Raw genomic sequence first — 278,086 nt, forward strand, 5'->3', positions numbered from 1 at the left:
TGAAAAATCTTGTTCCTTTGGTGATATTATTTGTGTTCACAGTGTGCAAGAAGTCTGGGTGAAGTTTGAGAAGTGTCACAAGCACGTCCAGGCCTCCAAACGGAGGCCCAATCACTAGGAACGAGGGGAGCCTGTTGCAAGACTTGTCCTTTGGCCAGATTTGAAGATGGCGGCTGTCGTCACATGGGCTCTGCAGTAACAGATACGTACCAAGTTAATAAAAACTTGTCAACTTTGACTTAAGACTCCTCAACAAAAAGTTGTAGAAGTTGGGTACATTAGCCGTTTAATTCCCAGTGGTCATTGGGTACGCTTTTGTTTACGGTTATCAGGTTGACCGAGAGGTCCTGGTTCGAGACAGCGCCGAATCATTGAGGTGTGTTCTTGGGCAGGATTCTTACCCCGCAGTGGTTCTCTCCGCTCAATAGTGTCAATGGATACCTAAATATTCAAGGAAATTTGACGAATTACTATGGGTGACCTACCTTATTGCAGCTATTCCCTCCCATCAAAAAAGGATTAAAAAAAAAAGAATTGGGAAAGAAAGCTCAACCCCGTTGACAGGAATGTCAGGGGGTGTGAGGATCCCAACCACAGGGATAAGCAAAACTGCCACGTCTCTCCCCTCCCCCCCCCAACCCCCCCGACATTGCAGTGGTTGATCCATCCATCGAACTCCTAAGAAGAATCATCGTCCACCTGCAACTTACCAACCATACTGGACTTTTGTCCTGAGGAAACAACTTGAAATAGATATCGGCGAGTTCAAGCGGCGAAGCGTATTTCAACTCCAAGTTAGTCCAGCGGTAAACAAAGTCCACGAGGCGGCTAATTGTGTACAGAGCTAACTGATCATTACCGTAGTTTGTCATGTGAGTCATCACAATCATAACCTGTTGAGGGAAAACATTCAATTTAGCTAAGAAGATTAAAAATCATTTATACCGAATCGAAAAAAAAAAGCTCTGGTCACAAAAGACCTCTTTACATTAGATTTTTGGGGCATAGAACCTGGTCCATTTAATCAAGTTTTTATTCTAAAATCATGCACAACCAAGGATTTATTCCTCCTTTCAAGTGTCATTGTGCAATTTTTTTTGGCACATCCTTGGTGTATGTAACTTTTGCTCAATAGTCCATTTTACAGTTGTGTGCTTGGTTACCAAGCCTTTGAACAGGAATGAGGCTAAGGGTGACCTTGTTATGATACAAACCTTGCTTCTTTTCAAATGCAACTTACTTCGTTATCATGCTAACTAGATACTGGTCTCTATCACGGCAAGGTCACCTTCAGCCTCACTCCAAATCAAAGGCTTGGCAACTAAGTACACAACTGTAAAATGGCCTGTTGGGCGAAGTACAACAGAATATACACAAATCTAAAAACTTACCGGATTTCTCAGGAGAGTTTCGAACAATTCTCCACCTTCGATACTTCTATCCAATGCTGTCTTTCCTCCTTTGATCTCGTAGAAGAAGTTAGTTGTGGTAAACAGACCACAAGTTTGTCGAGGTAGAACCTTAAAAGCAGGTTAAAAATTGTAAAACCTACAGTTGGAGGCTCGAACTTTTAAATTCAGAGGATAACACCCCTGCGTATTCATAAGAAAGCCACTGAGCTGTACTTTCCTATGATACAGTTTATTACGCTGCACGAGGTGGTTCGAGCCGAATGTTAAGTCAGTGAACAACAGCCTTGTAAGTGACCAATCAGATGAAAGCTATTAAGTATCACCGTACTAGTTCTCAGCTAGTATGTGCACTATGATTGGTCTATTTAGCGGGCCATGCTAAATTATAAGTTTATTCGAATTGAAACCATCCCCTCTAATTGAACCCAGAGATATAATAGATATCTTACAAATCTCGTTTTCTCGGTCCGTAATTTAAGTCACGTAACCATGTTTATCGGTTTTGCGCTTCGGCCACAAACCCGTGCGAAAAAGCTAGCTCCGTAACGAACCTCGACCTCGGTCAGTAAGAAGTATGTACTGACATGTGGTATTGTTAATCGCGTCATGAAAGGTGATTTGAACTGTTAAGTTGGTTGATAAGACCCTTGCGTTTGACAATCCAAATGAAGGCTATTGAGCAGTATTTTACGGAATTTTGTCTTTCTTTATATAACGTATTTTAAAATCCTCTATTACCTTAACGCCTTTGTAAATAAATCCTCTTCTAAACCACGCAGGCTTCAAGTGAGGATATTCTTCAGTTGAGGTGACACGGACGTTTCGAACAGCTGACCAGGCATCATAAAGAGGGTCGTGCACTGGATACACACCGGAGTGGTGTGGGGCAACCATGTACGACAGTTTCATAGGAATACCGAACGACTGCGGAAACAGAACGAATCAATGTAAAAAAATGGCTTATAAAAGGCTTTTCTCCGTCACCGCATCTCAAATGGAAATAAGCCTAGAATTTCAAGTCTACCATTAAACACTTGTGAACGATTGTTAAAAAAATAGAATGAAGCACGAGCCTGTCTTGGCGTTCAGTTTTGAACGACAGCTAGATCATTCCTATCTAATGAGATTGTTTGCGATCTCTATGCGCGATAGTTGAAATAATACTTCGGTCTGTGGACAGATTTACTTCGTTTTAAAGGACTATTGTAACTCTATCATGAATCAAAGTACTGTACCTTGGCAAACTGTTCATTCGCGGTAAGTGACCTGACTATTTCTTTGTAGGTGTGTTTATGGGGCTGCTCATGATCGTACAAATGCCCAAACCAAGTGAACTTATGCGCATGCTCTATCAGAGCTTGGTCCCCCGCATCTTCTTCGTCGTCACCCTGTCTAAAGCCACGCCCAGAGAAACCAAGATTGAATTTGAATCCAGGAATCTTTTGCGCGAGCCTCTCTTGTACTGATATCAATTCCTAGAGAAATAAAACATGCTAGATCATCGTTTCACCCCCTTAGAGTGACTAGCGTCCAACGTCTCCTTACAGTATCAATGGCAAATCGCACAGTTAAGTCATGAGAATAGGGGAACCGATGAATGACCTGATAAGCTTGACCCTACAACCATTTAGAGTGATAAACATCTAATTTCTTCTTACAATGTCACCCCAGAATGAAGGTAACGAGACTAAAGGAAACGATAGCAAACTGAAGAAACCCTTGATTGTTAGACTAATTCTCCATATAAATAACACAGGAAATGTATAGAGAACAGTATGGAGAGTATTAATACTGTTGTTCAGGCGTAGAGCGTTATGATTGTAAGACAAATTCTCCTTTTCAGCACCATGGGAAATGTATATAGAACACTATGGAGAATAATCATACTGATGTTAATTTGTTAAGGAATTGACATTTGGTGAAGTCTGACGAGACTAGCGATTAGGGGGCGTAGTAACATCTCATCTTATTTTCCAATCTTTGTCCACAACCAATCGAAATAATTTATTTATCTATTCACGAGTAACAATCTATTAAACGATGACTAGATCCAGTTGTCAGATAATAAACTAATTTTGGTCGTTTGACCTCCCTAGATGTTGTATCAACCCTTAAACCCCTAAGAGTGACTAGCATCTAATTTTTCTTTAAAATATCACCACTGAATCACACATTAATGTCATGAGAATAAAGGAATTGATCACCAACTAAAGAAACTCTTCATTTAAGACAAATTCTCCTTGTCAACACCTTAGTAATTGTACGAATAACAGTAAGGAGAAGATGAATATTGATGTTAGGGTGTAAAGGGTTAAGGAAACAGCGACTGAGAGAGAGCTGGGCACGACTAATGAAGCCTTACTAAACAAAATGTATAACCGCGGTTTAAAGAGAGGTTACCATACAGATGGCGTTAAACAGCTTTTACAACTAATCCCATTATCTGAAGATTAGAACCTTTTTAGCGACTGTACACATGACATGCACGCAATAATTTGCGCACGTATTTTCTTAGATAATATTAGCCTAAAATGTCTTTCAAGAAAGTATCTATGAGACTTTTCAAAGTAATTCTTATTTTTAGACACAAGGAAAATTTCTAGCAACTGCCTTATCGTGAGTAAAACAAATTTGCCAGCAGAAAAATTCCAGATGCGAGCGGAGGATCAAATGTTCCACACTTTAACGGCACTTCACGCATCACGTGCGCCAAGAGTTTAGTCGGAAAAAGTTTAAATGTCTTCAAAGGTAAATACATCTCAGCTAACATAAAGGTAGAGATTAAGAAATCCCACGGAGAACTTTATCCTTTGAGGTCATAAGAGGATCTTACCTCTCTCTAATGGAATATATTCCCAGAAGAGCTTTTGAACTAAGCTTGGTTTCGTCGAGATCTTACGGGCTCAGAACGTAGCGATGACATGATAGGAAGCGTGGAACTTATTATTAAATGGGAGTTGTGAGAGAAAATGCAACCTGATTTTAATGCAAAAGCTAGAATATGGGTTATAAAGTTTTCGACAACAAGCTCGACCTGGTCCACTCGGCCCCAGATCTCACTTAGGCGCTTTTTCCTCAGGAAAACTTGAATGCGTTTACGTTAGAGGCCACCAAGAGACTAGCATGGCCTAGGGGCCACAGAACATTTTTAAGAGCCCAATTTGAGCTCACTAACTGGGACGAATTCTGTTCAAACAGTATTAAAACCAATGAATTTTTTAAGTGTCGAGGAGAGATCACGGAAAGCGAGAGAATTGAAGCAAGAGTGAGTTTTTTTTAATCTTGGGCGTGGAAAGGTTACTTTCAAAGCAAGACACCGTAACATTACAATTAAGCAGGATTAAAAATAGACACAGCCTCAAGAGAACACCAAACGAAACTAGCGTATTTACAGGTTTAACAATTAAAAGACAATTTCCGAGTTCTTCACTACACCCTCAATTTCAAAGTGAAGCTATGAGCAAAATCTTTTTTTCCGAAATATGTCAAAAATGCATGAAAATGAAGACTTCGTTATCATAATAAGAATTTCGCACCTCATCTCGTGCTTATCGAAACTGGACTTTAAAGCTTGTTAAAAGACACTCCTCTCCGCGAGTTACGTCCGAGGATAATAACAACAAAGTCTAATTTTAGACATGGTGCATATTCTCTGCTCAAACAGTAGTATATAGCCGATATAAAACTGACTTAGTGACGAGAGTAGACAACAATGACTAGACTAGGAAAAGCTTTGTGATATGGGATATGGCCATATTATAAAAGAGTGAAAAAGAAAAAAAGGAAAACATGTAGCAAACAACTTTAATCCAACAAATTGTCACGAAATTTGTGACAGTGAAGGATTCACAACTTTAACATAAAAACATGGACGGGATAAAGATGTAGAAACATGTACTTTATTGGTGTTATAAAATGAATCGAAAGCGTTGCTAGAACTTTTATATTCGCTTTATATGCTTGGACAAAATGTTTGCTCTCGTGCGGACAAAAACCTGCATTGCAATGCGATTTATTCACTAATTATATTACCTAACCGCAACGTCTGAAAACAACAAAATCATAATACGGTAGTTCTTAAAGGTAATACAACTTTACGAAATCTCATTATGATAAAATATGACAGACAAGTAAGCTGTGAAGAAACTTCTAGATTTTCAGACGCATTTGTTTTGCAATTAAAAGTTCCTGTTAAAAAAAGACATTTTCCGCGTTTCTTTTCTCAATCATATTGCTCTTTCGTAACAGTAGAATATAAGAGAGCTTCGAATAAGCATGAGCCATTAGGCTCGGGGGATTGGGTAACCACCCCCTATGTTGCCGACGTAAAATAAATTGTATTGTAAACAATTTGAGTCAGATATAAAATCAGGATGGAAAGCAGACGAAGTAAGTATGAAGGCATGCAAGATTATACGTTCTTTCAGTCAAGAAATTTATGCGAAATTTCAAGCAAACTTTGTGGTTTTAGGAGACACAAAAATTATTGTTGCTTTTAATAACTAAAGATCTAGCATGGTGAATGTACGCGCTAAAGGTGTTGTTAAAAGGAAAATTCCCCAATTATAAAAGTAAAGTTTTACCAAATGAACAAAGATTGTGCAAAAGACAGCACAGAATTAATTCCTACAGAAAAACTTTGATAAAAAAAAATTCTCTGTGAAAATTGAGCATTACCCAACCCTTCCCTAAAACTTTACCACGGCTCCATAGGGTTATCTGTGATGACTTTAATATTACATGAGGCACGCAATGTTCGTACCAAAGTCACGACAGATAGCCGCATGTCACGAAAAGAGACCGCGATGTACATGAATGGATGATTCCAAAAGTAAAAGGGACACACACTTACCAGGACGTCTTCTTTCTTCATTCTTATCCCAGTTTTGGCGATGAAAATATCATCTATGTCAATTTGAAGATATCTTTCTGCTGAAAACACTGTCGGTCTAACGGGAGATAAGTATTCTAAACTGTCCATATATAACAAAGTGTGAAGGAAAAACGGAAACCCTCCACCGAAGAATACCTTTTTCACACCGTCCTTTTGACCATCGTCCAACAGTACTGTTGCTTGTTCAATTTCAGCAACTTCTAGGTCTCGCTTCCGCCGATTTTTACGATTAACAACATACTCCACTGTTTCATAGGGAAATTTTTCTGGGTTATAACGAATTAAACACCATCTTGTGCCTTGTCCCTTCTGAACATACGGCATAGTAACCGAGCCGCCTCTACGTGTCGTTCTTAAAAGTTTCGAGTTTCCATTAAGTTCAACGTCGATCTTTTGTCGTTCTTTTTGAGGTTTGATAATTTCAATGCCAAATTCTTGTATAGATCCTACGTGATTCGAGATAAAAAATAAAATTCCCGTCGCAAACTTCTTGCAGTATAATTTCACAACTTGTTGAACGTTGGGTTTGAGTTGTAAATATGCCTTGATGTCAACAAAAATAACCAACGAATATCGCCCGATTGTTGTACCCATTTTAAGATCTTCTTTTAAATTTAAAAATGGTCTGTCGTCTACTTCGCTGACGACGTAAGGGGCCCGAAGACCGTCTAAAAATCTTGTGACAAAGTGAGAGAGTTTCGATCGTTCCTTAGTCAAAGATTTATGAACTACTAATATTTTCCTCTGTACTTGGAAAGTCTTGTTACCAAACTGTGTCGACGGAAGCATAACATCTTCCAAAAGTATTTCCTTGTTTCCATAAGGAGACGTCGATTTCCGGCCAACTTCGGTTAACTCTGTCGCAATGACGTCGTCTGTGGACAAAAAAAGCTAACCTTTCAGCTTCGAGGAATGACTGACATAAAATTTCTCCTTAAAGTATCACTGCTAAATCGAACATTAAAGTGATGAGAATTTAAAAAATGATCTTGAACTAAAGAACCTCTTGATCGACAAACAAATTCTCCTTGTCAGTACCACAGGAAATGTATGAAAAACAGAATGGAGAATACTTATACAGATGCTGGTGTGTACAGGGAAGAGAAATAAATCAAATGTTTGTAAGGACCTCAGAATTAGAAAAAAATTAGAATAAAACCTCAGTTAGTTCTAAATTTACGGGTAAATCCCTCATCTACTGAGTTTCAAAAAATTTGTTTGCGAGTAGGGCTGTGTACCTACTAACGTCACAAAGTAAAAAGTGCAGCATATGTTTAGCTTCGAAACTCGAGAAAACCCGCTGTTTTTGATGCTCAGAAAAAAAATCTACCAAACTCCAGGACATAATTTTGATTGCTGAGCAAATATTGCCAACATCGATCCAGTTATCTAATAAATCTAACGGGGAATTTGATTTATCTATCTGAAATACCACCTACGACGAAGCTTTTGAACTATCGAGCTTATCTGTTCACAGAGCGGAAAAGTCAAACAAAAACAACAACCTTCGTGTTTTTTTCACTATATTCGGAACATTCCTGATTGTAGTCGGGTGTGCATTTCTTTCCGATTAAATTAGCTGACAAATTCACCTTTCTGTAGGAAAAAAAAAACGTCAAGCTATGTTTTCAGCTCACTATGTGCGTATTCAACGTTTCTGCGTATGGAGAGGGGGTTCGCTTGCTGTATTTTTCCTTTTTTTTAAAGACCGAGAAATACAAGTCGTACAACATCTTGCCACTGTCATTGTATTTTCACTTTCACGATGAAATGCTAATTGGTTTTCTCGACTACACCCAAGTTTAATCAGTAGAAGAGTTTTGCTTTGCAAAAATATCTCATCGTTGATATATCGAGAATTTTTAATACTCGATTGTATTTTGAAAAGCGCAAGGCATAGCCGCTTCATCACATCCGGAACACAATTTCCCTGAATAAAAAAGTAGGAATTGACAACACTGCTACATTTGAAAGCACTTTACAGTAACTATTTTCGAGAATGGAGAAGATGAAAATGCCTGTAATTCAACTAGATTGCAATCAAAAAAAAAGGAACAAAACATCTGACAAGCACAAAAATCGATCTATTAATGAGTTCCTGTGGTTATCAAGTTTGACAAATTGATCGCAGAGAGGTTTGTCAGATATATCGCTCGTTTACAATAGGGTATTGAAATTGAAAATTACTCTGTCGCTTAAAACAATCTCCACAAAAACGCGATCTCTGTGTCGAGCAATTATTGTCTTAAAGCAAATCAGAATTGCGAAAGTCGCGCTGCCTCGTGGAACATTTTCAAGAAGAGGTTTTAAAATTGCGAGACGGTGCGGCAACGTGACGCGACTTATGTAAACAACACCTTGTGAGTTTAGATAAGAAAACAATTCCAGAAACTTAAGGAGTTTTAGCTTAATTGAATGGCCTTCTACTTTACAACTTACGGTACACAGTTTACTTTTCGCTAAGAAAACGTTAAAATCGCGATATGTGACAAAGTTTTCCCGGTTTCATCCGATTGTGAAACCCAAGCGCAAAATGTTTTGAATCTTTCGCTCTACAAAATGACAGATGTTTTTCTTTTGAAAACCAAAACATCTCTAATATATGCAGTATGTTGGAGGGCTCAAAGGTGGTTTCCTTTCCTTCCCGATATCGTTTTTCATTTACAGATCCATTTGCCACAATTCGCTTCTTCTGTGACTTTTTTCTCTTTTCAAAAAAAAAAAACGGACAAACATCTACCGAAAACAAAGAAAGGAATTCAAAATCGCTAGCGATAAAATATTTTATTTTTTCCGATTTAGAAGTGGCACAGTTCGCGATCATTGCTCAAAACATACCTGAAAACAGAGCCAGTCTCAACTAAAACTCACATCTTTTCAGAAGAAAAAAAGAGTCAACTCTTGAATAAACAAAACCCTCAAAAAGCAAAATAAATGTAATTTACATTCGTGCTCTAACATTTCAGAAGTGCCGACAATATCTCTACCGTGCGTAATTTAGAAAACATCTGAGTGGATCGCAAATTGATTAAAAATACTTTAAAATTACTAGCCCACATTTATAAACTTATTGACCCCCAAGAAGGACCGTATCTTTGCCTTAAGAAAACAAATCTTACAGCTTAATAAATCTTTTTAACTTTGATGCATTAAGGCAAATGGTTCAGTCTTTTAAGTTAGTTTAAAAAGCCGAGTTAAGATTTTGTGCAAATAATATTATGACTGCAATTCCACAAAACTGAAATCCTATTGTCAACATATGGGTTAAAAACAGAATGGCACCGACAAACCGCGACCATTTCTGTTCCGTTTAAGCATAACCGGTAGCACAGACTAGCAGGAAAGGAAGAATTCGGAAGTATCTTTTCGATAAATCCCCTCTGCGGAACTCGTTTTAAATCTTGAACAATGTCTACCGATGCAAACTAAAGAGGAACTGAATAAACCAAAGATTGTAAATCTCATCTTATTAGCCCAGTGTCATGAAATTAAGCCACTAAATAGCAAGTCTTTTAACCTTACAATCGTTCACAAAGGCCAAACAGGCACGTGCAAACAATTGTGCGACGAAGTTCTACGTGCCAAACTGAACATCTCTCTCTCATTAATCTTATGTGAGTAATACTTTATTGAACATGGCGTAGACTTCGGTCTATACTGCAAGAATAGCAAAATATACCTTAACACGACCACAAAAATGCCTGATTAGACCAACAGCAGTTTTCTTCTTGAAAATATGCCTTATTTTACGAACGGAATACAGCTCAAAATACACCATTTCACAAAGGATTCGAACATGTTTTTCAAAGTAGATTTCCTAGTCCTCAGCTCAGTAGTTCTTATACAAACTACTTCTTTCGCAAGGAGATGAATAAACAACAATATTTCAAGAGTTCATTGTTTGTATAAAAGCTCTTCTTCTACGCTTAGGCGAACATTCACTCGCTGCATGCCTGCAGAGTCCCTAACGCGACCACTACGGCGACTCCGCAAACAGCTTTTACGCTGAAGTTATCACACACGACAACTCCTTCAACATACCTGCAACCTCGTGGTCATTGTACAATAGGAGAGCGATGAAAAACACCAACCAAGCGGCGGGAATTACAGCCAAACACACTTTCTGAGAGATGCGCAATCTCTTTGCTCGTATAATACATCGCATCGCTGATCGCTCATCGGACAGCAACAAACACCGTGCAGCCTTCAAAATCCTCGCGGAGATTTCCAACAGCGTAGATTCAAATCTTTCATTGATACATTCACGAGTAAGGAGCACAAAATATCCTTACAATAGCATCGTGATCATCTCGAAAGCAATGGAAAATCCAACAGAGTTATTCCTGCGATCTTTCAATAAACATATGTTTTAACTGTGACCGACAATCTGCAACGAATGCTCCGTAGCTTAGAGTTTCACATATCAGTGCAATCGAACTCGCGTAATGCTGAATGAATGCGTTATGTCAAAACAACGCTATTGTACTCAACCGCCGTACCAGTGGCTCGCTTCAACAGAAGGGAAAAGTTAATGGCTAAGCGATATTAATCTGGTAATTTAATTACGTGACAGCTTTGTGGCAAGTGGTGTTAATTATGTAAAATGAACACCCAGTTTGATTTTGACATTTTAACCACGAGCGAACAAATAAGTCACAAAACAATATGCGCCTTTATAGCCGAAGGAAATTCGCGCTCTCTCGACGCAAGCTCGTGACAAAATGTAATAGGTAAAAAGATAAAATTCCACTGCATTACTACAACAATCAAACTGTACAGTCATACTATATACGACAATAATAGTAATCCAAAAAATGTAAACCTTCGCTTCTAGTTTCTTCCAGTTTCTTCCAGTTTTCAAGAGAAGTATCTTTTGTAGCCTGGTGAACTTAAATCTTAGCCTAAAAATAAATTACCAAGGCCCATCGCCTGTTATTTTTCTTTGGGATTTTTCTTTCTAATAGCCATTAATCCATTCATGGTTTACCTTTTATTATGTTTTCAATTAGGAATTCGAACGAAAACAATATTGGTATTTATTCGATGCTTTCTATTACTTAGTATTATGCCTTTTCCATAATTAACCAGCCTTGTGTTTCGGTATTTTTTAGATGTAAGCACGAATGTGGCCGATAAACATCAAATCCCTCGAGGCTTTTAGAAATCTATCCTTACGTTCCTGTTGAAATATGGCGCAGTGTTTGTGCAACACGATTCTTTCATTTGTTTTGGTTTGACGAAAATAAAGTGATACCTGAAGCACTGACCGTGTCATCTTATTACGTTTATGTCTTAAGTGTCTGGAATGGCTTGCATCGTTTAAATCCTACTTCTAGTTGGCTTGAAAAATTCGTTTCCCGAAAAAGAGCCAACAGTGTACTCGCTAATTGACTACTTAACCAATTAATCTTTCTCAAGACAATATTCTTTCCGAATCCAATTAGAATTATCTGCCTCTTCCGCTCTATCTACGAAGGGCTTACAAAAGGGTAGTAGTTTTTTTCTTTCTCGAGGGTAAGTTCTTTGAATTTGCAGACGGGATCAAACAGAGTATCGCGTCCAGTAAATCCGTTGATTGATTAAAAAGACGAGGATCCCTACGAACTTTTGACGCCACAATAACCTCTGTTTCCCTAGTACGGCTCCAATGTGTCTAACCGCAAACAATTACAAGAAATTTGATTAAGTAAAACAAAACAGTCTTATCTCGCGTTCAATGACAAAAACTTACTTGTTCTTAGAAACTTTAGAGTGCAGCGAACCACGCTGCATAGAGAATAGAACAACAAAGCGAGGCGAAAAGTAGGAGAGCGAAAAAAAACTCTTTCCCCCAAAACATTACCTCTCTTTGTGTCTTATTCAACACTTTTATGGTGTAAATTTCAGCCGTAGTCAACGCCTTTTGTTTGATCTTGTCACGCAACGTCATGCAACGAGCGCAATATAGAATATAATCTATATTTCTGTAATGTAGATTGGGAAACCAACCTTTTTGTTTCTCACGATATACAAAAGCTGCTTTGCTGTGTTCTTATGCAGCGGAGCAGAAACGGGGAAGGGAGGTGAATGAAGGCCTTGCGCCAGTTCCCTTCCCACCCCTTTTAAACGAAAGTTTCTGAAAGCCCAGTACTCGCTCAAAAGTTTAACTACAAATGATCGCAATCGTAGCAAAAAATTAGGCTTGTCGAATTTATTGTTGTACATTATCTTTTTATATCGAGGGTTGAAAAGGGGGTCCTGTCCCTATTTCAGGCACCTGCATGCACGAATTAAATTATGCAGATAGCTGGAAGTTGAAAGAACGTTTCCTTCTGTAATGAATTTAAAAAATGATAAAAAAAAATTATGAATAATAAAAAGGAAGTCGTGTAAGAAAAGAGAACACGCGGAAGAAAAAAAAGAACACGTGGAAGAATGAAGAAAACACGCAGTAGAATAAAGAAAACGCGGAAGAGGAGAAGAAGCCGCAGAAGGAAATGAAGATCAAGAAAAAAACTTCGATATCCCATGCAGGTCACCGCACTCGTGAATATACTCTACCACCCCTGTAATCATATTGAAAAGAAAAGTCATTAAAAGATATCCTTATCAAAGATTAACTTTGAAGGCAGAGGATTCAACATCTCTTGCGAATGGCAAGGAGTCGCGCCCGCGCAGGCCCGTCAAAAGTTTTTTTAACAGAAAACAGGACTCACGGATGTTAAAAGAAGTCGCGGATGGAAAGAAAAATTTGCGGAAGTAAAAGTTGTAGAAGAAAATAAAAGGCGCGGAAGTCAATGCCCCTTTAGGCCACCTATAACAAGAGAGTGAAACTATGACCTAAATTATCAGAGAAGACTACGCCATCTCTGTCATTTCTGTCACGTGCCTCTATCCACGCTAAGTAGCCTCGCGGCCCTCGCCTTCATCGGCAAAGATCGATTTTGCACAGCGAATGGGTCTTATTGGAAACAGGTCACATGCTCTCCTTCGCGGTCGTTTGTTGGGATATTACACAAGGGACCCGTCATTAATTATCTTTCGCCGGAGGGTCTACGGAGGGGGAAAGGAGGGGAGGTCGGATGATTTGATTGTGTCAAGATAAAACCTATTGATACCCTCATAAGGTTCTTTAATATTCCAATGATCCCTCCAGGAGCCCATTACCCGGAGCCTCCATACCAATTGTACCCTTGAGTCAACCCTGTCCCGTATCTTTTTGTTTTTAGAACTGTAATACGTAAGGGGGGTTCTTAAATTTCCCGCGAAAACACGCTGACGTTCGCATAACACCCTAAAAAAAATGGTAAATTTTCCGCGCTTTTCGCCATTATTGAAATACGTCACCTTTATGTGACGTAAACAACAGAGGCTTGAGCTCTCTTGTGATTGCCTATTATGTAAAGACCCGCGAAAAACCCCGTGGGAGGTGCTCAGGGACAGGGTTGACTCAGAGGGTAAATATGGAAGATGGAAGTTCCGGATAATGGGCTCCTGTCCCCCTCACTAGCAATTTATTTTTAGTCAATCTTCTATTGTCTCTTTAGATTTCGTCAAAATATAAAGATACAATTCTGATTCAAAATATAAATATTCAATCGCTCTGATGAAGGGCTAACGCTCGAAACGTCAGCTTTTTTACACTTTACGGTGACCAATTTACGTTTTCAACTCAGTTGTTAACACTAAATTACCAGTTGTATATAGTGTTATTAATTCTTAAATGGTTTGTGTAGATACATTTTAATTCTTATTGGTTAGTATGAAAAGTAATAATTTTTATTTAAATTGTTATAAGCACTGTATTTCTTTTGTTTGAATTATTTGCTTTGGGACGCCCACTCGATTAGTTCCTAGAGCTATTTGGGTGTCACAAACTCCACACAGTTAACATAGTATTTAAATATTCTTTTCTTCCTGTTCATCTTCATTTCTTAGATATCCTTGATAATAATGAATTGTAAATTATTTTGGTTTCTTTTTCCGTTTTCTTATTGTACTTTATTCTTTATATTGATGTTTAAATAAAATTGAATTGAATTGAGTCTCTCTATTCTCTGTTGGCGACAACTGTTCCCCACTCCATCCCCGCTGAAAACCATGTGATCCACCAAAATACTCCAAAAACTCCCTCCCCCTGCCCACAAAAACAGGCAAAAAAAAAAGGAAAGGATTGGTGCCGATGGCATGCGGCGCCTGGATTGTCACGCAACCAAAACCTGTTAGTCGCCGCGAAAGGGGAGAAAATGTACTAAAAATTTGAAACATCCATTCAAATAACTGCGAATTGTGCCCCTAAAAAACTTTTTCATATGACATGTGCAGAACTCAAGCCCGTTGCTTGGGCTCTGACACCCGTCAATTGGTGACTGAGGCTCAAAGAATTCTTTGTTCGCCACGCACTTGTCATAAAACCGTCGATGTTAATCTATGTTTTAATTTTTTATGTCCATCTTAAGGGTCATGTTTCCTTATCGTTAGAAATAGCCCGGGGTCGTTTTGAGGGAAAAACAACATAAGCTCCTTTCAAAACAAAGCGTTTCTTTCAGCAAAATATTTTGCTTTCCTCAGCAATTGTATTTTTTATCTATGATCTCTTTAAGATAGGTAAGTTAACCCTTTCAGGCCCAAGATCTCATTAGTTATTCTCTGATTTAAATTCGAAGAATTCGGTATTGGATCAACTAATAATCCCCTACTTGATGTTTTTCTTTTTTTCTCATCACTTGTCTGCTCGATATTGTAAATATTGTGTTGATATTATGAGGAAAAAATCTGTCTTAGTCAGTTACGGAAGTAAAAGGATCAAGAAAGTGTGTCAAAATTTAAGTTTAAATTTTTTCTTGGTTAGTCATTTTCAATCCGTGTCGATCCTCTCCATTCTCAATTCTTCTTGTTTATTTTTTCATACATTTTTTTCCATTCAGTGGAGTTATTTCTTCATACAAAGCTTCTATTTCGTGGATTCGCTCATACTGACGCGAAATCTACTCATCGTCGAAAAGTACTTAACGTAGTTTGACCCAGCTCTTCTAATATTACCAGACTATCGCAAATCTGATCCGTTCACAAAGCAAACCGGCACAAAGGTTACCCCTCCCCGCCCGGCCCGGCTCTAACTTCTCTTCCTTCCTTCGAACATGGCCGGCTTGGATGTTGATTCGGTTTTGAGACGCATCGGCCAATTCGGTCCTTATCAGATTCGCATCTTAGCTCTGTTCACGTTCATCTTCTTCCCCATCACATATCAAACGCTGATCATGGTGTTTGTGGCGTACGAGCCTCCTTGGATGTGTGCTAAGCACAGCGTGGCATGTTTGGAATCAAATAACTCATCGCCTAACAGCTCTTCAGTAGAGAGTGCTGTTTACAGCACATCTACCAAACCCAAACAGCTTTATGAAAGAAGATGTTCTTTGAAGAGAAGCGACTGGAAGTTTGCTGAGTACGATCTCTATGAAGGACCACATGAGACTATTGTAAACGAGGTAAAAACAAGGTTTGTTGTTACAATGAAATTGATGCTGTAAGCAGAATTCGGGAGGGAAAGTAAGAAGACTTGTAATCGTATGTCACCGCGGCCTTACGCCCAGTTTCAGACAAAGTCTTTTCATTTCACTACCCCGCTGGAGACAAAAATCCGTTCTGGATTGCACCTTATCAGCCTCTTAGCCACCTCTAAAATATCCGGGAGGAATATCTAGAATTAACTGAAATATTTAGCAGTACTTCGCAACGCCACCAACATTCACACCTCGTTCAAGGCTTCTGATCTGAAAAGGCACCCTACTCCTGACGATAAATTGTAAACTTGCTTCAAAGCCATATCTTAGATCCAAGATCCATAAATCCCATCGCACCTCTGGGGCCCTGACGGAGATATGTTACGTTATAGATAACAGATGATTTCGTAAGGAAATATGTCACGACACTTTTTTTATTTCGGGGTCGTTGAAAATTGTCTTATATATATTGTATATATTAAGCAGCAATTATTTAGTGAAACCTTACACAAGCACACAGCTACTGGACCTTTGCCTGCTGGAAGCGTGTTCTTCTAATATACGCTCTAAGGGATTACGGTCCGAGACGGCGTCATGTAGTGCATATATATATATACAGTATTCTCAACTTGGTGCAAATCATTCTCGGATACTTCTCCGTGGACATTTTTGGTTCCAAGAATCGACTGTCGTTGTTTGGATCCCACGATCTAAACTTTAATCTAAGCGACGCGGTGATTCTCTGATGTTCCCCACCCGCCTACGATATACGAAGACTTGGACTCTGCGAGGAACAAAATGCTTAGTACTTGTTGCCAAACTGAACTAATTTCCCTCAAACACGCTTTTTCTTTACACACACTAGAGATAGTTGTGGGAGAAGACTAGATGCACATGTCTGCCGACCGACCCCTAAACGGCCTGCATTGTACGAGCGTGCACCCGTAATGGCATGTTAAACATGCAATTAGTTTCGTACCTAGACCTTTCACGGCCAATCAGCTGTAAGTAACGCCACACGATAGGATCTGCATACGACTGATTAACATACAATAACGTGAACCGTATATGGTAAATTTTCCTAAAATCCAACAACGTTCATCAAACCGCCGTTTTTTTTTGTTTTTTTGTTTGTTTGTTTGTTTTTTTTAGTTTGACTTGGTGTGTAGCCGTGGGATGCTGGGGTGGCTCGCAAATTCCATGCTGTTCATTGGCTGGGCAGTCGGTGCCATCGTGTTGGGTTTCATCGCCGACCGATATGGCCGAAAAAGTGTTCTGTTCCCTTCCGTGTTAATAGTGCTGCTGGTGACGTTTGCTATGGCGTTTGCTAAGGCGTTCTGGATCATTGCTGTTTGCCGAGTAATTATCGGGTTTTTCGAGGCTGGTTGTTTTCTGTCAATGTTCGTATTGGCCACCGAACTGGTTGGGCCTGAGAGGAGAGCACTAGCTGGGACCCTTGTTTGGTTCTACTTCACCGCAGCCCTAATGATTTTGGGACTGAAGGCCTTTTTTATTCGTAAACGGAGAACACTACTCATTGTATCATCAGCACCGTGGATTTTCATCCTCGTATTCTGGAGGTAAGTTAAAAATATTTGTCGCTTAAAATTTAGAAGTGATCAATATATAACATCTCTTCACAGTATCAATTCAATATCCAGAGAGTGGGTAATGAGAATAAACAGACCCATCAGGTCTAAGGTGTTTTCTTGATAGAATATCAACCTCTTTCCTTTGTGATTAAAAAAATTGTTATAATTAAATTTTTACGACTAACGGTTAGAAATTTTCAATTTCTACGCCTAACAGCTAATTTTTTAGCCGTTTTATGGCTGACGGTTAACCTCATTAAGACCCTTTGAGAAACCCGCGGGTGGGTTTGGTGTGGCGTCTGACTGGTTTAAGAAGCAAAGCTTGTAATCTGATGGTCCCTGCTTTAAATCCTCCCTCTTGCACTTATTGCATCTGTAAAAAGTTCAACTCTTTAAATGGCCAAATGGTCTGCCGACTTTCAATTAGGATTTTCACACTTACGTGTAATTTTACATTCGATACTCGATATAAACCCTCACTAGGTGTTTTAATCACCAAAAGTACTTCTCTTACCTCAAAGGTTCATTCCCGAATCAGTGAGGTGGCTTCTTGTTAAGGGAAAAAAAGAGGAAGCTCGAGAAATTTTGTCTAATGTCGCCAAAGTGAACAAGAAGGAGATGCCAAGCGAAGAACTACGTGTCCCAGTAACCACCGCGAGCAAGGGGATCTTTGAACTGTTTAAGACATGGAATATGGCAAAGTTATCTTTGATCCAGTGTTATGCTTGGTTAGTTATGAACAAAGCCTCTTCCCTAAACGTCTCCTCTTCCCACCACCTCCTTCCCCCTTCAACCCCAAGGTGTGGAGAAGAGTGCTCAGAGTTGGAATTCCCACTCCTCCCCCCTACCCACTTCAACCCTAGGGTGAAGAATAGAGTGCTAGAAGTTGAAATGCCCACTCCTTTCCCCCCTCCCCCCAGGGTGAGAAATAGAGTACTCTGAGACGGAATTCCCACTCCTCTCCCCCCTCCCCCCAGGGTGAGGAATAGAGTGCTCGGAGACGGAATTCCCACTCCTCTCACCCTACCCCTTTAAACCCCAGGGAGAGGAATAGAGTGCTCGGAATTGGAATTTCCACACTCCTCCCCCCTACCCCCTTCAACCCCAGGGTGAGGAATAAGAATGCTTGGGGTCGGAATTCCCACTCCTCCCCCTTCCCCCTTCAACCCCAGGGTGAGGAATAGAGTGTTCGGAGCTGGAATTCCCCACTCTCCCCCCCACTCCCCTTCCCCGTACGCCCTTCACCCCGAGGTGAGGAATGAGGAATAGAGTGCTCGGAGTTAGAATTCCCCGCTTTAACCCCAGGGTATGTGGCAGACGGCTCAGAGGCGGAAAAAAACTTAGGAACGTGGTTGGTTGTACATATCAAGACTAACTTTTTTAAGTTCTTCATTTGGAATCTGAGATGATCTTTTCTATCCTAGATATGCTCGTTGCTTCTTGGCGTATAATAACCATTTTATGTTTTTCCATCTCACAGAACCAATATTTGATGGTTTTGTTTAAGCTTGGGAAAGTAACACTATTGGGAAAGATCTACTCAAAGTTCGTTTTCAACCTCCATATTATTCTTCAAATTTGGAAGAATCAGCATTTTTTGAAGAACTGTCACAGTCTTATCGACTCATCTTCTTTTCCGTTGAAAGTTTTTTTTCTCCCCTAAATGTTTTGTTCAGGTTCGCGAACGGCATGGTGTATTACGGGCTGTCACTGAGTTCGGGAGAATTTGGAGGAAGTATCTATTTGAATTTCGTTCTGACGAGTTTGGTAGAAATCCCTGGAAATATACTGGTTATCCACAACTGTAACAGGTACTAGGACGGTTTAGTGATAATGAACAGAATTTTAGACGACAAATAGGTCAAATTTCTGCGCATGATCGAACTTTGAGGCACCCTTTCATCGTGTTCCTGTCAGCTGGTAGATCAACAAAATGCCTATGATAAAAGCTTTTTGTTAGCATAGTCTTGAATTTTTTTTTCTGCCTTTGTTCATCAGTCCTCTCTCAGATTTCTTTAAATGTTGATCGACAGCCAATGCCTCTTTTGTTTTTGTTTAGTATTTTGTGCTAAATCTTGTTCTGAAGCCGCCCAAAATTGACCCTCTTGTAATTGATTATCTTATGCATGACCGACGTTTGACCGCTCAGTCACTTTAAAAAGATTGATTTGATAACCAGCCGCTACTCGGCAATTGAGCCCACGCTCGTTCCCCGAAGACTCTTTACTCAAGGAGGAAGAGATTCCGGAATGGGCTGGGGAGAGCCAAATCGAGTCTATTGACAAGAATTCTTCCAACTTTTTTTCTCACTAGATAGGAAAGATCTTTTAAAACTAATTTGTTCTTTTTCCAGGTTTGGTCGTCGAAAAACGTTGGTAGCTTACATGGTTCTAGCAGGAGTCACTGTGGTAGCTGTTTCCTTGATCCCAAATGGCACTAACAACACAGGTATTTGAGAACTGAGGATATATTTTATACTGATATCAGTTCAAATTTCTCGTGAATTTTCACCAACCATTTAGTGTGTTTCTTTCCAGGTTACATCGCTGGTCGAGTGACGCTTGGCACTCTGGGTAAACTCTGTATTACTACATCTTTCAACGCTATTTACGTTTTCTCGGCTGAACTTTTCCCAACGATTGTCAGGTGAGATTTACAATAAAATTGGATAAAGGTTAAGCGATCTAGCCCCTACATGTGATTGACTTATAACCTCTTCGAACAAAATTCATACATTATCCACTGAACTTGTTAAGAGAGCAGAAAAACTTATCAGCTGTATGTGAGGCAGTTGGAAGAGTTTCTTTGTTCCAGGCTCTCAGTCAACGGAAACGAGCTAAATGTGGGCACACGAAAAATGGACCTCGCGAAATTAGCAGGATCCCAAAGAAAAATGTTTCCTTGACAACCACTTCAGCTGCATCCGCTTCCTCGTCATTTTTCGCGCGTCCCTGTTCTAGGCTATGAACCCTGCAATGGGGAAGGATGAATGGGAAAAGCCAGGTTAAATAGTGAAAGACGAAAGTGAATTGGTAAACGGGGAGTGGGTATGAAAAATGACAACAAATAATGAGAAAGGCGAGCGGAAAGGGAAAAATAGGAACGCGGGAGGGGAACGGGGCATGGGGCGAAACTACCTCTAAAGAAAGAATAGGGAAAAGAGAATCAAGAATAGCGGAGGAGGGAAAGAAAGAACGGACTGAAGTGTGTGTAACAGGCTCCACGAACGAGGAGCAAGGAATTTTTAAGTCAATTGTTCATTATTTCATCTCAGAAACAGCGGGATGGGTATGGTATCCGTGGCAAGTCGTATTGAGGCTTTGAACCTGATAAACGGGCTTATATAGAGTGAATTTTTTAGTTTGTTTGTTACTGATGTAAGCTGGCCGTAGAGAAGTAATTCCCACCTCGTCGAATTTTTAACTATCTTCGGTTCCGAATTTACGAGCACCGTCTGGAGGTCTAAAAAAAAACTGGAGGAAAATACGTCCTCTGTTCTTATTTTTTAATTTGGTGTCATTAACAATCACACTTTGATGAAGGTAATTGTATTTCACCGCCAAAGTGAGACACGAGCGTTGGTCTTGCGTCTCTTTCATTGGGAAAATACTTCAGTACAAATACTAATTTCAGGCAAAAGTACGGACGAAAAGCTGAGCAACACGAACGTCACAATGAAATAATAGAAAATGGAGTAATAGTGCAATTATAATCTTTTCATTCGATGGTTTCACAAATAATACGAACTGACATTTTGTCCATTGCTCATATATTTTCCCTCGCCCTTACTGGGCTCAGAAAAATACTGCGCTACTTGCAAATATCATCGTACAAGAAATATTTAATTGAAATTAAGCTATGCTTTTCGTGCAATTCACTGTACCTCTAATAACAAGGTACACAGAAACCTGGCCCTATCATAGTAGATATGAGAATCTCAGAAGACTCGATATGCAAATTTCGTGGCGTTAGAACGGCCAAGGGAGTCTGGGGAGAGCGTACATCCTTTTTTCGTACCCTCAACTACGACTAAAAATCATGGATAATATCCGTATACATAATTGAACAGTTTAGTGCTATTACCTAACCTGATCTGTTCAAGCTTTATCTTTGTGGCCATAACCCACAGGCAACCCAGTCTCCATTGTCAGGAAATAGGAATTCGTTTGCTTCAAGTAGTTTCATAAAACACTTCAACTTCATTAGGTCGAAATAGGTTGCATACATCTTATTAAAGATGGCGGATCAGTTGTTAGATAAAGCGGATCAATTTGGAGACAGTGGCTTGATTCTGCATCTTAGAATCATAGAATAACTGACAGCTTCGTACAGTCACTGCATATTCTTGTAATATTCTGCACAGTTTATCTACGAGTTTACCATAGCGTCACTTTCATTAATTTGCACGCTCACTCAAACGACTTAAATGATGATAACTGTATACATAATTGGACAGGTTTAGTGTTACTACCTAAACTGATCTGTTCAAGCTTTATCTCAGTTTGTGGCCTTAACCCACAGGCAACCCAGACAGAAACGTCTGTCTGCGTTGTTAGTAAATAGGTCTAAATAGGAGTTTTGAATATCATCGTTACTTCAGTTCGTTTGTTTCAAGTAGTTTCATAAAACACTTCAACTTCATCGAGTTGAAACTTGTCACTTCCTGCTAAGAATGATTTGGCGAAGGAGCTGCCATAACTGTGGCCAGATGGCGGACTGTAGGTGTGTCCAAGGTTTGAGGTAGATCTGATTGTGCGGGATGAGGCGTAACTGGCGATGAAAAGATCATGTCCTCCACCAAATACGGGTCCATATTTTGAACAACCGTATATGGAATTGCGACCAGAACTATATTGTCCTGTTTCAGACAGTTTCATTGGTGCCCAGCCTGGCTTGTTAACCAATGAGAACAAAAAGGCGCTCAAAGAGGACTGGTATTCACAATTGGAAACTAATAAACAAAATGGTAAAAAAGAGTCACAAACTATTTCAGTAAACTGAGATGAATGTGAATATTTGTAGCACTTGGCCAGAGGAACATCTAAAACAGTCGAGAAATTGCGTTTACGAGCGTCTTTAAGTTAACAACAACAATAAAACGAAGAGTTATTGAATGAATTTTCCACCGCTCGTTTGACTTCAACCTTTCTCAAGTGTAGAAGAAATTATTGCGTAAATACAGAGAACAGCTTTTCCTAATCGAGCATGATCTTGTGTCAAAATTTAATTACAATCAGATAATCAGACAACAGAAACTTTATGTCAGAGTTTCTTTTCCGGTTTAAGTTATGTTAGAGGAGAGACTTTAATTCGCTTACATATAGGTAACCGCGTGTAGTTTCAGATGTAAAAAAAGTGGAGGCATGTTTCACTTAAGAGAACAAATGAAGCGAAAGCATTCAATGATTCACTTACCCCATGATGTGCTGGTGTATCCACCAAAGATGTATTTTGCCACACGGATTATAGTCACTGTGGGCCCTTTGTTGTCACACTTTGAGTGGAAGGTAGTGCTGGCCCAACCATCCACTGATGCTCGCCAGCAGCGCTTCCAGTAAGAGGACTGGCTCTGCACAACAGGTCCTAACCAAAAACTCAAAGTGCGCAGGTAATGATCACTGTTTGCCAGTATTTCTGATTGCTCCAAACCTGAATTCAGAAAAGAAAGATATTACAGCCTGTTTTAATCGCTCAATTTTAAACAGTTCAATTTCGGTTTGGTCTCGGAACACAAATTAATCCCAAATAAGAGTGAATTAGCACAAATAGCAGCACATTTTACTTATTTATTTATTTGCCGATAGTTAGACTTGCTTGCCCAGTTCAGCTTTAAAGCTTGTTAAATGGGGCCTGTACAAATAATAATAAGGCCAGAACACAACACCCGTAGATATGTTCGCTACTCTTTGCGAGAAGTGTGAGGGTTCTTTAACGTCCCCTGCCAACCAGTACAGAGAGACGTAGGAGTTTCTCGTCTTTATCTGAGAGGGCTAAAAAGTTTAACTACTTGAAGATGTCACGGTAGCGGCAGCACGTTCTCCTCAGTTATTTTGAGACCCTGAGTGTGGAACCTTCGACTTACTGCACGGCAGTCCGGCGCTCCACACCATAAACTAACCATGGGCGGATTTAGGATATTTTTTAAATGCTGGATCCATTAAACAAACATGTCGTGTTATTAAGACAAGTGATACTTCCTTCCAATTACACATTTTTAGAGCTCTGCAGCAAAGGTAACTATAATAAATGATACCTCTCAATATTGCTGCAGTCACCGTAGTTGTTGTCTCTGCCAATCCGAAGCTGTTTCTAGCCCGGCAGATGAAATCTACTTTTATGTTTTCTTTAACCATTTTAAATAGAAGACATCCATCTTCTCGAAAAACAGGAAATGAGAAAGAAGACTTTTGGGCCTGGAACCATTCAACCTTTGGACGAGGAGAGCCTGAGGCCTCACAGCAGAGGGTTACATTGGTTCCTTGAAATGCACCAACCACTGAAGGGGGCCTGTTGGTAAATCTAGGCAGTTCTAAAGAAAGAAAAAAATCAATTCAGTTAACAGACACGAAACAAACTTGGTGAAAATCTTAAAAGTCTGAGAAAAAGATGGCGTGACAAAGCTTATCATAATAATTTCTCTCCTTGACAAGCAGCTTTACCAAAAACAAGGCACACCAGAATCATTCAGGTTATATTTTCTTGGTTGTAGAAAAGTCTTGACCCAGATTGGGGGGCATTACCTATTCTGAAAACATACGACACTGATGTCCTAACATTTCGGACAACTGAAAGCAAAGCTGAAAATCGCTCAAAAGTAAAAGACCCTACCTTTCACATGCAATCTGCTTATTGTTCGGAAGATTCCCAAACCAGTATGAGCTGTACACATATACAACCCAGCATGTGACCTTTCTACGCTGCCTATACGAATCGCATCATCTTCCACAATAGCATCAGATAGAGTACCTCCAAGTTTACGCCACGTTATCTTTGACGAGAGATGGCCTTGAACCCAACAGTAAAATATTACAGGCTTGTGCACAAAGACTTCCTGAGATACTGGATATACACTGATCTTCAGTGGAACAACACATTCTCCCTTTGGTCCCTGAATACCAACCAATCCTCTGCTGCCTTCGCTTCCTTTTAAGCCAATAGATCCCTTTTCTCCTTGACGACCCTTCGTTCCAGTCTCTCCTCTAATCCCGGGCGCTCCAACAGACCCTTTGTCGCCCTTGTCGCCTTTTACTCCCTGAGGTCCCACAGGTCCTCTTTTACCACTGGCGCCTGGAGCTCCGATTGGACCCGGAGGACCTCGTGAGCCGGTTTTGCCTGTGGCTCCTTTTTCTCCTTTGTACCCTGGATACCCGTGGGCACCTGGAGGACCTGGAGGTCCTGTCTGACAAATTTTGTTGTTGACACTGCAGGACTGATTGAACTTATTGTTAATTTCCTAGCGGACTTGCTGCAGAGTTATTGTTCCTGCAGCAACACTTCTTCTCTCTCTTTTATGATCACGGGTAACTGATGACACACTTCCTACTTTGCTTTCAAAACCTGTAGAAGTTACGATAACAAATATTTCTTATGGGATCAATGAAATAATGCATTTTAAAATTTGAAGGAATAAGCTGAATTGATGTCGTCGTTTATCAATTGATGTTTACGGTGAAGAGAAAGAAAATAGAAAATTGAGACAAAAGAAAAATACGCAAGTATTTAAACTTTCATATGCTCATAAAATCGGTGCAAAAATGACAAACTCAACATTGACTCGAGTCAGCGTCAGAGTTAAAGAACAGAAGAGAAATTCATAAAAGGAACTTTTTACTTCTAAAAATTTTGCTGAAAAATAGCCCGAGGGCTGTCTGAAGCTGCCTTTAGTCCTGAGACTTTTCAGCTGCATGAGAGATTTTAAGCAAGCTCATTGAGCATCGCGCTCAAAGTCTTGTTCGCAAAATATAGATAACAATTATACTTTCGTCAAAATTTCGGTGCCAAAAAATGATGGTAATCAAACACGTTAGTCTAAGAGAATGAGAATGTATACTGCTGGTTTTCAGGAAGTTAAAACAGTAGGAGTTATAACTTTGATTTAGTTCAACAAAATGTTACCTGATCCAATCTGTATTCTTCGGTGGCCTGACGCAGGAATGCATGTAACCCTACATTAGCGTAATGTGAAAGCAGATGTTTTCGATAACCATACAGTTTCTTGAGTGATGCGAAACAATAACAAAAACGTTCACTTGTTGATTACCTTAGGCGTGTTCTTTCGCTTAACGCTTGTGAAAAAAGAAAAATAAATGAGATTTTAGGCGCCGGTCAGTTGAGTTTGACCTTTTACAAAAATATCTTTGGCAGTAGGATAACATACAAATAAAATACAACTTAAGATAGATTTTCGCTGTCTTATTTCACAATCAACGGCAATAGAATTATAGCGAGTGTTCTGTTTATAGAATTGAGTGACGAACTAACGATGGATCCGTTTGTGCTGTGATGCAGTATAGTGTTGGTTATTAAAAGCTAACAGAACTGATGTACGTGTAACCAATGACTCACCAAACATAACATCAGGCTTTTCCTTTCTCCTTGCTGTGGATGCAGTTTCATAAATTTGTAACCTCTTCTTCACTATTCTCTCTATGTTTGTTTTCAGGTCATCGTCAATCCGCTGAATTCGGTTTTCAAGCCTTGTTTCCAGCGCTTTCGAATTGTTGTACACAAACTCGATCCTCATAAACAACAATGTCACAAGAGTCAAAGAAGTCACTGAAATAGCCACGGAAATTCTGCTCATATTTTCGGTAGATTTCGTGCGGACGTTCCTCTTTGCATCCATTTCTGTATCGGCGATCTTTAAAACAGGAGGAATACAGTTCGTTGGCGGGGACTGATGTAGCTCAGAAACGTTAGTTAAGTTGAAACTACCCTCTCAGCGCTGAGCTGTTTACGCGTACTCACTATAGCTTAAAATATCACTTACACATTTGTAAGACAATACAGATTAAATTTCTTAAGAGGAGGTCTTTGACCGAATATTTTTTAAGAGCAGGGTGAGTCTGAAATAGAAGTGAAAAGAAAGTGAATAATTAGATGGAGGAAGAAAAACGTCTGCATACTCATTGACAATACTCCCATCGTAGACGTCAGCTTTTCAGATTTCTCTGAGACAGGTTACCCCTTGAGGCTACGATGATTTATCATTAAGGATGCGAATAAGACTTAAATGAGGTTGAAAGCTCAACACTTGTTTTGGGGATGACCTTAAGCTTGAAGCTTCGCCCTAAAGTTATCCCCACGTTGGCTTTGTTCCGGGGAAAAACGATGCACGAAATTCAAAACGGGAGTCGCAAATTAAGGCTAAGTTGAAAACATTAACTAAGCCATCAAATTTGACTGAAGGTTTCAGAAATAACTTTACAGACTACTCTACACGAAGCGCTACAGCAAATGTTCTTTGAATGTTTTTCAAATGTATTTTGATACTTCTGGCTAGGTAGAAAAACAAATACAGTGTTACCTTATACAACTAAACGGATATTTCCATGGAGGAATAAAACTATGATGATGGAAAACCTATATTTTCCGATGGAATCTTTTCGTGTGTATTAGTCACACACGTTGCACAAGTCATAATGTTTCGCCCGTGACAGGTGCAGTATTTTTAAGAGAAGTAAATATTCCAGCACTGAAAAAAGTCGGCGTTAATCCAGCTGAATTCGTTGAGGTATTGAAACGTTTTATAGCTATCCGTGTTGCTCAGTAGTAAAACAAACACTTTCTTCTGTTGCAGATACAAGAAATCATGAAATCGGTTACCTTATTTTGTATCTGGTTGGTTAAATTAAAAAAAAAAGTATTCTGGATCACTTACAGCTCACATATGAAATTCGTTTAAGATCACCAGCAATTCTAGGCCGGCGATATTCAAAAAAGTTAACTGTAACTTTAACTGGACTAGACGTGAACTCTTTATGCAGATACTACCTTTGAGCTGCAATTCATCTGTTTAAGCGGAGAAGTCCAGTCACTGATGTTTGTAGAGGAACAAGATGTATCAAGCTTTTGTTAAAAGGAATAGATAGATTTTACTTTCGTATGCAATTTACCTCAATAAGAGATTTATTGGCAAATAAATGTCAAAATGAATCCAACGAGCGCTTTCTGTTGTAAAAATGGTAGACACAGTCTCCCTCTCATATCTACGATATGCCTAATTTCACCAGTATTAAATTGTAGCATTTCCTTTTTCCTTCGGATCGGATCCACGCATGCCCACCTGAAACTACTCTCTTACATTTTTTTCGAATTCAAGTTGCCCCACATGAGAGCTATAGATTCGTGTTAATAATCACGGCCTGCTCGCAACCGTAGAAAAGATGCACACCTAATAAACGCGCGTATAAATTGAATTTTTTAGGTTTTAAGTTTTCTGCCTCGTCGATTCTGAAACCAAAGGACCGTCTGGAGGCTTAGAAGAAAATCGGCGAAAAATACGTCCTCTGTTCTTATGTAAATTTGTGTGATTATCAACTAAACGTTGAGGAAGGTAAGTGTTGGTCTTGCGTCTCTTTCATTGGGCAAATAGTTGACTCTTGTCAGGTTTTCAAACTTTCATACGGCATCTCATTCACTATGACGTCATTTATCATCTAAGGGTAACGGAACGTGCACAATATGTCACGACATTTCATTCTGGAACAAGACAAAAGCACAAGCGGAAAGCTGAGCAACACAAAGGTCACACTGAAATAATAGAAATGGAATAATAGTGCAATTATAAATTTCTCCATCGATGGTTTGGCAAATAATACGAACTGACATTTTGCTCATCGCTCTTATTTTCCCTCGCCCTTATTGGGCTCAGAAAAATACTGCGCAACACGCAAATATCACCGCGCAAGAAATATTCAATTGGAATTAATCTATCCCTCTCGTGCGATTTTATTATACCTCTGATAACAAAGTACACACAAACCTGGTCCCTTTTTACTTGTGGATATGAGAATTCGATGAGCAAATTTTTTAGCGTTAGCACGGCCAAAGGAGACTGGGGAGAGCATACATCTTATTTTGGCACACTCTCCTACGACTATAAAATGATAGTATCCGTATGCATAATTGTTCAGTTTTGCGTTTATCACGGCCTGATCTGTTCAAGCTTAGTCTTTGTGGCCATAAGCCACAGGCAACCCTGTCTCCATTGTCTTTAAAAAGGAATTTGTTTCCTTCAAGTAGTTTCATAAAACACTTCAACTTCATCAGGTCGAAATAGGTTGCGTAAATCTTATTAAAGATGACGGACCGATGTTAAATAAAGTAGATCAATTCGGAGATAATGGCTTGATTCTGTATCTTAGAATCACAGAATAACTGACAGCTTACTACAATCACTGCATATTTTTATAACATTCTGCACAATTAATACCCGAGTTCACTATAGCGTCACTTTGATCAATTTACGCTCTCTCTCTCCAACGACTAAAAATGATGATACCTGCATACAAGATTGGACAGTTTAGTGCTACCACCTAAACTGATCTGTTCAAGCTTTATCTCAGCTTGTGGCCATAACCAACAGGCAACCCAGAAAGAAACGTCTCTCTGGATTGTTAGTAAATAGGTCTAAATAGGAGTTTTAAATATCATCGTTACTTCAGTTCTTTTACTTCAAGTAGTTTCATAAAACACTTCAACTTCGTCAGGTTGAAAGTTGTAACTTCCAGCTAAGAATGATTTGGTGAAGGATTGTAAATAACTGTGGCCAGATGGTGGACTGTAGGTGTATCCAAGGTTTGAGTAAGAATTTGTGTTGGAAGAGGCGTGGTTCTTAACGCTGACATCGTGTCCTCCACCAAATGTGGGTCCATAGCTTGAACAACCGTTTATGGAATGGCCACCATGACGATGCTTTCCTGTTTGAGACAGTTTCTTTGGTGCCCAGCCAGGCTTGTTAACCAATGAGAACAAAAAGGCCTTTGAACTGTACTGGTATTCACAGTTGGAAACTAATAAACAAAATGGAAAAAAAGAGTCACAAACTATTTCAGTAAACTGAGATGAAGGTGAATATTTGTAACACTTGGCCAGAGGGACTTTTATAACGATAGAGGAATGGTGTTTACGAGCGTATTTTAGTTAACAACCACAATAAAACGAAAAGCTATTGAATACATTTTCTACCTCCTTTTGAGTTCAACCCTTCTCTATGGTAGAAGAAATTATTACGTAAATACAGGGAACAGCTTTTCCTAATCGAACACGATCTTGTGTCAAAATTTAATTCCAATCAGATAATCGGACAAAAGAAACTTTATGCCAGAGTTTCTTTTCAGGTTCAAGTTTTTTTAGAGGACAGACTTTAAGTCGCTTACCGTGAGTTCTTGAAAAGAATTAATCGCGTGTGGTTTCAAATGTTAAAATGTGGACGCATGTTTCACTGAGTTAAAAAAAAACCCGAAAGCATTTGATGATTTACTTACGCCATGATGTGCTGGTGTATCCACCAAAGATGTATTTCCCAACACGAATAATGGTCACTGTCGGCCCTTTGTTGTCACATTTTGAATGGAAGGTAGTGCTGGCCCAACCATGCACTGATGCTCGCCAGCAGCGCTTCCAGTAAGAGGACTGGCTTTGCAGAACAGGTCCTAACCAAACTCTCAAAGTGCGCAGGTGATGATTATTGCTTGCCAGTATTACTGATTGCTCCAAACCTGAAAAAGAAAGGTATTACAGCCTGTTTTAATCGCTCAATTTGGAAGGGAGTGAATCAGCACAAATAGCAACAAATTTTATCTATTTATTTATTATATTAATTTATTTATTTGCGATACTTAGACTTGTTGGCCCAGTTCAGCCTTAAAGCTTGTTAAATAGGGCCTGTATAAATAATAACAAGGCCAGAGCATAATACCGGGAGATATGTTCGCTACTCTTTGCGAGAAGTGCGTGGTTCTTTAACGTACCCTGCTAACTAGTACAGAGAGACGTAGGATTTTATAGTCTTTATCCGAGAAGACAACGATGTTTAACTACTTGCAGATGTCAAGGTAGTAGCAGCATATTCGCCTCAGTTATTTTAAGATCCCGAGTGTGGAACCCTCGACCTTTCGCATGGCAGTCCGGCGCTCTACACCATAAACTAACCAAGTGCGGTTTTGGGATATTTTTTTAAATGTTGGACCCATTTAACAAACATATTGCGCTATTGAGACAATTGACACTACCTTCCAACCACATATTTTCAAAGCCTTGCAGCAAAAGTAATAAATAATACCTCCTAATACTTCTGCAATCACTGTTGTTGTTGTCTCTGCCAATCCGAAGCTGTTTTTAGCCCGGCAGATGAAATCTACGTCTTCTTTAACCATCTTAATGTGAAGACATCCATTTTCCTGAAAAACAGGAAATGAGACAGAAGACTTTTGGGCCTGGAACCATTCTACGTTTGGACGAGGAGAACCTGAGGCCTCGCAGCAGAGGGTCACATTAGTTCCTGGAATTGCACCAACCACTGTAGGAGGCCTGTTGGTAAATTTAGGTGGCTCTGAAGAAAGAAAAAAAACCAATTTAACAGGCACAAAACAAGCTTGGTGAAGATCTTAAAATGTTATATTCAGTTTATATTTTCTTGGTTGTAGAAAAGTCTTGATTCATAGACCTGAATAACCATGATGATTATGTTGGGGGCATTACCTATTACCCATTACCTGTAACTGAATGCAAAAGCTGAAAATCGCTCAAAAGTGAAAGACCCTACCTTTTACATGCAATCTGCTTAATATTTGGAACATTCCCAAACCAGTGTGAGCTGTACATGTGTACAACCCAGCATGTGACCTTTGTACGCTGCTTATTCGAAGCGCACCATCTTCCGCAGTAGCATTAGATAGAGTACCTCCAAGTTTACGCCACGTTATTTTGGACGACAGATGGCCTTGAACCCAACAGTAAAATATTACAGGCTCGTCCGCAAAGACTTCCTGAGATACTGGATACACACTGATCTTCAGTGGAACAACACATTCTCCCTTTGATCCCTGAATACCAACCAATCCTCTGCTGCCTTCGCTTCCTTTTAAGCCAATAGATCCTTGTTGTCCTTGACGACCCTTCGTTCCAGTCTCTCCTCTAATCCCGCGCGCTCCAACGGACCCTTTGTCGCCCTTGTCGCCTTTTACTCCCTGAGGTCCCACAGGTCCTCTTTTGCCACTCGCGCCTGGAGCCCCGATAGCACCCGAAGGGCCTCGTGAGCCGGTTTTCCCTGTGGCTCCTTTTTCTCCCTTGTACCCTGGATAACCGAGGGCACCTGGAGGACCTGGAGGTCCTGTCTGACAAATCTTGTTGTTAACACTGCAGGATTGATTGAGTTTGTTGTTAATTTCCCGGCGGACTTGCTGCAGAGTTATTGTTCCTGCAGCAACATTTCTTCTCTCTCTTTGATAATCACGGATAACTGATGACACATTTCTTACTTTGCTTTCAAAACCTGCAGAAGTTACGATAACAAATATTTATTATGGGATCAATGAAATGCATCTTCAAGTGCGAAAGAATAAGAAGAATTGATGTAGTCGTTTATCAATCCATGTTTGCGGTGATGAGAAAAAATGAGAAAATGGAGACAAAAGAGAAATACGCAAATGTTAAAACCTTCATATGCTCCTAAAACTGGCGCAAAAATAAATAACAAAAAAAAAAAGAAGGAACCTTTTACTTCTATAAATTTTGTTCAAAAATAGCCCGAGGGCTGTCTGAAGCTGCCTTTAGTCACGAGACTTTTTAGCTGAGAGTTTCAGGTAAGTTCATTGACCATCGGAGTATTCGCCAAAAAGTCCTGTTCGCCAAATATAGTCAACAGCACTACTGTTGTCAAAATTTCGGTGCCATAAAATGGTGGTGATCAAATACGTTAGTCCAAGAGAATGAGAATGTATACTGTTGTGTTTCAGGAAGTTAAAACAATAGGAGTTATAACTTCGGTTTGGTTCAACAAAATGTTACGTGATCCAATCTGCATTCTTCAGTGGTCTGATACACGAATGTATGTCACGCTACACTACCGTAATGTGAAAGCAGATGTTTTCGATAACCATACAGTTTCTTGAGTGAAGCAAAACAATAAAATGTTCACTTGCTGATTACCTTCCGCGTGTTCTTTCGCATAAAGCTTGTGAAAAGAGAATAATAATTCAGATTTTAAGCGTCAGTTGAGTTTGACCTTTTCCAAAAATACCCTTGGCAGAAGGATAACAAATAAAATACAACTTAAGACAGATTTTCGTTCTGTATACTCGTATAGCGAGTATTCTATTTATAAAATTGAGAGGCAAACTAACGATAAAATCATTTTGTGCTGTGATGCTGTATATTATAGTGTTGATTATTAAAAGCTAACAGAACTGATGTACGTGTAGCCCAATAACTCACCAAATATAACATCAGGCCTTTCCTTTCTCCTTGTTGTGGATGCAGTTTCATAAATTTGTAACCTCTTCTTCACTGTCCTCTCTATGTTTGTTTTCAGGTCATCGTCAATCCGCTGAATTCGGTTTTCAAGCCTTGCTTCCACCGCTTTCGAATTGTTGTACACAAACTCGATCCTCATAAACAACAATGTCACAAGAGTCAAAGAAGTCACTGAAATAGCCACGGAAATTCTGCTGATCTTTTCACTAGATTTCGAGCAGACGTTCCTCTTTGCATCCATTTCTGTATTGGCGATCTTTAAAACAGGAGGAATATAGTTCGTCAGCTGGGACTGATGTAGCTCCAAAACGCAAGTTAAGATGAAACTACCCTTTCAGCGGTAAGCTGTTTCAGTGTACCCCGTGACATCTTAAAATATCACTTATACAGTTGTCAGACAAATTAGATTAAATTTCTCAAGAGGAGGTCTTTGACCGAATTTTTTCAGGTGCAGGGAAGAGTCTGAAATAGAAATGAAAGGAAAATGAATAATCAGATGGAGGAAGAAAAACGTCTGCATACTTATTGACAATACTCCCATCGCAGATGTCAGTTTTTCAAATTTCTCTGAGACAGATGACCCCTTGAGGCGACGATGATTTATCATTAACCCTTTAACTCCCAACATCTCGTTAGTAATTCTCCCCACTGTCTGCCATAAAATACTTATGATTTCAATTTGGAGAATTTGGTATTGGGGTTCAACTTGTAGTCCCCTAACTGAGTTTTTCTTTTTTCTCCTCACTTGTCTGCTTGATTCTGTGTTGATACTGTAAGGAGAAATTATGTCTTGGTCACTCTTTGGAGTTAAAAGGTAAAGGGTGCGTAATAAGACTTAAATGATGTTAAAAGCTCAGTACTTGTCTTGGAATGAATATAGTTTCTTTAACAAAATGTTTTGGGGATGACCTTAAGCTAGAAGTTTCGCTCTGAAGTTTTTTTTCACGTTTGCTTTGTTCCGGAGAAAAAATGATGCACGAAATTCAAAAAAGGAATCGCAAATGAAGGCTTAGTTGAAAACATTGACTAAGCTATCAAATTTGACTGAAGGTTTTAGAAATCACCTTTCAAACTACTCTACACGAAGAGCTACAGCAAATGTTCTTTGAATGTTTTTCAAATGTATTTTAATATTCTTGGGTAGGCAGCAAAGCAAATATAGTATTACCTTACACAGCAAAACAGATATGTCCATGGAAGAACAAGACTATGATGAAGGCAGGTAAATGAATCATTCTTCCAGTCTGTTTCACGGAATGGCTTTGGCCAGTAAGATCATGCAGGTGTTTTTTATCAGTATAGCTTTGCCCCAGCTTGCGCAGAAGTATCAGGTTTACCAAAGGAATACAGGAAGAAGGGTAGAATAGGAAAAAAAAAGATGTATTTCACCGAAAAGAGCTTTTCAATGGATATACTTAGCAACATGATATTTTGGAGGGGTACAGGTGCAAACCTATCTCTGGCGAAAAATGAAGCAGGCACGTTCACTTGCTCGGGTAAAATGCTGTTACTGGATTTAAAGAACCCAAAAGCTCCACTCTTTTCCTTTTAAATGTTTATTACAAAATTTTAATGTCAGAGATGGACATTTTCCTATGGAAGTTGCTACGAAAGTGTTGTACCTTGTTCAAATTTCTCACTTTTTCTGGAATTCACCTTTAGCCGCTTACAGCAAGGCGTGCTAAACTTTAAAGACTCTTGTAATAAATCCTACAGATATTTGATTTAAAGAGAAAATAAAGTAAGTTTTGATCTCTGAGAGAAGTGTTCAGACTGCAGCAAGGGTTTAATCTTCAAAGATTGTTAAATTGTACCACAATTTTTTGTTGTTACGTGTGTAATGTAGTTTTTCACAAAGTTTTTGTATGTGTTGGCCATACTCTTCCTCCACTATAAATATGCAATTTACCTTAATCCAGTTCCTTCTCATATTTAGCTGCGTAGTTATTCCAGGTGCTGGTACCCTCTAATTATTATAATACTGATCAGCAGAAAAATGGCTCCTGTAATTAGTCATTTTCTATGCAATACATTGCTAATACTTGATAAAGAGTACAATAAAAATGGTTTTGTTGTTGTTGTCGTTGTTGTCAACTTTTATATTGGCTGGTGATATTTCAGCACTATTGGGTTGCAGCAGTTTATAATGTCATGGTTGTAGCACTTGCACTCAGGACTTTGATCAAGGAACTAATCGATGCGTAAAGCCTATCAACCAGCATCGACTTGATGCACTCGACTTAGTTTCCTGACTCAAGTCCGTAACATTCCGTAACCGGGTTTCTCTTCGTAGTTTTCTGTTTCTTCAGCTTTCTGTTATAACATTCTGTACGTGTGCACGCCGTAAACGGTATATACAATGCGGCCCAAACAGTTATTCCGACCTCTTGACAGTATTTTCACAATTAGCCAAATCTCTTTGTCAACTACTGAGTCAAACAACTTACTGTGCAACCCCCGGAGAAAAAGAAATAAAGGGATGTTTAATAATCAATAAAAAATTATCACTATTTCAAACAAAACTTTTCATTCAATGAGTCCGTTAGAACTTGCTCGACGAAATTATCTATACCCAATTTTTGTTGTTGTTGGTTTTTTTTTATTGTTAAAGAAGTCTGTTGATGTGGTTGAGTGTTTCAGTTATTTGATTTAAATATCCAGGTCTTTTTTTAATGACTGATATGTGATAGTACCGAGTGTGTATCTCTGACAGAGGAAACCTTTGAACAATATGTATTAAGGCCCGAAATCTAAGCCGCGTCGGGAAATCTTTAGATTTGGTAGCTTCGTGTATGAATCTTCAAAATACAAATTGAAGCAAATCAAATGATTGTCAAATTTTCCTTTATTCCTCCCTCCATGCATTTCCAATACACACCAATGGATTCCGATGGAAAACGTGGTTATCCGATGGAATAGGCAAAATTCTATTGGTGACACCTTCCTACGGAAGTAAGATAACCGGAAGTCACGACGGGAAAGAGTACCGGAAGTCAGATAAATATTGGGGAGGGCAGAAATGTTGTCCGATGGACTCCATCGATATCCATTCGTCGGATGGAATCCAATGGAGTCCATCCATGTCCATCGGAATAACTAGAAGTGTAGTGGTAAACCTAAACTCAGACAACGAACTGACATTTCGCCCATTGCTCATATTTTCCCTCTCGCCTACGGAGCTCGGAAAAATACTACTCAACTGGCAAATATTATCGTGCAAGAAAATTTCAATTGGCTACTCGAGCGATTTTATAGTACCCCTAATAACAAAGTTCACACAAACCTGGCCCTTTTTTAATTGTGGATATGAGAATCTCAGGAGATTCGATATGCAAATTTCGCGGCGTTGGCACGGTCAAAGGAGTCTGGGGAGAGCATACATCTTATTTTTGTACCCTTACCTAAAAATGCTAATATCCGTATACATAATTGAACGATTTAGTGCTGTTACCTAACCTAATCTGTTCAAGCTCTATCTTTGTGGCCATAATCTACAGGCAACCCTGTGTCCATTGTCAGTAAATAGGAATTCAATTGCCTCAAATAGTGTAATAAAACACTTTAATTTCATCAGGTCGAAATACGTTGCATATATCTTCTTACAGATGGCGGACCGATTGTTATATAAAGCAGATCAATTTGGAGATGATGGCTTGATTCTGTGTCTTAGAATCACGGAATAATTGACAGTTTGGAACAATCAATGCATATTCTTATAATATTCTGCACAGTTTATCCACGAGTTCACCATAGCGTTACTTTAATCAATTTGCGTACTCTCTCCAACGACTAGATATGATGATACATGTTAACATAATAGGACAGTTCAGCGCTACTACCTCAACTGGTCTGTTCAAACTTTATCTTAGTTTGTGGCCTTAACCCAGAGACAACCCAGACAGAAACATCTGTCTCGATTGTTAGTAAATAGGCCTAAATAGTAGTTTTGAATATCATCGTTACTTCAGTTCGTTTATTTCAAGTACTTTCATAAAACACTTCAACTTCATCGGGTTTAAAATTTCGACTTCCTGCTAGGAATGATTGGGTAAAGGAGCTGCCATAACTGTGGCCAGATGGTGGCCTGTAGGTGTATCCAAGGTTTGAGTAAGAATTTGAGTTGAATGAGGCGTAACTGGCAATGGAAATATCGTTTCCTCCACCAAATGTGGGTCCATTCTTTGAACAACTGTATATGGAATGGCGACCTGAACTATGCTGCCCTGTTTTAAAAAGTTTCAATGGTGCCCAGCCTGGCTGGTTAACCAATGAGAACAAAAAGGCCTTTGAGCTGTGCTGGTATCCACAATTGAAAACTGATAAACAAAATGGTAAAAAAGTGTCACAAACTATTTCAGTAAACTGAGATGAAGGTGAATATTTGTAACACTTGACCACAGCAAAATTTAAAACGGTCGCGAAATTGCGTTCACCAGTTAATAACAACAATGATAGGAAAAGTTACTGAATGAATTATCCACCACTCGTTTGACTTCAACCTTTTTCTATGGTAAAAGAAATTATTGCGTAAATACAAGGAACAGCGTTTCCTAATCGAGCACGATCTTGTGTCAAAATTTAATTCCAATCAGATAATCAGACAACAGAAACTTTATGCTAGAATTTCTTTTCAGGTTCAAGTTATTTTAGAGGAGAGATTTTATGTCGCTTACATGGGTTCTGGAAAACAAGTTACTGCGTGTAGTTTCAAATGTAGAAGGTGGATGTATGTTTCAATGAAGTGAAAAAATATAGCGAAAGCATTCAATGATTCATTTACCCCATGATGTGCTGGTGTATCCACCAAAGATGTATTTTCCCACACGGATAATGGTCACTGTGGGCCCTTTGTGGTCACACTTTGAGTGGAAGGTAGTGCTGGCCCAACCATCCATGGATGCTCGCCAGCAGCGCGTCCAGTGTGAAGACTGGCTCTGCACAACAGGGTTTAACCAAATTTTCAAATTGTGTAGGTAATAAACATTATGTTTCAGTATTACTGATTGCTCCAAACCTGAAAAAGAAAGATATCTCAGCCTGTTTTAACTGCTCAATTTCAAAGGGATCAATTTTGGTTTTGGTCCCGGAATACAATTTAATCCCAAATTAGAATGAACTAGTACAAACAGCAAAAAATGTTTTTTCATCTTTTTACTGTAAAATTTAATTCATTTATTAGCAATAGTTAGACTTGTTGGCCCATTTTAGTTTCAGGCTTGTTAAATAGGGCTGGTATAAATAATAACCAGGCCAGAGCACAACACTGGGAGACATGTTCGCTACTCTGCGAGAAGTGCGTGCGTTCATTAACGTCCCCTGCCAACCAGTACAGAGAGACGTCGGAGTTTATCGTCTTTATCCGAGAAGACTAAAATATTTAACTACTTGCAGATGTCATGATAGCGGCTGCACATTCTCCTCAGTTATTTTAAGACCCTGAGTGTGAAACCCTCGACCTTTCGCACGGCAGTCCGGCGCTCTACACCATGAGCCGGCCAAGTGCGGTTTTGGGATATTTTTCAAATGCTGGATTTAGTAAGTAAGTAAGTAAGTTTATTAAATCTCCACCCAGTGGCTCTTCCGATTTAATTTACAATAATTGGAAATAGAATAAAACTACCTATAAAAGTTACAATAATATCATGATAAAGAAACAAATACAAATAAATAACTAACATATTCTTAAAATTCTATACCTAAAAAAGATTCCTATGGACTGTCATATATTTCGCGCTTTACTGCACGCTTGAAAACTGAGAGTGTTGCGCTATTTTTCGTTTCTTCACTTATAAGAGAATTCCAAGCAGTAATTGCTCTATAACTAAAAGACCTCTGTGCTGTGGCTGTCCTACAAAACGGTACAACTAAGTTGTCTCTAGATCTAGTATTGTAGCTGTGGATAGCTGATCTTTTGTTGACGTAACACTCTAAATATGGTGGTGCAAGGCCATTGACTATTTTGTATAGCATCGTAACATCACGCACTTATAACTGGTTCTTAATAGAAGGCCAACACAGTGCCCGCAGCACTGGTGAGATGTGATCAAACTTCTTACTGTTTGTCAACACACGGGCAGCAAAGTTTTGTACAAATTGCAATTTGTTTATGTTATGCGCAAACGTTCCAGACCAAACTGTCGAGCAATAAAAGAGTTTACAAAAAACTAGACAATTCAGAATGGTGGTAAGTACTGATTTGGAAAACAAGTGCCTAGCTCTGCTTATCTGGCATAGGGTAGAAATAAGAGACGAGGTCAGGGTGTTAACGTGTTCATTAAAAGTCAGGTTCAAGTCCAATATTATACCCAGGTCTTTGACTGAGGACACAGGAATTAAGTGTTGCCCAAGAAAGGGGACTCTGATATCAGGAACCCTACTTAAAAGCTGTTTCGTTCCAAAAAGAATAAGTTTAGTTTTGTCTGGATTAATAAGCAACTTATTCGTACAGATTTGATGATTGTAGTGTTCTCATCAAATCTGTGAAAATAAGAACAACAGTGGGGCAATGTGGAAAACTATTCGCAGTGCCCTCCCAAATAAATCAGGCCGCCCAAGCTTTACCTAGGACACAGACGCACTCGCTAATGAATTCAATCGCTTCTTTATATCTATGGGACAGAAGGCCGCCGATGACTCTGCGGAGCTCGCTCGCTTTCACGGCCTACCAACTACTCCTGTTTATCTCGGTTCAACTCATTGTGATGAACTGTTTGACTTCAAAGCAATAACCAGTGAAGATGTGCGAAAAGTGATTATGGCTATGCCTTCTAATAAAGCTCCAGGCTATGACAGAATTCCAGTGTTTGTGATCAAGGCCTATTTACCGTATATATTACCAACTCTAACTGCATTGATAAACTTGATAAACTCTTCTCCATACAACAAACATATCGTGCTATTAAGACAAGTAATACCGCGTTCCACTTACATATTGTTAAAGCTCTGCAGCAAAAGTAACTAATAAATAATACCTCCCAATACTTCTGCAATCACCAAGGTTGTTGTCTCTACCAATCCGAAGCTGTTTTTAGCCCGGCAAATGAAATATACGTTTTCTTCACCCATTTTAATTAGAAGACATCCATCTTTCTGAAAAAGAGGAAGTGAGACAGAAGACTTTTGGCCCTGGTACCACTCAACGTTTGGACGAGGAGAGCCTGAGGCTTCGCAGCACAGGGTTACATTTGTCCCTGGAAATCCATCGACAATTGTAGGGGGCCTTTTGGTAAATTTAGGTGGTTCTGAGGAAAGAAAAGAATCAATTTAACAGTCACAAAAAAAAAAAACGTGGTGAAGATCTTAAAAGTCTGAGCTATAGATGGCGTGGCAAAGCTTATCATAATCATTTCTCTCTTTGACAAGCAGCTTTAACGTAATCAAGTTAGGGTGCGCCAGAATCATTTAGGCTATGTTTTCTTGGTTTTAGAAAAGTCTCGATCAATAGACCTGAATAACCATGATGATTCGAGAAAGGGCATTATCTGATTCTGAAAACAAATGGCACTGACCTCCTAATATTTCGAACAACTGAAAGCAAGGCTGAAAATGGCTCAAACGTAAAAGACCCTACCTTTTATGCGCAATCTGCTTATTATTCGGAACATACCCAAACCAGTGTGAGCTGTACACATATACGACCCAGCATGTGACCTTTGTACGCTGCTTATTCGAAGCGCACCATCCTCAACAGTAGCATTAGATAGAGTACCTCCAAGTTTACGCCACGTTATCCTGGACGAAAGATGGCCTTGAACCCAACAGTAAAATATTACAGGCTCGTCCGCAAAGACTTCCTGAGATACTGGATACACCCTGATCTTCAGTGGAACAACACATTCTCCCTTTGATCCCTGAATACCAACCAATCCTCTGCTGCCTTTGCTTCCTTTTAAGCCAATAGATCCTTGTTGTCCTTGACGACCCTTGGTTCCAGTCTCTCCTCTAATCCCGGGCGCTCCAACGGACCCTTTGTCGCCCTTGTCGCCTTTTACTCCCTGAGGTCCCACAGGTCCTCTTTTACCACTGGCACCTAGAGCCCCGATTGGACCTGGAGGGCCTCGTGAGCCGGTTTTCCCTGTGGCTCCTTTTTCTCCTTTGTACCCTGGATACCCGTGGGCACCTGGAGGACCTGGAGGTCCTGTCTGACAAATCTTGTTGTTGACACTGCAGGATTTATTGAACTTGTTGTTAATTTCCTGGCGGACTTGCTGCAGAGTTATTGTTCCTGCAGCAACATTTCTTCTCTCTCTTTTATGATCACGGATAACTGATACCACACTTCCAACTTTGTTTTCAAAACCTGTGGAGGTTACGATAACAAATATTTCTTATGGGATCAATGAAATAATGCATTTTAAAGTGCGAAAGAATAAGCAGACTTGATGAAGTCGTTTATCAATCGATGTTTTCGGTGAAGAGAAAGAAAATGGAAAGTAGAAACAAAAGAGGAATATGCAAATGTTAAAACATTAATATTCTCACAAAATCGGTGCAAAAATGAATATATGAACATGAAATGGAGTCAGAGTTAAAGAACAAAAAAATTTATAAAAGGAACCTTGGACGTCTATACATTTTTTTTGAAAATAGCCTGAGGACTGTCTGAAGCTGCCTCTAGTCTTAAGACTTTTCAGGTGCGAGATTTCAAGTAAGCTCATTGAGCATCGTGTTCAAAGTTCTGTTCGTAAGATATAATTAACAATTCTGCTGTCATGAAAATTTCGGTGCTAAAAATTAGCGGTGATCAAACACATTAGTGTAAGATAATTAGAATGTATGCTGCTGTGTTTCAGGAAGTCAAAACAGTGGGAGTCATAACTTCGATTTGATTCAACATGTTACCTGATCCAATTTGCATTCTTCGGTGGCCTGACGCACGAATGCATGTCACCCTTCATTACAGTAATATGTTAAAGCATATGTTCTCGATAACCATACAGTTTCTTGAGTAAAGAGAAACAATAGCAAAAACTTGTTGATTACCTTAAGCGTGTTCTTTCGCACAAAGCTTGTGAAAAAAGAAAATAGTTCAGGGTTTAAGCGTCAGCTGAGTTTGACCTTTTCCAAAAGTAGCCTTGGCAAAAGGATAACATACAAATAAAATACAACTTTTAAAAGATATATTTTCGTTCAGACTTATTTCACAATCAACGGCAGTAGAATTATAGCGAGTATAATGTTTATAGAATTGAGAGGTAAACGAACGATAAATCATTTTGTGCTGTGATGCAGTTTAATGTTGGTTATTAAAAGCTAACAGATCTGAGGTACGTGTAACCAATTACTCACCAAACATAACATCCGGCTTTTCCTTTCTCCTTGTTGTGGATGCAGTTTCATAAATTTGTAACCTCTTCTTCACTATTCTTTCTATGTTTGTTTTCAGGTCATCGTCAATCCGCTGAATTCGGTTTTCAAGCCTTGTTTCCATCGCTTTCGAATTGTTGTACACAAATTCGATCCTCATGAACAAAAATGTTACAAGAGTCAAAGAAGTTACTGAAAAAGCCACAGAAATTCTGCTGATCTCTTCACTAGATTTCGTGCGGACGTTCCTCTTTGCATCCATTTCTGCATTAGCGATCTTTAAAACAGCCGAGGAAGAATATATGTTCTTTGGCGGGGACTGATGTAGCTCAAAAACGCAAGTGAAGATGAAACTACCCTCTCAGCGCTGAGCTGTTTCAGTGAATTTCCAATAGCTTAAAATATCACTTACACAGTTGTCAGACAATACAGATTAAATTTCTTAAGAGGAGGTCTTTAACCGAATGTTTTTTTTAGTGCAGGGGTGAGTACGAAATAGAAGTGAAAGGAAAATGAATAAGCAGTTGGAGGAAGAAAAACGTCTGGATACTCGTTGACAATACTCCCATCGTAGATGTCAGCTTATTAAATATCGCTGAGACAGATTACCTCTTGAAGCTGGGCTAATTTATTATTAAGGCTGCGTTATAAGAGTTAAATGAGGCTGAAAGCTCAACACTTGTCTTGGAATGAATATAATATCTTCGACAAAATGTTTGGGGATGACCTAAAGCTTGAAGCTTCGCTCTGAAGTTTTTCGCACGTTGGCTTTGTTTCGGAGAAAAACGATGCAAGAAATTCAAAAAAGGAATCGCAAATGAAGGCTAAGTTGAAAATATTAGCTAAACCATCAAATTTGAGTCAAGTTTTTAGAAATCACCTGACAGACTACTCTACACGTTCTTTGAATGTTTTTGAAACATATTTTGATATTACTGGGTAGGCAGCAAAGCGAATACAGTGTCACCTTATACCTCAAAACAGATATTTCCATGAAGAACTAAAACTGTCATGAAGGCTGGTAAGCGAGTCATTCTACCAGTCTATGTCTCACAGAATGGCTTTGGTCAGTAAGATCAGGTCCTCATATTAGAAATTACAACAGTGTTTGGATTGGTTCAAATTCGATATCCAGCTCAAGCAAAGAATTTCACAAATTAAAACCTTAACGTGAACGTAGTTCGCAATGTGATATGTTGAGGTAGTACTTGCCCAGACGTGTTGTTGACAAAAACTCAAATTGACGCCTTTGCCATTTACCTGGCGTACGTTTTTCATCTGTTTGTGTTTGATTTTGGTCTGAAGGGAAATGAACATCACGTAACTGCATGACGCACTTTAATGCAAGATTCGTAGAATCGAATAATGTGGAGTACTCAGGTAATTTCTTGTATTGAGATGGGTATTAAATATTAGTTTGTATAATGAATCTCAGCATCTTAGTCACTATGACGTCATTTACCATATAAGGGCAACGGAACATACAAAATATGCCCCGACATTACATTGTAGAACAAGGCAAAAGCACGGACTGAAAGCTGAGAAACACAAAGGTCACACCGAAATAATAGAAAATGGAATAATCGTGCAATAGTAAATATCTCCATCGATGATTTGACAAATAATACGAACTGAAATTTTGCCAAATCTCGCCCTTTTTACTTGTGGATATGAGAATTCGATGAGCAAATTTCATAGCGTTAGCTCGGCCAAATGAGAGTAGGGAGAGCTTACATATTATTTTCGTACTCCCCCCTACGAGTAAAAATGATGGTATCCGTATACGTAATTGATGTTTTGTGCTATTACCTAGCCTGATCTGCTCAAGTTTGATCTTTGTGGCCACAAGCCACTGGAAACGCTGTCTCCATCGTCAGTAAACAGGAATTTGTTTGCTTCAAGTAGCTTCATAAAACACGTCAACTTCATCAGGTCGAAATAAATGTTAAATAAAGCGGATCAATTTGGAGATAATGGCTTGATTCTGTATCTTGGAATCACAGAATAATTGACAGCTTAGTACAATCACTGCCTATTCTTATAATATTCTTCACAGTTTATCCACGAGTTCACTTTGATCACGAGTTTACTTTGATCAATTTGCGAACTCTCTCCAAAGACTAAAAATGATGATACCTGTATATATAATAGCACAGTTTGGTGCTACTACCTAAACTGATCTGTCCAAGCTTTATCTCAGTTTGTGGCCTTAGCCCACAGGCAACCCAGACAGAAAAGTCTGCTTCGATTGTTGGTAAATAGGTGTAAAGAGGAGTTTTGAATGTCATCGCTACTTCACTTCGTACTTTCATAAAACACTTCACCTTAGCCCACAGGCAACCCAGACAGAAAAGTCTGCTTCGATTGTTGGTAAATAGGTGTAAAGAGGAGTTTTGAATGTCATCGCTACTTCACTTCGTACTTTCATAAAACACTTCACCTTAGCCCACAGGCAACCCAGACAGAAAAGTCTGCTTCGATTGTTGGTAAATAGGTGTAAAGAGGAGTTTTGAATGTCATCGCTACTTCACTTCGTACTTTCATAAAACACTTCACCTTAGCCCACAGGCAACCCAGACAGAAAAGTCTGCTTCGATTGTTGGTAAATAGGTGTAAAGAGGAGTTTTGAATGTCATCGCTACTTCACTTCGTACTTTCATAAAACACTTCACCTTAGCCCACAGGCAACCCAGACAGAAAAGTCTGCTTCGATTGTTGGTAAATAGGTGTAAAGAGGAGTTTTGAATGTCATCGCTACTTCACTTCGTACTTTCATAAAACACTTCACCTTAGCCCACAGGCAACCCAGACAGAAAAGTCTGCTTCGATTGTTGGTAAATAGGTGTAAAGAGGAGTTTTGAATGTCATCGCTACTTCACTTCGTACTTTCATAAAACACTTCACCTTAGCCCACAGGCAACCCAGACAGAAAAGTCTGCTTCGATTGTTGGTAAATAGGTGTAAGGAGGAGTTTTGAATGTCATCGCTACTTCACTTCGTACTTTCATAAAACACTTCAACTTAGCCCACAGGCAACCCAGACAGAAAAGTCTGCTTCGATTGTTGGTAAGTAGGTGTAAAGAGGAGTTTTGAATGTCATCGCTACTTCACTTCGTACTTTCATAAAACACTTCAACTTAGTCCACAGGCAACCCAGACAGAAAAGTCTGCTTCGATTGTTGGTAAATAGGTGTAAAGAGGAGTTTTGAATGTCATCGCTACTTCACTTCGTACTTTCATAAAACACTTCAACTTCATCGGGTTTAAATTTGTAACTTCCTGCCAGGAATGATTTGGTGAAGGAGCTGAGATAACTGTGGCCAGATGGTGGACTGTAGGTGTATCCAAGGTTTGTGTAGGACTTTGTGTTGGATGAGGCGTAGTTGGTAATCCGAATATCGTCTCCTCCACCAAAGATGGGTCCATACCTTGAACAACTATATTGGCTCCTTCTATTACTATACTTTCCTGTTTGAGACAGTTTCACCGGTACCCAGCCTGGCTTGTTAACCAATGAAAACAAAAAGGCCTTTGAGCTGTACAGATACCCACAATTGGAATCTAATAAGCAAAATGGTAAAAAAGAGTCACAAACTATTTCAGTAAACTGAGATGAAGGTGAATATTTGTAACACTTGGCCAGAAGAACATTTAAAACGATAGAGAAATGGCGTTTACGAGCGTATTTTAGTTAACAACAATAAAACGAAAAGCTATTGAATAAACTTTCCACTCCCTTTTGATTTCAACCCTTCTGTATGGTAGAAGAAGTTATTGCGTAAATACAGAGAACAGCTTTTCCTAATCGAGCATGATCTTGTGTCAAAATTTAATTCCAATCAGATAATCAGACAACAGAAACTTTATGTCAGAGTTTCTTTTCAGGTTCAAGTTATTTTAGAGGAGAGACTTTAGGTCGCTTGCATGAGTTCTGGAAAATAAGTTACCGCATGTAGTTTCAAATGATAAAACGTGGAGGCATGTTTCAATGAAATAAAAAAATAAAGTGAAAGCATTCAATCATTCACTTACCCCATGATGTGCTGGTGTATCCACCAAAGATGTATTTTCCCACACGGATAATGGTCACTGTGGGCCCTTTGTTGTCACACTTTGAGTGGAAGGTAGTGCCGGCCCAACCATCCACTGATGCTCGCCAGCAGCGCTTCCAGTAAGAGGATTGGCTCTGCACAACAGATCCTAACCAAAAACGTAAAGTGCGCAGGTAATGAATATTGTTTGTAAGTATTACTGATTGCTCCAAACCTGAAAAAGAAAGATATGACAGCCTGTTTTAATCGCTCAATTTGGAAGGGAGTGAATTAGCACAAATAGCAGCAAATTTTATCTATTTATTTACTATATTAATTTATTTATTTGCGATACTTAGACTTGTTGGCCCAGTTCAGCTTTAAAGCTTGTTAAATAGGGCCTGTATAAACAATAACAAGGCCAGAGCAAAACACCGGGAGATATGTTCGCTACTCTTTGCAAGAAGTGCGTGAGTTCTTTAACGTCCCCTGCTAACCAGTTCAGAGAGACGTAGGAGTTTATCGTCTTTATCCGAGAGGACTAAAATGTTTAACTACTTGCAGATGTCATGATAGCGGCTGCGCATTCGCCTCAGTTATTTTAAGATCCTGAGTGTGGAACCCTCGATCCTCCACACGGCAGTTCGACGCTCTATACCATAAGCTGACCAAGTGCGGTTTTGGGATATTTTTTTTAAAAGCTGGATCCATTCAACAAACATATCGCGCTATTAAGACAAGTGATAATACCTTCCAATTACATATTTTCAAAGCCTTGCAGCAAAAGTAATAAATAATACCTCCAAATATCTCTGCAATCACCGTCGTTGTTGTCTCTGCCATTCCGAAGCTGTTTTTAGCCCGGCAGATGAAATCTACGTCTTCTTTAACCATCTTAATCAGAAGACATCCATCTTCCTGAAAAACAGGAAATGAGACAGAAGCCTTTTGTGCCTGGAACCATTCCACGTTTGGACGAGGAGAACCTGAGGCCTCGCAGCAGAGGGTCACATTAGTTCCTGGAATTGCACCAACCACTGTAGGGGGCCTGTTGGTAAATTCAGGTGGCTCTGAAGAAAGAAAAAAACCAATTTAACAGGCACAAAGCAAGCTTGGTGAAGATCTTAAAAAGTTATATTCAGTTTATATTTTCTTGGTTGTAGAAAAGTCTTGATTCATAGACCTGAATAACCATGATGATTATGTTGGGGGCATTACCTATTCTATAACTGAATGCAAAAGCTGAAAATCGCTCAAAAGTGAAAGACCCTACCTTTTACATGCAATCTGCTTAATATTTGGAACATTCCCAAACCAGTGTGAGCTGTACACGTGTACAACCCAGCATGTGACCTTTGTACGCTGCTTATTCGAAGCGCACCATCTTCTGCAGTAGCATTAGATAGAGTACCTCCAAGTTTACGCCACGTTATTTTGGACGACAGATGGCCTTGAACCCAACAGTAAAATATCACAGGCTCGTCCGCAAAGACTTCCTGAGATACTGGATACACACTGATCTTCAGTGGAACAACACATTCTCCCTTTGGTCCCTGAATACCAACCAATCCTCTGCTGCCTTTGCTTCCTTTTAAGCCAATAGATCCTTGTTGTCCTTGACGACCCTTCGTTCCAGTCTCTCCTCTAATCCCGCGCGCTCCAACGGACCCTTTGTCGCCCTTGTCGCCTTTTACTCCTTGAGGTCCCACAGGTCCTCTTTTGCCACTCGCGCCTGGAGCCCCGATAGCACCCAGAGGGCCTCGTGAGCCGGTTTTCCCTGTGGCTCCTTTTTCTCCTTTGTACCCTGGATAACCGAGGGCACCTGGAGGACCTGGAGGTCCTATCTGACAAATCTTGTGGTGAACACTGCAGGACTGATTGAGTTTGTTGTTAATTTCCTGGCAGACTTGCTGCAGAGTTATTGTTCCCGCAGCAACATTTCTTCTCTCTCTTTGATAATCACGGATAACTGATGACACACTTCCTACTTTGTTTTCAAATCCTGTAGAAGTTACGATAACAAATATTCATTATGGGATCAATGAAATGCATTTTAAAGTGCGAAAGAATAAGCAAAATTGATGTAGTCGTTTATCAATCGATGTTTGCGGTGATGAGAAAAAATGAGAAAATGAAGACAAAAGAGAAATACGCAAATGTTAAAACATTCATATGCTCATAAAACTGGCGCAAAAATAAATAACGAAAAAACAAAATAAAATAAAAGGAACCTTTCACTTCTATAAATTTTGTTAAAAAACAGCCCGAGGGCTGTCTGAAGCTGCCTTTAGTCTCGAGACTTTTTAGCTGAGAGTTTCAGGTAAGTTCATTGACCATCGGGGTATTCGCCAAAAAGTCCTGTTCGCCAAATATAGTCAACAGCACTACTGTCGTCAAAGTTTCGATGCCATTAAATGGTGGTGATCAAATACGTTAGTCCAAGAGAATGAGAATGTATACTGCTGTGTTTCAGGAGGTTAATGCAATAGGAGTTATAACTTCGATTTGGTTCAACATGTTACCTGATCCAATCTGCATTCTCTAGTGGTCTGATGTACGAATGTATGTCACCCTACATTACCGTAATATGTGAAAGCAGATGTTTTCGATAACCATACAGTTTCTTGGGTAAAGCAAAAAAATAACAAAAATGTTCGCTTGTTGATTACCTTACACGTGTTCTTTTGCATAAAGCTTGTGAAAAAAGAAAATAATTCAGATTTTTTAAGCGTCAGCTGAGTTTGACCTTTTCCAAAAATACCCTTGGCAGAAGGATAACACAAATAAAATACAACTTAAGACAGATTTTCGCTCTGTCGTATCTCACCATGAACGGCAGTAGAATTATAGCGAGTATTCTGTTTCTAGAATTGAGAAGCAAATGAACGATAAATCATTTTGTGCTGTGATGCTGTATAATGTTGATTATTAAAAGCTAACAGAACTGAGGTACGTGTAACCAATGACTCACCAAAGATAACATCAGGCCTCTCCTTTCTCCTTGCTGTTGATGCAGTTTCATAAATTTGTAACCTCTTCTTCACTATTCTTTCTATGTTAGTTTTCAGATCATCGTCAATCCGCTCAATTCGGTTTTCAAGCCTTGCTTCCAGCGCTTTCGAATTGTTGTACACAAACTCGATCCTCATAAACAACAATGTCACAAGAGTCAAAGAAGTCACTGAAATAGCCACGGAAATTTTGCTGATCTTTTCACTAGATTTCGAGCAGACGTTCCTCTTTGCATCCATTTCTGTATTGGCGATCTTTAAAACAGGAGGAATGTAGTTCGTTAGCTGGGACTGATGTAGCTCAAAAATGCAAGTGAAGATGAAACTTCCCTTTCAGCGCTTAGTTGTTTCAATGTACTCCGTGATATCTTAGAATATCACTTACACAGTTGTCAGACAAAATAGATTAAATTTCTCAAGAGGAGGTCTTTGACCGAATTTTTTCAGGCGCAAGGGTGAGTATGAAATAGAAGTGAAAGAAAAATGAATAATCAGATGGAGGAAGAAAAACGTTTGCATACTCATTGACAATACTCCCATCGTAGATGTCAGTTTTTCGAATTTCTCTGTGACAGAGGACCCCTTGAGGCGACGATGATTTATCCTTAACCCTTTAACTCCCAACATCTCGTTAGTAATTCTCCCTACTGTCTGCCATAAAATACTTAATTTGGAGAATTTGGTATTGGGGTTCAACTTGTAGTCCCCTGATTGAGTTTTTCTTTTTTCTCCTCACTTGTCTGCTTAATTCTGTGTTGATACTGTAAGGAGAAATTCTGTCTTGGTCACTCTTTGGGGTTAAAGGGTTAAAGGCGCGTAATAAGACTTAAATGATGTTAAAAGCTCAGCACTTGTCTTGAAATGAATGTAATTTCTTTAACAAAATATTTTGGGGATGACCTTAAGCTGGAAGTTTCGCTCTGAAGTTTTCCACGTTTGCTTTGTTCCGGAGAAAAATTATGCACGAAATTTAAAAAAGGAATCACAAATGAAGGCTTAGTTGAAAACATTAACTAAGCCATCAAATTTGACTGAAGGTTTTAGAAATCACCTTACAGACTACTCTACACGAAGCGCTACACCAAATATTCTTTGAATGTTTTTCAAATGTATTTTGATATTCCTGGGTAGGCAGCAAAGCAAATATAGTGTGATCTTATACAGCAAAACAGATATGTCCATGGAAGAACAAGACGATGATGAAGGCAGGTAAATGAATCATTCTTCCAGTCTGTTTCACAGAATGGCTTTGGCCAGTAAGATCATGCAGGTGTTTTTTATCAGTATAGCTTTGCCCCAGCTTGCGCAGAAGTATCAGGTTTACCAAAGGAGTACAGGAAGAAGGGTAGAATAGGAAAAAAAAAAAAGATGTATTTCACCGAAAAGAGCTTTTCAATGGATATACTTAGCAATATGATATTTTGGAGGGGTACAGGTGCAAACCTGTTTCTGGCGAAAAGTTAAGCAGGCACGTTCACTTGCTCGGGTAAAATGCTGTTACTGGATTTAAAGAAACCAAAAGCTCCTCTCTTTTCCTTTTCAATGTTTATTAAAAAATTTTAATGTCAGAGATGGACTTTTCCTACGGAAGTTGCTACGGAAAGTGTTGTACCTTGTTCAATTTTCTCACTTTTTCTGGAATTCACCTTTGGACGCTTACAGCAAGGCGTGCTTAACTTTCAAGGCTCTTATAACAAATCATATAAATATTTGATTTAAAGAGAAAATAAAGTAAGTTCAGAGGAGATTAAGGTAGAGGTTTGAAGTTTGGGGCCTATGGTCGAGACCATCAAAGGTCATAGAAGTTATTTATATAGAAGCCAAGAATAGATATGCTATCATCATAAAAATAAACGAACGTAAAACGAAACACTTTTGATCTCTGAGAGAAGTTTTCAGACTGTAGCAAGGGTTTGATCTTCAAAGACTGTTAAATTGTACCACAATTCTTTGTTGTTACATGTGTAATGTAGTTTTTCATATAGGTTTTGTATGTGTTGGCCATACTCTTCCTCCGCTATAAATATGCAGTTTACTTTAATCCAGTTCCTTCTCATATTTAGCTGCGTAGTTATTCCAGGTGCTGGTACCCTCTTATTATTACAATACTAATTAGCAGAAAAATGGCTCCTGTAATTAGTCATTTTCAAAGCAATACATCGCTAATACTTAAGAAAGAGCACAATAAAAATGGTTTTGTTGTTGATTTTATTTTTGTCAACTTTTATATTGGCTGGTGATATTTCAACACTATTGGGTTGTAGCAGTTAATAAAGTCTTGGTTGTAGCACGTGTACTCAGTACTTTGATCGATGCATAGAGCCTGCCTGCTAGCCTCGACTTGATGCACTCGACCCAGTTTCCTGACTCAAGTCCGTAACATTTCGAACGCGTGCTATTGGTGAATCACATCTGTTGTTAATTCATGAGTGGCAAGAAGAACAAAATGCCAAAGTGAATGTTTTCCTTTATGGATACACTTTGGCCAAATATAAGAAAACCTGTTTCTCTTCGTAATTTTCCGTTTCTTCAGCTTTCTGTTATAACATTCTATATGTGTGCACGCCGTAAACGGTATATACAATGCGGCCCAAACCGTTGTTCCGATCTCTTGACAGTAGTTTCATAATTAACCAAATCCCTTTGTCATCTACCGAGTCAAACAACCCCCAGAGAAAAGGGAATAAATGGATGTTTAATAACCTATAAAAAATTATCACTATTTCAAACGGAACTTTTCATTTGAGTACGTTGTAACTCGCCCGACGAAATTATCTTGCTAAAAGAACAGCCCAACTTTTTGTTTATGTTCCATTGTAAAAGAAGTCTGTTAATGTGGTTAAGTATTTCAATTATTTGATTTAAATATCCCGATCTTTTTAATGAGTGATATGTGATAGTGCCGAGTGTGTACCTCTAACGGAGGAAGCATTTGAACAATATGTATTAAGTCCCGAAATCTGAGCCGCGTCGGGAAATCGAGGGCTTTAGATTTCGTAGCTTTGTGTATGAATCTTCACTATACAAATTGAAGCAAATAAAATAATTGCCAAATTTTCCTTTATTCCTCCCCCATGCATGTCCAATACACACCAATGGATTCCTATGGAAAACGTGGTTTTCCGATGGAATAGGCAATATTCTATTCGTGACACCTTCCTATGGAAGTAAGATAACCGGAAGTCACGACAGGAAAGAGTACCGGAAGTCAGATAAATATTGGGGAGGGCAGAAATGTTATCCTATGGACTCTATTGATATCCATTCGTCGGATGGAATCCAATGGAGTCCATCCATGTCCATCGGAATAACTAGAAGTGTAGTGGTAAACCTAAACTCAGACAACGAACTGACATTTTGCCCATTGCTCATATTTTCCCTCGCCCCTACGGAGCTCGAAAAATACTACTCAACTCGCAAATATTATCGTGCGAGAAAAATTCAATTGGCTACTCGAGCGATTTTATAGTACCCCTAATAACAAAGCTTACACAAACCTGGCCCTTTTTTAATTGTGGATATGAGAATCTCAGGAGATTCGATATGCAAATTTCGCGGCGTTGGCACGGTCAAAGGAGTCTGGGGAGAGCGCACATCTTATTTTTATACCCTTACCTACGACTAAAAATGCTAATATTCGTATACATAATTGAACAGTTTAGTGCTGTTCAAGCTTTATCTTTGTGACCATAACCCACAGGCAACCCTGTCTCGATTTTCAGTAAATAGGAATTCGTTTGCCTCAAGTTGTTTCATAAAATACTTCAACTTCATCAGGTCGAAATACGTTGCATTATCTTCTTAAAGATGGCGGACCGATTGCTATATAAAGCGGATCAATTTGGAGATAAGCCATTATCTTGTATCTTGGAATCACAGAATAATTGACAGTTTAGTACAATCACTGCATATTCTGCACAGTTTATGCACGAGTTCACCACAGCGTTACTTTGATCAATTTGTGCACTCTCTCCAACGACTAAAAATGATGATAACTGTTTACATAATTGGACAGTTCAGTGCTACTACCTCTACTGATCTGTTAAAAGTTTATCTTAGTTCGTAGCCTTAACCCACAGGGATTTATTGCGTAAATACAGGGAACAACTTTTCCTGATCGAGCATGATCTTGTGTCAAAATTTAATTCTAATCAGATAATCAGACAACAGAAACTTTATGCCAGAGTTTATTTTCAGGTTCAAGTTATTTTAGAGGGGAGACTTTAAGTCCCTTACATCTATTCTGGAAAATAAGTAACCGCACGTAGTGTCAAATGTTAAAAAGTGGACGCATGTTTCAATGAAATGAAAAAATAAGGCGAAAGCATTCAATGATTCACTTACCCCATGATGTGCTGGTGTATCCACCAAAGATGTATTTTCCTGCACGAATAATGGTCACTGTGGGTCCTTTTTTGTCACAGTTTGAATGGAAGGTAGTGCTGCTCCAACCATCCACTGATGCAAGCCAGCAGCGCTCCCAGTAAGAGGACTGGCTCTGCTTAACAGGGTTTAACCAAATTCTCAATGTGCGCAGGTAATGAACATTATATGTCAGTATGTCTGATCGCTCCAAACCTGAAAAAGAAAGATATTAAAGCCCGTTTTAATCGTTCAATTAAAAAGGGATCAATTTCGGTTTCAGTCCCGGAACACAATTTAATACCAAATGAGAGTGAATTAGCACAAATAGCAGCAAATGTTTTTCTATTTTTTAAATGTATTCATTTATTTATTAGCAATAGTTGGACTTGTTGGCCCATTTCAGCTTTAAGCTTGTTAAATAGGGCTGCTATAAATAATAACCAGGCCAGAGCACAACACCGGGAGATATGTTCGCTACTCTTTGCGAGAAGTGCGTGGGTTCATTAACGTCCCCTGCTAACCAGTACAGAGAGACGTAGGAGTTTATCGTCTTTATCCGAGAGGACTAAAATGTTTAACCACTAGCAAATGTCATGGGAGCGACAGCACGTTCTCTTCAGTTTTTTTAAGACCCTGAGTGTGGAGCCCTCGATCTTCTGCACGGCAGTTCGGCGCTCTGCACCATGAGCCGACCAAATGCGGTTTTGGGATATTTTTCAAATGCTGGATCCATTCAACAAACATATCGTGCTATTAAGACAAGTGATACTACCTTCCAATTACATATTTTTAAAGCTCTGCAGCAAAAGTAACTAATAAATAATACCTCCCAATTTTTCTGCAATCACCAAGGTTGTTGTCTCTACCAATCCGAAGCTGTTTTTAGCCCGGCAAATAAAATATACGTTTTCTTCAACCATTTTAATTAGAAGACATCCATCTTTCTGAAAAAGAGGAAATGAGTCTGAAGACTTTTGGCCATGGTACCATTCAACGTTTGGACGAGGAGAGCCTGAGGCTTCGCAGCACAGGGTTACATTTGATCTTGGAAATGCACCGACGAATGTTGGGGGCCTGTTGGTAAATTTAGGTGGTTCTGAGGAAAGAAAAAAAATCAATTTAACAGTCATAGAACAAACGTGGTGAAGATCTCAAAAGTCTAAGCTAAAGACGGCGAGACGAAGCTTATCATAATCATTTCTCTCATTGACAAGCAGCTTTAACGTAATCAAGGCGCGCCAGAATCATTCAGGCTATATTTTCTTGGTATTAGAAAAGTCTTGATCAATAGACCTGAATAACCATGATGATTCGATTAGGGGCATTATCTGATTCTGAAAACAAACGGCACTGATCTTCTAACACTTCGAACAACTAAAAGCAAAGATGAAAGTCGCTCAAAAGTAAAAGACCTTACCTTTTATGTGCAATCTGCTTATTATTCGGAACATTCCCAAACCAGTGTGAGCTGTACACATGCACGACCCGGCATGTGACCTTTGTACGCTGCTTATTCGAAGCGCACCATCTTCCACAGTAGCATTAGATAGAGTACCTCCAAGTTTACGCCACGTTATCTTGGACGACAGATGGCCTTGAATCCAACAGTAAAATATTACAGGCTCGTCCACAAAGACTTCCTGAGATACTGGATACACACTGATCTTCAGTGGAACAACACATTCTCCCTTTGGTCCCTGAATACCAACCAATCCTCTACTGCCTTTGCTTCCTTTTAAGCCAATAGATCCTTGTTGTCCTTGACGACCCTTCGTTCCAGTCTCTCCTCTAATCCCGGGTGCTCCAACGGACCCTTTGTCGCCCTTGTCGCCTTTTACTCCTTGAGGTCCGTCGGGTCCTCTTTTGCCACTTGCGCCTGGAGCCCCGATTGGACCTGGAGGGCCTCTTGAGCCGGTTTTCCCTGTGGCTCCTTTTTCTCCTTTGTACCCTGGATACCCGTGGGCACCTGGAGGACCTGGAGGTTCTGTCTGACAAATCTTGTTGTTGCAGGATTTATTGAACTTGTTGTTAATTTCCTGGCGGACTTGCTGCAGAGTTATTGTTCCTGCAGCAGCATTTCTTCTCTCTCTTTGATAATCACGGACAGCAGATGACACACTTCCAACTTTGCTTTCAAAACCTGTAGAAGTTACGATAACAAATATTTCTTATGGGATGAATGAAATAATGCATTTTAAAGTGCGAAAGAATAGTCTTAATTGATGTAGTCGTTTATCAATCGATGTTTTCGGTGAAGAGAAAGAAAATGGAAAGTAGAAACAAAAGAGGAATATGCAAATGTTAAAACATTAATATTCTCACAAAATCGGTGCAAAAATGAACATATGAACATGAAATGGAGTCAGAGTTAAAGAACAAAAAAAAAATTCATAAACTAAGGAACCTTGGACGTCTATACATTTTTTTGGAAAATAGCCCGAAGACTGTCTGAAGCCGCCTCTAGTCTTGAGACTTTTCAGCTGCGAGATTTCAAGTAAGCTCATTGAGCATCTTGCTCAAAGTTCTGTTCGTAAGATGTAATTAACAATTCTACTGTCATGAAAATTTCGGTGCTAAAAATTAGCGGTGATCAAACACATTAGTGTAAGATAATTCGAATGTATGCTGCTGTGTTTTAGGAAGTCAAAACAGTGGGAGTCATGACTTCGATGTGGTTCAACATGTTACCTGATCCTATTTGCATTCTTCGGTGGCCTGACGCACGAATGCATGTCACCCTACATTTCCGTAATGTGAAAGCAGATGTTTTCGATAACCATACAGTTTCTCAAGTAAAGAGAAACAATAGCAAAAACTTGTTGATTACCTTAAGCGTGTTCTTTCGCATAAAGCTTGTGAAAAAAGAAAATAATTCAGGGTTTAAGCATCAGCTGAGTTTGACCTTTTCCAAAAGTAGCCTTGGCAGAAGGATAACATACAAATAAAATACAACTTAAGATATATTTTCGCTCTGCCTTATTTCACAATCAACGGCAGGAGAATTATAGCGAGTATTCTGTTTATAGAATTGAGAGGCAAACGAACGATAAATCATTTTGTGCTGTGATGCAGTTTAATGTTGGTTATTAAAAGCTAACAGATCTGAGATACGTGTAACCAATGACTTACCAGAGATAACATCCGGCCTTTCCTTTCTCCTTGTTGTGGATGCAGTTTCATAAATTTGTAACCTCTTCTTCACTATTCTTTCTAAGTTTGTTTTCAGGTCATCGTCAATCCGCTGAATTCGGTTTTCAAGCCTTATTTCCAGCGCTTTCGAATTATTGTACACAAACTCGATTCTCATAAACAACAATGTTACAAGAGTCAAAGAAGTCACTGAAATTGCCGAGGGAATTCTATTGATCTTTTCAGTAGATTTCGTGCGGACGTTTCTCTTTGAATCCATTTCTGTATTGGCGATCTTTAAAACAGCCGAGGAAGAATATAGACCGTTGGCGGGGACTGATGTAGCTCAAAAACGCAAGTGAAGATGAAACTACTCTCTCAGCGCTGAGCTGTTTAAGTGTACTCCCTTTAGCTTAAAATATCACTTACACAGTTGTCAGACAACACAGATTAAATTTCTTAAGAGGAGGTCTTTGACCGAAGTTTTTTTTTAGTGCAGGGGTGAGTATGAAATAGAAGTGAAAGGAAAATGAATAATCAGTTGGAGGAAGAAAAACGTCTGCATACTCATTGACAATACTCCCATCGTAGAGGTCAGCTTATTAAATTTCGCTGAGACAGATTACCTCTTGAAGCTAGGCTGATTTATCATTAAAGCTGCGTAATTAGAGTCAAATGAGGCTGAGAGCTCAACACTTGTCTTGGAATTAATATAATATCTTCGACAAAATGTTTTGTTTTTGAAATCACCTTATAGACTACTCTACACGAAGCACTATCGCAAATGTTCTTTCGATGTTTTTCAAACATATTTTGATATTTCTGGTGGGCAGCACGGGGAATACAGTGTTAGGACTAAAACTATGATGAAGGCAAGTAAGTGAGTCATTCTTCCAGTCTATGTCTCACAGAATGGCTTTGGTTAGTAAGATCAGGTCCCTATATTAGAACTTAGAACAGTGTTTGGATTAGTTCAAATTCAACATCCAGCTCAAGCAAAGAATTTCACAAATAAAAACCTTAACGTGAACGTAGTTTGCAATGTGATATGTTGAAGTAGTACTTGCCCAGACCTGTTATAGACAAAAACTCAAATTGACGCCTTTGCCATTTAACGTATAATGTATAATGGATCTCAGCATCTTATTCACTATGACGTCATTTACCATATAAGGGCAACGGAACATACAAAATATGCCCCGACATTACATTGTAGAACAAGGCAAAAGCACGGACTGAAAGCTGAGAAACACAAAGGTCAAACCGAAATAATAGAAAATGGAATAATCGTGCAATAGTAAATATCTCCATCGATGATTTGACAAATAATACTCATATTTTCCCTCTCCCTACAAGGCTCGAAAAATACTGCGCAACACGGTAATATCATCGTGCAAATAGGAATTTGTTTGCTTCAAGTAGCTTCATAAAACACGTCAACTTCATCAGGTCGAAATAAATGTTAAATAAAGCGGATCAATTTGGAGATAATGGCTTGATTCTGTATCTTGGAATCACAGAATAATTGACAGCTTAGTACAATCACTGCCTATTCTTATAATATTCTTCACAGTTTATCCACGAGTTCACTTTGATCACGAGTTTACTTTGATCAATTTGCGAACTCTCTCCAAAGACTAAAAATGATGATACCTGTATATATAATAGCACAGTTTGGTGCTACTACCTAAACTGATCTGTCCAAGCTTTATCTCAGTTTGTGGCCTTAGTCCACAGGCAACCCAGACAGAAAAGTCTGCTTCGATTGTTGGTAAATAGGTGTAAAGAGGAGTTTTGAATGTCATCGCTACTTCACTTCGTACTTTCATAAAACACTTCAACTTCATCAGGTCGAAAAGTGTAACTTCCAGCCAGGAATGATTTGGTGAAGGAGCTGCCATAACTGTGGCCAGATGGTGGACTGTAGGTGTGTCCAAGGTTTGTGTAGGAATTTGTGTTGGATGAGGCGTAGATGGTAATCCAAATATCATTTCCTCCACCAAAGACGGGTCCACGTGATGGACAACTGAATATGGAATAGCGATAAGAACTATACTTTCCTGTTTGAGACAGTTTCACTGGTGCCCAGGCTGGCTTGTTAACCAATGAAAACAAAAAGGCCTTTGAGCTGTACAGATACCCACAATTGGAATCTAATAAGCAAAATGGTAAAAAAGAGTCACAAACTATTTCAGTAAACTGAGATGAAGGTGAATATTTGTAACACTTGGCCAGAAGAACATTTAAAACGATAGAGAAATGGCGTTTGCGAGCGTATTTTAGTTAACAACAACAATAAAACGAAAAGGTATTTAATAAACTTTCCTCTCGCTTTTGACTTCAACCTTTCTCTATGGTAGAAGAAGTTATTGCGTAAATACAGAGAACAGCTTTTCCTAATCGAGCATGATTTTATGTCAAAATTTAATTCCAATCAGATAGTCAGACAACAGAAACTTTATGTCAGAGTTTCTTTTCAGGTTCAAGTTATTTTAAATGACAGACTTTAGGTCGCCTACATGAGTTCTGGAAAACAAGTAACCGCATGTAGTTTCAAATGATAAAAGGTGGACGCATGTTTCGATGAAATGAAAAAATAAAGTGAAAGCATTCAATGATTTACTTACCCCATGATGTGCTGGTGTATCCACCAAAGATGTATTTTCCCACACGGATAATGGTCACTGTGGGCCCTTTGTTGTCACACTTTGAGTGGAAGGTAGCGCCGGCCCAACCATCCACTGATGCTCGCCAGCAGCGCTTCCAGTAAGAGGACTTGCTCTGCACAACAGATCCTAACCAAAAACGTAAAGTGCGCAGGTAATGAATATTGTTTGTAAGTATTACTGATTGCTCCAAACCTGAAAAAGAAAGATATGACAGCCTGTTTTAATCGCTCAATTTGGAAGGGAGTGAATTAGCACAAATAGCAGCATTAATAGCATTATCTATTTTTTTACTATATTAATTTATTTATTTGCGATACTTAGACTTGTTGGCCCAGTTCAGCTTTAAAGCTTATTAAATAGGGTCTGTATAAACAATAACAAGGCCAGAACACAACACCGGGAGATATGTTCGCTACTCTTTGCGAGAAGTGCGTGGGTTCTTTAACGTACCCTGCTAACTAGTAAAGAGAGATGTAAGATTTTATCGTCTTTATCCGAGAAGACAACGATGTTTAACTACTTGCAGATGTCAAGGTAGTGGCAGCAAATTCGCCTCAGTTATTTTAAGATCCCGAGTGTGGAACCCTCGACCTTTCGCATGGCAGTCCGGCGCTCTACTCCATGAGCTAACCAAGTGCGGTTTTGGGATATTTTTTAAATGTTGGACCCATTTAATAAAGATATCACGCTATTAAGACAAGTGACACTACCTTCCAACTACATATTTTCAAAGCCTTGCAGCAAAAGTAATAAATAATACCTCTTAATATTTCTGCAATCACCGTCGTTGATGTCTCTGCCAATCCGAAGCTGTTTTTAGCCCGGCAGATGAAATCTACGTCTTCTTTAACCATTTTAATTAGAAGACATCCATCTTCCTGAAAAAAAGGAAGTGAGACAGAAGACTTTTGGGCCTGGAACCATTCCACGTTTGGACGAGGAGAACCTGAGGCCTCGCAGCAGAGGGTTACATTAGATCCTAGCAATATATTGACTACTGTAGGGGGCTTGTTGGTAAATTTAGGTGGCTCTGAAGAAAGAAAAAACCAATTTAACAGGCACAAAAAAGGCTTGGTGAAGATCTTAAAAAGTTATATTCAGTTTATATTTTCTTGGTTGTAGAAAAGTCTTGATTCATAGACCTGAATAACCATGATGATTATATTAGGAGCGTTACCTATTCTGTAACTGAATGCAAAAGCTGAAAATCGCTCAAAATTGAAAGACCCTACCTTTCACATGCAATCTGCTTAATATTTGGAACATTCCCAAACTAGTGTGAGCTGTACACATGTACGACCCAGCGTGTGACCTTTGTACGCTGCTTATTCGAAGCGCACTATCTTCCACAGTAGCATTAGATAGAGTACCTCCAAGTTTACGCCACGTTATCTTGGACGACAGATGGCCTTGAACCCAACAGTAAAATATTACAGGCTCGTTCACAAAGACTTCCTGAGATACTGGATAGACACTGATCTTTAGTGGAACAACACATTCTCCCTTTGGTCCCTGAATACCAACCAATCCTGTGCTGCCTTTGCTTCCTTTTAAGCCACTAGATCCTTGTTGTCCTTGACGACCCTTCGTTCCAGTCTCTCCTCTCATCCCGTGCGCTCCAACGGACCCTTTGTCGCCCTTGTCGCCTTTTACTCCTTGAGGTCCCACAGGTCCTCTTTTGCCACTCACGCCTGGAGCCCCGATTGGACCCGAAGGGCCTCGTGAGCCGGTTTTCCCCGTGGCTCCTTTTTCTCCTTTGTACCCTGGATAGCCGAGGGCACCTGGAGGACCTGGAGGTCCTGTCTGACAAATCTTGTTGTTAACACTGCAGGATTGATTGAGTTTGTTGTTAATTTCCTGGCGGACTTGCTGCAGAGTTATTGTTCCCGCAGCAACATTCCTTCTCTCTCTTTTATGATCACCGATAACTGATGACACACTTCTTACATTGCTTTCAAAACCTGCAGAAGTTACGATAACAAATATTCATTATGGGATCAATGAAATGCATTTTAAAGTGCGATAGAATAAGCAAAATTGATGTAGTCGTTTATCAATCGATGTTTGCGGTGATGAGGAAAAATGAGAAAATGAAGACAAGAGAAATACGCAAATGTTAAAACATTCATATGCTCATAAAACTGGCGCAAAAATAAATAACAAAAAAAAAAGGAACCTTTTACTTCTATAAATTTTGTTCAAAAATAGCCCGAGGGCTGTCTGAAGCTGCCTTTAGTCACGAGACTTTTCAGCTGAGAGTTTGACCATCGGGCTACTTGCCAAAAATTCCTGCTCGCTAAATAAAGTTAACAGTTCTACTGTCGTCAAAATTTCGGTACCAAAAAATGGTGGTGATCAAATACGTTAGGCCAAGAGAATGAGAATGTATACTGTTGTGTTTCAGGAAGTTAAAACAATAGGAGTTATAACTTCGGTTTGGTTCAACAAAATGTTACGTGATCCAATCTGCATTCTTCAGTGGTCTGATACACGAATGTATGTCACGTTACACTACCGGAATGTGAAAGCAGATGTTTTCGATAACCATACAGTTTCTTGAGTAAAGCAAAACAATAAAATGTTCACTTGCTGATTACCTTCCGCGTGTTCTTTCGCATAAAGCTTGTGAAAAGAGAAAATAATTCAGATTTTAAGCGTCAGTTGAGTTTGACCTTTTCCAAAAATACCCTTGGCAGAAGGATAACAAATAAAAAACAACTTAAGATAGATTTTCGTTCTGTATACTCGTATAGCGAGTATTCTGTTTATAGAATTGAGAGGCAAACTAACGATAAAATCATTTTGTGCTGTGATGCTGTATATTATAGTGTTGATTATTTAAAGCTAACATAACTGATGTACGTGTAGGCAATGACTCACCAAATATAACATCAGGCCTTTCCTTTCTCCTTGCTGTAGATGCAGTTTCATAAATTTGTAACCTTTTCTTCACTATTCTTTCTATGTTAGTTTTCAGGTCATCGTCAATCCGCTGAATTCGGTTTTTAAGCCTTATTTCCAGCGCTTTCGAATTGTTGTACACAAACTCGATCCTCATAAACAACAATGTCACAAGAGTCAAAGAAGTTACTGAAATAGCCACGGAAATTCTGCTGCTCTTTTCACTAGATTTCGAGCAGACGTTCCTCTTTGCATCCATTTCTGTATTGGCGATCTTTAAAACAGGAGGAATATAGTTCGTTAGCTGGGACTGATGTAGCTCAGAAATGCAAGTGAAGATGAAACTTCCCTTTCAGCGCTTAGTTGTTTCAGTGCACCCCGTGATATCTTAGAATATCACTTACACAGTTGTCAGACAAAATAGATTAAATTTCTCAAGAGGAGGTCTTTAACCGAATTTTTTCAGGTGCAAGGGTGAGTCTGAAATAGAAGTGAAAGGAAAATGAATAATCAGATGGAGGAAGAAAAACGTCTGCATACTCATTGACAATACTCCCATCGTAGATGTCAGCTTTCTTTTCAAGTTCCTCTGAGACAGATGATCCCTTGAGGCGACGATAATTTATCATTAACCCTTTAACTCCCAACATCTCGTTAGTAATTCTCCCTACTGTCTGCCATAAAATACTAAATTTGGAGAATTTGGTATTGGGGTTCAACTTGTAGTCCCCTAATTGAGTTTTTCTTTATTCTCCTCACTTGTCTGCTTGATTCTGTGTTGAAACTGTAAGGAGAAATTCTGTCTTGGTCACTCTTTGGAGTTAAAGGGTTAGGGGCGCGTAATAAGACTTAAATGATGTTAAAAGCTCAGCACTTGTCTTGAAATGAATGTAATTTCTTTAACAAAATATTTTGGGGATGACCTTAAGCTGGAAGGTTCGCTCTAAAGTTTTTTCCACGTTTGCTTTGTTCCGGAGAAAAATTATGCACGAAATTTAAAAAAGGAATCACAAATGAAAGCTTAGTTGAAAACGTCAACTAAGCCATCAAATTTGACTGAAGGTTTTAGAAATCACCTTACAAACTACTCTACCCGAAGCGCTACAGCAAATATTCTTTGAATGTTTTTCAAATGTATTTTAATATTCCTGGGTAGGCAGCAAAGCAAATATAATATTACCTTATACAGCTACGGAAAGTGTTGTATCTCAGGTTCAATTTTTTCACTTTCTTTGGAATTCACCTTTGACCGCTTGCAGCAAGGCGTGCTAAACTTTCAAGACTCTTATAATAAATCCTACAGATATTTGATTTAAAGAGAAAATAAAGTAAGTTCAGAAGGGATTAAAGTAGAAGTTTGAAGTTTGGGGCTAATGGCCGAGACCATCAAAGGTGATAGAAGTTATTTATATAGAAGCCAAGAATAGATATGCTATCATCGTAAAAATAAACAAACGTAAAACGAAACACTTTGATCTCTGAGAGAAGTTTTCAGACTGTAGCAAGGGTTTGATCTTCAAAGATTGTTAAATTGTACCACAATTCATTGTTGTTACATGTGTAATGTAGTTTTTCATATAGGTTTTGTATGTGTTGACCATACTCTTACTCCGCTATAAATATGCAATTTACCTTGATCCAGTTCCTTCTCATATTTAGCTGCGTAGTTATTCCAGGTGCTGGTACCCTCTAATTATTATAATACTAATTAGCAGAAAAATGGCTGCTGTAAGTAGTCATTTTCTATGCAATACATTGCTAATACTTTATAAAGAGCACAATAAAAATGGTTTTGTTGTTGATGTCGTTTTTGTCAACTTTTATATTGGCTGGTCATATTTTAACACTATTGGGTTGTAGCAGTTTATTAAGTCTTGGTTGTAGCACGTGTACTCAGTACTTTGATCAAGGAACTAATCGATGCATAAAGCCTACCTGCTAGCCTCGACTTGATGCACTCGACCCAGTTTCCTGACTCAAGTCCGCAACATTTCGAACACGTGCTATTGGTGAATCACATCTGTTGTTAATTCATGAGTGTCAAGAAGAACAATATGCCAAAATGAATGTTTTCCTTTAAGGATACACTTTCGCCAAATATAAGTAATCGTGTTTCTCTTCGTAGTTTTCTGTTTCTTCAGCTTTCTGTTATAACATTCTATATGTGTGCACGCCGTAAACGGTAAAAATGTGGCCCAAACAGTTATTCCGACCTCCTGACAGTAGTTTCATAATTAGCCAAATCCCTTTGTCATCTACCGAGTCAAACAACTTACTCTCCAATTCCCGAAGAAAAGGGAATAAATGGATTAATAACCTATAAAAAATTATCACTATTTCAAACAGAACTTTTCATTTGAGTACGTTGCAACTTGTCCGACGAAATTATCTTGCTGAAAGAATAGCCCAATTTTTGTTACGTTTCATTGTTAAAGAAGTCTGTTGATGTGGTGGAGTATTACAATTATTTGATTTAAATATCCAGATCTTTCTTAATGACTGATATGTGATAGTGCTGAGTGTGTATCTTTGACGGAGGAAACCTTTGAACAATATGTATTAAGTCCCGAAATCTTAGTCGCGTCGGGAAATCTTTAGATTTCGTAGCTTCGTGTATGAATCTTCACTATACAAATTGAAGCAAATCAAATAATTGTCAAATTTTCCCTTATTCCTCCCTCCATGCATGTCAAATACACACCAATGGATTCCGATGGAAAACGTGGTTTTCCGATGGAATAGGTAAAATTCTATTCGTGACACCTTCCCACGGAAGTAAGATAACCGGAAGTCACGACGGGAAAGAGTACCGGAAGTCAGATGAATATTGGGGAGGGCAGAAATGCTGTCCGATGGACTCCATCGATATCCATTCGTCGGATGGAATCCAATGAAGTCCATTCATGTCCATCGGAATAACTAGAAGTGTAGTAGTAAACCTAAACTCAGACAACGAACTGACGTTTTGCCCATTGCTCATATTTTCCCTCTCCCCTACGGAGCTCGGAAAAATACTACTCAACTCGCAAATATTATCGTGCAAGAAAAATTAAATTGGCTACTCGAGCGATTTTATAGTACCCCTCATTACAAAGTTTACACAAACCTGGCCCTTTTTTAATCGTGGATATGAGAATCTCAGGAGATTCGATATGCAAATTTCGTGGCGTTGGCACGGTCAAAGGAGTCTGGGAAAAGCACTCATCTTATTTTTGTGCCCTCACCTACGACTAAAAATGCTAATATCCGTATACATATTTGAAAAGTTTAGTGCTATTACCTAGCCTGATCTGTTCAAGCTGTATCTTTGTGGCCATAACCCACAGGCATCCTTGTCTCCATTGTCAGTAAATTGCAATTCGTTTGCCTCAAGTAGTTTCATAAAACACTTCAACTTCATCAGGTCAAAAATACGTTGCATATATCTTCTTAAAGATGGCGGACCGATTGTTATATAAAGCGGATCAATTTGGTGATAATGGCTTGATTCTGTGTCTTGGAATCACAGAATAATTGACAGGTTGGAACAATCACTGCACACTCCTACAATATTCTGCACAGTTTATGCACGAGTTCACCATAGCGTTACTTTGATCAACTTGCGCACTCTCTCCAACGACTAAATATTATGATACCTGTTAACATAATAGGACCGTTCAGCGCTACTACCTCAACTGGTCTGTTCAAACTTTATCTTAGTTTGTGGCCTTAACTCACAGGCAACTCAGACAGAAATGTCTGTCTCGATTGTTAGTAAATAGGCCTAAATAGGAGTTTTTAATATCATCGTCACTTCAGTTCGTTTAATTCAGGTACTTTCATAAAACACTTCAACTTCATCGAGTTTAAAATTTTGACTTCCTGCCAGGAATGAGCTGGTGCTGGAGTCGAGATAAGGGAAGCCGAATGGTGGCCTGTAGGTGAATCCAAGGATTGAGTAAGAATTTGTGTTGGATGAGGCGTAACTGGCAATTCTAATATCGTATCCTCCACCAAATGTGGGTCCATAGCTTGAACAACCTTTTATGGAACGGCGAATATAACTATACTTTCCTGTTTGAGACAGTTTCATCGGTGCCAAGCCTGGCTTGTTAACAAATGAGAACAAAAAGGCCTTTGGGCTGTACTGGGATTCACAATTGGAAACTAATAAACAAAACGGTAAAAAAGAGTCACAAACTATTTCAGGAAACTGAGATGAAGGTGAATATTTGTAACACTTGGCCAGAGCAAAATTTAAAACGGTCGAGGAATTGCGTTTACTAGTTAATAACAACAATAAAAGAAAAAGTTATTGAATGAATTATCCACCACTCGTTTGACTTCAACCTTTCTCTATGGTAAAATAAATTATTGTGTAAATACAGGGAACATCTTTTACTAATCGAGCATGATCTTGCGTCAAAATTTAATTCCAATCAGATAATCAGAAAACAGAAACTTTATGCCAGTCTTTCTTTTCAGGTTTAAGTTATTTTGGAGGACAGACTTTAAGTCGCTTACATGAGTTCTGGAAAACAAGTAAGTGGGTATAGTTTCAAATGTAGAAAGTAAAAAGTGGACGCATGTTTCAATGAAGTGAAAAAATAAAGTGAAAGCATTCAACTGAGTGATTTACTTACCCCATGACGTGCTGGTGTATCCACCAAAGATGTATTTTCCCACACGGATAATGGTCACTGTGGGCCCTTTGTTGTCACAATTTGAGTGGAAGGTAGTGCTGGCCCAACCATCCACGGATGCTCGCCAGCAGGGCTTCCAGTACGAGGACTGGTTCTGCACAACAGGGTTTAACCAAATTTTCAAATTGCGCAGGTAATGATAATTATATGCCAGTATTACTGATTGCTTCAAATCTGAAAGAGAAAGATACCTCAGCCGGTTTTAACTGCTCAATTAAAAAGGGATCAATTTCGGTTTTGGTCCCCGAACACAATTTAATCCCAAATGAGAATGAACTAGTACAAACAGCAGCAAATGTTTTTCTATCTTTTTACTGTAAAATTTAATTTATTCATTAGCAACAGTTAGACTTGTTGGCCCAGTTCAGCTTTAAGTTTGTTTAATAGGGCTGGTATAAATACTGGCAGATATGTTCGCTACTCTTTGCGAGAAGTGCGTGAGTTCTTTAAAGTCTCCTGCTTACTAGTACAGAGACACGTAGGGTTTTATTGTCTTTATCCGAGAAGACTACAATGTTTAACTACTTGATGATGTCAAGGTAGTGGCAGCACATTCTCCCCAGTTATTTTAAGATCCTGAGTGTGGAACCCTGGACCTTTCGCACGGCAGTCCGGCGCTCTACACCTTGAGCTAACCAAGGGTGGTTTTGGGATATTTTTTAAATGCTGGACCCATTTAACAAATATATCGCGCTATTAAGACAAGTGACACTACCTTTCAACTACATATTTTCAAAGCCTTGCAGCAAAAGTAATAAATAATACCTCCCAACACTTCTGCAATCATCGTCGTTGTTGTCTCCGCCAATCCGAAGCTGTTTTTAGCCCGGCAGATGAAATCTACGTCTTCTTTAACCATCTTAATTTGAAGACATCCATCTTCCTGAAAAACAGGAAATGAGACGGAAGACTTTTGTGCCTGGAACCATTCCACGTTTGGACGAGGAGAACCTGAGGCCTCGCAGCAGAGGGTCACATTAGTTCCTGGAATTGCACCGACCACTGTAGGAGGCCTGTTGGTAAATTTAGGTGGCTCTGAAGAAAGAAAAAAACCAATTTAACAGGCACAAAAAGTTATATTCAGTTTATATTTTCTTGGTTGTAGAAAAGTCTTGATTCATAGACCTGAATAACCATGATGATTATATTAGGAGCGTTACCTATTCAGTAACTGAATGCAAAAGCTGAAAATCGCTCAAAATTGAAAGACCCTACCTTTCACATGCAATCTGCTTAATATTCGGAACATTCCAAAACCAGTGTGAGCTGTACACATGTACGACCCAGCGTGTGACCTTTGTACGCTGCTTATTCGAAGCGCACCATCTTCCGCAGTAGCATTAGATAGAGTACCTCCAAGTTTACGCCACGTTATTTTGGACGACAGATGGCCTTGAATCCAACAGTAAAATATTACAGGCTCGTTCACAAAGACTTCCTGAGATACTGGATATGCACTGATCTTCAGTGGAACAACACATTCTCCCTTTGGTCCCTGAATACCAACCAATCCTGTGCTGCCTTTGCTTCCTTTTAAGCCAATAGATCCTTGTTTTCCTTGACGACCCTTCGTTCCAGTCTCTCCTTTAATCCCAGGCGCTTCAACGGACCCCTTGTCGCCCTTGTCGCCTTTTACTCCCTGAGGTCCTACAGCTCCTCTTTTGCCACTCGCGCCTGGAGCCCCGATAGCACCTGAGGGGCCTTGTGAGCCGGTTTTCCCTGTCGCTCCTTTTTCTCCTTTGTACCCTGGATAGCCGAGGGCACCTGGAGGACCTGGAGGTCCTGTCTGACAAATCTTGTTAATGACACTGCAGGATTGATTGAGTTTGTTGTTGATTTCTTGGCGGACTTGCTGCAGAGTTATTGTTCCTGCAGCAACATTTCTTCTCCCTCTTTGATAATCACGGATAACAGATGACACGCTTCCTACTTTGCTTTCAAAACCTGCACAAGTTACGATAACAAGTATTTCTCAGGGGATCAATGAAATAATGCATTTTAAAATGCGAAAGAATAAGCTGAATTGATGTAATCGTTTATCAATCGATGTTTACTGTGAATATATATATATATATATATAACAACTTTATTTAAATAATAACATATAACATATTATTATTAAAAAAGGGTTATAGAAGGGAGGAACTTAATCCTCATTGTAAACTATACCCCAGATATAAAAATTTAATACTATGCAATATACATATACATACTGATACATTTTACATACAGGCATATATCTATATAAATATGAAATCTAAATAAAGAGGACATATCTAAGATAACTATTTTGTTTAAGATTATAACTAAATAATGTATAATACATAGAATAATTTAATTTTTAGTCATAGGCCTAGTTAAAAAAAGTTGATTTAAGAGCTTTCTTAAAAGCATTAATTGAGTCAAGTTCAACTACTGATGACGGTAAACTGTTCCATGTGTCGATATGTCTGTGCCAAAAAGAGTACTTAAAGATGTCTGTACGGCTAAATGGTTTATATAGTTTAAACTGATGACTTTTTCTTGATTGCCTGTTACTGAAGGATATGTAATTATTAGTGTTTACAGAAGAGTGTCCTTTAATGAACTTAAAAAGCTGAACCAAACTAAGAAACTCTCTGCGCTGAACTAGTGTCGCTAGTTTCAAGGATTTCAGTCGGTCTTCATACGGAGTGTCTTTATCAATGATCCATCTTGTAACGTTCCTTTGCACGCATTCAAGTTTTTCAATGAGATATGCTTGGTGAGGATTCCACGCTTGACAAGCGTACTCGAGTATTGGACGGATCATGGATCTATAACCAGTAAATAGAGCCCTAGAGTGAGATCCAAATGTCCGCTTGAGTAAGCCCAATAATCTGTTCGATCTTGCAACAACAGACAGTACGTGGGGTTTCCAAGATAAATCACTGGAAAGAACTACCCCAAGATGTTTGTGTGTAGATACTTGGGTAAGTAGCTTGCTATTAATAGAATAGTTGCACGGAGAGGGAGTTCTAGCCCTGGTGAACTTCATGGACTCGCATTTGTCAGCATTTGTTCCTAAAAGCCACGAGCCACAACAATCAGTGACTTTATCTAGACTCTCCTGGGCAGTGATGGACGTTTGAGATGGAGTACAGTAATTATAGATTAACATATCATCAGCAAACATTTCTGCAGGACTTGATAAAGATTCAGGGATGTCATTGACGTATAGGATAAATAACAGGGGGGCAAGAATGCTCCCCTGTGGAACACCAGATGTGACAGGCGCCCAGTCAGATTGGCAGCCCTCGATTACAACACGTTGAGATCGACCTTGGAGAAAATTGGATAGCCAGGAAAGTAGAGAGCCGGTAATGCCAAAGCGTTCTAGTTTGAGTAGAAGACGGTCATAAGGAACTGAGTCGAAGGCCTTTTCGAAGTCCAGAAATATTACATCGGTAGAGAGGCGTTTATCTAGTGCTTTGGCCCATTCATGGAAAAGGTGTATCAACTGAGAGGTACAGGAGTATCCAGGACGAAAGCCATATTGATGACTACTAAGTAGATTATTTGATTCAATAAATCCAAAAATGCGATTGTATATCAGTCTTTCTAGGGTCTTTACAATCAGACTCGTAAGAGAGATAGGACGATAATTCTTGACTAGATCTTTTTGGCCCTTTTTGAAAATTGGAATGACGTGAGCAGATTTCCATTCCACAGGCAAGGTGCCAGATTGGAGTGAAAAGTTAAATAAATTTGTCATGGACTCTGATATAGCTGGTGCAGCCTCGCGAAGCATACGCGCTGATATCCCATCCGGACCATGAGCTTTTGTAACGTTTAAACCAATGAGCAATTTCTCGACCTCAGATTTAGAGCAATGTAGACTTGAGATGACTTGATCAGTAAAAGGTTGAAGATCGTCACGTAACTTCTCAGGAATACCAGGACTCTCTATAAAAACCGATGAGAAGAAGTTGTTGAATAGCTGAGCTTTATCGAAGCTGTTTGAAGCCTTTTGGTTCTCCAGGGATACTTCAGGTGGAATAGATCGTGATTTCGTCTTAGATTTTATGAAAGTCCAGAAACGTTTAGGATTGTTACTGTTTTGAAGAGACTGAACATGGTGCCAATAGCTCTTGTTTATTTCAGATTTGACTAGAAAGAAAAGAAAAAATGAAGACAAAAGAGAAATAAGCAAATGTTAAAACATTAATAAAATCGATGCCAAAATGGATAACTCGACATTAAATGGAGTCAGAGCTAAAGACCTTTTTATTTTATTAATGCTATGACCGGAATATATTTTCATTAAAGGAACCTTTTACTTCTATAAATTTTGTTGAAAAATATCCCGAGGACTGTCTGAAGCTGCCTTTAGTCTTGGGACTTTTCAGCTGAGAGATTTCAAGGAAACTCATTGAGCATCGCGCTTAAAGTCACAGCCTGTTCGCAAAATATGTTTAACAATTCTGTTGTCGTCAAAATTTCGGTGCCAAAAATTGGCGGTGATCAGATACATTAGTCTAAGAAAATGAGAATGTAGACTGCTTTGTTTCAGGAAGTTAAAACAGTAGAAATTATAACTTCGATTTGGTTCAACAAAATGTAACCTGATCCAATCTGCATTTTTCCGTGGCCTGACACAGGAATGCATGTCACCCTACATTACCGTAAAGTGAAAGCAGATGTTTTCGATAACCGTACAGTTTCTTGAGTAAAGCGACACAATAACGAAAACGTTCACTTGTTGATTACCTAAAGCGTATTTTTTCGCATAAAAAGCTTGTAGAAAAAGAGAATAATTCAGATTTTAAGCGTCAGTTGAGTTTGACCTTTACGAAAAATACTCTTGGCAGAAGGATAACATACAAATAAAAGACAATTGAAGATGGATTTTCGCTGTCTTATTTCACAATCAAAGGCAGCAGAATTATAGCTAAAAAGGCGAGTGTTCGGTTTTATAGTATTGAAAGGCACACTAACGATAAATCATTTTGTGCTGTGATGCAGTATAGTGTTGATTATTAAAAGCTCACAGATCTGAGGTACGTGTAACCAGTAACTCACCTAAGATAACATCAGGCCTTTCCTTTCTCCTTGTTGTGGATGCAGTTTCATAAATTTGTAACCTCTTCTTCACTATTCTATCCATGTTTGTTTTCAGGTCATCGTCAATCCGCTGAATTCGGTTTTCAAACCTTGTTTCCAGCGCTTTCGAATTGTTGTACACAAACTCGATCCTCATAAACAACAATGTCACAAGAGTCAAAGAAGTTAATGAAATAGCCACGGAAATTCTGCTGACCTTTTCACTAGATATCGTGTAGCCGTTCCTCTTTGCATCCATTTCTGTATTGGCGATCTTTAATACAGGAGGAAAATAGTTCGTTGGCGGGGACTGATGTAGCTCAAAAACGCAAGTGAAGATGAAACTACCCTCTCAGCGCTGAGCTGTTTCAGTGCACCCCGTGATATCTTAAAATATCACTTACACAGTTGTCAGACAAAACAGCTTAAATTTCTTTAAAGGTCTTAGAAAGAAATTTTTTTAGTGCAGGGGTGAGTATGAAATAGAAGTGAAAGGAAAATGAATAATCAGATGGAGGAAAAAAAACGTCTGAATACTCATTGACAATACTCCCATCGTTGATGTCAGTTTTTCAAATTTCTCTGAGACAGATGACCCCTTAAGGCGACGATGATTTATTATTAACCTTTAACTCTCAACATCTCGTTAGTATTTCTCCCTACTGTCTGCCATAAAATACTTATGATTTCAATTCTGAGAATTTGGTATTGGATCAACTTGTAGTTCCCTGATTGAGATTCTTCTTTTTTCTCCTCACTTGTCTGCTTGATTCTGTGTTGATACTGTAATGAGAAATTCTGTCTTGGTCACTCTTTGCAGTTAAAGGGTGAAATAAAGCAAGTTCAGAGGAGATTTAAGTAGAAGTTTGAAGTTTGGGGCTTATGGCCTAGACCATCAAAGGTCATAGAAGTTATTTACACAGAGGCCAAGAATAGATATGCTATAATCATAAAATTAAACAAACGTGAAACGAAACACTTTTGATCTCTGAGAGAAGTGTTCAGACTGTAGCAAGGGTTTGATCTTCAAAGATTGTTAAATTGTACCACAATTCTTTGTTGTTACGTGTGTAATGTAGTTTTTCACCTAGTTTTTGTATGTGTTGGCCATACTCTTCCTCCGCTATAAATATGCAATTTACCTTAATCCAGTTCCTTCTCATATTTAGCTGCGTAGTTATTCCAGGAGCTGGTACCCTCTTATTATTACAATACTAATTAGCAGAAAAATGGTTGCTGTAAGTAGTCATTTTCTATGCAATACATTGCTAATACTAATAAAAATGGTTTTGTTGTTGTTGTCGTTGTTGTCAACTTTTATAATGGCTGGTGATATTTCAGCACTATTGGGTTGTAGCAGTTTATAATGTCTTGGTTGTAGCACTTGCACTCAGGACTTTGATCAAGGAACTAATCGATGCGTAAAGCCTATCAACCAGCATCGACTTGATGCACTCGACTTAGTTTCCTGACTCAAGTCCGTAACATTCCGTAACCGGGTTTCTCCTAGTAGTTTTCTGTTTCTTCAGCTTTCTGTTATAACATTCTGTACGTTTGCACGCCGTAAACGGTATATACAATGCGGCCCAAACAGTTATTTTGACCTCTTGACAGTATTTTCACAATTAGCCAAATCTCTCTGTCAACTATTGAGTCAAACAACTTACTGTGCAACCCCCGGAGAAAAATAAATAAAGGGATGTTTAATAACCAATAAAAAAGTATCTCTATTTCAAACAAAACTGTTCATTCAATGAGTCCGTTGGAACTTGCTCGACGAAATTATCTATACCCACCTTTTCTTTTTTTTTTTTAATTGTTAAAGAAGTCTGTTGATGTGGTTGAGTATTTCGGTTATTTGATTTAAATATCCAGGTATTTTTTTAATGACTGATATGTGATAGTACAGAGTGTGTATCTCTGATGGAGGAAACCTTTGAACAATATGTATTAAGTCCCGAAATCATATCCGCGTCGGGAAATCTTTAGATTTGGTAGCTTCGTGTATGAATCTTCAAAATACAAATTGAAGCAAATCAAATGATTGTCAAATTTTCCTTTATTCCTCCCTCCATGCATGTCAAATACACACCAATGGATTCCGATGGAAAACGTGGTTATCCGTGGTTATGGAATAGGCAAAATTCTATTGGTGACACCTTCCTACGGAAGTAAGATAACCGGAAGTCATGACGGGAAAGAATACCGGGAGTCAGATAAATATTGGGGAGGGTAGAAATGTTGTCCGATGGACTCCATCGATATCCATTCGTCGGATGGAATCCAATGGAGTCCATCCATGTCCATCGGAATAACTAGAAGTGTAGTAGTAAACCTAAACTCAGACAACGAACTGACATTTCGCCCATTGCTCATGTATTTTCCCTCTCCCCTACGGAGCTCGGAAAAATACTTCTCAACTCGCAAATATTATCGTGCAAGAAAAATTCAATGGAATTTAAATGTCCTTTTCGAGCGATTTTACAGTACCTTTAATAACAAAGGTCACACAAACCTGGCCCTTTTTTACTTGTGGATATGAGGATCTCAGGAGATCCGATATGCAAATTTCGTGGCGTTAGCACGGTCAAAGGAGTCTGGGAAGAGCACACATCTTATTATTGTACCCTTACCTACGACTAAAAATGCCAACATCCGTATACATAATTGAACAGTTTAGTGCTGTTACCTAACTTGATTAGTTCAAGCTTTATCTTTGTGACTATGAGCCACAGACAACCCTGTCTCGATTTTCAGTAAATAGGAATTCGTTTGCCCCAAGTAGTTTCATAAAACACTTCAACTTCATCAGGTCGAAATACATTGCATATATCTTCTTAAAGATGGCGGATCGATTGTCATATAAAGCGGATCAATTTGGAGATAATGGCTTGACTCCGTATCTTGGAATCGCATAATAATCGACAGTTTAGCACAATTACTGCATATTCTTATAATATTCTGCACCGTTTATGCACGAGTTCAACATAGCGTCACTTTGATCAATTTGCGCACTCTCTCCAACGACTAAAAATGATCAGTGATAACTGTTTACATAATTAGATAGTTCAGCGCTACTACCTCAACTGGTCTGTTAAAAGTTTATCTTAGTTTGTGGTCTTAACCCACAGGTAACCCAGACAGAAACGTCTGTCTGGATTGTTGGTAAATAGGTCTAAAGAGGAGCTTTGAATATCATCGTTACTTCAGTTCGTTTGTTTCAAGTAGTTTCATAAAACACTTCGACTTCATCGGGTTTAAAACTGCGACTTCCAGCCAGGAATGAATGGGAGGAGCTGCTGTAACTGTGGCCGGGTGGTGAACGGTAGGTGTATCCGAGGTTCGAGTAAGATTTTGAGCTGGATGAGGCGTAGCTGGCAATGTAAATATCGTTTCCTCCACCAAATGTGGGTCCGTAGCTTGAACAACTGTATATGGAATAGCGACCTGAACTATGCAGTGCGTTTTGAAAAAGTTTCACTGGTGTCAAGCCTGGCATGTTAACCAATGAGAACAAAAAGGCCTTTGAACTGTACTGGTATCCACAATTGGAAACTAATAAACGAAATGGTAAAAAACGAGTCACAAACTAATTCAGTAAACGGAGATGAAGGTGAATATTTGTAACACTTGGCTAGAGGAAAATTTGAAACGGCCGTGAAGTTGCGTTTACCAGTTAATAACAACAATAAAAGGAAAAGTTGTTGAATGAACTTTCTACCACCCGTTTGACTTTGACCTTCCTCTATGGTAGAAGAAATGATTGCGTAAATACAGGGAACAGCTTTTCCTAATCGAGCACGATCTTGTCTCAAAATTCAATTCCAATCAGATAATCAGACAACACAAACTTTATACCAGAGTTTCTTTTCAGGTTCAAGTTATTTTAGAGGAGAGACTTTATGTCGCTTACATGAGTTTTGGAAAATAAGTAACCGCATGCAGTTTCAAATAAAAAGTGGAGGCATGTTTTAATGAAATGAAAAAATAAAGTGAAAGCATTCAATGATTTACTTACCCCATGATGTGTTGGTGTATCCACCAAAGATGTATTTTCCCACACGAATAATAGTCACTGTCGGCCCTTTGTTGTCACACTTTGAGTGGAAGGTAGTGCTGGCCCAACCGTCCACTGATGCTAGCCAGCAGCGCTCCCAGTAAGAGGACTGGCTCTGCACAACAGGGTTTAACCAAATTCTCAAAGTGCGCAAGTAATGAACATTATATGTCAGTATTTCTGATCGCTCCAAACCTGAAAAAGAAAGATATTACAGCCTGTTTTAATCGTTTAATTAGAAAGGGATCAATTTCGGTTTTGATGCCGGAACACAATTCAATACCAAATGAGATTGAATTAGCACAAATAGCAGCAGATGTTTTTCTATTTTTTTACTGTATTAATTTATTTATTAGCGATAGTTAGACTTGTCGGCCCATTTCAGCTTTAAGCTTGTTAAATAGGGCTGGTATAAATAATAACCAGGCCTGAGCATAACACTGGGAGACATGTTGGCTACTCTTTGCGAGAAGTGCGTGGGTTCATTAACGTCTACTGCTATTAAGTACAGTGAGACGTAGGAGTTTATCATCTTTATCCGAGAGGACTAAAATGTTTAACTTCTTGCAGATGTCTAGGTAGCGGCAGCACCTTCTCTTCAGTTATTTTAAGACCCTGAGTGTGGAACCCTCGATCTTCCGCACAGCAGTCCGGTGCTCTGCACCATGAGCCGATCAAGTGCGGTTTTGGGATATTTTTCAAATGCTGGATCCATACAACAAACATATCGTGCTATTAAGACAAGTGATAATATCTTCCATCTACATATTTTTAAGGCTCTGCGGCAAAAGCAACTCATAAATAATACCTCCCAATATTTCTGCAATCACCAAGGTCGTTGTCTCTACCAATCCGAAGCTGTTTTTAGCCCGGCAGATGAAATCTACGTTTTCTTCACCCATTTTAATTAGAAGACATCCATCTTTCTGAAAAAGAGGAAATGAGACAGAAGACTTTTGGCCCTGGTACCATTCAACGTTTGGACGAGGAGAGCCTGAGGCTTCGCAGCACAGGGTCACATTTGTTCCTGGAAATCTACCGACGAATGTAGGGGGCCTGTTGGTAAATTTAGGTGGTTCTGAGGAAGGAAAAAATCAATTTAACAGCCATAAAAAAAAACGTGGTGAAGATCTTAAAAGCCTGAACTAAAGATGGCGAGACAAAGCTTATCATAATCATTTCCACTCTTTGACAAGCAGCTTTAACGTAATCAAGGTGCGCCAGAATCATTTAGGTTATATTCTCTTGGTTGTAGAAAAGTCTTGATTAATAGACCTGAATAACCATGATGATTCGAGAAGGGGCATTATCTGATTCTCAAAACAAACAGCAATGATCTCCTAACATTTCGAACAACTGAAAGCAAAGCTGAAAATGGCTCAAACGTAAAAGACCTTACCTTTTATGTGCAACATGCTTATTATTCGGAACATTCCCGAACCAGTGTGAGCTGTACACATGTACGACCCAGCATGTGACCTTTGTACGTTGCTTATTCGAAGCGCACCATCTTCAACAGTAGCATTAGATAGAGTACCTCCAAGTTTACGCCACGTTATCTTGGACGAAAGATGACCTTGAACCCAACAGTAAAATATTACAGGCTCGTCCACAAAGACTTCCTGAGATACTGGATATACATTGATCTTTAGTGGAACAACGCATTGTCCCTTTGGTCCCTGAATACCAACCAATCCTCTGCTGCCTTTGCTTCCTTTTAAGCCAATAGATCCTTGTTGTCCTTGACGACCCTTTGTTCCAGTCTCTCCTCTAATCCCGGGTGCTCCAATTGACCCTCTGTCGCCCTTGTCGCCTTTTACTCCACGAGGTCCCACAGGTCCTGTTTTGCCACTTGCGCCTGAAGTCTCGATAGCACCCGGAGGTCCTCTTGAGCCGGTTTTTCCTCTGGCTCCTCTATTTCCTTTGTACCCTGGAAACCCGATGGCACCTGGAGGACCTGGAGGACCTGTCTGACAAATCTTGTTGTTTACATTGCAGGACTGATTGAACTTGCTGTTGATTTCCTGGCGGACTTGCCGCAGAGTTATTGTTCCTGCAGCAACATTTCTTCTCTCTCTTTGATGATCACGGATAACTGATGACACCCTTCCAACTTTGCTTTCAAAACCTGTAGAAGTTACGATAGCAAATATTTCTTATGGGATTAATGAAGTAATGCATTTTAAAGTGCGAAAGAATGAGCAGAATTGATGTAGTCGTTTATCAATCGATGTTCACGGTGAAGAGAAAGAAAAGAGAAAGTAAAAACAAAAGAGAAATGCACAAATGTTAAAACATTCATATGCTCACAAAATGGGTGCAAAAATGAATAACTCAGCATTAAATCAAGTCAGAATTAAAGAAAAAAAAATTTCATAAAAGCAACCTTGGACGTCTATTCATTTTTTTGGAAATTAGCCCGAGGACTGTCTGGAGCTGCCTCTAGTCTTGAGACTTTTCAGGTGCGAGATTTCAAGTAAGCTCATTAGCATCGTGCTCAGAGTTCTGTTCGTAAGATATAATTAACAATTCTACTGTGATCAAACACATCAGTGTAAGATAATTAGAATGTATACTGCTGTGTTTCAGGAAGTCAAAACAGTGGGAGTCATAACTTTGCATTCTTCGGTGGCCTGACGCACGAATGCATGTCACCCTACATTACCGTAATATGTGAACGCAGATGTTTTCGATAACCATACAGTTTCTTGAGTAAAGAAAAACAATAACAAAAACTTGTTGATTACCTTAAGCGTGTTCTTTCGCATAAAGCTTGTGAAAAAAGAAAATGATTGAGATTTTAAGCGTCAGTTGAGTTTGACCTTTTCCAAAAATAGCCTTGGGAGAAGGATAACATACAAATAAAGTACAACTTAAGATATATTTTCGCTCTGTCTTCTTTGACAATCAACGGCAATAGAATTATAGCGATTATTCTGTTTATTGAATTGAGAGGCAAATGAACGATAAATCATTTTGTGCTGTGATGCAGTGTAACGTTGGTTATTAAAAGCTAACAGATCTGAGGCAATGACTTACTAAAGATAACATCAGGCCTTTCCTTTCTCCTTGTTTTGGATGCAATTTCATAAATTTGTAACCTCTTCTTCACTATTCTCTCTATGTTAGTTTTCAGGTCATCGTCAATCCGCTGAATTCGGTTTTCAAGCCTTATTTCCAGCGCTTTCGAATTGTTGTACACAAACTCGATCCTCATAAACAAAAATGTTACAAGAGTCAAAGAAGTTACTGAAATAGCCACGGAAATTCTGCAGATCTTTTCAGTAGATTTCGTGCGGACGTTCCTCTTTGCATCCATTTCTGTATTGGCGATCTTTAAAACAGCCGAGGAAGAATATAGTTCGTTGGCGGGGACTGATGTAGCTCAAAAACGCAAGTGAACATGAAACTACTCTCTCAGCGCTGAGCTGTTTAAGTGTACTCCCTATAGCTTAAAATATCACTTACACAGTTGTCAGACAATACAGATTAAATTTCTTAAGAGGAGGTCTTTGACCGAATGTTCTCTTTAGTGCAGGGGTGAGTCTGAAATAGAAGTGAAAGGAAAATGAATAATCAGATGGAGGAAGAAAAACGTCTGCATACTCATTGACAATACTCCCATCGTAGACGTCAACTTATTAAATTTCGCTGAGACAGATTACCTCTTGAAGCTAGACTGATTTTTTATTAAAGCTGCGTAATTAGAGTTAAATGAGGCTGAAAGCTCAACACTTGTCTTGGAATGAATATAATATCTTCGACAAAATGTTTTGGGGATGACCGTAAGCCTGAAACTTTCCTCTGAAGTTTTTCGCACGTTGTCTTTGTTCCGGAGAATAACGATGCACGAAGTTCAAAGAAGGAATTGCAAATGAAGGCTGATTTGAAAATATTAACTAAACCATCAAATTTGACTCAAGTTTTTAGAAATCACCTTACAGACTACTCTACACGAAGCACTATCGCAAATGCTCTTTGAATGTTTTTCAAACATATTTTGATATTTCTGGTGGGTAGCAGGGGTAATACAGTGTTAGGACTAAAACTATGATGAAGGTAAGTGGGTGAGTCATTCTTCCAGGCTATGTCTCACAGAATGGCTTTGGTCAGTAAGATCAAGTCCCTATATTAGAACTTAGAACAGTGTTTGGATTAGGTCAAAGCAAAGCAAAGAATTTCACAAATAAAAACTTTAACGTGAACGTAGTTTGCAATGTGATATTTTGAAGTAGTACTTGCGCAGACCTGTTATAGACAAAAACTCAAATTGACGCCTTTGCCATTTAACGTATAATGTATAATGGATCTCAGCATCTTATTCATTATGACGTCATTTACCATATAAGGGCAACGGAACGTACAAAATATACCAGGACCTTACATTGTAGAAGAGGGCAAAAGCACGGACTGAAAGCTGAGCAACACAAAGGTCACACAGAAATAATAGAAAATGGGATGATAGTACAAGTATAAATTTCTCCATTGATGGTTTGAAAAATAATACAACTTGACATTTCGCCCATTGCTCATATTTTCCCTCGCCCCTATGAGGCTTGGAAAAATACTGCGCAACACGATAATATCATCATGCAAGAAATATTCAATTAGAATCAAACTATCCTTTTCGTTCGATTTTATTGTACCTCTAATAGCAAAATAGACAGAAATCTCGCCCTTTTTTGCTTGTGGATATGGGAATTCGATGAGCAAATTTCGTAGCGTTAGCACGGCCAAATGAGGCTGGGGAGAGCTTACATATTATTTTCGTACTCTCCGCATACGACTAAATATGATGGTATCCGTATACATAATTGCTAAGTTTTGTGCTATTACCTAACCTGATCTGTTCAAGTTTGATCTTTGTGGCCACAAGCCACAGGAAACGCTGTCTCCATCGTCAGTAAATAGGAATTTGTTTGCTTCAAGTAGCTTCATAAAACACGTCAACTTCATCAGGTCGAAATAAATGTTAAATAAAGCGGATCAATTTGGAGATGATGGCTTGATTCTGTATCTTGGAATCACAGATTTATTGACAGCTTAGTACAATCACTGCCTATTCTTATAATATTCTTCACAGTTTATCCACGAGTTCACTTTGATCACGAGTTCACTTTGATCAATTTGCGAACTCTCTCCAAAGACTAAAAACGATGATACCTGTATATATAATAGCACAGTTTAGTGCTACTACCTAAACTGATCTGTCCAAGCTTTATCTCAGTTTGTGACCTTAGCCCACAGGTAACTCAGACAGAAAAGTCTGCTTCGATTGTTGGTAAATAGGTGTAAACAGGAGTTTTAAATGTCATCGCTACTTCACTTCGTTTGTTTCAAGTACTTTCATAAAACACTTCAATTTCATCGGGTTGAAAATTGTAACTTCCAGCCAGGAATGATTTGGTGAAGGAGCTGCCATAACTGTGGCCAGATGGTGGACTGTAGGTGTATCCAAGGTTTGTGTAGGAATTTGTGTTGGATGAGGCGTGGTTCTTAATGTTGATATCGTTTCCTCCACCAAAGATGGGTCCATAGCCTGGACAACTGTATATGGAATAGCGACTAGAACTATACTGTCCTGTTTGAGGCAGTTTCACTGGTGCCCAGCCTGGCTTGTTAACCAGTGAGAAAAGAAAGGCCTTTGAACTGTACAGGCGTACACAATGGGAAACTAATAAGCAAAATGGAAAAAAAGAGTCACAAACTATTTCAGTAAACTGAGATGAAGGTGAATATTTGTAACACTTGGCCAGAGGAACATTTAAAACGGTCGAGGAATTGTGTTTACCAGTTAATAACAACAATAAAACGAAAAGCTATTGAATATATTTTCCATTTCCTTTTGACTTCAACCTTTCTCTATGGTAGAAGAAGTTATTGCGTAAATATAGGGAACAGCTTTTCCTAATGGAGTATGATCTTGTGTCAAAATTTAATTCCGATCAGATAATCAGACAACAGAAACTTTATGTCAGAGTTTCTTTTCAGGTTCAAGTTATTTTGGAGGACAGACTATGTCGCTTACATCAGTTCTGGAAAATAAGTAACCACATGTAGTTTCAAATGATAAAAAGTGGATGCATGTTTCAATGGAGTGAAAAAATAAAGCGAAAGCATTCAATGATTCATTTACCCCATGATGTGCTGGTGTATCCACCAAAGATGTATTTTTCCACACGGATAATGGTTATTGTGGGCCCTTTGTTGTCACACTTTGAGTGGAAGGTAGTACTGGCCCAACCATCAATTGATGCTCGCCAGCAGCGCGTCCAGTACGAGGACTGGCTCTGCACATCAAGGTTTAACCAAATTTTCAAATTGTGCAGGTAATGAACATTATGTGTCAGTATTACTGATTGCTCCAAACCTGAAAAAGAAAGATATTAAAACCTGTTTTAATTGTTCAATTAAAAAGGGATCAACTTCGGTTTTGATGCCGGAACACAATTTAATACCAAATGAGAGTGAATTAGCACAAATAGCAGCAGATGTTTTCCTATTTCTTTACTGTATTAATTTATTTATTAGCGATAATTAGACTTGTCGGCCCATTTCAGCTTCAAGCTTGTTAAATGGGGCTGGTATAAATAATAACCAGGCCAGAGCACAACACCGGGAGATATGTTTGCTACTCTTTGCGAGAAGTGCGTGAGTTTATCAACGTCCACTGCTAACCAGTACAGAGCGGCGTAGGAGTTTATCGTCTTTTTCCGAGAGAACCAAAGTGTTTAACCATAGCAAATGTCATAGTAGCGGCAGCACGTTCTCCTCAGTTATTTTAAGACCCTGAGTGTGGAACCCTCGATCTTCCGCAAGGCAGTCCGGCGCTCTACACCATGAGCTGACCAAGTGCGGTTTGGGATATTTTTCAAATGCTGGATCCATTCAACAAACATATCGTGCTATTAAGACAAATGATACAACTTTCCACTTACATATTTTTAAAGCTCTGCAGCAAAAGTAACTAATAAATAATACCTCCCAATTTTTCTGCAATCACCAAGGTTATTGTCTCTACCAATCCGTAGGTGTTTTTAGCTCGGCAAATGAAATATACGTTTTCTTCACCCATTTTAATACGAAGACATCCATCTTTCTGAAAAACAGGAAATGAGTCAGAAGACTTTTGGCCCTGGTACCACTCAACGTTTAGATGAGGAGAGCCTGAGGCTTCGCAGCACAGGGTTACATTTGATCTTTGAAATGCACCGACGAATGTTGGGGGCCTGTTGGTAAATGTAGGTGGTTCTGAGGGAAAAAAAATCAATTTATTAGTCATAGAACAAATGTGGAGAAGATCTCAAAAGTCTGAGCTGAAGATGGCGAGACAAAGCTTATCATAATCATTTCTCTCTTTGACAAGCAGCTTTAACGTAATCAAGATGCGCCAGAATCATTCACGTTATATTTTCTTGGTATTAGAAAAGTCTTGATCAATAGACCTGAATAAACATCGTAATTCGAGAAGGGGCATTATCTGATTCTGAAAACAAACGGCACTGATCTTCTAACATTTCGAAGAACTAAAAGCAAAGCTGAGAGTCGCTCAAAAGTAAAAGATCTTACCTTTTATGTGCAATCTGCTTATTATTCGGAACATTCCCAAACCAGTGTGAGCTGTACACATGTACGACCCAGCATGTGACCTTTGTACGTTGCTTATTCGAAGCGCACCATCTTCCACAGTAGCATTAGATAGAGTACCGCCAAGTTTACGCCACTTTATCTTGGACGACAGATGGCCTTGAACCCAACAGTAAAATATTACAGGCTCGTCCACAAAGACTTCCTGAGATACTGGATATACACTGATCTTCAGTGGAAAGACACATTCTCCTTTTGGTCCCTGAATACCAACCAATCCTCTGCTGCCTTTGCTTCCTTTTAAGCCAATAGATCCTTGTTGTCCTTGACGACCCTTTGTTCCAGTCTCTCCTCTAATCCCGGGTGCTCCAATTGACCCTCTGTCGCCCTTGTCGCCTTTTACTCCCCGAGGTCCCACAGGTCCTCTTTTGCCACTCATGCCTGGAGCCCCGATTGGACCTGGAGGGCCTCTTGAGCCGGTTTTCCCTGTGGCTCCTTTTTCTCCTTTGTACCCTGGATACCCGATGGCACCTGGAGGACCTGGAGGTCCTGTCTGACAAATCTTGTTGTTGCAGGATTTATTGAACTTGTTGTTAATTTCCTGGCGGACTTGCTGCAGAGTTATTGTTCCTGCAGCAACATTTCTTCTCTCTCTTTGATGATCACGGATAACTGATAACACACCTCCAACTTTGCTATCAAAACCTGTAGAAGTTACGATAACAAATATTTCTTATGGGATTAATGAAATAATGCATTTTAAAGTGCGAAAGAATAATCTTAATTGATGTAGTCGTTTGTCAATCGATGTTTTCGGTGAAGAGAAAGAAAATGGAAAGTAGCAACAAAAGAGGAATATGCAAATGTTAAAACATTAATATTCTCACAAAATCGGTGCAAAAATGAATATATGAACATGAAATGGAGTCAGAGTTAAAGAACAAAAAAAATTCATAAACTAAGGAACCTTGGACGTCTATACATTTTTTTGGAAAATAGCCCGAGGACTGTCTGAAGCCGCCTCTAGTCTTGAGACTTTTCAGGTGCGAGATTTCAAGTAAGCTCATTGAGCATCTTGCTCAAAGTTCTGTTCGTAAGATATAAGTAACAATTCTACTGTCATGAAAATTTCGGTGCTAAAAATTAGCGGTGATCAAACACATTAGTGTAAGATAATTCGGATGTATGCTGCTATGTTTCAGGAAGTCAAAACATTAGGAGTCATAACTTCGATTTGGTTCAACATGGTACCTGATCCAATTTGCATTCTTCGGTGGCCTGACGCACGAATGCATGTCACCCTACATTACCGTAATATGTTAAAGCAGATGTTTTCGATAACCATACAGTTTCTTGAGTAAAGAGAAACGATAGCAAAAACTTTTTGATTACCTTAAGCGTGTTCTTTCGCATAAAGCTTGTGAAAAAAGAAAATAATTGAGATTTTAAGCGTCAGTTGAGTTTGACCTTTTCCAAAAATACCCTTGGCAGAAGGATAACATACAAATAAAATACAACTTAAGATATGTTTTCGCTCTGTCTTATTTCACAATCAACGGCAGGAGAATTATAGCGAGTATTCTGTTTATAGAATTGAGAGGCAAATGAACGATAAATCACTTTGTGCTGCAATGCAGTTTCATGTTGGTTATTAAAAGCTAACAGATCTAAGGCACGTGTAACAAATGACTTACTAGAGATAACATCAAGCCTTTCCTTTCTCCTTGTTGTAGATGCAGTTTCATAAATTTGTAACCTTTTCTTCACTATTCTCTCTATGTTAGTTTTCAGGTCATCGTCAATCCGCTGAATTCGGTTTTCAAGCCTTATTTCCAGCGCTTTCGAATTGTTGTACACAAACTCGATCCTCATAAACAACAGTGTCACAAGAGTCAAAGAAGTCACTGAAATTGCCAAGGGAATTCTACTGATCTTTTCAGTAGATTTCGTGCGGACGTTTCTCTTTGCATCCATTTCTGTATTGGCGATCTTTAAAACAGCCGAGGAAGAATATAGTCCGTTGGCGGGGACTGATGTAGCTCAAAAACGCAAGTTAAGATGAAACTACCCTCTCAGCGCTGAGCTGTTTAAGTGTACTCCCTATAGCTTAAAATATCACTTACGCAGTTGTCAGACAATACAGATTAAATTTCTTAAGAGGAGGTCTTTGACAGAATGTTCTTTTTAGTGCAGGGGTGAGTATGAAATAGAAGTGAAAGGAAAATGAATAATCAGATGGAGGAAGAAAAACGTCTGCATACTCATTGACAATACTCCCATCGTAGACGTCAGCTCATTAAATTTCGCTGAGACAGATTACCTCTTGAAGCTAAGCTGATTTATCATTAAAGCTGCGTAATTAGAGTCAAATGAGGCTGAGAGCTCAACACTTGTCTTGGAATGAATATAATATCTTCGACAAAATGTTTTGGGGATGACCGTAAGCCTGAAACTTCCCTCTGAAGTTTTTCGCACGTTGTCTTTGTTCCGGAGAATAACGATACACGAAGTTCAAAAAAGGAATTGCAAATGAAGGCTGATTTGAAAATATTAACTAGACCATCAAATTTGACTCACAAGAGTCAAAGAAGTTAGTGAAATAGCCACAGAAATTCTGCTGATCTTTTCAGTAGATTTCGTGCGGACGTTCCTCTTTGCATCCATTTCTGTATTGGCGATCTTTAAAACAGCCGAGGAAGAATACAGTTCGTTGGCGGGGACTGATGTAGCTCAAGAACGCAAGTTAAGATGAAACTACCCTCTCAGCGCTGAGCCGTTTAAGTGTTTACTCTATAGCTTAAAATATCACTTACACAGTTGTCAGACAATACAGATTAAATTTCTTAAGAGGAGGTCTTTGACCGAATGTTCTTTTTAGTGCAGGGGTGAGTATGAAATAGAAGTGAAAGGAAAATGAATAATCAGATGGAGGAAGAAAACCTTCTGCATAATTATTGACAATACTCCCATCGTAGACGTCAGCTTGTTAGATTTCGCTGAGACAGATTACCTCTTGAGGCTAAGCTGATTTATTTTTAAGGCTGCGTAATAAGATTTGAATGAGGGTGAAAGCTCGACACTTTTCTTGGAATGAATATAGTATCTTTGACAAAATGTTTGGGGATGACTGTAAGCTTGAAACTTCCCCCTGAAGTTTTTCGCACGTTGTCTTTGTTCCGGAGAAAAACGATGCACGAAGTTCAAAAAAGGAATTGCAAATGAAGGCTGAGTTGAAAACATTAACTAAGCCACCAAAATTGACTCTAGTTTTTAGAAATCACCTTACTGACTACTCTACACGAAGCACTATGGCAAATGTTCTTTGAATGTTTTTCAAACATATTTTAATATTTCTGGTGGGCAGCACGGGGAATACAGTGTTAGGACTAAAACTATGATGAAGGCAAGTAAGTGAGTCATTCTTCCAGTCTATGTCTCACAGAATGGCTTTGGTCAGTAAGATCAGGTCCCTATATTAGAACTTAGAACAGTGTTTGGATTAGATCAAATTCAACATCCAGCTCAAGCAAAGAATTTCACAAATAAAAACCTTAACGTGAACGTAGTTTGCAATGTGATATTTTGAAGTAGTACTTGCCCAGACCTGTTATTGACAAAAACTCAAGTTGACGCCTTTGCCATTTAACGGATAATGTATAATGGATCTCAGCATCTTATTCACTATGACGTCATTTACTATATAAGAGCAACGGAACATACAAAATATGCCCCGACATTACATTGTAGAACAAGGCAAAAGCACGGACTGAAAGCTGAGAAACACAAAGGTCACACCGAAATAATAGAAAATGGAATAATCGTGCAATAGTAAATATCTCCATCGATGATTTGACAAATAATACGATCTGACATTTTGCCCATTGCTCATATTTTCCCTCGCCCTACAAGGCTCGAAAAATACTGTGCAACACGGTAATATCATCGTGCAAATAGGAATTTGTTTGCTTCAAGTAGCTTCATAAAACACGTCAACTTCATCAGGTCGAAATAAATGTTAAATAAAGCGGATCAATTTGGAGATGATGGCTTGATTCTGTATCTTGGAATCACAGAATAATTGACAGCTTAGTACAATCACTGCCTATTCTTATAATATTCTTCACAGTTTATCCACGAGTTCACTTTGATCACGAGTTTACTTTGATCAATTTGCGAACTCTCTCCAAAGACTAAAAATGATGATACCTGTATATATAATAGCACAGTTTAGTGCTACTACCTAAACTGATCTGTCCAAGCTTTATCTCAGTTTGTGGCCTTAGCCCACAGGCAACCCAGACAGAAAAGTCTGCTTCGATTGTTGGTAAATAGGTGTAAAGAGGAGTTTTGAATGTCATCGCTACTTCACTTCGTACTTTCATAAAACACTTCACCTTAGCCCACAGGCAACCCAGACAGAAACGTCTGCTTCGATTGTTGGTAAATAGGTGTAAAGAGGAGTTTTGAATGTCATCGCTACTTCACTTCGTACTTTCATAAAACACTTCACCTTAGCCCACAGGCAACCCAGACAGAAAAGTCTGCTTCGATTGTTGGTAAATAGGTGTAAAGAGGAGTTTTGAATGTCATCGCTACTTCACTTCGTACTTTCATAAAACACTTCACCTTAGCCCACAGGCAACCCAGACAGAAAAGTCTGCTTCGATTGTTGGTAAATAGGTGTAAAGAGGAGTTTTGAATGTCATCGCTACTTCACTTCGTACTTTCATAAAACACTTCACCTTAGCCCACAGGCAACCCAGACAGAAAAGTCTGCTTCGATTGTTAGTAAATAGGTGTAAAGAGGAGTTTTGAATGTCATCGCTACTTCACTTCGTACTTTCATAAAACACTTCACCTTAGCCCACAGGCAACCCAGACAGAAAAGTCTGCTTCGATTGTTGGTAAATAGGTGTAAAGAGGAGTTTTGAATGTCATCGCTACTTCACTTCGTACTTTCATAAAACACTTCACCTTAGCCCACAGGTAACCCAGACAGAAAAGTCTGCTTCGATTGTTGGTAAATAGGTGTAAAGAGGAGTTTTGAATGTCATCGCTACTTCACTTCGTACTTTCATAAAACACTTCAACTTCATCGGGTTGAAATTTGTAACTTCCAGCCAGGAATGATTTGGTGAAGGAGCTGCCATAACTGTGGCCAGATGGTGGACTGTAGGTGTGTCCAAGGTTTGAGTTGGAATTTGTGTTGGATGAGGCGTAGTTGGTAATCAGAATATCATTTCGTCCACCAAAGATGGGTCCATATGATGAACAACCGTATATGGAACGGCGATCAGAACTATACTTTCCTGTTTGAGGCAGTTTGACTGGTACCCAGCCAGGCTTGTTAACCAATGAGAACAAAAAGGCCTTTGAGCTGTACAGATACCCACAATTGGAATCTAATAAGCAAAATGGTAAAAAAGAGTCACAAACTATTTCAGTAAACTGAGATGAAGGTGAATATTTGTAACACTTGGCCAGAAGAACATTTAAAACGATAGAGAAATGGCGTTTACGAGCGTATTTTAGTTAACAACAACAATAAAACGAAAAGGTATTGAATAACCTTTCCTCTCGCTTTTGACTTCAACCTTTCTCTATGGTAGAAGAAGTTATTGCGTAAATACAGAGAACAGCTTTTCCTAATCGAGCATGATTTTATGTCAAAATTTAATTCCAATCAGATAGTCAGACAACAGAAACTTTATGTCAGAGTTTCTTTTCAGGTTCAAGTTATTTTAAATGACAGACTTTAGGTCGCTTACATGAGTTCTGGAAAACAAGTAACCGCATGTAGTTTCAAATGATAAAAAGAGGACGCATGTTTCGATGAAATGAAAAAATAAAGTGAAAGCATTCAATGATTTACTTACCCCATGATGTGCTGGTGTATCCACCAAAGATGTATTTTCCCACACGGATAATGGTCAGTGTGGGCCCTTTGTTGTCACACTTTGAGCGGAAGGTAGTGCTGGCCCAACCATCCTCTGATGCTCGCCAGCAGCGCTTCCAGTAAGAGGACTGGCTCTGCACAACAGATCCTAACCAAAAACGTAAAGTGCGCAGGTAATGAATATTGTTTGTAAGTATTACTGATTGCTCCAAACCTGAAAAAGAAAGATATGACAGCCTGTTTTAATCGCTCAATTTGGAAGGGAGTGAATTAGCACAAATAGCAGCAAATTTTATCTATTTATTTACTATATTCATTTATTTATTTGCGATACTTAGACTTGTTGGCCCAGTTCAGCTTTAAAGCTTGTTAAATAGGGCCTGTATAAACAATAACAAGGCCAGAGCAAACACCGGGAGATATGTTCGCTACTCTTTGCGAGAAGTGCGTGAGTTCTTTAACGTCCCCTGCTAACCAGTACAGAGAGACGTGGGAGTTTATCGTCTTTATCCGAGAGGACTAAAATGTTTAACTACTTGCAGATGTCATGATAGCAGCTGCACATTCGCCTCAGTTATTTTAAGATCCTGAGTGTAGAACCCTGGATCCTCCACACGGCAGTTCGACGCTCTATACCATGAGCTGACCAAGTGCGGTTTTGGGATATTTTTTTTAAAAGCTGGATCCATTCAAAAAACATATTGCGCTATTAAGACAAGTGATAATACCTTCCAAGTGATAATAGTGACAAGTGATAATACCTTCCAATTATTCCAATTCCAACATATTTTCAAAGCCTTGCAGCAAAAGTAATAAATAATACCTCCAAATATCTCTGCAATCACCGTCGTTGTTGTCTCTGCCATTCCGAAGCTGTTTTTCGCCCGGCAGATGAAATCTACGTCTTCTTTAACCATCTTAATCAGAAGACATCCATCTTCCTGAAAAACAGGAAATGAGACAGAAGCCTTTTGTGCCTGGAACCATTCCACGTTTGGACGAGGAGAACCTGAGGCCTCGCAGCAGAGGGTCACATTAGTTCCTGGAATTGCACCAACCACTGTAGGGGGCCTGTTGGTAAATTTAGGTGGCTCTAAAGAAAGAAAAAAACCAGTTTAACAGGCACAAAGCAAGCTTGGTGAAGATCTTAAAAAGTTAGATTCAGTTTATATTTTCTTGGTTGTAGAAAAGTCTTGATTCATAGACCTGAATAACCATGATGATTATGTTAGGGGCATTACCTATTCTGTAACTGAATGCAAAAGCTGATAATCGCTCAAAAGTGAAAGACCCTACCTTTTACATGCAATCTGCTTAATATTTGGAACATTCCCAAACCAGTATGAGCTGTACACGTGTACAACCCAGCATGTGACCTTTGTACGCTGCTTATTCGAAGCGCACCATCTTCCGCAGTAGCATTAGATAGAGTACCTCCAAGTTTACGCCACGTTATTTTGGACGACAGATGGCCTTGAACCCAACAGTAAAATATCACAGGCTCGTCCGCAAAGACTTCCTGAGATACTGGATATACACTGATCTTCAGTGGAACAACACATTCTCCCTTTGGTCCCTGAATACCAACCAATCCTCTGCTGCCTTTGCTTCCTTTCAGGCCAATAGATCCTTGTTGTCCTTGACGACCCTTCGTTCCAGTCTCTCCTCTAATCCCGCGCGCTCCAACGGACCCTTTGTCGCCCTTGTCGCCTTTTACTCCTTGAGGTCCCACAGGTCCTCTTTTGCCACTCGCGCCTGGAGCCCCGATAGCACCCGGAGGGCCTTGTGAGCCGGTTTTCCCTGTGGCTCCTTTTTTTCCTTTGTACCCTGGATAACCGAGGGCACCTGGAGGACCTGGAGGTCCTATCTGACAAATCTTGTTGTTAACACTGCAGGATTGATTGAGTTTGTTGTTAATTTCCTGGCGGACTTGCTGCAGAGTTATTGTTCCTGCAGCAACATTTCTTCTCTCTCTTTTATGATCACGGACAACTGATGACACACTTCTTACATTGCTTTCAAAACCTGCAGAAGTTACGATAACAAATATTCATTATGGGATCAGTGAAATACATTTTAAAGTGCGAAAGAATAAGCAGAACTGATGTAGTCGTTTATCAATCGATGTTTGCGGTGATGAGAAAAAATGAGAAAATGAAGACAAAAGAGAAATACGCAAATGTTAAAACATTCATATGCTCATAAAACTGGTGCAAAAATAAATAACGAAAAAATAAAATAAAATAAAAGGAACCTTTTACTTCTATAAATTTTGTTCAAAAATAGCCTGAGAGCTGTCTGAAGCTGCCTTTAGTTACGAGCTTTTCAGCTGAGAGTTTCAGGTAAGTTAATTGACCATCGGGCTATTTGCCAAAAACGTCCTATTCGCTAAATAAAGTTAACAGTTTTACTGTCGTCAAAATTTCGGTACCAAAAAATGGTGGTGATCAGACACGTTAGTCCAAGAGAATGAGAATGTATACTGTTGTGTTTCAGGAAGTTAAAACAATAGGAGTTATAACTTCGGTTTGGTTCAACAAAATGTTACGTGATCCAATCTACATTCTTCAGTGGTCTGAGACACGAATGTATGTCACGCTACACTACCGTAATGTGAAAGCAGATGTTTTCGATAACCATACAGTTTCTTGAGTAAAGCAAAACAATAACATGTTCACTTGCTGATTACCTTCCGCGTGTTCTTTCGCATAAAGCTTGTGAAAAGAGAAAATAATTCAGATTTTAAGCGTCAGTTGAGTTTGACCTTTTCCAAAAATACCCTTGGCAGAAGGATAACAAATAAAATACAACTTAAGACAGATTTTCGCTCTGTATACTCGTATGGCGAGTATTCTGTTTATAGAATTGAGAGGCAAACTAACGATAAAATCATTTTGTGCTGTGATGCTGTATATTATAGTGTTGATTATTAAAAGCTAACAGAACTGATGTACGTGTAGCCAATGACTCACGAAATATAATATCAGGCCTTTCCTTTCTCCTTGTTGTGGATGCAGTTTCATAAATTTGTAACCTCTTCTTCACTATTCTTTCTATGTTAGTTTTCAGGTCATCGTCAATCCGCTGAATTCGGTTTTCAAGCCTTGCTTCCAGCGCTTTCGAATTGTTGTACACAAACTCGATCCTCATAAACAACAATGTCACAAGAGTCAAAGAAGTTACTGAAATAGCCACGGAAATTCTGCTGATCTTTTCACTAGATTTCGAGCAGACGTTCCTCTTTGCATCCATTTCTGTATTGGCGATCTTTAACACAGGAGGAATATAGTTCGTTAGCTGGGACTGATGTAGCTCAAAAATGCAAGTGAAGATGAAACTTCCCTTTCAGCGCTTAGTTGTTTCAGTGTGCCCCGTGATATCTTAGAATATCACTTACACAGTTGTCAGACAAAATAGATTAAATTTCTCAAAAGGAGGTCTTAGACCGAATTTTTTCTGTTGCAGGGGTGAGTATGAAATAGAAGTGAAAGGAAAATAAATAATCAGATGGAGGAAGAAAAACATCTGCATACTCATTGACAATACACCCATCGTAGATGTCAGCTTTTCAAATTTCTCTGAGACAGATGACCCCTTCAGGCTTCCATGATTATTATTAACCCTTTAACTCCCAACATCTCGTTAATATTTCTCCCTACAGTCTGCCATAAAATACTTATGATTTCAACTTGGAGAATTTGGTATTGGATCAACTTGTAGTCCCCTAATTGAGATTTTTCTTTTTTCTCCTCACTTGTCTGCTTGATTCTGTGTTGATACTGTAATGAGAAATTCTGTCTTGGTCACTCTTTGGGGTTAAAGGGTTAAGGGTGCGTAATAAGACTTAAATGATGTTAAAAGCTCAGCACTCGTCTTGAAATGAATGTAATTTCTTTAACGAAATGTTTTGGGGATGACCTTAAGCTGGAAGTTTCGCTCTGAAGTTTTTTCCACGTTCGCTTTGTTCCGGAGAAAAAATGATGCACGAAATTCAAAAAAGGAATCGCAAATGAAGGCTTAGTTGAAAACATTGACTAAGCTATCAAATTTGACTGAAGGTTTTAGAAATCACCTTTCAAACTACTCTACACGAAGAGCTACAGGAAATATTCTTTGAATGTTTTTCAAATGTATTTTAATATTCCTGAGTAGGCAGCAAAGCAAATATAGTGTGACCTTATACAGCAAAACAGATATGTCCATGGAAGAACAAGACCATGATGAAGGCAGGTAAATGAATCATTCTTCCAGTCTGTTTCACAGAATGGCTTTGGCCACTAAGATCATGCAGGTGTTTTTTATTAGTCTAGATTTGCCCCAGCTTGCGCAGAAGTATCAGGTTTACCAAAGGTGTACAGGAAGAAGGGTAGAATAGGAAAAAAAGATTTATTTCACCAAAAATAGCTTTTCAATAGATGTACTTAGCAACATGATATTTTGGAGGGGTACAGGTGCAAACCTGTTTCTGGCGAAAAGTTAAGCATGCACGTTCACTTGCTCGGATAAAATGCTGTTACTGGATTTAAAGAAACCAAAAGCTCCACTATTTTCTTTTTAAATGTTTATTACAAAAGTGCAATGTCAGAAATGGACATTTTCTGACGGAGGAAACCTTTGAACAATATGCATTAAGTCCCGAAATCTTAGCCGCGTCGGGAAATCTTTAGATTTCGTAGCTTCGTGTATGAATCTTCACTATACAAATTGAAGCAAATCAAATGATTGTCAAATTTTCCTTTATTCCTCCCTCCATGTATGTCCAATACACATCTATGGATTCCGATGGAAACTTGGTTTTCCGATGGAATAGGCAAAATTCTATTCGTGACACCTTCCCACGGAAGTAAGATAACCGGAAGTCACGACGGGAAAGAGTACCGGAAGTCAGATAAATATTGGGGAAGGAATTAATGTTGTCCTATGGACTCCATCGATATCCATTTGTCGGATGGAATCCAATGGAGTCCATCCATGTCCATCGGAATAACTAGAAGTGTAGTGGTAAACCTAAACTCAGACAACGAACTGACATTTTGCCCATTGCTCATGCTTTCTCTCTCCCCTATGGAGCTCGGAAAAATACTACTCAACTCGCAAATATTATCGTGCAAGAAAAATTCAATTGAAATGTCCTTTTCGAGCGATTTTACAGTACCTCTAATAACAAAGTTCACACAAACCTGGCCCTTTTTTAATTGTGGATATGAGAATCTCACGAGATTCGATATGCAAATTTCGTGGCGTTAGCACGGTCAAAGGAGTCTGGGAAGAGCACACATCTTATTTTTGTACCCTTACCTACGACTAAAAATGATAATATCTGTATACATAATCGAACAGTTTAGTGCTGTTACCTAACCTGATCTGTTCAAGCTTTATCTTTGTGACCATGAGCCACAGGCAACCCTGTCTCGATTTTCAGTAAATAGGAATTCGTTTGCCTCAAGTTGTTTCATAAAACACTTCAACTTCATCAGGTCGAAATACGTTGCATATATCTTCTTAAAGATGGCGGACCGATTGATATATAAAGCGGATCAATTTGGAGATAATGGCTTGATTCTGTATCTTGGAATCACAGAATAATTGACAGTTTAGTACAATCACTGCATATTCCTATAATATTCTGCACAGTTTATCCACAGTTCACCATAACGTCACTTTGATTAATTTGCGCACTCTCTCCAATGACTAAAAATGATGATACCTGTTTACGCAATTAGACAGTCTAGTGCTACTACCTAAACTGATCTGTCCAAGCTTTATCTCAGTTTGTGGCCTTAACCCACAGGAAACCCAAACAGAAAAGTCGGTTTCAACTGTTGGTAAATAGGTCTAAATAGTTTTGAATATCATCGTTACTTCAGTTCGTTTGTTTCAAGTAGTTTCATAAAACACTTCGACTTCATCGGGTTTAAAATTGCGACCTCCTGCCAAGAATGATTGGTAGTAACTGCGATAAATGCCGCCGGGTGGTGAACGGTAGGTGATTCCAAGGTTCGAGTAAGATTTTGGTTAGGATGAGGCGTAGCTAGCAATGTAAATATCGTTTCCGTAACCAAATGTTGGTCCATGGCTTGAACAACTGTATATGGAATGGCGACCTGAACTATGCTGTGCGTTTTGAAAAAGTTTCACTGGTGCCAAGCCTGGCATGTTAACCAATGAGAACAAAAAGGCCTTTGAACTGTACTGGTATCCACAATTGGAAACTAATAAACGAAATGGTAAAAACGAGTCACAAAATAATTCAGTAAACTGAGATGAAGGTGAATATTTGTAACACTTAGCCAGAGGAAAATTTCAAACGGCCGTGAAATTGTGTTTACCAGTTAATAACAACAATAAAAGGAAAAGTTATTGAATGAACTTTCTACCACCCGTTTGATTTTGACCTTCCTCTATATTAGAAGAAATGATTGCGTAAATACAAGGAACAGCTTTTACTAATCGAGCACGATCTTGTGTCAAAATTCAATTCCAATCAGAGAATTAGACAACGGAAACTTTATGCCAGAATTTCTTTTCAGGTTCAAGTTATTTTAGAGGAGGGACTTTCAGTCGCTTACACGAGTTTTGGAAAATAAGTAACCGCATGCAGTTTCAAATGATAAAAAGTGGAGGCATGTTTCAATGAAATGAAAAAATAGAGTGAAAGCATTCAATGATTCACTTACCCCATGATGTGCTGGTGTGTCCACCAAAGATGTATTTTCCCACACGAATAATAGTCACTGTCGGCCCTTTGTTGTCACACTTTGAGTGGAAGGTAGTGCTGGCCCAACCATCCACTCATGCTAGCCAGCAACGCTCCCAGTAGGAGGACTGGCTCTGCACAACAGCGTTTAACCAAATTCTCAATGTCGTCGTTTATCAATCGATGTTTACGGTGAAGAGAAAGAAAAGAGAAAATAATGACAAAAGAGAAATACACAAATGCTAAAACATTCATAAGGTCACAAAGTGGGTGCAAAAATGAATAACTTAGCATTAAATCAAGTCAGAATTAAAGAACAAAAAAAATTTCATAAAAGGAACCTTGGACGTCTATTCATTTTTTTGGAAATTAGCCCGAGGACTGTCTGGAGCTGCCTTTAGTCTTGAAACTTTTCAGGTGCGAGATTTCAAGTAAGCTCATTGAGCATCGTGCTCAGAGTTCTGTTCGTAAGATATAATTAACAATTCTACTGTGATCAAACACATTAGTGTAAGATAATTAGAATGTATACTGCTGTGTTTCAGGAAGTCAAAACAGTGGGAGTCATAACTTTGCATTCTTCGGTGGCCTGACGCACGAATGCATGTCACCCTACATTACCGTAATATGTGAAAGCAGATGTTTTCGATAACCATACAGTTTCTTGAGTAAAGAGAAACAATAACAAAAACTTGTTGATTACCTTAAGCGTGTTCTTTCGCATAAAGCTTGTGAAAAAAGAAAATGATCGAGATTTTAAGCGTCAGTTGAGTTTGACCTTTTCCAAAAATACCCTTGGCAGAAGGATAACATACAAATAAAGTACAACTTAAGATATATTTTCGCTCTGTCTTCTTTGACAATCAACGGCAATAGAATTATAGCGAGTATTCTGTTTATTGAATTGAGAGGCAAATGAACGATAAATCATTTTGTGCTGTGATGCAGTGTAACGTTGGTTATTAAAAGCTAACAGATCGGAGGCAATGACTTACTAAATCAGGCCTTTCCTTTCTCCTTGTTGTGGATGCAGTTTCATAAATTTGTAACCTCTTCTTCACTATTCTCTCTATGTTTGTTTTCAGGTCATCATCAATCCGCTGAATTCGGTTTTCAAGCCTTATTTCCAGCGCTTTCGAATTGTTGTACACAAACTCGATCCTCATAAACAACGATGTCACAAGAGTCAAAGAAGTCACTGAAATTGCTAATGGAATTCTGCTGATCTTTTCAGTAGATTTCGTGCGGACGTTTCTCTTTGCATCCATTTCTGTATCGGCGATCTTTAAAACAGCCGAGGAAGAATATAGTCCGTTGGCGGGGACTGATGTAGCTCAAAAACGCAAGTGAAGATGAAACTACCCTCTCAGCGCTGAGCTGTTTAAGTGTACTCCCTATAGCTTAAAATATCACTTACACAGTTGTCAGACAATACAGATTAAATTTCTTAAGAGGAGGTCTTTGACCGAATGTTCTCTTTAGTGCAGGGGTGAGTATGAAATAGAAGTGAAAGGAAAATGAATAATCAGATGGAGGAAGAAAAACGTCTGCATACTCATTGACAATACTCCCATCGTAGACGTCAGCTCATTGAATTTCGCTGAGACAGATTACCTCTTGAAGTTAGGCTGATTTATCATTAAAGCTGCGTAATAAGAGTTAAATGAGGCTGAGAGCTCAACACTTGTCTTGGAATGAATATAATATCTTCGACAAAATGTTTTGGGGATGACCGTAAGCCTGAAACTTCCCTCTGAAGTTTTTCGCACGTTGTCTTTGTTCCGGAGAATAACGATGCACGAAGTTCAAAAAAGGAATTGCAAATGAAGGCTGATTTGAAAATATTAACTAAACCATCAAATTTGACTCAAGTTTTTTGAAATCACCTTACAGACTACTCTACGCGAAGCACTATCGCAAATGTTCTTTAAATGTTTTTCAAACATATTTTGATATTTCTAGTGGGCAGCACGGGGAATACAGTGTTAGGACTAAAACTATGATGAAGGCACGTAAGTGAGTCATTCTTCCAGTCTATGTCTCACAGAATGGCTTTGGTCAGTAAGATCAGGTCCCTATATTAGAACTTAGAACAGTGTTTGGATTAGGTCAAATTCGACATCCAGCTCAAGCAAAGAATTTCACAAATAAAAACCTTAACGTGAACGTAGTTTGCAATGTGATATGTTAAAGTAGTACTTGCCCAGACCTGTTATTGACAAAAACTCAAGTTGACGCCTCTGCCATTTAATGTATAATGTATAATGGATCTCAGCATCTTATTCACTATGACGTCGTTCACCATATAAGGGCAACGGAACGTACAAAATATGCCACGACATTACATTGTAGAACAAGGCAAAAGCACGGACAGAAAGCTGAGCAACACAAAGGTTACACCGAAATAATAGAAAATGGAATAATCGTGCAGTAATAAATATCTCCATCGATGATTTGACAAATAATACGAACTGACATTTTTTTCATTGCTTATAATTTCCCCCTCCCCTACGGGGCTCGGAAAAATACTGCACAACACGGTAATATCATCGTGCAAGAAATATTCAATTAGAATCAAACTATCCTTTCAGTGCGATTTTATTGTACCTCTAATAGCAAAGTAGACACAAATCTCACCCTTTTTTACTTGTGGATTTAGGAATTCGATGAGCAAATTTTATAGCGTTAGCACGGCCAAATGAGACTGGGGAGAGCTTACACATTATTTTCGTACTCTTTCATACGACTAAATATGATGGTATCCGTATACATAATTGCTAAGTTTTGTGCTATTACCTAACCTGATCTGTTCAAGTTTGATCTTTGTGACCACAAGCCACAGGAAACGCTGTCTCCATCATCAGTAAATAGGAATTTATTTGCTTCAAGTAGCTTCATAAAACACGTCAACTTCATCAGGTCGAAATAAATGTTAGATAGATAGATAGATAGATAGATAGATAGATAGATAGATAGATAGACTGTTTATTCACAAATACATCGCAGTCATTAGACTGAATTGCGTATTTCACAGAGAAATATATAAATAGGCAAATGTTAAAACTAATTACAAACATATGTACATGATATGAAAATATAAGTATCTAATGGGATTAAAATATGTATAGTTACTAGCTAAGTACTACGCGTTGTTTGTTGCTAGGCATCTTTGGACATTGCATACACAAAGGACTGTCTAAAGCGGTCTGTGCGCGAGCGTGGTAGATTATATGTTCTCTGTTGTCGCAGGCAGTAGCTTTGTTCATTTCTTGGAGGCAGTAAGTTGTGTAGTTTATGCCCCGAGTTGTTGGCGATTGAATCAAAGAGTCGTTTACATAGTTCATTGCGTCTCTCTTTTAGCGTTGGCAGGCCTAGTCTGTCCAAGCAGTCCTGATATGACATATCTGGGAGAATTATGGAAAGAACTCTTTTCCGTATTCTCTCTATATCTATGTTAAATAAAGCGGATCGATTTGGAGATGATGGCTTGATTCTGTATCTTGGAATTACAGAATAATTGACAGCTTAGTACAATCACTGCCTATTCTTATAATATTCTTCACAGTTTATCCACGAGTTCACTTTGATCAATTTGCGAACTCTCTCCAAAGACTAAAAATGATGATACCTGTATATATAATAGCACAGTTACGTGCTACTACCTAAACTTGTCCAAGCTTTATCTCAGTTTGTGGCCTTACCTCACAAGCAACCCAGGCAGAAACGTCTGTCTCGATTGTTGGTAAATAGGTTTAAACAGGAGTTTTGAATATCATCGCTACTTCAATTCGTTTGTTTCAAGTACTTTCATAAAACACTTCAACTTCATCAGATTGAAAATGGTAACTTCCTGCTAGGAATGATTTGGTGAAGGAGCTGCCATAACTGTGGCCAGATGGTGGACTGTAGGTGTATCCAAGGTTTGCGTAGGAATTTATGTTGGATGAGGCGTAGTTGCTAATGTAAATATCGTGTCCTCCACCAAATGTGGGTCCATACCTTGAACAACTGTATGTGGAATGGCTCCTTCTATTACTATACTTTCCTGTTTGAGACAGTTTCACTGGTGCCCAGCCTGGCTTGTTAACCAATGAAAACAAAAAGGTCTTTGAACTATACTGGTATCCACAATTGGAAACTAATAAGCAAATGGAAAAAAAGAGTCACAAACTATTTCGGTAAACTGAGATGAAGGTGAATATTTGTAACAATTGGCCAGAAGAACATTTAAAATGATAGAGAAATGGCGTTTACGAGCGTATTTTAGTTAACAACAACAATAAAACGAAAAGCTATTGAATAAATTTTCCACTCCCTTTTGAGTTAAACCTTTCTCTATGGTAGAAGAAGTTATTGCGTAAATACAGAGAACAGCTTTTCCTAATGGAGTATGATCTTGTGTCAAAATTTAATTCCAATCAGATAATCAGACAACAGAAACTTTATGCCAGAGTTTATTTTCAGGTTCAAGTTATTTTAGAGGAGAGACTTTAAGTCGCTTACATGAGTTCTTGAAAAGAATTAACCGCGTGTGGTTTCAAATGTTATAAAGTGGACGCATGTTTCATTGAGTAAAAAAAATGAAGTTAAAGCATTTAATGATTCACTTACCCCATGATGTGCTTGTGTATCCACCAAAGATGTATCTTCCCGCACGGATAATGGTCACTGTGGGCCCTTTGTTGCCACACTTTGAGTGGAACGTAGTGCTGGCCCAACCATCCACTGATGCTCGCCAGCAGCGCTTCCAGTAAGAGGACTGGACAACAGATCCTAACCAAAAACTTAAAGTGCGCAGGTAATGAATATTGTTTGTAAGTATTACTGATTGCTCCAAACCTGAAAAAGAAAGATATGACAGCCTGTTATAATCGCTCAATTTGGAAGGGAGCGAATTAGCACAAATAGCAGCATTAATAGCATTATCTATTTTTTTACTATATTCATTTATTTATTTGCGATACTTAGACTTGTTGGCCCAGTTCAGCTTTAAAGCTTATTAAATAGGGCCTGTATAAACAATAACAAGGCCAGAACACAACACCGGGAGATATGTTCGCTACTCTTTGCGAGAAGTGCGTGGGTTCTTTAACGTACCCTGCTAACTAGTAAAGAGAGATGTAAGATTTTATCGTCTTTATCCGAGAAGACAACGATGTTTAACTACTTGCAGATGTCAAGGTAGTGACAGCATATTCGCCTCAGTTATTTTAAGATCCCGAGTGTGGAACCCTCGACCTTTCGCATGGCAGTCCGGCGCTCTACACCATGAGCTAACCAAGTGCGGTTTTGGGATATTTTTTAAATGTTGGACCCATTTAATAAAGATATCGCGCTATTAAGACAAGTGACACTACCTTCCAACTACATATTTTCAAAGCCTTGCAGCAAAAGTAATAAATAATACCTCTTAAAATTTCTGCAATCACCGTCGTTGATGTCTCTGCCAATCCGAAGCTGTTTTTAGCCCGGCAGATGAAATCTACGTCTTCTTTAACCATTTTAATTAGAAGACATCCATCTTCCTGAAAAACAGGAAATGAGACAGAAGACTTTTGGGCCTGGAACCATTCCACGTTTGGACGAGGAGAACCTGAGGCCTCGCAGCAGAGGGTTACATTAGATCCTAGCAATATATTGACTACTGTAGGGGGCCTGTTGGTAAATTTAGGTGGCTCTGAAGAAAGAAAAAAAATAATTTAACAGGCACAAAACAAGCTTGGTGAAGATCTTAAAAAGTTATACTCAGTTTATTTTTTTTTGGTTGTAGAAAAGTCTTGATTCATAGACCTGAATAACCATGATGATTATATTAGGAGCGTTACCTATTCTGTAACTGAATGCAAAAGCTGAAAATCGCTCAAAATTGAAAGACCCTACCTTTCACATGCAATCTGCTTAATATTCGGAACATTCCCAAACTAGTGTGAGCTGTACACATGTACGACCCAGCGTGTGACCTTTGTACACTGCTTACTCGAAGCGCACCATCTTCCACAGTAGCATTAGATAGAGTACCTCCAAGTTTACGCCACGTTATCATGGACGACAGATGGCCTTGAACCCAACAGTAAAATATTACAGGCTCGTTCACAAAGACTTCCTGAGATACTGGATACACACTGATCTTCAGTGGAACAACACATTTTCCCTTTGGTCCCTGAATACCAACCAATCCTCTGCTGCCTTTGCTTCCTTTTAAGCCAATAGATCCTTGTTGTCCTTGACGACCCTTCGTTCCAGTCTCTCCTCTCATCCCGTGCGCTCCAACGGACCCTTTGTCGCCCTTGTCGCCTTTTACTCCTTGAGGTCCCACAGGTCCTCTTTTGCCACTCACGCCTGGAGCCCCGATTGGACCCGAAGGGCCTCGTGAGCCGGTTTTCCCCGTGGCTCCTTTTTCTCCTTTGTACCCTGGATAGCCGAGGGCACCTGGAGGACCTGGAGGTCCTGTCTGACAAATCTTGTTGTTAACACTGCAGGATTGATTGAGTTTGTTGTTAATTTCCTGGCGGACTTGCTGTAGAGTTATTGTTCCTGCAGCAACATTTCTTCTCTCTCTTTTATGATCACGGATAACTGATGACACACTTCTTAAATTGCTTTCAAAACCTGCAGAAGTTACGATAACAAATATTCATTATGGGATCAATGAAATGCATTTTAAAGTGCGAAAGAATAAGCAGAATTGATGTAGTCGTTTATCAATCGATGTTTGCGGTGATGAGAAAAAATGAGAAAATGAAGACAAAAGAGAAATACGCAAATGTTAAAACATTCATATGCTCATAAAACTGGCGCAAAAATAAATAAAGAAAAAATAAAATAAAATAAAAGGAACCTTTTACTTCTATAAATTTTGTTCAAAATAGCTCGAGGGCTGTCTGAAGCTGCCTTTAGTCTCGAGACTTTTTAGCTGAGAGTTTCAGGTAAGTTCATTGACCATCGGGGTATTCGCCAAAAAAGTCCTGTTCGCCAAATATAGTCAACAGCACTACTGTCGTCAAAGTTTCGGTGCCATTAAATGGTGGTGATCAAATAAGTTAGTCCAAGAGAATGAGAATGTATACTGCTGTGTTTCAGGAGGTTAATGCAATAGGAGTTATAACTTCGATTTGGTTCAACATGTTACCTGATCCAATCTGCATTCTCTAGTGGTCTGATGTACGAAGGTATGTCACCCTATATTACCGTAATATGTGAAAGCAGATGTTTTCGATAACCATACAGTTTCTTGAGTAAAGCAAAAAAATAACAAAAATGTTCACTTGTTGATTACCTTACGCGTGTTCTTTCGCATAAAGCTTGTGAAAAAAGAAAATAGTTCAGATTTTTTAAGCGTCAGCTGAGTTTGACCTTTTCCAAAAATGCCCTTGGCAGAAGGATAACACAAATAAAATACAACTTAAGACAGATTTTCGCTCTGTCGTATCTCACCATGAACGGCAATAGAATTATAGCGAGTATTCTGTTTCTAGAATTGAGAAGCAAATGAACGATAAATCATTTTGTGCTGTGATGCTGTATAATGTTGATTATTAAAAGCTAACAGAACTGAGGTACGTGTAACCAATGACTCACCAAAGATAACATCAGGCCTTTCCTTTCTCCTTGCTGTTGATGCAGTTTCATAAATTTGTAACCTCTTCTTCACTATTCTCTCTATGTTAGTTTTCAGGTCATCGTCAATCCGCTGAATTCGGTTTTCAAGCCTTGCTTCCAGCGCTTTCGAATTGTTGTACACAAACTCGATCCTCATAAACAACAATGTCACAAGAGTCAAAGAAGTCACTGAAATAGCCACGGAAATTTTGCTGATCTTTTCACTAGATTTCGAGCAGACGTTCCTCTTTGCATCCATTTCTGTATTGGCGATCTTTAAAACAGAAGGAATATAGTTCGTTAGCTGGGACTGATGTAGCTCAAAAACGCAAGTGAAGATGAAACTACCCTCTCAGCGCTGAGCTGTTTCAGTGTACCCCGTGATATCTTAAAATATCACTTACACAGTTGTCAGACAAAATAGATTAAATTTCTCAAGAGGAGGTCTTTGACCGAATTTTTTCAGGTGCAGTGATGAGTCTGAAATAGAAATGAAAGGAAAATTAATAATCAGATGGAGGAAGAAAAACGTCTGCATACTCATTGACAATACTCCCATCGTAGATGTCAGCTTTCTTTTCAAATTCCTCCGAGACAGATGATCCCTTGAGGCGACGATAATTTATCATTAACCCTTTAACTCCCAACATCTCGTTAGTAATTCTCCCTACTGTCTGCCATAAAATACTTAATTTGGAGAATTTGGTATTGGGGTTCAACTTGTAGTCCCCTGATTGAGTTTTTCTTTATTCTCCTCACTTGTCTGCTTGATTCTGTGTTGATACTGTAAGGAGAAATTCTGTCTTGGTCACTCTTTGGAGTTAAAGGGTTAAGGGCGCGTAATAAGACTTAAATGATGTTAAAAGCTCAGCACTTGTCTAGAAATGAATGTAGTTTCTTTAACAAAATATTTTGGGGATGACCTTAAGCTGGAAGTTTCGCTCTGAAGTTTTTTCCACGTTTGCTTTGTTCCGGAGAAAAATTATGCACGAAATTTATAAAAAGAATCACAAATGAAGGCTTAGTTGAAAACATTAACTAAGCCATCAAATTTGACTGAAGGTTTTAGAAATCACCTTACAGACTACTCTACACGAAGAGCTACAGCAAATATTCTTTGAATGTTTTTCAAATGTATTTTAATATCCCTGGGTAGGCAGCTCAGGACAAATATAGTTTTACCTTATACAGCAAAACCGGCAGATATGTCCATGGAAGAACAGGACTATGATGAAGGCAGGTAAATGAATCATTCTTTCAGTCTGTTTCACAGAATGGCTTTGGCCAGTAAGATCATTATTAGACTAATAAAAAACTCCTGCAGTGCAGGAGTTTTTTATTAGTCTAGATTTGCCCCAGCTCGCTCAAGTATCAGGTTTACCAAAGGAGTACAGGAAGAAGGGTAGAATAGGAAAAAAAGATTTATTTCACTGAAAATAACTTTTAATAGATATGAGCAACATGATATTTTGGAGGGGTACAGGTGAAACCTGTTTCTAGCGAAAAATTAAGCAGGCACGTTCACTTGCTCGGGTAAAATGCTGTTACTGGATTTAAAGAACCCAAAAGCTCCACTCTTTTCCTTTTCAATGTTTATTACAAAATTTTAATGTCAGAGATGGACATTTTCCTATGGAAGTTGCTACGGAAAGTGTTGTATCTCAGGTTCAATTTTCTCACTTTCTTTGGAATTCACCTTTGGCCGCTTACAGCAAGGCGTGCTAAACTTTCAAGACTCTTATAATAAATCCTACAGATATTTGATTTATAGAGAAAAAAGGGTAAGTTCAGAGGAGATTTATGTAGAAGTTTGAAGTTTGGGGCTGATGGCCGAGACCATCAAAGGTGATAGAAGTTATTTATATAGAAGCCAAAAATAGATATGCAATCATCATAAAAATAAACAAACGTAAAAGGAAACACTTTTGATCTCTGAGAGAAGTTTTCAGACTGTAGCAAGGGTTTGATCTTCAAAGATTGTTAAATTGTACCACAATTCTTTGTTGTTACGTGTGTAATGTAGTTTTTCACATAGTTTTTGTATGTGTTGGCCATACTCTTCCTCCGCTATAAATATGCAATCTACCTTAATCCAGTTCCTTCTCATATTTAGCTGCGTAGTTATTCCAGGTGCTGGTACCCTCTTATTATTACAATACTAATTAGGAGAAAAATGGCTGCTGTAAGTAGTCATTTTCTATGCAATACATTGCTAATACTTGATAAAGAGCACAATAAAAATGGTTTTGTTGTTGGTGTCGTTGTTGTCAACTTTTATATTGGCTGGTCATATTTCAACACTATTGGGTTGTAGCAGTTTATTAAGTCTTGGTTGTAGCACGTGTACTACTCAGTACTTTGATCAAGGAACTAATCGATGCATAAAGCCTACCTGCTAGCCTCGACTTGATGCACTCGACCCAGTTTCCTGACTCAAGCCCGCAACATTTCGAACAAATGCTATTGGTGAATCACATCTGTTGTTAATTCATGAGTGTCAAGAAGAACAATATGCCAAAATGAATGTTTTCCTTTAAGGATACACTTTCGCCAAATCTAAGTAATCGTGTTTCTCTTCGTAGTTTTCTGTTTCTTCAGCTTTCTGTTATAACATTCTATATGTGTGCACGCCGTAAATGGTATATACAATGCGGCCCAAACAGTTGTTCCGCCCTCTCGACAGTAGTTTCATAATTAGCCAAATCCCTTTGTCATCTACCGAGTCAAACAGCTTACTCTCCAATTCCTGGAGAAAAGGGAATAAATGGATGTTTAATAACCTATAAAAAATTATCACTATTTCAAACAGAACTTTTCATTTGAGTACGTTGCAACTTGTCCGACGAAATTATCTTACTAAAAGAACAGCCCAATTTTTGTTACGTTTCATTGTTAAAGAAGTCTGTTGATGTGGTGGAGTATTACAATTATTTGATTTAAATATCCAGATCTTTCTTAATGACTGATATGTGATAGTGCTGAGTGTGTATCTTTGACGGAGGAAACCTTTGAACAATATGTATTAAGTCCCGAAATCTTAGTCGCGTTGGGAAATCTTTAGATTTCGTAGCTTCGTGTATGAATCTTCACAATACAAATTGAAGCAAATCATATAATTGTCAAATTTTCCTTTATTCCTCCCCCATGCATGTCCAATACACACCAATGGATTCCGATGGAAACTTGGTTTTCCGATGGAATAGGCAAAATTCTATTCATGACCTTCCCACGGAAGTAAGATAAAGTCACGACGAGAAAGAGTACCGGAAGTCAGATAAATATTGGGGTAGGCAGAAATGTTGCCCTATGGACTCCATCGATAACTATTCGTCGGATGGAATCCAATGGAGTCCATCCATGTCTATCGGAATAACTAGAAGTGTAGTGGTAAACCTAAACTCAGACAAACGAACTGACATTTTGTCCATTGCTCATATTTTCCCTCTCCCCTACGTAGCTCGGAAAAATACTACTCAACTCGCAAATATGTTAAATGTCCTTTTCGAGCTATTTTATAGCACCTCTAATATCAAAGTTCACACAAACCTGGCCCTTTTTTACTTGTGGATATGAGAATCTCAGGAGATTCGATATGCAAATTTTTTGTGGTGTTGGCACGGTCAAAGGAGTCTGGGGAGAGCATACATCTTATTTTTGTACCCTCACCTATGACTAAAAATGCTAATATTCGTATACATAATTGAACAGTTTAGTGCTGTTACCTAACCTGATCTGTTAGAGCTTTATCTTTGTGACCATGAGCCACAGGCAACCCTGTCTCGACTTTCAGTAAATAGGAATTCGTTTGCGTCAAGTAGTTTCATAAAACACTTCAACTTCATCAGGTCGAAATACATTGCATATATCTTCTTCAAGATGGCGGACCGATTGCTATATAAAGCGGATCAATTTGGAGATAATGACTTAAGTCTGTATCTTGGAATCACAGAATAATTGACAGTTTAGTACAATCACTGCATATTCTGCACAGTTTATTCACGAGTTCACCACAGTGTTACTTTGATCAATTTGCGCACTCTCTCCAACGACTAAAAATGATGATAACTGTTTACATAATTGGACAGTTTAGTGCTACTACCTCTACTTAACCCACAGGGAACCCAGACAGAAACGTCTGTCTCGACTGTTGGTAAATAGGTCTAAATAGGAATTTTGAATATCATCGTTACTTCACTTCGTTTGTTTCAAGTAGTTTCATAAAACACTTCGACTTCATCGGGTTTAAAATTGTATCTTCCTGTTAGGAATGATTGGCTGCTGCCGGGTGGTGAACGGTAGGTGTATCCAAGGCTCGTGGAAGATTTTGTGTTGGATGAGGCATAGCTGGCAACGTAAATATCGTTTCCGTAACCAAATGTTGGTCCATGGCTTGAACAACTGTATATGGAATGGCCACCGGAACTATGCCGTCCTGTTTGAAGAAGTTTCAGTGGTGCCCAGCCTGGCTGGTTAACCAATGAGAACAAAAAGGCCTTTGAGCTGTACTGGTATCCACAATTGGAAACTAATATACAAAATGGAAAAAAAGAGTCACAAACCATTTCAGCAAACTGAGATGAAGGTGAATGTTTCTAACACTTGGCCAGAGAAACATTTAAAACGGTCGAGAAATTGCGTTTACCAGTTAATAACAACAATCAGAGGAAAAGATATTGAATGAATTTTCTATCACCCGTTTGACTTAAACCTTCTTTCTCTATGGTAGAAGAAATTATTGCGTAAATACAGGGAACAACTTTTCCTGATCGAGCATGATCTTGTATCAAAATTTAATTCTAATCAGAGAATCAGACAACAGAAACTTTATGCCAGAGTTTATTTTCAGGTTCAAGTTATTTTAGAGGAGAGACTTTAAGTCGCTTACATCTGTTCTGGAAAATAAGTAACCGCACGTAGTTTCAAATGTTAAAAAGTGGACGCATGTTTCAATGAAATGAAAAAATAAGGTGAAAGCATTCAATGATTCACTTACCCCATGATGTGCTGGTGTATCCACCAAAGATGTATTTTCCCACACGAATAATGGTCACTGTGGGCCCTTTGTTGTCACACTTTGAGTGGAAGGTAGTGCTGCTCCAACCATCCACTGATGCAAGCCAGCAGCGCTCCCAGTAAGAGGACTGGCTCTGCTTAACAGGGTTTAACCAAATTCTCAATGTGCGCAGGTAATGAACATTATATGTCAGTATGTCTGATCGTTCCAAACCTGAAAAAGAAAGATATTAAAGCCCGTTTTAATCGTTCAATTAAAAAGGGATCAATTTCGGTTTCGGTCCCGGAACACAATTTAATACCAAATGAGAGTGAATTAGCACAAATAGCAGCAAATATTTTTCTATTTTTTAAATGTATTCATTTATTTATTAGCAATAGTTGGACATTTTGGCCCATTTCAGCTTTTAGCTTGTTAAATAGGGCTGCTATAAATAATAACCAGGCCAGAGCACAACACTGGGAGATATGTTCGCTACTCTTTGCGAGAAGTGCGTGGGTTCATTAACGTCCCCTGCTAACCAGTACAGAGAGACGTAGGAGTTTATCGTCTTTATCCGAGAGGACTAAAATGTTTAATTACTAGCAAATGTCATGGAAGCGACAGCACGTTCTCTTCAGTTTTTTTAGGACCCTGGGTGTGGAGCCCTCGATCTTCCGCACGGCAGTCCGGCGCTCTACACCATGAGCTGACCAAGTGCGGTTTTGGGATATTTTTCAAATGCTTGATCCATACAACAAACATATCGTGCTATTAAGACAAGTGATACTGCCTTCCAATTTCATATTTTTAAAGCTCTGCAGCAAAAGTAACTAATAAATAATACCCCCCAATTTTTCTGCAATCACCAAGGTTGTTGTCTCTACCAATCCGAAGCTGTTTTTAGCCCGGCAAATAAAATATACGTTTTCTTCAACCATTTTAATTAGAAGACATCCATCTTTCTGAAAAAGAGGAAATGAGTCAGAAGACTTTTGGCCATGGTACCATTCAACGTTAGGACGAGGAGAGCCTGAGGCTTCGCAGCACAGGGTTACATTTGATCTTGGAAATGCACCGACGAATGTTGGGGGCCTGTTGGTAAATTTAGGTGGTTCTGAGGAAAGAAAAAAAAATCAATTTGACAGTCATAGAACAAACGTGGTGGAGATCTCAAAAGTCTAAGCTAAAGATGGCGAGACGAAGCTTATCATAATCATTTCTCTCATTGACAAGTAGCTTTAACGTAATCAAGGCGTGCCAGAATCATTCAGGCTATATTTTCTTGGTATTAAAAAAGTCTTGATCAATAGACCTGAATAACCATGATGATTCGATTAGGGGCATTATCTGATTCTGAAAACAAGCGGCACTGATCTTCTAACACTTCGAACAACTAAAAGCAAAGATGAAAGTCGCTCAAAAGTAAAAGACCTTACCTTTTATGTGCAATCTGCTTATTATTCGGAACATTCCCAAACTAGTGTGAGCTGTACACATGTACGACCCAGCATGTGACCTTTGTACGTTGCTTATTCGAAGCGCACCATCTTCAACAGTAGCATTAGATAGAGTACCTCCAAGTTTACGCCACGTTATCTTGGACGACAGATGGCCTTGAACCCAACAGTAAAATATTACAGGCTCGTCCACAAAGACTTCCTGAGATACTGGATACACACTGATCTTCAGTGGAACAACACATTCTCCCTTTGGTCCTTGAATACCACCCAATCCTCTGCTGCCTTTGCTTCCTTTTGAGCCAATAGATCCTTGTTGTCCTTGACGACCCTTTGTTCCAGTCTCTCCTCTAATCCCGCGCGCTCCAACGGACCCTTTGTCGCCCTTGTCGCCTTTTTCTCCCTGAGGTCCCTCGGGTCCTCTTTTGCCACTCGCGCCTGGAGCCCCGATTGGACCTGGAGGGCCTCTTGAGCCGGTTTTCCCTGAAGCTCCTTTTTCTCCTTTGTACCCTGGATACCCGTGGGCACCTGGAGGACCTGGAGGTCCTGTCTGACAAATCTTGTTGTTGCAGGATTTATTGAACTTGTTGTTAATTTCCTGGCGGACTTGCTGCAGAGTTATTGTTCCTGCAGCAACATTTCTTCTCTCTCTTTGATGATCACGGACAGCAGATGACGCACTTCCAACTTTGCTTTCAAAACCTTTAGAAGTTACGATAACAAATATTTCTTATGGGATTAATGAAATAATGCATTTTAAAGTGCGAAAGAATAATCTTAATTGATTTAGTCGTTTATCAATCGATGTTTACGGTGAAGAGAAAGAAAAGAGAAAATAAAAACAAAAGAGAAATACAAAAATGTTAAAACATTCATATGCTCTCAAAATGGGCGCAAAAAAGAATAACCCAACATTAAATCAAGTCAGAGTTAAAGAACAAAGAAAAGATTCATAAAAGAAACCTTGGAAGTCTATACATTTTTTTGGAAAATAGCCCGAGGGCTATCTGAAGTTGTGTTTAGTCTTGAGACTTTTAAGCTGCGAGATTTCAAGTAAGCTCATTGAGCATCGTGCTCAGAGTTCTGTTCGTAAGATATAATTAACAATTCTACTGTGATCAAACACATTAATGTAAGATAATTAGAATGTATACTGTTGTGTTTCAGGAAGTCAAAACAGTGGGAGTCATAACTTCGATTTGGTTCAACATGTTACCTGATCCAATTTGTATTCTTCAGTGGCCTGACGCACGAATGCATGTCACCCTACATTACCGTAATATGTGAAAGCAGATGTTTTCGATAACCATACAGTTTCTTGAGTAAAGAGAAACAATAGCAAAAACTTGTTGATTACCTTAAGCGTGTTCTTTCGCATAAAGCTTGTGAAAAAAGAAATAATTCAGATTTTAAGCGTCAGCTGAGTTTGACCTTTTCCAAAAATACCCTTGGCAGAAGGATAACATACAAATAAAATGCAACTGAAGATAGATTTTCGCTCTGCCTGATTTCACAATCAACGGCAGTAGAATTAGAGCGAGTATTCTGTTTATAGAATTGAGAGGCAAACGAACGATAAATCGTTTTGTGCTGTGATGCAGTTTAATGTTGGTTATTAAAAGCTAACAGATCTGAGGTACGTGTAACTAATGACTTACCAAAGATAACATCAGGCCTTTCCTTTCTCCTTGTTGTGGATGCAGTTTCATAAATTTCTTAAGAGGAGGTCTTTGACCGAATGTTCTTTTTAGTGCAGGGGTGAGTATGAAATAGAAGTGAAAGGAAAATGAATAATCAGATGGAGGAAGAAAAACGTCTGCATACTCATTGACAATACTCCCATCGTAGACGTCAGCTTATTGAATTTCGCTGAGACAGATTACCTCTTGACTAAACCATCAAATTTGACTCAAGTTTTTAGAAATCACCTTACAGACTACTCTACACGAAGCACTATCGCAAATGTTCTTTGAATGTTTTTCAAACATATTTTGATATTTCTGGTGGGCAGCACAGGGAATACAGTTCTAGGACTAAAACTATGATGAAGGCAAGTAAGTGAGTCATTCTTCCAGTCTATGTCTCACAGAATAGCTTTGGTCAGTAAGATCAGGTCCCTATATTAGAACTTAGAACAGTGTTTGGATTAGTTCAAATTCAACATCCAGCTCAAGCAAAGAATTTAACGAATAAAAACCTTAACGTGAACGTAGTTTGCAATGTGATATGTTAAAGTAGTACTTGCCCAGACCTGTTATTGACAAAAACTCAAGTTGACGCCTTTGCCATTTAATGTATAATGTATAATGGATCTCAGAATCTTATTCACTATGACGTCATTTACCATATAAGGGCAACGGAACATACAAAATATGCCCCGACATTAGATTGTAGAACAAGGCAAAAGCACAGACTGAAAGCTGAGAAACACAAAGGTCACACCGAAATAATAGAAAATGGAATAATCGTGCAATAGTAAATATCTCCATCGATGATTTGACAAATAATACGATCTGACATTTTGCCCATTGCTCATATTTTCCCTCGCCCTACAAGGCTCGAAAAATACTGCGCAACACGGCAATATCTTCGTACAAATAGGAATTTGTTTGCTTCAAGTAGCTTCATAAAACACGTCAACTTCATCAGGTCGAAATAAATGTTAAATAAAGCGGATCAATTTGGAGATGATGGCTTGATTCTGTATCTTGGAATCACAGAATAATTGACAGCTTAGTACAATCACTGCCTATTCTTATAATATTCTTCACAGTTTATCCACGAGTTCACTTTGATCACGAGTTTACTTTGATCAATTTGCGAACTCTCTCCAAAGACTAAAAATGATGATACCTGTATATATAATAGCACAGTTTAGTGCTACTACCTAAACTGATCTGTCCAAGCTTTATCTCAGTTTGTGGCCTTAGCCCACAGGCAACCCAGACAGAAAAGTCTGCTTCGATTGTTGGTAAATAGGTGTAAAGAGGAGTTTTGAATGTCATCGCTACTTCACTTCGTACTTTCATAAAACACTTCACCTTAGCCCACAGGCAACCCAGACAGAAAAGTCTGCTTCGATTGTTGGTAAATAGGTGTAAAGAGGAGTTTTGAATGTCATCGCTACTTCACTTCGTACTTTCATAAAACACTTCACCTTAGCCCACAGGCAACCCAGACAGAAAAGTCTGCTTCGATTGTTGGTAAATAGGTGTAAAGAGGAGTTTTGAATGTCATCGCTACTTCACTTCGTACTTTCATAAAACACTTCACCTTAGCCCACAGGCAACCCAGACAGAAAAGTCTGCTTCGATTGTTGGTAAATAGGTGTAAAGAGGAGTTTTGAATGTCATCGCTACTTCACTTCGTACTTTCATAAAACACTTCAACTTCATCAGGTTGAAAATAGTAACTTCCTGCCAGGAATGATCGGGTGAAGGAGCTGGCATAACTGTGGCCAGATGGTGGACTGTAGGTGTGTCCAAGGTTCGAGTTGGAATTTGTGTTGGATGAGGCGTAGTTGGTAATCCGAATATCGTCTCCTCCACCAAAGATGGGTCCTTGTGATGGACAACTGTATATGGAATAACGACCAGAACTATACTTTCCTGTTTGAGACAGTTTCACTGGTGCCCAGCCTGGCTTGTTAACCAATGAAAACAAAAAGGCCTTTGAGCTGTACAGATACCCACAATTGGCATCTAATAAGCAAAATGGTAAAAAAGAGTCACAAACTATTTCAGTAAACTTAGATGAAGATGAATATTTGTAACACTTGGCTAGAAGAACATTTAAAACGATAGAGAAATGGCGTTTGCGAGCGTATTTTAGTAAACAACAACAATAAAACGAAAAGCTATTGAATAAAATTTTCCACTCCCTTTTGAGTTAAACCTTTCTCTATGGTAGAAGAAGTTATTGCGTAAATACAGACAACAGCTTTTCCTAATGGAGTATGATCTTGTGTCAAAATTTAATTCCAATCAGATAATCAGACAACGGAAACTTTATGTCAGAGTTTCTTTTCAGGTTCAATTTATTTTAGAGGAGAGACTTTATGTCGCTTATATGAGTTCTGGAAAATAAGTTACCGCATGTAGTTTCAAATGATAAAAAGTGGAGGCACGTTTCAATGAAATAAAAAAATAAAGTGAAAGCATTCAATCATTCACTTACTCCATGATGTGCTGGTGTATCCACCAAAGATGTATTTTCCCACACGGATAATGGTCACTGTGGGCCCTTTGTTGTTACACTTTGAGTGGAAGGTAGTGCCGGCCCAACCATCCACTGATGCTCGCCAGCAGCGCTTCCAGTAAGAGGACTGGCTCTGCACAACAGATCCTAACCAAGAACTCAAAGTGCGCAAGTGATGATCATTGTTTTCCAGTATTTCTGATTGCTCCAGACCTGAAAATAAAAAGATTTTGCAGCCTGTTTTTAACTGCTTAATCTAGAAGGGACCAATTTTGGTGTTGGTCCCGGAACACAATTTGATCCCAAATAAGAGTGAATTAGCACAAATAGCAGCAAACTTTATAAATGTATTTACTGTATTCATTTATTTATTTGTTATAGTCAGACTTGTTGGCCCAGTTCAGCTTTAAAACTTGTTAAATAGGGCCTGTATAAATAATAGCAAGGCCAGAACACAACACCAGAGGCTATGTTCGCTACTCTTTGCGAGAAGTGTGTGAGTTCTTTGACGTCCCCTGCTAACCAGTACAGAGAGACGTAGAAGTATATCGTCTTTATCCGAGAAGACTAAAATGTTTCACTACTTGAAGATGTCATGGTAGTGGCAACTCTCCTAAGCTATTTTAAGACTCTTAGTGTGGAACCCTCTACTTACTGCAATCAGTCCGGCGCTCTACACCATGAGCTAACCAAGGGCAGTTTTGGGATATTTTTTTAACTGCTGGATCCATTTAACAAACATGCTGTGCTATTAAGACAAGTGATACTACCTTTCATTTACATATTTTTAAAGCTCTGCAGCAAAATTAACTGGTAAATAATACCTGCCAATAATGCTGCAATCATCGTGGTTGTTGTCTCTGCCAATCCGAAGCTGTTTTTCGCCCGGCAGATGAAATCTACTTTTATGTTTTCTTTCACCATTTTAAATAGAAGACATCCATCTTCCTGAAAAACAGGAAATGAGACAGAAGACTTTTGGGCCTGGAACCATTCCACGTTTGGACGAGGAGAACCTGAGGCCTCGCAGCAGAGGGTTACATTAGATCCTAGCAATATATTGACTACTGTAGGGGGCCTGTTGGTAAATTTAGGTGGCTCTGAAGAAAGAAAAAAAATAATTTAACAGACACAAAACAAGCTTGGTGAAGATCTTAAAAAGTTATGTTCAGTTTATTTTTTTTTTTGGTTGTAGAAAAGTCTTGATTCATAGACCTGAATAACCATGATGATTATATTAGGAGCGTTACCTATTCTGTAACTGAATGCAAAAGCTGAAAATCGCTCAAAATTGAAAGACCCTACCTTTCACATGCAATCTGCTTAATATTCGGAACATTCCCAAACTAGTGTGAGCTGTACACATGTAGGACCCAGCGTGTGACCTTTGTACGCTGCTTACTCGAAGCGCACCATCTTCCACAGTAGCATTAGATAGAGTACCTCCAAGTTTACGCCACGTTATCATGGACGACAGATGGCCTTGAACCCAACAGTAAAATATTACAGGCTCGTTCACAAAGACTTCCTGAGATACTGGATATACACTGATCTTCAGTGGAACAACACATTCTCCCTTTGGTCCCTGAATACCAACCAATCCTCTGCTGCCTTTGCTTCCTTTTAAGCCAATAGATCCTTGTTGTCCTTGACGACCCTTCGTTCCAGTCTCTCCTCTCATCCCGTGCGCTCCAACGGACCCTTTGTCGCCCTTGTCGCCTTTTACTCCTTGAGGTCCCACAGGTCCTCTTTTGCCACTCACGCCTGGAGCCCCGATTGGACCCGAAGGGCCTCGTGAACCGGTTTTCCCTGTGGCTCCTTTTTCTCCTTTGTACCCTGGATAGCCGAGGGCACCTGGAGGACCTGGAGGTCCTGTCTGACAAATCTTGTTGTTAACACTGCAGGATTGATTGAGTTTGTTGTTAATTTCCTGGCGGACTTGCTGCAGAGTTATTGTTCCTGCAGCAACATTTCTTCTCTCTCTTTTATGATCACGGGTAACTGATGACACACTTCTTACATTGCTTTCAAAACCTGTAGAAGTTACGATAACAAATATTCATTATGGGATCAATGAAATGCATTTTAAAGTGCGAAAGAATAAGCAAAATTGATGTAGTCGTTTATCAATCGATGTTTGCGGTGATGAGAAAAAATGAGAAAATGAAGACAAAAGAGAAATACGCAAATGTTAAAACATTCATATGCTCATAAAACTGGCGCAAAAATAAATAACAAAAAAAAAGGAACCTTTTACTTCTATAAATTTTGTTCAAAAATAGCCCGAGGGGTGTCTGAAGCTGCCTTTAGTCACAAGACTTTTCAGCTGAGAGTTTCACGTAAGTTAATTGACCATCGGGCTATTTGCCAAAAAGTCCTATTCGCTAAATAAAGTTAACAGTTCTACTGTCGTCAAAATTTCGGTACCAAAAAATGGTGGTGATCAGACACGTTAGTCCAAGAGAATGAGAATGTATACTGTTGTGTTTCAGGAAGTTAAAACAATAGGAGTTATAACTTCGGTTTGGTTCAACAAAATGTTACGTGATCCAATCTGCATTCTTCAGTGGTCTGATACAAGAATGTATGTCACGCTACACTACCGTAATGTGAAAGCAGATGTTTTCGATAACCATTCAGTTTCTTGAGTAAAGCAAAACAATAACATGTTCGCTTGCTGATTACCTTCCGCGTGTTCTTTCGCATAAAGCATGTGAAAAGAGAAAATAATTCAGATTTTAAGCGTCAGTTGAGTTTGACCTTTTCCAAAAATACCCTTGGCAGAAGGATAACAAATAAAATACAACTTAAGACAGATTTTCGTTCTGTATACTCGTATAGCGAGTATTCTGTTTATAGAATTGGGAGGCAAACTAACGATAAAATCATTTTGTGCTGTGATGCTGTATATTATAGTGTTGATTATTAAAAGCTAACAGAACTGAGGTACGTGTAACCAATGACTCACCAAATATAACATCAGACTTTTCCTTTCTCCTTGTTGTGGATGCAGTTTCATAAATTTGTAACCTCTTCTTCACTATTCTTTCTATGTTAGTTTTCAGGTCATCGTCAATCCGCTGAATTCGGTTTTCAAGCCTTGTTTCCACCGCTTTCGAATTGTTGTACACAAACTCGATCCTCATAAACAACAATGTCACGAGAGTCAAAGAAGTTACTGAAATAGCCACGGAAATTTTGCTGCTCTTTTCACTAGATTTCGAGCAGACGTTCCTCTTTGCATCCATTTCTGTATTGGCGATCTTTAAAACAGAAGGAATATAGTTCGTTAGCTGGGACTGATGTAGCTCAAAAATGCAAGTGAAGATGAAACTTCCCTTTCAGCGCTTAGTTGTTTCAGTGTACCCCGTGATATCTTAAAATATCACTTACACAGTTGTCAGACAAAATAGATTAAATTTCTCAAGAGGAGGTCTTTGACCGAATTTTTTCAGGTGCAAGGATGAGTATGAAATAGAAGTGAAAGGAAAATGAATAATCAGATGGAGGAAGAAAAACGTTTGCATACTCATTGACAATACTCCCATCGTAGATGTCAGTTTTTCGAATATCTCTGTGACAGAGGACCCCTTGAGGCGACGATGATTTATCATTAACCCTTTAACTCCCAATATCTCGTTAGTATTTCTCCCTACTGTCTGCCATAAAATGCTTATGATTTCAATTTGGAGAATTTGGTATTGGGGTTCAACTTGTAGTCCCCTAACTGAGTTTTTCTTTTTTCTCCTCACTTGTCTGCTTGATTCTGTGTTGATACTGTAATGAGAAATTCTCTTGGTCACTCTTTGGGGTTAAAGGGTTAAAGGCGCGTAATAAGACTTAAATGATGTTAAAAGCTCAGTATTTTTCTTGGAATGAATGTAATTTCTTTAACAAAATATTTTGGGGATGACCTTAAGCTAGAAATTTCGCTCTGAAATTTTCCCACATTAACTTTGTCCCGGAGAACAATGATGCACGAAATTCAAAAAAGGAATCGCAAATAAAGGCTAAGTTTAAAACATTAACTAAGCCATCAAATTTGACTGAAGGTTTCAGAAATCACTTTACAGACTACTCTACACGAAGAGCTACAGCAAATGTTCTTTGAATGTTTTTCAAATGTATTTTGATATTCCTGGGTAGGCAGCAAAGCAAATATAGCGTTACCTTATACAGCAAAACAGATATATCCATGGAGGAACAAAACTATGATAAAGGCAGGTAAATGAGTCATTCTTCCACTCTATGTTTCACAGAATGGCTTTGGCCGGAAGATCAGGTATTTTTTATCAGTCTAGATTTGCCCCAGCTCGCGCAGAAATATCAGGTTTACCAAAGGAGTACAGGAAGAAGGGTAGAATAGGAAAAAAAGGATCAGTGTATTTCACCGAAAAGAGCTTTTCAATGGATATACTTAGCAACATGATATTTTGGAGGGGTACAGCTGCAAACCTGTTACTGGCGAAATAAAAAGCCAAATCCCTTTGTCATCTATCGAGTCAAACAACCTACTCTCCAATTCCCGGAGAAAAGGGAATAAATGGATGTTTAATAACCTATAAAAAATTATCACTATTTCAAACAGAACTTTTCATTTGAGTACATTGCAACTTGTCCGACGAAATTATCTTGCTAAAAGAACAGCCCAATTTTTTTTATGTTTCATTGTTAAAGAAGTCTGTTGATGTGGTGGAGTATTACAATTATTTGATTTAAATATCCAGATCTTTCTTAATGACTGATATGTGATAGTGCTGAGTGTGTATCTTTGACGGAGGAAACCTTTGAACAATATGTATTAAGTCCCGAAATCTTAGCCGCGTCGGGAAATCTTTAGATTTCGTAGCTTCGTGTATGAATCTTCACAATACAAATTGAAGCAAATCAAATGATTGTCAAATTTTCCTTTATTCCTCCCCCCATGCATGTCCGATACACACCAATGGATTCCGATGGAAACTTGGTTTTCCGATGGAATAGGCAAAATTCTATTCGTGACACCTTCCCACGGAAGTAAGATAAAGTCACGACGAGAAAGAGTACCGGAAGTCAGATAAATATTGGGGAGAGCAGAAATGTTGTCCTATGGACTCAATCGATATCCATTCGTCGGATGGAATCCAATGGGGTCCATCCATGTCCATCGGAATAACTAGAAGTGTAGTGGTAAACCTAAACTCAGACAACGAACTGACATTTTGCCCATTGCTCATGCTTTCTCTCTCCCCTACGGAGCTCGGAAAAATACTACTCAACTCGCAAATATTATCGTGCGAGAAAAATTCAATTGACATTAAATGTCCTTTTCGAGCTATTTTATAGTACCTTTAATAACAAAGCTCACACAAACCTGGCCCTTTTTTACTTGTGGATATGAGGATCTCAGGAGATTCGATATGCAAATTTCGTGGCGTTGGCACGGTCAAAGGAAGGCTGGGAAGAGCACTCATCTTATTTTTGTACCCTCACCTATGACTAAAAATGCTAATATCCGTATACATAATTGAACAGTTTAGTGCTGTTACCTAACTTGATCTGTTCAAGCTTTATCTTTGTGGCTATGAGCCACAGGCAACCCTGTCTCGATTTTCAGCAAATAGGAATTCGTTTGCCTCAAGTAGTTTCATAAAACACTTCAACTTCATCAGGTCGAAATACGTTGCATATATCTTCTTAAAGATGGCAGACCTATTGTTATATAAAGCGTATCAATTTAGAGGTAATGGTTTGAGTCTGTATCTTGGAATCTCAGAATAATTGACAGTTCAGTACAATCACTGCATATTCTTATAATATTCTGCACAGTTTATGCACGAGTTCACCATAGCGTCACTTTCATCAGTTTGCGCATTCTCTCCAACGACTAAAAATGATGATAACTGTTTACATAATTGGACAGTGCAGCGCTACTACCTCAACTGATCTGTTCAGACTATATCTTATAATTAGTTTGTAGCCTTAACTCACAGGCAACCCAGACAGAAACGTCTGTCTCGATTGCTAGTAAATAGGCCTAAAGGGAAGTTTTGAAAATCATCGTTACTTCAGTTCGTTTACTTCAAGTACTTTCATAAAACACTTCAACTTCATCGGGTTTAAAATTGCTACTTCCTGCCAAGAATGATCGGGCGAAGGAGCTGAAATAACCGTGGCCAGATGGTGGACTGAAGGTGTATCCAAGGTTTGTGTAGGAATTTGTGTTGGAAGAGGCGTGGTTCTTAATGCTAATATCGTGTCCTCCACCAAATGTGGGTCCATACCTTGAACAACTGTATATAGAATAGCGAATAGAACTATGCTTTCCTGTTTGAGGCAGTTTCACTGGTTCCCAGCCTGGCTTGTTAACCAATGAGAAAAGAAAAGCCTTTGAACTGTACAGGTTTCCACAATTGGAAACTAATAAGCAAAATGGAAAAAAAGTCACAAACTATTTCAGTAAACTGAGATGAAGGTGAATATTTGTAACACTTGGCCAGAGGAACATTTAAAACAGTCGAGGAATTGCGCTTACCAGTTAATAACAACAATAAAACGAAAAGCTATTGAATAAATTTTCCACCTCCTTTTGACTTCGACCTTTCTCTATGGTAGAAGAAGTTAATGCGCAAATACAGCTTTTCCTAATCGAGCATGATCTTTTGTCAAATTTTAATTTCAATCAGATAATCAGAAAACAGAAACTTTATGCCAGAATTTATTTTCAGGTTCAAGTTATTTTAGAGGAGAGACTTTATGTCGCTTACATGAGTTCTGGAAAATAAGTAACCACATGTAGTTTCAAATGATAGCAAGAGGAGGTATGTTTCAATGAACTGAAAAAATAAAGTGAAAGCATTCAATGATTTACTTACCCCATGATGTGCTGGTGTATCCGCCAAAGATGTATTTTCCCACACGAATAATGGTCACTGTGGGACCTTTGTTGTCACACTTTGAGTGGAAGGTAGTACTGGCCCAACCATCCACTGATGCTAACCAGCAGCGCTTCCAAGACTGGCTCTGCACAACAGGGTTTAACCAAATTCTCAAAGTGCGCAGGTAATGAACATTATATGTCAGTATTTCTGATCGCTCCAAACCTAAAAAAGAAAGATATTAAAGCCTGTTTTAATTGTTCAATTAAAAAGGGATCAATTTCGGTTTTGATGCCGGAACACAATTTAATACCAAATGAGAGTGAATTAGCACAAATAGCAGCAAATGTTTTCCAATTTTTTTTACTGTATTAATTTATTTATTAGCGATAGTTGGACTTGTTGGCCCATTTCAGCCTTAAGCTTGTTAAATGGGGCTGGTATAAATAATAACCAGGCCAGAGCACAACACTGGGAGACATGTTCGCTACTCTTTGCGAGAAGTGCGTAGGTTCATTAACGTCCCCTGCTAACCAGTACAGAGGGAAGTAGGAGTTTATCATCTTTATCCGAGAGGAATAAAATGTTTAACCACTTGCAGATGTCATGGTAGCGGTATTCTCCTCAGTTATTTTAAGACCCTGAGTGTGGAACCCTCGATCTTCCGCACGGCAGTCCGGCGCTCTACACCATGAGCTAACCACGGACGGTTTTGGGATATTTTTTAAATGCTGGATCCATTCAAAAACCATATTGTGCCATTAAGACAAGTGATACTTTCTTCCACTTACATATTTTTAAAGCTCTGCAGCAAAAGTAACTAATAAATAATACCTCTAAATTTTTCTGCAATCACCAAGGTTGTTGTCTCTACCAATCCGAAGGTGTTTTTAGCCCGGCAAATGAAATATACGTTTTCTTTACCCATTTTTATTAGAAGACATCCATCTTTCTGAAAAACAGGAAATGAGTCAGAAGACTTTTGGCCCTGGTACCACTCAACGTTTGGACGAGGAGAGCCTGAGGCTTCGCAGCACAGGGTTACATTTGTTCCTGGAAATCCACTGACAAATGTAGGGGGCCTGTTGGTAAATTTAGGTGGTTCTGAGGAAAGAAAAAAAATCAGTGTAACAGTCATAAAACAAACGTGATGAAGATTTTAAAAGTCTGAGCTAAAGATGGCGAGACAAAGCTTATCATAATCATTTCTCTTTGACAAACAGCTTTAACGTAATCAAGGCGCGCCAGAATCATTCAGGTTATATTTTCATGGTATTAGAAAAGTCTTGATCAATAGACCTGAATAACCATCATGATTCGATTAGGGGCATTATCTGATTCTGGAAACAAACGACACTGATCTTCTAACATTTCGAACAACTAAAAGCAAAGCTGAAAGTCGCTCAAAAGTAAAAGACCTTACCTTTTATGTGCAATCTGCTTATTATTCGGAACATCCCCAAACCAGTGTGAGCTGTACACATGTACGACCCAGCATGTGACCTTTGCACGCTGCTTATTCGAAGCGCACCATCTTCAACAGTAGCATTAGATAGAGTACCTCCAAGTTTACGCCACGTTATTTTGGACGAAAGATGGCCTTGAACCCAACAGTAAAATATCCCAGGCTCGCCCACAAAGACTTCCTGAGATACTGGATACGCACTGATCTTCAGTGGAACAACACATTCTCCCTTTGGTCCCTGAATACCAACCAATCCTCTGCTGCCTTTGCTTCCTTTTAAGCCAATAGATCCTTGTTGTCCTTGACGACCCTTTGTTCCAGTCTCTCCTCTGATCCCGGGTGCTCCAATTGACCCTTTGTCGCCCTTGTCGCCTTTTACTCCCTGAGGTCCCACAGGTCCTCTTTTACCACTCATGCCTGGAGCCCCGATTGGACCTGGAGGGCCTCTTGAGCCGGTTTTCCCTGTAGCTCCTTTTTCTCCTTTGTACCCTGGATACCCGTGAGCACCTGGAGGACCTGGAGGTCCTGTCTGACAAATCTTGTTGTTGCAGGATTTATTGAACTTGTTGTTTATTTCCTGGCGGACTTGCTGCAGAGTTATTGTTCCTGCAGCAACATTTCTTCTCCCTCTTTGATGATCACGAACAGCAGATGACACACTTCCAACTTTGCTTTCAGAACCTGTAGAAGTTCCGATAACAAATGTTTCTTATGGGATTAATGAAATAATGCATTTGAAAGTGCGAAAGAATAATCTTAATTGATGTAGTCGTTTATCAATCGATGTTTTCGGTGAAGAGAAAGAAAAGAGAAAATAAAAACAAAAGAGAAATACAAAAATGTTAAAACATTCATATGCTCTCAAAATGGGCGCAAAAAAGAATAACCCAACATTAAATCAAGTCAGAGTTAAAGAACCAAAAAAAAATTCATAAAAGAAACCTTGGAAGTCTATACATTTTTTTGGAAAATAGCCCGAGGGCTGTCTGAAGTTGTGTTTAGTCTTGAGACTTTTCAGCTGCGAGATTTCAAGTAAGCTCATTGAGCATCGTGCTCAGAGTTCTGTTCGTAAGATATAATTAACAATTCTACTGTCTTGAAAATTTCGGTGCTAAAAATTAGCGGTGATCAAACACATTAGTGTAAGATAATTAGAATGCATGCTGCTGTGTTTCAAGAAGTCAAAACAGTGGGAGTCATAACTTCGATGTGGTTCAACATGTTACCTGATCAAATTTGCATTCTTCAGTGACCTGACGCACGAATGCATGTCACCCTACGTTACCGTAATGTGAAAGCAGATGTTTTCGATAACCATACAGTTTCTTGAGTAAAGAGAAACAATAGCAAAAACTTGTTGATTACCTTAAGCGTGTTCTTTCGCATAAAGCTTGTGAAAAAAGAAAATAATTCAGATTTTAAGCGTCAGTTGAGTTTGACCTTTTCCAAAAATACCCTTGGCAGAAGGATAACATACAAATAAAATGCAACCGAACGGATAGATTTTCGCTCTGCCTTATTTCACAATCAACGGCAGTAGAATTAGAGCGAGTATTCTGTTTACAGAATTGAGAGGCAAACGAACGATAAATCATTTTGTGCTGTGATGCAGTTTAATGTTGGTTATTAAAAGCTAACAGATCTGATGTACGTGTAACTAATGACTCACCTAAGATAACATCAGGCCTTTCCTTTCTCCTTGTTGTGGATGCAGTTTCATAAATTTGTAACCTCTTCTTCACTGTCCTCTCTATGTTAGTTTTCAGGTCATCGTCAATCCGCTGAATTCGGTTTTCAAGCCTTATTTCCAGCGCTTTCGAATTGTTGTACACAAACTCGATCCTCATAAACAACAATGTTACAAGAGTCAAAGAAGTCACTGAAATTGCCAAGGGAATTCTACTGATCTTTTCAGTAGATTTCGTGCGGACGTTTCTCTTTGAATCCATTTCTGTATTGGCGATCTTTAAAACAGCCGAGGAAGAATATAGTCCGTTGGCGGGGACTGATGTAGCTCAAAAACGCAAGTGAAGATGAAACTACCCTCTCAGCGCTGAGCTGTTTAAGTGTACTCCCTATAGCTTAAAATATCACTTACACAGTTGTCAGACAATACAGATTAAATTTCTTAAGAAGAGGTCTTTGACCGAATGTTCTCTTTAGTGCAGGGGTGAGTATGAAATAGAAGTGAAAGGAAAATGAATAATCAGATGGAGGAAGAAAAACGTCTGCATACTCATTGACACACTGTAAAATGAAAAGAGCCAAATTGACCCCAAAAGCCAAATTGGCCCCAATTTCTCGAGGGCCAGTTTGGCCCATCAAGGTTCGTTTTGGACTATTTGAGCCAAAACGGGCGTGACAAGTACCATTTCGACCCCTCCAAAATCTGAATTGGCCCCTATGAATTCTACTTTGGAACTTTTTCTCAATTTGGCCCTTCCAAGAGCCAAGTAGGATTGACCAATTTGGCCCCAACGAGGTGCAATTTTTGAAAAAAAAAGAAAATATGAAAATAATTTTCGTTTTTCGACCATATTTCGTTCCCTATACTATTCCTTATAAAGTGTTCAAATTTTCAACGGTTCCTCTCGTAACTGAACACCGAGTCACGCAACGAATTAATCGTTGGCTTTTTCTCGAGACGTGAGCGTGAGCTGGCTGTAATGGCATTAGTCGAACCTAGACCACGTGCGTCGGAAACAATAATGAATTATAGCAGCGAATTCGTCACTGAAGAAGCTGTTTCTTGGCTACAGTCGCATGGAATGAGACTTAAGAAAGGAAAGGTAGGCAAAAGAAATTTCTTAACAACGTATTTTACTGCAACTCTACATTCACAAACTTGACCGCTCCATTGATCTTTGTTCGTATCTTATCTTGCAGAAAAAGACGGTTGCGGTGGCCAAGATCTCCTTGCCATCGCCCAAGATGCAGACGTACCAAGGCACTACATCCCTATTATAAAAGAGCGTCTAAAGCTCAAGAAATTGATTGCAATGAACGCTGAACCTAGAGATGACACGAGTTCTTCGTCGGTACGATAATTAATTTTCCCACCAGAGAATTTGACGCATGAATGGTTCGCCTCTTCTCCCGAGTCTTGTTCAGTCTCAGCGGTTTCGCAACTAAAGTCACGTGATCAAATTTTGGCGCCGAGAGATAGAGACGGTTACAGTTCGAATACTGCATTTGCACAAGATGGATTTAACTTATTTCAAGATTCTCTGATTTTAGGATCTCTCACTCTGAATTCTTAATCTTTTTCTTGAAAAGATGAACTGATATTTTTATGTCTATGTCTTTGTTTGCATCCACTTAAGCTGATTTTTTGGCTGTCACTCTTTCAGCGTGCAGAATCAAGTCCTTCGAGTAAGACGGTTCAAACGTCGATTGATGATTCAGAAAACATCAGCGATTATGAAAATTTAGAGGTGACATTGGCACCGAAAGAAATGGGTAAATCAATATTATAAATCGCTCAAGGATCTCTGTTTTATGGACGAGGCGACAGAACTGAGCACTGTCTAAGTAAGTTCTTGTATATTAAACTTAGCAGGATGGTGAAGAGTACATTATCGACTACTTTCTTTCGATTATATCCTAAAGGAAAACACACAAGGTGCCAGTTGGTCAGTTAAAGATGACAAATCTCGGGGATTGCACCTACAAAAATGGCGAGATTTGCTTTATTTTTATTGAAATATATTAGATATGTATTTACTTGTACCATACATAAAACAAAGTAAACCCAATTTTTAAATCTGGTAAATTAAAAAATTAGTGAATTGATAGGATGTTATCAGACAGTTTAATTTTTCTGAAAACAAATATTTACCTACAGGTTCCTCCTGAATGGCTTTCGAAATTCCAACTACCATCGAGGGTAAGAAACTTTTCTTTGTTTTGTTTTTTAAGTCTACAAGCAATCCTTATTTATTCATGAATACTGAACTAAAACTGAAGTGCATAGATGTATGATTTCTTTTCTTGATAAGTACATATACAGTTTGGTGAAAATACATCATTGATGATCACCATTATTGTGTTTTTACTTCTTATGCACAGTTTGCTTACAAATATTTTGCAACTTTGTAGTTGCAAAAATTTACTGTTCTCCGACAACAAATTAATTTGCTCATTTGTTTGTTTTTTTGTACAGTTCTCTGCCTCAGTAGAGTTGGATACCCAGAAGGGATATCTCATCAGCAGTACTCTGAGCAACAGTGGATTGCAAAAAAAAATTATTGCAGAGTATCCTTGTATGGTTAGCAGGATACTAGACTAAGTTGACTTGGAAACTGAATGGATTGGTATGGTCTAAAAATCTATTGCTTCACCTCTTCTGCTTGCAGTGAAGAGAGACAATTTTGTGGTGCTGAATCTCTTGCCTTAAAATAAAAAGTTGCAAAATAATCACTCTCACCTTTTAAGTTCATGACCTTTGTTCTTGTGTGTTTGTCATCACATGCATTTAATGAAGTTGTGACCATTTTGGAGGTACAAGTCCAAAAAACTGCTACTTTGGTACTAAAATGAACAGCTAAAATTTCTGAGCCCATTTGCCAATGAAGTCCAGATACAAAGGTTCAAGTACTTTGGGGTTGTATTAATTTTGCCTTTTTGTTTAGTGTTTTTGATTTTGCAATTTTTTAAAATATTCCTGTTGTCAAACCATTAGATAAATATTGGACATAGAATAGCTGATTTTTTTCAGATATTTTGGGAGTCATACATTAGTTTTTCAAGTCTTGAATGGGAGACAAATTACACACATTGAGCTAAACTTCCACTTCCATTTCTGGTGTTTTAGCTTATAGTTTTAGAAAAACAATATGTATATATAAATATATGTAAATGTGGGGGTAGAGTCTACCTTGGCATAAAGTGCTCAATGCTGTGGTAGTAGAGCTAAGTATACATAAGTTAAAGAATTAAAGAGGACACATCAATTCTCTGTGACTCAAAATTTCGCACCTAACGCTTGTCAGACAGAACTTTTCTGTCTGGCAAGCACTTAGGCACAAAACTCAGTCACAGAGAATTGATGCATCCTCTTTAATTCTTTAACTTAAGTGTGTATATATATATATATATTCTTTTTTTCTGGCTACAGGCACTTTTTGCACTTTGGCTTGATTTTAATGTGGTTGTAAAACTTGTTTTTATTGCATAGAGTAGCTGATGTTGATTCAGCAATCAGAGATTATGTCCAGCACAAATTTTAATTGTTGGAGATCTTCAGTACATCAATCACCTGAATATAGTAACAGAGGGAAGTGTAATTTGTCACTTCTCATAAGAAAAGATTCTTGATGCTCTCATTGGGTTACTTGGCTTATTTATATTTTCTTACAATCGGTCAAAGGCAATTTTGACTTTTTTTAGAGCAAGCATTGCTTGAAATTGGGCACAGGCAGACTCTTGTCACTGTTTCCTCTATTTTCAATGACTTGGCAAATGCCTGTGGTAGTACTTGCTGATAGTTTATATTTTGATAATATCTAGAGTAGTAATATGAGTGCATGTATTCTCACATCCACTGGAAGAATACTCTTTGCTGCTCTAAGGCTCTTTGTTTTTCATATGCACAAATCAAACAAGGTCTATATTCTTGTGCAGGAACTGGACCATTTGTTGCCTCTGTCTTATTTTGATAATTTTCTGTACTTTAAATCAGTCTTAATTATAAGCTGCTTTACATTACCACATTTGCTAAGTCATTGAAAAGGGAAGCTTTACTCACAAGTGTCTCTTGGGTGTAATTTCTTGCAATGCTTGCACTGTTAAGAAGTATACTGATTTAGGGAAGAGATCTATTTTAGAAAATGGTTGAATTAATGTTAAATATGTATGTATGTTATATTCTTTCACATGATGTTTCAAAGTTTGTCTGTTTTATACCACAATTAAGATTCTTAATAACTGTAAAATCAGGTAGCATAAAAGGTTTTTACAGAAACAATATCTAGAAGCTAATAAATGAGTGTTTGAAAGATAAAGTATGTGGTGTATTTTCATTATTTGAATGTAAGGGGGAAAATCAGCATGGAGAGGAAAGAGCCCTCTACTTCTGAAGTGGCCCACAATGGAGCTGAATTGGCTCTTTTTAAAGGGGCCATTTGTGAGAGGGCTGAAATTTCGGGGGCTGTTTTGGCCCCTATAAATTTCAAAGTGGCCCCTGTATTTTTCAAATTCACCCTTCACATGGTCCAATTTGGCCCCTACAACGGGGTCAATTCAGCCCCAAAATTGGTGCCAAAAACAGCCCCATTTCAATGGGGCTGAATTGACCCTAAGCAAGTGCCAAACTGGACTCACTCGTTTTGGCCCCATTTCTGGGGCCAAATCAGCTCTTTTAATTTTACAGTGCAATACTCCCATCGTAGACGTCAGCTTATTAAATTTCGCTGAGACAGATTACCTCTTCAGGCTAGGCTGATTTATTATTAAAGCTGCGTAATTAGAGTCAAATGAGGCTGAGAGCTCAACACTTGTATTGGAATGAATATAATATCTTCGACAAAATGTTTTGGGGATGACCGTAAGCCTGAAACTTTCCTCTGAAGTTTTTCGCACGTTGTCTTTGTTCCGGAGAATAACGATGCACGAAGTTCAAAAAAGGAATTGCAAATGAAGGCTGATTTGAAAATATTAACTAAACCATCAAATTTGACTCAATTTTTTAGAAATCACCTTACAGACTACTCTACACGAAGCACTATCGCAAATGTTCTTTGAATGTTTTTTAAACATATTTTGATATTTCTGGTGGGCAGCACGGGGAATAGAGTGTTAGGACTAAAACTATGATGAAGGCAAGTAAGTGAGTCATTCTTCCAATCTATGTCTCACAGAATGGCTTTGGTCAGTAAGATCAGGTCCCTATATTAGAACTTAGAACAGTGTTTGGATTAGTTCAAATTCAACATCCAGCTCAAGCAAAGAATTTCACAAATAAAAACCTTAACTTGAACGTAGTTTGCAATGTGATATGTTAAAGTAGTACTTGCGCAGACCTGTTATAGACAAAAACTCAAATTGACGCCTTTGCCATTTAACGTATAATGTATAATGGATCTGAGCATCTTATTCACTATGACGTCATTTACCATATAAGGGCAACGGAACGTACAAAATATGCCACGACCTCACATTGTAGAACAGGGCAAAAGCACGGACTGAAAGCTGAGCAACACAAAGGTCACACCGAAATAATAGAAAATGGGATGATAGTACAAGTATAAATTTCTCCATTGATGGTTTGAAAAATAATACAACTTGACATTTCGCCCATTGCTCATATTTTCCCTTGCCCCTACGGGGCTCGGAAAAATACTGCGCAACACGGTAATATCATCATGCAAGAAATATTCAATTAGAATCAAACTATCCTTTTCGTTCGATTTTATTGTACCTCTAATAGCAAAATAGACAGAAATCTCGCCCTTTTGAGCAAATTTCATAGCGTTAGCACGGCCAAATGAGACTGGGGAGAGCTTACAAATTATTTTCGTACTCTCCGCATACGACTAAATATGATGGTATCCGTATACATAATTGCTAAGTTTTGTGCTATTACCTAACCTGATCTGTTCAAGTTTGATCTTTGTGGCCACAAGCCACAGGAAACGCTGTCTCCATCGTCAGTAAATAGGAATTTGTTTTCTTCAAGTAGCTTCATAAAACACGTCAACTTCATCAGGTCGAAATAAATGTTAAATAAAGCGGATCAATTTGGAGATAATGGCTTGATTCTGTATCTTGGAATCACAGAATAATTGACAGCTTAGTACAATCACTGCCTATTCTTATAATATTCTTCACAGTTTATCCACGAGTTCACTTTGATGACGAGTTTACTTTGATCAATTTGCGAACTCTCTCCAAAGACTAAAAATGATGATACCTGTATATATAATAGCACAGTTTAGTGCTACTACCTAAACTGATCTGTCCAAGCTTTATCTCAGTTTGTGGCCTTAGTCCACAGGCAACCCAGACAGAAAAGTCTGCTTCGATTGTTGGTAAATAGGTGTAAAGAGGAGTTTTGAATGTCATCGCTACTTCACTTTGTACTTTCATAAAACACTTCACCTTAGCCCACAGGCAACCCAGACAGAAAAGTCTGCTTCGATTGTTGGTAAATAGGTGTAAAGAGGAGTTTTGAATGTCATCGCTACTTCACTTCGTACTTTCATAAAACACTTCACCTTAGCCCACAGGTAACCCAGACAGAAAAGTCTGCTTCGATTGTTGGTAAATAGGTGTAAAGAGGAGTTTTGAATGTCATCGCTACTTCACTTCGTACTTTCATAAAACACTTCAACTTCATCAGGTTGAAAATGGTAACTTCCTGCCAGGAATGATTTGGTGAAGGAGCTGCGATGACTGTGGCCAGATGGTGGACTGTAGGTGTGTCCAAGATCTGTGTAGGAATTTGTGTTGGATGAGGCGTAGCTGTTAATGTAAATATCGTGTCCTCCACCAAAGGTGGGTCCATATGATGGACAACTGTATATGGACTCGCGATATACTATACTATACTTTCCTGTTTGAGACAGTTTCACTGGTGCCCAGGCTGGCTTGTTAACCAATGAAAACAAAAAGGCCTTTGAGCTGTACAGATACCTACAATTGGAATCTAATAAGCAAAATGGTAAAAAAGAGTCACAAACTATTTCAGTAAACTGAGATGAAGGTGAATATTTGTAACACTTGGCCAGAAGAACATTTAAAACGATAGAGAAATGGCGTTTACGAGCGTATTTTAGTTAACAACAACAATGAAACGAAAAGCTATTGAATAAACTTTCCTCTCCCTTTTGACTTCAACTTTTCTCTATGGTAGAAGAAGTTATTGCGTAAATACAGGGAACAGCTTTTCCTGATCGAGCATGATTTTATGTCAAAATTTAATTCCAATCGGATAATCAGACAACAGAAACTTTATGCCAGAGTTTATTTTCAGGTTCAAGTTATTTTAGAGGAGAGACTTTAAGTCGCTTACATCAGTTCTGGAAAATAAGTAACCGCACGTAGTGTCAAATGTTAAAAAGTGGACGCGTGTTTCAATGAAATGAAAAAATAAGGTGAAAGCATTCAATGATTCACTTACCCCATGATGTGCTGGCGTATCCACCAAAGATGTATTTTCCCACACGAATAATGGTCACTGTGGGCCCTTTGTTGTCACACTTTGAGTGGAAGGTAGTGCTGCTCCAACCATCCACTGATGCAAGCCAGCAGCGCTCCCAGTAAGAGGACTGGCTCTGCTTAACAGGGTTTAACCAAATTCTCAATGTGCGCAGGTAATGAACATTATATGTCAGTATGTCTGATCGCTCCAAACCTGAAAAAGAAAGATATTAAAGCCCGTTTTAATCGTTCAATTAAAAAGGGATCAATTTCGGTTTCAGTCCCGGAACACAATTTAATACCAAATGAGAGTGAATTAGCACAAATAGCAGCAAATGTTTTTCTATTTTTTAAATGTATTAATTTATTTATTAGCAATAGTTGGACTTGTTGGCCCATTTCAGCTTTAAGCTTGTTAAATAGGGCTGCTATAAATGATAACTAGGCCAGAGCACAACACCGGGAGATATGTTCGCTAACCAGTACAGAGAGACGTAGGAGTTTATAGTCTTTATCCGAGAGGACTAAAATGTTTAATTACTAGCAAATGTCATGGAAGCGACAGCACGTTCTCTTCAGTTTTTTTAAGACCCTGAGTGTGGAGCCCTCGATCTTCCGCACGGCAGTCCGGCGCTCTACACCATGAGCTGACCAAGTGCGGTTTTGGGATATTTTTCAAATGCTTGATCCATACAACAAACATATCGTGCTATTAAGACAAGTGATACTGCCTTCCGATTTCATATTTTTAAAGCTCTGCAGCAAAAGTAACTAATAAATAATACCCCCCAATTTTTCTGCAATCACCAAGGTTGTTGTCTCTACCAATCCGAAGCTGTTTTTAGCCCGGCAAATAAAATATACGTTTTCTTCAACCATTTTAATTAGAAGACATCCATCTTTCTGAAAAAGAGGAAATGAGTCAGAAGACTTTTGGCCATGGTACCATTCAACGTTTGGACGAGGAGAGCCTGAGGCTTCGCAGCACAGGGTTACATTTGATCTTGGAAATGCACCGACGAATGTTGGGGGCCTGTTGGTAAACTTAGGTGGTTCTGAGGAAAGAAAAAAAATCAATTTAACATGGCGAGACGAAGCTTATCATAATCATTTCTCTCATTAACAAGCAGCTTTAACGTAATCAAGGCGCGCCAGAATCATTCAGGCTATATTTTCTTGGTATTAGAAAAGTCTTGATCAATAGACCTGAATAACCATGATGATTCGATTAGGGGCATTATCTGATTCTGAAAACAAACGGCACTGATCTTCTAACACTTCGAACAACTAAAAGCAAAGATGAAAGTTGCTCAAAAGTAAAAGACCTTACCTTTTATGTGCAATCTGCTTATTATTCGGAACATTCCCAAACCAGTGTGAGCTGTACACATGTACGACCCGGCATGTGACCTTTGTACGCTGCTTATTCGAAGCGCACCATCTTCCACAGTAGCATTAGATAGAGTACCTCCAAGTTTACGCCACGTTATCTTGGACGACAGATGGCCTTGAATCCAACAGTAAAAGATTACAGGCTCGTCCACAAAGACTTCCTGAGATACTGGATACACACTGATCTTCAGTGGAACAACACATTCTCCCTTTGGTCCTTGAATACCAACCAATCCTCTGCTGCCTTTGCTTCCTTTTAAGCCAATGGATCCTTGTTGTCCTTGACGACCCTTTGTTCCAGTCTCTCCTCTAATCCCGGGTGCTCCAACGGACCCTTTGTCGCCCTTGTCGCCTTTTACTCCGAAATGGCCCTCGGGTCCTCTTTTGCCACTCGCGCCTGGAGCCCCGATTGGACCTGGAGGGCCTCTTGAGCCGGTTTTCCCTGTGGCTCCTTTTTCTCCTTTGTACCCTGGATACCCGTGAGCACCTGGAGGACCTGGAGGTCCTGTCTGACAAATCTTGTTGTTGCAGGATTTATTGAACTTGTTGTTAATTTCCTGGCGGACTTGCTGCAGAGTTATTGTTCCTGCAGCAACATTTCTTCTCTCTCTTTGATGATCACGGACAGCAGATGACACACTTCCAACTTTGCTTTCAGAACCTGTAGAAGTTACGATAGCAAATATTTCTTATAGGATTAATGAAATAATGCATTTTAAAGTGCGAAAGAATACTCTTAATTAATGTAGTCGTTTATCAATCGATGCTTTCGGTGAAGAGAAAGAAAATGGAAAGTAGAAACAAAAGAGGAATATGCAAATGTTAAAACATTAATATTCTCACAAAATCGGTGCAAAAATGAATATATGAACATGAAATGGAGTCAGAGTTAAAGAACAAAAAAAAGTTCATAAACTAAGGAACCTTGGACGTCTATACATTTTTTTGGAAAATAGCTCGAGGACTGTCTGAAGCTGCCTTTAGTCTTGAGACTTTTCAGGTGCGAGATTTCAAGTAAGCTCATTGAGCATCTTGCTCAAAGTTCTGTTCGTAAGATATAATTAACAATTCTACTGTCATGAAAATTTCGGTGCTAAAAATTAGCGGTGATCAAACACATTAGTGTAAGATAATTAGAGTGTATGCTGCTGTGTTTCAGGAAGTCAAAACAGTGGGAGTCATAACGATGTGGTTCAACATGTTACCTGATCCAATTTGCATTCTTCGGTGGCCTGACGCACGAATGCATGTCACCCTACATTTCCGTAATGTGAAAGCAGATATTTTCGATAACCATACAGTTTCTTGAGTAAAGAGAAACGATAGCAAAAACTTGTTGATTACCTTAAGCGTGTTCTTTCAAATATAGCTTGTGAAAAAACAAAATAGATGAGATTTAAAGCGTCAGCTGAGTTTGACCTTTTCCAAAAATACCCTTGGCAGAAGGATAACATACAAATAAAATACAACTTAAGATAGATTTTCGTTCTGTCTTATTTCACAATCAACGGCAGTGGAATTATAGCGAGTATTCTGTTTCTAGAATTGAGAAGCAAATGAACGATAAATCATTTTGTGCTGTGATGCAGTTTAATGTTGGTTATTAAAAGCTAACAGATCTGAGGTGCGTGTAACCAATGACTCACCAAAGATAACATCAGGCCTTTCGTTCGTCCTTATTGTGGATGCAGTTTCATAAATTTGTAACCTCTTCTTCACTATTCTTTCTATGTTTGTTTTCAGGTCATCGTCAATCCGCTGAATTCGGTTTTCAAGCCTTATTTCCATCGCTTTCGAATTGTTGTACACAAACTCGATCCTCATAAACAAAAATGTCACAAGAGTCAGAGAAGTTACTGAAATAGCCACGGAAATTCTGCAGATCTTTTCAGTAGATTTTGGGCGGACGTTCCTCTTTGCATCCATTTCTGTATCGGTGATCTTTGAAACAGGAGGAATACAGTTCGCTGGCGGGGACTGATGTAGCTTAAAAACGTTAGTTAAGATGAAACTCTCCTCTCAGCGCTGAGCTGTTTACGCGTACTCACTATAGCTTAAAATATCACTTACACATCTGTAAGACAATACAGATTAAATTTCTCAAGAGGAGGTCTTTGACCGAATATTTTTTAAGAGCAGGGTGAGTCTGAAATAGAAGTGAAAAGAAAGTTGATAATCAGATGGAGGAAGAAAAACGTCTGAATACTCATTGACAATACTCCCATCGTAGACGTCAGCTTTTCAGATTTCTCTGAGACAGGTTAACCCTTGAGGCTACGATGATTTATCATTAAGGATGCGAATAAGACTTAAATGAGGTTAAAAGCTCAACACTTGTTTTGGGGATGACCTTAAGCTTGAAGCTTCGCCCTAAAGTTATTCCCACGTTGGCTTTGTTGCGGGGAACGATGCACGAAATTCAAAACGGGAATCGCAAATTAAGGCTGAGTTGAAAACATTAACTAAGCCATCAAATTTGACTGAAGGTTTCAGAAATAACTTTACAGACTACTCTACACGAAGCGCTACAGCAATTAATATTCTTTGAATGTTTTTCAAATGTATTTTGATACTTCTGGCTAGACAGAAAAGCAAATACAGTTTTACCTTATACAACAAAACGGATATTTCCATGGAGGAATAAAACTATGATGATGGAAAACCTATATTTTCCGATGAAATCTTTTCGTGTGTATTAGTCACACACGTTGCACAAGTCATAATGTTTCGCCCGTGACAGGTGCAGTATTTTTAAGAGAAGTAAATATTCCAGCACTGAAAAAAGTCGGCGTATTGAAACGTTTTATAGCTATCCGTGTTGCTCAGTAGTAAAACAAACACTTTCTTCTGTTGCAGATACAAGAAATCATGAAATCGGTTACCTTATTTTGTATCTGGTTGGTTAAATAATAAAAAAAAAGTATTCTGGATCACTTACAGCTCACATATGAAATTCGTTTAAGATCACCAGCAATTCTAGGCCGGCGATATTAAAAAAAGTTAACTGTAACTTTAACTGGACTAGACGTGAACTCTTCATGCAGATACTACCTTTGAGCTGCAATTCATCTGTTTAAGCGGAGAAGTCCAGTCACTGATGTTTGTAGAGGAACAAGATGTATCAAGCTTTTGTTAAAAGGAATAGATAGATTTTACTTTCGTATGCAATTTACCTCAATAAGAGATTTATTGGCAAATAAATGTCAAAATGAATCCAACGAGCGCTTTCTGTTGTAAAAATGGTAGACACAGTCTCCCTCTCATATCTACGATATGCCTAATTTCACCAGTATTAAATTGTAGCATTTCCTTTTTCCTTCGGATCGGATCCACGCATGCCCACCTGAAACTACTCTCTTACATTTTTTTCGAATTCAGGTTGCCCCACATGAGAGCTATAGATTCGTGTTAATAATCAGGGCCTGCCCGCAACCGTAGAAAAGATGCACACCTAATAAACGCGCGTATAAATTGAATTTTTTAGGTTGTAAGTTTTCTGCCTAGTCGATTCTGAAACTTTCTTCGGTTCTGAATCCACTAGGACCGTCTGGAGGCTCAGAAGAAAACCGGCGAAAAATACGTCCTCTGTTCTTATGTAAATTAGTGTGATTATCAACTAAACGTTGAGGAAGGTAAGTGTTGGTCGTGCGTCTCCTCCATTGGGCAAATAGTTGACTCTTGTCAGGTTTTCAAACTTTCATACGGCATCTTATTCACTATGACGTCATTTATCATCTAAGGGTAACGGAACGTGCACAATATGTCACGACATTTCATTCTAGAACAAGGCAAAAGCACAAGCGGAAAGCTGAGCAACACAAAGGTCACACTGAAATAATAGAAATGGAATAATAGTGCAATTATAAATTTCTCCATCGATGGTTTGGCAAATAATACGAACTGACATTTTGCTCATCGCTCTTATTTTCCCTCGCCCTTATTGGGCTCAGAAAAATACTGCGCAACACGCAAATATCACCGTGCAAGAAATATTCAATTGGAATTAATCTATCCTTCTCGTGCGATTTTATTATACCTCTGATAACAAAGTACACACAAACCTGGTCCCTTTTTACTTGTGGATATGAGAATTCGATGAGCAAATTTTTTAGCGTTAGCACGGCCAAAGGAGACTGGGGAGAGCATACATCTTATTTTGGCACACTCTCCTACGACTATAAAATGATAGTTTCCGTATGCATAATTGATCAGTTTTGCGTTTATCACGGCCTGATCTGTTCAAGCTTAGTCTTTGCGGCCATAAGCCACAGGCAACCCTGTCTCCATTGTCTTTAAAAAGGAATTTGTTTCCTTCAAGTAGTTTCATAAAACACTTCAACTTCGTCAGGTCGAAATAGGTTGCGTAAATTTTATTAAAGATGACGGACCGATGTTAAATAAAGCAGATCAATTCGGAGATAATGGCTTGATTCTGTATCTTAGAATCACAGAATAACTGACAGCTTACTACAATCACTGCATAATTTTATAACATTCTGCACAATTAATACCCGAGTTCACTATAGCGTCACTTTGATCAATTTACGCTCTCTCTCCAACGACTAAAAATGATGATACCTGCATACAAGATTGGACAGTTTAGTGCTACCACCTAAACTGATCTGTTCAAGCTTTATCTCAGCTTGTGGCCATAACCAACAGGCAACCCAGAAAGAAACGTCTCTCTGGATTGTTAGTAAATAGGTCTAAATAGGAGTTTTAAATATCATCGTTACTTCAGTTCTTTTACTTCAAGTAGTTTCATAAAACACTTCAACTTCGTCAGGTTGAAAGTTGTAACTTCCAGCTAAGAATGATTTGGTGAAGGATTGTAAATAACTGTGGCCAGATGGTGGACTGTAGGTGTATCCAAGGTTTGAGTAAGAATTTGTGTTGGAAGAGGCGTGGTTCTTAACGCTGACATCGTGTCCTCCACCAAATGTGGGTCCATAGCTTGAACAACCGTTTATGGAATGGCCACCACGACGATGCTTTCCTGTTTGAAACAGTTTCTTTGGTGCCCAGCCAGGCTTGTTAACCAATGAGAACAAAAAGGCCTTTGAACTGTACTGGTATTTACAGTTGGAAACTAATAAACAAAATGTAAAAAAAGAGTCACAAACTATTTCAGTAAACTGAGATGAAGATGAATATTTGTAACACTTGGCCAGAGGGACTTTTAAAACGATAGAGGAATGGTGTTTACGAGCGTATTTTAGTTAACAACAACAATAAAACGAAAAGCTATTGAATACATTTTCTACCTCCTTTTGAGTTCAACCCTTCTCTATGGTAGAAGAAGTTATTGCGTAAATACAGGGAACAGCTTTTCCTAATCGAAGACGATCTTGTGTCAAAATTTAATTCCAATCAGATACTCGGACAACAGAAACTTTATGCCAGAGTTTCTTTTCAGGTTCAAGTTTTTTTAGAGGACAGACTTACCGTGAGTTATTGAAAAGAATTAACCGCGTGTGGTTTCAAATGTTAAAAAGTGGACGCATGTTTCACTGAGTAAAAAAAACCCGAAAGCATTTGATGATTTACTTACCCCATGATGTGCTGGTGTATCCACCAAAGATGTATTTTCCAACACGAATAATGGTCACTGTCGGCCCTTTGTTGTCACATTTTGAATGGAAGGTAGTGCTGGCCCAGCCATGCACTGATGCTCGCCAGCAGCGCTTCCAGTAAGAGGACTGGCTTTGCAGAACAGGTCCTAACCAAACTCTCAAAGTGCGCAGGTGATGAATATTGCTTGCCAGTATTACTGATTGCTCCAAACCTGAAAAAGAAAGGTATTACAGCCTGTTTTAATCGCTCAATTTGGAAGGGAGTGAATTAGCACAAATAGCAACAAATTTTTATCTATTTATTTATTATATTAATTTATTTATTTGCGATACTTAGACTTATTGGCCCATTTCAGCCTTAAAGCTTGTTAAATAGGGCCTGTATTAACAATAACAAGGCCAGAGCATAATACCGGGAGATATGTTCGCTACTCTTTGCGAGAAGTGCGTGGGTTCTTTAACGTACCCTGCTAACTAGTACAGAGAGACGTAGGATTTTATAGTCTTTATCCGAGAAGACAACGATGTTTAACTACTTGCAGATGTCAAGGTAGTAGCAGCATATTCGCCTCAGTTATTTTAAGATCCTGAGTGTGGAACCCTCGATCCTCCACACGGCAGTTCGACGCTCTATACCATGAGCTGACCAAGTGCGGTTTTGGGATATTTTTTTTAAAGGCTGGATCCATTCAACAAACATATCGCGCTATTAAGACAAGTGATAATACCTTCCAATTACATATTTTCAAAGCCTTGCAGCAAAAGTAATAAATAATACCCCCAAATATCTCTGCAATCACCGTCGTTGTTGTCTCTGCCATTCCGAAGCTGTTTTTAGCCCGGCAGATGAAATCTACGTCTTCTTTAACCATCTTAATCAGAAGACATCCATCTTCCTGAAAAACAGGAAATGAGACAGAAGCCTTTTGTGCCTGGAACCATTCCACGTTTGGACGAGGAGAACCTGAGGCCTCGCAGCAGAGGGTCACATTAGTTCCTGGAATTGCACCGACCACTGTAGGGGGCCTGTTGGTAAATTTAGGAGGCTCTAAAGAAAGAAAAAAACCAATTTAACAGGCACAAAACAAGCCTGGTGAAGATCTTAAAAAGTTATATTCAGTTTATATTTTCTTGGTTGTAGAAAAGTCTTGATTCATAGACCTGAATAACCATGATGATTATTTTGGGGGCATTACCTATTCTGTAACTGAATGCAAAAGCTGAAAATCGCTCAAAAGTGAAAGACCCTACCTTTTACATGCAATCTGCTTAATATTTGGAACATTCCCAAACCAGTGTGAGCTGTACACGTGTACAACCCAGCATGTGACCTTTGTACGCTGCTTATTCGAAGCGCACCATCTTCTGCAGTAGCATTAGATAGAGTACCTCCAAGTTTACGCCACGTTATTTTGGACGACAGATGGCCTTGAACCCAACAGTAAAATATCACAGGCTCGTCCGCAAAGACTTCCTGAGATACTGGATACACACTGATCTTCAGTGGAACAACACATTCTCCCTTTGGTCCTTGAATACCAACCAATCCTCTGCTGCCTTTGCTTCCTTTTAAGCCAATAGATCCTTGTTGTCCTTGACGACCCTTCGTTCCAGTCTCTCCTCTCATCCGTGCGCTCCAACGGACCCTTTGTCGCCCTTGTCGCCTTTTACTCCTTGAGGTCCCACAGGTCCTCTTTTGCCACTCACGCCTGGAGCCCCAATTGGACCCGAAGGGCCTCGTGAGCCGGTTTTCCCCGTGGCTCCTTTTTCTCCTTTGTACCCTGGATAGCCGAGGGCACCTGGAGGACCTGGAGGTCCTGTCTGACAAATCTTGTCGTTAACACTGCAGGATTGATTGAGTTTATTGTTAATTTCCTGGCGGACTTGCTGCAGAGTTATTGTTCCCGCAGCAACATTTCTTCTCTCTCTTTTATGATCACGGATAACTGATGACACACTTCTTACATTGCTTTCAAAACCTGCAGAAGTTACGATAACAAATATTCATTATGGGATCAATGAAATGCATTTTAAATTGCGAAAGAATAAGCAAAATTGATGTAGTCGTTTATCAATCGATGTTTGCGGTGATGAGGAAAAATGAGAAAATGAAGACAAAAGAGAAATACGCAAATGTTAAAACATTCATATGCTCATAAAACTGGCGCAAAAATGAATAACAAAAAAAAAAAGGAACCTTTTACTTTTATAAATTTTGTTCAAAAATAGCCCGAGGGCTGTCTGAAGCTGCCCTTAGTCACGAGACTTTTCAGCTGAGAGTTTCAGGTAAGTTCATTGACCATCGGGCTATTTGCCAAAAAGTCCTATTCGCTAAATAAAGTTAACAGTTCTACTGTCGTCAAAATTTCGGTACCAAAAAATAGTGGTGATCAGACACGTTAGTCCAAGAGAATGAGAATGTAGACTGCTGTGTTTCAGGAAGTTAAAACAATAGGAGTTATAACTTCGGTTTGGTTCAACAAAATGTTACAGATTGAAAAGGTCATAGACAGGCCTGCACAGACTCCCCTGTGTGGTTTTACGTTTGCGACGCAAAAGCCTTTAATTAAAGCTTCGCTCTGACGAGTATGTCTTTGAGCGATTTACCTCTTTTGTATGATATAATCGGAGGCGTTTTGTAAATTGTTTTCAGCAGTGGCTGATTTTGGATGAGGTTCCATTCTTGCATCAGTATTTGTTTTAAATTTTTTAACCCCTGGGTGGTATGCTGTCACAAAAGGCAATATTTTGCCTGTTGGTTCAACAAAATGTTACGTGATCCAATCTGCATTCTTCAGTGGTCTGATACACGAATGTATGTCACGCTACACTACCGTAATGTGAAAGCAGATGTTTTCGATAACCATACAGTTTCTTGAGTAAAGCAAAACAATAAAATGTTCGCTTGCTGATTACCTTCCGCGTGTTCTTTCGCATAAAGCTTGTGAAAAGAGAAAATAATTCAGATTTTAAGCGTCAGTTGAGTTTGACCTTTTCCAAAAATACCCTTGGCAGAAGGATAACAAATAAAATACTACTTAAGATAGATTTTCGTTCTGTATACTCGTATAGCGAGTATTCTGTTCATAGAATTGAGAGGCAAACTAACGATAAAATCATTTTGTGCTGTGATGCTGTATATTATAGTGTTGATTATTAAAAGCTAACAGATCTGAGGTACGAGTAGCCAATGACTCACCAAAGATAACATCAGGCCTTTCCTTTCTCCTTGTTGTGGATGCAGTCTCATAAATTTGTAACCTCTTCTTCAATATTCTCCCTATGTTAGTTTTCAGGTCATCGTCAATCCGCTGAATTCGGTTTTCAAGCCTTATTTCCAGCGCTTTCGAATTATTGTACACAAACTCGATCCTCATAAACAACAGTGTTACAAGAGTCAAAGAAGTCACTGAAATTGCCAAGGGAATTTTACTGATCTTTTCAGTAGATTTCGTGCGGACGTTTCTCTTTGAATCCATTTCTGTATTGGCGATCTTTAAAACAGCCGAGGAAGAATATAGTCCGTTGGCGGGGACTGATGTAGCTCAAAAACGCAAGTTAAGATGAAACTACCCTCTCGGCGCTGAGCTGTTTAAGTGTACTCCCTATAGCTTAAAATATCACTTACACAGTTGTCAGACAATACAGATTAAATTTCTTAAGAGGAGGTCTTTGACCGAATGTTCTTTTTAGTGCAGGGTGAGTATGAAATAGAAGTGAAAGGAAAATGAATAATCAGTGGGGGAAAGAAAAACGTCTGCATACTCATTGACAATACTCCCATCGTAGACGTCAGCTTATTGAATTTCGCTGAGACAGATTACCTCTTGAAGCTAGGCTGATTTATCATTAAAACTGCGTAATAAGAGTTAAATGAGGCTGAAAGCTCAACACTTGTCTTGGAATGAATATAATATCTTCGACAAAATGTTTTGGGGATGACCGTAAGCTTGAAACTTCCCTCTGAAGTTTTTCGCACGTTGTCTTTGTTCCGGAGAATAACGATGCACGAGGTTCAAAAAAGGAATTGCAAATGAAGGCTGATTTGAAAATATTAACTAAACCATCAAATTTGAGTCAAGTTTTTAGAAATCACCTTACAGACTACTCTACACGAAGCACTATCGCAAATGTTCTTTGAATGTTTTTTAAACATATTTTGATATTTCTGGTGGGCAGCACGGGGAATACAGTGTTAGGACTAAAACTATAATGAAGGCAAGTAGGTGAGTCATTCTTCCAGTCTATGTCTCACAGAATGGCTTTGGTCAGTAAGATCAGGTCCCTATATTAGAACTTAGAACAGTGTTTGGATTAGTTCAAATTCGACATCCAGCTCAAGCAAAGAATTTCACAAATAAAAACTTTAACGTGAACGTAGTTTGCAATGTGATATGTTGAAGTAGTACTTGCCCAGACCTGTTATTGACAAAAACTCAAATTGACGCCTTTGCCATTTAACGTATAATGTATAATGGATCTCAGCATTTTATTCACAATGACGTCATTTACCATATAAGGGTAACGGAACATACAAAATATGTCCCGACATTACATTTTAGAACAAGGCAAAAACACGGACTGAAAGCTGAGAAACACAAAGGTCACACCGAAATAATAGAAAATGGAATAATCGTGCAATAGTAAATATCTCCATCGATGATTTGACAAATAATACGATCTGACATTTTGCCCATTGCTCATATTTTCCCTCGCCCTACAAGGCTCGAAAAATACTGCGCAGCACGGTAATATCGTCGTGCAAGATGACACAAATCTCGCCCTTTTTAATAGTGGATATGAGAATTCGATGAGCAAATTTCATAGCGTTAGCACGGCCAAATGAGACTGGGGAGAGCTTACATATTATTTTCGTACTCTCCCCTACGAGTAAAAATGATGGTATCCGTATACATAATTGATAAATTTTGTGCTATTACCTAACCTGATCTGTTCAAGTTTGATCTTTGTGGCCACGAGCCACTGGAAACGCTGTCTCCATCGTCAGTAAATAGGAATTTGTTTGCTTCAAGTAGCTTCATAAAACACGTCAACTTCATCAGGTCGAAATAAATGTTAAATAAAGCGGATCAATTTGGAGATAATGGCTTGATTCTGTATCTTGGAATCGCAGAATAATTGACAGCTTAGTACAATCACTGCCTATTCTTATAATATTCCTCACAGTTTATCCACGAGTTCACTTTGATCACGAGTTCACTTTGATCACGAGTTCACTTTGATCAATTTGCAAACTCTCTCCAAAGACTAAAAATGATGATACCTGTATATATAATAGCACAGTTTGGTGCTACTACCTAAACTGATCTGTCCAAGCTTTATCTCAGTTTGTGGCCTTAGCCCACAGGCAACCCAGACAGAAAAGTCTGCTTCGATTGTTAGTAAATAGGTGTAAAGAGGAGTTTTGAATGTCATCGCTACTTCACTTCGTACTTTCATAAAACACTTCACCTTAGCCCACAGGCAACCCAGACAGAAAAGTCTGCTTCGATTGTTGGTAAATAGGTGTAAAGAGGAGTTTTGAATGTCATCGCTACTTCACTTCGTACTTTCATAAAACACTTCACCTTAGCCCACAGGTAACCCAGGCAGAAAAGTCTGCTTCGATTGTTGGTAAATAGGTGTAAACAGGAGTTTTGAATGTCATCGCTACTTCACTTCGTACTTTCATAAAACACTTCACCTTAGCCCACAGGTAACCCAGACAGAAAAGTCTGCTTCGATTGTTGGTAAATAGGTGTAAAGAGGAGTTTTGAATGTCATCGCTACTTCACTTTGTACTTTCATAAAACACTTCACCTTAGCCCACAGGCAACCCAGACAGAAAAGTCTGCTTCGATTGTTGGTAAATAGGTGTAAAGAGGAGTTTTGAATGTCATCGCTACTTCACTTCGTACTTTCATAAAACACTTCAACTTCATCAGGTTGAAAATAGTAACTTCCAGCCAGGAATGATTTGGTGAAGGAGCTGCCATAACTGTGGCCAGATGGTGGACTGTAGGTGTATCCAAGGTTTGAGTAGGAATTTGTGTTGGATGAGGCGTAGTTGGCAATCCAAATATCACTTCCTCCACCAAAGCTGGGTCCATATGATGAACAACTGTATATGGAATAGCGCCTAGAACTATACTGTCCTGTTTGAGACAGTTTCACTGGTGCCCAAGCTGGCTTGTTAACCAATGAAAACAAAAAGGCCTTTGAGCTGTACTGGGATCCACAATTGGAATCTGATAAGCAAAATGGTAAAAAAGAGTCACAAACTATTTCAGTAAACTGAGATGAAGGTGAATATTTGTAACACTTGGCCAGAAGAACATTTAAAACGATAGAGAAATGGCGTTTACGAGCGCATTTTAGTTAACAACAACAATAAAACGAAAAGGTATTGAATAAACTTTCCTCTCCCTTTTGATTTCAACCTTTCTCTATGGTAGAAGAAGTTATTGCGTAAATACAGGGAACAGCTTTTCCTAATCGAGCATGATTTTATGTCAAAATTTAATTCCAATCAAATAATCAGACAACAGAAACTTTATGCCAGAGTTTCTTTTCAGGTTCAAGTTATTTTAAATGAAAGACTTTAAGCCTCTCTCATGAGCTCTGGAAAATAATTAACCGCATATAGTTTCAAATGTAAAAAAGTGGACGCATGTTTCACTGAAGAGAAAAATAAAGCATAAGCATTTATTGATTCACTTACCCCATGATGTGCTGGTGTATCCACCAAAGATGTATTTTCCCACGCGAATAATGGTCACTGTCGGCCCTTTGTTGTCACACTTTGAGTGGAAGGTAGTGCTGTCCCAACCATCATCTGATGCTCGCCAGCACCGCTTCCAGTAAGAGGACTGGCTCTGTACAACAGGTTTTAACCAAATTCCCAAAGTGCGTATGTAATGACCATTATATGCCAGTATTTTTGATTGCTCCAATCCTGAATTCAGAAAAGAAAGATATTGACAGCTCTCTTGTGATCGATTCAGCAAAATTCTATTTTTTGCGCTGTTCATGTAAGAACACAACTGTGTAAGTATAGCTTTTATTTTCCTCATTAATTCTAAAAATACGTGTATTGTCGCCTAATTGATTGATAACTTTTCTTTTTGTTGAAGCTCATAGGACTCAAAGCACTCTCATTTTAATGTTGCCTAGAAAAGTGTTGTGCTGCAGATCACAGTTAAATTTATGACTTGGGATTGAACGTACCACGGTATTTAGATTTGATACACAAACAAATGTGTTCTACGCTGTGGGAAGGGTTACACACCGAGGTTTCTGAACTATAAGCTCATCCCATACTGATTAGAATGAAACTTGGCAAAATTTCCGCACAGCCCCATATTTCATTACGCATGGGGCTGGTATAAACAATAACAAGGCCAGAACACAACACCAGATGCTATTTTCGCTACTCGAGAAGTGCGTAGGTTCTTTAACGTCCCCTGCTAATCGGTACAGAGAGATGTAGGAGTTCATCGTCTTTATCAAAGAAACCTAAAATACTTAACCACTTGCAGATGTCGTGGTGGTGGCAGCTCATTCTCCTCAGTTATTTTTATAAGACCCTTGGCGTGAAACCCTCGACCTTTCGCACGGCAGTCCGGCGCTCTACACCATGAGCGAGCCAAGTGCGGTTATGGGATATTTTTCAAATGCTGGATCCATTAAACAAACATATCGTGCTATTAAGACAAGTGATACTATCTTCCATCTACATATTTTTAAAGCTCTGCAGCAAAAGTAACCAATAAATAATACCTCTTAATTGTGCTGCAATCACTGTGGTTGTTGTCTCTGCCAATCCGAAGCCGTTTTTAGCCTGGCAGATGAAATCTACTCGGTCGTTTTCTTTAACCACTTTAATTAGAAGACATCCATCTTCCTGAAAAACAGGAAATGAGACAGAAGGCTTTTGAGCCCGGAACCATTCAACCTTTGGACGAGGAGAACCTAAGGCCTCGCAGCACAGAGTTACATTAGTTCCTGGAAATGCACCAACCAATGTAGGGGGCCTTTTGGTGAATTTAGGCGGTTCTGAAAAAAGAAAAAAAATCGAGCTAACAGACAAAAAAACAAACGTGGTGAAGATCCTTAAAGTCTGAGCTAAAGATGGCGAGACAAAGCTTATCATAATCATTTCACTCTTTGACAAGCAGCTTTACCGAAACCGAGGCACACAAGAATCATTCAGGTTATGTTTTTTGGGTATTAGAAAAGTTTTGATCCATAGACATGAAAAACCATGATGATTATATTAGGGGTATTACCTAATCGCAAAAAAAAAACGACACGGGTCTCTTTATATTTCGAACAACTGAAAGCAAAGTTGAAAATCGCTCAAAAGTGAAACACCCTACCTTTTACGTGTAATCTGCTGATTATTCGGAACATTCCCAAACCAGTGTGAGCTTTACACATGTACGACCCAGCATGTGACCTTTGTACGCTGCTTATTCGAAGCGAACCATCTTCCACAGTAGCATTAGATAGAGTACCTCCAAGTTTACGCCACGTTATCTTGGACGACTGATGGCCTTGAACCCAACAGTAAAATATTACAGGCTCGTCCACAAAGACTTCCTGAGATACTGGATACACACTGATCTTCAGTGGAACAACACATTCTCCCTTTGGTCCTTGAATACCAACCAATCCTCTGCTGCCTTTGCTTCCTTTTAAGCCAATAGATCCTTGTTGTCCCTTACGACCCTTCGATCCAGTCTCTCCTCTTATCCCGGGTGCCCCAACGGACCCTTTGTCGCCCTTGTCGCCTTTTACTCCCTGAGGTCCCTCGGGTCCTCTTTTGCCACTCGCGCCTGGAGCCCCGATTGGACCCGGAGGGCCTCGTGAGCCGGTTTTCCCTGTGACTCCTTTTTCTCCTTTGTACCCTGGATACCCGTGGGCACCTGGAGGGCCTGCAGGTCCTGTCTGACAAATCTTGTTCTTACCACTGCAGGACTGATTGAACTTGTTGTCAATCTCCTGGCGGACTTGCTGCAGAGTTATTGTTCCTGTAGCAACATTTCTTCTCTCTCTTTGATGATCACGGATAACAGATGACACACTTCCTACTTTGCTTTCAAAACCTGCACAAGTTACAATAACAAATATTTCTCAGGGGATCAATGAAATAATGCATTTTAAAATGCGAAAGAATAAGCTGAATTGATGTCATCGTTTATCAATCGATGTTTACTGTGAATACAAAGGAAAAGAAAAAATGAAGACAAAAGAGAAATAAGCAAATGTTAAAACATTAATAAAATCGATGCCAAAATGGATAACTCGACATTAAATGGAGTCAGAGCTAAAGACCTTTTTATTTTATTAATGCTATGACCGGAATATATTTTCATTAAAGGAACCTTTTACTTCTATAAATTTTGTTGAAAAATATCCCGAGGACTGTCTGAAGCTGCCTTTAGTCTTGGGACTTTTCAGCTGAGAGATTTCAAGGAAACTCATTGAGCATCGCGCTTAAAGTCGCAGCCTGTTCGCAAAATATGTTTAACAATTCTGTTGTCGTCAAAATTTCGGTGCCAAAAATTGGTGGTGATCAGACACATTAGTCTAAGAGAATGAGAATGTAGACTGCTGTGTTTCAGGAAGTTAAAACAGTAGAAATTATAACTTCGATTTGGTTCAACAAAATGTTACCTGATCCAATCTGCATTTTTCCGTGGCCTGACGCAGGAATGCATGTCACCCTACATTACCGTAAAGTGAAAGCAGATGTTTTCGATAACCGCACAGTTTCTTGAGTAAAGCGACACAATAACGAAAACGTTCACTTGTTGATTACCTAAAGCGTATTTTTTCGCATAAAGCTTGTAGAAAAAGAGAATAATTCAGATTTTAAGCGTCAGTTGAGTTTGACCTTTTTCAAAAAATACTCTTGGCAGAAGGATAACATACAAATAAAAGACAATTGAAGATGGATTTTCGCTGTCTTATTTCACAATCAAAGGCAGCAGAATTATAGCTAAAAAGGCGAGTGTTCGGTTTTATAGTATTGAAAGGCACACTAACGATAAATCATTTTGTGCTGTGATGCAGTATAGTGTTGATTATTAAAAGCTCACAGATCTGAGGTACGTGTAACCAGTAACTCACCTAAGATAACATCAGGCCTTTCCTTTCTCCTTGTTGTGGATGCAGTTTCATAAATTTGTAACCTCTTCTTCACTATTCTCTCCATGTTTTTTTTCAGGTCATCGTCAATCCGCTGAATTCGGTTTTCAAGCCTTGTTTCCAGCGCTTTCGAATTGTTGTACACAAACTCGATCCTCATAAACAAAAATGTCACAAGAGTCAAAGAAGTTAATGAAATAGCCACGGAAATTCTGCTGATATTTTCGGTAGATTTCGTGCAGACGTTCCTCTTTGCATCCATTTCTGTATTGGCGATCTTTAAAACAGCCGAGGAAGAATATAGTTCGTTGGCGGGGACTGATGTAGCTCAAAAACGCAAGTGAAGATGAAACTACCCTCTCAGCGCTGAGCTGTTTCAGTGCACCCCGTGATATCTTAAAATATCACTTACACAGTTGTCAGACAAAACAGCTTAAATTTCTTTAGAGGTCTTAGAAAGAAATTTTTTTAGTGCAGGGGTGAGTATGAAATAGAAGTGAAAGGAAAATGAATAATCAGATGGAGGAAAAAAAACGTCTGAATACTCATTGACAATACTCCCATCGTTGATGTCAGTTTTTCAAATTTCTCTGAGACAGATGACCCCTTGAGGCGACGATGATTTATTATTAACCTTTAACTCTCAACATCTCGTTAGTATTTCTCCCTACTGTCTGCCATAAAATACTTATGATTTCAATTCTGAGAATTTGGTATTGGATCAACTTGTAGTTCCCTGATTGAGATTCTTCTTTTTTCTCCTCACTTGTCTGCTTGATTCTGTGTTGATACTGTAATGAGAAATTCTGTCTTGGTCACTCTTTGCAGTTAAAGGGTAAAATAAAGTAAGTTCAGAGGAGATTTAAGTAGAAGTTTGAAGTTTGGGGCTGATGGCCGAGACCATCAAAGGTGATAGAAGTTATTTATATAGAAGCCAAAAATAGATATGCTATAATCATAAAATTAAACAAACGTGAAACGAAACACTTTTGATCTCTGAGAGAAGTGTTCAGATTGTAGCAAGGGTTTGATCTTCAAAGATTGTTAAATTGTACCACAATTCTTTGTTGTTACGTGTGTAATGTAGTTTTTCACATAGTTTTTGTATGTGTTGGCCATACTCTTCCTTCGCTATAAATATGCAATCTACCTTAATCCAGTTCCTTCTCATATTTAGCTGCGTAGTTATTCCAGGTGCTGGTACCCTCTTATTGATTATAATACTAATTAGCAGAAAAATGGCCCCTGTAATTAGTCATTTTCTATGCAATACATTGCTAATACTAATAAAAATGGTTTTGTTGTTGTTGTCGTTGTTGTCAACTTTTATATTGGCTGGTGATAGCACTATTGGGTTGTAGCAGTTTATATTGTCATGGTTGTAGCACTTGCACTCAGGACTTTGATCAAGGAACTAATCGAAGCGTAAAGCCTACCAACCAGCATCGACTTGATGCACTCGACTTAGTTTCCTGACTCAAGTCCGTAACATTCCGTAATCGGGTTTCTCTTCGTAGTTTTCTGTTTCTTCAGCTTTCTGTTATAACATTCTGTACGTGTGCACGCCGTAAACGGTATATACAATGCGGCCCAAACAGTTATTCCGACCTCTTGACAGTATTTTCACAATTAGCCAAATCTCTTTGTCAACTACTGAGTCAAACAACTTACTGTGCACCCCCCGGAGAAAAAGAAATAAAGGGATGTTTAATAATCAATAAAAAATTATCAGTATTTCAAACAAAACTTTTCATTCAATGAGTCCGTTAGAACTTGCTCGACGAAATTATCTATACCCAATTTTTGTTTTTTTTTTTTATTGTTAAAGAAGTCTGTTGATTTGGTTGAGTGTTTCAGTTATTTGATTTAAATATCCAGGTCTTTTTTTAATGACTGATATGTGATAGTACCGAGTGTGTATCTTTGACAGAGGAAACCTTTGAACAATATGTATTAAGGCCCGAAATCTAAGCCGCGTCGGGAAATCTTTAGATTTGGTAGCTTCGTGTATGAATCTTCAAAATACAAATTGAAGCAAATCAAATGATTGTCAAATTTTCCTTTATTCCTCCCTCCATGCATTTCCAATACACACCAATGGATTCCGATGGAAAACGTGGTTATCCGATGGAATAGGCAAAATTCTATTGGTGACACCTTCCTACGGAAGTAAGATAACCGGAAGTCACGACGGGAAAGAGTACCGGAAGTCAGATAAATATTGGGGAGGGCAGAAATGTTGTCCGATGGACTCCATCGATATCCATTCGTCGGATGGAATCCAATGGAGTCCATCCATGTCCATCGGAATAACTAGAAGTGTAGTGGTAAACCTAAACTCAGACAACGAACTGACATTTCGCCCATTGCTCATATTTTCCCTCTCGCCTACGGAGCTCGGAAAAATACTACTCAACTGGCAAATATTATCGTGCAAGAAAATTTCAATTGGCTACTCGAGCGATTTTATAGTACCCCTAATAACAAAGTTCACACAAACCTGGCCCTTTTTTAATTGTGGATATGAGAATCTCAGGAGATTCGATATGCAAATTTCGCGGCGTTGGCACGGTCAAAGGAGTCTGGGGAGAGCATACATCTTATTTTTGTACCCTTACCTAAAAATGCTAATATCCGTATACATAATTGAACGATTTAGTGCTGTTACCTAACCTAATCTGTTCAAGCTCTATCTTTGTGGCCATAACCTACAGGCAACCCTGTGTCCATTGTCAGTAAATAGGAATTCAATTGCCTCAAATAGTTTGATAAAACACTTTAATTTCATCAGGTCGAAATACGTTGCATATATCTTCTTGCAGATGGCGGACCGATTGTTATATAAAGCAGATCAATTTGGAGATGATGGCTTGATTCTGTGTCTTAGAATCACGGAATAATTGACAGTTTGGAACAATCAATGCATATTCTTATAATATTCTGCACAGTTTATCCACGAGTTCACCATAGCGTTACTTTAATCAATTTGCGCACTCTCTCCAACGACTAGATATGATGATACATGTTAACATAATAGGACAGTTCAGCGCTACTACCTCAACTGGTCTGTTCAAACTTTATCTTAGTTTGTGGCCTTAACCCAGAGACAACCCAGACAGAAACATCTGTCTCGATTGTTAGTAAATAGGCCTAAATAGTAGTTTTGAATATCATCGTTACTTCAGTTCGTTTATTTCAAGTACTTTCATAAAACACTTCAACTTCATCGGGTTTAAAATTTCGACTTCCTGCTAGGAATGATTGGGTAAAGGAGCTGCCATAACTGTGGCCAGATGGTGGCCTGTAGGTGTATCCAAGGTTTGAGTAAGAATTTGAGTTGAATGAGGCGTAACTGGCAATGGAAATATCGTTTCCTCCACCAAATGTGGGTCCATTCTTTGAACAACTGTATATGGAATGGCGACCTGAACTATGCTGCCCTGTTTTAAAAAGTTTCAATGGTGCCCAGCCTGGCTGGTTAACCAATGAGAACAAAAAGGCCTTTGAGCTGTGCTGGTATCCACAATTGAAAACTGATAAACAAAATGGTAAAAAAGTGTCACAAACTATTTCAGTAAACTGAGATGAAGGTGAATATTTGTAACACTTGACCACAGCAAAATTTAAAACGGTCGAGAAATTGCGTTCACCAGTTTATAACAACAATGATAGGAAAAGTTACTGAATGAATTATCCACCACTCGTTTGACTTCAACCTTTTTCTATGGTAAAAGAAATTATTGCGTAAATACAGGGAACAGCGTTTCCTAATCGAGCACGATCTTGTGTCAAAATTTAATTCCAATCAGATAATCAGACAACAGAAACTTTATGCTAGAATTTCTTTTCAGGTTCAAGTTATTTTAGAGGAGAGATTTTATGTCGCTTACATGGGTTCTGGAAAACAAGTTACTGCGTGTAGTTTCAAATGTAGAAGGTGGATGTATGTTTCAATGAAGTGAAAAAATATAGCGAAAGCATTCAATGATTCATTTACCCCATGATGTGCTGGTGTATCCACCAAAGATGTATTTTCCCACACGGATAATGGTCACTGTGGGCCCTTTGTGGTCACACTTTGAGTGGAAGGTAGTGCTGGCCCAACCATCCATGGATGCTCGCCAGCAGCGCGTCCAGTGTGAAGACTGGCTCTGCACAACAGGGTTTAACCAAATTTTCAAATTGTGTAGGTAATAAACATTATGTTTCAGTATTACTGATTGCTCCAAACCTGAAAAAGAAAGATATCTCAGCCTGTTTTAACTGCTCAATTTCAAAGGGATCAATTTTGGTTTTGGTCCCGGAATACAATTTAATCCCAAATTAGAATGAACTAGTACAAACAGCAAAAAATGTTTTTTCATCTTTTTACTGTAAAATTTAATTCATTTATTAGCAATAGTTAGACTTGTTGGCCCATTTCAGTTTCAGGCTTGTTAAATAGGGCTGGTATAAATAATAACCAGGCCAGAGCACAACACTGGGAGACATGTTCGCTACTCTGCGAGAAGTGCGTGCGTTCATTAACGTCCCCTGCCAACCAGTACAGAGAGACGTCGGAGTTTATCGTCTTTATCCGAGAAGACTAAAATATTTAACTACTTGCAGATGTCATGATAGCGGCTGCACATTCTCCTCAGTTATTTTAAGACCCTGAGTGTGAAACCCTCGACCTTTCGCACGGCAGTCCGGCGCTCTACACCATGAGCCGGCCAAGTGCGGTTTTGGGATATTTTTCAAATGCTGGATTTAGTAAGTAAGTAAGTAAGTTTATTAAATCTCCACCCAGTGGCTCTTCCGATTTAATTTACAATAATTGGAAATAGAATAAAACTACCTATAAAAGTTACAATAATATCATGATAAAGAAACAAATACAAATAAATAACTAACATATTCTTAAAATTCTATACCTAAAAAAGATTCCTATGGACTGTCATATATTTCGCGCTTTACTGCACGCTTGAAAACTGAGAGTGTTGCGCTATTTTTCGTTTCTTCACTTATAAGAGAATTCCAGGCAGTAATTGCTCTATAACTAAAAGACCTCTGTGCTGTGGCTGTCCTACAAAACGGTACAACTAAGTTGTCTCTAGATCTAGTATTGTAGCTGTGGATAGCTGATCTTTTGTTGACGTAACACTCTAAATATGGTGGTGCAAGGCCATTGACTATTTTGTATAGCATCGTAACATCACGCACTTATAACTGGTTCTTAATAGAAGGCCAACACAGTGCCCGCAGCACTGGTGAGATGTGATCAAACTTCTTACTGTTTGTCAACACACGGGCAGCAAAGTTTTGTACAAGTTGCAATTTGTTTATGTTATTCGCAAACGTTCTAGACCAAACTGTCGAGCAATAAAAGAGTTTACAAAAAACTAGACAATTCAGAATGGTGGTAAGTACTGATTTGGAAAACAAATGCCTAGCTCTGCTTATCTGGCATAGGGTAGAAATAAGAGACGAGGTCAGGGTGTTAACGTGTTCATTAAAAGTAAGGTTCGAGTCCAATATTATACCCAGGTCTTTGACTGAGGACACAGGAATTAAGTGTTGCCCAAGAAAGGGGACTCTGATATCAGGAACCCTACTTAAAAGCTGTTTCGTTCCAAAAAGAATAAGTTTAGTTTTGTCTGGATTAATAAGCAACTTATTCGTACAGATTTGATGATTGTGGTGTTCTCATCAAATCTGTGAAAATAAGAACAACAGTGGGGCAATGTGGAAAACTATTCGCAGTGCCCTCCCAAATAAATCAGACCGCCCAAGCTTTACCTAGGACACAGACGCACTCGCTAATGAATTCAATCGCTTCTTTATATCTATGGGACAGAAGGCCGCCGATGACTCTGCGGAGCTCGCTCGCTTTCACGGCCTACCAACTACTCCTGTTTATCTCGGTTCAACTCATTGTGATGAACTGTTTGACTTCAAAGCAATAACCAGTGAAGATGTGCGAAAAGTGATTATGGCTATGCCTTCTAATAAAGCTCCAGGCTATGACAGAATTCCAGTGTTTGTGATCAAGGCCTATTTACCGTATATATTACCAACTCTAACTGCATTGATAAACTTGATAAACTCTTCTCCATACAACAAACATATCGTGCTATTAAGACAAGTAATACCGCGTTCCACTTACATATTGTTAAAGCTCTGCAGCAAAAGTAACTAATAAATAATACCTCCCAATACTTCTGCAATCACCAAGGTTGTTGTCTCTACCAATCCGAAGCTGTTTTTAGCCCGGCAAATGAAATATACGTTTCCTTCACCCATTTCAATTAGAAGACATCCATCTGTCTGAAAAAGAGGAAGTGAGACAGAAGACTTTTGGCCCTGGTACCACTCAACGTTTGGACGAGGAGAGCCTGAGGCTTCGCAGCACAGGGTTACATTTGTCCCTGGAAATCCATCCACAATTGTAGGGGGCCTTTTGGTAAATTTAGGTGGTTCTGAGGAAAGAAAAGAATCAATTTAACAGTCACAAAAAAAAAAACGTGGTGAAGATCTTAAAAGTCTGAGCTATAGATGGCGTGGCAAAGCTTATCATAATCATTTCTCTCTTTGACAAGCAGCTTTAACGTAATCAAGTTAGGGTGCGCCAGAATCATTTAGGCTATGTTTTCTTGGTTTTAGAAAAGTCTCGATCAATAGACCTGAATAACCATGATGATTCGAGAAAGGGCATTATCTGATTCTGAAAACAAATGGCACTGACCTCCTAATATTTCGAACAACTGAAAGCAAGGCTGAAAATGGCTCAAACGTAAAAGACCCTACCTTTTATGCGCAATCTGCTTATTATTCGGAACATACCCAAACCAGTGTGAGCTGTACACATATACGACCCAGCATGTGACCTTTGTACGCTGCTTATTCGAAGCGCACCATCCTCAACAGTAGCATTAGATAGAGTACCTCCAAGTTTACGCCACGTTATCCTGGACGAAAGATGGCCTTGAACCCAACAGTAAAATATTACAGGCTCGTCCGCAAAGACTTCCTGAGATACTGGATACACCCTGATCTTCAGTGGAACAACACATTCTCCCTTTAATCCCTGAATACCAACCAATCCTCTGCTGCCTTTGCTTCCTTTTAAGCCAATAGATCCTTGTTGTCCTTGACGACCCTTGGTCTCTCCTCTAATCCCGGGCGCTCCAACGGACCCTTTGTCGCCCTTGTCGCCTTTTACTCCCTGAGGTCCCACAGGTCCTCTTTTACCACTGGCACCTAGAGCCCCGATTGGACCTGGAGGGCCTCGTGAGCCGGTTTCCCCTGTGGCTCCTTTTTCTCCTTTGTACCCTGGATACCCGTGGGCACCTGGAGGACCTGGAGGTCCTGTCTGACAAATCTTGTTGTTGACACTGCAGGATTTATTGAACTTGTTGTTAATTTCCTGGCGGACTTGCTGCAGAGTTATTGTTCCTGCACCAACATTTCTTCTCTCTCTTTCATGATCACGGATAACTGATACCACACTTCCAACTTTGTTTTCAAAACCTGTGGAGGTTACGATAACAAATATTTCTTATGGGATTAGTGAAATAATGCATTTTAAAGTGCGAAAGAATAAGCAGACTTGATGTAGTCGTTTATCAATCGATGTTTTCGGTGAAGAGAAAGAAAATGGAAAGTAGAAACAAAAGAGGAATATGCAAATGTTAAAACATTAATATTCTCACAAAATCGGTGCAAAAATGAATATATGAACATGAAATGGAGTCAGAGTTAAAGAACAAAAAAATTTATAAAAGGAACCTTGGACGTCTATACATTTTTTTTTTAAATAGCCTGAGGGCTGTCTGAAGCTGCCTCTAGTCTTGAGACTTTTCAGGTGCGAGATTTCAAGTAAGCTCATTGAGCATCGTGCTCAAAGTTCTGTTCGTAAGATATAACTAACAATTCTGCTGTCATGAAAATTTCGGTGCTAAAAATTAGCGGTGATCAAACACATTAGTGTAAGATAATTAGAGTGTATGCTGCTGTGTTTCAGGAAGTCAAAACAGTGGGAGTCATAACTTCGATTTGGTTCAACATGTTACCTGATCCAATTTGCATTCTTCGGTGGCCTGACGCACGAATGCATGTCACCCTTCATTACAGTAATATGTTAAAGCATATGTTTTCGATAACCATACAGTTTCTTGAGTAAAGAGAAACAATAGCAAAAACTTGTTGATTACCTTAAGCGTGTTCTTTCGCATAAAGCTTGTGAAAAAAGAAAATAGTTCAGGGTTTAAGCGTCAGCTGAGTTTGACCTTTTCCAAAAGTAGCCTTGGCAAAAGGATAACATACAAATAAAATACAACTTTTAAAAGATATATTTTCGTTCAGACTTATTTCACAATCAACGGCAGTAGAATTATAGCGAGTATAATGTTTATAGAATTGAGAGGTAAACGAACGATAAATCATTTTGTGCTGTGATGCAGTTTAATGTTGGTTATTAAAAGCTAACAGATCTGAGGTACGTGTAACCAATTACTCACCAAACATAACATCCGGCTTTTCCTTTCTCCTTGTTGTGGATGCAGTTTCATAAATTTGTAACCTCTTCTTCACTATTCTTTCTATGTTTGTTTTCAGGTCATCGTCAATCCGCTGAATTCGGTTTTCAAGCCTTGTTTCCATCGCTTTCGAATTGTTGTACACAAATTCGATCCTCATGAACAAAAATGTTACAAGAGTCAAAGAAGTCACTGAAATAGCCACGGAAATTCTGCTCATCTTTTCGGTAGATTTCGTGCAGACGTTCCTCTTTGCATCTATTTCTGTATCGGCGATCTCTGAAACAGGAGGAATACAGTTCGTTGGCGGGGACTGATGTAGCTTAAAAACGTTAGTTAAGATGAAACTACCCTTTCAGCGCTGAGCTGTTTACGCGTACTCACTATAGCTTAAAGTATCACTTACACATTTGTAAGACAATAAAGATTAAATTTCTTAAGAGGAGGTCTTTGACCGAATATTTTTTAAGAGCAGGGTGAGTCTGAAATAGAAGTGAAAAGAAAGTTGATAATCAGATGGAGGAAGAAAAACGTCTGAATACTCATTGACAATACTCCCATCGTAGACGTCAGCTTTTCAGATTTCTCTGAGACAGCCCCTTGAGGCTACGATGATTTATCATTAAGGATGCGAATAAGACTTAAATGAGGTTGAAAGCTCAACACTTGTTTTGGGGATGACCTTAAGCTTGAAGCTTCGCCCTAAAGTTATTCCCACGTTGGCTTTGTTCCGGGGAAAAACGATGCACGAAATTCAAAACGGGAATCGCAAATTAAGGCTGAGTTGAAAACATTAACTAAGCCATCAAATTTGACTGAAGGTTTCAGAAATCACTTTACAGACTACTCTACACGAAGCGCTACAGCAATTAATATTCTTTGAATGTTTTTCAAATGTATTTTGATACTTCTGGCTAGGCAGAAAAGCAAATACAGTGTTACCTTATACAACAAAACAGATATTTCCATGGAGGAATAAAACTATGATGATGGAAAACCTATATTTCCAATGGAATCTTTTCGTGTGTATTAGTCACACACGTTGCACAAGTCATAATGTTTCGCCTGTGACAGGTGCAGTATTTTTAAGAGAAGTAAATATTCCAGCACTGAAAAAAGTCGGCGTTAATCCAGCTGAATTCGTTGAGGTATTGAAACGTTTTATAGCTATCCGTGTTGCTCAGTAGTAAAACAAACACTTTCTTCTGTTGCAGATACAAGAAATCATGAAATCGGTTACCTTATTTTGTATCTGGTTGGTTAAATAAAAAAAGAGAAATTCTGGATCACTAACAGCTCACATATGAAATTCGTTTTAGATCACCAGCAATTCCAGGCCGGCAATATTCAAAAAAGTTAACTGTAACTTAAACTGGACTAGACGTGAACTCTTCATGCAGATACTACCTTTGAGCTGCAATTCATCTTTTTAAGCGGAGAAGTCCAGTCACTGATGTTTGTAGAGGAACAAGATGTATCAACCGTTTGTTAAAAGGAATAGGAAGATTTGACTTTCGTATGCAATTTACCTAAATAAGAGATTTATTGGCCAATAAATGTCAAAATGAATCCAACGAGCGCTTTCTGTAGTAAAAATGGTAGACACAGTCTCCCTCTCATATCTACGATATGCCTAATTTCACCAGTATTAAATTGTAGCATTTCCTTTTTCCTTCGGATCGGATCCACGCATGCCCACCTGAAACTACTCTCTTACATTTTTTTCGAATTCAGGTTGCCCCACACGAGAGCTATAGATTCTTGTTAATAATCACGGCCTGCTCGCAACCGTAGAAAAGATGCACACCTAATAAACGCGCGTATAAATTGAATTTTTTAGGTTTTAAGTTTTCTGCCTCAGAATCTTCGGTTCTGAATCCACTAGGACCGTCTGGAGGCTCAGAAGAAAACCGGCGAAAAATACGTCCTCTGTTCTTATGTAAATTTGTGTGATTATCAACTAAACGTTGAGGAAGGTAAGTGCTGGTCTTGCGTCTCTTTCATTGGGCAAATAGTTGACTCTTGTCAGGTTTTCAAACTTTCATACGGCATCTTATTCACTATGACGTCATTTATCATCTAAGGGCGACGGCACGTGCGCAATATGCACGACATTTCACTCTAGAACAAGACAAAAGCACAAGTGGAAAGCAGCACAAAGGTCACACTGAAATAATAGAAAATGGAATAAGAGTGCAATTATAAATTTCTCCATCGATGGTTTGGCAAATAATACGAACTGATATTTTGCTCATCGCTCTTATTTTCCCTCGCCCCTACGGGGCTCGGAAAAATACTGCGCAACACGCAAATATCACCGTGCAAGAAATATTCGGTTGGAATTAATCTATCCTTCTCGTGCGATTTTATTGTACCTCTAATAACAAATTACACACAAACCTCGCCCCTTTTTACTGGTGGATATGAAAATTCGATGAGCAAATTTTTTAGCGTTAGCACGGCCAAGGGAGACTGGGGAGAGCATACATCTTATTTTGGTACACTCTCCTACGACTATAAAATGATAGTATCCGTATGCATAATTGATCAGTTTTGTGTTTACCACGGCCTGATCTGTTCAAGCTTAATCTTTGTGGCCATAAGCCACAGGCAACCCTGTCTCCATTGTCTGTAAAAAGGAATTGGTTTCCTTCAAGTAGTTTCATAAAACACTTCAACTTCGTCAGGTCGATATAGGTTGCATACATCTTATTAAAGATCAATTTGGAGATAATGGCTTGATTCTGTATCTTAGAATTACAGAATAACTGACAGCTTAGTACAATCACTGCACGTTTTTATAACATTCTGCACAATTAATCCCCAAATTCAATATAGCGTTACTTTGATCAATTTGCGCACTCTCTCCAAAGACTAATAATGATGATACCTGCATACGTGATTGGACAGTTTAGTGCTAGAACCTAAAATGATCTGTTGAAGCTTTGTCTCAGTTTGTGGCCTTAACCCCCAGGCAACCCATACAGAAACGTCTGTCTGGATTGTTAGTAAATAGGCCTAAATAGGAATTTTGAATATCATCGTTACTTCAGTTTGTTTGTTTCAAGTAGTTTCATAAAACACTTCAACTTCATTGGGTTGAAATTTGTAACTTCCTGCCAGGAATGATTTAGTGAAGGAGCTGCCATAACTGTGGCCAGATGGTGGAATGTAGGTGAATCCAAGGTTTGAGTAAGAACTTGTGTTGGATGGGGCGTAGCTGCTAATGAGAATATCGTATCCTCCACCAAATGTGGGTCCACGGTCATTACAACCGTATATGGAACGGCGACGAGAATTAGATAGTCCTGTTTGAGACAGTTTCACTGGTGGCCAGCCAGGCATGTTAACCAATGAGAACAAAAAGGCCTTTGAACTGTACCGGTATCTACAATCGGAAGCTAATGAACAAATCGTAAAAAAGAGTCACAAACTATTTCAGAACCGAGATGAAGGATAATATATTCGTGACACGTATGTGTATGTGTGTTAATATGTTCGTGGCCAGAGGAAAATTTAAAACGGTCGAGAAATTGCGTTTAAGAGCGTTTTTTAAGTTAACAAAAACAACAAAACGAAAACTGTATTGAATTAATTTTCCACCAGTTGTGTGACTTCAACCTTTCTCTTTGGTTGAAGAAATGATGGCGTAAATACAGGGAACAGCTTTTCCTAATCGTGCATGATCTTGTGTCAAAATTTAATTCCAGTCAGATAATCAGACAACAGAAACTTTATGCAATGGTTTCTTTTCAGGTTCAATTTAAGAGGAGAGACTTTAAGTCGCTTACATGAGTTTTGGAAAATAAGAAACTGCGTGTAGTTACAAATGTAAAAAAGTGGGCACAGGTTTCACTGAAGAGGAAAATGATGCATAAGCAATTATTGATTCACTAACCCCATGATGTGCTGGTGTATCCACCAAAGATGTATAATCCCACGCGGATAATGGTCACCGTGGGCCCTTTGTTGTCACACTTTGAGTGGAAGGTAGTGCTGGCCCAACCATCCACTGATGCTATCCAGCAGCGCTTCCAGTGAGAGGACTGGCTCTGTTCAACAGGGTTTAACCAAATTCCGAAAGTGCGTAGGTAATGACCATTATATGCCAGTATTTCTGATTGCTCCAAACCTGAATTCAGAAAAGAAAGATATTGACAACTCTCGTGTGATCGATTTAGCAAAATTCTATTTTTCACTGTTCATGTAAGAACACAACTGTGTAAGTAGAGCTTTTATTTTCCTCATTAATTCGAAACGTACATGCATTGTCGCTTAATTGATTGACAAATTTTCTCTTTGTTGAAGCTCACAGGACTCACAGCACTCTCATTTTAATTTACGTGCTATTAAGAAAAGTGATACTATCTTCCATTTATATATTTTTTAAGCTCTGCAGCAAAAGTAACTAAAAAATGATACCTCTTAATTGTGCTGCAATCACCGTGGTTGTTGTCTCTGCCAATCCGAAGCTGTTTTTAGCCCGGCAGATGAAATCTACTCGATCGTTTTCTTTAACCATTTTAAAAAGAAGACATCTATCTTCCCGAAAAACAGGAAATGAGACAGAAGGCTTTTGGGCCTGGAGCCATTCAACCTTTGGACGTGGGAAACCTGAGGCCTCGCAGCACAGGGTTACATTAGTTCCTGGAAATGCACCGACCAATGTAGGGGGCTTATTGGTGAATTTAGGCGGTTCTGGAAAATGAAAAAAGATCGATTTAACAGAAAAAAACAAACGTGGTGAAGATCCTTAAAGTCTGAGCTAAAGATGGCGAGACAAAGCTTATCATAATCATTTCACTCTTTGACAAGCAGCTTTACCGAAACCAAGGTACACAAGAATCATTCAGGTTATGTTTTCTGGGTATTAGGAAAGACTTGATCCTTAAACCTGAATAACCATGATGATTAGATTAGGGGTATTACCTATTCGCAAAACAAACGACACTGGTCTCTTTACTTTTCGAACGACTGAAAGCAGGGCTCAAAATCGCTCAAAAGTGAAATACCCTACCTTTTACGTGTAATCTGCTTATTATTCGGAACATTCCTAAACCAGTGTGAGCTGTACACATGTACGACCCAGCATGTGACCTTTGTGCGCTGCTTATTCGAAGCGCACCATCTTCCACATTAGCATCAGATAGAGTACCTCCAAGTTTACGCCAAGTTATCTTGGACGACAGATGGCCTTGAACCCAACAGTAAAATATTATGGGCTCCTCCACAAAGACTTCCTGAGATACTGGATATACACTGATCTTCAGTGGAACCACACATTCTCCCTTTGGTCCCTGAATACCAACCAATCCTCTGCTGCCTTTGCTTCCTTTTAAGCCAATAGATCCTTGTTGTCCTTGACGACCTTTCGTTCCAGTCTCTCCTCTAATCCCAGGCGCTCCAACGGACCCTTTGTCGCCCTTGTCGCCTTTTACTCCCTGAGGTCCCACAGGTCCTCTTTTACCACTCATGCCTGGAGCCCCGATTGGACCCGGTGGGCCTCGTGAGCCGGTTTTTCCTGCGGCTCCTTTTTCTCCTTTGTACCCTGGATACCCGTGGGCACCTGGAGGACCTGGAGGTCCTGTCTGACAAATCTTGTTGTTTACATTGCAGGACTGATTGAACTTGTTGTTGATTTCCTGGCGGACTTGCCGCAGAGTTATTGTTCCTGCAGCAACATTTCTTTTCTCTCTTTGATGATCACGGATAACTGATGACACACTTCCAACTTTGTTTTCAAAACCTGCAGAAGTTACGATAACAAATATTTCTCAGGGGATTAATGAAATAATGCATTTTAAAATGCGACAGAATAAGCTGCCTTGATGTAATTGTTTATCAATCGATGTTTACGGCGAAGAGAAAAAAATGAAAAAATAAAGAGAAAAGAAAAATACGCGAATGTTAAAACATTCATAAAATCGATGCAAAAATAGATAACTCGACTTTAAATGGAGTCAGGGTTAAAGAACTTTTCATTTCATCAATGCTATGACCAGAATATATTTTCATCAAAGGAACCTTTTACTTCTATAAATTTTGTTGAAAAATATCCCGAGGACTGTCTGAGGCTGCCTTTAATCTTGAGACTTTTCAGCTGAGAGTTTTTCAAGGAAGATTTCAGCCTGTTCACAAAAGATATTTAACAATTCTTTTGTTGTCAAAATTTCGATGCCAAAAATTGGCGGTGATCAAACACATTGGTCTAAGAGAATAAGAATGTATACTGTTCTGTTTCGGGAACTTAAAACAGTAGGAGTTATAACTTCGATTTGGTTCAACAAAATGTTACGTGGTTCAATTTGCATTCTTCTTGGCCTGACGCAGGAATGCATGTCACCCTACTTTACCTTAATGTGAAAGCAGATGTTTTCGATAACCATACAGTTTCCAGAGTTAAGCGACACAAAAACGAAAACGTTAACTTGTTGATTACCTCAAGCGTGTTCTTTCGTATAAGGCTTGTGAAAAAAGAAAATAATTCAGATTTTAGGCGCCGGTCAGTTAAGTTTGACCTTTCCCAAAAATGCTCTTGGCAGAAGGATAACATACAAATAAAATACAACTTAAGGTAGATTTTAATTAATAAAATCGGTGCAAAAATGGATAACTCGACATTAAATGGAGTCAGAGTTAAAGAACTTTCATTTCATTAATGCTATGACCAGAATATATTTTCATTAAATGAACCTTTTACTTCTATAAATTTTGTTGAAAAATAGCCCGAGAACTGTCTGAAGCTGCCTTTAGTCTTGAAACTTGTCAGCTGAGAGATTTCAGGCAAGTTCATCGAGCATCGGACTGTTCGCCAAAACATAGTTAGCAATTATACTGTCGTCAAAATATATTTCGGTGCCAAAATTGGTAGTGATCAGACACGTTAGTCTAAGAGAATGAGAATGTATGCTGCTTTGTTTCAGGAACTTAAAACAGTAGGAGTTATAACGACTTGGTTCAACAACATGTCGCGTGATCCAATCTTCATTCTTCGGCGGCCTGACGCACGAATGCATGTCACCCTGCATTACCGTAATGTGAAAGCGGATGTTTTCGATAACCATTCAGTTTCTTGAGTGTAGCAAATAGATAAAAACGTTCACTAGTTGATTACCTTACGCGTGTTCTTTCGCTTAAAGCTTGTGAAAAAAGAAAATATAAGATAGATTTTCGTTCTGTCTTTTTTCACAATCAACGGCAGTAGAATTGTAGCGAGTATTCTGTTTATCGAATTGAGAGGCAAACTAACGATAAATCCTTTTGTGCTGTGATGCAGTATAGTGTTGGTTATTAAAAGCGAATAGAACTGAGGTACGTGTAACCAGTGACTTACCAAAGATAACATCAGGCCTTTCCTTTCTTGTTGCTGTGGATGCAGTTTCATAAATTTGTAACCTCTTCTTCACTATTCTCTCTGTGTTAGTTTTCAAGTCATCGTCAATCCGCTGAATTCGGTTTTCAAGCCTTGCCTCCAGCGCTTTCGAATTGTTGTACACAAATTCGATCCTAATAAACAACAATGTCACAAGAGTCAAAGAAGTCACTGAAATAGCCATGGAAATTCCGCTGATATTTTCAGTAGATTTCGTGCGGACGTTCCTCTTTGCATCCATTTCTGTATTGGCGATCTTTAAAACAGCCGAGGAAGAATATAGTTCGTTGGTGGGGACTGATGTTACTCAAAAACGCAAGTGAAGATGAAACTACCCTTTTAGCGCTAAGCTGTTTCAGTTTACCCCGTGATATCTTAAAATATCACTTACACAGTTGTCAGACAACACAGATTATATTTATCAAGAGGAGGTCTTTGACCGAATTTTTTCTGGTGCAAGGGTGAGTCTGAAATAGAAATGAAAGGAAAATGAATAATCAGATGGAGGAAGAAAAACGTCTGCATACTCAATGACAATACTCCCATCGTAGACGTCGGCTTTTCATATTTCTCTTTCTTCAGGCTTCCATGATTTATTATTAACCTTTAACTCCCAACATCTCGTTAGTAATTCTCCCTACTGTCTGCCATAAAATACTTATGATTTCAATTTGGAGAATTTGGTATTGGGGTTCAACTTGTAGTCCCCTAGTTTAGTTTTTTCTTTTTTCTCCTCACTTGTCTGCTTGATTCTGTGTTGATATTGTAACGAGAAATTCTGTCTTGGTCGCTCTTTGGAGTTTAAGGGTTAAGGGCGCGTTATAAGACTTAAATGATGTTAAAAGCTCAGCACTTGTCTTGGAATGAATGTAATTTCTTGAAAAAAATATTTTGGGGATGACCTTAAGCTGGAAGTTTCGCTCTGAAGTTTTTTCAACGTTTGCTTTGTTCCGGAGAAAAATTATGCACGAAATTTAAACAAGGAATCGCAAATAAAGGCTTGGTTGAAAACATTAACTAAGCCATCAAATTTGACTGAAGGTTTTAGAAATCACCTTACAAACTACTCTACACGAAGCGTTACAGCAAATGTTCTTTGAATGTTTTTCAAATGTATTTTGATATTCCTGGGTAGGCAGCAAAGCAAATATAGTGTGACCTTATACAGCAAAACAGATATGTCCATGGAAGAACAAGACGATGATGAAGGCAGGTAAATGAATCATTCTTCCAGTCTGTTTCACAGAATGGCTTTGGCCAGTAAGATCATCATTAGACTAATAAAAAACTCCTGCAGTGCAGGAGTTTTTTATTAGTCTAGATTTGCCCCAGCTCGCGCAGAAGTATCAGGTTTACCAAAGGAGTACAGGAAGAAGGGTAGAATAGGAAAAAAAGATTTATTTCACTGAAAATAACTTTCAATAGATATCCTTAGCAAAATGATATTTTGGAGGGGTACAGGTGCAAACCTGTTTCTAGCGAAAAATTAAGCAGGCACGTTCACTTGCTGGGGTAAAATGCTGTCACTGGATTTAAAGAACCCAAAAGCTCCACTCTTTTCCTTTTCAATGTTTATTACAAAATTTTTAATATCAGAGATGGACATTTTCCTATTGAAGTTGCTACGAAAAGCGTTATACCTCAGGTTCAATTTTCTCACTTTCTTTGGAATTCACCTTTGGCCGCTTACAGCAAGGCGTGCTAAACTTTCAAGACTCTTATAATAAATCCTACAGATATTTGATTTATAGAGAAAATAGGGTAAGTTCAGAGGAGATTTAAGTAGAAGTTTGAAGTTTGTGGCTGATGGCCGAGACCATCAAAGGTGATAGGAGTTATTTATATAGAAGCCAAAAATAGATATGCTATCATCATAAAAATAAACAAACGTAGAAGGAAACACTTTTGATCTCTGAGAGAAGTTTTCAGACTGTAGCAAGGGTTTGATCTTCAAAGATTGTTAAATTGTACCACAATTCTTTGTTGTTACGTGTGTAATGTAGTTTTTCACATAGTTTTTGTATGTGTTGGCCATAGTCTTCCTCCGATATAAATATGCAATCTACCTTAATCCAGTTCCTTCTCATATTTAGCTGCGTAGTTATTCCAGGAGCTGGTACCCTCTTATTATTACAATACTAATTAGCAGAAAAATGGCTCCTGTAATTAGTCATTTTCTATGCAATACATTGCTTATACTTTATAAAGAGCACAATAAAAATGGTTTTGTTGTTGATGTCGTTGTTGTCAACTTTTATATTGGCTGGTCATATTTCAACACTATTGGGTTGTAGCAGTTTATAAAGTCTTGGTTGTAGCACTTGTACTCAGTACGTTGATCAAGGAACTAATCGATGCATAAAGCCTACCTGCTAGCCTCGACTTGATGCGCTCGACCCAGTTTCCTCACTCAAGTCCGTAACATTTCGAACGTGCGCTATTGGTGAACACATCTGTTGTTAATTCATGAGTGGCAAGGAGAACAATATGCCAAAATGAATGTTTTCCTTTAAGGAGACAATTTTCCAAATATAAGTAATCGTGTTTCTCTTCGTAGTTTTCTGTTTCTTCAGCTTTCTGCTATAACATTCTATATGTGTGCACGCCGTAAACGGTAAAAATGTGGCCCAAACAGTTATTCCGACCTCCTGACAGTAGTTTCATAACTAGCCAAATCCCTTTGTCATCTACCGAGTCAAACAACTTACTCTCCAATTCCCGGAGAAAAGGGAATAAATGGATTAATAACCTATAAAAAATTATCACTATTTCAAACAGAAGTTTTCATTTGAGTACGTTGCAACTTGTCCGACGAAATTATCTTGCTGAAAGAATAGCCCAATTTTTGTTACGTTTCATTGTTAAAGAAGTCTGTTGATGTGGTGGAGTATTACAATTATTTGATTTAAATATCCAGATCTTTCTTAATGACTGATATGTGATAGTGCTGAGTGTGTATCTTTGACGGAGGAAACCTTTGAACAATATGTATTAAGTCCCGAAATCTTAGCCGCGTCGGAAAATCTTTAGATTTCGTAGCTTCGTGTATGAATCTTCACAATACAAATTGAAGCAAATCAAATGATTGTCAAATTTTCCTTTATTCCTCCCTCCATGCATATCCAATACACATCAATGGATTCCGATGGAAACTTGGTTTTCCGATGGAATAGGCAAAATACTATTCGTGACACCTTCCCACAGAAGTAAGATAAAGTCACGACGAGAAAGAGTACCGGAAGTTAGATAAATATTGGGGAGGGCAGAAATGTTGTCCTATGGACTCAATCGATATCCATTCGTCGGATGGAATCCAATGGAGTCCATCCATGTCCATCGGAATAACTAGAAGTGTAGTGATAAACCTAAACTCAGACAACGAACTGACATTTTGCCCATTGCTCATATTTTCCCTCTCGCCTACGGAGCTCGGAAAAATACTACTCAACTCGCAAATATTATCGTGCAAGAAAAATTCAATTAAAATTAAATGTCCTTTTCGAGCGATTTTACAGTACCTCTAATAACAAAGTTCACACAAACCTGGCCCTTTTTTAATTGTGGATATGAGGATCTCAGAAGATCCGAAGAGCACACATCTTATTTTTGTACCCTTACCTACGACTAAAAATGCTAATATCCGTATACATAATTGAACAGTTTAGTGCTGTTACCTAACTTGATCAGTTCAAGCTTTATCTTTGTGACTATGAGCCACAGGCAACCCTGTCTCGATTTTCAGTAAATAGGAATTCGTTTGCCTCAAGTAGTTTCATAAAACACTTCAACTTCATCAGGTCGAAATACATTGCATATATCTTCTTAAAGATGGCGGACCGATTGTTATATAAAGCGGATCAATTTGGAGATAATGGCTTGAGTCTGTATCTTGAAATCATAGAATAATTGACAGTTTGGAACAATTACTGCATATTCTTATAATATTCTGCGCAGTTTATGCACGAGTTCACCATAGCGTCACTTTCATCAGTTTGCGCACTCTCTCCAACGACTAAAAATGATGATAACTGTTTACATAATTGGACATTTCAGCGCTACTACCTCAACTGATCTGTTCAGACTTTATCTTATAATTAGTTTGTAGCCTTAACCCAGAGGCAACCCAGACAAAAAACTTCCGTCTCCATTGTTAGTAAATAGGCCTAAGGAGAAGTTTTGAATGTCATCGTTACTTCAGTTCGTTTATTTCAGGTACTTTCATAAAACACTTCAACTTCATCGGGTTTAAATGTGCGACTTCCTGCCAGGAATGATTTGGTAAAGGAGCTGCGATAACTGTGACCAGATGGTGGACTGTAGGTGTATCCAAGGTTTGAGTAAGAATTTGAGTTGGATGAGGCGTAACTGGCGATTCTAATATCGTTTCCTCCACCAAATGCGGGTCCATAGCTTGAACAACTGTACATGGAACGGCGAAGAGAACTATATTCTCCTGTTTGAGACAGTTTCACTGATGCCCAGCCAGGCTTGTTAACCAATGAGAATAAAAAGGCCTTTGAACTGTACTGGTATCTACAATTGAAAACTAATAAGCAAAATGGAAAAAAAGAGTCACAAACTATTTCAGTAAACTGAGATGAAGGTGAATATTTATAACAATTGGCCAGGGGAAAATTTAAAACGGTTGAGAAATTGCGTTTACCAGTTAACAACAACAATAAAACGAAAAGCTATTGAATGAATTTTCCACCTCCTTTAGACTTCAACCTTTCTCTATGGTAGAAGAGGTTATTGCGCAAATATAGCTTTTCCTAATCAAGCATGATCTTTTGTCAAATTTTAATTCCAATTAGATAGTCAGACAATAGAAACTTTATGCCAGAGTTTCTTTTCAGGTTCAAGTTATTTTAGAGGAGAGACTTTAAGTCGCTTACATGAGTTCTGAAAAATAATTAACCGCACGTAGTTTCAAATGATAAAAAGAGGAGGCATGTTTCAATGAAATGAAAAAATAAAGTGAAAGCATTCAATGATTTACTTACCCCATGATGTGCTGGTGTATCCGCCAAAGATGTATTTTCCCACACGAATAATAGTCACTGTCGGCCCTTTGTCGTCGCACTTTGAGTGGAAGGTAGTACTGGCCCAACCATCCACTGATGCTAACCAGCAGCGCTTCCAAGACTGGCTCTGCACAACAGGGTTTAACCAAATTCTCAAAGTGCGCAGGTAATGAACATTATATGTCAGTATTTTTGATCGCTCCAAACCTGAAAAAGAAAGATATTAAAGCCTGTTTTAATTGTTCAATTAAAAAGGGATCAATTTCCGTTTTGATGCCGGAACACAATTTAATACCAAATGAGAGTGAATTAGCACAAATAGCAGCAAATGTTTTCCAATTTTTTTACTGTATTAATTTATTTATTAGCGATAGTTGGACTTGTTGGCCCATTTCAGCCTTAAGCTTGTTAAATGGGGCTGGTATAAATAATAAACAGGCCAGAGCACAACACTGGGAAACATGTTCGCTGCTCTTTGCGAGAAGTGCGTGGGTTCATTAACGTCCCCTGCTAACAAGTACAGAGGGAAGTAGGAGTTTATCATCCTTATCCGAGAGGAATAAAATGTTTAACTACTTGCAGATGACATGGTAGCGGTATTCTCCTCATTTATTTTAAGACCCTGAGTGTGGAACCCTCGATCTTCCGCACGGCAGTCTGGCGCTCTACACTATGAGCTAACCACGGACGGTTTTGGGATATTTTTTAAATGCTGGATCCATTCAACAACCATATCGTGCTATTAAGACATGTGATACTTCCTTCCAATTACATATTTTTAAAGCTCTGCAGCAAAAGTAACTAATAAATAATACCTCCAAATTTTTCTGCAATCACCAAGGTTGTTGTCTCTACCAATCCGAAGGTGTTTTTAGCCCGGCAAATGAAATATACGTTTTCTTCACCCATTTTTATTAGAAGACATCCATCCTTCTGAAAAACAGGAAATGAGTCAGAAGACTTTTGGCCCTGGTACCACTCAACGTTTGGATGAGGAGAGCCTGAGGCTTCGCAGCACAAGGTTACATTTCTTCCTGGAAATCCACTGACAAATGTAGGGGGCCTGTTGGTAAATTTAGGTGGTTCTGAGGAAAGAAAAAAAAATCAGTGCAACAGTCATAAAACAAACGTGGTGAAGATCTTAAAAGTCTGAGCTAAAGATGGCGAGACAAAGCTTATCATAATCATTTCTCTCTTTGACAAGCAGCTTTAACGTAATCAAGGTGCGCCAGAATCTTTCAGGTTATATTTTCCTGGTATTAGAAAAGTCTTGATCAATAGACCTGAATAACCATCATGATTCGATTAGGGGCACTATCTGATTCTGGAAACAAACGGCACTGATCCTCTAACATTTCGAACAACTAAGAGCAAAGCTGAAAGTCTCTCAAAAGTAAAAGACCTTACCTTTTATGTGCAATCTGCTTATTATTCGGAACATTCCCAAACCAGCATGAGCTGTACACATGTACGACCCAGCGTGTGACCTTTGCACGCTGCTTATTCGAAGCGCACCATCTTCAACAGTAGCATTAGATAGAGTGCTGCCAAGTTTACGCCACGTTATCTTGGACGACAGATGGCCTTGAACCCAACAGTAAAATATTACAGGCTCGTTCACAAAGACTTCCTGAGATACTGGATATACACTGATCTTCAGTGGAACAACACATTCTCCCTTTGGTCCCTGAATACCAACCAATCCTCTGCTGCCTTTGCTTCCTTTTAAGCCAATAGATCCTTGTTGTCCTTGACGACCCTTTGTTCCTGTCTCTCCTCTAATCCCGGGTGCTCCAATGGACCCTATGTCGCCCTTGTCGCCTTTTACTCCCTGAGGTCCCACGGGTCCTCTTTTGCCACTCGCGCCTGGAGCCCCGATTGAGCCAGGAGGGCCTCTTGAGCCGGTTTTCCCTGTAGCTCCTTTTTCTCCTTTGTACCCTGGATACCCGTGGGCACCTGGAGGACCTGCAGGTCCTGTCTGACAAATCTTGTTGTTACCACTGCAAGACTGATTGAACTTAATGTTAATTTCCTGGCGGACTTGCTGCAGAGTTATTGTTCCTGCAGCAACATTTCTTCTCTCTCTTTTATGATCACGGATAACTGGTGACACACTTCCTACTTTGCTTTCAAAACCTGCAGAAGTTACGATAACAAATATTTCTCAGGGGATCAATGAAATAATTTATTTTAAATTACAACAGAATAAGCTGCCTTGATGTAGTCGTTTATCAATCGATGTTTACGGCGAAGAGAAAAAATGAGAAAATGAAGACAAAAGAGAAATGCGCAAATGTTAAAACATTAATAAAATCGATGCAAAAATGGACAACCCGACGTTAAATGGAGCCAGAGTTAAAGAACTTTTCATTTCATTATTGCTACGACCAGAAAATATTTCATTAAAGGAACCTTTTACTACTATAAAATTTGTTGAAAAATATCCCGAGGACTGTCTGAAGCTGCCTTTAATCTCGAGACTTTTCAGCTGAGAGATTTCAAGGAAGCTCAATGAGCATCGCGCTTAAAGTCACAGCCTGTTCGCAAAATATATTTAACAATTCTTTTGTCGTCAAAATGTCGGTGCCAAGAATTGGCGGTGATCAAACACATTAGTCTAAGAGAATGAGAATGTATACTGTTGTGTTTCAGGAAGTTAAAACAGTGGAATTATAACTTCGATTTGGTTCAGCAAAATGTTACGTGATCCAATCTGCATTCTTCCGTGGCCTGACGCAGGAATGCATGTCACCCTACATTACCTTAATGCGAAAACACATGTTTTCGATAACCATACAGTTTTTAGAGTAAAGCGACGCAATAACGAAAACGTTCACTAGTTGATTACCTTAAGCGTGTTCTTTCGTATAAAAAAAAGAAAATAATTCAGATTTTAGGCGCCGGTCAGTAAAGTTTGACCTTTTCCAAAAATACTCTCGGCAGAAGGATAACATAAAAATAAAATACAACTTAAGATAGATTTTAATTAATAAAATCAGTGCAAAAATTGATAACTCGACATTAAATTGAGTCACAGTTAAAGAACTTTTCATTTCATTAACGCTATGACCACAACATATTTTCATTAAAGAAACCTTTTACTTCTATAATTTTTGTTGAAAAATAGCCCGAGAACTGTCTGAAGCTGCCTTCAGTCTTGAGACTTGTCAGCTGAGAGATTTCAAGCAAGTTCAACGAGCATCGGGCTGTTCGCCAAAATATAGTTCGCAATTATACTGTCGTCAAAATATATTTCGGTGCCAAAAATTGGTAGTGATCAGACACGTTAGTCTACGAGAATGAGAATGTATGCTGCTTTGTTTCAGGAACTTAAAACAGTAGGAGTTATAACGACTTGGTTCAACAAAATGTCGCGTGATCCAATCTGCATTCTTCGGTGGCCTGACGCACGAATGCATGTCACACTACATTACCGTAATGTGAAAGCAGATCTTTTCGATAACCATTCAGTTTCTTGAGTATAGCAAATAGATAAAAACGTTCACTAGTTGATTACCTTACGCGTGTTCTTTCGCTTAAAGCTTGTGAAAAAAGAAAATAGATCAGATTTTTGGCGCCGGTCAGCTGAGTTTGACCTTTTCCAAAAAGACCCTTGGCAAAAGGATAATATACAAATAAAATACAACTTAAGATATATTTTCGTTCTGTCTTTTTTCACAATCAACGGCAGTAGAATTGTAGCGAGTATTCTTTTTATAGAATTGAGAGGCAAACTAACGGTAAATCCTTTTGTGCTGTGATGCAGTATAGTGTTGGTTATTAAAAGTTAATAGAACTGAGGTACGTGTAACCAGTGCCTTACCAAAGATAACATCAGGCCTTTCCTTTCTTCTTGCTGAGGATGCAGTTTCATAAATTTGTAACCTCTTCTTCACTATTCTCTCTATGTTTGTTTTCAGGTCATCGTCAATCCGCTGAATTCGGTTTTCAAGCCTTGCCTCCAGCGCTTTCGAATTGTTGTACACAAACTCGATCCTCATAAACAACAATGTCACAAGAGTTAAATAAGTTACTGAAATAGCCACGGAAATTCTGCTCATCTTTTCGGTAGATTTCGTGCAGACGTTCCTCTTTGCATCCATTTCTGTATTGGCGATCTTTAAAACAGGCGGAATATAGTTCGTTAGTTGGGACTGATGTAGCTCAAAAATGCAAGTGAAGATGAAACTACCCTCTCAGCGCTGAGCTGTTTACGTGTACTCCCTTTAGCTTAAAATATCACTTACACAGTTGTCAGACAAAACGGATTAAATTTCTTAAGAGGAGGTCTTTGACTGAAATCCTTTTAGGGCAGGGTTAGTATCTAATAGAAGTGAAAGGAAAATGAATAATCAGACGGAGGAAGAAAAACGTCTGCATACTCAATGACAATACTCCCATCGTAGATGTCAGTTTTTCAAATTTCTCTGAGACAGATGACCCCTTCAGGCTACCCTGATTATTATTAACCCTTTAACTCCCAACATCTTGTTAGTAATTCTCCCTACTGTCTGCCATAAAATACTTATCATTTCGATTTAGAGAATTTGGTATTGGATCAACTTGTAGTCCCCTAATTGAGTTTTTCTTTTTTCTCCTCACATGCCTGCTTGATTCTGTGTTGATACTGTAATGAGAAATTCTGTCTTGGTCACTCTTCGGAGTTAAAGGGTTAAGGCTGCGTAATAAGAATTAAATGATGTTAAAAGCTCAGCACTTGTCTTGGAATGAATATAATTTCTTTAACAAAATGTTTTGGGGATGACCTTAAGCTAGAAGTTTCGCTCTGAAGTTTTTCCCACGTTTGCTTTGTTCTGGAGAACAATGATGTACGAAATTCAAAAAAGGAATCGCAAATCATGAAGGCTTAGTTGAAAACATTAACTTAGCCATCAAATTTGACAGAAGGTTTTAGAAATCACCTTACAGACTACTCTACACGAAGCGCTACAGCAAATATTCTTTGAATGTTTTTCAAGTGTATTTGAATATTCCTGGGTAGGCAGCAAAGCAAATATAGTGTTACCTTATACAGCAAAACCGGCAGATATGTCCATGGAAGAACAAGATTATGATGAAGGCAGGTAAATGAATCATTCTTCTAGTCTATGTTACACAGAATGACTTTGGCCAGTAAGATCATGCAGGTGTTTTTTATTAGTCTAGATTTGCCCCACCTCGTGCAGAAGTATCAGGTTTACCAAAGGAGTATAGGAAAAAGGGTAGAATAGGAAAAAAAGATTTATTTCACCGAAAATAGCTTTTCAAAGGATATACTTAGCAACATGATATTTTGGAGGGGTACAGGTGCAAACCTGTTTCTGGCGAAAAGTTAAGCATGCACGTTCACTTGCTTGGGTAAAATGCTGTCACTGGATTTAAAGAAACCAAAAGCTCCTCTCTTTTCTTTTTAAATGTTTATTAAAAAATTTTAATGTCAGAGATGTACATTTTCCTATGGAAGTTACTACGGAAAGTGTTGTACCTTGTTCAATTTTCTCACTTTTTCTGGAATTCAACTTTGGCCGCTTACAGCAAGGCGTGCTAAACTTTCAAGACTCTTATAATAAATCATATAGATATTTGATTTAAAGAGAAAATAAAGTAAGTTCAGAGGAGATTAAGGTAGAAGTTTGAAGTTTGGGGCTGATGGCCGAGACCATCAAAAGTGATAGAAGTTATTTATATAGAAGCCAAGAATAGATATGCTATCATCATAAAAATAAACGAACGTAAAACGAAACTTTTTTGATCTCTGAGAGAAGTTTTCAGACTGTAGCAAGGGCTTGATCTTCAAAGATTGTTAAATTGTAACACAATTCTTTGTTGTTACGTGTGTAATGTAGTTTTTCACATAGTTTTTGTATGTGTGGCCATACTCTTCCTCCGCTATAAATATGCAATTTACTTTAGTCCAGTTCCTTCTCATATTTAGCTGCGTAGTTATTCCAGGAGCTGGACTCTCTTATTATTATAATACTAATTACCAAAAAATGGCTCCTGTAATTAGTCATTTTCAAAGCAATACATTGCTAATACTTTATAAAGAGCACAATAAAAATGGTTTTGTTGTTTATGTTATTTTTGTCAACTTTTATATTGGCTGGTGATATTTCAACACTATTGGGTTGTGGCAGTTAATAAAGTCTTGGTTGTAGCACGTATACTCAGTACTTTGATCGATGCATAGAGCCTGCCTGCTAGCCTCGACTTGATGCACTCGACCCAGTTTCCTGACTCAAGTCCGTAACATTTCGAACGCGCGCTATTGGTGAATCACATCTGTTGTTAATTCATGAGTGGCAAGAAGAACAATACGCCAAAATGAATGTTTTCCTTTAAGGAGACACTTTGGCCAAATTTAAGTAATCGTGTTTCTCTTCGTAGTTTTCCGTTTCTTCAGCTTTCTGTTATAACATTCTATATGTGTGCACGCCGTAAACGGTATATACAATGCGGCCCAAACCGTTGTTCCGACCTCTTGACAGTAGTTTCCTAATTAGCCAAATCCCTTTGTGATCTACCGAGTCAAATAACTTACTCTCCAATTCCCGGAGAAAAGGGAATAAATGGATGTTTAATAACCTATAAAATATTATCACTATTTCAAACAGAACTTTTTATTTGAGTGCGTTGCAACTTGTCCGACGAAATTATCTTGCTAAAAGAACAACCCAATTTTTGTTTACGTTTCATTGTTAAAGAAGTATGTTAATTTTTGTGGAGTATTACAATTATTTGATTTAAATATCCAGATCTTTCTTAATGACTTATATGTGATAGTGCTGAGTGTGTATCTTTGACGGAGGAAACGTTTGAACAATATGTATTAAGTCCCGAAATCTGAGCCGCGTCGGGAAATCTTTAGATTTCGTAGCTTCGTGTATGAATCTTTACTATACAAATTGAAGCAAATCAAATGATTGTCAAATTTTCCTTTATTCCTCTCTCCATGCATGTCAAATACACACCAACGGATTCCGATGGAAAACGTGGTTTTCCGATGGAATGGGTAAAATTCTATTCGTGACACCTTCCCACGGAAGTAAGATAACCGGAAGTCACGACGGGAAAGAGTACCGGAAGTCAGATGAATATTGGGGAGGGCAGAAATGCTGTCCGATGGACTCCATCGATATCCATTCGTCGGATGGAATCCAATGAAGTCCATTCATGTCCATCGGAATAACTAGAAGTGTAGTAGTAAACCTAAACTCAGACAACGAACTGACGTTTTGCCCATTGCTCATATTTTCCCTCTCTCCTACGGAGCTCGGAAAATTACTACTAAACTCGCAAATATTATCGTGCAAGAAAAATTCAATTGGCCACTCGAGCGATTTTATAGTACCCCTAATAACAAAGTTCACACAAACCTGGCCCTTTTTTAATTGTGGATATGAGAATCTCAGGAGATTCGATATGCAAATTTCGTGGCGTTGGCACGGTCAAAGGAGTCTGGGAAGAGCACTTATCTTATTTTTGTGCCCTCACCTACGACTAAAAATGCTAATATCCGTATACATAATTGAACAATTTAGTGCTATTACCTAGCCTGATCTGTTCAAGCTTTATCTTTGTGGCCATAACCCACAGGCATCCTTGTCTCCATTGTCAGTAAATTGCAATTCGTTTGCCTCAAGTAGTTTCGTAAAACACTTCAACTTCATCAGGTCAAAAATACGTTGCATATATCTTCTTAAAGATGGCGGACCGATTGCTATATGAAGCGGATCAATTTGGTGATAATGGCTTGATTCTGTGTCTTGGAATCACAGAATAATTGACAGGTTGGAACAATCACTGCATACTCCTACAATATTCTGCATAGTTTATGCACGAGTTCACCATAGCGTTACTTTGATCAACTTGCGCACTCTCTCCAACGACTAAATATTATGATACCTGTTAACATAATAGGACCGTTCAGCGCTACTACCTCAACTGGTCTGTTCAAACTTTATCTTAGTTTGTGGCCTCAACTCACAGGCAACTCAGACAGAAATGTCTGTCTCGATTGTTAGTAAATAGGCCTAAATAGGAGTTTTTAATATCATCGTTACTTCAGTTCGTTTATTTCAGGTACTTTCATAAAACACTTCAACTTCATCGGGTTTAAAACTTTGACTTCCTGCCAGGAATGAGCTGGTGCTGGAGTCGAGATAAGGGAAGCCGAATGGTGGCCTGTAGGTGTATCCAAGGTTTGAGTAAGAATTTGTGTTGGATGAGGCGTAACTGGCAATTCTAATATCGTATCCTCCACCAAATGTGGGTCCATAGCTTGAACAACCTTTTATGGAACGGCGAATATAACTATACTTTCCTGTTTGAGACAGTTTCATCGGTGCCAAGCCTGGCTTGTTAACAAATGAGAACAAAAAGGCCTTTGGGCTGTACTGGGATTCACAATTGGAAACTAATAAACAAAACGGTAAAAAAGAGTCACAAACTATTTCAGGAAACTGAGATGAAGGTGAATATTTGTAACACTTGGCCAGAGCAAAATTTAAAACGGTCGAGAAATTGCGTTTACCAATTAATAACAACAATAAAAGGAAAAGTTATTGAATGAATTATCCACCACTCGTTTGACTTCAACCTTTTTCTATGGTAAAATAAATTATTACGTAAATTCAGGGAAGAGCTTTTCCTAATCGAGCATGATCTTGTGTCAACATTTAATTCCAATCAGATAATCGGACAGCAAAAACTTTATGCCAGCGTTTCTTTCAGGTTCAAGTTATTTTAGAGGACAGACTCTAAGTCGCTTACATCAGTTCTGGAAAACAAGTAACTGCGTTTAGTTTGAAATGTAGAGGGTGGACGCATGTTTCAATGAAGTGAAAAAATAAAGTGAAAGTATTCAACTGAATGATTTACTTACCCCATGACGTGCTGGTGTATCCACCAAAGATGTATTTTCCCACACGGATAATGGTCACTGTGGGCCCTTTGTTGTCACAATTTGAGCGGAAGGTAGTGCTGGCCCAACCATCCACGGATGCTCGCCAGCAGCGCTTCCAGTACGAGGACTGGCTCTGCACAACAGGGTTTAACCAAATTTTCAAATTGCGCAGGTAATGAACATTATATGCCAGTATTACTGATTGCTTCAAATCTGAAAAAGAAAGATACCTCAGCCTGTTTTAACTGCTCAATTAAAAAGGGATCAATTTCGGTTTTGGTCCCCGAACACAATTTAATCCCAAATGAGAATGAACTAGTACAAACAGCAGCAAATGTTTTTGTATCTTTTTATTGTAAAATTTAATTTATTCATTAACAACAGTTAGACTTGTTGGCCCATTTCAGCTTTGAGTTTGTTTAATAGGGCTGGTATAAATAATAACAAGGCCAGAGCACAACACTGGGAGATATGTTCGCTACTCTTTGCGAGAAGTGCGTGAGTTCTTTAGAGTCCCCTGCTAACCAGAGAGACGTAGGATTTTATCGTCTTTATCCGAGAAGACTACAATGTTTAACTACTTGCAGATGTTAAGGTAGTGGAAGCACATTCGCTTCAGCTATTTTAAGATCCTGAGTGTGGAACCCTCGACCTTTCGCACGGCAGTTCGGTGCTCTACACCTTGAGCTAACCAAGGGCGGTTTTGGGATATTTTTTAAATGCTGGACCCATTTAACAAACATATCGCGCTATTAAGACAAGGGACACTACCTTCCAGCTACATATTTTCAAAGCCTTGCAGCAAAAGTAATAAATAATACCTCCTAATACTTCTGCAATCACCGTCGTTGTTGTCTCTGCCAATCCGAAGCTGTTTTTAGCCCGGCAGATGAAATCTACGTCTTCTTTAACCATCTTAATTTGAAGACATCCATCTTCCTGAAAAACAGGAAATGAGACAGAAGACTTTTGTGCCTGGAACCATTCTACGTTTGGACGAGGAGAACCTGAGGCCTCGCAGCAGAGGGTCACATTAGTTCCTGGAATTGCACCGACCACTGTAGGAGGCCTGTTGGTAAATTTAGGTGGCTCTGAAGAAAGAAAAAAACCAATTTAACAGGCACAAAACAAGCTTGGTGAAGATCTTAAAAAGTTATATTCAGTTTATATTTTCTTGGTTGTAGAAAAGTCTTGATTCATAGACCTGAATAACCATGATGATTATATTAGGGGCATTACCTACTTTGTAAGTGAATGCAAAGCTGAAAATCGCTCAAAAGTGAAAGACCCTACCTTTTACATGCAATCTGCTTAATATTCGGAACATTCCCAAACCAGTGTGAGCTGTACACGTGTACAACCCAGCATGTGACCTTTGTACGCTGCTTATTCGAAGCGTACCATCTTCCGCAGTAGCATTAGATAGAGTACCTCCAAGTTTACGCCACGTTATCTTGGACGACAAATGGCCTTGAACCCAACAGCAAAATATTACAGGCTCGTCCACAAAGACTTCCTGAGATACTGGATACACACTGATCTTCAGTGGAACCACACATTCTCCCTTTGGTCCCTGAATACCAACCAATCCTCTGCTGCCTTTGCTTCCTTTTAAGCCAATAGATCCTTGTTGTCCTTGACGACCCTTCGTTCCAGTCTCTCCTTTAATTCCAGGCGCTCCAACGGACCCCTTGTCGCCCTTGTTGCCTTTTACTCCCTGAGGTCCCACAGCTCCTCTTTTGCCACTGGTGCCTGGAGCCCCGATAGCACCCGAGCGGCCTCTTAAGCCGGTTTTCCCTGTCGCTCCTTTTTCTCCTTTGTACCCTGGATAGCCGAGGGCACCTGGAGGACCTGGAGGTCCTGTCTGACAAATCTTGTTGTTGACACTGCAGGATTGATTGAGTTTGTTGTTGATTTCTTGGCGGACTTGCTGCAAAGTTATTGTTCCTGCAGCAACATTTCTTCTCTCTCTTTGATGATCACGGATAACTGATGACACACCTCCTACTTTGCTTTCAAAACCTGCACAAGTTACGATGACAAATATTTCTCAGGAGATCAATGAAATAATGCACTTTAAAGTGCGAAAGAATAATCTTAATTGATGTAGTCGTTTATCAATCGATGTTTGCGGTAAAGAGACAAAAAAGGTAAAATAAAAACAAAAGAGGAATATGCAAATGTTAAAACATTAATATTCTCACAAAATCGGTGCAAAAATGAATATATGAACATGAAATGGAGTCAGAGTTAAAGAACAAAAAACAATTTATAAAAGGAACCCTTTACTTCTATAAATTTTGTTGAATAGCCCGAGGACCGTCTGAAGCTGCATTTAGTCCTGAGAATTTTCAGCTGCGAGATTTCAAGCTCATTGAGCATCGTACTCAAAGTCCTGTTCTTTCAGTGCTAAAAATTGGCGGTGATCAAACACATTAGTCTGAGAGAATGAGGATATATACTGCCGTGTTTCAAGAAGTTAAAACAGTAGGAGTCATAACTTCGATTTGGTTCAACAAAATGTTACCTGATCCAATTTGCATTTTTTGATGGCCTGACGCACGAATGCATGTCACCTTACATTACCGTATTATGTGAAAGCAGATGTTTTCGTAACCATGCAGTTTCTTGAGTAAAGCAAATCAAAGAGAACGCTCACTAGTCGATTACCTTACGCGTGTTCTTTCGCATGAAGCTTGTGAAAAAAGAAAATAATTCAGACTTTAAACGTCAGTTGAGTTTGACCTTTCCAAAAATACCCGTAGTAGAAGGATAACATACAAATAAAATACAACTTAAGATATATTTTCGCTCTGTCTTATTTCACAATAAACGGCAGTAGAACTATAGCGAGTATTCTGTTAATAGAATTAAGCGGCAAACTAACGAGAAATCATTTTGTGCTGTGATGTAGTTTGTGTTGGTTATTAATGTTACAAAATGTTAAAAGCTAACAGAACTGATGTACGTGTAACCAATGACTCACCAAAGATAACATCAGGCTTTTCCTTTCTCCTCGTTGTGGATGCAGTTTCATAAATTTCTAGCCTCTTCTTCACTATTCTCTCTATATTTGTTTTCAGGTCATCGTCAATCCGCTGAATTCGGTTTTCAAGCCTTATTTCCAGCGCTTTCGAATTGTTGTACATAAACTCGATCCTGATAAACAACAATGTCACAAGAGTTAAACAAGTCATTGAAATAGCCAAGGAAATTATCCTGATCTTTTCACTAGATTTCGTGCAGATATTCCTCTTTGCATCCATTTCTGTATTGACGATCTTTAAAACAGGAGGAACATGGTCCGTTCGCAAGGACTAATATGGCTCAAAAATGCAAGTTAAGATGAAACTGTCCTCTCAACGCTGAGCTGTTTAAGTGTACTCCCAATAGCTTAAAATATCACTTACTTACACTTGTCAGACAATACAGATTAAATTTCTCAAGAGGAGGTCTTTGACCGAAGTTTTTTTTTTAGTGCAGGGGTGAGTATGAAATAGAAGTGAAAGGAAAATGAATAATCAGATGGAGGAAGAAAAACATCTGAATACTCATTGACAATACTCCCATCGTAGATGTCAGCTTTTCAAATTTCTCTCAGACAGATAACCCCTTGAAGCTACGCTGATTTATTATTTAAGGCTGCTTAAGAGTACTTAAATGAGGTTAAAAGCTCAACACTTGTATCGGAATGAAAATAATTTCTTCGACAAAATGTTTTGGGGATGACCGTAAGCTTGAAACTTCCCTCTGAAGTTTTTCGCACGTTGTCTTTGTTCCGGTGAAAAACGATGCACGAAATTCAAAAAAGGAATCGCAAATGAAGCTAAGTTGAAAACATTAACTAAGCCATCCAATTTGACTGGAAATTTTAGAAATCACTTTACAGACTACTCTACACGAAGCGCTACAGCAAATGTTCTTTAAACGTTTTTCAAATGTAATTTTATATTTCTGGGTAGGCAGCAAAGCAAATAAATCGTTACCTTATGCAGCAGAACAGATATTTCAATGGAGGAACAAAACTATGATGAAGGCAGGTAAGTGAGTCCTTCTTCCAGCCTATGTTTTACAGAATGGCTTTGGCCAGTAAGATCAGGTCCCTATATTTAACAAATAGAGAAGCCTTGACTGTGCTCTGTTCTGTTACAAAGCACGCAGGAAGCGGCGAGAGCACGAAAGAAGTGTAGGGAGAAACACGAGACGTAATCGAGTGTTTCTCCCCACTTCTTGAGTGCTGTAGCCGCTTCCTAAGTGCTTTGTAACAGAACAGAGCACAGTCAAGGCTTCTCTATTTTTTTTATAATAAAGAATCCATTAAATTCCCCGAGAATTACTTTCAATTTTCACAACAAACTTTATTTCCAAAGCGAACAACAGTGTCGTCAGCATGCTCTATACTCTCATAGAGCACACTACAATAAGCCAATCACAATCCCTGTTAGAATGGTTCAAACAATCTGATTGGCTGTACAAGACTAAAGCTGTCAAAAGTGTCAAACCATCAAAGTTCAAAAACCATCAAAGTTCACCTTCTGCGATTGTTAAAATAGTTCGGTAGGTCGAATTTAACACGTTTGCCTGAAGTTTTTTAAGTCTCTAATAGAGAATCTTGAAGTGAAATGTTCGGTGAACCTCAGCCTAATTATGGCTCATAAAAACACGTGAGTTTTTTCACATGAAAATAAACTGTCCAAGGCGAGTGTTTTTTGAATGAACGACAGCCGAATTCACCGGAACATGAAGATCGCTCGAGATGACAGTGCCGCAAAACTCGGCTCGCTCTGACACCTTCATGATTGGTATGAATTTTAACAGTTATGCCAGTTTGGTTATATTTTGGTCATCATTTCTGTTTTGTTCTGTTTTGTTTTTGAACACTGAACTTTGTATACTATACGAGTGTTGGCTGTGTTTGATTTTTATTACCATACGTAAGCTGGCAATCTAACTGAGCGTGAAAATCTTTAAAACTCGGAATGTCTATTTGTTTTTTCCTTTGAGGATTTTCGTATCTGCTCACGTTTTAATAACGTAAATTACGGCGCCTGGTATGTTTACAAACCTTTGTTTGGTTCTTCTGTTGCTACTTGCCGGCTCGCTTGTTTCGAAATTTCACTTTCAATTATCGAAAAAAAGCTAAAGAAGATGTCCCGGAAAAAGGTCGAACATAATACAATTTGGCAGATGGCGTGATAGCTTTAGCTCGTGCTCTCATAGAGCACGCTCTTTCAACCAATGACAGCGTGCGTTATATCCGAACTTTATTATAATAGAACTTAGATGGGCGTTTGAATTGGTTCAATTTGACATCCAACTCAAGAAAAGTATTTCACAAATTAAAACCTTGACGTGAACATAGTTTGCTATGTGATATGTTGAAGCAGTACTTGCCCAGACCTGTTATTGACAAAAATTCAAATTGACGCCTTTGCCATACACCTAGCTGCATGATGCACATTAATGGCAAGATTCGTAGAATCGAATAATGTGAGGAGCACTCAGCTAATTTCTTGTACTGAGAAATAAATGTTATTTTTTTCTCAGAGGGTACGGTGACGAATCCTTCAATCTGAGTGACTCTTGCACGATAACGCTTTCGTATGATACAAAATGTAATAATAATTTTCTCATTCGATGGTTGCACAAATAATACGAATTGACATTTTTCCTATTGCTCATGTTTTCCCTCGTCCCTGTGAGGCTCAGAAAAATACTGCGCTACTGGGAAATATATAATCTTGCAAGAAACATTCAAATGGAGTTAACTATCCATTTTACCCCTTATAACAAAGTACACACAAACCTAGCCCTTTTTTTTTACTTGTGGATATGAGAATCTCAGTATATTCGATATGCAAATTTCTGGCGTTACCACGGCCGAAGGAGTCTGAGGAGAGCATATATCTTATTTTCGTACTCTCACTTACGACTAAAAATGATGTTCAAGCTTTATCTTTGTGGCCATAAGGCACAGGCAACCCTGTCTCTATTGTCAGTAAATAGGAATTCGTTTGCTTCAAGTAGTTTCATAAAACACTTCAACTTCATCAGGTCGAAATAGGTTGCATACACTTTATCAAAGATGGCGGCCCAATTGTCAGATGAAGCGGATCAATTTGGAGATAATGGCTTAGGGGTTAGTAGTTAATCTGTATCTTGATTATATTATTATTAAATTATTGTATTGTATTATTGTATTAAACTACATAATAACTGAAAGCTTAGTACAATCGCTACATATTCTTATAATATTCTGCAGAGTTTATCCCCGAGTTCACCATAGCGTCACTTTGATCAATTTGCGCACTCTTATCAACGACTCAAAAGGATAATACTTGTTTACCACAGGCAACCCTGTCTCCATTGTCAGTAAATAGGAATTCGTTTGCTTCAAGTAGTTTCGTAAAACACCTCAACTTCATCAGGTCGAAATAGGTTACATACTTTCTACCAGAATTAACCATGACCTTGCTGTAGTTGTGAATGGAAAACAACTTGAGAATATTCGTTGTGCAAAGCTTTTGGGACTAGAAATCGACCACGAACTAACATTTATCCCTCATGTGGAGAAATTGAGTAAAAAGCTCTAGCAGCGGATAGGCATTTGAAAGAGAATTAAATATTGTCTACCTCTAAAACATCGACTTATTTTTTATAACACCATGATAAGACCGGTAATAAACTAAAACTGGATACCATTTTTTTCGAACAGGCTAAACTAACTAAATGCTGTATTATATACAAGCGTTTACAGGGGTATGTACCAACCTATCTTAAAAGTTTACATAAGCTTACTAGCGACACTCATTCACGGCAGACTAGGTATGCCAACTTCAATATTGCTCGCCCTGTTATCAAACGTAAACCTGAAGGAGGGAGAACATTTACTGTGACTGCCTGTCAAGCCTGGAACAGCTTACCGCTATCTATGTGGAAAATAGCGTCGCCTAATTCTTTTAGGAACTCTCTTTGGAAAATTTTTTTTGAAGAACAGCAGCTTTTAAATCATTTTATTCTGTGATTTAGTTATACTTTTGTACTTTTAATTTATTTTATCTCTTATCTCTTGTATTTTTATTCGTTATATTATCTCATAGTTATGCCATAGTTTTAACATCCGTATCGTACATAATTTTAGAGGGCCACTGGTTTGTTAGTATTTCTATATTATTTTAGTGCTACCCTCTCTGAGTAAAGTCTTTACTTACTTACTTACATACATCTTATTAAAGATGGCGGACCGATTGTTGGATAAGGCGGATCAATTTGGAGATAATGGCTTGATTCTGTATCTTGGAATCACCGACTAATTGACAGTTTAGTACAGTCACTGCATATTCTTATAATAATCTGCACAGTTTATCCACGAGTTCACCATAGCGTCACTTTGATCAATTTGCGCACTCTCTCCAACGACTCAAATGATGATTCTTGTTTACATAGTAGAACAGTTTTGTGCTACTACCTAAAGTGATCTGTCCAAGCTTTATCTCAGTTTGGGGCCTTAACCCACAGGCAACCCAGACAGAAAAGTCTGTCTCTATTGATAGTAAATAGGTCGTAATAGGATAAATATCATCGTTACTTCAGTTCGTTTCTTTCTAGTAGCTTACATAGAATACTTCAACTTCATCGGGTTGAAAGTCTTTACTTCCTGCCAGGAATGATTTGGTGAAGGAGCTGCCATAACTGTGGCCAGATGGTGCACTGTAGGTATATCCAAGGTTTGAAGAAGAAATTGTGTTGGATGACGCGTAGCCGACAATGTAGATATCGGATCCTCCGCCAAATGAAGGTCCACTGCTTGAACAATCGTATATGGAATAGCCTTTAGAGCTATACGGTCCTGTTTGAGGCAGTTTAACTGGTCTCCAGCCTGGCTTGTTTGCCAATGAAAACAAAAAGGCGCTCGAGGATTGCCTATATCTACAACCTGAAACTAATTTATAATGGTAATAAGACAGAGTGGAGTCCAATTCTATCTGTAATCATACGAGTGATTAACAAAATCGACTTGTTAATAACGAGTGTGATTACAGACAGAATTGGACGACAAGAGGTTCTGGTACCAATTAATCATAACCATTTTAATTTCCAAAAAGAAATATACCTATCATATTTTCCGGTGTTTCTAACAGAAATCAGCTCACTTATGTAGGCCACTTATGTTAAGACGTTTCTAACGGCCCGCATACACATTACTTTGACACACGACCTTTGAAAACCAGCTTTGTAACCCTGCCTCTCTTTTAAACGAAGCCTCGCTGGGGTCCACACCGTCACTTGGCACCCGTGGTTCTAACACAGTTTGATCATGCCAAGTGACGGTGTGGTCCTCAGCGAGGCTCAGTTTAAAAGGAGGCAGGGTTACAAAGCTGGTTTTCAACGGTCGTGTGTCAAGGTGAATGTGTACGCGGGCCGTTGGAAACGTCCAAACTGGAAACTTTTGAAGCAAACTGCGGCTTAGCGTCGGCTTCACGGGAAAGATTGACCTTGTAGCGAATTGAAATGAAACTAAAGTATATGTACTTGAATTCTGCGTTGGATTTGTGGCCGCCCGGCCATTTTGATTTTTCGCTTCTCGGATCGGGTGTTCGGAAATGGAGTGTGCAGCCTTGGGCTTTTCCCATGTGCGTGAAAAACCTTGAAATTGATAACTCGCTAAAATGAGTTCCTTTCAACGCAGTGAGCGGTCAGATAACAAGCGACGCACTGCGGAAGTATTTTTGACGGTGAAGTATTTTTTGTGAGAATTTGACCAATTTTTTTTATTCCCTATAGCGGTCGTAAATATTCCCATACAAACTATTAAAATTTCGCCATGACTGTTATTTCGTATGATCATCTTACAGCTGGAGCTTGGGTCGCCAGTGCTCAGAGACGCTATCCTAGGCGTCTAACACACAAGGTTATTTCTTACGTCTAAAGTATCACATTCTAAATTTGAATACGATGTAAGTTTTCGGTTTCATTGTCAATCATTCACTTACTCCATGATGTGCTGGTGTATCCACCAAAGATGTATTTTCCCACACGGATTATAGTTACTGTCGGCCCTTTGTTATCGCACAATGAGTGGAAGGTAGTACTGGTCCAACCATCTACTGATGCTCGCCAACATCTTTTCCAGTCAATAGATTTGGTTAGGATAACAGGCGTTAGCCACTTGCTTAATGTGTTCAGGTAATTGGTATCATTAGCAAGTATTACTGAGCGTTCCAAACCTTCCCAAAACACAAATGTAGCAAGATCTGAATTAGGTGGATCAAAGGGACTTACTGAACAATCATCCCTTAAGATATTGGTGGTGTATCGCTGAATTGTTCAAGAGCTCTTTTTTACAGTATCTGACGTTCTTGCAAGAACTTGATAGGTTTGTCTCTCGGCCTATCCTGTTACTGAATATTTCTAAGGAACTTACTGATATGACGCACAGCTGTAGGAGACCTAAGGGGATCATGCTATTGTATTTCAAGGTTTGCTTTATATTTAAACATGGGTTCATCTAGTTGCTGTATCATTTTTGATTAATGTATACAGCCTAAAATGATAAGATCAACATAGCAGGCATACATCTGTGCACATGTGCTCTCGAGAACGAGCGGTTAATGAAAGTTCCAGATTACTAACATATTGAATTTTGCCAACAGGACTGTAAGCACGTTGCTGGACGATTTTGCAGAGAAATTCTGAAAAGTTTCTAATGAGCCTCGGCCCAGACCAGGCCAGACCAGACAAGACCAGACTGGCATCATACCAGCCACGAACTGTTTTGTCCAGTTAAACCATTTGTCTACAGCTAAATTAATATACAAAAATACCTGAAGATCTGGTCAAAATCACTGTGGTTTTCGTAACCGCCGATCCGATGCTGTTTGTAGCCCGACAGATATAATCTCCCTCAACATTCTCTTCAGCCGTATTAACTACCAGACATCCTGCTTCCTGGGAAACCGGAAATGAGACAGAAGACTTTTGAGCCCGCGACCAATCAACTTTGGGACGAGGAGAACCTGAGGCTTCGCAGCAGAGGGTAGCAATGGTTCCTTGCACTGGAGTTACCAATGTGAGGGGCCTGTTGGTAAACCTAGGTTGTTCTAAAAGAATCCAAACCATCCGATGAGCAGACAAAAAATTTAAAAGAGCAAAGAAATAAAGATCCTACCTTTTATACGCAACCTGCTTATTATTCGGAACATTCCCAAACCAGTGTGAGCTGTACACATGTACGACCCAGCATGTGACCTTTGTACGTTGCTTATTCGAAGCGCACCATCTTCCACACTAGCATCAGATAGAGTATCTCCAAGTTTACGCCACGTTATCTTGGACGACAGATGGCCTTGAACCCAACAATAAAATATTACAGGCTCGTCCACAAAGACTTCCTGAGATACTGGACACACACTGATCTTCGGTGGAACAACACATTGTCCCTTTGGTCCCTGAATACCAACCAATCCTCTGCTGCCTTTGCTTCCTTTTAAGCCAATAGATCCTTGTTGTCCCTTACGACCCTTTGTTCCAGTCTCTCCTCTAATCCCAGGTGCTCCAACGGACCCTTTGTCGCCCTTATCGCCTTTTATTCCCTGAGGTCCCACGGGTCCTCTTTTGCCACTCGCGCCTGGAACCCCGATTGGACCAGGAGGGCCTCTTGAGCCGGTTTTCCCTGTCGCTCCTTTTTCTCCTTTGTACCCTGGATACCCGTGGGTCCCTGGAGGGCCTGCAGGTCCTGTCTGACAAATCTTGCTGTTTACACTGCAGGATTGATCGAGTTTGTTGTTGATTTCCTGGCGGACTTGCTGCAGAGTTATTGTTCCTGCAGCAACATTTCTTCTCTCTCTTTTATGATCACCGATAACTGATGACACACTTCCTACTTTGCTTTCAAAACCTGTAGAGGTTACGATAACAAATATTTCTAAGGGAATTTTTGAAATAATGCATTTTAAAGTGCGAAAGAATAAGCTGAATTGATTTAGCCGTTTATCAATCGATGTTTACGGTGAAGAGCAAGAAAAGAGAAAATAAAGAGAAAAGAGAAATATGCAAATGTTAAAACATTAATATGCTCATTAAATCGGTGCAAAAATGGACAACTCAACATTAAGTGGAGTGAGAGTGAAAGAACAAAAAAAAAATTCATAAAAGGAACCTTTTACTTCTATGAATTTTGTTAAAAAATAGCCCGAAGACTGTCTGAAGCTGCCTTTAGTCTTTAGACTTGTCAGCTGCGAGATTTCAAGTAAGTTCATTGAGCATCGGGCTGTTCGCCAAAGAGTCCTGTTCGCCGAAATATAGTTAACAATTTTACTGTCTTCTAAATTTTGGTGCTAAAAATTGGCGGTGATCGAAGACATAAGGTGGAGAGAATGAAGAATGTATACTGCTGTGATTCAGGAGGTTAAATCAGTAGGAGTCATAACTTCGATTTGGTTCAACATGTTACCTGATCCAATTTGCGTTCTTCCTCGGTGGCCTGACGCACGAATCATCGTTACCGTAATATGAAAGTACATGTTTTCGATAACCATACAGTTTCTTGAGTAACGCGAAACAATAACAAAAACTTTCACTCGTTGATTACCTTGTTCTTTCGCATAAAGATTGTGAAAAAAGAAAATAATTGAGATTTTAAGCGTCAGTTGAGTTTGACCTTTTCCAAAAATACCATTGGCAGAAGGATAACATACAAATAATATACAACTTAAGATATATTTCGCTCTGTCTTGTTTCCCAATCAACGGCAGGAGGCTTACAACGAGTATTCTGTTTGTAGAATTGAAAGGCAAGCTAACGATAAATCATTTTGTGCTGTGATGCAGTATAGTGTTGGTTATCAAGAGCTTACACAACTGAAGTACGCGCAATCAATGACCTACCAAAGACAACATCAGGCCTTTTCTTTCTCTTTGTTGTGGATGCAGTTTCATAAATTTGTAACCTCTTCTTCACTATCTTCTCTATGTTTGTTTTCAGGTCATCGTCAATCCGCTGAATTCGGTTTTCAAGCCTTGTTTCCAGCGCTTTCGAATTGTTGTACACAAACTCGATCCTCATAAACAACAATATCACAAGAGTCAATGAAGTTACTGAAATTACCACAGAAATTCTGCTGATATTTTCAGTAGATTTCGTGCGGACGTTTCTCTTTGCATCCATTTCTGTATTTGCGATCTTTAAAACAGCCGAGGAAGAATATAGTTGGTTGGCGGGGACTGATGTAGCTCAAAAACGCAAGTTAAGATGAAACTACCCTCTCAGCGCTGAGCTGTTTCAGTGTACCCCGTGATATCTTAAAATATCACTTACACAGTTGTCAGACAATACAGATTAAATTTCTCAAGAGGAGGTCTTTGACCGGATTTTTTCTTAGTGCAGGGGTGAGTACGAAATAGAAGTGAAAGGAAATTGAATAATCAGATGGAGGAAGAAAAACGTCTGCATACTCATTGACAATACTCCCATCGTAGATGCCAGCTTTTCAAATTTCTCTGAGACAGGTTACCCCTTCAGGCTTCCATGATTTATTATTAACCCTTTAACTCCCAACATCTCATTAGTAATTCTCCCTACTGTCTGCCATAAAATACTTATGATTTCAATTTGGAGAATTTGGTATTGGATCAACTTGTAGTCTCCTAATTGAGATTCTTCTTTTTTCTCCTCACTTGCCTGCTTGATTCTGTGTTGATACTGTAATGAGAAATTCTCTCTTGGTCACTCTTTGCAGTTAAAGGATAAAATAAAGTAAGTTCAGAGGAGATTTAAGTAGAAGTTTGAAGTTTGGGGCTGATGGCCGAGACCATCAAAGGTCATAGAAGTTATTTACACAGAGGCCAAGAATAGATATGTTATAGTCATAAAAATAAACAAACGTGAAACGAAACACTTTTGATCTCTAAGAGAAGTTTTCAGACTGTAACAAGGGTTTGATCTTCAAAGATTGTTAAATTGTACCACAATTCTTTATGGTTACGTGTGTAATGTAGTTTTTCACATAGTTTTTGTATGTGTTGGCCATACTCTTCCTCCGCTATAAATATGCAATCTACCTTAATCCAGTTCCTTCTCATATTTAGCTGCGTAGTTATTCCAGGAGCTGGTACCCTCTTATTATTATAATACTAATTAGCAGAAAAATGGCTCCGACCTGTAAGTAGTCATTTTCTATGCAATGCATTGCTAATACTTGATAAAGAGTACAATAAAAATGATTTTGTTGTTGATGTCATTTTTGTCAACTTTTATATTGGCTGGTGATATTTCAACACTATTTAGTTGTAGCAGTTTATAGAGTCTTGGTTGTAGCACTTGCACTCAGTACTTTGATCAAGGAACTAATCGATGCATAAAGCCTACCTGCTAGCCTCAACTTGATGCACTCGACCCAGTTTCCTGACTCAAGTCCGTAACATTTCGAACGCGCGCTATTGGTGAATCACATCTGTTGTTAATTCATGACTGGCAAGAAGAACAATATGCCAAATTGAATGTTTTCCTTTAAGGATACACTTTGGCCAAATATATAAGTAATCGTGTTTCTCTTCGTAGTTTTCTGTTTCTTCAGCTTTCTGTTATAACATTCTATATGTGTGCACGCCGTAAACGGTATATACAATGCGGCCCAAACAGTTGTTCCGACCTCTTGACAGTATTTTCATAATAAGCCAAATCCCTTTGTCATCTACCGAGTCAAACAACCTACTCTCCAATTCCCAGAGAAAAGGGAATAAATGGATGTTTAATAACCTATAAAAAATTATTACTATTTCAAACAGAACTTTTGATTTGAGTACGTTGCAACTTGTCCGACGAAATTATCTTGCTAAAAGAACAGCCCAATTTTTGTTTACGTTTCATTGTTAAAGTCTGTTGATGTGATGGGGTATTACAATTATTTGATTTAAATATCCAGATCTTTCTTAATGACTGATATGTGATAGTGCTGAGTGTGTATCTTTGATGGAGGAAACCTTTGAACAATATGTATTAAGTCCCGAAATCTTAGCCGCGTCGGGAAATCTTTAGATTTCGTTGCTTCGTGTATGAATCTTCACTATACAAATTGAAGCAAATCAAATGATTGTCAAATTTTCCTTTATTCCTCCCTCCATGCATGTCCAATACACACCAATGGATTCCAATGGAAACTTGGTTTTCCGATGAAATAGGCAAAATTCTATTCGTGACACCTTCCCACGGAAGTAAGATAACCGGAAGTCACGGCGGGAAAGAGTACCGGAAGTCAGATAAATATTGGGGAGGGCAGAAAGGTTGTCCTATGGACTCCATCGATATCCATTCGTCGGATGGAATCAAATGGAGTCCATCCATATCCATCGGAATTACTAGAAGTGTAGTTGTAAACCTAAACTCAGACAACGAACTGACATTTTGCCCATTGCTCATGCTTTCTCTCTCGCCTACGGAGCTCGGAAAAATACTTCTCAACTCGCAAATATTATCGTGCGAGAAAAATTCAATTGAAATTAAATGTCCTTTTCGAGCGATTTTACAGTACCTCTAATAACAAAGGTCACACAAACCTGGCCCTTTTTTAATTGTGGATATGAGAATCTCACGAGATTCGATATGCAAATTTCGTGGCGTTAGCACGGTCAAAGAAGTCTGGGAAGAGCATACATCTTATTTTTGTACCCTTACCTACGACTAAAAATGATAATATCTGTATACATAATTGAACAGTTTAGTGCTGTTACCTAACCTGATCTGTTCAAGCTTTATCTTTGTGACCATGAGCCACAGGCAACCCTGTCTCGATTTTCAGTAAATAGGAATTCGTTTGCCTCAAGTTGTTTCATAAAACACTTCAACTTCATCAGGTCGAAATACGTTGCATATATCTTCTTAAAGATGGCGGACCGATTGATATATAAAGCGGATCAATTTGGAGATAATGGCTTGATTCTGTATCTTGGAATCACAGAATAATTGACAGTTTAGTACAATCACTGCATATTCCTATAATATTCTGCACAGTTTATCCACAGTTCACCATAGCGTCACTTTGATTAATTTGCGCACTCTCTCCAATGACTAAAAATGATGATACCTGTTTACGCAATTAGACAGTCTAGTGCTACTACCTAAACTGATCTGTCCAAGCTTTATCTCAGTTTGTGGCCTTAACCCACAGGAAACCCAAACAGAAAAGTCGGTTTCAACTGTTGGTAAATAGGTCTAAATAGTTTTGAATATCATCGTTACTTCAGTTCGTTTGTTTCAAGTAGTTTCATAAAACACTTCGACTTCATCGGGTTTAAAATTGCGACCTCCTGCCAAGAATGATTGGTAGTAACTGCGATAAATGCCGCCGGGTGGTGAACGGTAGGTGATTCCAAGGTTCGAGTAAGATTTTGGGTAGGATGAGGCGTAGCTAGCAATGTAAATATCGTATCCGTAACCAAATGTTGGTCCATGGCTTGAACAACTGTATATGGAATGGCGACCTGAACTATGCTGTACGTTTTGAAAAAGTTTCACTGGTGCCAAGCCTGGCATGTTAACCAATGAGAACAAAAAGGCCTTTGAACTGTACTGGTATCCACAATTGGAAACTAATAAACGAAATGGTAAAAACGAGTCACAAAATAATTCAGTAAACTGAGATGAAGGTGACACTTGGCCAGAGGAAAATTTCAAACGGCCGTGAAATTGTGTTTACCAGTTAATAACAACAATAAAAGGAAAAGTTATTGAATGAACTTTCTACCACCCGTTTGATTTTGACCTTCCTCTATATTAGAAGAAATGATTGCGTAAATACAAGGAACAGCTTTTACTAATCGAGCACGATCTTGTGTCAAAATTCAATTCCAATCAGAGAATTAGACAACAGAAACTTTATGCCAGAATTTCTTTTCAGGTTCAAGTTATTTTAGAGGAGGGACTTTCAGTCGCTTACACGAGTTTTGGAAAATAAGTAACCGCATGCAGTTTCAAATGTTAAAAAGTGGAGGCATGTTTCAATGAAATGAAAAAATAGAGTGAAAGCATTCAATGATTTACTTGTGTCCACCAAAGATGTATTTTCCCACACGAATAATAGTCACTGTCGGCCCTTTGTTGTCACACTTTGAGTGGAAGGTAGTGCTGGCCCAACCATCCACTGATGCTAGCCAGCAACGCTCCCAGTAGGAGGACTGGCTCTGCACAACAGGGTTTAACCAAATTCTCAGTGTCGTCGTTTATCAATCGATGTTTACGGTGAAGAGAAAGAAAAGAGAAAATAATGACAAAAGAGAAATACACAAATGTTAAAACATTCATATGCTCACAAAATGGGTGCAAAAATGAATAACTCATCATTAAATCAAGTCAGAATTAAAGAACAAAAAAAATTTCATAAAAGGAACCTTGGACGTCTATTCATTTTTTTGGAAATTAGCCCGAGGACTGTCTGGAGCTGCCTTTAGTCTTGAGACTTTTCAGGTGCGAGATTTCAAGTAAGCTCATTGAGCATCGTGCTCAGAGTTCTGTTCGTAAGATAGAATTAACAATTCTACTGTGATCAAACACATAAGTGTAAGATAATTAGAATGTATACTGCTGTGTTTCAGGAAGTCAAAACAGTGGGAGTCATAACTTTGCATTCTTCGGTGGACTGACGCACGAATGCATGTCACCCTACATTACCGTAATATGTGAAAGCAGATGTTTTCAATAACCATACAGTTTCTTGAGTAAAGAAAAACAATAACAAACACTTGTTGATTACCTTAAGCGTGTTCTTTCGCATAAAGCTTGTGAAAAAAGAAAATGATTGAGATTTTAAGCGTCAGTTGAGTTTGACCTTTTCCAAAAATACCCTTGGCAGAAGGATAACATACAAATAAAGTACAACTTAAGATATATTTTCGCTCTATCTTCTTTGACAATCAACGGCAATAGAATTATAGCGATTATTCTGTTTATTGAATTGAGAGGCAAATGAACGATAAATCATTTCGTGCTGTGATGCAGTGTAACGTTGGTTATTAAAAGCTAACAGATCTGAGGCAATGACTTACTAAAGATGACATCAGGCTTTTCCTTTCTCCTTGTTGTGGATGCGGTTTCATAAATTTGTAACCTCTTCTTCACTATTCTCTCTATGTTTGTTTTCAGGTCATCGTCAATCCGCTGAATTCGGTTTTCAAGCCTTATTTCCAGCGCTTTCGAATTGTTGTACACAAACTCGATCCTCATAAACAAAAATGTCACAAGAGTCAAAGAAGTCACTGAAATTGCTAAGGGAATTCTGCTGATCTTTTCAGTAGATTTCGTGCGGACGTTCCTCTTTGCATCCATTTCTGCATTGGCGATCTTTAAAACAGCCGAGGAAGAATATAGTTCGTTGGCGGGGACTGATGTAGCTCAAAAACGCAAGTGAAGATGAAACTACTCTCTCAGCGCTGAGCTGTATAAGTGTACTCCCTTTAGCTTAAAATATCACTTACACAGTTGTCAGACAATACAGATTAAATTTCTTAAGAGGAGGTCTTTGACCGAATGTTCTCTTTAGTGCAGGGGTGAGTATGAAATAGAAGTGAAAGGAAAATGAATAATTAGATGGAGGGAAAAAAACGTCTGCATACTCATTGACAATACTCCCATCGTAGACGTCAGCTTATTAAATTTCGCTAAGACAGATTACCTGTTGAAGCTAAGCTGATTTATTATTAAAGCTGCGTAATAAGAGTCAAATGAGGCTGAGAGCTCAACACTTGTCTTGGAATTAATATAATATCTTCGACAAAATGTTTTGTTTTTGAAATCACCTTATAGACTACTCTACACGAAGCACTATCGCAAATGTTCTTTGAATGTTTTTCAAACATATTTTGATATTTCTGGTGGGCAGCACGGGGAATACAGTGTTAGGACTAAAACTATGATGAAGGCAGGTAAGTGAGTCATTCTTCCAGTCTATGTCTCACAGAATGGCTTTGGTCAGTAAGATCAGGTCCCTATATTAGAACTTAGAACAGTGTTTGGATTAGTTCAAATTCAACATCCAGCTCAAGCAAAGAATTTCACAAATAAAAACCTTAACGTGAACGTAGTTTGCAACGTGATATGTTGAAGTAGTACTTGCCCAGACCTGTTTTAGACAAAAACTCAAATTGACGCCTTTGCCATTTAACGTATAATGTATAATGGATCTCAGCATCTTATTCACTATGACGTCATTTACCATATAAGGGCAACGGAAGATACAAAATATGCCCCGACATTACATTGTAGAACAAGGCAAAAGCACGGACTGAAAGCTGAGAAACACAAAGGTCACACCGAAATAATAGAAAATGGAATAATCGTGCAATAGTAAATATCTCCATCGATGATTTGACAAATAATACGATCTGACATTTTGCCCATTGCTCATATTTTCTCGAAAAATACTGCGCAACAATATCATCGTGCAGGATGACGCAAATCTCGCCCTTTTTAATAGTGGATATGAGAATTCGATGAGCAAATTTCATAGCGTTAGCACGGCCAAATGAGACTGGGGAGAGCTTACATATTTTCGTACTCTCCCCTATGAGTAAAAATGATGGTATCCGTACACATAATTGCTAAGTTTTGTGCTATTACCAAGCCTGATCTGTTCAAGTCTGATCTTTGTGGCCACAAGCCACTGGAAACGCTGTCTCCATCGTCAGTAAATAGGAATTTGTTTGCTTCAAGTAGCTTCATAAAACACGTCAACTTCATCAGGTCGAAATAAATGTTAAATAAAGCGGATCAATTTGGAGATAATGGCTTGATTCTGTATCTTGGAATCACAGAATAATTGACAGCTTTGTACAATCACTGCCTATTCTTATAATACTCTTCACAGTTTATCCACGAGTTCACTTTGATCACGAGTTCACTTTGATCAATTTGCGAACTCTCTCCAAAGACTAGAAATGATGATACCTGTATATATAATAGCACAGTTTAGTGCTACTACCTAAACTGATCTGTCCAAGCTTTATCTCAGTTTGTGGCCTTAGCCCACAAGTAACCCAGACAGAAAAGTCTGCTTCAATTGTTGGTAAATAGGTTTAAACAGGAGTTTTGAATATCATCGCTACTTCAATTCGTTTGTTTCAAGTACTTTCATAAAACACTTCAACTTCATCAGATTGAAAATGGTAACTTCCTGCTAGGAATGATTTGGTGAAGGAGCTGCCATAACTGTGGCCAGATGGTGGACTGTAGGTGTATCCAAGGTTTGCGTAGGATTTTATGTTGGATGAGGCGTAGTTGCTAATGTAAATATCGTGTCCTCCACCAAATGTGGGTCCATGGCTTGAACAACTGTATGTGGAATGGCTCCTTCTATTACTATACTTTCCTGTTTGAGACAGTTTCACCGGTGCCCAGGCTGGCTTGTTAACCAATGAAAACAAAAAGGTCTTTGAACTGTACTGGTATCCACAATTGGAAACTAATAAGCAAACGGAAAAAAAGAGTCACAAACTATTTCGGTAAACTGAGATGAAGGTGAATATTTGTAACAATCGGCCAGAAGAACATTTAAAACGATAGAGAAATGGCGTTTAAGAGCGTATTTTAGTTAACAACAACAATAAAACGAAAAGCTATTGAATAAATTTTCCACTCCCTTTTGAGTTAAACCTTTCTCTATGGTAGAAGAAGTTATTGCGTAAATACCGGGAACAGCTTTCCCTAATGGAGTATGATCTTGTGTCAAAATTTAATTCCAATCAGATAATCAGACAACAGAAACTTAATGCCAGAGTTTCTTTTCAGGTTCAAGTTATTTTAGAGGACAGACTTTACGTCGCTTACATGAGTTCTTGAAAAGAATTAACCGCGTGTGGTTTCAAATGTTAAAAAGTGGACGCATGTTTCATTGAGTAAAAAAAATGAAGTGAAAGCATTTAATGATTCGCTTACCCCATGATGTGCTGGTGTATCCACCAAAGATGTATTTTCCCACACGGATAATGGTCACTGTAGCCCCTTTGTTGTCACACTTTGAGTGGAAGGTAGCGCTGGCCCAACCATCCACTGATGCGCGCCAGCAGCGCTTCCAGTAAGAGGACTGGCTCTGCACAACAGATCTTAACCAAAAACTTAAAGTGCGCAGGTAATGAATATTGTTTGTAAGTATTACTGATTGCTCCAAACCTGAAAAAGGAAGATATTACAGCCTGTTTTAATCGCTCAATTTGGAAGGGAGCGAATTAGCACAAATAGCAGCATTAATAGCATTATCTATTTTTTTACTATATTAATTTATTTATTTGCGATACGTAGACTTGTTGGCCCAGTTCAGCTTTAAAGCTTATTAAATAGGGCCTGTATAAACAATAACAAGGCCAGAACACAACACCGGGAGATATGTTCGCTACTCTTTACGAGAAGCGCGTGGGTTCTTTAACGTACCCTGCTAACTAGTAAAGAGAGATGTAAGATGTTATCGTCTTTATCCGAGAAGACAACGATGTTTAACTACTTGCAGATGTCAAGGTAGTGGCAGCATATTCGCCTCAGTTATTTTAAGATCCCGAGTGTGGAACCCTCGACCTTTCGCATGGCAGTCCGGCGCTCTACACCATGAGCTAACCAAGTGCGGTTTTGGGATATTTTTTAAATGTTGGACCCATTTAATAAAGATATCGCGCTATTAAGACAAGTGACACTACCTTCCAGCTACATATTTCAAAGCCTTGCAGCAAAAGTAATAAATAATACCTCTTAATATTTCTGTAATCACCGTCGTTGATGTCTCTGCCATTCCGAAGCTGTTTTTAGCCCGGCAGATGAAATCTACGTCTTCTTTAACCATCTTAATCAGAAGACATCCATCCTCCTGAAAAACAGGAAATGAGACAGAAGCCTTTTGTGCCTGGAACCATTCCACGTTTGGACGAGGAGAACCTGAGGCCTCGCAGCAGAGGGTCACATTAGTTCCTGGAATTGCACCAACCACTGTAGGGGGCCTGTTGGTAAATTTAGGTGGCTCTAAAGAAAGAAAAAAACCAATTTAACAGGCACAAAGCAAGCTTGGTGAAGATCTTAAAAAGTTATATTCAGTTTATATTTTCTTGGTTGTAGAAAAGTCTTGATTCATAGACCTGAATAACCATGATGATTATGTTGGGGGCATTACCTATTACCCATTACCTGTAACTGAATGCAAAAGCTGAAAATCACTGAAAAGTGAAAGACCCTACCTTTTACATGCAATCTGCTTAATATTTGGAACATTCCCAAACCAGTGTGAGCTGTACACGTGTACAACCCAGCATGTGACCTTTGTACGCTGCTTATTCGAAGCGCACCATCTTCTGCAGTAGCATTAGATAGAGTACCTCCAAGTTTACGCCACGTTATTTTGGACGACAGATGGCCTTGAACCCAACAGTAAAATATCACAGGCTCGTCCGCAAAGACTTCCTGAGATACTGGATACACACTGATCTTCAGTGGAACAACACATTGTCCCTTTGGTCCCTGAATACCAACCAATCCTCTGCTGCCTTTGCTTCCTTTCAGGCCAATAGATCCTTGTTGTCCTTGACGACCCTTCGTTCCAGTCTCTCCTCTAATCCCGCGCGCTCCAACGGACCCTTTGTCGCCCTTGTCGCCTTTTACTCCTCGAGGTCCCGCAGGTCCTCTTTTGCCACTCGCGCCTGGAGCCCCGATAGCACCCGGAGGGCCCCGTGAGCCGGTTTTCCCTGTGGCTCCTTTTTCTCCTTTGTACCCTGGATAACCGAGGGCACCTGGAGGACCTGGAGGTCCTGTCTGACAAATCTTGTTGTTAACACTGCAGGATTGATTGAGTTTGTTGTTAATTTCCTGGCGGACTTGCTGCAGAGTTATTGTTCCTACAGCAACATTTCTTCTCTCTCTTTGATAATCACGGATAACTGATGACACACCTCCTACTTTGTTTTCAAAACCTGTAGAAGTTACGATGGCAAATATTCATTATGGGATCAATGAAATGCATTTTAAAGTGCGAAAGAATAAGCAGAATTGATGTAGTCGTTTATCAATCGATGTTTGCGGTGATGAGGAAAAATGAGAAAATGAAGACAAAAGAGAAATACGCAAATGTTAAAACATTCATATGCTCATTAAACTGGCGCAAAAATAAATAACGAAAAAATAAAATAAAATAAAAGGAACCTTTTACTTCTATAAATTTTGTTCTAAAACAGCCCGAGGGCTGTCTGAAGCTGCCTTTAGTCTCGAGACTTTTGAGCTGAGAGTTTCAGGTAAGTTCATTGACCATCGGGGTATTCGCCAAAAAGTCCTGTTCGCCAAATATAGTCAACAGCACTACTGTCATCATAGTTTCGGTGCCATTAAATGGTGGTGATCAAATACGTTAGTCCAAGAGAATGAGAATGTATACTGCTGTGTTTCAGGAGGTTAATACAATAGGAGTTATAACTTCGATTTGGTTCAACATGTTACCTGATCCAATCTGCATTCTCTAGTGGTCTGATGTACGAATGTATGTCACCCTACATTACCGTAATATGTGAAAGCAGATGTTTTCGATAACCATACAGTTTCTTGAGTAAAGCAAAAAAATAACAAAAATGTTCACTTGTTGATTACCTTACGCGTGTTCTTTCGCATAAAGCTTGTGAAAAAAGAAAATAATTCAGATTTTTTTAAGCGTCAGCTGAGTTTGACCTTTTCCAAAAATACCCTTGGCAGAAGGATAACACAAATAAAATACAACTTAAGACAGATTTTCGCTCTGTCGTATCTCACCATGAACGGCAGTAGAATTATAGCGAGTATTCTGTTTCTAGAATTGAGAAGCAAATGAACGATAAATCATTTTGTGCTGTGATGCTGTATAATGTTGATTATTAAAAGCTAACAGAACTGAGGTACGTGTAACCAATGACTCACCAAAGATAACATCAGGCCTTTCCTTTCTCCTTGTTGTGGATGCAGTCTCATAAATTTGTAACCTCTTCTTCACTATTCTCTCTATGTTAGTTTTCAGGTCATCGTCAATCCGCTGAATTCGGTTTTCAAGCCTTGCTTCCACCGCTTTCGAATTGTTGTACACAAACTCGATCCTCATAAACAACAATGTCACGAGAGTTAAAGAAGTTACAGAAATAGCCACGGAAATTTTGCTGATCTTTTCACTAGATTTCAAGCAGACGTTCCTCTTTGCATCCATTTCTGTATTGGCGATCTTTAAAACAGAAGGAATATAGTTCGTTAGCTGGGACTGATGTAGCTCAAAAACGCAAGTGAAGATGAAACTACCCTCTCAGCGCTGAGCTGTTTCAGTGTACCCCGTGATATCTTAAAATATCACTTACACAGTTGTCAGACAAAATAGATTAAATTTCTCAAGAGGAGGTCTTTGACCGAATTTTTTCAGGTGCAGGGATGAGTCTGAAATAGTAATGAAAGGAAAATGAATAATCAGATGGAGGAAGAAAAACGTCTGCATACTCATCGACAATACTCCCATCGTAGATGTCAGCTTTCTTTTCAAATTCCTCTGAGACAGATGACCCCTTGAGGCGACGATAATTTATCATTAACCCTTTAACTCCCAACATCTCGTTAGTAATTCTCCCTACTGTCTGCCATAAAATACTTAATTTGGAGAATTTGGTATTGGGGTTCAACTTGTAGTCCCATAATTGAGTTTTTCTTTATTCTCCTCACTTGTCTGCTTGATTCTGTGTTGATACTGTAAGGAGAAATTCTGTCTTGGTCACTCTTTGGAGTTAAAGGGTTAAGGGCGCGTAATAAGACTTAAATGATGTTAAAAGCTCAGCACTTGTCTAGAAATGAATGTAATTTCTTTAACAAAATATTTTGGGGATGACCTTAAGCTGGAAGGTTCGCTCTGAAGTTTTTTCCACGTTTGCTTTGTTCCGGAGAAAAATTATGCACGAAATTTATAAAAAGAATCACAAATGAAGGCTTAGTTGAAAACATTAACTTAGCCATCAAATTTGACTGAAGGTTTTAGAAATCACCTTACAGACTACTCTACACGAAGAGCTACAGCAAATATTCTTTGAATGTTTTTCAAATGTATTTTAATATCCCTGGGTAGGCAGCTCAGGGCAAATATAGTGTTACCTTATACAGCAAAACCGGCAGATATGTCCATGGAAGAACAGGACTATGATGAAGGCAGGTAAATGAATCATTCTTCCAGTCTGTTTCACAGAATGGCTTAGGCCAGTAAGATCATTATTAGACTAATAAAAAACTCCTGCCGTGCAGGAGTTTTTTATTAGTCTAGATTTGCCCCAGCTCGCGCAGAAGTATCAGGTTTACCAAAGGAGTACAGGAAGAAGGGTAGAATAGGAAAAAAAGATTTATTTCACTGAAAATAACTTTCAATAGATATACTTAGCAACATGATATTTTGGAGGGGTACAGGTGCAAACCTGTTTCTAGCGAAAAATTAAGCAGGCACGTTCACTTGCTCGGGTAAAATGCTGTTACTGGATTTAAAGAACCCAAAAGCTCCTCTCTTTTCCTTTTAAATGTTTATTACAAAATTTTTAATATCAGAGATGGACATTTTCCTATTGAAGTTGCTACGAAAAGTGTTATATCTCAGGTTAAATTTTTCACTTTCTTTGGAATTCACCTTTGGCCGCTTACAGCAAGGCGTGCTAAACTTTCAAGACTCTTATAATAAATCCTACAGATATTTGATTTATAGAGAAAATAGGGTAAGTTCAGAGGAGATTTAAGTAGAAGTTTGAAGTTTGGGGCTGATGGCCGAGACCGTCAAAGGTGACAGAAGTTATTTATATAGAAGCCAAAAATAGATATGCAATCATCATAAAAATAAACAAACGTAAAAGGAAACACTTTTGATCTCTGAGAGAAGTTTTCAGACTGTAGCAAGGGTTTGATCTTCAAAGATTGTTAAATTGTACCACAATTCTTTGTTGTTACGTGTGTAATGTAGTTTTTCACATAGTTTTTGTATGTGTAGGCCATACTCTTCCTCCGCTATAAATATGCAATCTACCTTAATCCAGTTCCTTCTCATATTTAGCTGCGTAGTTATTCCAGGTGCTGGTACCCTCTTATTATTTCAATACTAATTAGCAGAAAAATGGCTGCTGTAAGTAGTCATTTTCTATGCAATACATTGCTAATACTTTATAAAGAGCACAATAAAAATGGTTTTGTTGTTGATGTCGTTTTTGTCAACTTTTATATTGGCTGGTCATATTTCAACACTATTGGGTTGCAGCAGTTTATTAAGTCTTGGTTGTAGCACGTGTACTCAGTACTTTGATCAAGGAACTAATCGATGCTAGCCTCGACTTGATGCACTCGACCCAGTTTCCTGACTCAAGTCCGCAACATTTCGAACACATGCTATTGGTGAATCACATCTGTTGTTAATTCATGAGTGTCAAGAAGAACAATATGCCAAAATGAATGTTTTCCTTTAAGGATACACTTTCGCCAAATATAAGTAATCGTGTTTCTCTTCGTAGTTTTCTGTTTCTTCAGCTTTCTGTTATAACATTCTATATGTGTGCACGCCGTAAACGGTATATACAATGCGGCCCAAACAGTTGTTCCGCCCTCTCGACAGTAGTTTCATAATTAGCCAAATCCCTTTGTCATCTACCGAGTCAAACAACTTACTCTCCAATTCCTGGAGAAAAGGGAATAAATGGATGTTTAATAACCTATAAAAAATTATCACTATTTCAAACAGAACTTTTCATTTGAGTATGTTGCAACTTGTCCGACGAAATTATCTTGCTGAAAGAATAGCCCAATTTTTGTTTATGTTTCATTGTTAAAGAAGTCTGTTGATGTGGTGGAGTATTACAATTATCTTATTAATTTATTAATTATTAATGACTGATATGTGATAGTGCTGAGTGTGTATCTTTGACGGAGGAAACCTTTGAACAATATGTATTAAGTCCCGAAATCTTAGCCGCGTCGGGAAATCTTTAGATTTCGTAGCTTCGTGTATGAATCTTCACAATACAAATTGAAGCAAATCAAATAATTGTCAAATTTTCCTTTATTCCTCACTCCATGTATGTCCAATACACACCAATGGATTCCGATGGAATCTTGGTTTTCCGATGGAATAGGCAAAATTCCATTCATGACCTTCCCACGGAAGTAAGATAAAGTCACGACGAGAAAGAGTACCGGAAGTCAGATAAATATTGGGGAGGGTAGAAATGTTGTCCGATGGACTCCATCGATATCCATTCGTCGGATGGAATCCAATGGAGTCCATCCATGTCCATCGGAATAACTAGAAGTGTAGTATTAAACCTAAACTCAGACAACGAACTGACATTTCGCCCATTGCTCATGTATTTTCCCTCTCCCCTACGGAGCTCGGAAAATACTACTCAACTCGCAAATATTATCGTGCAAGAAAAATTCAATGGAATTTAAATGTCCTTTTCGAGCGATTTTACAGTACCTTTAATAACAAAGCTCACACAAACCTGGCCCTTTTTTACTTGTGGATATGAGGATCTCAGGACATCCGATATGCAAATTTCGTGGCGTTAGCACGGTCAAAGGAGTCTGGGAAGAGCACACATCTTATTTTTGTACCCTTACCTACGACTAAAAATGCTAACATCCGTATACATAATTGAACAGTTTAGTGCTGTTACCTAACTTGATCAGTTCAAGCTTTATCTTTGTGACTATGAGCCACAGACAACCCTGTCTCGATTTTCAGTAAATAGGAATTCGTTTGCCCCAAGTAGTTTCATAAAACACTTCAACTTCATCAGGTCGAAATACATTGCATATATCTTCTTAAAGATGGCGGATCGATTGTCATATAAAGCGGATCACTTTGGAGATAATGGCTTGACTCTGTATCTTGGAATCGCAGAATAATCGACAGTTTAGCACAATTACTGCATATTCTTATAATATTCTGCACCGTTTATGCGCGAGTTCAACATAGCGTCACTTTGATCAATTTGCGCACTCTCTCCAACGACTAAAAATGATCAGTGATAACTGTTTACATAATAAGATAGTTCAGCGCTACTACCTCAACTGGTCTGTTAAAAGTTTATCTTAGTTTGTGGTCTTAACCCACAGGTAACCCAGACAGAAACGTCTGTCTGGATTGTTGGTAAATAGGTCTAAATAGGAACTTTGAATATCATCGTTACTTCAGTTCGTTTGTTTCAAGTAGTTTCATAAAACACTTCGACTTCATCGGGTTTAAAACTGCGACTTCCAGCCAGGAATGAATGGGAGGAGCTGCTGTAACTGTGGCCGGGTGGTGAACGGTAGGTGTATCCGAGGTTCGAGTAAGATTTTGAGCTGGATGAGGCGTAGCTGGCAATGTAAATATCGTTTCCTCCACCAATTGTGGGTCCATAGCTTGAACAACTGTATATGGAATAGCGACCTGAACTATGCAGTGCGTTTTGAAAAAGTTTCACTAGTGTCAAGCCTGGCATGTTAACCAATGAGAACAAAAAGGCCTTTGAACTGTACTGGTATCCACAATTGGAAACTAATAAACGAAATGGTAAAAACGAGTCACAAACTAATTCAGTAAACGGAGATGAAGGTGAATATTTGTAACACTTGGCTAGAGGAAAATTTGAAACGGCCGTGAAGTTGCGTTTACCAGTTAATAACAACAATAAAAGGAAAAGTTGTTGAATGAACTTTCTACCACCCGTTTGACTTTGACCTTCCTCTATGATAGAAGAAATGATTGCGTAAATACAGGGAACAGCTTTTCCTAATCGAGCTCGATCTTGTGTCAAAATTCAATTCCAATCAGATAATCAGACAACACAAATTTTATGCCAGAGTTTCTTTTCAGGTTCAAGTTATTTTAGAGGAGAGACTTTATGTCGCTTACATGAGTTTTGGAAAATAAGTAACCGCATGCAGTTTCAAATAAAAAGTGGAGGCATGTTTCAATGAAATAAAAAAATAAAGCGAAAGCATTCAATGATTTACTTATCCCATGATGTGTTGGTGTATCCACCAAAGATGTATTTTCCCACACGAATAATAGTCACTGTCGGCCCTTTGTTGTCACACTTTGAGTGGAAGGTAGTGCTGGCCCAACCATCCACTGATGCTAGCCAGCAACGCTCCCAGTAGGAGGACTGGCTCTGAACAACAGGGTTTAACCAAATTCTCAAAGTGCGCAGGTAATGAACATTATATGTCAGTATTTCTGATCGCTCCAAACCTGAAAAAGAAAGATATTAAAGCCTGTTTTAATTGTTCAATTAAAAAGGGATCAACTTCGGTTTCGATGCCAGAACACAATTCAATACCAAATGAGATTAATTAGCACAAATAGCAGCAGATGTTTTTCTATTTTTTTAATGTATTCTTTTATTTATTAGCGATAGTTAGACTTGTTGGCCCATTTGAGCTTTAAGCTTGTTAAATAGGGCTGGTATAAATAATAACCAGGCCTGAGCACAACACTGGGAGACATGTTCGCTAATCTTTGCGAGAAGTGCGTGGGTTCATTAACTTTCACTGCTGACCAGTACAGAGAGACGTAGGAGTTTATCGTCTTTATCCGAGAGGACTAAAATGTTTAACTACTTGCAGATGTCTAGGTAGCGGTAGCACCTTCTCTTTAGTTATTTTAAGACCCTGAGTGTGGAACCCTCGATCTTCTGCACAGCAGTCCGGTGCTCTTCACCATGAGCCGACCAAGTGCGGTTTTGGGATATTTCTCAAATGCTGGATCCATACAACAAACATATCGTGCTATTAAGACAAGTGATACTATCTTCCATCTACATATTTTTAAGGCTCTGCGGCAAAAGCAACTCATAAATAATACCTCCCAATATTTCTGCAATCACCAAGGTCGTTGTCTCTACCAATCAAAAGCTGTTTTTAGCCCGGCAGATGAAATCTACGTTTTCTTCACCCATTTTAATTAGAAGACATCCATCTTTCTGAAAAAGAGGAAATGAGACAGAAGACTTTTGGCCCTGGTACCATTCAACGTTTGGACGAGGAGAGCCTGAGGCTTCGCAGCACAGGGTCACATTTGTTCCTGGAAATCCACCGACGAATGTAGGGGGCCTGTTGGTAAATTTAGGTGGTTCTGAGGAAGGGAAAAATCAATTTAACAGCCATAAAAAAAAAACGTGGTGAAGATCTTAAAAGCCTGAACTATAGATGGCGAGACAAAGCTTATCATAATTATTTCCACTCTTTGACAAGCAGCTTTAACGTAATCAAGGTGCGCCAGAATCATTTAGGTCATATTTTCTTGGTTGTAGAAAAGTCTTGATTAATAGACCTGAATAACCATGATGATTCGAGAAGGGGCATTAACGTGAACGTAGTTTGCAATGTGATATGTTAAAGTAGTACTTGCGCAGACCTGTTATATACAAAAACTCAAATTGACACCTTTGCCATTTAACGTATAATGTATAATGGATCTCAGCATCTTATTCCCTATGACGTCATTTACCATATAAGGGTAACGGAACGTACAAAATATGCCAGGACCTTACATTGTAGAACAGGGCAAAAGCACGGACTGAAAGCTGAGCAACTCAAAGGTCACACCGAAATAATAGAAAATGGGATGATAGTACAAGTATAAATTTCTCCATTGATGGTTTGAAAAATAATACAACTTGACATTTCGCCCATTGCTCATATTTTCCCTCGCCCTTACGGGGCTCGGAAAAATACTGCGCAACACGGTAATATCATCATGCAAGAAGTATTCAATTAGAATCAAACTATCCTTTTCGTTCCATTTTATTGTACCTCTAATAGCAAAATAGACAGAAATCTCGCCCTTTTTTACTTGTGGATATTGGAATTCGATGAGCAAATTTCATAGCGTTAGCACGGCCAAATGAGACTGGGGAGAGATTACATATTATTTTCGTACTCTCCGCATACGACTAAATATGATGGTATCCGTATACATAATTGCTAAGTTTTGTGCTATTACCTAACCTGATCTGTTCAAGTTTGATCTTTGTGACCACAAGCCACAGGAAACGCTGTCTCCATCGTCAGTAAATAGGAATTTGTTTGCTTCAAGTAGCTTCATAAAACACGTCAACTTCATCAGGTCGAAATAAATGTTAAATAAAGCGGATCAATTTGGAGATAATGGCTTGATTCTGTATCTTGGAATCACAGAATAATTGACAGCTTAGTACAATCACTGCCTATTCTTATATTATTCTTCACAGTTTATCCGCGAGTTCACTTTTATCATGAGTTGACTTTGATCAATTTGCGAACTCTCTCCAAAGACTAAAAATGATGATACCTGTATATATAATAGCACAGTTTAGTGCTACTACCTAAACTGATCTGTCCAAGCTTTATCTCAGTTTGTGGCCTTAGCCCACAGGCAACCCAGACAGAAAAGTCTGCTTCGATTGTTGGTAAATAGGTGTAAAGAGGAGTTTTGAATGTCATCGCTACTTCACTTCGTACTTTCATAAAACACTTCACCTTAGCCCACAGGCAACCCAGACAGAAAAGTCTGCTTCGATTGTTGGTAAATAGGTGTAAAGAGGAGTTTTGAATGTCATCGCTACTTCACTTCGTACTTTCATAAAACACTTCACCTTAGTCCACAGGCAACCCAGACAGAAAAGTCTGCTTCGATTGTTGGTAAATAGGTGTAAAGAGGAGTTTTGAATGTCATCGCTACTTCACTTCGTACTTTCATAAAACACTTCACCTTAGCCCACAGGCAACCCAGACAGAAAAGTCTGCTTCGATTGTTGGTAAATAGGTGTAAAGAGGAGTTTTGAATGTCATCGCTACTTCACTTCGTACTTTCATAAAACACTTCACCTTAGTCCACAGGCAACCCAGACAGAAAAGTCTGCTTCGATTGTTGGTAAATAGGTGTAAAGAAGAGTTTTGAATGTCATCGCTACTTCACTTTGTACTTTCATAAAACACTTCACCTTAGCCCACAGGCAACCCAGACAGAAAAGTCTGCTTCGATTGTTGGTAAATAGGTGTAAAGAGGAGTTTTGAATGTCATCGCTACTTCACTTCGTACTTTCATAAAACACTTCACCTTAGTCCACAGGCAACCCAGACAGAAAAGTCTGCTTCGATTGTTGGTAAATAGGTGTAAAGAGGAGTTTTGAATGTCATCGCTACTTCACTTCGTACTTTCATAAAACACTTCAACTTCATCAGGTTGAAATTTGTAACTTCCTGCCAGGAATGATTTGGTGAAGGAGCTGAGATAACTGTGGCCAGATGGTGGACTGTAGGTGTATCCAAGGTTTGAGTAAGAATTTGTGTTGGATGAGGCGTAGTTGGTAATGTAAATATCACTTCCTCCACCAAAGCTGGGTCCTCGTGATGGACAACTGTATATGGAATTGCGACCAGAACTATACTTTCCTGTTTGAGACAGTTTCACTGGTGCCCAGGCTGGCTTGTTAACCAATGAAAACAAAAAGACCTTTGAGCTGTACTGGGATACACAATTGGAATCTAATAAGCAAAATGGTAAAAAAGAGTCACAAACTATTTCAGTAAACTGAGATGAAGGTCAATATTTGTAACAATTGGCCAGAAGAACATTTAAAATGATAGAGTAATGGCGTTTACGAGCGTATTTTAGTTAACAACAACAATAAAAAGAAGAGCTATTGAATAAATTTTTCACTCCCTTTTGAGTTAAACCTTTCCCTATGGTAGAAGAAGTTAGTGCGTAAATACCGGGAACAGCTTTTCCTAAGGGAGTATGATCTTGTGTCAAAATTTAATTCCAATCAGATAATCAGACAACAGAAACTTTATGTCAGAGTTTCTTTTCAGGTTCAAGTTATTTTAGAGGACAGACTTTAAGTCGCTTACATGAGTTCTTGAAAAGAATTAACCGCGTGTGGTTTCAAATGTTAAAAAGTGGACGCATGTTTCATTGAGTAAAAAAAATGAAGTGAAAGCATTTAATGATTCACTCACCCCATGATGTGCTGGTGTATCCACCAAAGATGTATTTTCCCACACGAATAATGGTCACTGTCGGCCCTTTGTTGTCACACTTTGAGTGGAAGGTAGTGCTATCCCAACCATCATCTGATGCTCGCCAGCACCGCTTCCAGTAAGAGGACTGGCTCTGTACAACAGGTTTTAACCAAATTCCCAAAGTGCGTAGGTAATGACCATTATATGCCAGTATTTCTGATTGCTCCAAACCTGAATTCAGAAAAGAAAGATATTGACAACTCTCGTGTGATCGATTCAGCAAAAATCTATTTTTCACTGTTCATGTAAGAACACAACTGTGTAAGTAAAGCTTTTATTTTCCTCATTAATTCGAAAAGTACGTGTATTGTCGCCTAATTGATTGATAACTTTTCTTTTTGTTGAAGCTCATAGGACTCACAGCACTTTCATTTTATTGTTGCCCAGAAAAGTGTTGTGCTGCAAATCACAGTTAAATTTATGACTTGGGATTGAACGTACCACGGTATTTAGATTTGTTAAAAACAAAAAAAAATTGTTCTACGCTATGGGAAAGGTTACACACCGAGGTTTCTAAATTATACGCTCATCCCATACTGATGAGAATAAAACTTGGCGAAATTTCCGCACGGCCCCATACTTCATTATGCATCCATATATTGGGCTTTATTATTCAATGTATCACCAATAAGATGTGCATACCTAATTAACTATGGAGCTGTGCGGAAATTTTTCCTGAAACTTTCCCAAACATACTAAAAAAAAAATTAATTCCAAGGTTAATAAACCAAAAAAGTGCATTTTCCTTGAAAGCTCTTAATTAATGGTGTACGCATTAGTAAATTCGCAGCTATAGCAAGTTAGAGCTAATTTCTGGGAAAAAAAGCACAAAACCTCAACTGTAAACCTGACATCTGCGAAAAAACAGCGTCTTTTGAAAAATTTAGGCTAGAAATCGATCTTAACTTCCTGGAAAACGTGAACGCTCAAATCGAGGATCGGCCGAACTCTGCTGGGGGTCTCGAACTAAGATAAAACCCAGGCCTTAAACTACTTGAGTTACAGCCTGATTCAATTGCTTAGTTTAAAAGGATTCAATTTCGGTTTTGGTCTCAGAACAAATAAGAGTGAATAAGCACAAATAACAGCAAATTTTACTTATTTACTTATCTTTTTATTTGCGATTAGTTAGACTTGCTGGCTTAGTTCAGCTTTAAAGCTTGTTAAATGGGGCTGGTTTAAGTCATAACAAGGCCAGATCCAGAAAACTACATCGGATGCTATATATGTTCGCAACTCTTTGCGAGAAATGCGAGGGTTCTTTAACTTCCCCTGCTAACCAGTACAGAGAGACGTAAGAGTTCATCGTCTTTATCAAAGAAACCTAAAATGTTTAACTACTTGCAGATGTCATGGTAGCGGCAGCTCATTCGCCTCAGTTATTTTAAGAACCTTATTAGCGTGAAACCCTCGAACTTTCGCATGGCAGTCCGGCGCTCTACACCATGAGCTAGCCAAGTGCGGTTTTGGTACTATATTCCATTTACATATTTTTTTAGCTCTGCAGTAAAAGTAACTAATAAATAATACCTCTTAATTGTGCTGCAATCACCGTGGTTGTTGTCTCTGCCAATCCGAAGCTGTTTTTAGCCCGGCAGATGAAATCTACTCGGTCGTTTTCTTTAAACATTTTAAATAGAAGACATCCATCTTCCTGAAAAACAGGAAATGAGATAGAAGACTTTTGGACCTGGAACCATTCAACCTTTGGACGAGGAGAACCTGAGGCCTCGCAGTACAGGGTTACATTAGTTCCTGGAAATGCACCGACCAATGTAGGGGGCCTGTTGGTGAATTTAGGCAGTTCTGGAAAATGAAAAGAGATCGATTTAACAGAAAAAAACAAACGTGGTGAATATCCTAAAAGTCTGAGCTAAAGATAACGAGACAAAGCTTATCATAATCATTTCACTCTTTGACAAGCAGCTTTACCGAAACCAAGGCACACAAAGGAAAAACTTGAACCATAAAACTGAATAACCATGATGATTATATTAGGGGTATTACCTATTCGCAAAACAAACGACACTGGTCTCTTTACCTTTCGAACGACTGAAAACAAAGCTGAAAATCGCTCAAAAGTTAAACACCCTACCTTTTACAAGTAATCTGCTTATTATTCGGAACATTCCTAAACCAGTGTGAGCTGTACACATGTACGACCCAGCATTTGACCGTTGTGCGCTGCTTATTCGAAGCGCACCATCTTCCACAGTAGCATTAGATAGAGTACCTCCAAGTTTACGCCACGTTATCTTGGACGACAGATGGCCTTGAATCCAACAGTAAAATATTACAGGCTCGTGCACAAAGACTTCCTGAGATACTGGATATACACTGATCTTCAGTGGAACAACACATTCTCCCTTTGGTCCCTGAATACTAACCAATCCTCTGCTGCCTTTGCTTCCTTTTAAGCCAATAGATCCTTGTTGTCCTTGACGACCCTTCGTTCCAGTCTCTCCTCTAATCCCAGGCGCTCCAACGGACCCTTTGTCGCCCTTGTCGCCTTTTACTCCTTGAGGTCCCACAAGTCCTCTTTTGCCACTCATGCCTGGAGCCCCGATTGGACCCGGAGGGCCTCGTGAGCCGGTTTTCCCTGTGGCTCCTTTTTCTCCTTTGTACCCTGGATACCCGTGAGCACCTGGAGGACCTGGAGGACCTGGAGGTCCTGTCTGACAAATCTTGTTGTTACCACTGCAGGACTGATTGAACTTGTTGTTGATTTCCTGGTGAACTTGCTGCAGAGTTATTGTTCCTGCAGCAACATTTCTTCTCTCTCTTTTATGATCACGGATAACTGATGACACACTTCCAACTTTGTTTTCAAAACCTGCACAAGTTACGATAACAAATATCTCTCAGGGGATCAATGAAATAATGTCTTTTAAAATGCGACAGAATAAGCTGCCGTGAAGTAGTCGTTTATCAATCGATGTTTACGGCGAAGAGAAAAAATGAGAAAATGAAGACAAAAGAGAAATACGCAAATGTTAAAACATTAAATGTTAAAACATTAATAAAATCGATGCAAAAATGGACAACCTGACTTTAAATGGAGCCAGAGTTAAAGAACTTTTCATTTCATTATTGCTATGACCAGAACATATTTCATTAAAGGAGCCTTTTACTACTACAAATTTTGTTGAAAAATGTCCCGAGGACTGTCTGAAGCTGCATTTAATCTTGAGACTTTCAGTTGAGAGATTTCAAGGAAACTCAATGAGCATCGCGCTTAAAGTCACAGCCTGTTCACAAAATACATTTAACAATTTTTTTGTCGTCAAAATTTCGGTGCCAAAAATTGGCGGTGATCAAACACATTAGTCTAAGAGAATGAGAATGTATACTGTTGTGTTTCAGGAAGTTAAAACAGTAGGAGTTATAACTTCGATTTGGTTCAACAAAATGTTACGTGATCCAATCTGCATTCGTCCGTGGCCTGACGCAGGAATGCATGTTACCCTACATTACCTTAATTTGAAAGCACATGTTTTCGATAATCATACAGTTTTTAGAGTAAAGCGACGCAATAACGAAAACGTTCACCAGTTGATTACCTTAAGCGTGTTCTTTCGTATAAAAGAAAGAAAATAATTCAGATTTTAGGCACCGGTCAGTTAAGTTTGACCTTTTCCAAAAATACTCTCGGCAGAAGGATAACATACAAATAAAATACAACTTAAGATAGATTTTAATTAATAAAATCAGTGCAAAAATTGATAACTCGACATTAAATGGAGTCAGAGTTAAAGAACTTTACATTTCATTAACGCTATGACCAGAATATATTTTCATTAAAGGAACATTTTACTTCTATAAATTTTGTTTAAAAATAGTCCGAGAACTGTCTGAAGCTGCCTTTAGTCTCGAGATTTGTCAGCTGAGAGATTTCAAGCAAGTTCATCGAGCATCGGGCTGTTCGCCAAAATATAGATAACAATTATACTGTCGTCAAAATATATTTCGGTGCCAAAAATTGGTAGTGATCAGACAAGTTAGTCTAAGAGAATGAGAATGTTTACTGCTTTGTTTCAGGAACTTAAAACAGTTGGAGTTGTAACGACTTGGTTCAACAAAATGTCGCGTGATCCAATTTGCATTCTTCAGTGGCCTGACGCACGAATGCATGTCACCCTACATTACCGTAATGTGAAAGCGGATGCTTTCGATAACCATTCAGTTTCTTGAGTATAGCAAATAGATAAAAACGTTCACTAGTTGATTACCTTAAGCGTGTTCTTTCGCTTAAAGCTTGTGAAAAAAGAAAATAATTCAGATTTTAAGCGTCAGCTGAGTTTGACCTTTTCCAAAAATACCCTTGGCAGAAGGATAACATACAAATAAAATACAACTTATAAGATAGATTTTCCTTCTGTCTTTTTTCACAGTCAACGGCAGTAGAATTGTAGCGAGTATTCTGTTTATCGAATTGAGAGGCAAACTAACGATAAATCCTTTTGTGCTGTGATGCAGTATAGTGTTGGTTATTAAAAGCTAATAGAACTGAGGTACGTGTAACCAGTGACTTACCAAAGATAACATCAGGCCTTTCCTTTCTTCTTGCTGTGGATGCAGTTTCATAAATTTGTAACCTCTTCTTCACTATTCTCTCTGTGTTAGTTTTCAAGTCATCGTCAATCCGCTGAATTCGGTTTTCAAGCCTTGCTTCCACCGCTTTCGAATTGTTGTACACAAACTCGATCCTCAGAAACAACAATGTCACAAGAGTCAAAGAAGTCACTGAAATAGCCACGGAAATTCTGCTCATCTTTTCGGTAGATTTAGTGCAGACGTTCCTCTTTGCATCCATTTCTGTACTGGCGATCTTTAAAATAGGAGGAATATAGTTCGTTAGCTGGGACTGATGTAGCTAAAAAACGCAAGTGAAGATGAAAATACCCTCTCGGCGCTGAGCTGTTTCAGTCTATCCCGTGATATCTTAAAAGATAACTTACACAGTTGTTAGACAAAACAGATTAAATTTCTTAAGAGGAGATCTTTGACTGAATTTTTTTTTAGTACAGGGTGAGTATTTAATAGAAGTGAAAGAAAAATTAATAATCAGCGCCGGGAGGAAGAGAAACGTCTGCATAATCATTGACAATACTCCCATCGAAGATGTCAGCTTTTTAAATTTCACTGAGAAAGATTACCCCTTGAGGCTACCCTGATTTATTATTAACCCTTAAACCCAACATCTCATTTGTAATTCTCCCTTCTGTCTGCCGTGAAAAATAATGATTTTAATTTAGAGAATTTGGTATTGGGGATCAACTTGTAGTTCCCTAGTTGAGTTTTTCTGTTTTTCTCCTCACTTGTCTGCTTGATTCTGTGTTGATACTGTAAGGAGAAATTCTATCTTGGTCACTCTTTGGAGTTAAAGGGTTAAGGGCACCTAATAAGACTTAAATGATGTTTAAAGCTCAGCATACTTTTAATTAATTCAAGCTTTATTATCGACAATTCAGCATCACACGTTCTTCTCTTTATCTATCTATTTCAAGCTAATCTTAAGTTACAAAATCGCTACATTTATTGACAACAAATATTTTAGCGCGAGGAGCGAAGTGTGATGCATGATTGATTCATAAGGTTTAACACTTTCATTAAAGGTAACATTGCGTTTGGGTAAGAAAACGAGGGCACGCTTTGTTTGCGGACAGGACACATCACATAAGCCTACAACACAGTAAGGAAGAATATAAAGCTTTAGATGGAGCTCGGACCGGGTTAGCCGGGTTTTGAACATGAACGCCTGGGCCAAGTATTTAAAAGCTTCATTACAGCGCTTGTATCACTAAAACTTGAAACCAAGCAGGTCATAACGGCCAGTAAGATGATCTAAAATGGGGGTGATGGCTTTTACGGCTTACGGTTATAATTTTGGCCATTTTAGGACTAACGGTAATATCAATAAATTGTTGTCACCAGATTTTTTTTTACGGTTACCTGTTCAAATTTGATAATGTTTACGCTAAACGATTAAATTTTTTAGCAGTTTTACGGCTTTCACTTAACCCCATTAAGAACCTGCAATAAGATTAAGGGCAGATATCTCAAAACACCGACACACTCTCTAGAAAAACTCACTGTATGTCCTCGAGCATGGAAAACGCGACTGACCAAGTGGGGTCCAACTTTCTAATTTTGCATCTGGTTGATTTTAAAAAAGGGAGAAATTCTGGATCACTTTAAGTTCACATTTGAAATTTGCTTCAGGTCACCAGCAATCCCAGGTAGGTGATATTCAAAAGCTAAGTGTTTTTATTACAGTTAAACTCGTATTTACGCTTATTGTAGCGCCTTGCCGAAACTGTAACTTTAACTGGACTAAACGTGCACGCTTCATGTGGATACCACCTTTGAGCTTTTTTCAGCGGAGAAGTCCAGTCACTGATGTTTGTAGAGGAACAAAATGTATCAAGCGTTTGTTAAGAGGAATAGATAGATTTTACTTTCGTATGCAATTTAGCTGAATAAGAGATTTATTGGGCAAATAAATGTCAAAATGAATCCAACGAGCGCTTTCTGTTGTAAAAATGGTAGACACAGTCTCCCCCTCATATCTACGATATGCATTGCTGTGGGATCCTAATTTCACTACTATTAAGTTGTAGTATTTCCTTTTACCCTTGGATTTGGATCCACGCATGCCTACCTCAAAGTACTATATTAGCATTTCTTCGAATTCAGGTTGCTTCAAAAGTGAGCTATAGATTCGTGTTAACAAACAGGGCCTGTTCACAACCATGGAAGAGTTGCACAGCTGAAAAACGCACTTATTAAGTGAATTTTTTTAGTTTGTTTGTTATTAATGTAAGCTGGCCGTAAAGGAAGTAATTTTCTGCCTCGTCGATTTTGTAACTTTCTTCGGTTCTAAATTTACTATGACCGTCTGGAGGTTCAGAGGAAAGCCGGCGAAAAATTTGTCCTCTGTTCTTATGTAAATTAGTGTGATTATCAACAAAACGTTGAGGAAGGTAAGTGTTGGTCTTGCGTCTCTTTCATTGGGCAAATAGTTGACCTTTGAAACGTCAGGTTTTCAAACTTTCATACGGTATCTTATTTACTATGGTGTCGTTTACCATATTAGGGCAACGGAACGTGCAAAGTATACCACGACATTACATTGTCGATCAAGGGAAAAGCACAAGCGGAAAGCTGAGCAACACAAAGGTCACACTGAAATTGTAGAAAATGGAATAATATTGCAATTATAAATGTCTCATTCGATGGTTTGACAAATAATACGAACTGACATTTTGTCCATTGCTTATATTTTCCCTCGCCCCTACTGGGCTCGGAAAAATACTGCTCAACTCGCAAATATCATCGTACAAGAAATATTCAATTGCAATTAAACTATCATTTTCGCGCGATTTTATCTTAGCTCTAATAACAAAGTACAGAGACACCTGGCTTTTTTTTACTTGAGGGTATGAGAATCTCAGAATATTCGATATGCAAATTTCGTGGCGTTAGCACGGCCAAAGGAGTCTGGGGAGAGCATATATCTTATTTTCGTACCCTCACTTACGACTAAAAATGCTAATAACCGTATACATAATTGAGCAATTTAGTGCTATTTCCTAACCTGATCAGTTCAAGCTTTATCTCAGTTTGTGGCCTTTTACCCAGAGGCAACCCCGTCTTCATCGTCCGTAAATAGGAATTCGTTTGCTTCAAGTAGTTTTTAAAACGCTTCAACTTCATCAGGTCGAAATAGGTTGCATACATTTTATTAAAGATCGCGGATCGATTGTTATATAAAGCGGATCAATTTGGAGATAATGGCTTGGTTCTGTATCTTGGAATCACAGAATAATTGACAGTTTAGTACACGAGTTCACCATAGCGTCATTTTGATCAATTTGCACACTCTCTCCAACGACTAAAAATGATACCTGTATACAGAATAGGAAAATTTAGTGCTACTACCTAAACTGATCTGTCCAAGCTTGATTACTCGGGCTTTCCAAAGGAGTCGAGTCGATTTTTTACTTCTTCGGCTCCGAATTTACCAGCACCGTCTGGAGGTTCAAAAGAAAACCGGAGGAAAATACGTCCTCTTTTCTTATTTTTTAATTTGGAGTGATTATCAATTAAACGTAGATAAAGGTAGTTGTATTTTACCGCCAAAGTGAGACTCGAGCGTTGGTCTTGCGTCTCTTTTATTGGGCAAGTGGTTGACCATTAAAACGTCAGGTTTTCGAACTTTCATATGGTATCTTATGTCATTTACCATATAATTAAGGGCAACGGAATGTAAAAATAATAAAAAATGGAATAATATTGTAATTATAAATTTCTCATTCGATGGTTTGACAAATAATATGAACTGCCTTTTTGTCCATTGCTCATATTTTTCGACGCCCATACGGAGCTCGGAAAAATACTACGCAAATATTATCGTGCAAGAAGTATTCAATTGGAATTAAACTATCCTTTTTGTGCAATTTCATTAACCCTAATAACAAAGTACACGCAGACCTAACCCTTTTTCACTTGTGGATTTGAATATCTCAGGATATACGACATGGAAACTTCGTGGCGTTAGCACGGCCAAAGGAGTCTGGGGAGAGCATACAGCTTATTTCAGTACTCTCCCTTACGACTAAAAATGATAGTGCACGTATACATAATTGAACAGTTTAGAGCTGTTACCTGACCTGATCTGTTTTTTATCTTTGTGGCCATAACCCATAGGCAACCCTGTCTCGATTGTCAGGAAATAGGAATTCTTTTCCTACAAATAGTTTCATAAAACACGTCAACTTCATCAGGTCGAATAGGTTGTATACATCTTATCAAAGATGGCGTACCGATTGTTAGATAAAGCGGAACAATTTGGAGATAATGGCTTGATTCTGTATTCTAGAAACACAGAATAATTGACAGCTTAGTACAATCACTGCATATTGTTATAATATTCTGCACAGTTTATCTACGAGTTCATTATAACGTCACTTTGATCAATTTGCACACTCTCTCCACGACTAAAAATGATGATACCTACATACATGATGGGACAGTTTAGTGCTACTACCTATACTGATTTGTTCAAGCTTATCTCAGTTTGTGGCCTTAACTATCAGGCAACCCTGACAGAAACGTCTGTCTGGATTGTTGGTAAATAGGTCTAAATAGGAGTTTTATATATCATCGTTACTTCATTTTGTTTGTTTCAAGTACTTTCATAAAACACTTCAATTTCATTGGGTTGAAATTTGTAACTTCCTGCCAGGAATGATTTGGTGAAGGAGCTGCCATAACTGTGGCCAGATGGTGGACTGTAGGTGTGTCCAAGGTTTGAGTAGGAATTTGTGTTGGAAGAGGTGTGGTTCTTAATGTTGATATCGTGTCCTCCACCAAATGTGGGTCCATAGCCTGGACAACTGTTTATGGAATAGCGACTAGAACTATACTTTCCTGTTTGAGGTAGTTTCACTGGTGCCCAGCCTGGCTTGTTAACCAGTGAGAAAAGAAAGGCCTTTGAACTGTACAGGCGTCCACAATGGGAAACTAATAAGCAAAATGGAAAAAAAGAGTCACAAACTATTTCAGTAAACTGAGATGAAGGTGAATGTTTGTAACACTTGGCCAGAGGAACATTTAAAACGGTCAAGGAATTGCGTTTATCAGGTAATAACTATAAAACGAAAAGCTATTAATTAAATTTTCCACCTCCTTTTGACTTCAACCTTTCTCTATGGTAGAAGAAGTTATTGCGTAAATACAGGGAACAGCTTTTCCTAATCGAGCATGATCTTTTGTCAAAATTTAATTCCAATCAGATAATCAGACAACAGAAACCTTATGCCAGAGTTTCTTTTCGGGTTCAAGTTATTTTAGAGGAGAGACCTTAAGTCGCTTACATGAGTTCTGAAAAATAAGTAACCGCATGTAGTTTCAAATGTTAAAAAGTGGACGCATGTTTCACTGAAGAGAAAAAATAAAGTGAAAGCATTTAATGATTCACTTACCCCATGATGTGCTGGTGTATCCACCAAAGATGTATTTTCCCACACGGATAATAGTCACTGTAGGCCCTTTGTTGTCACACTTTGAGTGGAAGGTAGTGCTGGCCCAACCATTCACTGATGCTCGCCAGCAGCGCCTCCAGTAAGAGGACTGGCTCTGCACAACAGATCCTAACCAAAAACTTAAAGTGCGCAGGTAATGAATATTGTTTGTAAGTATTACTGATCGCTCCAAACCTGAAAAAGAAAGATATTACAGCTTGTTTTAATCGATCAATTTGGAAGGGAGCGAATTAGCACAAATAGCAGCAAATTTTATCTATTTTTTTACTATATTAATTTATTTATTTGCGATACTTAGACTTGTTGGCCCAGTTCAGCTTTAAAGCTTATTAAATAGGGCCTGTATAAACAATAACAAGGCCAGAACACAACACCGGGAGATATGTTCGCTACTCTTTGCGAGAAGTGCGTGAGTTCTTTAACTTACCCTGCTAACTAGTAAAGAGAGATGTAGGATTTTATCGTCTTTATCCGAGAAGACAACGATGTTTAACTACTTGCAGATGTCAAGGTAGTGGCAGCATATTCGCCTCAGTTATTTTAAGATCCCGAGTGTGGAACCCTCGACCTTTCGCATGGCAGTCCGGCGCTCTACACCATGAGCTAACCAAGTGCGGTTTTGGGATATTTTTTAAATGTTTGACCCATTTAATAAAGATATCGCGCTATTTAGACAAGTGGCACCACCTTCCAGCTACATATTTTCAAAGCCTTGCAGCAAAAGTAATAAATAATACCTCTTAATATTTCTGCAATCACCGTCGTTGATGTCTCTACCAATCCGAAGCTGTTTTTAGCCCGGCAGATGAAATCTACGTCTTCTTTAACCATTTTAATTAGAAGACATCCATCTTCCTGAGAAACAGGAAATGAGACAGAAGACTTTTGGGCCTGGAACCATTCCACGTTTGGACGAGGAGAACCTGAGGCCTCGCAGCAGAGGGTTACATTAGATCCTAGCAATATATTGACTACTGTAGGGGGCCTGTTGGTAAATTTAGGTGGCTCTGAAGAAAGAAAAAAACCAATTTAACAGGCACAAAACAAGCTTGGTGAAGATCTTAAAAAGTTATATTCAGTTTATATTTTCTTGGTTGTAGAAAAGTCTTGATTCATAGACCTGAATAACCATGATGATTATATTAGGAGCGTAACCTATTCTGTAACTGAATGCAAAAGCTGAAAATCGCTCAAAATTGAAAGACCGTACCTTTCACATGCAATCTGCTTAATATTCGGAACATTCCCAAACTAGTGTGAGCTGTACACATGTACGACCCAGCGTGTGACCTTTGTACGCTGCTTATTCGAAGCGCACCATCTTCCGCAGTAGCATTAGATAGAGTACCTCCAAGTTTACGCCACGTTATTTTGGACGACAGATGGCCTTGAACCCAACAGTAAAATATTACAGGCTCGTTCACAAAGACTTCCTGAGATACTGGATACGCACTGATCTTCAGTGGAACAACACATTCTCCCTTTGGTCCCTGAATACCAACCAATCCTCTGCTACCTTTGCTTCCTTTTAAGCCAATAGATCCTTTTTTTCCTTGACGACCCTTTGTTCCAGTCTCTCCTCTCATCCCGTGCGCTCCAACGGACCCTTTGTCGCCCTTGTCGCCTTTTACTCCTTGAGGTCCCACGGGTCCTCTTTTGCCACTCACGCCTGGAGCCCCGATAGCACCCGGAGGGCCTTGTGAGCCGGTTTTCCCCGTGGCTCCTTTTTCTCCTTTGTACCCTGGATAGCCGAGGGCACCTGGAGGTCCTGTCTGACAAATCTTGTTGTTAGCACTGCAGGATTGATTGAGTTTGTTGTTAATTTCCTGGCGGACTTGCTGCAGAGTTATTGTTCCTGCAGCAACATTTCTTCTCTCTCTTTTATGTTTACGGATAACTGATGACACACTTCCTACTTTGCTTTCAAAACCTGCAGAAGTTACGATAACAAATATTCATTATGGGATCAATGAAATGCATTTTAAAGTGCGAAAGAATAAGCAAAATTGACGTAGTCGTTTATCAATCGATGTTTGCGGTGATGAGAAAAAATAAGAAAATGAAGACAAAAGAGAAATAATATAATAGAATTCTACTATCGTCAAAATTTCGGTACCAAAAAATGGTGGTGATCAGACACGTTAGTCCAAGAGAATGAGGATGTATACTGTTGTGTTTCAGGAAGTTAAAACAATAGGAGTTATAACTTCGGTTTGGTTCAACAAAATGTTACGTGATCCAATCTGCATTCTTCAGTGGTCTGATACACGAATGTATGTCACGCTACACTACCGTAATGTGAAAGCAGATGTTTTCGATAACCATACAGTTTCTTGAGTAAAGCAAAACAATAAAATGTTCACTTGCTGATTACCTTCCGCGTGTTCTTTCGCATAAAGCTTGTGAAAAGAGAATAATAATTCAGATTTTAAGCGTCAGTTGAGTTTGACCTTTTCCAAAAATACCCTTGGCAGAAGGATAACAAATAAAATACAACTTAAGACAGATTTTCGTTCTGTATACTCGTATAGCGAGTATTCTGTTTATAGAATTGAGAGGCAAACTAACGATAAAATCATTTTGTGCTGTGATGCTGTATATTATAGTGTTGATTGTTAAAAGCTAACAGAACTGATGTACGTGTAGCCTGTGACTCACCAAAGATAACATAAGGCCTTTCCTTTCTTCTTGCTGTTGATGCAGTTTCATAAATTTGTAACCTCTTCTTCGCTATTCTCTCCATGTTTGTTTTCAGGTCATCGTCAATCCGCTGAATTCGGTTTTCAAGCCTTATTTCCATCACTTTCGAATTGTTGTACACAAACTCGATCCTCATAAACAACAATGTCACAAGAGTCAAAGAAGTCACTGAAATAGCCACGGAAATTCTGCTGATCTTTTCACTAGATTTCGAGCAGACGTTCCTCTTTGCATCCATTTCTGTATTGGCGATCTTTAAAACAGAAGGAATATAGTTCGTTAGTTGGGACTGATGTAGCTCAAAAATGCAAGTGAAGATGAAACTTCCCTTTCAGCGCTTAGCTGTTTCAGTGTACCCCGTGATATCTTAGAATATCACTTACACAGTTGTCAGACAAAACGGATTAAATTTCTCAAGAGGAGGTCTTTGACCGAATTCTTTCTGGTGCAAGGGTGAGTACGAAATAGAAGTGAAAGGAAAATGAATAATCAGATGGAGGAAGAAAAACTTCTGAATACTCATTGACAATACTCCCATCGTAGACGTCAGTTTTTCAAATTCCTCTGAGACAGAGGACCGCTTGAGGCGACGATAATTTATCATTAACCCTTTAACTCCCAACATCTCGTTAGTATTTCTCCCTACTGTCTGCCATAGAATACTTATGATTTCAATTTGGAGAATTTGGCATTGGGGTTCAACTTGTAGTCCCCTAACTGAGATTTTTCTTTTTTCTCCTCACTTGTCTGCTTGATTCTGTGTTGATATTGTAATGAGAAATTCTGTCTTGGTCACTCTTTGGAGTTAAAGGGTTAAGGGCGCGTAATAAGACTTAAATGATGTTAAAAGCTCAGCATTTGTCTTGAAATGAATGTAATTTCTTTAACAAAATATTTTGGGGATGACCTTAAGCTGGAAGTTTCGCTCTGAAGTTTTTTCCACGTTTGCTTTGTTCAGGAGAAAAATTATGCACGAAATTTAAAAAAGGAATCGCAAATGAAGGCTAAGTTTAAAACATTCACTAAGCCATCAAATTTGACTGAAGGTTTTAAAAATCACCTTATAGACTACTCTACACGAAGCACTATCGCAAATGTTCTTTGAATGTTTTTCAAATGTATTTTAATATTCCTGGGTAGGCAGCAAAGCAAATATAGGATTACCTTACACAGCAAAACCGGCAGATATGTCCATGGAAGAACAAGGCTATGATGAAGGCAGGTAAATGAATCATTCTTCCAGTCTGTTTCACAGAATGGCTTTGGCCAGTAAGATCATCATTAGACTAATAAAAAACTCCTGCAGTGCAGGAGTTTTTTATTAGTCTAGATTTGCCCCAGCTCGCGCAGAAGTATCAGGTTTACCAAAAGAGTACAGGAAGAAGGGTAGAATAGGAAAAAAAGATTTATTTCACCGAAAATAACTTTTAATAGATATACTTAGCAAGATGATATTTTGGAGGGGTACAGGTGCAAACCTGTTTCTAGCGAAAAATTAAGCAGGCACGTTCGCTTGCTCGGGTAAAATGCTGTTACTGGATTTAAAGAAACCAAAAGCTCCTCTCTTTTCCTTTTCAATGTTTATTACAGAATTTTAATGTCAGAGATGGACATTTTCCTATGGAAGTTGCTACGAAAAGTGTTATACCTCAGGTTCAATTTTCTCACTTTCTTTGCAATTCACCTTTGGCCGCTTGCAGCAAGGCGTGCTAAACTTTCAAGACTCTTATAATAAATCCTATAGATATTTGATTTAAAGAGAAAATAAAGTAAGTTCAGAGGAGATTAAGGTAGAAGTTTGAAGTTTGGGGCTGATGGCCGAGACCATCAAAGGTGATAGAAGTTATTTATATAGAAGCCAAGAATAGATATGCTATCATCATACAAATAAACAAACGTAAAACGAAACACTTTTGATCTCTGAGAGAAGTGTTCAGAGTGTAGCAAGGGTTTGATCTTCAAATATTGTTAAATTGTACCACAATTCTTTGTTGTTTCGTGTGTAATGTAGTTTTTCACATAGTTTTTGTATGTGTTGGCCATACTCTTCCTCCGCTATAAATATGCAATTTACCTTAATCCAGTTCCTTCTCATATTTAGCTGCGTAGCTATTCCAGGAGCTGGTACCCTCTTATTATTACAATACTAATTAGCAGAAAAATGGCTCCTGTAATTAGTCATTTTCTATGCAATACATTGCTTATACTTTATAAAGAGCACAATAAAAATGGTTTTGTTGTTGATGTCGTTGTTGTCAACTTTTACATTGGCTGGTCATATTTCAACACTATTGGGTTGTAGCAGTTTATAAAGTCTTGGTTGTAGCACTTGTACTCAGTACGTTAATCAAGGAACTAATCGATGCATAAAGCCTACCTGCTAGCCTCGACTTGATGCGCTCGACCCAGTTTCCTCACTCAAGTCCGTAACATTTCGAACGCGCGCTATTGGTGAATCACATCTGTTGTTAATTCATGAGTGGCAAGAAGAACAATATGCCAAAATGAATGTTTTCCTTTAAGGAGACAATTTGCCAAATATAAGTAATCGTGTTTCTCTTCGTAGTTTTCTGTTTCTTCAGCTTTCTGTTATAACATTCTATATGTGTGCACGCCGTAAACGGTATATACAATGCGTCCCAAACAGTTGTTCCGCCCTCTCGACAGTAGTTTCATAATTAACCAAATCCCTTTGTCATCTACCGAGTCAAACAACTTACTCTCCAATTCCTGGAGAAAAGGGAATAAATGGATGTTTAATAACCTATAAAAAATTATCACTATTTCAAACAGAACTTTTCATTTGAGTACGTTGCAACTTGTCCGACGAAATTATCTTGCTGAAAGAATAGCCCAATTTTTGTTACGTTTCATTGTTAAAGAAGTCTGTTGATGTGGTGGAGTATTACAATTATTTGATTTAAATATCCAGATCTTTCTTAATGACTGATATGTGATAGTGCTGAGTGTGTATCTTTGACGGAGGAAACCTTTGAACAATATGTATTTAGTCCCGAAATCTTAGTCGCGTCGGGAAATCTTTAGATTTCGTAGCTTCGTGTATGAATCTTCACAATACAAATTGAAGCAAATCAAATAGTTGTCAAATTTTCCTTTATTCCTCCCTCCATGCATGTCCAATACACACCGATGGAAACTTGGTTTTCCGATGGAATAGGCAAAATTCTATTCGTGACACCTTCCCACGGAAGTAAGATAAAGTCACGACGAGAAAGAGTACCGGAAGTCAGATAAATATTGGGGAGGGCAGAAATGTTATCCTATGGACTCAATCGATATCCGTTCGTCAGATGGAATCCAATGGGGTCCATCCATGTCCATCGGAATAACTAGAAGTGTAGTGGTAAACCTAAACTCAGGCAACGAACTGACATTTCGCCCATTGCTCATATTTTCTCTCTCCCCTACGGAGCTCGGAAAATACTACTCAACTCGCAAATATTATCGTGCAAGAAAAATTCAATTGAAATTAAATGTCCTTTTCGAGCGATTTTATAGTACCTTTAATAACAAAGTACACACAAACCTGGCCCTTTTTTAATTGTGGATATGAGGATCTCAGGAGATCCGATATGCAAATTTTTTGTGGTGTTGGCACGGTCAAAGGAGTCTGGGAAGAGCGCACATCTTATTTTTGTACCCTTACCTACGACTAAAAATGCTAATATCCGTATACATAATTGAACAGTTTAGTGCTGTTACCTAACTTGATCTGTTCAAGCTTTATCTTTGTGACCATGAGCCACAGGCAACCCTGTCTCGATTTTCAGCAAATAGGAATTCGTTTGCCTCAAGTTGTTTTATAAAACACTTCAACTTCATCAGGTCGAAATACGTTGCATATATCTTCTTAAAGATGGCGGACCGATTGTTATATAAAGCGGATCAATTTGGAGATAATGGCTTGATTCTGTATCTTGGAATCACAGAATAACTGAAAGCTGACTACAATCACTGCATATTCTTATAATAATCTGCACAGTTTATACACGAGTTCATCATAGCGTTACTTTGATCAATTTGCGAACTCTCTCCAACGACTAAAAATGATGATAACTGTTTACATAATTGGACAGTTCAGCGCTACTACCTCAACTGGTCTGTTAAAAGTTTATCTTAGTTTGTGACCTTAACCCAGAGGCAACCCAGACAGAAACGTCTGTCTGGATTGTTGGTAAATAGGTCTAAATAGGAGTTTTGAATATCATCGTTACTTCAGTTCGTTTGTTTCAAGTAGTTTCATAAAACACTTCGACTTCATCGGGTTTAAAATTGCGACCTCCTGCCAAGAATGATTGGTAGTAACTGCGATAAATGCCGCCGGGTGGTGAACGGTAGGTGATTCCAAGGTTCGAGTAAGATTTTGGGTAGGATGAGGCGTAGCTAGCAATGTAAATATCGTTTCCGTAACCAAATGTTGGTCCATGGCTTGAACAACTGTATATGGAATGGCGACCTGAACTATGCTGTACGTTTTGAAAAAGTTTCACTGGTGGCAAGCCTGGCATGTTAACCAATGAGAACAAAAAGGCCTTTGAACTGTACTGGTATCCACAATTGGAAACTAATAAACGAAATGGTAAAAACGAGTCACAAAATAATTCAGTAAACTGAGATGAAGGTGAATATTTGTAACACTTGGCCAGAGGAAAATTTCAAACGGCCGTGAAATTGCGTTTACCAGTTAATAACAACAATAAAAGGAAAAGTTATTGAATGAACTTTCTACTACCCGTTTGATTTTGACCTCCCTCTATGGTAGAAGAAATGATTGCGTAAATACAGGGAACAGCTTTTACTAATCGAGCATGATCTTGTGTCAAAATTCAATTCCAATCAGAGAATCAGACAACAGAAACTTTATGCCAGAATTTCTTTTCAGGTTCAAGTTATTTTAGAGGAGGGACTTTCAGTCGCTTACACGAGTTTTGGAAAATAAGTAACCACATGCAGTTTCAAATGTTAAAAAGTGGAGGCATGTTTCAATGAAATGAAAAAATAGAGTGAAAGCATTCAATGATTTACTTACCCCATGATGTGCTGGTGTATCCACCAAAGATGTATTTTCCCACACGAATAATAGTCACTGTCGGCCCTTTGTTGTCACACTTTGAGTGGAAGGTAGTGCTGGCCCAGCCATCCACTGATGCTAGCCAGCAACGCTCCCAGTAGGAGGACTGGCTCTGCACAACAGGGTTTAACCAAATTCTCAAAGTGCGCAGGTAATGAACATTATATGTCAGTATTTCTGATCGCTCCAAACCTGAAAAAGAAAGATATTAAAGCCTGTTTTAATTGTTCAATTAAAAAGGGATCAACTTCGGTTTCGATGCCAGAACACAATTCAATACCAAATGAGATTAATTAGCACAAATAGCAGCAGATGTTTTTCTATTTTTTTAATGTATTCTTTTATTTATTAGCGATAGTTAGACTTGTCGGCCCATTTCAGCTTTAAGCTTGTTCAATAGGGCTGGTATAAATAATAACCAGGCCTGAGCACAACAATGGGAGACATGTCCGCTAATCTTTACGAGAATTGCGTGAGTTCATTAACTTCCACTGCTAACCAGTACAGAGAGACGTAGGAGTTTATCGTCTTCATCCGAGAGGACTAAAATGTTTAACTACTTGCAGATGTCACGGTAGCGGCAGCACATTCTCCTCAGTTATTTTAAGACCCTGAGTGTGGAGCCCTCGATCTTCCGCACAGCAGTCCGGTGCTCTACACCATGAGCCGACCAAGTGCGGTTTTGGGATATTTTTCACATGCTGGATCCATACAACAAACATATCGTGCTATTAAGACAAGTGATAAGTGATATTTTTAAGGCTCTGCGGCAAAAGTAACTCATAAATAATACCTCCCAATATTTCTGCAATCACCAAGGTCGTTGTCTCTACCAATCCGAAGCTGTTTTTAGCCCGGCAGATGAAATCTACGTTTTCTTCACCCATTTTAATTAGGAGACATCCATCTTTCTGAAAAAGAGGAAATGAGACAGAAGACTTTTGGCCCTGGTACCATTTAACGTTTGGACGAGGAGAGCCTGAGGCTTCGCAGCACAGGGTCACATTTGTTCCTGGAAATCCACCGACGAATGTAGGGGGCCTGTTGGTAAATTTAGGTGGTTCTGAGGAAGGAAAAAATCTATTTAACAGCCATAAAAAAAAACGTGGTGAAGATCTTAAAAGCCTGAACTAACGATGGCGAGACAAAGCTTATCATAATCATTTCCACTCTTTGACAAGCAGCTTTAACGTAATCAAGGTGCGTTGTAGAAAAGTCTTGATTAATAGACCTGAATAACCATGATGATTCGAGAAGGGGCATTATCTGATTCTCAAAACAAACAGCAATGATCTCCTTACATTTCGAACAACTGAAAGCAAAGCTGAAAATGGCTCAAACGTAAAAGACCCTACCTTTTATGTGCAACATGCTTATTATTCGGAACATTCCCGAACCAGTGTGAGCTGTACACATGTACGACCCAGCATGTGACCTTTGTACGTTGCTTATTCGAAGCGCACCATCTTCAACAGTAGCATTAGATAGAGTACCTCCAAGTTTACGCCACGTTATCTTGGACGAAAGATGGCCTTGAACCCAACAGTAAAATATTACAGGCTCGTCCACAAAGACTTCCTGAGATACTGGATATACATTGATCTTCAGTGGAACAACGCATTGTCCCTTTGGTCCCTGAATACCAACCAATCCTCTGCTGCCTTTGCTTCCTTTTAAGCCAATAGATCCTTGTTGCCCTTGACGACCCTTTGTTCCATTCTCTCCTCTAATCCCGGGCGCTCCAACGGACCCTTTGTCGCCCTTGTCGCCTTTTACTCCTTGAGGTCCCACAGGTCCTGTTTTGCCACTTGCGCCTGGAGCCCCGATAGCACCCGAAGGTCCTCTTGAGCCGGTTTTTCCTCTGGCTCCTCTATTTCCTTTGTACCCTGGAAACCCGATGGCACCTGGAGGACCTGGAGGACCTGTCTGACAAATCTTGTTGTTTACATTGCAGGACCGATTGAACTTGCTGTTGATTTCCTGGCGGACTTGCTGCAGAGTTATTGTTCCTGCAGCAACATTTCTTCTCTCTCTTTGATGATCACGGATAACTGGTGACACCCTTCCAACTTTGCTTTCAAAACCTGTAGAAGTTACGATAGCAAATATTTCTTATGGGATTAATGAAGTAATGCATTTTAAAGTGCGAAAGAATGAGCAGAATTGATGTCGTCGTTTATCAATCGATGTTTACGGTGAAGAGAAAGAAAAGCGAAAATAATGACAAAAGAGAAATACACAAATATTAAAACATTCATATGCTCACAAAATGGGTGCAAAAATGAATAACTCAGCATTAAATCAAGTCAGAATTAAAGAACAAAAAAAATTTCATAAAAGGAACCTTGGACGTCTATTCATTTTTTTGGAAATTAGCCCCAGGACTGTCTGGAGCTGCCTTTAGTCTTGAGACTTTTCAGGTGCGAGATTTCAAGTAAGCTCACTGAGCATCGTGCTCAGAGTTCTGTTCGTAAGATATAATTAACAATTCTACTCTGATCAAACACATTAGTGTAAGATAATTAATTAGAATGTATACTGCTGTGTTTCAGGAAGTCAAAACAGTGGGAGTCATAACTTTGCATTCTTCGGTGGCCTGACGCACGAATGCATGTCACCCTACATTACCGTAATATGTGAAAGCAGATGTTTCCGATAACCATACAGTTTCTTGAGCAAAGAAAAACAATAACAAAAACTTGTTGATTACCTTAAGCGTGTGCTTTCGCATAAAGCTTGTGAAAAAAGAAAATGATTGAGATTTTAAGCGTCAGTTGAGTTTGACCTTTTCCAAAAATACCCTTGGCAGAAGGATAACATACAAATAAAGTACAACTTAAGATATATTTTCGCTCTGTCTTCTTTGACAATCAACGGCAATAGAATTATAGCGATTATTCTGTTTATTGAATTGAGAGGCAAATGAACGATAAATCATTTTGTGTTGTGATGCAGTGTAACGTTGGTTATTAAAAGCTAACAGATCTGAGGCAATGACTTACTAAAGATAACATCAGGCCTTTCCTTTCTCCTTGTTGTGGATGCAGTTTCATAAATTTGTAACCTCTTCTTCACTATTCTCTCTATGTTTGTTTTCAGGTCATCGTCAATCCGCTGAATTCGGTTTTCAAGCCTTGTTTCCAGCGCTTTCGAATTGTTGTACACAAAATCGATCCTCATAAACAAAAATGTTACAAGAGTCAAAGAAGTCACTGAAATTGCTAAGGGAATTCTGCTGATCTTTTCAGTAGATTTCGTGCGGACGTTCCTCTTTGCATCCATTTCTGTATTGGCGATCTTTAAAACAGCCGAGGAAGAATATAGTTCGTTGGCGGGGACTGATGTAGCTCAAAAACGCAAGTGAAGATGAAACTACTCTCTCAGCGCTGAGCTGTATAAGTGTACTCCCTTTAGCTTAAAATATCACTTACACAGTTGTCAGACAATTCAGATTAAATTTCTTAAGAGGAGGTCTTTGACCGAATGTTCTCTTTAGTGCAGGGGTGAGTATGAAATAGAAGTGAAAGGAAAATGAATAATCAGATGGAGGAAGAAAAACGTCTGCATACTCATTGACAATACTCCCATCGTAGACGTCAGCTTATTAAATTTCGCTGAGACAGATTACCTGTTGAAGCTAGGCTGATTTATCATTAAAGCTGCGTAATTAGAGTCAAATGAGGCTGAGAGCTCAACACTTGTCTTGGAATTAATATAATATCTTCGACAAAATGTTTTGTTTTTGAAATCACCTTATAGACTACTCTACACGAAGCACTATCACAAATGTTCTTTGAATGTTTTTCAAACATATTTTGATATTTCTGGTGGGCAGCACGGGGAATACAGTGTTAGGACTAAAACTATGATGAAGGCAAGTGAGTGAGTCATTCTTCCAGTCTATGTTTCACAGAATGGCTTTGGTCAGTAAGATCAGGTCCCTAAATTAGAACTTAGAACAGTGTTTGGATTAGTTCAAATTCGACATCCAGCTCAAGCAAAGAATTTCACAAATAAAAACCTTAACGTGAACGTAGTTTGCAATGTGATATGTTAAAGTAGTACTTGCGCAGACCTGTTATATACAAAAACTCAAATTGACACCTTTGCCATTTAACGTATAATGTATAATGGATCTCAGCATCTTATTCCCTATGACGTCATTTACCACATAAGGGCAACGGAACGTACAAAATATGCCAGGACCTTACATTGTAGAACAGGGCAAAAGCACGGACTGAAAGCTGAGCAACACAAAGGTCACACCGAAATAATAGAAAATGGGATGATAGTACAAGTATAAATTTCTCCATTGATGGTTTGAAAAATAATACAACTTGACATTTCGCCCATTGCTCATATTTTCCCTCGCCCCTACGGGGCTCGGAAAAATACTGCGCAACACGGTAATATCATCATGCAAGAAGTATTCAATTAGAATCAAACTATCCTTTTCGTTCCATTTTATTGTACCTCTAATAGCAAAATAGACAGAAATCTCGCCCTTTTTTACTTGTGGATATTGGAATTCGATGAGCAAATTTCACAGCGTTAGCACGGCCAAATGAGACTTGGGAGAGCTTACATATTATTTTCGTACTCTCCGCATACGACTAAATATGATGGTATCCGTATACATAATTGCTAAGTTTTGTGCTATTACCTAGCCTGATCTGTTCAAGTTTGATCTTTGTGACCACAAGCCACAGGAAACGCTGTCTCCATCGTCAGTAAATAGGAATTTGTTTGCTTCAAGTAGCTTCATAAAACACGTCAACTTCATCAGGTCGAAATAAATGTTAAATAAAGCGGATCAATTTGGAGATAATGGCTTGATTCTGTATCTTGGAATCACAGAATAATTGACAGCTTAGTACAATCACTGCCTATTCTTATAATATTCTTCACAGTTTATCCACGAGTTCACTTTGATCAATTTGCGAACTCTCTCCAAAGACTAAAAATGATGATACCTGTATATATAATAGCACAGTTTAGTGCTACTACCTAAACTGATCTGTCCAAGCTTTATCTCAGTTTGTGGCCTTAGCCCACAGGAAACCCAGGCAGAAAAGTCTGCTTCAATTGTTGGTAAATAGGTGTAAACAGGAGTTTTGAATGTCATCGCTACTTCACTTCGTACTTTCATAAAACACTTCACCTTAGTCCACAGGCAACCCAGACAGAAAAGTCTGCTTCGATTGTTGGTAAATAGGTGTAAACAGAAGTTTTGAATGTCATCGCTACTTCACTTTTCGCTTCGTACTTTCATAAAACACTTCACCTTAGTCCACAGGCAACCCAGACAGAAAAGTCTGCTTCGATTGTTGGTAAATAGGTGTAAAGAGGAGTTTTGAATGTCATCGCTACTTCACTTCGTACTTTCATAAAACACTTCACCTTAGTCCACAGGCAACCCAGACAGAAAAGTCTGCTTCGATTGTTGGTAAATAGGTGTAAAGAGGAGTTTTGAATGTCATCGCTATTTCACTTCGTACTTTCATAAAACACTTCACCTTAGCCCACAGGCAACCCAGGCAGAAAAGTCTGCTTCGATTGTTGGTAAATAGGTGTAAACAGGAGTTTTGAATGTCATCGCTACTTCACTTCGTACTTTCATAAAACACTTCACCTTAGTCCACAGGCAACCCAGGCAGAAAAGTCTGCTTCGATTGTTGGTAAATAGGTGTAAAGAGGAGTTTTGAATGTCATCGCTACTTCACTTCGTACTTTCATAAAACACTTCACCTTAGTCCACAGGCAACCCAGACAGAAAAGTCTGCTTCGATTGTTGGTAAATAGGTGTAAACAGGAGTTTTGAATGTCATCGCTACTTCACTTCGTACTTTCATAAAACACTTCACCTTAGCCCACAGGTAACCCAGGCAGAAAAGTCTGCTTCGATTGTTGGTAAATAGGTGTAAACAGGAGTTTTGAATGTCATCGCTACTTCACTTCGTACTTTCATAAAACACTTCACCTTAGTCCACAGGCAACCCAGACAGAAAAGTCTGCTTCGATTGTTGGTAAATAGGTGTAAAGAGGAGTTTTGAATGTCATCGCTACTTCACTTCGTACTTTCATAAAACACTTCACCTTAGTCCACAGGCAACCCAGACAGAAAAGTCTGCTTCGATTGTTGGTAAATAGGTGTAAAGAGGAGTTTTGAATGTCATCGCTACTTCACTTCGTACTTTCATAAAACACTTCACCTTAGTCCACAGGCAACCCAGACAGAAAAGTCTGCTTCGATTGTTGGTAAATAGGTGTAAACAGGAGTTTTGAATGTCATCGCTACTTCACTTCGTACTTTCATAAAACACTTCACCTTAGCCCACAGGTAACCCAGGCAGAAAAGTCTGCTTCGATTGTTGGTAAATAGGTGTAAACAGGAGTTTTGAATGTCATCGCTACTTCACTTCGTACTTTCATAAAACACTTCAACTTCATCAGGTTGAAAAGTGTAACTTCCTGCCAGGAATGATTTGGTGAAGGAGCTGCCATAACTGTGGCCAGATGGTGGACTGTAGGTGTGTCCAGGGTTTGCGATGGAATTTGGCTTGGATGAGGCGTGGCTGCTAATGGAAATATCGCTTCCTCCACCAAAGTTGGGTCCATGTGATGGACAACTGTATATGGAAAAGCGATAAGAACTATACTTTCCTGTTTGAGACAGTTTCACTGGTGCCCAGCCTGGCTTGTTAACCAATGAAAACAAAAAGGCCTTTGAGCTGTACAGATACCCACAATTGGAAACTAATAAGCAAAATGGTAAAAAAGAGTCACAAAATATTTCAGTAAACTGAGATGAAGGTGAATATTTGTAACACTTGGCCAGAAGAACATTTGAAACGATAGAGAAATGGCGTTTACGAGCGTATTTTAGTTAACAACAACAATAAAACGAAAAGGTATTGAATAAACTTTCCTCTCCCTTTTGAGTTAAACCTTTCTCTATGGTAGAAGAAGTTATTGCGTAAATACAGAGAACAGCTTTTCCTAATCGAGCATGATTTTATGTCAAAATTTAATTACAATCAGGTAATCAGACAACAGAAACTTTATGTCAGAGTTTCTTTTCAGGTTCAAGTTATTTTAGAGGAGAGACTTTATGTCGCTTACATGAGTTCTGGAAAATAAGTTACCGCATGTAGTTTCAAATGATAAAACGTGGAGGCATGTTTCAATGAAATAAAAAAATAAAGTGAAAGCATTCAATCATTCACTTACCCCATGATGTGCTGGTGTATCCACCAAAGATGTATTTTCCCACACGGATAATGGTCACTGTGGGCCCTTTGTTGTCACACTTTGAGTGGAAGGTAGTGCTGGCCCAACCATCCACTGATGCTCGCCAGCAGCGCTTCCAGTAAGAGGACTGGCTCTGCACAACAGATCCTAACCAAAAACTCAAAGTGCGCAAGTGATGATCATTGTTTGCCAGTATTTCTGATTGCTCCAGACCTGTAAATGAAAGATTTTGCAGCCTGTTTTAACTGCTTAATCTAGAAGGGACCAATTTTGGTGTTGGTCCCGGAACACAATTTGATCCCAAATAAGAGTGAATTAGCACAAATAGCAGCAAACTTTATAAATGTATTTACTGTATTCATTTATTTATTTGCTATAGTCAGACTTGTTGGCCCAGTTCAGCTTTAAAACTTGTTAAATAGGGCCTGTATAAATAACAGCAAGGCCAGAACACAACACCAGAGGCTATGTTCGCTACTCTTTGCGAGAAGTGCGTGAGTTCTTTGACGTCCCCTGCTAACCAGTACAGAGAGACGTAGAAGTTTATCGTCTTTATCCGAGAAGACTAAAATGTTTCACTACTTGAAGATGTCATGGTAGTGGCAACTCTCCTAAGCTATTTTAAGACTCTGAGTGTGGAACCTTCTACTTACTGCAATCAGTCCGGCGCTCTACACCATGAGCTAACCAAGGGCAGTTTTGGGATATTTCTTAACTGCTGGATCCATTTAACAAACATGCCGTGCTATTAGCACAAGTGATACTACCTTTCATTTACATATTTTTAAAGCTCTGCAGCAAAATTAACTGGTAAATAATACCTGCCAATAATGCTGCAATCATCGTGGTTGTTGTCTCTGCCAATCCGAAGCTGTTTTTCGCCCGGCAGATGAAATCTACTTTTATGTTTTCTTTCACCATTTTAAATAGAAGACATCCATCTTCCTGGAAAACAGGAAATGAGACAGAAGACTTTTGGGTCTGGAACCATTTAACGTTTGGACGAGGAGAACCTGAGGCCTCGCAGCAGAGGGTTACATTGGTTCCTAGCAATGTATGGACCACTGTAGGGGGCCTGTTGGTAAATTTAGGCGGTCCTGAAGAAAGACAAAATAATTAACAGACACAAAAAAAACTTGGAGAAGATCGTAAGTCTGAGCTAAAGATGGCGTGACAAAGCCTATCATATTTTTTGAGCTCGTGGACAAGCAGCTTTACCGAAAACAAGGCACATCAGAATAATTCAGGTTATATTTTCTTGGTATTAGAAAAGTCTTGATCCACAGAGCTGATAACCATGATGATTAGATTATTGGCATTACTTATTTTGAAAACAAACGACGTTCGTCTCCTAACATTTCGAACAACTGAAAGCTAAGCAGAAAGATGCTCAAAAGTGAAAGACCCTACCTTTTACGTGCAATCTGCTTATTATTCGGAACATTCCCAAACCAGTATGACCGGTACACATGTATGACCCAGCATGTGACCTTTGTGCGCTCCTTATTCGAAGCGCACCATCTTCCACAGTAGCATTAGATAGAGTACCTCAAAGTTTACGCCACGTTATCTTGGACGAAAGATGGCCTTGAACCCAACAGTAAAATATTACAGGCTCGTGCACAAAGACTTCCTGAGATACTGGATATACTCTGATCTTCAGTGGAACAACACATTCTCCCTTTGGTCCCTGAGTACCAACCCATCCTCTGCTACCTTTGCTTCCTTTAAAGCCAATAGATCCTTGTTGTCCTTGACGACCCTTTGTTCCAGTCTCTCCTCTTATCCCGGGTGCCCCAACGGACCCTTTGTCGCCCTTGTCACCCTTTACTCCCTGAGGTCCCAAAGGTCCTCTTTTGCCACTCGTGCCTGGGGCCCCGATTGGTCCCGGACGGCCTCTTGACCCGGTTTTCCCTATGGCTCCTTTTTCTCCTTTGTACCCTGGATACCCGTGGGCACCTGGAGGACCTGGAGGTCCTGTCTGACAAATCTTGTTGTTTACATTGCAGGACTGATTGAACTTAATGTTAATTTCCTGGCGGACTTGCCGCAGAGTTATTGTTCCTGCGGGAACATTTCTTCTCTCTCTTTTATGATCAAGGATAATTGATGACACGCTTCCTACTTTGCTTTCAAAACCTGTAGAAGTTACGATAACAAATGTTTCTTATGGGATCAATGAAGTAATGCATTTTGAAATGCGAAAGAAAATTTCAGCTGAATTGATGTCGTCGTTTATCAATTGATTTTTAGGGTGAAGAGAAAGAAATGAGAAAATATGAAGGAGAATGAGAATGTATACAGCTGTGTTTCAGAATGTTAAAACAGTAGGAGTCATAATTTCGATTTGGTTCAACAAAATGTTACCTGATCCAATCTGCATTCTTTGGTGGCACGAATGCATGTCACCCTATATTACCGTAATGTGAATGCAGATGTTTTCGATAACCATACAGTTTCTTAAGGATAGCGAAACAATACCAAAAACGTTCACTTGTTGGTTACCTTACGCATGTTCTTTCGCAAAAAGCTTGTGAAGAAAGAAAATAATTAAGATTCTAAGCGTCAACTGAGTTTGACCTTTTCAAAAAATACCCTAAGCAGAAGGATAACATACAAATAAAATACAATTTAAGATATATTTTCGCTCTGCCTTATTTCACAATCAACGGTAGTAGAATTATAGCGAGTATTCTGTTTCTAGAATTAAGAGGCAAGCCTACGAAAATATCATTTTAGGCTGTGATGCAGTATAATGTTGGTTATTAAAAAAAAGCTAACATAACCGACGTATGTGTAACCAATGACTCACCTAAGATAACATCAGGCCTTTCCTTTCTCCTTGCTGTGGATGCAGTTTCAAAAATTTGTAACCTCTTCTTCGCTATTCTCTCTATGTTTATTTTCAGGTCATCGTCAATCCGCTGAATTCGGTTTTCAAGCCTTGTTTCCAGCGCTTTCGAATTGTTGTACACAAACTCGATCCTCATAAACAACAATGTCACAAGAGTCAAAGAAGTCACTGAAATTGCCACGGAAATTCTGATGATCGTTTCACTAGAATCCGTGCGGATGTTCCTCTTTGCATCCATTTCTCTATTGGCGATCTTTAAAACAGGAGGAATGTAGTTCGTTCGCGGGGACTGATATAGCTCCAACGGAAATTAAGATTAAACTTTCCTTTCAGCGCTGAGCTGTTTCGGTGTAACCCCATAGCTTAAAATATCACTTACACAGTTTTCAGAAACAGATTAAATTTTTTTTCGTAATCTTTAAATAGGAGGAATAGAGTTCGTTCGCTTGGATAGATTTGGCTCACAATTGAACGAAGTTAAGATGAAACTTTCATTTCGGCAGCTCTTTTAGTGTGACTCTTATCGACAAGAATATCACTTACATGCAAAATTTGCCAGACAAAACATATTAAATGTCATAGGAAGAGTTGTTGGAGTGAACGGGGATAAAATGGCTTAGGTATTTCATTAGTTTGTGTTTGATTTTGTCCTGCAGGGAAATGAAATCCATGTGACATGGCATAGCTGTATCATGCACGCTAATGCGTAGTTTTTAGAATCGAATAATTTGAGGAGTATTTAACCAATTTCTTTAATTTAGACGAGAAAAATTACTATCTTGGATCTCAGACCCGGGAGTGTGACGGTCTCTAGTGAAAAGTTGTTGCACAAAACGCGATATCGTCATGAAAGTCACCAGAAGCGAAAATATTTATTTGCTTTCCAAGAAACTATTTAACTACCTTCTTTATACGTGTGTTACAAAAAGCTATACAAGCTTTTTGATAAATTGCCCAAATTAACGGTCTCAGAGAGAGTTTGCTGTTCAGTTACCTGCGGAAAAACTTTTCTCACAACTTGCAGGCTTGATCTATTATTGTCGTAGCCATTCTGTTAGTACATTTAGGGACCGAAATCGCACACGGTCATAGCGTTGAAGACGGTTTTAATTTTGGGAATGAAGGCTTGCTCACGTTCTACAGTGATTCCTGGGTATTAATTTCCCATCAAATCTGGTTTCATTTGACAATCTACGTGATTAACGCCCTGAAATACCTGATCAGATACATCACTTTACGCGCGAAGTACTAGTTTGATTATTCCATGCCGGTGTCATAGCGGATTTGGACCCCCCCGGTCCAACTCCGCTAGCGGATATGGACCCCCCCTTCGCAGATTTAGACCCCCCTACCAAACTTTCCTTTTAAGCATCCTTTGTATCATATTTGGTAACTAATTCTATTTGCAAGTTTTTTTGTCGATGTTCTTTTCAATCAAAACACAAAATTTCCTCAATAAAGGTTAAGAAAAAAAACAAAAAAAACCCAGCCATTTCGTTCCAATTCTACTGCATTCATTATAGCGAGTCGTGCAGTATACGCAAGAATTAGATGTGAACAAACTACTGCATTCGAACTATTGAAATTGTTACAATAAACCTTTGCTTCTTCGGATGCGAATCAACACAATAAACAATATTATTTCTTTCGTAGAAAAGGTTGTGGTTATTCATCGTGGTGAATAACAATAAAAGCTAAGTTTTCCGTTTGCAGGTTTACAGGATTCCCTGTGAATGCGGCAAGGTATACATCGGAGAGACTAGAAGACCTATGCAAGATAGAATTAAGGAGCACGATCGAGGCATTCGACTCACCCTTACAGAGACCTCCGCTGTTTCAGACATGCCCACAACACCGGATTCAAGCCACTCTGGAACGAAGTAAAGTTTATTGATCGTGGCCCTTATTACTACACGCGCAGGGTCAAAGAGGCAATTCATATAAGACTTCACCCTAACAACATCAACAGGGATAGTGGAATAGAAATTCCAGAAGCGTGGGATGCCCACGATCAAAAAACGCAACAACAGGAAAGCTGTACGACAGCGGACCGCCGAGGGAGCAAGTCACTGAACGTACAGTAAGGATCGAAATGCACCAATCAGAGCTGTTAAAAAACAACTAATCACAGCAGAGCATCATGCTTTATAAGATCACGCATGACCAGTCGACCTCATCGCCTGAAGAAGACTAGCAGTATGCAGACGAAACGTCGCGATCTACATCACACGTGACTACATCGTGAGACAAACGAAAAACTTAGCTTTTATTATTAATATTATTAGTTTTCTTTTTTTCTTATTTTTATTAAATTATGCGATTCAAGGAAAATCCATTACCTGACTCGTGAATTCTGCGTTTAATTGCTCTTGAAAGTCGATATCGCACTCATCGCTTAGTGATTCGTGCAATATCGGTTTTCGCGTCCAATTTAACGCGGAATTCCCTCGTCAGGTAATGAATTTTCCTATAATAGCAGCAAATTTTATCTATTAATCTACTATATTAATTTATTTATTTGCGATATTTAGACTTGCTGGTCAAGTCCAGCTTTAAAGCTTGTTAAATAGGGCCTGTATAAATAATAACAAGGCCAGACCACAACACTGGGAGATAGGGTTGCCTACTTTTTGCAAAAAGTGCGTGGGTTTTTTAACGTCCCTTGCTAACCAGCACATAGAGACGTAGGAGTTTATCGTCCTTACTCGAAAAGACCAAAATGTTTAACCGCTAACAGATGTCATAGTAGTTGCAGCACCTTCTCCTCAGTTATTTTAAGACACTTAGAGTGGAACTCTTGACCTTCCGCAGTCCACTACACCATGAGCTAACCAAGAGCGGTTTTGGAATGCTTTTTAAATGCTGGACTCAATTAACAAACATACCGTGCCATTAAGACAATTGATACGAGCTTTACATATTTCTAAAGCTCTGCAGCAAAAGTAAATCACCAAAATTACCTCTAAATATTTTTGTAATCACCGTGGTTTTTGTCTCTACCAATCCGAAGCTGTTTTTAGCCCGGCAGATGAAATCTACGTTTTCCTCACCCATTTCAATTAGAAGACATCCATCTTCCTGAAGAACAGGATATGAGACAAAAGACTTTTTGACCGGGAACCATTCAACGTTTGGATGAGGAGAGCCTGAGGCCTCGCAGCAGAGGGTCACATTAGTTCCTAGCAACGTATTGACAACTGTAGGGGGCCTGTTGGTAAATTTAGGCGGTTCTGAAGAAAGAAAAATCAGCGTAACAGACATAAAACAAACATGGTGAAGATCTTATAAGTCTGAGCTAAAGATGACGAGACAAAGCTTTTCGTAATCATTTCTCTCTTTATGTACCTTTTACGTGCAATCTGCTTATTATTCGGAACATTCCCAAACCAGTGTGAGCTATACACATGTACAACCCAGCATGTGACCTTTGTACGCTGCTTATTCGAAGTGCACCATCTTCCGTAGTAGCATCAGATAGAGTACCTGCAAGCTTTCGCAAAGTTATCTTGGACGACAGATGGCCTTGAACCCAACAGTAAAATATTACAGGCTCGTCCACAAAGACTTCCTGAGATACTGGGTACGCACTGATCTTCAGTGGAACAACACATTCTCCCTTTGGTCCCTGAATACCAACCAATCCTCTGCTGCCTTTGCTTCCTTTAAAGCCAATAGATCCTTTTTGTCCTTGACGACCCTTCGTTCCAGTCTCTCCTCTAATCCCGCGCGCTCCAACGGACCCTTTGTCGCCCTTGTCGCCTTTTACTCCCTGAGGTCCCTCGGGTCCTCTTTTGCCACTCACGCCTGGAGCCCCGATAGGACCCGAAGGGCCTCTTGAGCCGGTTTTCCCTGTGGCTCCTTTCTCTCCTTTGTACCCTGGATACCCGTGGGCACCTGGAGGATCTGGAGGTCCTGTCTGACAAATCTTGTTGTTGACACTGCAGGATTTATTGAACTTGTTGTTAATTTCCTGGCGGACTTGCTGCAGAGTTATTGTTCTTGCAGCAACATTTCTTCTCTCTCTTTGATAATCACGGATAATTGATGACACACTTCCTATTTTGCTTTCAAAACCTGTAGAAGTTATGATTACAAATATTTCTTATGGGATCAATGAAATGATACATTTTAAAGTACGAAAGAATGAGCAGAATTGATGCATTCGTTTATTAATCGATGTTTACGGTGAAGAGAAAGAAAAGAGAAAATAAAGACAAAAGAGAAATACGCAAATGTTAAAACATTCATATGGTCATAAAATCGGTGCAAAAATGGACAACTCAATATTAAATGGAGTCAGAGTTAAAGAATTGAAAAAATTCATAAAAGGAACTTTTTAATTCTGTAGTTTTGTTGCAAAATAGCTCGAGGACTGTCTGAAGCTGCCTTTGGTCTTAAGACTTGGCCTTTGGTCTTGAGATTTCAAGCAAAGCTCGTTGAGCATCGCGGTCAAAATCCTGTTCGCCAAAATACAGGTAACAATTTCTACTGTCGTCAAAATTTTGGTACAAAAATTGGCGATGATCGAACACATTAGTCTAAGAGAATGAGAATGTATACTGCTGTAATTCAGGAAGAGTAGGAGTCATAATTTCGATTTGGTTCAACAAAATGTTACCTGATCCAATCTGCATTCTTCGGTGGCTTGACGCACGAATGCATGTCACCCTTCGTTACCGTTATGTGAAAGCAGATGTTTTCGATAACTATACAGTTTCTTTAGTAAAGAGAAACAATAACAAAAACGTTTACTTGTTGGTTACCTTAAGCGTTTTCTTTCGCGTAAAGCTTGTGAAAAAGAGAAAATAACTGAGATTTTAAGCGTCAGTTGAGTTTGACCTTTTCCAAAATACCTTTGGTAGAAGGATAACATACAAATAAAATACAACTTAAGATAGATTTTCGCTCTGCCCTATTTCACAATCAACGGCAGTAGAACATAGCGAGTATTCTGTTGGTAGAATTGAGAGGAAAACCGACGAAAATATCATTTTGTGCTGTGATGCACTTTAGTGTTGGTTATTAAAAAAAGCGAACAGAACTGAGGTACGTATAAGCAATGACTCACCAAATATAACATCAGGCTTTTCCTTTCTCCTTGTTGTGGATGCAGTTTCACAAATTTGTAACCTCTTCTTCACTATCCTCTCTATGTTAGTTCTCAGGTCATCGTCAATCCGCTGAATTCGGTTTTCAAGCCTTGTTTCCAGCGCTTTCGAATTGTTGTACACAAACTCGATCCTCATAAACAACAATGTCACAAGAGTCAAAGAAGTTACTGAAATAGCCATGGAAATTCTGCTGATCTTTTCACTAGATTTCGAGCGGACGTTCCCTTTTGCATCCATTTTCGTGTTGGCGATCTTTAAAACAAGAGGAATATGGTCCGTTCGCGGGTACTGATGTAGCTCAAACGTTGGTTAAGATTAAACTTCCCTTTCAGCGCTAAGCTGTTTCAGTGTACCCCGTGATATCTTAAATATCACTTACACAGTTTTTTAGACAACACAGAAAAAATTGCTTAAGAAGAGGTCTTTGACCGAATTTTTTCGAGTGCAGGGGTTGTAGTATCCAGTCCACCGCTCCGACAATTGTAGTTCGGTTTGTGCATGCGTATACCGTTTTGGAAGAGAACGCCACGTGTGTTGACAATACGCCACGTGTTTTGACAACACGTCAGCTTTTTAAATTTCTCGGAGACAGATTAACCCTTGAAGCTAGGCTGATTTATTATTAAGACTGCGTAATAAGACTTAAATGAGGTTAAAAGCTCAACACTTGTCTTGGAATGAATATAATTTCTTCTACAAAATGTTTTGGGGATGACCTTAAGCATGAAGCTTCGCCCTGAAGTTTTTCGCACGTTGGTTTTGTTCCGGAGAAAAACGATGCAAAAAATCTAAAAAAGGAATCGCAAATGAAGGGGGAGTTGAAGGCGTTAACTAGGCTATCAAATTTGACTGGAACTTTCAAAAATCCTCTTACTCTACACGAAGCGCTACAGCAAATGTTCTTTGAATGTTTTTCAAGTGTATCTTGATTGTATATCCTCGAGCATGGAAAACGCGATTAACCAAGTGGTGTCCAACTTTCTAATTTTACATCTTGTTGGTTTAAAAGAAGAGAAATTCTGGATTACTTTAAGCTCGCATTTGAAGTTTGCTTTAGGTCACCGTCAGTCCCAGGCTGGCGATATTCATAAACTAAGTGTCATTATTACAGTTAAAGTCGTATTTACGCTTATCGTGTCGCCGTGTCGAAGCTATAACTTTAACTGGACTGAACGTGAACGCTTCATGCGGATACCACCTTTGAGCTGCAATTCGTCTTTTTCAGCGGAGAAGTCCAGTCACTGATGCTTGTTAAGGAACAAGATGTATCAAGCGTTTGTTAAAAGGAATAGGAAGGAACAAGATGTATCAAGCGTTTGTTAAAAGGAATAGAAAGATTTGACTTTCGTATGCAATTTACCTGAATAAGAGGTTTATTGGTAAATCATGAAGTGTCAAAATGAATCCAACGAGCGCTTTCTGTTGTAAAAACGGTAGACACACTCTCTCTCATATCTACGCTGTGCGTAACTGTGGGATCCTAATTTCACTAATATTGAGTGAGCTGTAGCATTTTTTTCCCTTGAATTGGATCCACGCTATCTTAGCATTTCTTCAAATTCAGGCTGCCCCACAAGTGAGCTATAGATTCTTGCTAATAATTAGGGCCTGCTCGTAACCGTAGAAAAGTTGCCCTCTTCTGGAGATTTTCATTAAATGACGCTGCATTTTGAGCAAATTTGCGCTTTTCTCTCCCCATTCTCCTTCAAGTCTCTTTATATGTCACGCAACGCTTTGGGAGACGCGTGACAACAAAAAGAAATAGCAGCGAAGTAGCTAATCCCTTACGAGTATGCGGTGTTGATTTTCGTGAAAGATCAAAAGCAGTCTTCGATCCTTGGCATATAAAATGGTAGGTGAGTTTCGAGGCCTCCCATTCCATCTCACCCTCCTTCCCAAGGGGCTAGCTCGAGATTACGTCTGTATGCGTCGATAATTTCCGCCTTGAGGAAGACAAAACAATAGGTAGAAACTTAAATTTGCTTCCCATTACAGCTTGGTTCCTTATCAGCTCTGAACAGAACATGGGCATATTCGTGGCATTTTTACGGCTTCCTATTTATTTGACAACAGATGTGTTTAAACAGAAACAAATGGGGTTCAACCTGGCTAAAAGATTCAAGGAAATATAGTATTTCGATGTACTGGCCAAATATATTGTTTTTCCTTATAAAATATGTCGAGTTTTCGCCCAGGAGTTTCGTTTTATTTTTAGTTTTAGGTAGAATTATTTATGAAAGAGAAGTATTTTTGAAATGGATTGATCAGTACGCGTTTTTCTTTGAGGGGGTCTATCCTTAGATCAAAGAATGTCGTGCGGCTTTAAAGATATTGTTTTGATTTCCCTTTAAAGTACTTTGCATGATACACAATTTGAGTGGAATTATGAACATTGAAAACAATCTGGAATCGTCTCTCGGATATTTTCTGGCGAGGGTGGGTTCTGCATACATTGTTCCTTAAAATGCGATACCTTCTTTCTGTTCAGTTTTAAGCGATTTGACAGTCCGCAATGCCTGAGGGCAAATAACCCCTTAGCGAAATTTAATAAACGACATCAATCAACAAAGCCTTTATCACAATTCCTCAACAATGCATTGGTGCTAGCGAGTGTTACAAAATGCCAGTCATGTAGTGATGAACAATGTCCCTCCAGTGACATAAGCCCGACAGACACTGAAGGTGTTATGTTACTAATTCAATTCGATAACAAAGGGCGAGGCTTCTCATTGGTTCGCTTTGTATACTGCCGTCGTGCGAGGCGGTTAATTTCAGTGTTTGATTGACAGGCCTGTTTCCGCAAAGTAAACCGACCATTCCTATGCCCTTTGGTCGTTGTATTCAAGTTTCGTTCCAAAACAACAACGTGAAGAACGCGCACCTTTCAGATTTACTGAGCAAATTTGACGGCAAACTATGAGTTACATCTATAGATTACTCATTTTGAGCCTCGCGCTTCACACTTCGCTAATAAGCGACAAAATGACGGAAGCATCGTCAGTTGCGAAAAACGGAACCACTGCGAAGGAACATGACAGTGAAATCTTCAGTCGCCATCCTTTCGCTCGCCGAATGAGACCTCATCAGCGTCACAACCATCACTCTTCGCGAAAAAAGAGAGAAAAAACTACGGAGACCACATCGGTCCTTAAAAACGGCAGCACTTCGGGAACGCTTCAACGCGAAATTCTGAATCTCCTTGGTTTGCCCCGTCGGCCGCAGCTAAGCCTAAATACTCGTCTACATGGCCGAAAAATGTCTGCCCCAAGGTATATGATTGACCTATACCACAGCTTAGAAAGCAACGTGAGCTTGTCGACCGACGGTTTGTTCTGCTGCAATGACTCTGTGACAGATTCCCGAGCGTTGGGTGCTGACACAATTATGAGTTATCTTAACCACGGTAAGTCGATGTCTGCCAAGACTTCGTTTACGTACACTTCACGAAGGCTTTATTGATTACAATCGATAGATAAACATTGCAAATTGCATAATTGCTCTTAGGAAGTAGTGTATTTTCATGTGGCTCGGGTGCGCATTGTTTAACACAACACGAACATGTGTATAAACACGAGAAATGTACTAAAGACATCGCTTAGGCACTTATTAGGAAAGGTTAAAGTTGTGCGCCAAGTCTGGAAACAATTAATTATGGCAACTGCTGAAATAGACATCTAACTGGAGTGAAATCTACAACAAAGCTTTTTAGGAGTAATTGTTAAGTTCCCAAATTAAGAAAATTTCCTAATTATAGAAATTGCTGAAACAATGTTCAAGGTTATTGCGCCAAATATCACTCTTAGCACGTTCACCAGAGATAAACACGCGCTTTTGAATTTTAAAAATGACTTAAATTTATTCCAGTCACACCGTCAGCTTAACTTGCCTAATGTTTTTTTCTTCCCCAACGGAAATTCAGCAATGTCAAGCGAACTTTAATTAGCACTTTACGGATACTTTACAAATTAACGCAAACCTCGGAAACGTTTTGCAATATTTGCACCTTTTGTAGATATTTCTGTGTCAAAACGGCCGTATGTAGATCGAAGTTTGTAGAATAAGCGATATTGCTGCCCTATTGAACACTCCTCAGGAAAGGCATAGTCGATTATATAACGGTGATTTATAATCGAATCAGAAAGCGTAGGGAGAAAAAATATTATCCATAGTTCTTTCTTTGAAACAAGAACGTCTTCCAAGCCAATACAAGACTGAAATAACTGAGTTAGGTTTTCGATAAGAAATCTAATGTTGGCATTTGGAGAGTGACTTCCACGTCAGATAAAATCAGTTTTTAATGGGGTTCCTCTTTATTTTAGACAACAAAATATCATCTCGTGTTATAAAGTCGATTTTTTATGTCATTGTTGCCGAGGTCACATTACTTAGCTGCGCTCTTCTCTAAAACTCCCGCTACGATTTTTTTGTCGGCTCAATAATATCCCACATACCGAGATGACTGGAGTTTCTCCAAAATCTCCTTACCTGCCTCCTCACTGTTGTGCTCATAACGAAAGGAGAAATACGATTTACATCGCGAACAAACGAGCTTAACAGACATGATTAGAGGTCTTTGTCAAGTTTAGATCTTGTTGAAAATTGCGGTTGGCTTTAAATGATGTGGAAACACAAAAGCCGTCCTTGTTAAATGATTATCTGTAATACTAAAAAGTGAACAGAGGATCATTTAATTGCTGGTATCCATCGAGTGTCAGCGCCAAAACATCGCTTAACTTTTCAATGTACGAATATAAATATAATTTCGTTGACATTCCCACGATGAGTTTCTTTACGTCTGTGAGTTAAACTGTAAGCAAAACAAATTTATGTCATAAATATTTAAATTCGAAATTTTCAGTAGTTGGGGTATGACTTTTTCAGTCAAAGAGAAATTACGCTTTTTTATTTCGCGCGTTGTTCGTCGTTCTGATCAGATATTGTTCTTTACAACAAGCTTTATTCTTTAGTGTGAATCAAATTTGGAAGTTTTTCCTGGCAGAAGGACTTCGTAGACTTCCTTTCTGTTTTCATTTACGCTTTATATTTCCAATAATCTGTATTTCCTGACCAGACAAGCGGGAGCTGTGTAGAATCCGTCGTTAGTTTGCCGTGACGTGCTTTTATCGGCCAAAATATGACAAACATGCTTCATAAGAACTTATCTTTAAGAATGTACATCCATCAATTTGAGTGCGTATTGTCTTGGAGAGAGAAAATATCTGACAAATAATCTCAAAATACGCATGATACTTAAGAAGTACTTTCTAAAATTCGATACTAGAAAGAAAAAATGTCATTCCGAACATTACGGAAACGAAAATTCCCATAGAAAGTCCTGTTTAGTGACTCTCATTTGACTGTTCACACTAAAGTTTATCCAGACTAAAAGGCGAGCTCTACCTGAGAAAGTGTAACTAGCAGTACTCCGCAAACTTGTTCCTGCCAAATCGTGATAACCTAAGTGCAAACGCTCTTTCGGAAAAAGTGAAAGGAAGGGTTCGTGAAAGATGGCTGCCTATAGCTTGATCGAAGGAAAAATTGACGAATTAAATGACAAACTGAAGGAAAGAAATGTACTTGATAATTCCGAAAGTAAGTGAAATTTTGGAGATTGCTGTGGGCTTGCGATTCCAGAGAAAAAGAGAACAAGAGAGAACTTTGTAAGATTGTAAGATTTGCTTGACCGACGAGGACTTAAAACAGCCTTAACTGATCAGCGTCAAAGTGTCCACACCTGTAAGATAATCTGTTTGTTTTGGTTTATTATGAGTCTTAAACCTTAAATTAACAGGATGGACGAAAGCCTGAATTTGACAAAAAGGAATTTTTTTTGACAAGCTAGAGTGATTTACGATTTCAAACGCCGTTTTATGCCAACAGAGTAAAGTTGAGTCGTTATTTTCAAGTACCATCAAAACTCAATCCCCAATTTAATTTTTAGCGGCTTTGCATTTTCTCGCTGGCATTTTTTGGCTTATCTGTGTTCTTGTTTCAAGTTCTTCTTAATTTTTAAGCCTTTTTTGTACTGGGATCATTTGATCAAGCCTGAAATTGCCTAAAAATTTTTCTTCCATCCCTCTTGAAATCGCGACGCGAAAGTTGGCATGAAACTTAATTGCAAGAAGCTTTGTTAAATCGCACCTCGTTCTGGGGAGGAATGTTCGGACCAGAAATGGTGGCAGATGACCCTACCAACTGAACGGGTCACAAATTGTTTTCCGTTTTCCTTGAGCTGCTTTGGAGTGATGACAGAACGAAGATGAGTCAGGAAATTTCAACAAAACGCGACATTTGGCAAGTCACGCGATGTGAAAGCTCGATCTTTTTATCGCTGGGAAGAAAAGACCTACGAAGTCCCCTGATTACCAACGGTTTTTCTTTTGTCGGTTTGTTGGAGGATCCTTTTCAACTCGATTTATATTCATGCTCTTTTAGTGCTCTTTGCTAATTAAGTTCGCACTCGAATACTGATCAAGAGTTTTGATCAAAAGAAGTGTAAGGAAATTCTTGATGAAGGATGGCGGTGATTTTATCATTTATATCTGATTTTAAATGCTGCAAATCGTTTGTTATTTGATAAATCTACTACTGATGCAGCAGAATGAATGAGTGAATTTTTTAAACAAAGGGTTTCTTTCATTTTTTTTTTTTTAAAAAGGTACATTTCAAATTACGCTATGGGTTCCTCTCAGTTTATGGAGCGAAGTGAACAAAGCAGGGTAGCAAACACGCGAATGCGCGTGAAACTCACCTCGTGCGTGCACGGTCGCGACTTCTTTCTCGCGAGTTATCCTTAAAAAATTGATCACTGTGGAAAACTAAAGACCCCATCAGGATCAGGGTTGGGGTCATACTTGAATTGAATTCAAAGTGGATGCCTTAATCTAACCGGCCAGGGTTATAGAGATTAGAAGATTAGGTTTAAGGTAATTATGTCCTTGCTTCTGATTGAGTTTACTTGCAGCCACGTCTGTCAACAGACACAAACCGGACGGTCTGCGCGTTCTTGTCCAGTTATGTTTGTTTGTTTGTTTTCTTTGCACTGTCTCAAGAGATGTACTTTTTACCAATTACCGGCTTCTTCTATGGCAATTTCCTGTTCGATAATCGTTTAATCGTTACATGAATGAGTGCGAATGATAGTCGGCCTCTTATCCTTCGGGGTGACGATTTGCCATATCCCCTTGGTTTGAAAAACGGGCTTGACTTGGACAATGTTGGCGCTCAGATATTGCATTTGCCTTTTACAGAGCGGAATCAGAAAAAATGTTAATCTTTAAATGACAGTGAGACCAAAATAATTGAGCTTTCGGCCTTTTCTTGTATGGTGTATCGATTTTGAAAGGCAACAGAAAGAAGAAGTCGCTTAGCATGAATGATTAATGCACCGTATAGAAATTAAAATGTAAACGGTGTGACGCAGATTATATCCGTCACACAACACGGTAATTTCACCTCGGGTATAAAAGAAGAAAACTTCACAGCACTCGGGCAACATCTAGAGCAACACCGACTTTCAAAGTCGGATTTGAAAGACAAACATTTTCTGTGTTGGACAAATGCAGGTCAAAATTGTATTTTTTATGTTTTCATCCCTCAGTCAGAAACCTGCAAAGACTCCATTCGTGTTAAACTCCTTCTGTGACTCAGCGGACGTGAATTTTACCGCGGAATAAACATTTTACAAATCCATTATTTTTGTTTTCTCTTTGAAATTGGTTTACATTTATATTCAAACCCAATTTCATTCACTTTTGACTTGGTAAAGCAAACGTCTAAACCGTTTACATGTTTACAACTTCTTAAACTAAGTCGCTCTTCGCTTTTATTGTAGTGTTTTACAATATATATATTTTACATATAATTATCACAATTATTATTGATAGTTTCAGTTGTTCTTTAATCGACAGTCAGGGGAGCGCGGCCAAAAATTTCCAAGAGGCATTCTACATTTCGTTTCAAAATGGAAACTCCACAGGGAGAAAAGATCACAGCGGCAGAGTTCCGGATTTATAAAGAACCGATTTCCAATGGACACAGAGTTGTCTCCTGGGAGAATTCGACATACGAAGTGAAAATTTATCAGGTGAGAAACATCACAATTCTTTTCAACCGGGCATATACTCCTAAAATAGATTTCAATTTGTCGAAGAAGACAAAAGTGACACAATCATCTTTAATTGGCTGCCATAACTCCTGATTGCTGCGGAATGATTCGCACACATTCATGGAATTTGTGTGAATTTACATGTAGTTGGAGATGAAACGCTTAGCTTTCTTTTCTTGTTAGCTCCTGTACCTCAGTCGCACTTGCCAGATTTTTTCGCAGACCGTACCAGCTGACATACATAACTACAGCAGCAGACACACGTACACGTTGTTCAGCAGCCTTTTGCAAACGTTACTCACCCTTGAACCTGAGGGGAAAATGCGCTAACAACAATTTTGTCGTTGATTCCCTAGCTTATACAAGTTTGATGTTTCTTTTCTGCGTTGTATACATATTGCTTCGTAAAAAGAGCACAAATGATGCATTCTGATAGCCAGTTGTTGCAGCAGAAACAATAGCAGCTACTTACTACATTGCATATGCTGTAGAAGTTGAAGTCGGCTGCATTGGATTTTGACCATCATGCTCGTGGGAGTTAACTATTGCTATTCTCTCAACTACAGGTTATTGAGCCTGCAAGAATTCTCAAGGAACTGGGCAAGCGGGTTCTTCGAAGCTGGGAATCTGGATGGCAGGCTTTTGACATCACACGAGCAGGACAGGAGTGGGCTCAAGAAATCAACAAGAACTATGGAATTGAACTCTCTGTACACACGTACGCAGGGGTGGAACTAAACGCCTCAAGCGTTGGCTTTGTGGGCTTCCATGGCCCACAGGAGAAGCGTCCGTTTTTGGTATCATTCTACCGTCAAGATGGCGAACAGAAACTGACCTATCATCGTATTTTCAATCCGCATCCACGCCGGCGCCGCTCAGCCCGCTCCCTTGGACCGCAGTTCACAAACGTAGGAGGGAACTTCAAGACCTCGAGTCAAACAAGCTGCAGCCGGAGGATGCTGTACGTCAGTTTCCAGCGGCTTGGTTGGCAAGACTGGATTATTGCGCCCGAGGGTTACTCGGCGTTTTTCTGTTACGGTGAATGCTCGTTTCCTTTAAGCGCTCATATGAACGCCACCAATCATGCCATTGTTCAAACGCTGGTACATCTCATGAATCCTACAGTTGTACCTCAGCCCTGTTGTTCTCCCACCAAACTCTCCGCCATCTCGGTCCTGTACTTTGATGACAGTAATAACGTAGTACTTAAAAAGTACACGAACATGGTCGTGAAAGCTTGCGGTTGCCACTAGCAACGCCAACACGAATTCTTTAATCTCACGTTAGCTTGTGCTCTATGTAACCGTCTCTCAACGTTTTTGCATGTTTCGACTCAGGAAGCGGAGAGCGGGCAATTGAAGAAAGCTAAATTTCCAATTGACACGCGTTTGAGCAAACACATTGGGATACCATAGCCCTTTACATGACTCTTCTCGCAAATACATATCACTAATATATTGTGGATGGCCGACGTGTGAGATATGAACCTCGTTGCTTAAACTATAACATAACTGCCATATTAACCCTTTCATTACGCTCGATTTCCGCCGTTATCTTGAGTGCGGACTGCGATCAGGTGTATAAGCGCATTCCTATCCCTATCACTCTCTGAAGCTGAGCACAAATTTTTTTCCCAGGGTCCTTTCTCTTATTCCCTCGACAGAGAGGACCCTGAGAAAGAGATTAGAGTGAGAATTGATGATCAAATTATACACTATACTTTTTATCAGTTTACATCACCTATAAACCACGCAGGATATTCATGGAACATGACAAAAGTTTTCACAAGCATTTGAAATGTTCTTCCAACATCCTAGATACTTAATTCTGCCGGCAAGCCGATTGACGGTACAGTCTATTGCCTTTGTAAAGTAACTACAAAATATTTCAGTTTTCCATGGGTTCTCCAATAAATGATAGGTTTTTGACCAATCAGGGCCGGCGTTATAACATGGTCATTGGATAAATTCTACTTACTTACGATTTTAAGATTTGGCAAGCAGACAAGTTTTTAGAATTCAGAAAATTATCAGCCAAGAGATATTACGTAGATGCAACACTAAATTCTCAATCCAATCCAAAAGAGAGATGTTAGTCAATGGTACAGAGAAGTCTCTTTCCGATCATAGAGTAAGACGATTGAGAATAAGTGTGAGATCAGACTTCTGTTGGGGGGGGGGGTGGGGGTATTGTTCTCTTTTGCAATGGAGTGAATTGTTGTATTCCCATAACAATTTCAATTTTTAGATATCTTGTCTCAGCAAAGACATTATTTGGGTGATTATTTGTGAGCAAATCTAACGCTATCATTCAAGCTGTTGTTAGATTCTCTCAGTTAACCCTTAACACCCCAACATGAGCGTGCATATTCTCCAAACTGTTCTATATATGTCCTTGGGGTTTTGACAAAAAGGAGAATTTGTTGAACACCAAGAGCTCGTTTCGTTGGTGATCATTTCCTATATTCCCATTCAGTAATACTGTAGGGAGAAATTAGCTGCTGGTCTCTACTAGGGTCTCATTGGTTAACCCTTTAACTCCCAGAAGTGATTAACATGCAAATTCTCCCAATAGTATCCATAAATTATCCGGCAAACAGGTAATGAGATTACTCAAACTAATCGGGCACAAGATATTATCTTGAACATCAAATTCTCATAACCAATTTATAAGGAAATGTGTAAAAGCTAGAGGAGAGAATTAATAATCACATCTTGGGAGTTAAAGGGTCAACGAGATTCTCATTTTTCGACAAGCTTACTCGTGATGTAGACATAAAAGTTATAGTGGCTGGTTATTAGGGACGTTTCGCACAGAAATGTTTCCGACGCAAACGGAAGCCGTGCGTTGAAAGATCCTTTCGCTGCAGCTTACTGCCTATGTTTCAATGAAGGCGTTAAGTCTAAAATGCTGAAACAAAAATGCAGCGACAGAGCACGCCAGGGGAACCCAGGCTTCTCCTTTCGGTTGTCATCTGTCCAACGAACGAGTCGAGTAACACAACATCGGAGATGGCTGAACTGAACTCGTACTCAGTCCTATTGGAACCTACTAGTCACTAGTCTCTTAAGGCGTAGTTTAGGATGTGATTTCTAATGGTGGATCTGTAAGAGAAAGAGTTACATGGGATCTCTACTCTCCAGTTCCCTCACTTCACTTCGATAGAACTGCAAGCTGCTTGGATAACTTGCGCTTTCCTTCAGCGTACCTTGTCATTACAGAAGCTTTTTAAGATTGTTCTCGTATGAATGAATTCTCAGAACCCGTAGTCAATCGATGTACGATCGAATGTTACATTGCGTAATCAATATACATAAGTCTCTAAAGTATTCCAAAGTTTTGTTGCTTCTTTGATGAATGATTTTTCCTTAAAGCACTGAACTCTACGGCTCTGAAAGTTTGCTTGTGGTTTGGTCCACTTTTTTTTTCTGTCTAGACTGCTAGCATTGTGCGTTTTCCCCTCAGTGTAAGGCGAGACCTTCAGGCAGGAAGAAATTTCATAGCTCAATAGCCTGCGTTTGTTGCCCTTACACGCTAACAGGATCGTAAAAGAAAAGAGAAGAAATAAAGTGATCTCCTTTGTCTGCAAAGGACGAACCTTTCACTGGCATAATTTTCACTTCAAGAAAAATACACCCATATCCGATCTGGTGAAAAGGAGTTTTTCTTATCTCTAGAAAAAAGTAATCCCTTATCTAACAAGAAAATAGTGCAGACCCTTCGATTGAGCGGACGGGAAAAAAAGGAAAAAGAGGTGCTTTGAGCGCAGGAAAACGTTATTGACCAGTCTGCGAGTGGTTTTAGTTTTCGATGTGATTTGTCAGAAACGAGGCCAGAGTTCCCGTGACTAGCACGAGAACTCTCAAACGGGCAATATCAAGAGACGAATCTCTCCCCAGTCTATCTCGGTAGAATAACAGTCTTACCCTTATATAAAGTAAATACCAATCAAGCAGAAGAGACGCTGACCATATTCTCCGCAAACCAACATGGCGTCCAAACGAGTATTGCCAGTTGGGTTGCAATCGGCTCTTCCTGTAGGCCTTTCAGCAGCGATGAGGGAAGATAAAAAAAATACCAGACCAACAAATGTTCAACAGTTAAACGAAATTTCCATAACTGCACAAGGATTACAAACGGTTGAAGAAATTGTTAGCAAAGCGACCTATTTGTTTCGATGTTTGCAAGAAAAGAACATGGTTGTGGACGACAAGTCTAAACAAGAAGCACGGAATAACAACAAAAAAGTGCAGGATACGTTGAATAGTTTGAAGGAGCTATTCTCTCGCCTGAGGGTTTTCTACGATGAGAGTAACAGACGGATAGAAATCCCTAATGGGGAAGATTTGGAGGCGAGTTGTTTTTGTGTTGTTGATGTTGTTGCTTTGTTCTGCTAGTTCTCTTTCGCTATTTACTAATGTTGGCTTTTTGTTTGAAAAAAAAACTGCAATTATAAATAAGTCCGATGGCTGCTTGTAATGCAGGATGTCATACTTCCAGTGTTGTTACTGATCAAGTTTAAAAAAAGAGATAGAGCTTTCTCAATTCTGTCTTTGTATTCAATGATATGAGGTAACTGGTTGTCCTGCTACTTCCCCTATCTCCTTGATAAAATGATGTTCCATTCTTTGTCAGTTGGCTTGGTATTATTTACACCACTGGGTGTGAGATTGATGGTAAACTAAGCAATATGATATAAATATGCACAAGGGCAGTAAAAAATTCTCAACTCTCTCATTTAAAAGTGCATGGCATAATGATTTTTCCTCTAGGCTCTGATTCCCTTGAGAACTTCAGAGGAAGATTCTGACTTGGACACATCCAATGATTCAACGGCACTTGGAATTGAGCATGATACCCTTCAAGAGGTAATTTCATCTTTTGAACCCTAGGAGTGAATTATCATCAGCATTCTATTTCTATTTTCAATATTGCCCCTAAATCAAGCATTAACCCTTTAACTCCCATGAGTGACCAAGACAGAATTTCTCCTTACATTATCAATACAAAGTCAAAAAGACAAGTGATGAGAACCAAGAAAAATATCAATTAGGGGAATATTAATAGATCCAATATCAAATTCTCAGAAGTAACATCTGAAGAATTGTATAGTAGACAGGAAGGAGAAATACTAGTTTGATCTTGGGAGTTAAAGGGTTAAGGTCCTGCAAATAGAGGAAATGATGACCACCTAAAGAAGCTCTTGATTGAAGATGAGATTGATCTTTGCAGTAATGAACACTACTTAAGTGGAGATGAAAATAAAGCCAGAAAAAAACTCAGGCCTGTATAGGAGTTGAACACATGACCCCTGCAATATGAAAGCGTGAAAAATAAAAAAATGAGTCCAATAGATCGCAAGTGAGAACCAATCAGAATGTGTGCATAACTGAGCTTATTATACTGAGCTTATTATATAATAGCTGATACACCTTAAACATGCAGCCTGTGTTTTGACAGGGGTGGGTTTTTGTGTTCTATGGTTTCAAGTAGGTAGACCTGCTAAGCACAGAGACATAAGTTTACTGGGTATACAGATTTACGTAAAACAGCAGCATCCACCTACAAAATTAATGAAAACTTCTCTCTCCCAGTTTTTTTGAGTGGTACTGATAGTTTTTTTTCCAACTAGAAACAATATGTTGGGAGAGGGAAACCAGGCTCATTGCATAACATTTATTGGCCAATCACAATATTTATCCAAAGAAACACAGTTGTGGGAAAAGTGTCATCCTCCTTAACATAGCTTTACTGGTTATTGGCATTATTTGGAATGTTGACATACAGTGTAATAATTGCACTCACAGATTTTGGTATTGATTCTTCTTCAACAGAAACTGAGAAGCAAGAACCAGGAAATAAAAGAACTTATAGATAAGCTGAGAACTTTGATATGGGATATCAACTCCATGATGGCTTTAAAACCAAGCTAGAATATCAGTTGTGCTTTATTTGTACAAAGAAATAGCAGCCAATGTCCAACCAAACCCTTTCCTTCCCCAAGATACTGATTTTTAATTCTCATCAATGTCTGCCATACATTTCTGAAAATCTTACTTTTGCGAATATGGTGTTTATTCAAGCACTATCCCTTTAGATGATATTTTTCAATCTTCTCACCACCTGACTGCTTGCTAGTCCACCAATATTATAAGGAGAAATGTATTTTTGGTCATTCAAAGAGTGAAAGGGGTTACCTATGCACTTTCAGACTTCTAAAGGAAACTTGAACATATCATTACCTGCAAGGAGAATTTGAATTTGAAAATAAATGTAAACCTTTAGGCAGGGTTTGCAATGAGTAATGTAACAGTAAGAGAATAGTGTAAAGTAACAAAAAAATCCATCATATTTGACTAAAGCAAAATTTAAGCCATTAACTTTGCATTCAAGAATTTGTTGTTCTTTGGAGTATATGTAGACATGTACTTATATGGGTATAACTCTGCCATGATAAAACTTGAGTTATATCCAGTTGTGGTTTTCATGACGTTTTAAACTCTGGAAGTGTGTGACTTCTTTCAAGTCTATTTAAGTCACCTCCAAGTATTGGTAGATAAACATATCAAGGGATTCAAATCCAGTGAAATTGTCTTCAGAAACGAGTGTATTTATTTAAACTCGATAACTCCCAAGATCTGATCAGTAATTCTCCCTTGTTGCTTTCATACTTTTCCTTTGAAAGTGACTTAAGAATTTGGGGGTAGATAAAGTTATTACCCTCTAGTTGATAAGTTTCTCTTTTTCTCGTCACCATAAGGTTTTAGGGAGAATTTAAAAGTTCAACACCTCTAGGAGTTATAGTTTTAACGTCAGTTGAAGCTAACTATTTGAAGATTGATGTCACATTCAGTGCAACCTGAGGAAAATTAGATTAATTTTTGTTTTCTGTCTGCAATTGTTAATGTGGTAAATTCACCACTCTTCCCCATCCTCTCCATCTGGGTTTCTCATATATATTGCCCCTCTTGTGGTTTTCTATCTTGCAAGACAAACTTTACATCTGCGTCAGTCTTGTCCATCCTTATTACTTCTTGGATTATTTTTGTCCCTTTTTTATTTTCCTGTCTTACCAAAATAATATTTATGGTCTCCTTTAAGCTGAAATTAGTCTTTTCACAGCACGATTGGAATTTGAAATTTGCGTTAATATTAACCACCTTGGCTCATATTTGATTTATTCTTACCTTACACTTTTTATCTAACTCCGCAATCGAATATTTCAATCGTTAATTCTACTGAAACGCTTTTCATCTTGACGCTCAAAACAGTGAGATAGCCTCCTTAAAGTTTCTCCTCTTGCACAAATGTCAATGACCTACTAGAAACCTCAGTCACAGTGAATTTTTTGCCCTGTCTCTTCATTTTATGCGATTCAATGATGATATCATGTCTTCTGTCTTCGTAATCTAGAATTGCTAAAATGGCCCTCATCTGCTCATCTGCGTGGAAGTCGATCATATAGTAGAAGAAAGCATCTCGTAGAAATTTCAATTTAAGCTGCGTCTGCATTTCTCTCTGAGTCTGTTTGTGATTCTTAGGTGATGCACTTCCGTTCGGTAACTGTGGCATCGTGGCCAAAATTTTTTGCTCGCTGCCCAGTAATTGGTTGTTTACCTTAAAATCTGCTAAATGCTGTTCAGTTTCTTTTAATTTACGCTGCAGCTCAACTAACTCGTGCATAGAAGAACAGCAAGGTACAATCTCCTCTGGATCGCTGCTTTGCTGCGGATTTTCAAATTCTCGCAGCTTCTCTTTTAGTTTTTTGATTTCCTCTATTAATTTTGATTTCTCGTTTTCGTCCTTGCGGCGTTTCTCCTCCTTCGATTCGCTCTCTCGTTCAAGCTTTTTTCTAACCTGTTGCTCTCTGTGAAGATCTTTGCGTGCTTTTTCTAATTCTTGACGTAAAGTAGCGCTCTCTTTGTCTCGTACTAATAGAAGCCTTCTCGTGTCCGTCAACGCTCGCTCCAGCTCACAGATGGTAGCTCTTAATAATAAATTCGACGTTACAGAAGCGGTGTCTGAGAGATCTTTCTTTGAAGTCAATACTCTATCATCCACTTCTTCTTTTTCTCCATCAGAATCATCATCCAAGAAATTTATCTCAAAATCATCCAAACTGTTGACGGCATTGTTACCTTTCTTTTTCTCGGCTTGAACTGTAGAATTCTCCATGAAAGACTTGTGCAAAAGCTATTGTGAGGAAAAATGGTAATATGGTTAACCTTAGCACGTGCCAGTCGAGTGGTTGATGTGTTTTGAGGTGGAACAAAGAGCAGTTTAAGAGACCTGTAAAACCACACGCGGTTCCTTGAACCGGAAGTACCTGTTCTAAAGTGGGATTTGTTATAAAGAACACCTGCCCATAGAACACTTCATACAACGGGTGGTTGACTGCTACTTGAGCGCGCGCGCAGAGGAATGTCCAATGCGTGTCGGAAGTAATTCGAGACCTCTCTCATCCGTAGAGGCTTTATTGCAGATGTCCGCTGAACGCAATGACTTCTCGTGCGTTTTGCAGCAACAACAGTACAGTGGGTATCTACCAGAAGAGAGAGATCCGGGATTTACTTTTTTTTTTTAACTGAGAAAATTCATACCATTCATCTAACCAATCAGATAATCAGATACAAGGCTAGATTCAATCCCCACTTGATTAGTCTAGTTTTCCCGTCCCCCTCGAGGTCGTTTACATTCCTACATTTTAATTCCTTATTTTTTCTTTTTGATAATTTTAGTGTCTGTGCGTGATTAGCCATTGAGTGATCTTGAATCCTCGTTGTCTGTTTTTTAGTCATTTCCATTCAACTTCTTTTCGTTTCGTTTTGTGAATTGGCAAACTTATTTTGATTTGTGGGAAGATTTTTGTTCTTTTGCGCCTGGCTCGAGACGACCGAAATGCATGGTGGGAACTATTGTTTTGCGATTTTCCGTTGCAACAGGACATTGTCAAGTGAAAGAGTGGATGAGTTAACATTTGTTCTGTATCAACAAGAAGGTTAATGCATCAGTAGATTTTAAAAGAGAGGTGAAAAAGTTAAAGATGTTGAAATATTTAGAACATTTAAAAGTCAAAGACAAAAAACCTATCATTTAGTTCTTTTTACTTTTATTAGAGGTATTACAGGCCCGAGGTCTTTATGATAGCCCATCGTCATACATTTTAATCTGTTCTTTCCTACACATGAAGAGCAGTTTCAATTGAGTGTGGATCGTAATTCAGGATTGCACTGGTTTATACATAACCCTTTAACTCCCAGTCGTGATTAACATGAAACTTCTCCCAATAATATCCATACATTATTCGGCAAACAGGTAATGAGAATATTCAAACTCATCAGGTAAAAGCTGCTGTCTTGATCTAACACTAAGTTCTCATAACTAATTTACAAGGAAATGTGTAGCAGCTACAGGGGAGAATTAACAATCAGATCTCGGGGGTTAAAGGGTTAACTGCGCTCTAATTAGTCTAGAAAACTTGCGCCGTTCTCCCAACCAATCAGATGGAAAATATGCATGAAGTAGTGAAGACTTCGCCACTCGCGTCTTCTCGGCGCCTCAGACAGTTCAAGCTTGACTTTTTTCCGTAGTGTGCCATTTTCTCTTCATAAATTCAATCTTTGTTCTGAATAGCTGTTTTTATTACTCGGGTCTTGGTTTTACGACACTCAATTGAAGTGCGCTCTGGAAGCAAGTAGCTAAACTCAAAGCTCTTGAGCTCTCTTGCTCTTTTAAGTGTGTAGTCTGCCGAACTATGTGATCTGTGATGTCAATGATCTGATACACAACATGAAGGCCAATTTTCAATAACCTAGATGTAAGGCCTTTGTCAAACTTAGATATTAACTCTTAAGATCTTTCATTCAGTAAGTTGTCAGGAGATCTTACTATACTAACTGCGTTTTACCTCTCTACATAGCATATAATTACCTATTCCAATGTAAAAAGCTTTGCCACTTTAAGAAAGGCCTTTGTCGCGATGTTCAATGTTCTTTCAATCGACATTTTTCTTTTGGTGAATATAAATGTATCTATCCTACCCCACGTAGCAGTCGCTTGGAGGAAACAAATATTTATATTTAAAAATATGATAAAAAGCGAACGAGTATCCAAGAGTGAAAAAAAATAACATCGTTGGTTTCTCAGCCTCGCGCGACTTCCTCGCAAATCTATCTCGTTAATTTTCTCGCGCGTCTTTGTTTAGTAAGTATCGTTCAAACGCATGCCTAACCATGCAATTGCACTGCTTTCATTACAAGCTAAGTGGAATTTATTCCAGTCCCATTTAAGTTGGCGACGGAATATGTTACTTGATTCTACACTTAGGTAGTATAATGGCCTCAGTAGAAATATAACTTTTGAGACCTTGGTGAATATATGCATCTTAGATAATTCTATATACATTAATCAGCCTTCCATTTACTATGACTGCTGTCGTGTTAGAAGAAGAGAGGAGACTCTCTTAAAAAACTGAAGGCCGGACGGCCCCATCAGTCACTATTTCTTGTCAGGTTGAACCTCACCCCTGCCCCTACCCCCAACCCTCCAATGATGCCAGACCTAACTACCCTTTTTCAGTAAGGATGGAAGATTTTCGTAATAAGAGCACAATGAATTTTTTTTTACAGGATCCAATCATATGATGTTCGTCCGTAGGTAGAAGTTGAGAAGACTTCCGACACACCTTGTTTTCGTAGCAGTGCTCGGTGTAGTTAAGTCTTACCTCATACGCCCCCAAAACATAACAGTTTAGGAAAAGAAATGAATTGTCGGTAACCTTGAGTTTATGAATGGCCGAAGCTTTCGATCCACACTCTGTGTATGCAGAGGGCTATTTAATGTAATAACCTAACACGGGTATAATCTGGTATTTGGGGACTTGATTCTCAAGTCACATCTTCCAATGAGATTACTCGTGAATTCCCTAGGGAGATGTCTATTCTTAGAAAGCTAATTCCTGACTATAACTGCATAAAGTTGTAGTTAAGTCCCCTCGAAGATGGACATCTCAACTTTTTATAACTACTTTTCGGTAATATACTTTTACGTAGTCACTAGCTTAGGGTTAAAATGTCAGTTTTTATCAAATTCTCATTCAACTCGAACTCACCATGATTGTTATTATTTTAGTCTTCCGTGTTTGTCAGAAATAACTTGTGTTTGTTTTTTTTCTATTAGACTATCTGACTTGATTGTCGGCCTCGTTACATAAAAGGTCTAAATATAAATAAACTTATTTAGTTTGCTTTTGAATATAACACCAGCTGATAATATAAACTTTTCGTGTGTTTTTCCTATCTGTGAGAAGTGATTAAATACTCATTCGATTAAATTTTCTCTCTCGGTGTCAAATTCACAGGTTACCCAATTTTACCAACAAGTCTATAGGACTAGGAAGTCTATATCAACTAATAGAATTTGATAAAAACTTGTACTTCAATAATTCTCCTTTTTCGCTGCGGGTGGTGTTACTCGACCCCCCGCCAAAAGTACTTATTTGCGCCAACTTTTCCCGCCGAAAAAAAAACAATCAGGCAGGTAACATTTTAGAAAAGAAACACGCGGCATAAAATTTAGCCTAACCGGGACGCATCTTAAACGTTTAATTTTTATAGCAGCGTCATTGATCACAATCCCAATTTTTTTGCCCTCTAGAAATTGCTTTTGCGCTAGACCCGAATTCATTTTATATATCATTATATCATTTACTGGCTATATGAATCATGTCATTCTTCGTATCCCAGTTTTCGTCCCTTCTTCGGTTTCAGTTTAGCTAATATTACAAGGGCTATCCCGATGTGCGACGCCAACCCTCACCTTACTTCGTTCCAAACTCTTGAAAGCTCGTTTGAGATTGCTGTACTTTTGTTCTGTTACTTGCAGTTTCTTTTTCAATTCAACCATTTCTTTCATGGCACCACACAGCGACCCGCAATAACAAGTCTGTCCCGAGACAGTTTCATCTTCAAGTTGATCAGCATTCGTCAGCATGCTCTCTCGCTCTGCTTTGTAAATGGCGATGTCTTGTTGAAGCTGTTGTATAACCTTTTCCAGATCGAGAACTCGTTTCTGAGAATTCTTTACTTCCTCTTCAAGGGCGGCGCTGACGTTTCCATCGCTATTTCGACGGCACGAATCAAGATCGTTTCTTAAACTGTTAATTTCGTTGTCCCGTTGGGCTAACAGCTTTGTAGACTCGCGTAACGCGGTTTCTAGTTGACTAATGGTTTCCCGTAAAAGTGTATCTGCTGCGGGAGTGTGCCCGCATTTGAAATCAAACTCCTCGAAGTTTTTTTCGGAAGATTCAAGTCCCTCGCCAACTTCCCGTTCGCCAATCGCAAGTCGTCCCTCCATAGTCTTTTGCTCAGTCATTTGTGATCGTTTGTCCGCACATAAGGTTTTAAACCCACTTTGACGAGATTCTTCGCCCACAAAGAATTAAACACAAACGCTAATCTTTTCACACACCACTAAGATATTTCAGGTTAAATTACTTCAACAACACCACAACAATAGAGACGGAAAATAATTAAGTTTGTTTAAGAATAGAGGCACAAGTCCAGGGCATGAATAAATCACGTACTCACTGGAGCGTGACGTGCTTGTGAAGGTATGCTCTGTCGAGCAGAAACACCCTCAGGCATTTTGAATTAATGGCCCGATCATATTTTTCCCTATTGCAATATGATTACATCGTCAAATGTCATGACCATAGAGTTGTCTGAGAGGGTTATACACGCCAAAAAAAACAAACAAAAAAAAGGCAATGAAAATTACTGATACCGAAATATGGCACTGACACAGATGATGAAAAAATACCATTGGTCATTCTGCCCTGTAACTTGCATGATATAGCTCAATTTTCAGCTTCTCTTTGCGTCTCGCCATTTGATTTTCTTTTTCTACAGTTTTCTTTTCAATTCATGATAATTAATTTAGGCTTTATTCAAAAATAGCGAGGCGTGTACCAATTTGCGTCGATCTATATGGTGTTTGTTTGTTACGCTAAAGACAACGTTTCACGCGTTTATCGTTATCATTTGTGAAACCGTTAGCAAACATTCAGCGATGATGCGTGCGTGGTTTTTTTTTTTCGCGCTGTATAGCGTGACTGACCTAATTCCCTTTTATCTCGTGGTCATACCACACACTGTGGCTTAATGATGGAAAGTAAATATTATGTTTTAATGTGCGCAGTTAGCGTAAATTGCACGTAGCTAGGTAAACTACCTTTAATTGAAATATGCAAAAATTCCCATTGACCGAGTAATGTCGTAAAGAAAGAACTGGAAAAAGCACTCGATTGTTTAAATCTTGTTCACAGTTCTTAACTGCACCTATCAGGAAGTCGCTCTATTCATTTATAACCTTTTGAAAGTTTCACAATTTCGGCAAAAATTATGAGAAGCTGAACATTTAGAAATAACAGTGATAAGTATCATATCGATTGTTGATAAGAACCACAAGACTTAATAATCTGGAAATCTGACCAAATCCGTAGTTTTAAGTAAAAAGAACTGATTAACTGATAACGTGCTCTTTTCGAAGTCGTGGCTCTTATTACTGATGAGTGTGCGTTGATTGTCATATCAACAGTTTCTAGACATTGCTGTTTATTTGCCCCCTTACAAACTCAGAGAGGAAGGCTCCTTGCCTCGTCTTCAGGCAGAGTTTGTTCACGAACAATTTTGAATCACTCTAGAGATTTTTTCAGTCATCCAAGCAAAGAAAGTTATGTCAATTGCATGTTCATGCTTGATTTGTCGTGTAACGCATTGTGAAGAAATGAGCTCAATTTAAAACACTTTTACTTTAAGTGAAAGTAATCATCCGTTGAATGCATTCGGGATAAAATTTCATCCTCCAGAAATAAATCGCTGGGAGACATCAACCAATGTAAGCTCTGCTTTTCTGCGCGCAATATCAAGAGACAATTATAGAACGTTATTTCTTCTTGTGCAATGTTGCACATAATGCAAAATTCCAGCCACATGGCGTGCTAAAAGTAATAAGTTGATCAATTAAATCAAGATCCCGCGATTTACTCATTCCCTTCTCTACCCCTCCCCCAAAGGGCCGACTTTCACGGGCTGCCCCGGCGGGGTATTAAAAAAAACAATTACACAATCCGTGCGATGGTTACGACGAAAAATCACTGAACCCGAGAACTATGGGTCTTGCTGAAGTAGAACATAACAAAATTGAACTCGTGAACCGTCAGATTTCATCACGGATACGAAGTTTTACTAAAATGAAGCGTTCGTTTTAAGTTTCCTGGTTACGCTGTTCTTTTGAGCTCGAAGAGGAATTCTTCAGCTTTCATGAAAATTTGAAAACATTCAGTCTCTTCGTAGAGTCTTTACATGTAGCGAAAGCTTCGTTTTACCTTAATTACCCCATAAAATCATTTTGGTTGTTTAGTGATAAAAAAAAGAATTAGATTAGTAACAGTATTAAATATCTTGCGAAGTGCTTTTTAATTTGCCAAATAAATCAATTTCAAACGTGACCTCGTGTTGTTCTGGAATAATTGTGTTCGTAAACAGTAATTATCTCACAGTTATTGCTTGTAACTTCAAGGGAGGTCTTTGATAAATCAGACTACCTAACGAGATCGCGAAAACAATCAGTGGTGAAAATCGAAACAAACGGTTATTAATCGTTCCGTTTAAGTGAATCCGCTCGAGAATGAAAGAAAAACCCGAGCGCTCATGCCACAAAATCCATTTGAGTAATGTGGAAACTTCACATCAAGATTTTTGTCACAGCTAAGTTATTTGCAGCTGAACGATATCAAATAGATTGGAGGCCACTTTTTAAGTGAATAGAAAGCAAAATTTAACTGCATCTGAAAACCTCGTCGGTCCACCTCTCCAAGGAAAGAAAATGACCGCATTTTCGGCTCTCAAGGAGTTTTGTGATACTCTCCATCTAAGAAACCTCGTCTTGAAGCCTTGGAAGCCAGTTATAAGCCAAACCTCACCTCTCCCTCCACCCCTCACCCACAACCACCACTACCAGGGTGTGGTATCATTTTGTAGCTCCACCACACAGAACTCGCTTCTCCAGGTAACACTGTTTTGCTGAAGTTTAGTTTATAAACGATAGTATGATACTACTTTCCAGTCTATAGTCTTCAATCAATAGCCCTATCTTACTTGCTTAAGAGAGTACTGGGAAGTACTGAGACGAGGTAAGCTGGAAGCGGGGCTGCCGAGTTGACGGAAAATTCAGCTGTGAGAAACTTTAGTGGAGCATGGTGGCAAAGGAGGGGTTCCAATCACACATCACGCTGAATTTTCCTATTAAATCACGCATCACGGAGAATTTTTTTAAAACAATCACACGACACGTAAAAAATTTGGGCCACTCATGGCTGCAAGAGTCTTGCGTACGAATTGAGTAGACATCAGTCTACGCCTCCTTTTCTATTTTTTTATACACGGGCAATAGTTATGGAAAAGCTTTGCCCAATACCCTTCTGTACGGCAACTGTCTTTATTTCAGTAAAGGATATAACGTGGCTTTTGAATTCGTTTAGGTCTTTCCGACGACCTTGGAAAAATTTGCGTACCACTAACTGGTACACAAAATTTTTTCTTGTGTACTGGGTCATTGCTCACATTAACATCTCCTCAGGCGGCGTAAAATGGCACCAAAACTCTAACGTCTTTTATCGTTTCAGCCGATGGGTCCTTTGGGTCGACATTATTTGAAATCTTTCATTCGATGGATTCGGACACTTTCTGGTCTTTCTGTATACGATCTGGCGCACTACCACAAAAATAACACTGAAGGTCATAGTCATTGAGCAAATGTTAAAAATATTAACTTACGCCTATTGTGTTGCGATTGTTTCGACCTATGACGAAGATCAAAGATATCAAAGGTCAAGAAAAGGTCAACAAAGGATGGAAAAGATCCAGGCCTGGAAAAGATCAGAAAACAGTGTCACGCCTGCAGTGCAGACGTCCTATTGGTGCGAGCTAACGTTATACGCTCGCCATCGTTTATCTAACCGGCCATGTTTGATTTGGAGCTAGAGTGGACGTTGGCACCAATTTATTTCTCTCCCCAGCCTTTCGCAGTCATTAAAATAAAGATGGCGGCCATAAAGTTACTAACAAGCGACTAAATACAGGAATGGCTCCGACCTGTGATTAGATGATAAAAATAGTAAAAGTCAATAAGTTATATCTTAATTCCTTGCTCGTTTGTATTGTTAACCGCGTGTCTCAAAGCGGAACAATGAAATATCAATGCGAGTGAAAACACCGATGTGTCAAACAAGAAATGGTTACTTACGTAGCGAAGGGAAGGCAGCCTTTCTTGTTCAGCGAGGTCGTTCAGCGACATTCCGGCGATGAAAAAGTCATCTGCTGACTAAACTCATTTAGTCAGTTCAGGCGGATGACCAGAGACTGGAGCCATACCAGTATTTCACCTCTGACAGGAATAGCTCCGACTAAAACGTTTATTAATTTTTTTTTCAATCATTTTGTAAATAATTTTTCAAACAATTTCTTAAAAAAATTTTGAAAAAATTTAAACTAAACTAGTGAGCAGCGCTGTGCGAAAAGAAGTTGCAAAACTTCTTTATTCTCTGACGCGTTTCGTTTAACTGTCGTAAACTTCTTCAGGAAGTTTTACAAGTCAACAGTAAACGCCTATAGTTAAAAGCCATTGTTAGCGGCCATTCCGGGGGCCAATGATCATAAGGGCTTGGCTGGACCAACGAGGTACTTCGACACGATTCAGTGCGAGAGCTACTGGAACTGGTTTGACTGGTAAGACGATTTTTTGGTTTGGTTTGTTTTTTTCCTTTTTTAGGTCTAGTGGAGTTGTTAGAAATTACTAAGCAAAATTAATCCGCGACTTTCTTCCTTTAGATGTTGTACAAAAAAAGACGAAGAGCCCGATGAATGGATTTGTCTTTCATGTGAACAATAACCTAGAAAATCAGTTTTCCACGAAAAAAACTCCCTCGATTACGGTCAAGCCATATTTCTCTAGCAGAGCATATTGTAAATTAAAAACAGCGGTCGCAGCGTCACGCAACATTGCGTGATTTTCCAAACGTGACACGCAGTTCTGCATTATTTTAAAACTTAGAAACTACATGGCCCTGTAGTAATAAAAGAGGGCTTCATTTGCAAGCACTGTAGACTTTAACATAAGAAGAACCTAATAAATCGCTCTTTCAGTTTTTATCTCAGTGTATAAATTATTTAGCCGGAACGAAAAAAAGATTAATACAAGCATGAGTTGGAGCCATTCCTGTCTGCGGTGAAATACACGAATGGCTCCAGTCTCTAGTCGTTCTCCTAAACTGACTAAATGAGTTTTGCCAGCGGATGACTTTTTCGTCGCCGGAGTATCGCTGAACGACCTCGCTGAACAAGATAGACTCTGCCTTCTCTTTGTTATGTAAGTAGCCATTTCTTGTTTGACGCATCGGTGTTTTTACTTTGGTATTTCATTGTTCCGCTTCGAGACACGCGGTCAACAATACTCACGAGCAAGGAGTTAAGACATAACTTATTAACTTTTACTATTTTTATCATCCAATCACAGGTCGGAGCCATTCCTGTATTTAGTCGCTAGTAAGTTACTAAGCACTCGCTCGCTAAGATTACGCCCACTCTGCAGGCTGCAGCTGCCACGTTTATTGATCTTCAATAAGACTCTATTACTTTGAATGATTGGTAACTTTTTAGTTAAAAGAGCGTTCACTTATCACGGAAATCTAATCAGGAAGCCCTGTAAATCACGCGTCACGCGCTTGTAAAATAGAAAATCACGCATCATGTTGTGATCTTCTGTCCGGCGTCACGTGGATAATTTGGGTTCAATCACGTGTTATCCTGCAAAGTTTAGTGCCACCACGTGCCACACAAAAACCCCTTGCCACACTCTGAGTGAGTATTTGTATCAGTGTTCTTTGTAAAATTATGTTTTGTAGTGGTTCTAGGCCTTGCTGTTTTATTACTGGAGCTAGCCGTGGGTTTGGAAGATCTGCGGCAATCGCATTAGCACAGCAATTCTCTGATTCTGGAACCGAAGGAAATTTTATCCTTGTCTCGCGTTCCGGAGATGGGCTTGAAGAAACAAAGAAAAGAATCGTGGATGTCTGTGTTAGTGCGAAAGGTAAAGCTATATAGGAAAGATCCATCGAAGACATCTTAACTTAGTCTTTTTAGGGAGCCGGGAAGGCGCTGTTTGTAGGGCACTCGCTGTCCACCTCTTTGGTCTCTTTGGTCCTGGTTTGATATAAATTCTCAGACCTGGATATCACACCTGGTTCCATTTATTTGACAATTCTTTCAGTCAAATTTATTCTTCGCTCGAGGATTTTCCTACTCGTTCTTCAGTTTCCTCATCTTCGCAAACGCAAGAATGCCCAATTACAATTCGACCTGCAATAAATTTCTTTGATAAAAATCCAAGTCTAATTCCCCTTTTAAAACATGTTTTGGGGAATCCTAGTAAATGGGCAATCCTAGTATGTGAAAGGCTACTCTGAAGAGCTGTGAACCCCTCCTGCCGTCCACCCCCGTATCACAATGGGTGATTAATTAACTGGTGATTAACTCCTTTAACTCCCAAGATGTGATTGTTGATTCTTCCCTCTAGCTGCTAGACTGTTCCTTGTAAATCAGTTCTGAGAATCAATTGTTAGATCATAACAACAACCTTTACCTGATAAGTTGGAGTTTTCTCAATACCTGTTTGCAGGATTATGTAGGGATATTATAGGGAGAAGTTCCATGTTAATCACTTCTAGGAGTTAAAGGGTTACTAAATAAGCTATGTTTTGTTTTCCTTTTATCATGTTGTTAGAAACAATAATAAAACCATGTGATGGATTTTTTTGTGGTTGCCTGTTGTTTATCTATACTTGGACTACATTTTCTTTAATAGTTCATGTTATGGTTGCCGATCTTGGAGAGATGAGCACCTTAGAGGATTCCATAAAAGCTGCACTGTGTAAGGTATAAACGGCATAATACACCTTTTTATGTATGCTGATTTAGTCAGCTTGTTTGACATAGAGTTTAACCCTCAGTACTGATTGACATGTGACTTCTCCCTTTAAACAAATGTGTCATATAACAAACAGGTAATGAGAATATAAGATAAGAGATGAGAATAAAGAAAAATATCAATTTGGGGATAATTAGTTGATCCAATACTAAAGTCTCTGAACTAACATTATTAGAGTTGCATGGTTGACAGAAAGGAGAATTACAAATTTGATCTGGGAGTTAAAGGGTTAATTACACCTCGCCTGCTAGGATCATGTCATTGTGTGGTGTATCTCCATGTGCATTGATGTTTCTCAAGAAATAAATGAAAATGTAAATGTGAAAATATAATGCTATGAAAACAGGGATACACTCACTCTAATTTTACCACGAATCTCTTCCAGGTTGAATCATCCAAAGTTACACATGCCTTTCTCCTGAATAATGCAGGGTCACTTGGAGATGTGTCAAAATGTTTCAAGGACGTCTCCCAGAAGGTTGATGCCCTGGCAGATTACTTCAACCTGAATCTAAACTCTCCCTTATTTCTTACGTAAGATGACACCTCTGTTATAATGATAATAATAATACTCTGTAATAATAATAATAATGATGATGATGATAATAATACTAATAATAAATCTGTTGTGCTAGTTTGTTCCTGCTTGACATTATTCTCCTTCTAAGGTGGAGCTACCGTTTATGTCAGAATATTTCAACTAAATTTTAGCTAATTCAGTATTACTTTAAACATGATATGTAATCTTGGAGTGACCATAAAATCCCAAGGGGAAGAAGGATGGTTAAAGGAGGAGTATGTGTTGGAAAAATTGTAATTTTTATCCCAGCTCTTTAAAAAATATTTATTAAAAATTTACTCTTCATAGGAGCTTGAGATTTCAAAGAGTAGAATAGCCTTTTAAAATTATATAGTAAGTAAGTAACTAACTGACTAAATTAACATGTTTAATTTTCCAGTGGAAAGTTTCTTCATCACTTCAAGGATGCCTGCTGTACTGTAGTTAATGTGTCGTCCCTCATGGCTCTACAATCTTTTCCATATTTTTCTTTGTATTGCACTGGCAAAGCAGCTCGAGATATGATGTGTCAAGTTCTGGCTAAAGAGGAGGTATTTATCTTTAACTCTTTAACTCCCATGAGTGACCAAGACAGAATTTCTCCTTACAATATTAATACAATATCAACCAGATAAGTGAAGAGAATAAAGAAAAATATCAATTTTGGGTTAATTAGTTGATCCAATATTAAATTCCCTGAACTAACCTCATAAGAATTGTATGGTTGATAGTAAGGAGAATTACAAATTTGATCTGGTAGTTAAAGGATTTATAAGGTTTGGTGTGGTTGTTGTTCTTAACTTTACACTATGATTCATTAATTCTTTCAGATCATATCAGTATCTGGGCAACTGCCCACCTACCCCTCCCCTAACCCAACATCAACCTTAACTTGTGGTCAATTAACTGTTGTTGAGGTAGGGGAGGGGTAGGTGGGCAGTTGCCCAGATACTAATATTGATCCATTCTTTCAACCCTTTGACCCCTAGGAGTGATGAGCATCTAATTTCTCCTTCAATATTACTCCCGAGTCACACATAAAGGTCATGAGAAAAAAGGGAATGATCTATTTTTACGTCCTTATGATGCCTTTTTATGCATGTTTGGAAGGAGACCTCAAAAACACTGTGAGCCTTAAAGCCTTTACACCATGTCATCAGTATGCATATTCTCCATACTATTCTCTAGAAATTTCTTAAGGTGCTGACATGGAGAATTTCTTAAACAACCAAGAGCCTCTTTAGTTGGCAATCATGTTCCTTATTCTTGTGACCTTAATATGTGATTGACATGTTTTTAATCTGGCCTTAGAGAATATTCTCTTGCCATTTCACACAACGGTCTTGCTGTTAAGACCTTTGATGTTCATGCACCATGTTTTCTTTCAGCCCAATGTTAATGTACTAAGTTATGCCCCTGGACCACTGCTTACAGATATGTACGAGGAGATACGCACCACATGTGGGAATCAGGAAGTTGTTGATATGTTTAACACCAGTAAAGAGCAAGTAAGTACTGATTTGAAAGAATTATTGTTTTAATGTGCCGACATAAGTGCTTTTCAAGAGGACAAAAGTACAAGAACAGATAATGCCTACAAAGGAACTCTGCAAGCATTTGGAGGTAGGGATAAATTGATTTGACTGAATGGAAAGAAACTATTCTCCTGTATTGACTCCATTGTAGTTGAAGCTTGAAAAGTCATAAACAAATTCCCAATAGGAACAGGTTTTCTTTGTATCCATACTATTTTAGAAAGTGAGGGAGGAGGGGGGCACTTATTAAAGTGTCTGTGCTTATTTGAGAAAAAGCCACAATGTATTAAATATCGTGATTTGCTTATTGTAATCTATCAGAGCAAACAATGCTTTTGGAGTTAGTCTTGTGGTCTCTTTTCTAGCCATGATATTTTGTGATTCATTTCCATATTTTTTTCTCTAGAGTACAGCACTAACTTCAGATCAGTCTGCAGAAAAACTTGTGAGAATTCTGAAAGAAAATGCTTTCATTTCTGGTTCTCATGTTGATTACTTTGATTGAAATGTCATGCATAAGGTGTTCTTATAATTTTATTTCAAGATCTTAAAGTGGTAAAAAAGGTGTGGTCATTTTATCAAATCAATGTGCCCGTTCATATCATCTTATCTGTGAACTGGTCAGTTTTAAGAGTTAACTGGGTATCCTGTGGCATTAGGCTTGTTCATCAGCAGCAATCATATTAATGGAAACAGACATCTCTTTTATTTACGACAATGATCATTAAACGGGTCACAAGCATCATGAGAAACCTGGACACTAGAGACGGAGAAAAGTACAAAGGGGAAAAGTCTGGGAACAGTGTAAAAAGCAAGAAAAAACATAAGTTTGAAAAGTAAAATCTGCACATTTCCTTCTTCTTGTAGGCAAAAAGTGAGTCATAATGTTGTAAAAATCTCCTTGAATAATTAAAAAGAGATTCCAAAATTTTTCTGAATTGGAAGCAAAGTGACTTTATCCCTTCCCACATGTAATTCAGTTATTAATAATAATTAAGATGAACCGTCACCATACAATTTTATTTTTTCGTGTACTTTTTTTTTATTCTGAAAAAGACTCCATAGAATACCTTACAATAAAAAAAATTATCACTGTTTTCTTATATTCAATTTAGGGTTAAAACTGATCACAATTTGTTTCATAAAATCATTTTGACCTTAAGAGATTGGAATCATCTGTAGTTACCTTAAAGAATATTAGAAATTAAAAAAATGTTTGTGGTGTTATGAGGTATAGCTTCCCTTTGCTTCCTTTCACACCAGGGTCACCTTTTCATCGATCCACCCTAAACGGCTTCCAGTTGTCCTCTTTCTCCTTTCTGACCAGGTTCACCTTTTGGTCCTGCAGGTCCATCTTCTCCAGGTGCGCCTCTCATTCCAGGTAGCCCTCGGAGTCCCTCTAATCCAGGATCACCAGGTACTCCGTCTCGTCCAGGCATTCCAGGCTCACCTTTAATACCAACACAAGAGGTACCTCCTGTGCATGATCCATTGTCTCCTTTTTGTCCACGTTCACCTTTTCTTCCTGGTTGCCCTGTTTCACCTTTTTGGCCATCAAATCCTGGGATCCCTGCATTACCTTTAGAGCCAGGGGGTCCAGGGAGACCAGGATCACCTGCCAGTCCTGTGAACCCAAAATTACCTTTAAGGCCCTTAATTCCTGAGTAGCCTTGTTCTCCTTTGTAGCCGCGGGGTCCAGTGATTCCAGGTTCTCCTTTTGGTCCTGGCATTCCAGGGTCACCTTTGATCCCTATACACCTGGCACCTCCGGTGCACACTCCGTTGTCTCCTTTCCGTCCAGTTTCACCTTTTTCTCCCGGCAGCCCAGGGTATCCATCATTACCTTTGATGCCTTGTGGTCCTACAATTCCCGGTTGGCCTTTAGGTCCTGGATTTCCAGGTTCACCTTTGAACCCTTTGCATGCAGCCCCTCTTGTACATGTACCATTGTCACCCTTGTCACCTTTGGGTCCTGACAGCCCAGCATTACCTTTCGGACCGTCAAACCCATCGAGTCCTCGTTCGCCTTTGTATCCACGGGGTCCTTCAGGACCAGGTTCGCCTTTTCGTCCTGGCATTGGAGGGTAACCTTTGCACAAGGCCATACCTCTGCATGTGCCATGTTCGCCCTTCATTCCTTTCTCTCCTCTCAGCCCTGGTTCACCTGGGCGTCCTTGCAGCCCTGGCTCACCTCGCCGGCCATCAAAGCCATTGAACCCTGGTAAACCCAACTCACCCTCGGCCCCCTTGTCCCCCTTGTCTCCAGCGTTTCCTGTGCAGGGTTAAAAATCCTCTCAGTCTGCATGTACTTAATTTACAATGAAAGAATTCATGAATAAAATAATGAAAAGAACTCGAAGTTAAACTGTCCACTTGCAGAAGGAGACAAAGTTTTAAAAGTCTGTCATGTCTTAAACATGGAAGTATGAATTAATTACAACGTTACCAAACTTACCTTTTTTTCCACGTCGTCCCTTGGATCCCATGTCACCTTTTGGACCGCTGGGGCCTGGTAAACATATTTTCTCTTGAGGTGAGCACAGCTGCGATGCTGTTAGCGATTTGAGTTGCACTTTGATTTCTCTACGAACATCGTCCAAGGAAACAAAGTGAGGAATGGGTGAATCTCGACGATTTCTTTGACTGGAGGCACCAGCTGTTAAGATGTGTGTAAGAAATGAAACAGATTAGACAGGAGTAACTATCCAATTTTACCCTCAAGCTCTGACTTTTTACCCTTGGTAACGGGATAACTGTTTGTAAATTCTTCTACTAGTGAAAATACGGAATTAAAACCCCCGTGAACTGTGAATTTTTTGTTTTTCGCTTTAAGCCTTATATTCGTTTATCCGATTTTTCGTGATGCGTTAATTCTACTTTTTGATGTCCGTGGAACGTGCGCAGGACCCAACACCCCCCCCCCCTCCCCCCTCTTTAATCCCCACCAGATACTTCGCTGAATGGCATCGGTTAACAGCTTGTCCTGATAAGTACTTCCGATAAATTACTGGGTATTTTTTAAAGACATTTGAAAATAATCGCCACAGATAAGAATTCTGCTCTGCACGGCGGGTCGCTTCTTCTGAGATTTCTACCGGAAACGTCAAAACAGTAACCTTTTTCCTCTTCCGAGAATAGAAAAAATAAATACCTGAACGATTCACGCAAACATCTGCTCAAAAACGAACTTTTTTCCTGGTGAATAGCAGGCAAAAAAAAAAAAAAAAGAGGCGTGAGAGTATTCTTCTTTTTCCTAGACTCAGTACCATCGAGTAGTGACTACATGAAGGTGGCTGTATAGGTAATCGTTGATTTTAACAAGGCGATCACTAAATCGAGCTTTCCCCGATCGACAGAATATTTGGAATAAGGCCAAGAGAAATATGCTTTTGAAGCTATACGCTTTGTTCAACTGTTCAAGATCCATAATAGTGTGAATACTTAAACTAATTGCCCCGTTTGCGGCTTTTCCTTTTCAGGCCATATAAGGGATTAGAATCAAAATGTATTCGCCATTTATAAAGAGAAAGTGGTTTACATCACCAAATTAGTAAGTTCACAGACTTGTTAAATAACAGTATTTTAATAGATGACAAGGGGGCTTCCAGAAACCACGGCGCTTCTACAAGGGAGGCCCTCTTAGCGAAAAAAACAAAAAACAAAAAACGATTACGTATTTATAAGGAATTCGCATTCATTGTGAAAATTCCCATAGCCAAACCAAGTATCTTAATACTCAGTTTATCTATTAATTTAGTAAAAACCTCGAAGACGTCTTTTAAAACAAGCAAGAGTTTGAGAATGCCTAATACCACTGGGTAAGAAATTAAAAATTTTTCGAGACCGAACGAAGTTTTACCTTGATCATGACCGTCCTTGTCGACTTCACTCAATCGAGTGACAACAGCCTCCAGTTCACTTACTCTTTCCCTCAGTAACTCCAAACAGACGGAAAATCCAACGCAGATCCCAAGCACCACCACGAAAATCATTACTTTTTGCGATAGTCTCGACGAGCGTCGGCCTTCTCCTCCATCTTTAGCCTCAACAACAGTTCCCATTTTTTTTTTGGGAGAGCCAAAACGACTAACGTCTGCTCACCCAATCAACAGTGCACAGTGTGTTTTATATAGAACTGGGGAGTCCGAGTGGGCGATCAAGAGAGCAACTGATTGATTGAAGCATATTTGACTAACAGTCTTTGGCACCGACAAACATCCTTCCGTTTTTGAGTGTATTTCATCATTATTTTCTTTACTAGAATTCCGTTACATCACGTTCTGTTCAATTAGACAAGTTAACTATCGCATCCGTGCCTGTCTCATGGTACTAATGGTGAAAGCTCCAAAGATAAAAACCAAATGCTTCTTCCTCCTCGCCAGTGAAAAGTTGTCTTCTCATCGACTGTTATTCTTTAGAAACGATATCATGGTTATCAAATCTGTTAAAAACCGACATCTCTGCTTCCCGCCATTACACACCTTAGCTTGGGTAGTGACGTGATCATAAACCGCGAAACAAATAATTCCACGATATTTTAAGTGTTTGTTTGTTACGATGTGAAAAACAAACCTCTACTCCAAATAGACCGCGAAATACAGAAAAGTACGAAAGAGGAAATAGCACTCCTATAGGAAACAATGACGGCTAAGGATAGAGATTAGCTCGGACTGATAATGGCGTTATTTTGGTTTTTTGCCTTCTGAAAAGCTAATGGACCGTTCAATGCCAGTTGAAGGGAATTTTGAAGTGGAAATGTTTGCACCAGTGATGTATCATAAATGGTTGGAGGCTCATTCTTGTATAAACCAAGGGAGATCCAAGTGATTCCTCACTCAGAAAGTTTTGAAAATGTAGATACACTATC

The 278,086-nt window shown here is 38.9% G+C and overlaps 33 protein-coding genes, 3 long non-coding RNA genes and 1 pseudogene across 41 annotated transcripts in view; 5 read left to right on the top strand and 32 right to left on the bottom strand.

Moving 5' to 3' along the window:
- The window catches only part of LOC113679607 (N-heparan sulfate sulfotransferase 4), a 13,103-nt gene extending 2,551 nt beyond the window's left edge, over positions 1-10,552 (bottom strand). Inside the window, exons 1-7 of the mRNA XM_027196574.2 lie at positions 10,348-10,552; positions 6,265-7,181; positions 2,648-2,887; positions 2,151-2,336; positions 1,392-1,520; positions 711-893; positions 1-190 (exon numbers count right to left, since the gene is read on the bottom strand). The exon at positions 1-190 is cut by the window's left edge and continues 31 nt beyond it. Coding sequence (XP_027052375.2) covers positions 1-190; positions 711-893; positions 1,392-1,520; positions 2,151-2,336; positions 2,648-2,887; positions 6,265-7,181; positions 10,348-10,471 — 1,969 coding nt within the window. The 5' untranslated portion in view covers positions 10,472-10,552. The remainder of the gene's footprint in view (positions 191-710; positions 894-1,391; positions 1,521-2,150; positions 2,337-2,647; positions 2,888-6,264; positions 7,182-10,347) is intronic.
- A 4,780-nt stretch (positions 10,553-15,332) lies between these two features.
- Positions 15,333-26,412, top strand: LOC113679602 (organic cation transporter protein). The gene is made up of 7 exons (XM_089196093.1): positions 15,333-15,773; positions 16,941-17,368; positions 17,902-18,108; positions 19,057-19,191; positions 19,734-19,828; positions 19,918-20,026; positions 26,043-26,412. Exons 1-7 carry the CDS (start codon positions 15,426-15,428, stop codon positions 26,059-26,061), a joined length of 1,341 nt encoding a protein of 446 aa, XP_089052219.1. The 5' UTR covers positions 15,333-15,425; the 3' UTR covers positions 26,062-26,412.
- Positions 21,071-24,937, bottom strand: LOC149053810 (uncharacterized). The gene is made up of 4 exons (XM_089196097.1): positions 24,209-24,937; positions 23,634-23,909; positions 22,796-23,029; positions 21,071-22,331 (listed from the first exon to the last, which is right to left on the bottom strand). The coding sequence occupies exons 1-4, from the start codon at positions 24,267-24,269 to the stop codon at positions 21,991-21,993; spliced, it is 912 nt and encodes a 303-aa protein (XP_089052223.1). The 5' UTR covers positions 24,270-24,937; the 3' UTR covers positions 21,071-21,990.
- A 1,894-nt stretch (positions 26,413-28,306) lies between the features above and the next one.
- On the bottom strand, positions 28,307-33,173 carry LOC113666264 (uncharacterized). Its single transcript, XM_089196101.1, has 5 exons — positions 32,819-33,173; positions 31,149-31,877; positions 30,666-30,935; positions 29,869-30,102; positions 28,307-29,394 (listed from the first exon to the last, which is right to left on the bottom strand). The coding sequence occupies exons 1-5, from the start codon at positions 33,096-33,098 to the stop codon at positions 29,057-29,059; spliced, it is 1,851 nt and encodes a 616-aa protein (XP_089052227.1). The 5' UTR covers positions 33,099-33,173; the 3' UTR covers positions 28,307-29,056.
- Positions 33,174-36,835: 3,662 nt separating this feature from the next.
- On the bottom strand, positions 36,836-42,473 carry LOC149053811 (uncharacterized). The gene is made up of 5 exons (XM_089196109.1): positions 42,146-42,473; positions 40,428-41,156; positions 39,829-40,098; positions 37,638-37,871; positions 36,836-37,173 (listed from the first exon to the last, which is right to left on the bottom strand). The coding sequence occupies exons 1-5, from the start codon at positions 42,423-42,425 to the stop codon at positions 36,836-36,838; spliced, it is 1,851 nt and encodes a 616-aa protein (XP_089052235.1). The 5' UTR covers positions 42,426-42,473.
- A 2,130-nt stretch (positions 42,474-44,603) lies between these two features.
- Positions 44,604-56,979, bottom strand: LOC149053812 (uncharacterized). Its single transcript, XM_089183712.1, has 10 exons — positions 56,700-56,979; positions 54,988-55,737; positions 54,397-54,666; positions 53,550-53,783; positions 53,105-53,184; positions 49,166-49,460; positions 47,468-48,196; positions 46,995-47,264; positions 46,196-46,429; positions 44,604-45,724 (listed from the first exon to the last, which is right to left on the bottom strand). The coding sequence occupies exons 1-10, from the start codon at positions 56,977-56,979 to the stop codon at positions 45,387-45,389; spliced, it is 3,480 nt and encodes a 1,159-aa protein (XP_089039838.1). The 3' UTR covers positions 44,604-45,386.
- A 1,256-nt stretch (positions 56,980-58,235) lies between these two features.
- On the bottom strand, positions 58,236-62,637 carry LOC149053813 (uncharacterized). The gene is made up of 5 exons (XM_089196114.1): positions 62,249-62,637; positions 60,601-61,329; positions 60,129-60,398; positions 59,327-59,560; positions 58,236-58,852 (listed from the first exon to the last, which is right to left on the bottom strand). The coding sequence occupies exons 1-5, from the start codon at positions 62,526-62,528 to the stop codon at positions 58,512-58,514; spliced, it is 1,854 nt and encodes a 617-aa protein (XP_089052240.1). The 5' UTR covers positions 62,529-62,637; the 3' UTR covers positions 58,236-58,511.
- Positions 62,638-66,077: 3,440 nt separating this feature from the next.
- Positions 66,078-72,271, bottom strand: LOC149053814 (uncharacterized). The gene is made up of 5 exons (XM_089196125.1): positions 71,992-72,271; positions 68,167-68,895; positions 67,717-67,986; positions 66,892-67,125; positions 66,078-66,415 (listed from the first exon to the last, which is right to left on the bottom strand). Exons 1-5 carry the CDS (start codon positions 72,269-72,271, stop codon positions 66,078-66,080), a joined length of 1,851 nt encoding a protein of 616 aa, XP_089052251.1.
- A 2,209-nt stretch (positions 72,272-74,480) lies between these two features.
- On the bottom strand, positions 74,481-79,388 carry LOC149053815 (uncharacterized). The gene is made up of 5 exons (XM_089196133.1): positions 79,109-79,388; positions 77,469-78,197; positions 76,878-77,147; positions 76,031-76,264; positions 74,481-75,567 (listed from the first exon to the last, which is right to left on the bottom strand). Exons 1-5 carry the CDS (start codon positions 79,386-79,388, stop codon positions 75,233-75,235), a joined length of 1,848 nt encoding a protein of 615 aa, XP_089052259.1. The 3' UTR covers positions 74,481-75,232.
- Positions 79,389-80,723: 1,335 nt separating this feature from the next.
- Positions 80,724-85,759, bottom strand: LOC149053816 (uncharacterized). Its single transcript, XM_089196143.1, has 5 exons — positions 85,351-85,759; positions 83,639-84,361; positions 83,051-83,320; positions 82,206-82,439; positions 80,724-81,743 (listed from the first exon to the last, which is right to left on the bottom strand). The coding sequence occupies exons 1-5, from the start codon at positions 85,628-85,630 to the stop codon at positions 81,406-81,408; spliced, it is 1,845 nt and encodes a 614-aa protein (XP_089052269.1). The 5' UTR covers positions 85,631-85,759; the 3' UTR covers positions 80,724-81,405.
- Positions 85,760-87,287: 1,528 nt separating this feature from the next.
- Positions 87,288-92,888, bottom strand: LOC149053817 (uncharacterized). The gene is made up of 5 exons (XM_089196171.1): positions 92,525-92,888; positions 90,849-91,577; positions 90,376-90,645; positions 89,533-89,766; positions 87,288-89,058 (listed from the first exon to the last, which is right to left on the bottom strand). The coding sequence occupies exons 1-5, from the start codon at positions 92,802-92,804 to the stop codon at positions 88,718-88,720; spliced, it is 1,854 nt and encodes a 617-aa protein (XP_089052297.1). The 5' UTR covers positions 92,805-92,888; the 3' UTR covers positions 87,288-88,717.
- Positions 92,889-95,093: 2,205 nt separating this feature from the next.
- Positions 95,094-97,644, bottom strand: LOC149053818 (uncharacterized). The gene is made up of 2 exons (XR_016183626.1): positions 96,230-97,644; positions 95,094-95,764 (listed from the first exon to the last, which is right to left on the bottom strand). It is a non-coding gene; the product is annotated as an uncharacterized LOC149053818 (long non-coding RNA).
- A 1,556-nt stretch (positions 97,645-99,200) lies between these two features.
- LOC149053819 (uncharacterized) lies at positions 99,201-104,221 on the bottom strand. The gene is made up of 5 exons (XM_089196180.1): positions 103,828-104,221; positions 102,130-102,858; positions 101,657-101,926; positions 100,861-101,088; positions 99,201-100,387 (listed from the first exon to the last, which is right to left on the bottom strand). Exons 1-5 carry the CDS (start codon positions 104,105-104,107, stop codon positions 100,047-100,049), a joined length of 1,848 nt encoding a protein of 615 aa, XP_089052306.1. The 5' UTR covers positions 104,108-104,221; the 3' UTR covers positions 99,201-100,046.
- Positions 104,222-106,961: 2,740 nt separating this feature from the next.
- LOC149053820 (uncharacterized) lies at positions 106,962-112,144 on the bottom strand. Its single transcript, XM_089183719.1, has 5 exons — positions 112,126-112,144; positions 110,281-111,030; positions 109,689-109,958; positions 108,842-109,075; positions 106,962-108,373 (listed from the first exon to the last, which is right to left on the bottom strand). The coding sequence occupies exons 1-5, from the start codon at positions 112,142-112,144 to the stop codon at positions 108,054-108,056; spliced, it is 1,593 nt and encodes a 530-aa protein (XP_089039845.1). The 3' UTR covers positions 106,962-108,053.
- Positions 112,145-112,574: 430 nt separating this feature from the next.
- On the bottom strand, positions 112,575-117,826 carry LOC149053821 (uncharacterized). Its single transcript, XM_089196202.1, has 5 exons — positions 117,467-117,826; positions 115,804-116,532; positions 115,323-115,598; positions 114,478-114,711; positions 112,575-114,002 (listed from the first exon to the last, which is right to left on the bottom strand). The coding sequence occupies exons 1-5, from the start codon at positions 117,744-117,746 to the stop codon at positions 113,662-113,664; spliced, it is 1,860 nt and encodes a 619-aa protein (XP_089052328.1). The 5' UTR covers positions 117,747-117,826; the 3' UTR covers positions 112,575-113,661.
- Positions 117,827-120,559: 2,733 nt separating this feature from the next.
- Positions 120,560-124,884, bottom strand: LOC149053822 (uncharacterized). The gene is made up of 5 exons (XM_089196196.1): positions 124,490-124,884; positions 122,779-123,501; positions 122,190-122,459; positions 121,353-121,580; positions 120,560-120,897 (listed from the first exon to the last, which is right to left on the bottom strand). Exons 1-5 carry the CDS (start codon positions 124,767-124,769, stop codon positions 120,560-120,562), a joined length of 1,839 nt encoding a protein of 612 aa, XP_089052322.1. The 5' UTR covers positions 124,770-124,884.
- Positions 124,885-125,053: 169 nt separating this feature from the next.
- Positions 125,054-128,822, top strand: LOC149053823 (uncharacterized). 6 transcript variants are annotated; one of them, XR_016183609.1, is made up of 6 exons: positions 125,054-125,609; positions 125,707-125,858; positions 126,171-126,279; positions 126,430-126,497; positions 126,665-126,706; positions 126,983-128,822. It is a non-coding gene; the product is annotated as an uncharacterized LOC149053823 (long non-coding RNA). The 6 variants fall into 6 exon arrangements; XR_016183615.1 differs by having other exon boundaries at positions 125,468-125,609; positions 126,171-126,351; XR_016183598.1 differs by having other exon boundaries at positions 126,171-126,497.
- Positions 128,823-130,212: 1,390 nt separating this feature from the next.
- On the bottom strand, positions 130,213-144,590 carry LOC149053824 (uncharacterized). The gene is made up of 2 exons (XR_016183627.1): positions 144,512-144,590; positions 130,213-130,801 (listed from the first exon to the last, which is right to left on the bottom strand). It is a non-coding gene; the product is annotated as an uncharacterized LOC149053824 (long non-coding RNA).
- Positions 131,121-135,384, bottom strand: LOC149053825 (uncharacterized). Its single transcript, XM_089196188.1, has 5 exons — positions 134,997-135,384; positions 133,289-134,011; positions 132,744-133,013; positions 131,939-132,172; positions 131,121-131,464 (listed from the first exon to the last, which is right to left on the bottom strand). Exons 1-5 carry the CDS (start codon positions 135,274-135,276, stop codon positions 131,121-131,123), a joined length of 1,851 nt encoding a protein of 616 aa, XP_089052314.1. The 5' UTR covers positions 135,277-135,384.
- LOC149053826 (uncharacterized) lies at positions 137,354-141,642 on the bottom strand. The gene is made up of 4 exons (XM_089206085.1): positions 140,175-141,642; positions 139,702-139,971; positions 138,902-139,135; positions 137,354-138,439 (listed from the first exon to the last, which is right to left on the bottom strand). The coding sequence occupies exons 1-4, from the start codon at positions 140,548-140,550 to the stop codon at positions 138,102-138,104; spliced, it is 1,218 nt and encodes a 405-aa protein (XP_089062211.1). The 5' UTR covers positions 140,551-141,642; the 3' UTR covers positions 137,354-138,101.
- Positions 144,591-144,695: 105 nt separating the features above from the next.
- LOC149053827 (uncharacterized) lies at positions 144,696-149,520 on the bottom strand. The gene is made up of 5 exons (XM_089196162.1): positions 149,058-149,520; positions 147,302-148,030; positions 146,703-146,978; positions 145,645-145,878; positions 144,696-145,171 (listed from the first exon to the last, which is right to left on the bottom strand). The coding sequence occupies exons 1-5, from the start codon at positions 149,335-149,337 to the stop codon at positions 144,831-144,833; spliced, it is 1,860 nt and encodes a 619-aa protein (XP_089052288.1). The 5' UTR covers positions 149,338-149,520; the 3' UTR covers positions 144,696-144,830.
- Positions 149,521-152,270: 2,750 nt separating this feature from the next.
- Positions 152,271-155,170, bottom strand: LOC149053828 (uncharacterized; annotated as a pseudogene).
- A 585-nt stretch (positions 155,171-155,755) lies between these two features.
- LOC149053829 (uncharacterized) lies at positions 155,756-157,715 on the bottom strand. Its single transcript, XM_089183724.1, has 2 exons — positions 157,574-157,715; positions 155,756-156,584 (listed from the first exon to the last, which is right to left on the bottom strand). Exons 1-2 carry the CDS (start codon positions 157,713-157,715, stop codon positions 155,842-155,844), a joined length of 885 nt encoding a protein of 294 aa, XP_089039850.1. The 3' UTR covers positions 155,756-155,841.
- Positions 157,716-160,594: 2,879 nt separating this feature from the next.
- Positions 160,595-165,204, bottom strand: LOC149053830 (uncharacterized). The gene is made up of 5 exons (XM_089196209.1): positions 164,925-165,204; positions 162,609-163,337; positions 162,014-162,289; positions 161,490-161,723; positions 160,595-160,992 (listed from the first exon to the last, which is right to left on the bottom strand). Exons 1-5 carry the CDS (start codon positions 165,202-165,204, stop codon positions 160,655-160,657), a joined length of 1,857 nt encoding a protein of 618 aa, XP_089052335.1. The 3' UTR covers positions 160,595-160,654.
- A 3,941-nt stretch (positions 165,205-169,145) lies between these two features.
- Positions 169,146-174,090, bottom strand: LOC149053831 (uncharacterized). Its single transcript, XM_089196218.1, has 5 exons — positions 173,811-174,090; positions 171,395-172,123; positions 170,803-171,072; positions 169,967-170,194; positions 169,146-169,509 (listed from the first exon to the last, which is right to left on the bottom strand). The coding sequence occupies exons 1-5, from the start codon at positions 174,088-174,090 to the stop codon at positions 169,172-169,174; spliced, it is 1,845 nt and encodes a 614-aa protein (XP_089052344.1). The 3' UTR covers positions 169,146-169,171.
- A 3,975-nt stretch (positions 174,091-178,065) lies between these two features.
- Positions 178,066-182,158, bottom strand: LOC149053832 (uncharacterized). The gene is made up of 5 exons (XM_089196251.1): positions 181,879-182,158; positions 180,186-180,914; positions 179,714-179,983; positions 178,872-179,105; positions 178,066-178,403 (listed from the first exon to the last, which is right to left on the bottom strand). Exons 1-5 carry the CDS (start codon positions 182,156-182,158, stop codon positions 178,066-178,068), a joined length of 1,851 nt encoding a protein of 616 aa, XP_089052377.1.
- Positions 182,159-185,900: 3,742 nt separating this feature from the next.
- On the bottom strand, positions 185,901-202,195 carry LOC149053833 (uncharacterized). The gene is made up of 10 exons (XM_089183735.1): positions 201,795-202,195; positions 200,096-200,824; positions 199,614-199,883; positions 198,813-199,046; positions 198,007-198,339; positions 197,095-197,170; positions 189,061-189,863; positions 188,717-189,007; positions 187,886-188,119; positions 185,901-186,834 (listed from the first exon to the last, which is right to left on the bottom strand). The coding sequence occupies exons 1-10, from the start codon at positions 202,072-202,074 to the stop codon at positions 186,497-186,499; spliced, it is 3,588 nt and encodes a 1,195-aa protein (XP_089039861.1). The 5' UTR covers positions 202,075-202,195; the 3' UTR covers positions 185,901-186,496.
- A 7,812-nt stretch (positions 202,196-210,007) lies between these two features.
- On the bottom strand, positions 210,008-215,733 carry LOC113666263 (uncharacterized). Its single transcript, XM_089196262.1, has 5 exons — positions 215,454-215,733; positions 213,016-213,753; positions 212,451-212,726; positions 210,858-211,091; positions 210,008-210,383 (listed from the first exon to the last, which is right to left on the bottom strand). The coding sequence occupies exons 1-5, from the start codon at positions 215,731-215,733 to the stop codon at positions 210,043-210,045; spliced, it is 1,869 nt and encodes a 622-aa protein (XP_089052388.1). The 3' UTR covers positions 210,008-210,042.
- A 3,462-nt stretch (positions 215,734-219,195) lies between these two features.
- LOC149053834 (uncharacterized) lies at positions 219,196-224,004 on the bottom strand. The gene is made up of 5 exons (XM_089196296.1): positions 223,625-224,004; positions 222,177-222,896; positions 221,704-221,973; positions 220,907-221,140; positions 219,196-220,445 (listed from the first exon to the last, which is right to left on the bottom strand). Exons 1-5 carry the CDS (start codon positions 223,902-223,904, stop codon positions 220,108-220,110), a joined length of 1,842 nt encoding a protein of 613 aa, XP_089052422.1. The 5' UTR covers positions 223,905-224,004; the 3' UTR covers positions 219,196-220,107.
- A 3,162-nt stretch (positions 224,005-227,166) lies between these two features.
- Positions 227,167-232,040, bottom strand: LOC149053835 (uncharacterized). Its single transcript, XM_089196287.1, has 5 exons — positions 231,761-232,040; positions 230,114-230,842; positions 229,552-229,821; positions 228,717-228,950; positions 227,167-228,251 (listed from the first exon to the last, which is right to left on the bottom strand). The coding sequence occupies exons 1-5, from the start codon at positions 232,038-232,040 to the stop codon at positions 227,917-227,919; spliced, it is 1,848 nt and encodes a 615-aa protein (XP_089052413.1). The 3' UTR covers positions 227,167-227,916.
- Positions 232,041-233,206: 1,166 nt separating this feature from the next.
- Positions 233,207-244,211, bottom strand: LOC149053836 (uncharacterized). Its single transcript, XM_089196280.1, has 6 exons — positions 243,932-244,211; positions 242,209-242,937; positions 241,824-242,093; positions 236,831-237,106; positions 235,989-236,222; positions 233,207-235,514 (listed from the first exon to the last, which is right to left on the bottom strand). The coding sequence occupies exons 1-6, from the start codon at positions 244,209-244,211 to the stop codon at positions 235,174-235,176; spliced, it is 2,130 nt and encodes a 709-aa protein (XP_089052406.1). The 3' UTR covers positions 233,207-235,173.
- LOC113666262 (uncharacterized) lies at positions 237,420-239,402 on the bottom strand. The gene is made up of 2 exons (XM_027182023.2): positions 238,822-239,402; positions 237,420-238,148 (listed from the first exon to the last, which is right to left on the bottom strand). Exons 1-2 carry the CDS (start codon positions 239,099-239,101, stop codon positions 237,559-237,561), a joined length of 870 nt encoding a protein of 289 aa, XP_027037824.2. The 5' UTR covers positions 239,102-239,402; the 3' UTR covers positions 237,420-237,558.
- A 2,284-nt stretch (positions 244,212-246,495) lies between the features above and the next one.
- LOC113672800 (bone morphogenetic protein 7) lies at positions 246,496-254,013 on the top strand. The gene is made up of 3 exons (XM_027189146.2): positions 246,496-247,377; positions 251,885-252,060; positions 252,648-254,013. Exons 1-3 carry the CDS (start codon positions 246,891-246,893, stop codon positions 253,332-253,334), a joined length of 1,350 nt encoding a protein of 449 aa, XP_027044947.2. The 5' UTR covers positions 246,496-246,890; the 3' UTR covers positions 253,335-254,013.
- A 2,019-nt stretch (positions 254,014-256,032) lies between these two features.
- Positions 256,033-258,372, top strand: LOC113672804 (mediator of RNA polymerase II transcription subunit 30). Its single transcript, XM_027189151.2, has 3 exons — positions 256,033-256,433; positions 256,854-256,949; positions 257,916-258,372. The coding sequence occupies exons 1-3, from the start codon at positions 256,071-256,073 to the stop codon at positions 258,012-258,014; spliced, it is 558 nt and encodes a 185-aa protein (XP_027044952.2). The 5' UTR covers positions 256,033-256,070; the 3' UTR covers positions 258,015-258,372.
- A 299-nt stretch (positions 258,373-258,671) lies between these two features.
- On the bottom strand, positions 258,672-264,585 carry LOC113672803 (uncharacterized). Its single transcript, XM_027189150.2, has 2 exons — positions 263,899-264,585; positions 258,672-260,274 (listed from the first exon to the last, which is right to left on the bottom strand). The coding sequence occupies exons 1-2, from the start codon at positions 264,451-264,453 to the stop codon at positions 259,366-259,368; spliced, it is 1,464 nt and encodes a 487-aa protein (XP_027044951.2). The 5' UTR covers positions 264,454-264,585; the 3' UTR covers positions 258,672-259,365.
- Positions 264,586-269,930: 5,345 nt separating this feature from the next.
- LOC113672801 (sepiapterin reductase) lies at positions 269,931-274,449 on the top strand. Its single transcript, XM_089196329.1, has 6 exons — positions 269,931-270,228; positions 271,003-271,073; positions 271,511-271,659; positions 272,085-272,235; positions 273,073-273,192; positions 273,626-274,449. The coding sequence occupies exons 1-6, from the start codon at positions 270,033-270,035 to the stop codon at positions 273,722-273,724; spliced, it is 786 nt and encodes a 261-aa protein (XP_089052455.1). The 5' UTR covers positions 269,931-270,032; the 3' UTR covers positions 273,725-274,449.
- LOC113672802 (uncharacterized) lies at positions 274,237-277,397 on the bottom strand. Its single transcript, XM_027189149.2, has 3 exons — positions 277,079-277,397; positions 275,675-275,875; positions 274,237-275,491 (listed from the first exon to the last, which is right to left on the bottom strand). Exons 1-3 carry the CDS (start codon positions 277,278-277,280, stop codon positions 274,506-274,508), a joined length of 1,389 nt encoding a protein of 462 aa, XP_027044950.2. The 5' UTR covers positions 277,281-277,397; the 3' UTR covers positions 274,237-274,505.
- Between the last annotated feature and the right edge of the window lie 689 nt (positions 277,398-278,086).

The sequence above is a fragment of the Pocillopora damicornis genome, chromosome 1 (genome assembly GCF_964200805.1).
Source record: "Pocillopora damicornis chromosome 1, jaPocDami1.2, whole genome shotgun sequence".
Lineage (NCBI taxonomy): Eukaryota > Metazoa > Cnidaria > Anthozoa > Scleractinia > Pocilloporidae > Pocillopora > Pocillopora damicornis.

Bases quoted from the DNA above. Each gene is read 5' to 3' on its own strand.
- LOC149053834 (XM_089196296.1), bottom strand. From the start codon at position 223,904: ATGGATGCAAAGAGGAACGTCTGCTCGAAATCTAGTGAAAAGATCAGC. The intron at 221,141-221,703 runs GTATTATTTATT...TTTCTTTTTCAG, and splicing joins GATTGCAGAAATATTAAGAG to GTTTGGAGCGATCAGTAATA. The intron at 220,446-220,906 runs GTAAGTGAATCA...TTTGCTTATTAG, and splicing joins ATACACCAGCACATCATGGG to TTTCCCATTGTGGACGCCTG.
- LOC149053832 (XM_089196251.1), bottom strand. From the start codon at position 182,158: ATGGATGCAAAGAGGAATATCTGCACGAAATCTAGTGAAAAGATCAGG. The intron at 179,984-180,185 runs GTAGGGTCTTTC...TTCTTTCTTCAG, and splicing joins AAGCAGATTGCATGTAAAAG to AGCCACCTAAATTTACCAAC. The intron at 179,106-179,713 runs GTATTATTTATT...TTTCTTTTTCAG, and splicing joins GATTGCAGAAGTATTAGGAG to ATTTGAAGCAATCAGTAATA.
- LOC149053825 (XM_089196188.1), bottom strand. From the start codon at position 135,276: ATGGATGCAAAGAGGAACGTCCGCCCAAAATCTACTGAAAAGATCTGC. The intron at 134,012-134,996 runs GTGAGTCATTGG...TAACTTCTACAG, and splicing joins AAGGCCTGATGTTATCTTTG to GTTCTGAAAGCAAAGTTGGA. The intron at 131,465-131,938 runs GTAAGTGAATCA...TTTGCTTATTAG, and splicing joins ATACGCCAGCACATCATGGG to ATTCCAATTGTAGGTATCTG.
- LOC113672802 (XM_027189149.2), bottom strand. From the start codon at position 277,280: ATGGGAACTGTTGTTGAGGCTAAAGATGGAGGAGAAGGCCGACGCTCG. The intron at 275,876-277,078 runs GTAAAACTTCGT...ACATCTTAACAG, and splicing joins CAAGGACGGTCATGATCAAG to CTGGTGCCTCCAGTCAAAGA. The intron at 275,492-275,674 runs GTAAGTTTGGTA...AACCCTGCACAG, and splicing joins GGGACGACGTGGAAAAAAAG to GAAACGCTGGAGACAAGGGG.
- LOC149053827 (XM_089196162.1), bottom strand. From the start codon at position 149,337: ATGGATGCAAAGAGGAACGTCTGCACGAAATCTACCGAAAATATCAGC. The intron at 146,979-147,301 runs GTAGGGTGTTTC...TTCTTTTTTCAG, and splicing joins CAGCAGATTACACGTAAAAG to AACCGCCTAAATTCACCAAA. The intron at 145,172-145,644 runs GTAAGTGAATCA...TTTGCTTATCAG, and splicing joins ATACACCAGCACATCATGGG to ATTCCAATTGTGGATCCCAG.
- LOC149053826 (XM_089206085.1), bottom strand. From the start codon at position 140,550: ATGAGAGGAGAGACTGGAACGAAGGGTCGTCAAGGACAACAAGGATCT. The intron at 139,972-140,174 runs GTAGGGTCTTTC...TTCTTTCTTTAG, and splicing joins AAGCAGATTGCATGTAAAAG to AGCCTCCTAAATTTACCAAC. The intron at 138,440-138,901 runs GTAAGTAAATCA...TTTGTTTATTAG, and splicing joins ATACACCAGCACATCATGGG to TTTCCAACTGTAAATACCAG.
- LOC149053836 (XM_089196280.1), bottom strand. From the start codon at position 244,211: ATGGATGCAAAAGGGAACGTCCGCTCGAAATCTAGTGAAAAGATCAGC. The intron at 242,938-243,931 runs GTGAGTCATTGC...TAACTTCTACAG, and splicing joins AAAGCCTGATGTTATATTTG to GTTTTGAAAGCAAAATAGGA. The intron at 242,094-242,208 runs GTACATAAAGAG...TTCTTTCTTCAG, and splicing joins AAGCAGATTGCACGTAAAAG to AACCGCCTAAATTTACCAAC.
- LOC113666262 (XM_027182023.2), bottom strand. From the start codon at position 239,101: ATGGATGCAAAGAGGAACATCCGCACGGATTCTAGTGAAACGATCATC. The intron at 238,149-238,821 runs GTGAGTCATTGG...TAACTTCTACAG, and splicing joins AAGGCCTGATGTTATCTTAG to GTTTTGAAAGCAAAGTAGGA.
- LOC113666263 (XM_089196262.1), bottom strand. From the start codon at position 215,733: ATGGATGCAAAGAGGAACGTCTGCACTAAATCTACCGAAAAGATGAGC. The intron at 213,754-215,453 runs GTAAGTCACTGG...TAACTTGTGCAG, and splicing joins AAGGCCTGATGTTATCTTTG to GTTTTGAAAACAAAGTTGGA. The intron at 210,384-210,857 runs GTGAGTGAATCA...TTTGCTTATTAG, and splicing joins ATACACCAGCACATCATGGG to ATTCCAATTGTGTATCCCAG.
- LOC149053817 (XM_089196171.1), bottom strand. From the start codon at position 92,804: ATGGATGCAAAGAGGAACGTCTGCTCGAAATCTAGTGAAAAGATCAGC. The intron at 91,578-92,524 runs GTGAGTCATTGG...TAACTTCTGCAG, and splicing joins AAGGCCTGATATTATATTTC to GTTTTGAAAGCAATGTAAGA. The intron at 90,646-90,848 runs GTAGGGTCTTTC...TTCTTTCTTTAG, and splicing joins AAGCAGATTGCATGTAAAAG to AGCCACCTAAATTTACCAAC.
- LOC113672804 (XM_027189151.2), top strand. From the start codon at position 256,071: ATGGCGTCCAAACGAGTATTGCCAGTTGGGTTGCAATCGGCTCTTCCT. The intron at 256,434-256,853 runs GCGAGTTGTTTT...TTTTTCCTCTAG, and splicing joins CTAATGGGGAAGATTTGGAG to GCTCTGATTCCCTTGAGAAC. The intron at 256,950-257,915 runs GTAATTTCATCT...CTTCTTCAACAG, and splicing joins AGCATGATACCCTTCAAGAG to AAACTGAGAAGCAAGAACCA.
- LOC149053830 (XM_089196209.1), bottom strand. From the start codon at position 165,204: ATGGATGCAAAGAGGAACGTCCGCACGAAATCTACTGAAAATATCAGC. The intron at 162,290-162,608 runs GTAGGGTATTTC...TTCATTTTCCAG, and splicing joins AAGCAGATTACACGTAAAAG to AACCGCCTAAATTCACCAAT. The intron at 161,724-162,013 runs GTATCATTTTTT...TTCTGAATTCAG, and splicing joins GATTGCAGCACAATTAAGAG to GTTTGGAGCAATCAGAAATA.
- LOC113679602 (XM_089196093.1), top strand. From the start codon at position 15,426: ATGGCCGGCTTGGATGTTGATTCGGTTTTGAGACGCATCGGCCAATTC. The intron at 15,774-16,940 runs GTAAAAACAAGG...TGTTTTTTTTAG, and splicing joins ATGAGACTATTGTAAACGAG to TTTGACTTGGTGTGTAGCCG. The intron at 17,369-17,901 runs GTAAGTTAAAAA...CTTACCTCAAAG, and splicing joins TTCATCCTCGTATTCTGGAG to GTTCATTCCCGAATCAGTGA.
- LOC113672801 (XM_089196329.1), top strand. From the start codon at position 270,033: ATGTTTTGTAGTGGTTCTAGGCCTTGCTGTTTTATTACTGGAGCTAGC. The intron at 270,229-271,002 runs GTAAAGCTATAT...TTTCTTTAATAG, and splicing joins TGTCTGTGTTAGTGCGAAAG to TTCATGTTATGGTTGCCGAT. The intron at 273,193-273,625 runs GTAAGTACTGAT...TTTTTTCTCTAG, and splicing joins TTAACACCAGTAAAGAGCAA to AGTACAGCACTAACTTCAGA.
- LOC113666264 (XM_089196101.1), bottom strand. From the start codon at position 33,098: ATGGATGCAAAGAGGAACGTCTGCTCGAAATCTAGTGAAAAGATCAGC. The intron at 31,878-32,818 runs GTGAGTTATTGG...TAACTTCTGCAG, and splicing joins AAGGCCTGATGTTATATTTG to GTTTTGAAAGCAAAGTAAGA. The intron at 30,103-30,665 runs GTATTATTTATT...TTTCTTTTTCAG, and splicing joins GATTGCAGAAGTATTAGGAG to GTTTGGAGCAATCAGTAATA.
- LOC149053835 (XM_089196287.1), bottom strand. From the start codon at position 232,040: ATGGATGCAAAGAGGAACGTCCGCACGAAATCTACTGAAAAGATCAGC. The intron at 230,843-231,760 runs GTAAGTCATTGC...TAACTTCTACAG, and splicing joins AAGGCCTGATGTTATCTTTA to GTTTTGAAAGCAAAGTTGGA. The intron at 228,951-229,551 runs GTATTATTTATG...TTTCTTTTTCAG, and splicing joins GATTGCAGAAATATTGGGAG to GTTTGGAGCGATCAGAAATA.
- LOC149053820 (XM_089183719.1), bottom strand. The intron at 109,959-110,280 runs GTAAGGTCTTTT...TTCTTTCCTCAG, and splicing joins AAGCAGATTGCACATAAAAG to AACCACCTAAATTTACCAAC. The intron at 109,076-109,688 runs GTATTATTTATT...TTTCTTTTTCAG, and splicing joins GATTGCAGAAAAATTGGGGG to GTTTGGAACGATCAGACATA.
- LOC149053822 (XM_089196196.1), bottom strand. From the start codon at position 124,769: ATGGATTCAAAGAGAAACGTCCGCACGAAATCTACTGAAAAGATCAGT. The intron at 122,460-122,778 runs GTAAGGTCTTTT...TTCTTTCCTCAG, and splicing joins AAGCAGATTGCACATAAAAG to AACCACCTAAATTTACCAAC. The intron at 120,898-121,352 runs GTAAGTAAATCA...TTTGCTTATTAG, and splicing joins ATACACCAGCACATCATGGG to TTTCCAATTGTGGAAACCTG.
- LOC149053829 (XM_089183724.1), bottom strand. From the start codon at position 157,715: ATGGAAACAAGGCTTGAAAACCGAATTCAGCGGATTGACGATGACCTG. The intron at 156,585-157,573 runs GTGAGTAATTGG...TAACCTCCACAG, and splicing joins AAAGCCGGATGTTATGTTTG to GTTTTGAAAACAAAGTTGGA.
- LOC149053833 (XM_089183735.1), bottom strand. From the start codon at position 202,074: ATGGATGCAAAGAGGAACGTCTGCTTGAAATCTAGTGAAAAGATCAGC. The intron at 198,340-198,812 runs GTAAGCGAATCA...TTTGCTTATTAG, and splicing joins ATACACCAGCACATCATGGG to TTTCCAATTGTGGATACCAG. The intron at 188,120-188,716 runs GTATTTTTGTAT...TGTTTTGGGAAG, and splicing joins GATTTTGACCAGATCTTCAG to GTTTGGAACGCTCAGTAATA.
- LOC149053811 (XM_089196109.1), bottom strand. From the start codon at position 42,425: ATGGATGCAAAGAGGAACGTCCGCACGAAATCTAGTGAAGAGATCAGC. The intron at 41,157-42,145 runs GTGAGTAATTGG...TAACCTCCACAG, and splicing joins AAAGCCGGATGTTATGTTTG to GTTTTGAAAACAAAGTTGGA. The intron at 40,099-40,427 runs GTAGGGTCTTTT...TTCTTTCCTCAG, and splicing joins AAGCAGATTGCGCATAAAAG to AACCACCTAAATTTACCAAA.
- LOC149053815 (XM_089196133.1), bottom strand. From the start codon at position 79,388: ATGGATGCAAAGAGGAACGTCCGCACGAAATCTACTGAAAAGATCTGC. The intron at 77,148-77,468 runs GTAAGGTCTTTT...TTCCTTCCTCAG, and splicing joins AAGCATGTTGCACATAAAAG to AACCACCTAAATTTACCAAC. The intron at 75,568-76,030 runs GTAAGTAAATCA...TTCGTTTATTAG, and splicing joins ATACACCAACACATCATGGG to TTTCCAATTGTGGATACCAG.
- LOC113672800 (XM_027189146.2), top strand. From the start codon at position 246,891: ATGAGTTACATCTATAGATTACTCATTTTGAGCCTCGCGCTTCACACT. The intron at 247,378-251,884 runs GTAAGTCGATGT...TTTAATCGACAG, and splicing joins TATGAGTTATCTTAACCACG to TCAGGGGAGCGCGGCCAAAA. The intron at 252,061-252,647 runs GTGAGAAACATC...TCTCAACTACAG, and splicing joins ACGAAGTGAAAATTTATCAG to GTTATTGAGCCTGCAAGAAT.
- LOC149053816 (XM_089196143.1), bottom strand. From the start codon at position 85,630: ATGGATGCAAAGAGAAACGTCCGCACGAAATCTACTGAAAAGATCAGT. The intron at 84,362-85,350 runs GTAAGTCATTTG...TAACTTCTACAG, and splicing joins AAGGCTTGATGTTATCTCTA to GTTTTGATAGCAAAGTTGGA. The intron at 81,744-82,205 runs GTAAATGAATCA...TTTGCTTATTAG, and splicing joins ATACACCAGCACATCATGGG to TTTCCCATTGTGTACGCCTG.
- LOC113672803 (XM_027189150.2), bottom strand. From the start codon at position 264,453: ATGACTGAGCAAAAGACTATGGAGGGACGACTTGCGATTGGCGAACGG. The intron at 260,275-263,898 runs GTGAGGGTTGGC...TCCTCACAATAG, and splicing joins AGAGTTTGGAACGAAGTAAG to CTTTTGCACAAGTCTTTCAT.
- LOC149053813 (XM_089196114.1), bottom strand. From the start codon at position 62,528: ATGGATGCAAAGAGGAACGTCTGCTCGAAATCTAGTGAAAAGAGCAGC. The intron at 60,399-60,600 runs GTAGGGTCTTTC...TTCTTTCTTCAG, and splicing joins AAGCAGATTGCATGTGAAAG to AGCCACCTAAATTTACCAAC. The intron at 58,853-59,326 runs GTAAGTAAATCA...TTTGCTTATTAG, and splicing joins ATACACCAGCACATCATGGG to ATTCCAATTGTGGGTATCTG.
- LOC149053821 (XM_089196202.1), bottom strand. From the start codon at position 117,746: ATGGATGCAAAGAGGAACGTCTGCTCGAAATCTAGTGAAAAGAGCAGC. The intron at 116,533-117,466 runs GTGAGTCATTGG...TAACTTCTACAG, and splicing joins AAAGTCTGATGTTATATTTG to GTTTTGAAAGCAATGTAAGA. The intron at 114,003-114,477 runs GTAAGTGAATGA...TTTGCTTATTAG, and splicing joins ATACACCAGCACATCATGGA to ATGCCAATTGTGGGTATCTG.
- LOC149053819 (XM_089196180.1), bottom strand. From the start codon at position 104,107: ATGGATGCAAAGAGGAACGTCTGCTCGAAATCTAGTGAAAAGATCAGC. The intron at 102,859-103,827 runs GTGAGTCATTGG...TAACTTCTGCAG, and splicing joins AAGGCCTGATGTTATCTTTG to GTTTTGAAAGCAATTTAAGA. The intron at 100,388-100,860 runs GTAAGTGAATCA...TTTGCTTATTAG, and splicing joins ATACACAAGCACATCATGGG to TTTCCAATTGTGGATACCAG.
- LOC149053812 (XM_089183712.1), bottom strand. From the start codon at position 56,979: ATGGATTCAAAGAGAAACGTCCGCACGAAATCTACTGAAAAGATCAAT. The intron at 47,265-47,467 runs GTAGGGTCTTTC...TTCTTTCTTCAG, and splicing joins AAGCAGATTGCATGTAAAAG to AGCCACCTGAATTTACCAAC. The intron at 46,430-46,994 runs GTATTATTTATT...TTTCTTTTTCAG, and splicing joins GATTGCAGAGATATTTGGAG to GTTTGGAGCAATCAGTAATA.
- LOC149053814 (XM_089196125.1), bottom strand. From the start codon at position 72,271: ATGGATGCAAAGAGGAACGGCTACACGATATCTAGTGAAAAGGTCAGC. The intron at 68,896-71,991 runs GTGAGTTACTGG...TAACTTGTGCAG, and splicing joins AAGGCCTGATGTTATCTTAG to GTTTTGAAAGCAAAGTAGGA. The intron at 66,416-66,891 runs GTAAGTAAATCA...TTTGTTTATTAG, and splicing joins ATACACCAGCACGTCATGGG to TTTCCAATTGTGAATCCCAG.
- LOC149053831 (XM_089196218.1), bottom strand. From the start codon at position 174,090: ATGGATGCAAAGAGGAACGTCTGCACGAAATCTACCGAAAAGATGAGC. The intron at 172,124-173,810 runs GTAAGGCACTGG...TAACTTCTGCAG, and splicing joins AAGGCCTGATGTTATCTTTG to GTTTTGAAAGCAAAGTAGGA. The intron at 170,195-170,802 runs GTATTATTTATT...TTTCTTTTTCAG, and splicing joins GATTGCAGAAAAATTTGGAG to GTTTGGAGCGATCAAAAATA.
- LOC149053810 (XM_089196097.1), bottom strand. From the start codon at position 24,269: ATGTGTACAGCTCATACTGGTTTGGGAATCTTCCGAACAATAAGCAGA. The intron at 23,910-24,208 runs GTAGGGTCTTTT...TTCTTTCTTTAG, and splicing joins AAGCAGATTGCATGTGAAAG to AACTGCCTAGATTTACCAAC. The intron at 22,332-22,795 runs GTAAGTGAATCA...TTTGTTTATTAG, and splicing joins ATACACCAGCACATCATGGG to TTTCCAATTGTGAATACCAG.